At 40.9% G+C, this 237,315-nt stretch overlaps 2 protein-coding genes and 1 long non-coding RNA gene across 6 annotated transcripts; 2 read left to right on the forward strand and 1 right to left on the reverse strand.

Annotated features, from left to right (window-relative positions):
* The first annotated feature begins 5,840 nt into the window (after positions 1-5,840).
* Positions 5,841-32,718, forward strand: LOC134559337 (uncharacterized). Its single transcript, XR_010082502.1, has 4 exons — positions 5,841-6,151; positions 12,324-12,524; positions 30,057-30,183; positions 30,720-32,718. It is a non-coding gene; the product is annotated as an uncharacterized LOC134559337 (long non-coding RNA).
* Positions 26,514-37,114, reverse strand: TMEM130 (transmembrane protein 130). 2 transcript variants are annotated; one of them, XM_063413998.1, is made up of 8 exons: positions 36,981-37,114; positions 34,908-35,198; positions 33,317-33,485; positions 32,733-32,902; positions 31,992-32,076; positions 30,159-30,361; positions 29,077-29,189; positions 26,514-28,333 (listed from the first exon to the last, which is right to left on the reverse strand). In XM_063413998.1, the coding sequence occupies exons 1-8, from the start codon at positions 37,048-37,050 to the stop codon at positions 28,157-28,159; spliced, it is 1,278 nt and encodes a 425-aa protein (XP_063270068.1). In that variant the 5' UTR covers positions 37,051-37,114; the 3' UTR covers positions 26,514-28,156. The 2 variants fall into 2 exon arrangements, 1 of the variants encoding a protein (XP_063270068.1); XR_010082501.1 differs by having other exon boundaries at positions 28,194-28,333; positions 30,172-30,361.
* A 926-nt stretch (positions 37,115-38,040) lies between these two features.
* On the forward strand, positions 38,041-114,477 carry TRRAP (transformation/transcription domain associated protein). Of its 3 annotated transcripts, none has more exons than XM_063413995.1 (72): positions 38,041-38,153; positions 38,341-38,414; positions 38,936-39,086; positions 39,455-39,504; positions 40,450-40,560; positions 41,110-41,214; positions 41,816-41,899; positions 42,667-42,723; positions 43,313-43,438; positions 43,759-43,836; positions 44,064-44,152; positions 45,015-45,111; positions 45,478-45,616; positions 46,115-46,193; positions 47,200-47,434; positions 48,193-48,520; positions 48,634-48,731; positions 49,385-49,579; positions 50,116-50,307; positions 51,720-51,885; positions 53,122-53,378; positions 54,029-54,229; positions 56,052-56,230; positions 57,238-57,437; positions 58,787-59,004; positions 59,127-59,324; positions 59,751-60,011; positions 60,971-61,132; positions 61,441-61,537; positions 61,984-62,105; positions 63,523-63,693; positions 64,403-64,471; positions 68,185-68,304; positions 68,627-68,746; positions 69,102-69,266; positions 69,668-69,849; positions 70,118-70,316; positions 70,725-70,853; positions 71,468-71,734; positions 72,281-72,487; positions 73,357-73,515; positions 73,602-73,736; positions 73,909-74,019; positions 74,884-75,030; positions 75,339-75,552; positions 76,236-76,361; positions 77,958-78,104; positions 79,285-79,487; positions 80,177-80,298; positions 81,156-81,369; positions 82,128-82,307; positions 82,621-82,767; positions 83,426-83,545; positions 83,837-84,124; positions 84,685-84,822; positions 85,213-85,325; positions 85,825-85,960; positions 88,264-88,455; positions 90,348-90,543; positions 90,773-91,038; positions 92,107-92,207; positions 94,389-94,590; positions 95,673-95,837; positions 97,609-97,699; positions 99,168-99,367; positions 100,124-100,385; positions 106,836-107,061; positions 107,587-107,804; positions 108,483-108,667; positions 111,040-111,243; positions 112,145-112,339; positions 113,181-114,477. In XM_063413995.1, the coding sequence occupies exons 3-72, from the start codon at positions 38,987-38,989 to the stop codon at positions 113,463-113,465; spliced, it is 11,541 nt and encodes a 3,846-aa protein (XP_063270065.1). In that variant the 5' UTR covers positions 38,041-38,153; positions 38,341-38,414; positions 38,936-38,986; the 3' UTR covers positions 113,466-114,477. The 3 variants fall into 3 exon arrangements, with proteins under 3 accessions (XP_063270065.1, XP_063270067.1, XP_063270066.1); XM_063413997.1 differs by having other exon boundaries at positions 56,052-56,203; XM_063413996.1 differs by having other exon boundaries at positions 38,123-38,179.
* The last annotated feature ends 122,838 nt before the right edge of the window (positions 114,478-237,315 follow it).

The raw sequence follows: 237,315 nt of genomic DNA on the forward strand, positions 1-237,315 counted from the left end.
CTGTGCCATCCTTGGGCAATGTTTATATCACTCAGCCAGGAGCCCATTTCTCTTCAGCCAAGCAGGTCTTGTCTCCTCCTCATCCATCCCCGGGGCAGGGAGCAGTGGAGCCGAGCTGCAGCATTTGTGCTGCTCTTTGGCTGACAATTGGTGCCTTCAGCCTGTCTCCAGCACAGGAGGGAGGGGAGAAGGGAGAGAGGGAGATTCTGTCACCCTGAAACAATCCACTGTTTCCCTGGTGGGTGCTCAAACATTTAATTATTCTCTATGTTACATGTCTTGCATGGCACTGTTTTGAATTTGTCTCGTCTCATCAGAGGAAGGAACCCTTTATTAACAACTATTCCTCTTCTGCCCCTCCTTCTCTGAGGTCTCCATACTCCGCAAATCAGGCAGATCTTGGTCTTAGTTTTGGGCTCTAAGTTTTACCAAACCAGTCATGCTCTCTTATCCTCTGCTTTGCACCTTTGCTGGTTTTCAGTTTATCTTTTAAAATTGGGGTACTGAGGGATTATAGAATATTCATCAGCAGTCTCACAAGTGCTGCAAATGGAAGTACATTTACCTCCCTATTTGTCAATTATTGTTCATACAGCTAAGGACCATTTTCTAGGTTGTAGTCTCCTATTCTGTAGCTGTGCCTAAGTACTTCTTGTTCCTAGATACACAACCACAGATCTCGTTTAAATGAACCTGGTGAATATGAATGGATTTCACTGAGATATCAAGAGTTATTAAAAATTAAAAAGACCTCATCTAACTCTGCTCCAGCTCCTCTCTGCAGACTCTGCCTAACTGGCTTAAAATGTTTATTCTTAGAACTTTAACATCTTCTTTAGTTACTCAAGGATTGGAAAACAATTAATTTTCCTACTGCCCTTTTCATAGATGAAATAGAAATATGTATAGAATATTTTACCTCTACTGCACTTTATTGAAAACTTTGCTGGCTGTGTAGCTGCTGTGCTGCTGAAGTTCCTTTGCTCTCTTTAATTCTGTCCTCAGCCAGGCCCAAGATGACTTTTTCCTCTGTCATTCTTAGTTTTCCTAATAAATATTTCATCTTTTCTAATATTGTTCACAGCAATTCCTATTGATTTCCTCCTTCTCAGTCATTTTATATTGGCTTTTTGTTCCTAATTGCCTCCTTTATTTTTCATCAAATAAGAATTTGCTTTTAGCCAATCTTATTTTTTTTTTTTTTAATTGTGGTATTTTGTCTCTTGTCTATTTCATGATTTTCCCCAAGAACTCCCCAGTCTCATCCTCTCTACTTTTTCAGTCTGTTTTTTTGGCATTTTATATTCTTTAGTTTTTGGGCAACAGTTCTTTTGAAGCCTCAGCTACAAACGTGTGCATGCCACATTTATCCTTCTCCTTTCTCTTTTGTCCTCATTTTTAATATAATTTTTGGTCACTTTTTGCACAGTATGACATTAAACTGCAATATGGAGATCAGCAGCAGTCTTACCTACATGGAACCACTCGGAAAATCATGTCCTATGTTTTTGTGGTCCAGAATCTTTGGAGAGACTGTTTTCTGTTCTATCATTTTCTCAGCTGGTTCAGGGAAGTTGGACTCCAAGGAAGACTGTTGCCAGTTTGTTGTTTTCATTTCAGCCCTGAAGAAATACCCACTCAGGTTCTTCAGGCCATAACTACATTTCTTTTCTATATACATCACTTGGAATAACAAAAGATATTTCTCCTTGTACAAACCTTGCTTGCATCCTTACTTTCCTACAGCTTCCCTGTTGGAAAATAGGATTCAGTTACAATCCTTTTTAGCACACTGCACTGAACAAGGTTTCCTGACAGTAGGAATATACTTCTGCAGTGGTAATTTTATAAGTGGAAGAGTCTATCCCAGGGATAAAACCTCTTGTTTGAGGGCCTGAGTTATGAGAGTTCTGACTGTGAAATGCTGAGGGTTGGCATAAAACCAGCATTTGCTCATAAAACCTGCATCTAAAGCCACTGCTGCACCAACTGCTGTGGAATAATGTGCTCCTCTCGCGGCAGTGATTTTGGGTAATGTCTGTCAGCCCAAGCTGCCAGAATGATCGTGCTCTCACGGCATGGCTGTGCAGTGAGCTCTGCAGCAAGCTGTAAAGCCTGGCACTCAGTGATTTGCAAGAACGTGGCAGTCTGAGTTGGCATTCCTGAGCAGGGCCTCACTGAGTCACCTTGCCTTGTCATAGCTGAATCACTGACACTTAATTGATGGAAAGCTCTTCTTACAACAGATGTCAGGCCTTGCACAGAGGTCTGGTGAGTGATCCTGGACTCCAGGACTGATTGGGAAGGTTCTTCAAGCCAAATCAATCTACACAGAGACAACTTTACTTCCCCCATACTGCACCAGCCATGCACCATAAAGGATGCTTTAGCAGCTGAGTGTGGTCACATTGAATGCCACAATCATAATTTCCTGCAGCAGTCTCCCCAGGAGTATCTTTCTTGAAGAATTTCTCTGGGATGTGAGAGGGCGTCATGATTTTTCATGTGACAGAGGACATCTGGTAGCTTCCAAGACTTGAGTGAGGTCACTGTGCTGTGTAGCACAAGCTGTACACCTACCTAGAGGAGATCCTGAAGCACAACCAGAAACACAACCTGAGAGGCTGACGACAGCCAGCTCAGGCTTACAGAGCATTCACAATGTGCTTTTCAATGCCTGGGAGAGCTCTTACTTTCACAGAAAATATCTTGGAGCCTCAGACTTGAAGAGTGTCCCTGATTAGGGTCTGCTGCCACCAAGCTTCTCTCCCCCTTTCCTATCCCACAGCTGGAAAGGTAGAATCTGCCCTAACTGTCCGTGGTGATGTGTCCTATTTAGCATTTGTGCAATATCTCTCCCTGCTTTTTTCCCTCCCTCAAAACATGAGTCCCTAGATTTTTAAACACGTCCTACCGAGAGCACTCAGTGAGCAGGGAGCAGATTGACTGCAAGCCCTTCTGACGCTGAATTCTGCTGACAATCAGCTCCCAATGCCAGCAGCTATTCCTGATTTGTATCCTCTTCCTTCAGTCTGATGCCGACAAGGTCAAGTTTAGAAACTTCTAACAAATGTTACTTTCTCATTAACAGACAGACTGTTGGGTGGCAGCTTCTGTTTTGTGTGTGCCCGTTGCCATTCTAATCAGCTCTGCTCTGCAAGCTTTGTGTTTGAAGAGCTGGCCATGCCAGAGTGGTGAGTGGAGTAAGCACCAGCAGGTCACCCTGCACGTGTTCAGCTCTCCATGGTTTTCATAGGAATTTGTATTTGAATCCCTTTTTCCAAGGGATCCTGACTGTTCTCTGCTCTTTGAGAAAGAAGGGATGAGGTGGCAGAGCAGAGGACAGAGGGAAGGGAGGAAGGGCAGGCTGGCTGGCTGGAGAGTATCATGAGCAGGTTGCAACTGGTCCACAGAGTCTTGTTGCTTCCTCTGTGTGGAGGAGTCCTGGTTCCAGATTCTGTAACTCTCATTTTCCCATATTGCACCTTCAGCATCCTCTGGTAATCCACCATTGGCTAAGGGCCACTGAAGTCTGCAAGGAACCCCAACTCAGCTGAGCACCTTCAAGTTGTGCATCCTGCACAGGAAGGAAAATAAACTCCCTGCTGTAGTGGTGTTGGATAATAGGCTGAAGTTAGAGTCCTGCTTTATTGTGACCTGATGGGTGTCTCTTCTCGCCTAATGATCACAGTGATCTCTAACCCAGTGCAGCAGGTTTGGCTTTGGATATGCACACATAGCAATTATGTAGGTGAATAAATCAGATGTATACATAAAAGATATATAATAGGGTAATTTAAAATTGTATTATGAAGATGTTTATGGAGACTTACAGTTTTAATCAAACCCATTTTAGTATTTGGGAATATTTCCACTGCTGTCATAGAATCATATAATCATTTTGGTTGGAAAAGGTCTCTAAGATCATCCACTCCAACTGTTGGTAGCCTTTGGTTTGGCTTCCTAATGATTTGTCTTTATTACTGGAAGTTGTCCAGAGGCTGTTTTGCCATGAGCAGCTCAGGGCTGTCAGGTTGGAGGATGCTGTGCTGGGGTGCTGGTGCTGGCAGTGAACATCTCTTGGTGATGCAGGAGGGTGGGTGAGGTTGGTGTTTGAGGGGCAGTCTGGGCTGTTTAAAAATGAGTGAAGGTGGAATGACTCTCCACAGACTGGAAAGAACCTGTCCAGAATAGTGTTCTTATCCAATATGCTTTGGAATTGATACTCACCATCAGCTGCAATGAAATGGCCTCTCATTAACACTAATCACACTTGCCTCTTACTTTCATATTAGATAATGAACACAGTCAAATAGTGGAAAGCCTGCTCTCCCTTTTTCTGCTGTGACAGCATTAGATTGTTGTGATTTATACTCTTCATATAGGTAGTAATATGATTATTCGGTTAATCTATTATTCATTTCACTCATGATCTATTCTTTTCACATTCTTATTCTGTGAGTCAATTTCTCTCTCTGCTATTTTAATAGAGTAGCATTTTAAATTGTGAGAACACCGCATTAAACATGTATAAGATTTAATCTAATTTAAAACGCTTTCTTCTAGCAGGATATGCCTAATAAGCATAAAACTAATAATGTTCAAAATGCTGTGGCATATTAACATGGCACATTGTGAGGGATGCATTTTTCAAATAAAGCTAAGCACTAATTAATGAATATCTAAACCACTTTTTTACTGCTTATCCTGAAGCTGTGTGATTGACATAGAAAAAGATCTTTTGATGGAATAGCATTGCATACAAGCTGCCTTGAAGTTTACAAATATTTTTTCTTGCTGTCTAATGTGATATTTTTAAGTAACACAAAATCAGTGATATCTCACAATATTAATGTTATATGGACACTGAAATACTTGGGAATCATTGATCTGCATGTAACTCAGTGCTGGATGTGTGTGACCCACTGGATGAAATGGATTTTATGTTTCCTCTGCATCTTTCTGCAGAGATCATGAGTCTGTTCCAGCCTGCAGTGGCACAGTCTGGCTGTTGAGTTCTATGCTTGTAGTTTTAGAGACTTTTGTGAGAGTTTAATAATCTGGGCAATAATTATTTTTACTTCAAATTTGTTTTACAGAGAAATGAAGTTTTGGGTTGAATGTAGACTTGTTTGAAGAAAATTCAGTCTTTTATCTGCTTCTGCTGCCTGAGAACTGAGTAATTTTGTTTTATGTTAAATATTTTTGTTTCCTGCTTTGAAACCAGGCCTCCTCTTAGAAGTTAGGTCAGTGTACTCTTGTGAAAATAAAATACCTGCCCAGATGTAACCCCCCCCCCTTTTAGTATCAGTTGAACAGATACTTATTGTAACTAAAATAGAATTGTCTATTTTGTTTATTGGTTTCACTATTTTCATGACCCCGTTTCATACTCAGTTTTTTGACCATGTGAAGATAGAGAAAACAGAAAACACCTGATCTTACAGAAAAGTGATGGTCAAATGTTTATTTTGTCTGCACTCCCTCACAGGAACCTGTTTTTCCTTTCTGGCCAAGCACAGCAGAGGATGGGGAGGCAGCAGAGCCTGGTCCCTCACTATGACACTGGATTTTGGCCAGGAGCCCCACTGGGCAGACTTGGAAGCCTCCTGAGCTCTGCTGATTTCGACAGAGGCAGTGGAAGCTACTTTGTAACACCCGGTGGGAAAACTCATATAATTAAGCACGTCTCTATGTCTCTGCAGTCTCTGAATCCGCTTTGTAAATCTCCTACTCGTTACCATTGTATCAGCTTAATTATAGATTTTCAGCGGAGGCTGACATGCAACAGGAGGGCGAATTGTGCCTGTGGCTTCCGGGATTGCTCACTCGCAGCGGGTGATTCCAGGCACATATGGTGGCACCGGGGTTTGCTGGCACTGCCACCTCTCCGGAGCGCAGCGCCCGCGCCGCCGCAAGGCCGAGGCTGCGGGGATGCAAAGGGACAGGCAGGGGACGGTCACTGACACAGCTCTGCCTCTAATGATGTGGAGAAACCACCAATGCTGAGAGTTCCAGAGCACAAACCCCAGAGATATCAGGAGTGCTGAAAAAAAAATACCTCCTGACAAAGAGGTCAGGAGGATATTGGTTCTGAGCATGGCTTGGATTTCGCGGTGTGCTTCCTTAAGCATGTTTAAGTTCTTGTAAGGTCAGAGCTTTGCTGAATATTTCTATTTATTATTTGTGTTTTGCTAGTTGCTATGTACTGCAGTTGTAGTACAGGACCTGTTGGGCTGGTGGTGTTTGAATGTGAGAGAAAAATGAGAGTATGTTTGAGGAACGTATTTGGAGTGTACTTAACCCTACATTATCTCTGCCCTGGAGCTTGCACGGAGTAAATTTTATGGGAAATTAACTTTTCTGAGCTTACTTAGCCAATATTTGAGTGTGTATTTATGGTATTTTTTTAAACTGAAGAGGCAGAACTCCCCTTTGTGATTCTTTGTCCCAGGAGACACTTACAGAAACTGAGTCACAGGGGTTTGAGAAACCCAGACTGAGGAGCTGGGACTTCAGTGATGCTTCCTGGTGTGCTGGAGAGACTGATGGGGAAACTGTGGCCACTCTTGCAGACATACAAAGTTAAAGAAATCACCACTTTCCAGCTGGGAAGGAATTTCTCCTGTGTATTGCCCAAGTGCTGTTAGGTGCTGCACATCCTAATGCTGCTCACCTCACCTTTTCTCTAACCCTGCAATCCCAATGAATTTAGGAAAAACCCCAGTGGATAAATGCTTCAGCTTTCTGCAGGTGAAATGGCATAGCTTGATGTCAATCCTTCTGCCACCAGGACTGTGATTCTGTTTGCAATTACATCTGCACCTCTACAGCACTGGGGAGCAAGGTCAGAGGGAGATCTCCTGTGCCCTGTGATCTTTGCAACACGCCCCAAAACCACCCAGAAACTTCCAGCAATGAAAAATGCTGTTGTAGCATTGCTTGGTTTCACCAGATCCTGCCCCACGGGTGACATGTCCCAGACAATAAAAGAGCTGGCTTTGGTTATAAAGCTGCTCCTCTTTAGGATCCTGGGTGCCTGGGCACCGACTCATCTCAAGCTGACAGCTGGCGTCAATGACTATTTCAGACACTTATGCCTTGGGTACACAAAGATGCAGCACTTTTGTTTTTCAGGTCTACTTCCCCTCACATCTATCCATCTTAACAGTGATGTTATTTCTGGCCTTCGTTGTTTTGTTTCTGCTTTCAGCAAATAACAGAAGAGAAAGGTCTGTGACAATTTTAGGAAGCTTTATAGAAGGAGGTTATTGATGGCTGCTACTTCTTCCACAGGCACTTGGAGAAATCCTTGAAATGATGTTTGCTGGCGTTGTGAAACGAATTATTACTATGGTAACAGCTGCTGAAATGTTGCAGGAAAGTTTAGCTCTACTTTTCCTTTTTTTTTTTGTTTGCATGCTGACATGAAATCTTGTAGCCTTATTGCCAAGATGGTGGCATATTCATTATGCAGCTCAAAAAAAGGGAAAGGAGCAAGCTCGTCAAAATCTTCATATTCATGATCTGAACAGCAGCAGAAATAAACACCCTTCTACCTAAATAAACTAAGAATTGGGGAAGAAGGATCTATACACATCGACTGGAGGAATCTTATTTTAAATGCTAGTGATTTTTTAAATTAAAGTATTATTTCATGCTGGATTGATATCCCAGTTCTACAGTTACAACTGTGCCTGAGCTAAAAAATAAATTGCCTTTACAGTATAATTTTCATCTTTTTCCCAGCAGGGCCAAATCTGCTGTTTGGTCTGTGGGTAAGAAGTAGAGAAAGAAGAGCTGAATGCTCTGCCTGCACATTCTGGGGCTGATTTGGCACAAAAAGTCACGTCCTCCTTGCTGGAATAAATGGCCCTAAATTATGGGAAGTGTAAATATCTGCATGACCACACAAGAGACAAGAAAGTAAGCACTGGGCCTCTGAGTGTAGAACTCTCAGTTTAGTATCACAGTGGACACTGAAGGACACCAAGTGTGGAAGTTCAAAACAAAAGCTAATAACATTTTATTGCAGCCTTTCTTAAGTGGAAAGAAAGGGTTTCCTCATTCAGTTCTGGCATGTAAAAGATGAGGGCATTGAAGAGCCCCCAGTGGCTGACGGTGGAGGTGGACACAAATAAGTAAAAGGGCTGTCTTCAACATCCAGATGTATTGTCCATCATGGATAGACCCCAGCCCTGGCAACTCATCCTGTTGTAGGGGTGAAAGGAACCTTGGCAAGCCAGTTAATTTATCCACTGTGAAGCAGAGTCTGCACTTGTGTACATCCTCTGGACTCGGGAAAATTCAGCACTGACTCAGTTATGAAAGTAGCTTGAGAAATATGGAGCTGTTTTTCCTTATGAGATTGGAGAAACTTTGTAATGAAAAAAATGTACCCACTGTGCTGGATACATTGCAAGCTCTGCACAGTGGTTTTCACTGCTCATTCTGAAAGAGAAGTGGAATCCAAGTGAAGGGCAGGAGCTCTTTTTAGCACACAGATTGCTGATGCTGGTGCTCATGACCAAAGGAAGATGCCAGTCTCTTAGGTTTTCTCCAGGACACTTGACTTATTATATATTGTGTTGCAGGAAACAAACTCATGCATCTGAACAAGGTGGAACGTCACAGTCTGTGTGGGTTTTAAAACTCAAGGGTAGGGCCAGTCCCAATGTTGCTGGTGATACCAACCCAGGAGCCTTTGTCCAGGTGTTACTAGCCTTGGACCCCCAGAGTTTGGGACCACATGCAACCCTTTCATCTCCAGGCTGTGTTATCACTTGCAGAGCTGCTGTGGGAGTGTAAAATCTGCCATGTGTAGTGCAATGACAGTTCAGCTTCTTCACTTTCCTTATTTTTACTGGTATTTTTGGATTAAGACAATGTCAGGGAGGTGGTATTGAAGACACAACAACCTCATGAGAACTGAGGGCAGCTCTGACTGTAGTCAGTGTGAGCACAGTCCTGCTGCTTAACCATGGATGTGGGGAAAAGCCTGCAAAGGCACATGGTTTAAGGATCTAAACCTAAGTTTGAGATAGAGATTACTCATGGCAATGAGAGAGGCAAACTGGAGTCTGCTCCCCAGAGTGCTCTCCTGGAGTGTTTCTGGGATTGTCCGGGCAAGCTCATGCACAACTTTAAATCTTGTGAAGCTCAGCCTTGCTTCAGTGGCCTGGTCCTGATGTGTTAAAAAGTTATTGAGGTGTTTTATCATTTAACTTCTCTCTGAAATTCCAGCCAGACTTACTGTATATGCAAGTACCAGACAGGTAAAAGCTTTCATCTCAAGGAATAACTTCTCCTCTGTCCTTTCCATTCCAAAATCCCATCTTTAGTGTGTTTTTTTAAGTTATGCCTTTTGTGATGGTTAAGGTGATGGGCTTTGTTCTAAGCACAATAACTTAGAAATATTTGATTGTATATGACCCTAGCAAACTTTGGGAAATTACTGCCAGCTTTGTTCCATTATTTGGGATCTTAGTCCTTCTGCAGCAGCACAGCAAGTAATTTTGCTTTGTGTGGCAAAGGCTGCTTGGGGCTGTCTGGCTACTTCTAATTTAAGCAATGGATTGAGGAACTTTGTGCCTGGAAAATGAAAAATTACAAGTGGATCAGACAGTGAGAGGAAAAGTGGGTTTGTGTTTGCAAACACCCACTCAGCCACAAAGCACTGGCACCAGAGAAGTTTTTTGGCAAATCCTGAATCTTATCCTCTATAAATCTGTGGCAATTAGGAGCAACTCCAGTGAATTGAATGGGATTATTAATGTAAATAGAGATGAGAACATATTTATGCTTCTGTGCAACTAGACTTAGCAGGGAGTGGTTCCTGAACAAAATGAAAAGATTCAGGTTTGAATGCATTTTAACTAGCCTCTCCATCACTTCTGCCCCTTTAAATCCAAAGTAAAATGTTGCATGGAGTGCTTTCATAAATAATTTACTTTCTGCCTGACACCAGTCAGGGAGGCATAAAGCTTTCTGTGTGTGCATACTGCTTCCAGAGCTCAGCAGTAACTAGATCTGAATTTAAAACAAAAAATCTGAAGACTTTTGTTTTTCTATGAGGATGGAAGAAGTTCAGGGACTTTGAAAGAGTCAATTCAGGCCCCACCACATCAGACACTCTCTGTGGTGTTTGAAAAAGCACTGTTCATTCATCCTGATGGCCCACATGGGAGAGGGATGACGTGAGGAGTACTGCCCTTGTGGTTAAGGAACTGGGTGGAACTCCTGGGATTTTGGTTCAAGCCTCTGCTCTGCTCTAGGTGACGTTGGCCAGACACAATTCACTCCTGTACTGAGGTTTCCAGGCTACTTCCAAACAGGCTGGGCAGCAGAATAGCTGCATTGATATGCTGTGTTCAGGAAAGATACCTGCAGCCCACTGGGGCTTAGCTAACACAACGGGTGTGGCTTGTTTTCCCAAGTGACCTTGCAAAATTGCTAAATTTCCACTTTTCAGAGGGAGAGTCATTACTTGGCAAGTTGTGGAGTTGGGAGGTGTTTTTCCAGAAGACTTTTATGACCTTGGGCAAAGCACTTAGGCAGAAATTTAGTGAAGTATTAAAGCATTTCAGTCCTATTGAGGGCTTATCTCTGGTTCATTTCAGTGGGATTTAGGGTTCCACTTCCTACTTAAGTACCTAAATCTTTTTGTGATCTATAAAAATCTTAAAGTTTCTCTTTGGAAAAGAAGAGAATAATAAAATATCTTGTCTCACAGGGGTGTTTTGAGAAGAAATTAAGGATTGTGAAAAAAACAAAAAAAAATTGACTATGAGGCTATGTAGATGCGATAGAGAGAATGATCACGTATTCCCTAAAACAAATCCTGGAATACGTGCTTGGCATGAGTGTTGTACAAGTGTTTTCATGCTGGCAAGAGCACCCAGCCCATAGTGCACAAAGCTCATTCTGTAATTTACAGCAAACCTCTGGAAAAATATTTCTTTCACTTAAAAAAACTCAAAAAAACTCTGCCTGTGGCATGGCATCTGGAACATGCTTAGCAAGCAGCAGGAGTGTTTTATAATTCATCAAAAAGGCCACACAGATAATGAGACAAGGTTCCTCGCCGTAGCTAAATATTTCTTCCCAATGTTTCTTCAAAATAAAAAGTACCCAGGCAGTGGGCGTGGGGAAACCTCTCTCCAGCCCCGGGTCTGTGTGTCCCAGGCAGGAGCAGTGCCCAGAGCTGTACTTGTGTCTGGGGGCACCATCTGTCCCCCCCTCTAGGGATGCTCCAGCACAAAGCACCAAACCATAAACCTCTCCTGCCTGGCTCTGGCATGGAATTTGGGCTAAAGTGCCCGAGCTGAGGCTAAATGAGTTTCAAAAAGCTGTCAGAGCTGTCTTGGGAGCTCTGCTGCTGCCCTCTGCCACCACCACACTTTCATCTGGGCTGGGGTGGGGGAGTTTCCTGGCTCCAGACAGACACAGAAATTGTTGTAAGAGAGGGCAAACTGGGTTTGGGCTGTTTTGTTTCTAGATGACACTGTGGACAGGGCTGAGCCGAGCCTGCCTGTAGCCCTGGGGAAAGAAAATGTCTGTGGGAAATGATGCTTTCGCTTGGCACCATTTCCAGTGGGAATCAGTGAGGATTTCAAAGATGTTTGCCCTGATGTGCTAAAGCTTAGCTTAAAAAAACACAGAGATGAAAGGGCAGCCTCCTCTGGCGCACGCTGAGATGTGACAGGCAGAGTGGCTGCTGCTGCACTGAGCTGTAATGAGCTGCTGTAAGGGGAGTCACAAGCACTGAAAAGTCAAATGAACAGGAACCACTGTGTGCAGGGTGATTCCAGCGGTGCCAGGGCTGCCTGTGCCTTCAGTCCCTGCTCCTTTGTATGGCTCTGTAATCCCACGGGGCTGGGGTGGCTCTCAGGTGTCTGGGGAGAGGCAGAGGGAGAACTGCTGCACCACACAGGTTTGCTCTGCATTTTGACCACCTTCCCTCCCTGTGTTTGTTCGGTTTTTTCTTTGACTTTAAATGTAAACTGCAGAGGCTTTGATACTGTAAGAGAAGAGCAAAGTGAGGATCCTGTACTCCACTGGAAAGCTGTTAGGTTATTTCTTAGTCTTACATCTGTCTTTTCCAGTCTGCTGTAAGCTGTAATGCAGGGATAGGGAATTTTCCATCATGTTGTGTGAATCTGTGAGGGTTGTGAGGCTCTGTAATTCTGCAAACTTTTAGAAGCACAATTTCTTTGTGAGGTTCTGTGTCTCTGTTCTCCCACCTGTATTATGGCAAACTTGTAGGTAAGTGTGTGTTTATATCAATGAATCCATGTGTTCCTTCTTCCTTTTCTCCTGTTTAGTTCCATGAATCTGTCAGAAATCAGTGAGAAAGACCAGGAAACTGCTCCATCCTTCTGTCTGTGGGATACAATGTCAAATGGAAGAGGAAACAGAACAGTGGAGAGTGTGAGGGGATGGAAGTGCTTCTACCTGCTCGTCCTTCCCTGCATAAGCTCTGCATCTAATTGCAAACTAAGAATGAGAGAAGCAACATTACAGAGGTGTGTATGAGGTGCTAATAGTTGTAAGCAGAGGTTTCCCTCTCTCCTCCTTCAGTTTGGAGCATGCCTTATGGTCTCAATAACACTGACTGAGAGATGTGCACTCCTGCCTTGGGGAGGATAAATGGGTCTCAGCGATTAGGAATGGAACTACCTTCATCTCTGGGGTAAGCAACCAAACTAACTGTACACAGTGGGGATGTAGGAGTTACTGTGGCAATAACCTGTTGAGTCATCCTTTTTTATTGTACAATTATTTGTGTTTCAGGTCTGATGCCTAAATAATGTGCAATGCTGAAACCTTGCAAAAAAAGGAAATGAATGCAGAGAGCATTGCTTCACATGGCAGAATGTCCCTGCTGAATAAAATCTATAGCTATTTCCCTTAAGCTCTAGTTAATAAGGTTCAGAAAATGATGGCTGGACTCCTCAGAGGCTGACATCTGAGTGTGGTTCAGAGGAGCAGCCCGAAGTTCAGAGACTTCTCTGAAGCCTCTCTCATCCATTTGAATGTCATAGGGTCTTTAAACCCGGGCTGAAAACCCTGTGAGGACACACTTCTCAGGTACCCCCCGGAGCACAGAGGTGCAAAGGCGCTCAGAACTCCTGCCATTTCAAGCCTGGAAACAGAAGTTTGGGGTGTACTGGTAATAGGCAGAGATTTAGGGTGGAGGAGGATCTTAATGACTGGTTTCAAACAATGGAAAATCTCACCTTTGTTTAAAGTATGGAGTGTGTAAGGCTTCTTAATAAAAAATCAGGGAGGGCTTTGGACCTGTCCCTATTTACTCGATGTTCATCTGGCTTGTTACATATCCTGTCTAGTGCAAGATTGGTTATCACAGCCCAGCCCAGTGCCAGCACCCTAACACAAAGACAGAACACACTCCCATGTTTCAACTGCTGGGGTTTCTCTAGGAGCTCAAATAGCATGGGCACATCCCTCAGCACACAGAGCCCCAGGGCACAGTGCTTTTACAGACTGAGAAACAGGCAGGGCCCTCCTGCAGGGCAGCAACATCCACGCCCCTTGGATGTGGTGCACACATGCCTGCAGGATGTGACCTGGTCACACACAGATCTAGGCTGTGGCTTTCCACAAGGCAGCACCCTTAGGAGGCATGGCAGGTTTCCATAACAGATCCAATTTCAGTAGGAACCCTCTATTCTGAAGAGAAATACTCTTTTTTGTGTGTGAGAGAGAGCGAGCGAACAAACAAGCCACACAGAGCCTAGCAGCTCTGGATTTCTGGATTGCATTCCTCAGCACAAGAGCTGGCAGCCTGTCAAGGATAGTCTTAAAGTATGCACATATATTTTTGCAAATTGGATGCTAAGTGTCTTAGCAGAAACCTGGTACAAATGGGAGATGTTCCAATCAAAAGTCAACATGCTGCTGATCCAGCTCATCACAGTACCTTGCCCTTGAGGAGCAAACTCTTTGAAGTACCTGGCTCACATGAGATGACAGATAAAGGAATCGGAGGGGGGGATTGGGACCACTACTTGTTAACTCATGTGCCTCTGAAGCTGCCATGCTTCCTGCACCAGCCCTGCAGCTCACTGTTCAGAATACCTGCCTTATACTCTTTTCCATCCCAGGTTTACCTCCAGTCTCCTGTCCTTGGGGTCCTTTGACATCAGTGTGAGTTTTGAAAAATCTTTGTCTGAAACATAATTTAGGCTATTTAGAAATTGTGTGACCACAATTGTGTGACTATGTGTCAGATCTGCAAATGTTGTCTGGGGCTTTGAAAAGAAGGAGCGAGGAGGAAGTGTAAGAAAATCCTTGACTTGGGTTTAAACAATGATGACTAAGGGTTGGCTGTGCAGGAGTTTCCTGTGCAGTGAGGTAGGTTTAGAAGTGAAGTGCTTTACTTAGCTTCCTCTTCCATCTGCAGTGTCTGGATCTATCCATCCCAGAGGTTTCTGAGGTAGGAGCATGGCTGAGTTTTCCAGGGACAAGAGAGTGGCACCTGAGATGCTGCTAACGGAGACCTTGAGCAGGGTGTACACAAAACTGGAAATTTGTATTCTTGCTTGGAGGTCTGTATTATTTGTGGTATTGCTGAAATATCTGTGTTCTTTAGAATATTAGAACAGAGGCTGGGAGAGTTCACCTGCAGTGCTTATGGAGTGGTCAGAGACAGGTGGAACATGCCCCTTTATCATATGATCCATACACATGTGTGATCCATACATACATATGCACATCTCTACAGATAGACAGTAAACACATATGTGTTTACTGAATATCTCTAGAGCTTTGTATTCTGACATCTTTGCTGCTTGCCATGAGTTACTGCAGATCTTCCAAATACCTGAGATTGTACAGGTAGTCTGACAAACATTTTTAATAACTTGTCATAAAAGTCCAAAAAGGACAAAGAACTGTAAAGGTCCATTCAAAATAAGTGAAATTCTGCAGTTCTGGTTTTTTATTTCATAAAAGCCATCTTGATAAGCAGGAAAGTAGAAGAACAACTTTCCAAAGCAGACGTAGGGTTGTTCCTGGCAGGACCTCTCCGGCTTTGTTGGCTTTCAGGACTGCCCCTGGCCTTACCTTCTCTCTGGGCTTCTGTAAATGTCCATGCACTATTGACATAATTTTGTGATAAAAGTGCACTTTCCTCTCAATCCACTAAAACAAAGCCTCTTTTTTGTTTTGTTTTCTTGTCAGATTGTCTATATGACATTCATCTTCCAGGTTGTGACATTAAATGCTGTATTCAGGTATTAGAGAAAGGAGGATCATGTCAGCAGCAGCTATCAGTACTTCAGCTTTCAGAACGTTTTGAGGGTTCTCAGGCAAACTGAATTCAAGGTGTTGGAATGTGAGGACATGTTGTTTTCCTCCCTTCCCTCATGGTGTGTCTGACTCTTGCAGAGCTCCAGAGCTCATCCTCCTTGAATCCATGGAAGGAAGGTGAGGAGTTGTTTCAGTGCACCTTCCTGGATCCTCGGTGCACTCTTGAAGGCTCTTTGATTGCAGAGTTATTTCCTCTCAGAGCTGATGTGATTCTCTCTGTGCAACAATAAAACTTAACAATCTTTCTTCCCTTTCAAGAGAAAGGAAACAATTTTAAAAGATATGTAGCCACATATATCCCCAACATTTCTGGGCTAAAAAAAATATATCACATTTAAACTGTTGTGGGTTTGGCTCTGCAGGCTTTCCCGCATCTGAACAATGTAGTGTCATGCTCCAAAACTTCATGACTTGTAAGATTCAGTGCTGGGTTGGTAACTTATATGTTGTATTTTTTGGAAAGCTGCAGTGTGTATATCATTGGAAAGAGAAAATACTTATTTGTCCTCTGATACTGAGCACTGATTAGTAGCCATGTCATATCTGAATTAGAAATATTTTAAATTGTGACACTCACCAGCATATAAAAAGTGTATTAGATTGTCTTAGAATGCTTTTATGGCTCCATGTGAGTAATTCGACAGATGGTACAAAGGCTCTTGGTTATAATCTTAAAGGAATGTAAAAAATTGTCTTGTTTAAAATAAGAAAGTAAATTCTCAGAAAATCCTACAACAGTTTTACAAGTGTGCTATGTGCTGCATAGATAAAGGAGTGAATGTGAATCCTTAATGCCATGCCTGCCTTAACTCAAGTAAAATCTCATGAAAGTAGTAATGTTGTCCCACATGTACACTGATAAAACATTTGCATTCCATGGCTCTGTACCTGTCTTGAAGATCAATGTGCATATGCAGGTACAGGCCGTGTTCAGAGAGTACATGAGTTAGGGAAACATATCCAGCTGCTGTGAAATCAGGCTAAATTTGCAGCACAAATTAGGTGGAAATTTTCCAGATTTGTATTTAAAACCAGCATACTCAAGAGCTTTGGAACTAAACAAGCCCCATCTGTTTTAAAAATTATACAGCACTATCAACCAGCCTCAGTATACATCAAAATTTGGGATGTTGTTTAAGAAACAGCAATTTCTCGGGTAGAAAGAAGATTTCGAAAAAATTATTTTGTACGTCTCTTCTTGAAGCAGTTGATAAAATGCACTCATTGCCTAAAAGAATATACTAAGTTTTCATGTTAATTGTGAACTATTTCCAAGTCTGATTCTCTGATGGAAGTGTTCAATCACACCTTATGGCTGAGCTGTATTAACTGGTAGATGGCTCTCTCTGGCACCAGCCAAGCTGCAGTTGGTGCTGAATGGCAATTTCCAGTGATATGTGTATTTTCCACTGTCTGTGCATTATGTAACTCTTCTTCCTGGGACACATTTATGGACACAAGGAGGAGAAGGTGGTCAGGAGCAGTCAGCTCCTGACAGACTGAGGAAACAGGCCTGCCTGACCTGATTGCCTTCAGTGATGAACCAACAGCATTTGTGGGTGGGTGAGGAACCTGCCTGTCATTTACCTTGACCTCAGCAAGGCTTTCATCAGTCTCCTAGATAATCCTCTGTGCAGTGTGGGACATTGCATTCTGGATGGACAGAGAACTCAACAGATGGACAGAGAACTCAAAGAACTGGATAACTTAGCTTGTTGTGTTGATCCCAGGCACACTCATAGGCACGTAACAAGTGCAGTACTCCAGTATCTGCTGGGACCTGTCCTGTTTGTGACCTTTACCAGTGACCTGGAGGAGGGGATGGAGCATGCTTTTGTCAAGTTTTCAGGTGACACCAATTTCCAGGTGCTATCTGTCTGTATCTTGAGGGCACACCTGCCATTCAGAGGGACTGAAAGGCCAGCAGGAGCTATACAAAACTCAATAAAGATCAATACAAACTCTTCATCTGGGAAGAAAAAGCCCTGTAACAGTAAAGGCTCCAAAAGGCAGAGGCAGATTCTTCACTGAAATTGGTGAAAGGATCAGAGACAGCAGATGTAAACTGTACAAGAGAGATTCATACTGAGTGCAAGGAAAACTGTTTTCCCCAGGATGATGCTCAAGCAGTAGAGCAGGCTGCCAGAAGGGCTGTGAAGTTTCCATTCTTGGAAACTTTTAGGACCTGACTGGACAAAGCTCTGAACCACCTGGTCTGACCTCAGGCTGGCACTGCTTTGAGCAGCAGGTTGCACATGGAGATTTCCTGGGCTGCCCTCCAACCTGAATTATCCTCTGTGATCCTCTAAGAGTTGAACAGTTGGGATTGAATATTTTTTAGGCTTGCAGGTGATGTAAACCAGACCTGACCACAGGGGAGTCTGACCTACATATATTAGCCTGGGATTTGGTATTTCAAGTCTGGGATATAACAGGAGATGCAGCTCTGTAAAATGACAAACCTGTACATTTATTGACTGACTCTAACAGGCCTGCTCAGCTCTGTTTTCTTCAAAGTATCTCTGCTGGCTCAAACACTGGAATGTGTTACTGGAACAAACAGCAGAATAGTGGCCACTCATCTGGGGTTTGCTGAGGGACATCTGTATGTTCATTTTATCCAGGAGACACTATTGCCTGAATTGATGGTAGATTTGCTGTTCTAGCAAGAGAGGGAAGAAAACAGAAAAGTTGACTCGAAGTTCCTGTAAACAATTAGTAGGGAGTAGACCAGGATGTGAACTGAGAGCACATCAGCTAACGCCCTGGATTCCTCTGTGTGAAGCAGTTAACTTCACTCAGAAGGTGCAGCAAGGCCTGGACTGGTGCTCCTCTGCAGGTTCAGTTGACAGCAGATGCTACAGATGCAGGTTTTCCTCAGTGCTCCTGTGCCAGAGGCTGCCGGCCCTTTCTCTTTGGTTGCAGAAGGGGTTTGCCCGAGCACGGACTCCTTTGGTCAGGCAACAAACTGGCCGTGAGCTGGTCCCAGGGGACTGGGGATATGGATTAGGGAATGCTCCCGTGGGCTCGGTGTGGCAGATCCAGTGCAGGGGCAGGAGCCAGCAGCATCTCACATGGAGGAGCATCTGCCTGAAAAACGAGTGCCGAGGAAGAGATGAGCTGTGAATTCACACCCCTCTCACTGCTCACTGGCTTTGTGGCTTCCAGAGGGTGATTAGGTTGCTGTGTCACTGCCAGGGAACAATGGCACCCACCCACCTTTTCTGAAAACTCCCTATTATGTTGTACACAGGCCTTGATTATCGTTGTCTTCTTCACTGACTCTTAAGAGTATGAATGTTTTACAAAAGCACAGATGTTACCCAGAAAATTCCAAAGTTGTAGAATTGCCTCATACTTATAATGCTTTTAGCTACACTTTGATATTTCCCTGAAGGATGCAATGCCTTCTTACATCTCTTTCTGGACAGAAAGTCCCTTTGTAATGTCCTTATACTGCAGATTTTTGTTTCTTCTTATGTTTTTTAATTTAAAAGGTTGCTTTGGGAGTTGTTTTACCTTACGTGACAGTCAGTCCCCAGGAATTATTTCACTTTTACATAATGTGCACATCTGCGTTCTGTCTGTGGCGTGAAAACCAGCAGAATGCTGGCTGTTAATAACAACCACATATCCACTGCTTTCCTTTGCCCCTGTGACCCTCCCCAAAGCCATTGCAATTCATCATCTTATAGTAACTCCAAACGCCCAGCGTGCAAAGGGTGAATTCCTGACAATTAAGCGTGGCTGTGAATGTCCTCATTGCCCCTTCTGTCCTCAAGAGTTCTGTACTCTAGAGGACAGTTTCAGTTCACCTGTCACCAAACTGTGACCACCTCTGCAATGGGCATGGCAAGAACTGAACAGGCTCCATTTGATCAAAAATAAGCCCTAAGGGTGGAATCTCTTGATGATGATTTGTGGCAGACATTTGCCTGTCCTGCAATGACATGGGAGTATAGCTTCTTAAATCACAGGACTGTCAGCAGCTGCAAACATCTGCAGATGTGGGATCTGTAATCTCTCCTCTCAGACCTTAACATTGCTGCCTAATCTCTTCTATTTGTGGCTACAGTTTTGTTTTTATTTTATTTTTTATAGGAGTCACTTAAAAACGACCGCAGGAAGAAATCACTGTACATTTCTAATTTGAATGGCAGTAGATATTGCAGGAATAAATGTATGTGCCTGTATGTGAGTATCATACACACATACACACACACACATATATATATTTGTAAATAAAAATACAGGGAGCTCTAATGCAAACATTACCACACAAACATTACCACACACTGTGAAGTTAAACGAAGGCAACAGATATGGAGGCATGGGAAGGAGGTGTTGATTTTCAGGTGGTACAATAATGAACAGTGCCTTGGTGTCCTGGTGGTGACACCTGTGAGGGCCCAACACATGCCTCAAGGACAACACACCCAGAGAGGTGCAGTCCCTCCCTATCAAAGAGCTCATTGTTTTGGAACTGAGGATTTCCTTTACTGATCAAAGAGCTACCTTTGATAAATTAGTTTTGAAATAAACGAATTTCCAAGTTCTTATTTTTCACTTTTCTTAGGGGAAATATTTCAAAAGCCTTTTGATCTTTGGTGATAGGCATTTAGTAAAAGGCAGGTACACTTTTAGAGAAAGAACCCTGGAAGTCTTGTTGTAAAGGGTAACGTGTGTCAGAAAACATCCAGAACATGTTCAGCAGGTCTATTGGCTTCAGCAGACCCCTGCACACTCACAGAGTTGCTCTTGTGCTCATTCTTTAACAGGATCAACAGTTTTAAAAGGTAAAATCAGGCTGCTGGTCTGTGAAAAAAAGGGCAATATCTACTGCAAAGGTCAGAAAATATTAATGTGGCATCTTACACTCACAGAGTACAGGCAGCACAAATCTCTACAAATAGGCATCCTGCTGGTAACCAATTGAAATGTAGGAGGTAGTTAATGTCTTTCAATTGTAAGTGTCATTTGATCCCCAGGGAGACATTTAATGGATGGTATTTTCCTACTGAGAGTCCTGTCTTTTCTTTCTGTAGTTCATTAGTAATAGTTCAGGGTCTTCATGTTAATAAAAAATGTATGCACTGCTTACCTGATTTTTCACATTTCACATACTGTATTAGGAAAATTGATGTTGTTCCTATAGAATTAAATAGAATACTTTACCTTAAATTATATGGTGTCTTCCTGTCTGCAAGCAGGTTTCCCCCACTACTTATTAACAAGCCAAAGAGAAGGAAAGAACAGAACAGAGAAGATAACAGTACTCGAATAAAATAATGGCTATTTGCAAATCAACTTGCTGTGAAAGTTTACCCCCTCCCCATCCAAGCTGTGTGGTCTGGATTGGTCTTGAGGATCCTTCAGAATGCAGGTCCTGTCTGAGGTGTCTATGGGAAATGGATGCCTCACTTCTGCTGTGGAGGTGGAACTGTGATATGAAACACTCATTTACTGAGTATTAGTAATTTTATCCATAAGTGGAACCTTGCAGTTGTTTGACAGGGTAGAGCATTAATATCCTACTGCCATTGAAGGGGAAAAAATCACTCAAAGAACTCAAAGTTCCACAAGTAGAGCTATGTGGAGTTATTTCAGGTTCAAAACTCAAGTGATTTCTCTCCAAGTGTTTCCCTGGTTGCTCAGGGACACTATACTGACCCATCTCTCTTCCCCAGGATCAGGGGCTGGCATGCATTTTCTGGTACCATCTTGGGTGACTGCTGTCATGCTTTCACAATGTTTTAACTCAAATTTACTTTCTGGTAATCTTTAGGAACTTCCCAATAAGTAGATAATTTTGTAACAGAAATATCTTACTTTAATGGTCTGACTAAATACAAAAAACCACTCTAATGTGCGAATATAGAGCCTCCCAGGAACAGTTCTGTGTTGAATTTCTGTGTGTTCAGCTCAGAAGTGCAACTCTATCTACATTTGTGGCTGCAGTGTTCCTGCATGGGGCACTTGTCTGGGATGGCAGAGAACAGGCCATGCTCCTGTAATAAACCAGTCCCCTGTGACCCATGAAAATACTCTGGATTGATTACAAGTGAATCCATTGAGGGCAGAAAAAATCTGATAGTGGCTCAAAAGTGCTCTTTTGCTTTAGACATGGGCTCTGCAGCTGCAGGAGCTCACTGCACGTGTTCAGTGTGGTCCTGAGCACTGGGTTCTTGTGCTGAAGCGAGGCTGCTCACCTTTCCATTGGGCACTTTCCACCACCACAAGGAGTTACTCCTCCTGTGTTTGCACTTACACTCGTGTCTGAGTGCTCTGCTGGAGCAGAATCAAGCGACCAGTTTCAATATTGACTTGTTTTTGTAAAGTTGAGCATGTTGTGTTTTGTTACATCGCTCGCAGTGGTGAGAGAAATCCATTAAACTTGAAGTTAATTAGTATGGGAAGACTGTAATTTATCGAGATTGCCTGAATGGAAGTAAGGGCATTGCTATTTAATTAGCAAGTGCATTTAGATTTTTAGACTATTTTTCCTTTTTGATTTTATTCAAAGTGTCTTGAATATAATGAAAGAAGACTAGATTAAGGACAGGCGACTGAAAAGACATTAAAAACCTATGGCATAATATTAATTTTTTGCTAGTAAGTGCATACTTTTGATCAGATAAGAGAACCTTTATTGCTGTGGTCTATTCTCATTTTGTATCTTAATTATGCCTGAAAAGATTCCTTAAATGACAAAGTCCTAATTTATATTACCACAAAGGACCAATCTTACAGAGTTATTAAACCAGAACGTGCCTGATTGTTGCTTCTTCTGCTTCCCTGTTCCTGAGACTTTCCACTGAAGTCATGGGCACCTTCAGGTGATTTCCATAAATGTTTGCACTCATCTGTGTTTTAATTCTGTGGGCTGCTTTCTTAGTTTTCCTTAATTTAAGTCATTGTAGATTGAAACTTTGCTAACATCATTACTCCAAATTAAGAAGTGGTGGGACAAGAGGAAATGGCCTCAAGTTGCACCAACAAAGGTTTTGATTGGCTATTAGGGAAAATTTCCTCACTAAAAGCACTGGAGCAGGCTGCCCAGGAAGGCAGTGGAGTCACTGTCCCCAGAGGGCTTTAAAAGGTGAATGTGGCATTTGGGGATGTGGTTCATTGGTGATGATCTTGTTTCCAACATAAGCGGCTCTAGAATTCACAGCTACTCTCCTCCATGGAGAGTGAAGCTGCTCACAGGATGGACCTTGTCCCTCCAGTTCCCAGTCATGCAGCGTGTCCCACTAAGAGACAGTGGGATGGGGCACTCAAGTGCACCGAATAAAGCAGAGAAAATTCTCTCTGAGGAGTGCACAACATGTTCAGTCCATCCATCCACCCATCCAGCGCGGGACACACGGCTTGCGCTGTGCAGGGCGGCATTTCGGCACAGTGATGACCCCGACCTTCGGGGCGGTGATGACCCCGCGTGTGGTCTCAGGGCTGCAAGGGGCTCCACCGCACCCTCGCCGATTATTTTCGGGACGGGGACCGTCGCTCAGCCCTTCCCGTCCTGTCCCGTCCCTCAGCCGCTCCCGCTCCCTCAGCCTGTCCTTCCCTCGGCCGGTCCCGTTCCCTCGGCCGCTCCCGCTCCCTCGGCCGCTCCCGCTCCCTCAGCCTGTCCTTCCCTCGGCCGGTCCCGTTCCCTCAGCCGGTCCCGTTCCCTCAGCCGCTCCTGCTCCCTCAGCCAGTCCCGGCCCTCAGCCTGTCCTTCCCTCAGCCGCTCCCGTCCCTCGGCCGCTCCCGTCCCTCAGCCGCTCCCGCTCCCTCAGCCGGTCCCGTCCCTCGGCCGCTCCCCGGCGCGGCCATGGCGCGGAGGCGCCTGAGCGCCATCCCCGCGCGGCGGGCGCCCCCTGCCGGCCCGTGCGCCGCGGGCCCGGGCCCGGAGCCGCCCTCGCTCCGCGGGCCGCGGGAAAGCCCCGAGCCCGCCGGGAGAAATAAACCCCTTTAACAGCGCCTTTTAAACCCTCCGGGATAGATAAACCCTCTGACACCGCCTCCTAACGCTAGTGAGTGAGGTGTTGCTTTATTCCTGCTCAAGAGGGGTGTGTGTGTCTGTGTGGCTGACAAAATTTTCTGGCGTCTGCACAAGGTGCTGATACAAAACTTCTCTCGTTTATATTTTCAGCAAAAAAAGAGATTAATGTTCACTGATTCCAAATCACACAATTCGTTCATTAATTAGTATTCTGTCCTCTCTTCGTTATGGGTTTCTCACCATTCCTGCTATTTCATATTTGTAGTCTTTTTGGTATCTTTTTTTCCTCCAGCAGGGATTTTCCAACACAAATATACCGAGTATATTTGTTTATATTTGTTTTATATTTGTATATTTGTTATCTTCTTTTTTACCTTCTGGTTCCTCAAAAACATCTTTGAAGTCCATAAATTCTTCATTTCTTGTATCCAATTTCAACAATACATCACTCTCTCTCAGGCCTTGCTCATTGAAGCTTATCCAGTTAGTTTAGCCAAACTTCAAGTTTCTGTAATTTTCCCAAACTACATTCTGCCATAGCTGCTGCCCATGCTAAGTTTTGCTAAGAGTGGCTAAGAGTGATTTAACACATTGCTTATAATTAATACACTGGTTAGGATTAAATAAAACCAATTAATTTAAATCAATTAAAACTGCTAACCAGAAAAGTTATATCATTTCCAACAGAAGGACAAGGATTTGGTAGACGGTCATAATCTTTTTAATCTTGAATTTTATGCAAGTATTTGCAGCTCCATATCTCTGCATGGCCCCCTTCTGCCTCCTGTGAGCAGTGATAATATCACTTCCCTGTCTCCCAAGACTGCTGTGAGTAAATTCATTAGACAATTATTTGGCTAGGCTAGTCTTTCCCTAGTGCTCTGGTATGATTTGCTCCTGTAGTTGTGGCAGTTGTACAGCTGCAATATTTAATAAAATACTATTTCATAAAATACAGCTAGAGGCGGGGGATTCTGCCCTTGCCCTGCTCACCCCTGGCAGAGCTGCCCCAGCCCTGGGGCCCAGCACAGGAGGGACACGGAGCTGTTGGATGAGTCCAGAGGAGATCACCACGGTGATCAGAGGAATGGAGCAACTCTGCTATGAGGAAAGGCTGAGAGAACTGGGATTGTTCAGCCTGGGAAAGGGAAGGCTTTGGGGTGACCTGATTCCCTTATCTGAAGGGAGATGACAAGAAAGGTGGAGAGAGACATTTTACAAGAACATGTAGTGACGGGACAAGGCAGAACGGCTTCAAACTAACAGAGAGGAGGTTTAATTTAGACACCAGAAGAAAATTGATCACTGTGACAATGTTGAGGCCCTGACACAGGATGCCCAGAGTTGTGGGTGTCCCAACCCTGGAAATGCTCAAGACCAGGTTGGATGGGACTTGGAGCAACCCGGTCTAGTGCAACCATGGCAGGGGTGTGGAACAAAATGATCTATAAGGTCCCTTCCAACCCAGGTCATTCTATGATTTCATGATTCCATGATCTGCTGTGACTGCTCTCTTGGTGCACACTGCTGTAGGAATTACACATGCTGGTGTTGAGTATATCCAGCTCTGGAAGACATTTCTGGAACTTCTGCCTTCCCCACTTTAGTGGCTGCAATTTAAAAATCCACATTTGTAGTGCACGGTGTGCTGTCAAAGCTGAGATCTGCAGGATCTGAGCAATTTTGTGACAGCTGCAGGATGGCATTTCAGTTTCCACGGAAACTGGCACAAAAATCAAGGTGAAGTGTTGGCTGATTATCTAATAATAAAGCTGAACATTTAAATATGAAGTTCTTCACCTTCCTTTTGCTGAGAGAACTTCTGTTCCTACAGCACCCAGCAAAAGAAATAGAGGGTGTCTTCAAATTGTGGTCACAGCTTGGGCTGTGTAATCTCCTTTCCAGAGATGAAAGACAAAATTCAGCCTTGACCCATTCAGCCATGGAGCCTTATGCTCTGCTTTTAAGATAAAAGGCTGATTTGTCCCCACAGTTACTGCATAAACCTACACCATTGTTTATATGACAAATCACAGAGTAACTGAAGTTCTTTTGCTTTACTGTGTGTTTTTCTACTGTGCATTTACAGAACCTTTCTGTGCTCAAATACATTTCCTTGTAAATAATTCTCATTGCATACACTTTTTATCTGCCCACACTCTTGCTTATCACCTGAATTTAATGGCTCTTTGGCTTTGCACTCACCAGACTCTTGTTTTGAGTCAGTGAGTTTGATAGTTTTGCTGAACATTCCTTTTTTCAGGTCATTGATTTCTAAGGTTAACAAAATGAATCCTCCTACTGATCCTTGCTATGTCCCACTAATCTCATTGCTATATCCTGAACTGCTCAATTACTTTTTGTCTTCAATTTCAGGTGCATTTATCAAACCCACAGATCAGTCTTTTGTGCAGGAAGCAGCTTCATATTGGATTCAAGAACATATTAGTGTGAATATTTCTCATACTTATATTTCAATTTGCTAAGGTTGTTTAAATTGTCTTGGTTAATTTGCTTCTTGACATACCCTTTTAAGTGTACTTTCTCCACTGCTTTTTTTTTGTCAGAGATGTCTTTCTTTCTAACCTCTATTCTTTTCCGCTCTTGAAGAACTGTCTTCCAGTATTTGATAGTGTTGACTTTCTACTTTGCAGCACTTTATCTTTTCTATCCTCCTGAACCATTTGACTCCTTTGCCATCCTATCTTCACTCTAGGCAGAGAGCCTATATTCTTTTGAAGGACATTTGCTCTGTTTTTCTCAATAGGAAATTGGGGATTTTCTTATGCTTGTCTTTTGTACCTCTAACTTTTTTTTTTTTGACGGGAGGTTAATACCTACTTTGCCAGCTTTGGCATGATAGTTGTATCTTGGTTCAGACATACTGAGGAGAACACAAATGCAAAAACCCAAAGCAGCAAAGTTCATGGCCTAACCCCTATGACACCCTTTGGATCATGTGGGTATTAATTCAAAAGGGGACCAAGCCTGAGTCTTATTCCTTTCATATGATCTGTTTCAAACTCAAACGATCCCACTTTCATGTATCTATAACTGAGCCTGCTCTCACAGGTATTGTCTTTGCTAGCAGTACAATATGGAGAAGAAAGGGCTTTTTACACATTCATTAACATGTCAAGGGGTTGTCTTTAGTTGTATTACAGCAGCAAGGGCCACATGTCTTTCACAAATGTAATTAAAGAAGCCCAAACTAAATTCTGGCTGTAGAAAGCCCTGTGCAGTCTGTGCCAGGACACTGTCACTCTGAGCTGCATTTTACATATCAGAGATCTCTTCTTTCCAGTGCCCAAGGACCCTGCAGTCATTTACAAACTACACTGACATCCCAGAACAAGTCACTGCCCTTGGCAGAGGCTCAGAGGGCTGGGATTTCAGGAAGAAACAATAAAACTGGAGCTCTCAGGAACAGTAGCTTCTTTGCTAAAGAGAGGCACATTCTGAGCAGTAACTGAATATGGCTGAAGATAAGAGTTTGATACCAGAGCACTGAGAAAGAATACAAAGAACACCACTCCTGATCAAGAAGCTTGCTTAGAAATAACATTTCTCTTTGGAAGGAAAGCTGAAAGACATTCTGCTTTGGAAGGGACCTTTAGACAAAAACTTGGGTTATAGGATTTGTTATCTTAGATGATCTTATTCTATTTTAAACGTATCAAGTTAATTAAGGGTCATGTAATTTCTTTCACAGAAGAACTGAAGCTCTGGGCTCCTCTTAGGAAACATAGAAGTTAAACATGTGAGAAGACTACCCTCAAAACCTCATGGTAAATCCCCTCACAGACAATTACCTTCCAGTCATTTGAGAAACTGTGAAAAACTCCAAGTCCACGACACCCATATGCTTTAAGCAGAGGTGGAGAGGGTGTGTCACATTTAAAAAAAGAAGTGGACACAAAGGTACTTCTGTTTAAAAGCCTCCAGGGTACTCTGAAATGCCAGCAGGCAAAGCCTGGCTGAGCAGGAAGCTGATAGTAGATGATAGTCTGCAACAGGCATGGAGTTTATACAATCTTGAACATTGATTAAGAATTTCAATTAAATACATTTTGCTGAATAGCTTTCAGCTACTGGTTGTTGCATTTTTTGGAAGAGGACGTTTGATGGCAAGTTGGGGAGCAATATGAGATAAAAAAGAAGCATGAATAGCCTAAAAATAAAAAGATATTTATACAGGTTAGAGTGGTGGTCTATTTTAGAAAGTGATGGACATGTGGATGTTTCTGCAGGACCAAAATACTGCTAGCAGGAGAGTGTGTCACCATTACTGCAGTCTGACAGAAGTCCATTAGCTTAAAAAGGGGTTTTTTAGGACAGGAAAAAGGACAACATAATTAAATAGTCTGGTTCATTGGAAACACCTCCTCTGTTTTCAGCGTGGACACATCAGTTCCTTGGCAGAAAAAAGACACATTCAAAAGGATTTTGGGTGACTTCCATTTCCAGTAATATTATTGTACATAGGAATGGAGGTATGTTTGTCTTAGGCATTTTCTTCTTTGAAACAGACAGCAGAAGGAAGAGAGAAATTACAAGAGGTAGTGAATTTAGCAAACCTGCACATAAAACAATCTTTCATAATAATAAAATGCTGCATTTACAGCTGTAAATGTACACACCCGTATAAGATAAAAATACAAAGTGACTTTTACTGTGTTTCTTGTTCTTTTTAAGTTCAGAGAACGAAGTACTCAAGTGCTGGGCTTAAAGTGGTGAACCTCATTGCATTGGTAAAACCAAACCTTTCATGCAGCACCAGGTTTTTGACTTAGCCTAAGTGAGGAAGTTAGTGCAACCAAAGTGCAATTGTGTTCTTCACAGTGTGTACATTTTGACTGGCTTGTAAAGTGAATGTAGAAGTTCATGACTCTCCCAGGCAGCTTCTTTTGATGGTTGAAGAAAACAGGATCTGCAACATGCTGGGCCACAGCCTGACTTGGAATGGTGAGACTGGTGTTCATCAGACAGTGGAGAAAAGTCAAAGTCAGCTACCTGGAAAAGGAACATCAGAAAGATAATTTTTAGTTCAGTTCCCACTGGCTCAAGTCCAGCAAGAACACATTGGGCTACAAATAGCACTTGATTCTCAACTGTTTTCACTCAGTGACTACAAACATACTTCTGATTTATACCTGCTGTGCACATGGCTTATAGACAGTGCCTCTAGAGGCATATAATTTATATTGTGGCAGAGTGTAAAGGGTATTAGGTACTTTCCAAAGTACCATGAAAGCTACTTTTGATTTAAGAACTCATGTTTACTGCAAACACCTTTTGTAGCAAGTGAAAATATATTAGAGATGGAAGGGAGCTGGGGAGATGAAGGTCACATACAAGGGGTAGGTAACAATTTAGGGCTGCTTTAGGTAACCCCTCCTTTTTTATTATCCTATATCCTCTAGCACTGTCCCTTGCTTTCTTTCATGTAACTACTCTGAGGCAGATCCTCTGGAATGGATGCTTCAATGCTTTCCAAGCATCTGCTTGGAAATATTAACAAACTGCCCATTATTATTCTGGCAATTTAAAGTTCTCTGCAACAAGTCAGAAGCATGGCTGTTTCTTGATTTGCCTACACTACCTGGATTTTTTAGTGGAACAGATCACACATACCAGGGAAATTCTCCCTCCTGCTCTGTTTGTCTGAGGATTAAAGAATCTTTCATATCAGATATCGTTCATGGTTGAAAGCTACCTAATTACTATCCCAGCTCAAAGTAAGAGTAGCTGAATACCTCCACGAGATCTTTTTGTTGTGTGTTACTTCGAAAAGTCGTGTACAGCACCAGTACCAGCATCACTGAAACCAGAGCAGTGCAGAGTAGGACAAAGAAAGCTGGGTGGATTCCTAGGAAAAAGCACAAGGACACATTCCTGGAGTGACACAATACCCCAGAAAAAGGCAACAGTGAGAAGGAAACAATGAAGAAATTTTAGGAGTATTTTTAGAAAAAAGAAGGAATGTGTGTAAGAAGGAATAAACTTTCCAGCCCCGATCACTCCAGGTTTTTGTGAAATCTCAGGAAAGGGAGAGGGGTTTGTAAGGGTCTTTCTCTTTATCCCTCTTTTCTCTTGAAGAGCCTAAAAACCTCCACCTTGTTACATGTTAGCCCCTGACTCCCCAGGGTGTTTGTGGTATCCCAAGAGGATGGGAAGCACTCTCACCTCCACAGCAGCTAAGAACCTCCAGCCCAGAGGATTCAGCCCTGAATGCACAGCAGAGCCCTCTGGAGTGAGCTGCCCTGTGTGCACACAGCTGGCTCACGGTGGCACGGTGTGACTAGCCTGTGTCACAGCCTGCCTGTGTCCTGTCCTCTTCACCTGCTCTCCCAGCTGCTCTCCCAGCTGGTTTGGGGACCCAAGAGGGGAGGTGTGACCATGCATGGGGCAGCCAGCAGGAGGGACAGAGACTCGGAATGAAATGGAGGACTAGAAAAATCTACCCTCAAAAATCCATAACTACACTAAGCAAAATCAATTGAGACTGCTTAATTAAGATATTGTTACAGACACATATGTTTACTTAGTTATCCTCTCTAACTACAAAAGCTGGATATTTAAACTGAAAAAATATTTCATTTAAGTAATACAGCCTTCCCAGTGTACTCAGCAGCTTCAAAACACACTTGGAACTAAGGGTTCAGCAAGAAGCTCAGAGAAATGATAGCAGGCACATTATAAACTCACATTTCCCTTTTTATTCCTCTCCTTTTAGGGATCTGCACCACATTCCTAAAACCGGAATGAACCTGCCGGCCGGTCAATGCACGTAACCTGTTTGGGAGTCTCCGTGCTGCTCACACTCCCTGCCCCTCACCTGCTGGCCGCACCTTGATCCCGTGGTAGGTCTGCAGCACCGTCACGCCGTTCTCCACCCGGACACTCAGGCAGTACTGCCCCGCGTCCCTGAAGGTGTGGCTGAGGTTGTAGCAGGAGCCACTGATCTCCACCAGATGGCATTTGTCACCTTCGAGTGGGATGCACTCGGATTTTATAAGCCAGCACAACGCCAGTGGTGGGCTGAAATGACAAGAGCAAAACCACAAAATTAAAAGAGGTGAAAACTCTGGCAAAATTTCAGCAAAGAGATTGTTTAAAATAGCAGAATAATTTTGAAACTAATGAAGTTAATCTAAGTACAAATGAAGAAATAATTAACCGCACTGTTGTTTGGTTTATAGCATTTGCCAAATGAAAAAGTTCTTTGTGATGCTTCTATAAAGGCAGGTCTTTCAGCTGAGAGCTGAATACCTGCAAGGGTCATCAGCAGGCCACTGTGTGTAGAAAACTCCTTAGTCCTTCTTCAATAAAGATAAAAGGAATCTTTTTTCCTGCACTTCCAAGGGAAGGTAATTTTTTCTTCATCCTTCTCACACAGAAATTGCTGTCTACCTCTGAAGCACACTGTTTTAATTAAAAACCCTTGCAAATGAAACTGGGAAGGATATAAGATGAGCTCTGTGCAAAGGACTAATAGCTGGAAAATGTAAGTAAATTTCAAGGATCACAGCATTCCCATACATTAACAAAAGGGTTTTTATTTGCTGTCAAGCAATTTAGTACAACCCTCTTCATGGCCCTGTGGCTTCTCTCCACATCTAATTGAGGCCTTTTATTTACCTTTCCAGATCCCTGTTTCAACTAATTCTACTTGAACTCACCTTATGCACTACAGACTTTGATTCTGACAACAGACAGAGCTGTTCTTTGCCCTATTTTATTATTATTTTGTTTCTTATCTCTTTACAACATTCTTTGCTAAAGAAAGCATCATGTTTGTATGCTTAGCTCATTTTCTAGCTTTGTTGTTGATAAGCCATCTCTTTGTCACTGCATCTCTATCTTAAACTCCTCTTGCATCATCCCCAGTCCTGTGACGAGGAGGTCACCAAGCTGCTCTCAGTGATCCCAGGTTTGCCTGTCATGGTTTTTGGCTCTTCACCTTTACTGAGATGCCAGCTCCAGTTCCCATTCCTGTCAATGTGCCTTGTGCTTCCCAAATGCAAGCTGTGCAGCTTTGCACAAGTCTGTAGAGACTGTTTATGCCTTTGGTAAATGACTCTGTTTGGGTGCTGCTCCCTCCAAAACTCCAATGTGTTCTAATTCTGCAACCTGAGAGAGCTTGTGCTAGGACTGAGGTGCTCACAGTTCTGCTATTTTTTCTATGATCGTTGCTGCATAGAGTTTCCATGTCTTATTCATCTTGTGGCAATCTGAACTTTGCCAGAATTACTCCCCAAACCTATTACTCCCCTATGCCAGTCAAGCTTTGCTGCTATGTCACAGGACTTGGAATATATTTCAATTTAATCACAGGGAAATTGGTGAAAGAGAAAAGTTCAGAGAGAAGTTTTCAGATGTATTTTCCCCCACTATTTCACTGGCTACCTGCCTTTTAACATTCCCTTTACAAAGATTTTTTAAAAATTGCTTTACCTAGGAGGATTCTACTTTTCTGTAAAGATGCAGGGTCTTTCACATTTCAAGTCAGGTAAATGCAATATTCAATAGTATTTTGGAGGAGCGGAAGGAGGTGGTTTTGGTTTTTTTAGGTAATTGTTCTGTGGGGTTCAACCAACTATTTTTAGGAAACATTGGGGAAAAACACTTAAAGAGACAGTTTTGGTGGAAAAGTTGTGTTGCTACTTACGTGCCATTGATATGAAGAGATAAATTCAAGTTTTCCATTACGTGAGTCTCTCTGGAGCCCACTATGTTAATACTTTTAACAGCATCTGAGAAGAAATGAAAAGCCAGCATGTCACACTCCACATGTAAACTTGAGTCTCACTGGTTTCCTAGTGAAGGTTTGTTTCCACAGACTTCCAGATCTGAGCTTCATCAATCACACAAATAATACTATTTGTCTCACACCCCAAAAGGAAACCTACCACTAGAGATGCTGTAAAACAAAGCAAAACTTTTTGTCTGATTGCTTTTTGATTATGTATAATCAATTTTATTAATTCTTTACATTTTTAATTCTGTGTTTATTTACTCCTGAAGCTGAGCAAATCAATGAGACTTTCCAAATGCTTGATTTAACTAATTTATTGTTTAGGGATAGCAGGTGTAAATTGAATGAATAAATCCATCACAAGTTACCATAAATACTTTATTGTTTGAATTGTATTAGAGGCATTTACAAAAGACAGTAAAATTGTCTGTAGATTAAAAAGAAACTGAAGATTTTATCTGTTTCCACCCATTCTTCTGCCCCAGAAGAGCATGAAGTCAATTCTACAATGGAAGAGCTTCAGTGAAGGATGCACATGAAACAAAGTTGAAGTTGTGTTACCATGTTAAGCTAGATTGTATCTGTACATACCAGACTGTGCCTGCACATTTAGGGCTAGCTCTGCATTGAAGGTGCAAAATGTTTCATAATTACCCAAGAGCTCCAGCGCTGTGGTAAAATCACCAGTTTTCTGCATAATTTCTTTTTCATGTATGATGCTTCCAATCTGCTCCCATTCAGCGACAACCTTCAGATGCACTGTGCGATTCCCCATGGAGGAGCAGTTGCAGTAGACAAAGGGTTCCTTGGTAATCTGGTAAACTCTGTGTGCAACAGGAAAAGATTTAGAACCAAAATTGCCTTTTACCAACTGCTTGCATAATTCTGGTTTAAAAAGGGACAAGCTCTAATATGTTTTCTTTACAGACAATGCTCCAGTGGCTGTGATTTTAATCCTACTTTATGTCCATATAAATGAGGATTTATGTTTGTGCTATTACCTACAGAACTTCAATTAGTACAAGATCCAGAGTAAATCTCTGCATTTTTAATTTAAGAAACTAGAGATAATGCTGAAAGAATTTACAAAATTGAATAGGAATAATCAGTAAATTATGGAAACAACTTTTATAGCAGGCAGACTATTAGCTGCTTTACTTAGGGTTTTTCTCTAGATGAACATCTGAGTTAGAGCCATCTTGAATACTCATTAAAACGAACAAAGTAACCACACCTACCCATCTCCAAAATCCCAGTTGTAGACAAACGATGCTGACTTGAAGTAATGACTTGGGTCATGAAGAGAGAAAGAAATCCTGGTCATTGTGTCCATGGAGGAACCAGAACCATGTGTGGTAACTCTGCTGTCCTCTATCTGGGCAATGGTGAGGTTCCCAGTGATAAATTCTGCAGAATAAAAAGGGGAAAGAGGAAGGACAACATATGTGACAGAAAAATGACAGCATGTATGACAGAAGAATGACAGTATGCTTCCACAGCATGCTCTGTGTGTGTATCAAACATTCTTTCAGATGTTCTGTGTAAGTCTTTCTGTGTCCTAGTCCAAGTGGTTAAGTGTATTTTATATCTATTACTCAGTGTTGTCACACGTGTGAATGAGGCAGTGAAATTAAAATATTTATTTAGGGTTATACTAAGGGTCATGATAAAACATCCAATAGAAATAAGAGAAATAATCCTGGACTGATTGAGCTAAATATAAACTTTTCCTCTTGATTTAAAAATAACTGGCATTAATACCAAGCATCTAGATTCAGAATCAGGCCAGTACACATACTCGTCATGTTTGGGAGTGTGGTTTTTGTTTGGTTTGTGGGGGTTTTTAATATAGCTTTTTTCTCCTTACTTTTAGCTGTTTCTACAGAAATTAAGATCTGGCTACTGTGAATAACAGATATGCTATATATTGTGAATGCAGAAAGGGGGGAATGTTTTTATCTATGAGAGGTTCTGTGTTGGACAATGAGTGGCAAGGACTGATCTAAAAAAATCCTCTCTAACCTACGAATAAAGGGGTATTATGATGAGACACTTATCAGCTCATTATAAAATTAATGGGCTATTGATTATCAGTAACAGACTCTTATCCTGTTAAAAATTCATTAAATCTGGTTTACAGCTTTCTTGGTGATGCACAAATAATAATTGCAATTACTGTTGGAATGGGGCTGTCAATCCCTGTATCAAAGTTTAGGTTAACCACAGCACACCAGTGGTTTATTTGTAAAAAGCAAAAGCATACTTATGGCTATGAATGTTCGCAGAAAACTGAAATTGCACTTAGCAACATTCACAAATGCAGCCATGACTTCACATCCAATTTCAGTACACTCAGACAGAGCTCTAAAAGAAGATGTAACACTGCTGTGCTGATGGCTGAAGATTTGCTGTGTCATGCAACAGGGAAAAGCAGCAGATTGTCACTGCTGATGGTCATCCTAACTTTAGGTCTAGAAGTGCTGGGAGGCAGCAGAAGCAGCATTGTTCTAGGATTCTGGGCATCACTGACCATGCTGATATGTGAACTGCAGCTGCTGAAGCATCTGGTTTCTAGTCCAGTTTCTCTAAGGGACAGGCAGGAAAACACGGGCAGCATTACACTTTCCTCCTGGACGTAGAGTGATTAGAGTGTGGTTGTAATCGTATTAATTGCACCATGCCACCCAAACCCACCTTCAGCCACAGGGCTACAAATGAAGCTCTGTTGTCAGAAGCCGTATTTACACTGGCTTTCCTCCTGATGCTGGCAGGGCATATATACTGAGATCCTGGAGAGGTACAGGCTGTAGAGCCATTTACCCATTTTACCTGTGATCTGGAGCACGGTGATGTTTCTCACAACCGGCCGACACAACCAACAGTTTTTGTGAGTCACCCAGACAGACACAGGGAAAGCGCCAGGAAATTCACCGGTCACGTTAATTACAGAATTTAACCGCTGCTCGGATTTCTCTATCAGGATCAGAGGGGCATAAATCCAGTTAAAGTGATACAAGTTTGATGTGTCATTTTCATTCTTCATTCTTAGCCTGGCCTGAACAGTAGCTTGGGCTCCTGTTGTGATGGGACCATTGTTGGTAATTTCCAGGCTATATAACTCTGTGGAAATCAGAAGAAAATGAGTAAACCAAACCTTCTTGTATGGCATTTTCGATTTCATTTAATGATTTATTTATACATTTTAACTAATCAGCTCTAGTTATATGACTCACAATGACACTCATCCCAGCAAAGATTTTACCACCATAATTTTTTACTGTTTAAATGTCTGGAACAGAAACTGTTCCATTTGTATATGAGTTCAAATAAATAGCAGTAAACAACATGTCAGACTGAGTCCTAGAAATGTTTGTACTAGAAGACAGCTTAAGTCTAGAACATCACAAAAGCTTTGATGAGGTTTTACAGCCAGAGCTGGGTGCTGGCTGTAAGTTCATTGTCACTAATGATCTAACATGATCACTAGACTTCCAGCTACTGGAAGAGGCTCAGCTCTAATCTCTGTCCTAAAAAACGTAAACTTTCAAACTTGGGTGAGGTTTCATCCACTAGATTCCTTTGCCACCTCTGTTGAAATGTTTATGTAACTTTCCTCATGACTAAACATAAAAAAACTCAGTAAAAACATTTTCTGTGCTATGGTCCACCTGAAATTTCCTTTTCCAGGGAAGGACCAGAAATCCCAGTGAAGGCTGTACCCTTCTCTAGTGGCAGATCAGTTGCTGTCCAGAGGGACTGGACAAGCTCAAAAAGTGGAAACCTCATGGGGTTGAACAAGGCAGGGCGCAGGGGGCTGCATCTGGGTTGGGGGAACCCCTGGTATTCAGCACTGCTGGGCAGAGCAGCAGAGCTGGGGGTTCTAATGTAGGTGCCTTTCCTTATCCACTTCTTCAGCAGCCACCAAACTGCTAACAGGGACCTGAATCTCTGGCCTTTAGAAACTGCATTTCTCACTTGTCCATCACCTCTAATATGAAGGGAGCACTGGGGCCAGCTAACTCCTGTGCTGGCTTTTCTGCACCCATCAGCTTGGGATAGAATGAAAGTGAGGGATTTGTGCCCACATTTTATTTTACAGATCACAGGTGCTGAACAATTCTGGAGGTAGAAGATCTGTGAGAAATGAACTGTAACACTACTGACTGAGAAAGAACTCCACTGTTCCCATTTCACAGCACAAGAAATGGCCCTGAGTTCAGTTTTTTGAGTTAAAAGAGAAATGACTGTGATTTGATGAAACCTGGCAGAGGGAGGTTTCATGTCTCTAGAAGATTCAGGCCATGCTCCACTTGGTTTCAGCAGAATTTGGGAAAAAACCAGCCGACTACTTCATGCTTATCTAGCACTTCTCCTTGGAGGTTATCACGGTGCTTTACAAATCACGGCCATATCAGCCCAGCAGCAGCTGGAGGTTCAGTGGCAAACCCAAGGTCACCCAGGGAGTGACCGGCACAGCGAGACACTCCATCCAGTTCAGGGATTTCTCCTGCCTTTCCGATCTCCCTGTGCAGAATGGAGCTCTGCGGGTCCCACAGCGAGGGACAGCAGCTGCACAGGTGCCTTGTGACCCTCGGCTCAGGGTCAGCGGGGGAAGCAGAAGTGCAGCTTTTGGGTTAGAAGTGCAAAGCAGAACCCCTGCTGCCCGGGATGCCCCACCTTCACTGCAGGCACCAACATCGCAGCGCCTGAGAATAAAGTCTGGGGTGGCAGGAGCGTGCTCAGAGCTGCCTCCATCCCTTGTCACATCTGTCAGGCTCGGGCAGGGAACCACTCCCACCCGTGATGCAGCTCTCTCCTGAGGTCTGAGCCTTCGCCCCCCGCACCCCGCACCCCTCACCCACTCCCCGGAGGCGATGCCAGCGCAGATCGGCGGCCCCTTACCTGCGGCCGGGGAGCGACCGTGGCCGAGCTGCAGCAGCAGCAGCACCAGCGCGCAGAACAGCCGCCGCATGCTGGGGGCCGCGGATCGGTGCCGCCGGAGCCGGGACTGGGGCCGGCGCTCGAACAGAGCCGGGTCTGGCCGCGCTGTCCCCGCGGCACTGCGGCTGCCGTGTCCGCGCCCCCGGGACGCTCCCCCGCGGCAGCGCCCAGCCCGCCTCTCCCGGGGGCAGATCCTGCGGGACGGCGCTGCAAAGCCGCCGGCGGTTCAAACAAACAGTCAATAAAAACCGCAAATGCCCCGCATCTGCCGAGGGCGTGCGGACACCCCGGAGCGTTTGGGAAGGGGTTTGTGCTGCGCTTTGGTCGCGGCAAGCGCATATAAAGTATTTCTGCGGTGGCGCGGGGATGCCGCTGCCGGGGGCCGTTCGGCTGCTGTTACCGGCCCCGCAGCGCTCCGAACGGCCTGTAACGGGTGCGCTGCTGGAGAGGAGCGAGGGCAAAAGCGCCGGAATGTGGTTTTCTGGCGTTCTCTTTTTGTCGTTTTATTTTGTTTTTTCCTGTTTTGTTTTGTACGTTTTGGTTTTAATCCGTTCACTCATATTTTTTTTATTTTCTTAAACTCAACGTTCGAAGCCCTTTCTCGCTGCTGGCCGCCGTTCTGCTCCTTGTGGCGGTTCAGCCTCTGCGCGCTTCGCTTCCGGTGGTGCGGCCTCTCCCCGGGGCACCGGCGGGGCGGGGTGGGCCCTGCGCTGGCCGGAGGCACCGAACGCGGCTGCCTCTGCCCCGGTAACTCCTCTCCCGCTGTTAGCGGTGTCAGCGGAGCCTCCGGGGACGCGGGGACGGGCGGGGCTCGCCTCAGGCGCGGCCGCTGGCAGCGCCCAGCCGGGGCGGGTCAGGGCGGGCCGTGCGAGGGTCGCGGGGCCGGCGAAGGGAGCGGGGCCGGCGAAGGGAGCGGGGCCGGCGAAGGGAGCGGGGCCGGCGAAGGGAGCGGGCGGTGCCGCGGAGCTGCGCGCCCGCCTCCGCCCGGGGAGAGGCGCGGGAGGCGGCACCGGGAGGAGGCGGCCGGAACTGAGCCCGGGCGCTTCCGTCGCGCCCATGCGCTGCCGGCGGCCTCCGGGAGCAACAAAGGAGGGAGCCGGGGGCCGCGGCCGGGCGGTCCCGGGGAGCCGCGGGGTGAGGAGCGCGGCGGCGGCGCCCCGGTGCGGCCCGGGCCTGGGCGGGGGGAGGCGGCACCGGCGCGCCGCGGGCGGGAGGGAGCGGCCGGAGCCCCGCCGGAGGCCTGGGGCCGGGCACGGCACCGGCGGGGCTGAGGGACGGGGGGAAGCGCCGCGGCGGCCGCTCACGGTGCCCGTGTTCGCAGGGCGGAGATGGGCTCGGCGTGATGGCGCCCTGGCAGCGCGGAGCGAGCCGGCGAGCAGCGCTGCGGCGGGGAAGGTGAGGGGTCCCGGGCTGGCCGGGAGTGAAACTGACGGGAAACCCCAGGGGAGGAGGGAGGTCGCCGGTCTCTGAAGCTAGATGGGATTTTAGGCTTCTTCACGAGCTGGACGGGCAGCTTGTGGCGGCTGGACAGCTGCGGGCGCCCCTGGGGTGAGTCCCGCAGGGGTCAGTCCCAGGGTAGCTGTGAGTTTGAGCTCTGGCTGGGGCACAGGGCAGCATGACAGGTGTGCGGTGTCGGGAGCATCCCTGAGCCTGGAGCCTGCTGCTAGGAGAGGGGAAACCCGGCAAAACAGGTGAATGTTTGTGCTGTGAAGAGCTTCATACCTATTAGTGCAGTCCTGTCACAATGAAGGCTCTACGTGCTTGGTGTTGTATCTGTAAGCCTAAGTAAATGTTCCAGTTGTGGTTTCTGGAAAAGACGGTCCTCTTCAGTATGTCACAAGAATGGATGTAGATGATGGGATAGTTGCTGTTAACAAGCCATGTAAACTAACAAATGCTTCTGTATTCTTTTGTAGGTGTGTTGATCTTGATTTTGTGCACTGAAAGCTGATCTTTCCTCCTCCAAGATGGCATTTGTTTCAGCACAAGGGCCTACGGTGGTGGACCAAACCACTTTGATGAAAAAATACCTTCAGTTTGTGGCTGCTCTTACAGATGTCAATACACGTAAGAGATTCTTTTCTTATTGAAAATTGCAGGCCTCCAGTAGTTTGTTTCACAAGTGTTGCAGACTTGTTGAGATAGTTGATAAATGAGACAGTGAAGTCTGTCGAATTCACTTTGAAATTTGTTTGAGTTTTGATTTTTGAAGAAGCAAAATGATGAGAAACACTGGCGTGAGCCAAAGTGAGTGAGTGAGCTGTGTGTGTGTGTGCAGTTGTGTGGTGCTTGTTTGAGAGAGCTGTGTGCCTTAAAATTGGGCAGTGATGGCAAAACTGATAAGATCTGATTGCTTCTTTGATCAGTGAGCCTGGTGTTTTCCTTCATGACCTAGTTTCACACTCACTTTTTTTTTCTTGAATTTCCATTTTCAGCTGATGAAACCAAATTGAAAATGATGCAAGAAGTCAGTGAGAATTTTGAGGTAAATAAAAAGATAACCCCAAGCAACAAAACCCCCTAACTTTCTGCAATGGCAGCCTTTCTTGTGCTTAATCTATATTAACTGAATTTCTGATCTTATGCAACTAAAATATTAATAGTAGTATCGTGTGACTTATGATTTATATGGTTACAAGTCATTGATTTTAGGTTTGTATTTAGAAATTAACCAGATTGTTGAAGAATTATATTTGGACTTAGAGAGCTTTCATTGCCAAATATTTATTCATTAAGCATTTAAATAAAAGTGAAGTATGAGACTTCTAATCTGTTTTTGGAATGCTATGAGATGTCTGTATTTAAAGCTCTCTTTTATTTAGTTCAAATGTGTATTGTACCCTTGTGAAACAGAGGCCCTTCTGATTTCTCTGAGTATTCCATGGTGTGGAAGTGAGAGAGGAGCTGTCAGATGCAGAATCTGACATCAAGAGTGGAGATGTCTCCAGTGACATCTTTTGCATGTACATGGACCATCATTTTAGATGGGCAGAGAAAATGTGAGACACAAGTTAACCCAGCCTTGTGTTAGCAGAAATTATACTTCAGTTGAATACTTAGTTGTTAGATGCCTGTTCTGAAGTTATAGAAAACTAAAAATCATTCTTTTGGAGTTTTTTATGTGCTTAAGCTATTTCTGAAACAATTTATCTGACTAAAAGAGTAGTTTTAACTGCTTAGTCTGGTAATCTGTGTGGAATCTGAAGACTTAGTTGATTCTGTTTGCTTTTCCCTTCAATAGGGAAGAACTTGTTGAGTATTTGTTTTGGTAATGTTCTCTTGGAACTCAGTTCTGTAGTGTGTCAGCAGATACTTAGTCACCAAATCTATTCAAAATTCACTGAATATGTTTCATAGTGGCTTTGAATGTAACTGAATACAATCTGTGTGATGTTTATTTTATAACTCCCTATTTTTTGTTCTTAATTAGAATGTGACATCATCCCCTCAGTATTCCACATTCCTGGAACACATCATCCCTCGGTTTCTCACCTTTCTACAGGATGGGGAAGTTCAGTTTCTGCAGGAGAAGCCAGCACAGGTAAACTGTGTGGAGCATCTCCTGCCTTTTTGCTGTGAAGTCCTTGATTAACCTAATGGACTCATTTAAGACTTGTTAAAAATAGTTCTGTCCTTTGGAGTGGAACTGAAAAAGTTCTGTTTCTAAATAAGTTACTTATAAACTTTGCTAATCCGGGCTTCTGTGAAAAAAGAGGAAAAGTAGGTGCAACAGAATTGCCTTTCTTACTGAAATATTACACGTTGTTACAAATTACTGACTTTACTGAAGGTTAGGAATGAAAGGCAGAAGTTGAATATTGGTGATTTAAATGCTTAAAATTGCATTCCTTAAAAGAAGTCTGTTTTTTCAACTGTAAATTTGTTAATTTTGCCTCATTCACATAGGTGGGTAGTAGGAAGGGTTATGTCTTTGCGTATAGGCCTATGTCTACATGAAATAAAATGGCTTTTTTTCTATTCCAACATGCAGAATTATTAAGCTGAAAAAGATGCTGCAATCAATCGTTGGGTTTTGTAGGCTTTTCAAAAAGTTCTGTCATATCGTTATTTTTCCATTTTTTTTTCACAGCAACTCCGGAAGCTTGTGCTTGAAATAATTCACAGAATACCAACAAATGAACATCTTCGTCTTCACACCAAAAATATCCTGTCTGTGATGTTCAGATTTCTAGAGGTATTTTCTACTTCCTCTTAAAACTGTTGGAAATGTTCAGGACTGTTTTCCCCCACTTTCTTCATCTCCAAAATTTGCTGGGGGTAGGATTTTCAATAGCTGTGCTGCTGGAGCAGGAATGGGAGAACCTTCTGTTTAAGCTTCACCCATGCCCTCTCTTTTCACCTACAAGATTTCTGCATGTTCTCTTCTACCCTTTAGGAACTTGGGTTTTACAAATGCAGGGAACTGTTCTCATGCTGGCAAGGTTTTCTGGCAGATAGCTTATTGTAGGGAGTTTGTTTTTGGTCTTGGAATTCACAGCTCTGCCATTTGAAGCTCGTATGGGGTCTCTGTTTGAAGGGCAGTGGGAACAGACCTGATGGTACAGAGTGGTTGAAGTATCTGGGTTTTATTGCCCCAGGGGTGGATTTAATTTCAGCCATACTCTAGGACTGCAGAGAATCCAAGGAAAGACATCTTGCTCACACAAATCTGCATTAATGGGGCACTTTAGATTGTTGAGAAGAGTACAATTTTACAGGGTTTTGAGGTACCTACTGAGTAGTTGAAGAATTCAGCAGTGGGCTCACTAAAAAGTTTCTTTCTTTTTTTTTCCCAGACAGAGAATGAAGAAAATGTACTGATTTGCTTGAGAATAATTATTGAATTACACAAACAGTTCCGACCAGCAATCACTCAAGAAGTGAGTCATAACCCTTGTTACATGGTATAAAACTTGCTGCCATGCTCTTTAGCATTGCTGTTTTGTTCAAGTGGGTTGATTGGTTTGTTTTGCTGTTGTCCTTTTATGTTGCCTGACCTGTTGTGGTAACTATATGTTTAATTTTTTTCCCTTTTTAAAATCTTAAAGTAATTTTTAAAAGAAGATTGCATAATGCTGGCACTCTTGGGGGAAAAACCCAAACTGTTAAAGCTTAGTTGTACTTGTTTATGGACAAACTTGTTTTTGATTTAAATATTTATGGACAATATGGTCAGTCTAAGGAGTAAAATTCCCACACAAAGGAAGAGAATTGATGCCTTTTTAGTTTGTAAAGGAAAATCCTGAAAAAGGAATTTATTCTGATTGACTTCCCCCTGCCTCCCTTCTTCTCTCCTGTGACTCATCAAGGGGAAATTGGAAGTTTGCATTGTTATTCTCTTGCCTTTCACCTTGATTTTCTATTGGGAAAAAATTTTTGTTTCATAGTAATTACACCTAACAATACTGTATTGGAACTATGTAGAGATGATAGATCAGATTCTTTCCAAGTGAACTTTGAATTAATACTGACAGAGCAGAGGAGGTAGGAGAACACTTTCAGATTATTTTCAGTTATGAAAAATATACTGTATGGGTGAGTAGAGATTTTATGTATTTGTACTGTGTATACAGAGATTCTAAAATCGTGGATTTTAAATTATTTTAAAAATTTTTATGGTAACTGCCTTCTTCTTTCATCATTTCAGATTCATCATTTTTTGGACTTTGTGAAACAGATTTACAAGGAACTTCCGAAAGTAGTGGTAAGCTTTTTATTTTTTAAATTGACCTTGCTATCATCAGAATACTTGTTTTTATTTCTTAATTTTATCTCTAAAAGATACTGCCATAATTATCTTCCATCTAGTGATGCAAAGTAAATATAGTTTTAGTGTATCTATTTATCAGAACTGTGTCTGTAAATGGAGACATTTAGATTTTGATTTGGAAACCCTTCTGTTTCTGGCACACTGTGACTGCCTGGGGAGAGTTGAGTTGAGCTGAAGTTGTGGAGCAGGGTGAGGTTGGCTGCAGTTCTCTGAGTGTAGCCAAATGTGTCTGTGTGAGGGAAGGATGAGCCCAGATCTGATCCTCCCTGCCTGATACAGAGTAACTCTTGGGCTGTTTTCTTTAGCAGAGGAACCACCGTGGCTGGGGGAGCTTCTCTGCCTCTCCCTCCAGTGGGAAAAATTGCAGAATGTGTGTCTGGCCCAGGCAGATGCTGCAGTGCAAACGTCACGTGCAAAGAGGAGAAAACTGCTCTGGGAGAAATTATCTGGATGAGTTGTGAGATGGATGGCTTTTCGATTATTACTGGCATGATGATATTTTTCTTGTGCTCTTTGCTTGCAGAATCGGTATTTTGAGAACCCTCAGGTGATTCCAGAGAACACTGTGCCCACTCCTGAGATGGTTGGCATGATTACAACCATTGTGGTGAAAGTGAACCCTGAGCGAGAGGACAGTGAAACGAGGACAGTGAGTGTTCTGACTGCTCTTAACTGTCTGTAGCACAGGACCACACATCATAAGGCCAGGCAAAAATAACAGGCTTTCTTTTTGCTTGTTTTTCTTATCAAAACTTTCTGTAAAAGCTGATTGAAACTTTTGAGATATTTTCTATGCTGCTGTAATTACGGGATTTTTATTTCATGTAATACCCAATGCTTTTGTGTTTTTTCAATGGTATTATTGTTAAATATGGTGCTACTAAAATGAGCAGTTTCTGTAAAACTGTTTTACATACTCTTTTAAATTAATAATTAGACTGTTTATAAAGCATGTATTCTTTCTTTCAGCATTCAATAATTCCCAGAGGATCTTTATCACTAAAAGTCTTGGCTGAGCTACCTATTATTGTTGTTCTCATGTATCAGGTTAGTACACTTCAGTATTTTGCATCTAAATACTTCATTACTGAATGGCTCATCTAACTTCTGTTGGTTAACATATTAGTAAGAATGAATGTGATATCATTTTGAAATTAAAATATCATCTAAAAATAATCTGGTGAGATGTCATATTTTTTTCTGATTAGCTCTCCAGTAATTTGACTGCAAGTGTGACTTGAGAATTTCTCTAACACTACTTCTTTTTTTTTAAGCTCTACAAACTGAACATTCATAATGTGGTAGCTGAATTTGTGCCCTTGATTATGAACACAATTATAATACAAGTTTCTGCCCAAGCAAGGTAAGAGCATTTAACAGTATTTTGATGATGTTTGAGATAAACTACTGAAACCTGTCATTGAATATTGCTCAAAATATTTTTGTCTTCTGTCTTGTGATTTTTGATTCTAGTCTTACTGCTTTAAATCTCAAAAATAGCAATGATTGTTTGAGTGAAAATTACCAAGGTTCTGTAGGTGAAGTTATTGGCATTGTATGTCATTGGTAAAGTCCATAGTGCATACTGCACACATAGGTGTGCAGTAGGTGCCAGTTTATTATTTGATAATGAGTTTTTTTAAAACAGAGTTTCTGACTGAAATCTGCATTGTCACAGACAGTGATGACGACCCTGGGAGTGTGGACACTTGCTGTTGTTCAATCATTGCCATATCATTAATGACAGATTTGTGCTCTTCCAAGCTTACATGAAGCCTTGTGATGCTGCAGGATAGGCACTGCTTTTCCTGCCTCAGAGAGGGATGTTTCTGAAGAGCAGCAAGTGGTTCTGGTCAGGGCAGTGGGAGCAAGATCTCTGCCTTTCCCTGTCTGGGAATCAGGCCTGGATGACCTGATTGAGTGGTTGAAGCTTGAGAGTGACAGACAAGTCTGTGGGAGGGAATATTGGAGAAAAATTGGCCCCAGTTAGGGCAACTGAGCCAAATGTGCTGCTTTCTGTTGGCTTGGCTTTCTGTAGAAAGGTGCTGCTGAGAATTTGAATGGCACAGGGCTTGTTGAAAATGGGCTCTTCTAAAAAGATTGTATTCTTTAAAGAAGCAAGAACTTCACCACAAGATGATGTAATTGGAAATTTCATTGAATTTTCTGAGTGAAGGTACTAAAGGGGAGGAACAAATCATAACCACTGTTCAATTTAATTTCAGACAACACAAACTTTACAACAAGGAGTTGTATGCTGATTTTATTGCTGCTCAGATTAAAACACTGTCTTTCTTGGCTTACATCATCAGAATTTACCAGGTAGGATGAATTTTTATTACTTTGGTACTTGATGCATCAGGTTCCTGGCTGCTTTATGGCAGGCAAGTGACCAGCATGACTGCAGTGCATCAGGGGTTGGAGATGGGAGCATTTGTGTAGAATATCTGAAGGTGGAGCTGTACTTGGTTATCCTTTCAAAAGTATCCTCATGTGAATAAAGAGGAAAAATATGCTATTTCCCCTCCCTGGAAATTCATGGAATGACCATTGTATTTTGGTTTTAGGATTAGATTTTGGAAGAGAAACTAGTGAATTTTAATGGAGTACTATTTCGCAAATGTAACACAAACCTTAAAAATAGAACTGTAGTAGTTGTACTCATGTTATTCTTTTTTTTTGTTGCAGGAATTAGTGGCTAAATATTCTCAGCAAATGGTAAAAGGAATGCTGCAGCTGCTCTCCAATTGTCCAGCTGAAACAGCACACCTCAGGAAGGAACTCCTGATTGCTGCTAAGCACATCCTCACAACAGACCTGAGGAGCCGTATGTAGCACTTTTTATAAGTGTACCTGTAAACTGGAAAGATTTTTGCTATTTCTGTCAATTTAAGAGGCATATTACTTATTTATATTGGACTGTCACAAGATGCCAGGCCAAATAGAATTGTTGTGTGCAGGGTTGCCCAGTTTGACATTTCCAGTAACTCATTAGTTGTATCCAAAAAGATTCTCAAAGTTGTAAATAACCTGAGAATTTTTGTGTCTTTGCAAATATAATTGGCTTTGACTGGGTACTGCAGTGTTACTCAAGGGGCAAATGTCAGTGGAGTAGACAGTCAAAAGATACTGTTTCAAAATTTCCTTGTAAATGGCACTGCCTTTTATGAGCTTCAGGAATTAATTAGGGGATAAATCACTTTCCAACTTTAGGTTTAAATACCTAAGTTAAGGGTTTAATGCTTAACTATCTTATTTTGATTATTTCCTTTGCCAGTTGTTGTGTATGGCTTTTTCATTTTTCTGTTTTCTTTTTAACTTCTAGAATTTATTCCATGCATGGACAAGCTGTTTGATGAGTCTATACTGATTGGCTCTGGATACACTGCCCGGGAGACCCTGAGGTATGAGAAAGTTTAGAGAAACTATCTGAGTGCCTGCCAGGGCTGCTTACTCTGAAAATTATTAATATTTACAGCAGCTTCTGTAAAAGGTCCTAAATCTTTGCTTCAAATAACTAATTTTACTAGATTGTTTTATTGGCAGAGCTTCTGCTGCTCTAATGGTGGCTTTTGTTGGCAAAGCATGGTAAAATGTGAGTGTAGAACAGAATAAGAAAGGTGGGTGAATGAAGATGATTTCAGTTTTTTGAATTGTGGAGGACAATTCAAAACAGAGAGACCAACTCAGTATCTGCCCAGTATTTCATGAAACACCCTAAATCTTATGTCCAGTGTAAAATCTGAATGAGATACACTAATTTTGTGTAAAAAATACACTGTTTTGTCAATGAATACTTGAAAACTTTCTTGTTTGCAACTGAAAAAGTAAATGGAGAGAATACCTAATTTTCTATGTCTTCAGTAGTCTAAATTGTAGGTGAGCTTGCTGACCAAATTAGTATCTGGACTAGGACAATTACTTCATTTTGTTTAAGTATCAAGTGTACCTTATTGACAACATGTATTAGGTTTAGAAGTATTTGCTCTGCTAGATTCTTTGCCTGGTATTTGAAATGAAATTATTTTAAAAATTTATAATTTTTCATAACTGCTTTTGAAATAATGAATCATTTATGCTTAATTATGAAACAGATTAGCAGCACTACTCAAAATGTGGCCAACATGCATGTGAAGTGCATGTAGATGACAATATGGGGTGGGGTATTATACAGTGAAGGAAGAAAGATCAGAGAGGCAATAGCAGAGTTTTGGGATAGATTGATGCATCATTTGTTAGATCAAAATTTCCTTGGGTAACCAAAAAAGCCTTGTGAACTCTGGGTTTGCATATGAAAATAGAAAACTTACATTGAGAAATTTGGAAGTATTTCCATACAGTAATGATTTGTTTAATTAACAACATTTTTAGCTGTGCTCAGTGTGTTTTCCTCATTCCTTTTGGCTGCAGACCCCTTGCATACAGCACCCTGGCAGACCTGGTGCATCACGTGCGGCAGCATTTGCCTCTCAATGACCTCTCCCTGGCTGTCCAGCTGTTTGCCAAGAACATCGATGATGAATCCTTGCCAAGCAGCATCCAGACCATGTCCTGCAAGCTTCTGCTGAATTTGGTGGACTGTATCCGCTCTAAAAGTGAACAGGAAAATGGAAATGGCAGAGACATCCTTATGAGAATGCTGGAGGTATTGATTTGCTTAAAGCATTTGATGGTTGCTTGGATATCCTGTTTGGTAGTATGCTGTCAATCACACTTTATTTTCTCCTTTCTTCAGAAGTGAGAATATGTAGGAATAGCCTGTGTACTGTATTTCACTTCAATGCTTCAGAGAAGGGCTCTTTAAAATGCTCTGCAGCTGGGATAATATCTCAAGTGTAGTGGAGATGCTTTATCAACTCAGCTTCATTCAATTGCTAGTTTCAAAGCAGGAAATTGAATGCCTATTTTGAGTAGCTTGGATTCTTTTAAATAATTTTATTCTAAATTTTAGTTATAGTAATTTTTCCTTGCATAAGAGTATGCAAGAATTGTATTTTTAATGCATTCTGGTTACGGGTGTGCTTTTTGGTGTGGGGTTTTTTTAAGCCCTGAAAGAGGATCTTCGCACAGGTCCTTGGTATGGCACAATACAATTAGAAATATCTGTTCTTTGAGGACCTAATGATCCTTTTTAAGGATCTTTATGGATTTTCTTTTTGTATTTTTGAAAAGCAAGGATGCACTTGTTGTTTGAAGAAGGCAAACTAGTTTATTGATACACTTGAAAACGTTTTCTGTCATTTGAATGACTTCAACAATAGCTGTAAGTTTTACTGATCTCAGTATGCTGACTTGAAATATCAGTACTATTAAATTTAGGATGATTTTTGAAGAAGAAACTTACTTCCTTTTTCTTTTCCCCCCTTCCCTGCTCTTTGGTGTGCCTCTCCTCCTTTGCCTTAGGTGTTTGTTCTGAAGTTCCACACCATAGCACGCTACCAGCTCTCTGTCATCTTTAAGAAGTGCAAGCCCCAGTCCGAGCTCGGGGCAGCCGAAGCCGCCTTACCTGGAGTGCCCACGGCAGCAAACACAGCCCCTGTTCCTGTCCCATCCCCTGCCCCAGCCACTCCCGTGGCCCCTGCACCAGTACCCGTGTTTGAGAAACAAGGGGAGAAAGAAAAGGAGGATAAGCAGACATTTCAGGTCACGGATTGCCGGAGCTTGGTGAAAACTTTGGTCTGTGGGGTCAAGACGATCACGTGGGGCATCACCTCATGCAAAGCTCCTGGTGGTAAAGCTGCATTTTTAATTGCATTTATCTCTCATAATTCTACAGAAAAAAAGCCTCTCTAGAATGAAAGCAAATAGTATTTTTAATGCTTAACTATCTTATTCTTCTTTCAGAAGCACAATTCATTCCTAATAAGCAGTTGCAACCTAAGGAGACTCAAATCTATATAAAACTGGTAAAATATGCAATGCAAGCATTAGATATTTATCAGGTATGTAACCTGCCCACACAGCACTTCTATTTATAGTTATTGTATGTTAGATCTTTTAATAAGGATTTATTTGTCAGCTAAAATACAGATTACACATATAGTATGTAAGTCTTTAATTGGGACCACAACTATTGAGCAATGCTCAATATGAAGAATTCATTTCAAAAGTGAATTTCAACATATTTACTATTTGCAAGCAACAGATTATTTTCTCAACAGCTGTTTTTGTCTGTTCATGCAGGCAGGTCAGACTGGAAATAATTGTCTTTTATGCAGTGAATTAAATCTTTCCTTGAAAGAGATAATTTAGCTACCGTTGAAGCATTCACGTCTGTTTTTATCTTCTGTAGTTGCACGAAGTACTAATGAAATGTAAATGTGTTTGATTTGGTATCAAGTAATTTACAAATACACTGGTATCTCCTGCTGTTGTATTTCTTAATTTCTCATTTCCTAGTTTTAAAATCTGTTCTGAAAACACTCAATTTTAGTATTTTTGTCATGGTGGGCTCTTGTGCCCAACTTCTGGTTCTATGGGGCTTGCATGTAAAACCCATAAAATCTCAGTTACTTTCAAAAGCTATTTTAAGAATAATGGGAAATAAGCTACTCAAATTCTGTAAGCAGGGTGTGTGTTTTCTCAATTGCTGCAGGTACAAATAGCAGGAAATGGACAGACATACGTTCGAGTAGCAAACTGTCAGACAGTCAGGATGAAAGAGGAGAAGGAAGTTCTGGAGCATTTTGCTGGTGTGTTCACAATGATGAACCCTTTAACTTTTAAAGAAATCTTTCAAACTACTGTTCCTTACATGGTGGAGAGGATCTCTAAAAACTATGCTCTTCAGGTAGGTTATTGTTTACTTTTTAAATTGATAATGAACAGCATGTAGGAAAGAGCTTATGCCTTGAGGTACACAAGGCTGATGTGGAATTATAAATAATAATACTGAAGTTAGCATGTGAGATTTGAAGTGTACATAAAGAGTAGTATATGAAAATTATTTAAAGATGGATTTTCAAAAAAACCTTACTGAAGTGATGTGATACAAACATGAATATTTCAGTTTAGAAGACATGAATGGACTTCATTCTTGAGAAGTGCTGAATGTTGTGGACTTGTTGTTTTGTTCAGGTTGTTGTGCTAATGTTCTACTGTTTTACAGAATGCAAATCCTATAATATCCATTTAAAATTTAACCTAAGACTTCAACATTAAGCTACATATGTGGTTGTTTTCCACTGAGGACAAACAGAATCACTTGGGCAGCAGTGGAGATGGGGAAAAAAAATTGTCTTCGGTTCTTTTTTAATGGATAGTGTATTTATCTTTTTGTTCTTTTTATTACAGCAGTAATAAGTTCTTTGTGGTTTCCTTTTATAGATTGTTGCCAATTCTTTCTTGGCAAACCCTACTACCTCTGCTCTCTTTGCAACCATTTTGGTGGAATATCTTCTGGATCGTCTGCCAGAAATGGGCTCTAATGTGGAACTCTCCAATCTGTATCTCAAGCTGTTCAAGTTAGTCTTTGGCTCAGTTTCCCTATTTGCAGCTGAAAATGAGCAAATGCTGAAGGTAAAGGTCATTTGTGTTAAAAATAAGTCTGCTTTAAAAACAACACTCCTAAGAGTTTTGCACAGTCTAACATTTGAGTCATTTAATGTTTGAAGCACTATTTGTGACACAGCTCCATTTCTTTCCAAATTCCAAGTACATTGTCCTGTTTATAGGAGATGGTTTCTGTGAACATTTTCTTCATATTTAAAGCTATGAAGTGATGTAGTAATTTTGATTAGTAATGGCTGATAAATGACTGTGGTCTATGATTGCCATAAGCCCATATAACTTCGTGGTCAGGACATGCATAAATTCTTGCATATTTTCTCCCTTTATTTCTGTATTAACTTAAGAGTTTTGCTTGGATAGAAATGACTTTTTTGTGCATTGGTGAATCTAGTTCACTCATGTCATATTCAGTGACATATACCTCTTGAGTTAGATTTTTCTATGCTCTTGGGAAGTCTGGGCTTAAGGAATGCTATTTTTTCTACTGACAACATATTGTGTATTCCAAGGATCTATTTATGTTGATTAGATCATCTTATTATTCAGTGAATCTAGAAATGCTGAGCTTGTAGGAAGCGTGCTCTTTCCTCATAAAAGCAGCAGCTGCCTGTATCTAGAAAAGACATTAAGAATTAAATGGAACACTGATTGTTCTCTCATGATTTCTCTTCATTTTTCTTCCTTGTACTTTGTACCAAGCAAAATTTCTGATACAGGTAACTGTAGAACAGAGGGAGGATTACCAAATTCCCAGAATCTTTGAAAACTAACAGTAATGTGAAGCAATATTCATATAATCTTGCTTTAATTCTTGCAGTTTGTCATCACAATCAAGGTCATTTGAATTTTATAAGATGCCGATGAAGTTTAAAGAGTGTAATTTAGTGCCTTCACAGTTGCATGCTTCTGTTACTTTTTTCCGGTTTCTGTAGGATGGATGATAGGGGCCTTGGGCAGACAATTTAATTGAATGATGAAGGCTGTTTGCAGCATTTGCATAGCAATGCAGAAAGCTTTTTAGATGTTAATAATATCCAGACTTGTTATTGTTTGTCTCTGCTCCGTGAGAATACTGGTATTTAGCAACTATTTTTAATGAATCTTGCTCTAGAAAGGCCACTAGTTCCATTTTTTACTTGAGTCTTTTTTACTTGAGAGAGTTTGCTTTCAAAATGAAATTTTAGCATTCACAAAAGTTAAGAACTAGTCATGAAATTAGATCAGGGGTAAATTAATGTTAAATGTCCTCTCTTGTCATTCTGACACCTCTGATTTCTGCTCCACATTCCCAGGTACTTGAGAGGAAATGTTTTTTCCTTGTGTCAGATTTGCAGAATCTCATGCTAAACTCTTGTACAGTACAATGATGATGATGATAAAATTGGTATTTTATTAATCTTCAAGCTTTATTTTCTTTATAGCCACATTTGCACAAGATTGTGAACAGCTCTATGGAACTTGCACAGACTGCCAAAGAGCCCTATAACTATTTCCTGCTGCTCAGAGCTCTGTTCAGATCTATTGGAGGAGGCAGTCACGATCTGTTATACCAAGAATTCTTGCCGCTGTTACCAAACTTACTGCAAGGTAGAACAATACCTTCTTTCCCCACCCCAGCTTCTGATTTTTTTAAGTCAGTAGTAGTAATAAAGTTATGTTATGTAGTTAATAACCCCTCAAACCTAAAGCCCTACCTCTGATAAGTAGCTTCTGATTTTGAGTGTAGTGAGTGGTTTAAATACCTTGAATTTGCTTATTTTCATTTACTATCAGCTGCTTCAGGCTCCATAGTTTTGGCTGCTTCACAATTTCTGCTGCTTGTTTTTCTTCGTTTCATTGTGGGGCTATTGGGGTTTTCTTGTTTGTTTCTTTTACTTGTTTGGGGTTTTTTTGCAATGCCTTTTTTGTTGGCATAAAGCTTTTGAGGGATGAGTGAGAAGGCAAAGCCACGTTGCCAGGCCATCACTGGTTTTGTGGGGAGTGAAACTTCACATGGCAGTGAAGCTCTGGCAGTTCTGCAGTTGAGGACATGTGTGTGCACCTGCAAGGGCATGGTAAATAGAAATTCAAGTAGTGCCAGACTGCAGAAAGAAATGGAAATAACAATCAGTTTGATTAATTGAGCATTTATGCTCGAAAGAACTGTGTTCCAGAAATACTGAGGGTGAGCAAGGAATGTGGAGACCTACTTAAACCTAAGGACAAGCTAATCAGAACTATTCCAGGACTGTAGACTGGTTCAGATCTACAGCTGTAGGGACAGTTTCTATTGTAGTTAGCAAATATATATGTTATCAATAAAGAATTAATGTAAAACTCATGTCAGTAGATTTATGGAATATGTGAAATCTTTATGGGAAGGAAGATCAGCTGGGGAATGTGCTTAGGCTGTATGGAGCAATTAATGTACTTGAACTCATTGAATGTTTCTTTCCAGGACTCAAAATATTTTAAAAACAGTTGTTCTATGTGGGATTATTTTGTATTGATACAAGGCTGAGGTTTGAGTCAAATTATCTTTTTCTCTTTTTTGTCTGCTATATTCAAATGCTGCCTTATTGACTCTAATATTAAACTTTAAAATATGCATAGATGCATTTTCTTCTATATGTATCTATGTAAAAAAGCATTCACTGCATGACATCCTTAGATGTAAGTTAGAATAATGAATGGTATTAATATTTTGTAAATCCATTACAGAGCTGAAAGCTTTACAGTGTTTAAAACTGCCAGGTTCTTCTGAATTTAGGAGATAGCATTTTTTAAGGGTAAGCTGTGGACTGTCTTTTTCCCGTGAGTGTATAACTCATCCATAATTTTCAGGACTTAATATGCTACAAAGTGGCCTTCACAAGCAGCACATGAAGGACTTGTTTGTGGAGCTGTGCCTCACTGTGCCCGTCCGCCTGAGCTCGCTGCTGCCCTACCTGCCCATGCTCATGGACCCCTTGGTGTCAGCTCTCAACGGCTCCCAGACCCTGGTGAGCCAGGGCTTGAGAACGCTGGAGCTGTGTGTGGATAACCTGCAGCCAGACTTTCTGTACGACCACATCCAGCCAGTGCGAGCTGAGCTCATGCAGGTAAAGGTGTTGTTTCCTGCTGGACCACAAGAGGTCATTGATTTGCTGGGTATTAATAGAAGTTTGTGGGAAGCTTTGGTTACAAAAACTTGAAAAATCTGTCATGAATTACCAGTCTGAGTGTGTAAGGATACTTGGTGTTGTGCTGTTAAGCTGAAAACTCTGAAAATTTAGAAGTGAATGAATTGTTTCTCCTATGTACTTTGTTAAATGGTTATATTCTTTTTACTTTATTTGCTTTATATTTCAAAACTAGCTCTGAGCTTAATTCAGTTCAGCCTTAACTGGCCTGCTTTTTAATGAACAATATTGTTTAATATTCATCATAAACACAAAACTACTATTCCAGGAGAGCAAAGACTTTGTAGCTGATGACATTACTTAAATCTAAAACTGCATTTAGGACAACCTAGTTAAAAGCACTTGGGCTGTGTGTATTCAGCCTTAAATGCAGGGTCACTTACCCAAATACAAGAACAAAGTGTTTTCCTTGAGTTTTTTTGACATTACAACTTGAAAAATGTTGAAGTAAGAGTGGGATTTTTTACACTACAATTTGAAAAATGTTGAAGTAAGAGAGTTTTCTTTTGCATTACAACTTGAACAATGTTGAAGTAAGCCTGCTCTGTCCGTGTGCCTTTTACCCCCAGGCTTTGTGGCGAACCCTGCGCAACCCTGCTGACAGCATCTCCCACGTGGCTTATCGCGTGCTTGGGAAATTTGGTGGAAGTAACAGGAAGATGTTGAAGGAATCACAGAAACTACAATATGTGGTCACAGAAATCCAAGGACCCAGTATTACAATTGAATTTTCAGACTGCAAAGCATCCATTCAGCTCCCAATGGAAAAGGTAAGGGCTTAAGTTACTTTCAATGCTGAGAAACCAGCTTTAAAAGTATCTGTCTGGAAGTTCTTTCTTGATTTCTTCTATAAGCTGTGTAACATTTCACTCCCAAAATAATAGATTTAGGCATGCTGCACTGCTTCTAGTGAAGTGATAGGACAGGGAGCTAAACTGGCCCAAATGCATGTTTTCACAGAATGGGTAAGGTTGGAATTTCTGGTGTGTTGCTTAGGTTAGGAGCAGGAATGTCATCTAACAGTTCCTATTTGCTTTTTGAAATGTACCAAAAATTTACTATAGAAATTCTTCAGTGGGGATTATGCTCATGATTCCAGTAATTTGATTTTTTTTGTTGTCTCTAGAAGCATTTAGTGCTGCACTGGCTTTCATCTGGCAGTCACGGTGTATCACAAGTGCTTAGTTCTCACTAATTACAGCAATCTAATCTCTGAGAGCGAAGCTGGATTCTGAGATAATTTGGTCTGTAGAGTTTTAATACTTACCTTTTCAATTAGACTTTCATAAGTAGATATGATCTGAGTGTAGTAAGCAATTTTCTTCACAGGCAGCTGGCTCTCTGGCTTCATCCAGCCAACAGGCTTAAAAATAGCTTGGAAAAGTGATTCTTAAAATGCAGATTTACTGATTTCTCCACTGTACTGAAGCTGATGAATTGAATACATATAAATACTCTAGTTGCTGACATTTACCTGTCCTGCTGGGTTTAATTCAAACTAAGTTTTTCAAAGGATTTTAGCATCTAATATTGATATGGAGCAATCTTCAGCTGCTTGGTGTTAACCAGGAAAGCATTATCTGCTGAACACTTTGTATCTATGAAAAGGAGATGTCAAAGTACAAAGAAAAAAAGTGGAATAAATCGAAAACAAGAAATCTTTTAATTGCCCTGGTAGACTTTTGTGGTCTGTCCAAAACTAATTTTTCTTTTCGTTGAGATGCTGTGATAAAAACTTGGAATGACAATTAGTTAAGTAAGTGGAGATACCAAGAAAGGAAAATGCCCAGGAAAATGCCCACTTTGTAGCAGGGGCTTTTTCTGCATAAGCTTATTAAGCATGGATGATTAGATTTGATTGCAGTTGATAATTCTTTTTTTCATGCATTCCAGAACAATTTTTATAATTTTTACATCTTTTTTAACTTAATGCCCATCTCATTTATCTTCCTTTCTTTTGTGGGAGAAGGATAGTAATTAGACAGTTGTGCTTTTATGTATTATCTTTTTATATATATACATACAAAATAGAAATTTCCCAAAGAGACATACTCCCCTTTTTAATCATCTTCATGTCTTAAAAGATTGATTTGAATTATTCTCGAATGTATGAAACCTTCTAGCAAAGGAGCAGTACTATTTCCATTAAATAACTGGTGTTTAGAAGTTGCTTACAGGGACGTTTCATCATGCATGGAAAGGTACCATTTATATATGGGTATAAATGCATTGTATACATACAGTGTAAAGGGATTAGGCACAGCAATTATTGCTGAAGGGAAGGCAAGGAAAATTTCTTTTCAGGGAAGGAGAAGGACACGGTGAAGGTTTACCTCACCCATAACTTGAAATGCTTTCTGACCATGGAGGTAAATGTATCTGCCATGAAGCTTAGCACGTGCAAAAGCACAGAAAATACTATGGTGTTTTCAAGCCACGCTCTCTCTGCATTTCTTAACTAGGGCACTCCAAACCATGCATACTTTAAAAGTTACTTTTAATATATATTAATGATACCATTCCCTTGATGAATGACCATATGGTAAAGGCCAAGAGCAAGAAGTGTCTGGGCTCTGTCTTGCTCCATTCTAGGCCATCGAGACGGCCCTGGACTGTCTGAAGAGTGCCAACACGGAGCCCTACTACCGCAGGCAGGCGTGGGAGGTCATCAAGTGCTTCCTGGTGGCCATGATGAGCCTGGATGATAACAAACACGCATTGTACCAGCTTCTTGCACATCCCAAGTATGACAATTCTTTAAACGTAAATGTGTATGTAAAATTTATGGTGTCTTTGGAGCAACCTAGTTTAGAGACAGTGATTAGTCTGTGCAATTCATGGGGTTCTTGCCTGCTGGTGAAAAGGAATTTTGTTAGCCTGTTTTTTAATGCCAGTGACATGTTAATGTTTCATAGTTTAATTTTCTTTCCCTAATTCCAGTCCAGTGTATAATCTATTACATATGATCAATATGATTAATTTCAGTTTCATATATTTAAATAATTGGAATATTCTGGTGCTTAATTGTATTTTAAAGATTAATTTAGATTGTGACATTTTGTATGTACATCTAAGCTTTTACTGAAGTGAGAGAGAAAATTCAGTTTCATTTAGTGACTAAGCTATAGCATAGTCACACAGCCTCTGTTTGTCTTGGTGTGGGAGCCTTTTATTGAAGCTTTTCTTACATGTTTTGCAATTTTAGTCATTGCTATTTCACAAGTTTATTGCTTTTAGACAACTTTAACATCTTTGCCCAAAAAGTGTGGGCTGACTTTGACTCTTGCAATGTAGTAAGTGTAGCTAAAGAGCATGGTGGCTTTCACAGTCTGGGCTTGTTAGACTTGACATAAATATAGCTTTGCAATGCATAGGTTTTGTTGGGCAATGATATGATAAATAATGTTTCAATCATTCAAGATTAAATCAAATGTCATTTTAAAAAAGGGAAAAATGTCAAAATATTGAAAATGACATTCTGTAATTGAGTTGCAGTGTGATGCCTGTATACCTATTATTGTATATACGTGGCTTCTTCTGAACCACTGCCTTTAAATGTGCCTGATGAAATTGAGCTATCCATCACGCTGGAGACCAGTGGCTGACTAAATTAATGTGGGCTGAGTGAACTGGTCTAGCTCTATCAGAATGAGGGGAGAACTGGAGGTGGAGAAGGAGTTAGATATGGAGAACAAACTTCCAACGGGGCCCCTGGCAGTGGCCGCGGTGGAGCTGGGGGTGCTGACGCTGGGGTTGTGTTGAGCGTGTGGTGTTCCAGCTTCACAGAGAAGTCCATCCCCAGTGTGATCATCTCGCACCGCTACAAGGCCCAGGACACGCCGGCCCGGAAGACGTTCGAGCAGGCCCTCACCGGGGCCTTCATGTCGGCCGTCATCAAGGACCTGCGGCCCAGCGCGCTGCCCTTCGTGGCCAGCCTCATCCGCCACTACACCATGGTGGCCGTGGCTCAGCAGTGCGGTGAGTGCCGGACACAGCTCCTGGGGCTGGTGTGCTGGGGAGGGCATGGGGCTGCTGCGTGCCTCAGCCCTGCAGGGACCAGTGCAAACAGGCAGAAACTGAGAAAAGCCTCCCTCCTGCGGGCCTGTGCAGCCACACGATAGTATCTTATAAGTTCTGTTACATTATTGGCCAGTTAGTTGTTGTCAGCCCTGGTCAGCCCCTGTTCACTGTGTATGTACCCTTTCCAGAATATTCTCCCTTAACCCCTATTGGCTTAATTTTGCTGCAGTACTCCACCCCTGTTACGCTGTTGGTTCACCCTGGTTCCTGTTTACCCCTTGCACTTCTTCCTTTTATCCCTATTGGCCCTTGACACTCACATCTGCCCCTTTTGTCTCATATATAACCCTGTGCCCTTGACCTCATCCTGATTCTCGTCCCTGATCCCGCTCGGGGCCGTTCTCATCCCTGACGTCCCTGGACCCCTTTGCTGTTCCTGTTTGTGCCCCTGAATAAACAACCTTTGCCTATCCAAAGGAGAACCCGTCCCTTTGCTGTATCTGCCATTCCAGTCCGGGCTCGGATACGCTGAGTCGCTCTCTAGGACCGCGTTACTGCGCGCGCAGAGTGCGGAGTAACTTTGTGCTTTGTGCTTTTACTCACTGCAGTTTGTTTTAAAAAGTCACAATATTGCAGTTGCTCCTGGGTAACGATGCTGGATTTTTGTTTGACGGCTGAATTGTGTTTTAATCCTTTGGAGCATTGGAAATTATTAAACGAGTTTTAAAAAGCAATCAATCACCTAATAATGCTCTGTAAGTGCTACAGCCAGTGAAATAACTGCAGTGTGGAACAGCTCATGTGGTTCCAGAGCATTTGTGTAACCTAATGCTCACAGTACTATTTGCAGATGGTCCTTAATTGGGTTGTTTCCAGTTGTGGTTTTGAAGGACCTTTAGAGGAGCTAAATAAAAGTTGGAGCACTGCAGTATCTTATATCCATGAGGAAAACTTTTTGTTTGGGCTGGATGACAAGTAATTTGGTAAAAGGCATACTAAAAGCATATCAATCTTCATTGTCACATTAATGTAACTGGCATTTTTATGGCTCTTCATTTTAATTAAATCTTCTTGCAGTGCTTAGTCTAGTGCAGAGAAGGAAATATTCAAGTAGATGTAATCTTTTTTTCTTCTAGGAGTGAAGGATGCCTTATAATGCATTTATATGCAAATAGACACAGGGCTTACTGATTTTGCCATCAGCTAGTCCTAGGAGTAGTAAAATCTAATTAAAAGATATTCATATTGAAATATCCATTGTTTTATCTTTGTTTCCCCTTCCCCTCATTCCCTGTTACAAATTCCAGGTCCTTTCTTGCTGCAGTGCTATCAGGTTGGGAGCCAGCCTAGCACAGCCATGTTTCACAGTGAAGAAAATGGGTCAAAAGGCATGGATCCCTTGGTGCTCATTGATGCCATAGCAATCTGCATGGCATATGAGGAGAAGGAGCTCTGCAAAATAGGAGAGGTGGCCCTAGCAGTGATATTTGATGTTGCAAGCATCATCTTGGGTTCAAAGGAAAGGGTAAGATTTTTTTAAAAATGTATTGAAATGATTGCGTTTCAGCCAATGTAATTTTGCTTCTAAAATTTTGGAGGCTACCAGTAAGATGAGAAGAGGAAACTGATCCATTTCTTTGTTTCCAGGCTTGTCAGCTTCCCTTGTTTTCATACATTGTGGAACGTTTATGTGCTTGCTGTTACGAACAAGCTTGGTATGCTAAACTAGGAGGTGTTGTGTCCATTAAATTTCTTATGGAACGACTGCCACTGATTTGGGTCCTCCAGAACCAGCAGACTTTCCTGAAGGCACTTCTCTTTGTTATGATGGACCTAACTGGAGAGGTATGTAATGAATGAATTTTATCAAATAGTGTGGGGAAAATTTCTGGCCTTAAATTCACACAGATTGAACTCTTAATAATCTTGATTTTGCTGAACTTCAGAATGCATTTTACCTGCGAGAGTTAGTAGTGAATTCCAGTCTTTTTAACTCAAACCAAGATCTGAAGTTAGGAGTGAGGTCAGATTTTTCCACATAACTTGGCTGAAGTTGTTGAGATTACACATGCTGCTTTCAGAGTAGAAATATACAGGCTGTGTGTAGATCACAAAAGAGCACAGATTTGTCACTTTCCACAGAATCACTAAGCTTAGCTGGAAATCAAAATCACAGGATTCGTCAAAATCAAATTCTAAGTTGATGAGTAATGTGTGATTTGTGATCTTTGTTATGTACTTAGCTGATAAAAATTATCTCTGATGCCTCAGGTTTCCAATGGAGCAGTTGCTATGGCAAAGACCACATTAGAACAACTCTTGATTAGATGTGCAACTCCTTTAAAAGATGAAGAGAAAACAGAAGAAATCCTTGCAGCACAGGAAAAGTCTTTCCATCATGTCACACATGACCTCGTTCGAGAAGTGACCTCCCCAAACTCCACTGTGAGAAAACAAGCCATGCATTCCTTGCAGGTGCTTGCACAGGTCACTGGCAAAAGTGTCACAGTCATCATGGAGCCGCATAAAGAGGTAAGCAGAAATATTTACTGAACCGGAGCCTAAAGTCGTTTTCCAGTTTGGATTTGCAGAAATGCTTTTCTTAGTACGTTTTTCCACTGGTGAATTAAGTTGGAAGTGCTTTGATAGCATATGTTTGTCATCTGCTAAGTTTTGTTGTTCAAACATACACAATGGCTGGAGCACTACAGAGATTCATAAGGCTCTGCCTGACTCCTAGCAGTATTTGTTGCTTCTTCACATTGATTTACTTCCTTAAATTATGGGCTGCTCATCCTGCCACCAGTCAGACATAGGCTAGACCATATAGACACTAGATTTTGACACTCAGTTTTGTTATTCTCTAAATGTGTGGCATTATTGCTGTGCCTTTCGCTATCCAGAAAGAGACTATAAAGTTCAAAGCTGGTTGAAATAATTTTTGGCTAGATACTCTTAAAGCTGGTATTGTTTAGTCTTTTTGAAGATAATTGAATGCACGTAAGTCTTAAGGGCTGTGACAACATTCCAGATTATACTGAGAAGCTCCCTAATTGATATCTTACTTTGCTAAAGCTGTTAAATGAGGAAAGGGAGAAGTTGGTGTAATGAAAAAAAGTTGCACAAACTTTTTTGGTTTTCTGATGTTTTAGGAGCTTAAAATATTCCTATATCTTGACTGTTTGAAATGCTTCAGTCTGTGAATTTCTTTGTTGTTCATGGTGTTGTGTGAAATTATTAAATATCATAGATCTGTTCACAGAGAATATATATTAATTACAGCTACTACACCATTCTGCAAACTGACTGTGAATCAAAGTAATTCAGAGAATTATTTTTCCACTTCCTCAATTACTTCTCAAGACATGTCTGGGCCACAATAGAAAATGGATACAAACCTACAGCCATGGCTAATGGTGTCTTCTTGGTGGCTGGGTCTGTGGGGTCATTTCAATAGCTGCTAATTCACTAATCTAAATTACACCATGTAGGTTCTCCAGGACATGGTTCCTCCTAAAAAACATCTGCTTCGGCACCAGCCTGCAAACGCCCAGATTGGCCTGATGGAGGGAAATACATTTTGTACAACACTGCAGCCCCGATTGTTTACAATGGATCTGAATGTTGTGGAGCACAAGGTTTTCTACACAGAGGTACTTTCTTTTTATGTTCTCATCTTTAAATGTAGATGCTTCTGTATGGTGGTGTTAGTACTTCCCTTGTTAAAATGTTAATATTTTTCTTTGTGCATTTTAAACTTTCACTGTAACGTAAGAATTTCGCTTTTGAAACATCAAGTGAAGTCTGCTTTGCCTGCAGCAGTCAATGCAAAAGATCCTCTGGTTTTGAGTTAAGAAAAAAACCAAAGTGCTATAGATGAAAAGCTATCTGTAAAGGTGGGAGTGAGTGGTGTTTCAAATGTGAGTAGCAATATTAAAATGATTGTTTATTTTTTTCCTAGTTACTGAATTTATGTGAGGCTGAAGATGCTGCCCTAATGAAACTACCTTGCTACAAAAGTCTTCCATCACTTGTACCTCTTCGAATTGCAGCCTTAAGTAAGTGAAACCTCCTAAATAAACTTAGTGCAGTTAAGTGTCCTTGTGAGCAATGGGCAGTCTGCCTCCTGAGATCAGCAGAAAAGCTGAGCACTGGAAGACTGATGACTGTTCTCCTGAGGTTACAGTTTAATGGAGAGAATAATGGGAAAGTGTGCCTGCCCTCTTAATGACTAGAATTCAGTTTTCTGAAAGGAACCCAAAATATTTTAAGATTAATTATGGTATGAAGCATAGGAAAACTATAGAACGTTAATAGAATTCTCGTTCTTTCACTGTTTTATGATTTTGTTGATTTTGGCAGTGCATACAGTGTTTTAGCTGTCTGCTATTTGAGATGACATAAAAAGAAACTATAAGAGAAGTGGTGTAAAATTAGGGTTTATTTTCTCCTCTCCTTTGAAATTGAGTTAACAAAGAGAACAAATTTACTTTGATATTTGCAGATGCTCTAGCTGCCTGCAATTATTTGCCTCAGTCAAGAGAGAAAATCATTGCTGCACTTTTCAAGGCACTGAATTCAACAAATAACGAGCTGCAGGAAGCAGGAGAAGCGTGCATGAGAAAGGTGACTGTATTAAAACAACTTTCCTTTTGAGGCCATTGTTCCCTCTGCTTTACTTCCTTGGTACAAGACTTCTTAGAAAAGTTCTCTACAGGAAATATTATTGCTCTGTTGAGTTTTTGTTAGTGATGCTGATAAAAGTTTGTGTCAGATGTGTTTGTTTGGGATTTGAACTTGGCCATAAAGAATTATCCAGGTTGCAATTAAGAATTATAAGCTCTTGGATAAGAACCATGGTAGATCTTTGAGTCTTTCTCTCTTTCTGTTGTTCTGGTTTTGTAAATGAGTCTTCCTTTCTAATTAGCCTCAGTCCTTCTCAGCTGTTTTGCAAATGTACAGACTTGGCTTTATTGTAAAAGCCCTTCCCATGTTTTGTCTATGTTCCTAAAATAAGTGGTGGAGATCCCAAAGTTGGTTTTGGGGAGGTAAAGCAGGAGAGCAGAGTTAAGACTCTACATCACAGTGTGATGGTTACCTTAAGGAACAGGACCCTGGCTGTCCTGTTTGAGGTCAGTGTCCTTGCCTGACACTGCCCTGCCTGTCCTGTGGATGCAACATTATCATGTATAAAGGCTGGAGGGACAGGGAAAGGATATTCCTTCTTTGTGATTTGTTGTTCAATAGCTGTGCCTAATTCTGGTTCAGCAAGATTTTAATTCCATTCTTCTAAATGAAAAAAAAAACAAGCTAATGAAATTGCTTACAGGCTTTTTGTAATGCTGTGTAGATGGGCTGACATGGAACAGAGAATATAACTGCAGTAATACTGGTGGTTTGCATTTGTTTGTGCCATTGGCTGGCCAGAGGTTGTGTCTCTTTTCATGTCACTGTGGTCACAAGAGAGAATGTACATATTATTTATGGCTTGTTAACAACACAGTTGGGTTGAGAGGTAGCAAATAAGGGTTGTTCTGACCTATACATCTGATTTGTCTGATTTTTTTTTTCCTGTGATAAATACACGCCCACAGGATATTTGGTTATGACAGAAGATATTCTCTCTGATTGCTTGCAGCCAGGCTCTTTTGACCTTTTCTGTGGCTCAGGATGCATGCAGATTATAATACAGAAATTTGCTCTATTGCCTTCAGCCAGATTCACAGGGAGTTCTTAGTACAGGGTCTAAGTAGTTTGTTCATAGCTGTGTATTTAATTTATAGCTGTAGCAGTTTTTCAGTCTATTTGTAATTATGATCTCCTACTTGATTATTTTATGGAATGTCCTGCTGTGTGTCAGAAATACCTCAGTGCTTCCCAAATCCATCTTGTCACTGTGTATATTCCCAGCACTAGATGTTGTTTGAACTATTGCATTCTGAAGGAACAAAACAAAAGAAGAAATATCAAGTCAGCTAAATCTATTTTAAGAAAAACACTTGCACAAAAGTCACATCCTTCTCCACCTGTATCTTAATTGCAGTTCTTGGAGGGAGCTACCATAGAAGTTGATCAAATTCATACCCACATGAGACCATTGCTGATGATGCTGGGAGACTATCGCAGCCTGACCCTCAACGTTGTGAATCGCCTGACATCAGTCACCAGACTTTTCCCCAACTCCTTCAATGATAAATTCTGTGATCAGATGATGGTAAGCCTATCCAATTTCCTATTTTAGCTCTTCCAGAGGAAATTTTCTTCTGGCTACTGTTTTTATTGGTGAAAAATCAAAGACGTTCAGAAGTGACTCAATGTATACGTTGGAAGTAAAAGATTTTTATTTCACAGTTAATAAGAAAACCCCAATTTCTAAAGGGCTAAACTAAAAAGTTAAGAGACTTTAATTTTAGTGCAGACATAACTAGTTATGCTAAGGTTTGCTTGGATAAATTCATCTCTAAGTAAGGTGCCACCTTTAACATTCTTGCTTCCCAATGCACTAAATCTGTTTTGGTGCTTTCATGATTTATAAAATTTTGGGAGGTATTGCTCTGTTTATTTGTGGTGTTTAAACTGAATATGTGAATTCTTTATAGCCTTGGCATGAATAGTTAAATATTTAAATGCATACACATCAAGCAAGTCATCAAAGAAGTGTAAGACTATCAGACTTGTTTTTTGTGTATATATATATATATATATATATATGTACTTACAATCCCTGCTTTCTTGAATATGGAGAGGACTTCTAGCAAGAGTAAACTTTTCAACTTGAGGAAATGGAAATAACTGATATTCTTTCCTTTGTTTCCTTCAATGGAGAGGCAGAATTATTTCTGCCTCTCCATTGTCTCTTGGAGCATATGCTAAAATGGAATGGTCTAATTACTAGAATAATGCTAATTATCCTTTCTTTATAGCAACACCTGCGTAAATGGATGGAAGTTGTAGTTATTACACACAAAGGTGGACAACGGAGTGATGGAAATGTAAGTTAATAAATGCTTTTATGTGAGAAGAGAAGAAATAAGTAGTATTAATGTTTTGGAATTAAAGAACCCATTCAGTTGTAAATGCTGCCATAACTGATTACACACTGATGCTTTGTTACAAGCTAACAGACTTGTTGAATTGAATATAGAATATTGAATATCTGTTAGAAGTCTCAGTAAGAGGAGCTTCTTATCTGCTGACAATGGTTACTTTAAAGACTGTTCTAGGTTAGTGTGGGAACAGCTCAAGCATTTGTATTTCTTTTCCCCCATCAGGATTTTCTGCTTAGAAAGCTGTTCTTCACTGGAATGGCTGATGAGCTCAGCAGCATAATCCCCCTTGTTTCATTAATATGTTTGATGTTCATAACATAGCCTGTTGAAAATTATACATAATGATAACATAATCCCAGTTAATTTAAATTTTAATTTATTAAAACCAAGTTCAATATTTACTAGTTGGGATCACATTAAATTCACCCTCCCAGTGAAGCTAATGGCCGCAGTGTTGAAGCATGAGAAGCTGATCAGTTCTCTTAAAAATGGAAAACTGTGCAGTGTAATGTCAATTTGTGCTCCTAGCAACACTGATGGGAATTCCTGCTTCAGTGCAGTTTCCTGTACATTACCAGAACTTCCATAATTCTATTAATGTTTTACTAAATGCTTTTATTCAGTGTTCAGATTTATGATTGCACCTAAGAAAAAATAGGGGGAATTCTATTAATATCTTTGTTTTTCAAATTAGAATGCAATTACATTGGCTTTTTATTTCCCTCAAAACATGGAAATGGCTTAATGGCTTTTCATTTCTCTTTCTTGTCATTGCAAAGAGAGCTTTTAATCTGAATTTGGTCATTGCTTTATATTAGACCTAGATGTTCTCTAATGAAGTAGAATAAGGTTGGTTTCCTATGTTTTAACTAAAACAGTGTGCGTTCTTCAGTTAACCTCATTTCATTCATGTCAGAGTTGTTCTAAGGCCTTCTTATACTTTTGGGATTCACTTTTCCTCAAATGTGATGATTACAGATAGCTTGCAGATCTTTTTGTAGCAATAGTCTTTTAAACAACAATGTGGCACCTCCAGACCAGTTTTTATTTGTCACTAAGTCATGTCTAGTTAGGAATTCCCCTTGTTTTAATGTTTTTTGTTGATGTTTTCTGTGTAATTATGTGTTTAGAGAGATACGTTGTGTGGGGGGTACGCACCCGACACTTGAGAAAGAATCTATTGTCACATCTTGAGAGAAAAGTCTGGAAACATTTCAAGTAGAACTGTGTCAGTGCAAAGCTGATTGAATATTACTTTTCTGCTTCCTAGCTGTTGCTCCAGAGTTTCCTTAAAAATAAAAACTCTAGGAAACTGCAGGAGGACACTGCCAGTGCTGTGGCAGGCTGTGTTTGTGTGTCTGTATGTGCATTGTGCTGTTGAAAAACTGTCTTTTGAAAAACAGGGATGGTGAAAGTGGTGGTCAGTTATTATAGTTGGCATTTCACTTTCCCTCCTTTCTTCACAATCCTAGCGAGATTCCAACCTCTGAGACACTCATTAAAGGCAGTGGTGGGGAGCAGGTTGGATTATTCAGACTAGTTAGGTAGGGGAGGTGGTACACACTCAGTGGAGAACAGAATTGTCCAGGAAAGCCTGATGTTCCTGCCTGTCCTGGTGCTGGTGCAAGCTTTCATCCTTTTCAGCAGCACGGGATGAAGGTGCCACTGGAGGATGGTGTCAGGCACTTCCCCAGCACAGTGCAGATAGTGCCTGTCAGCAAGGCCTCTTGAAGGATAGTTAGAAGGTCTGTGGAGAGAGTTTTTGTGTATAAATAGTAACTACAGACAAACTGAAAGTTTAGTTAGAAATGCTGCGTAATGATGACTATTGTAAAGATTCACCACGATGCCAGAATAACTAAGCCTTGTTCACCTAAATAATTTATGACAGTCCTGCTGTGATCTTAAGCTGTGATCTGGCTGTTTAGAGAAATGAACAAATTAAAACATAATATATTAAGTAGTGATTAAAATCTAATGCGTTGGTCCAGGGAATAAAATATTTGATTTAAATCTTTCTTCCTCTCTTGCCTGCCTCTCCAAGGAAAAGCATGGGATTTCAGATCATGTCTGGTAATTGAAAGAATAAGTTTTGAGTAGGTGATTGCCTTCAGTTGTCCCTGCTGTGAGAGGGTGGAAATTTCCATGGTGGAAATTCTGCATTATAGCCTAAGAGGACTGTATAGCTCTAGAGGACTTCACAGCTTGGCAGCTCAAGTACTAGAAGTGGTTTCATAATAGATACTGGCCAAATTTGTCTTCAAAGATGCTAAAATGTTGTTTCCCCCGACTTAATTATCTCTATTGTAATTTTATTTAGTAAATATTTGAGAAGCTGTGTCTGAGCAATGTAAAAGTAGAAAAAAGGATGCTTTTTATCCTGGTTCTTCAGAGGACAGTTTGGAGCATGTGAGATGCTCATTGTCTCCATTTCTTCCATTTGAGATGAGGAAGTAACTGAGCTGAAGTTAGACTGCAGCCTGAAGAATAGCATGCACTGATTTGTACATTTATTTGATTTTTTTGTGGGCTTTTTGCTTTCAAGCTGGGCCTTCTGTTTTGGTTCAGCCTGCCACGGAAGGGGTAGAGGTGAGAAACTCAGTGGAGGCAGCAGGAACTCTTTTTGTTGTCATGGTTTCTTTTGTTGTTGTTGTTTGGTTTTATTTTTTTCTTTTAACTTGTGGTTTGTTAGTTTTATTGTGTTTTAGGCACAGTGCATTGTGCCTTTGAGTGCAGTGCTGTGAGTTGTTTTCTGTTTGTCTGTGGCAGAGCTGTTTTGATCACGTTGCTGTTAAGGATGTTGAGCATGTTTGTACCAGGAAGAGCAGGATTTTTAGATTCTGTGAAGGCATGAGTGGTTTCAAAAGGTTTTTATGTATTCTCAGCCCTACACTTCAATTCATGAGAGGAGTCTTGTGGGGTCTGTCTGGGCAGATCAGGTTAAAGGAGTGGAGCCTAATGCTTTGTGATTAAATTCAGTTGAGAAAATGCAATGCACTTGATAAAATCATTTTGGATACTACACACTGGAACTCGGTTTTGGAAAGCTGGTGAGGGTGGATTTGTTGTTTTGTTTTTTCCTTTCCCTTTTCTTACTGAGGGAAATCTACACTCTAGCTAACTGAAATACAATCTCTATTTAAATCCCACAATGAAAAGAAATGCAAAATTATTTTGGACTCCTGGAGAGTTTAATATCTAGTGAGAGAACAGAGCTGTTATAATAACCAGCTGTTTGGGAGATGGGCTGAACAGTGCTGTGGGAAAGCTAAAGCTCTTTCTTCATGTGTAATCTGGGGGTGTGGGGTGTGTAGGAAAAATGGTTTAGGGGGGAAGGTCTGGTTATTTGGATGCATGGCCCACTTGTGTAGAGCAGTGAGCACTCTGGAACTCCCCCATCTTTACAGTGTTTAGCTCTTACCTGTAAAACACCACTCTACTGCAAGGAAAATAGAATTTAAACTATGATATTACCAGAGGGAGAAGGGCAGACTTCCACAAGTGCATTTTTTTCATGCGTTAGGGTAAGTAGATGCTATGTGAATGTTAACCCTTTGCATAGCTGGTGGGGAAAAAAAAGAAGTGAGATGTGTGATATTGTTTTTATACATTCTAGACAGTAATATTTATTTAATTGTGTTTCTTTTTACCTGTAGGAAATGAAGATTTGTTCAGCAATTATAAATTTATTCCATCTGATCCCAGCTGCCCCACAGACTCTGGTTAAACCTCTCCTGGAAGTTGTTATGAAAACAGAAAGAGCAATGTTAATCGAGGTAAAAGCAGAAGTTAACATTGCTGAAATTTTTGCTTTATGGTCTTCTTAAACATTAGTATATGATAATTATAATATTTTAAATATGGTATGAGAACACTGATGTAATAAATATGCTCTTCGAGTCTTTAGGAGATATTAACATTTGTCTTACACCCTTAGAAAGTGAAGTTTTGAAAGTGTCAATAAATTCTCATCATGCAAGTTCTGAACATTTTGTATCTGCATAAATACCAAGACAAATGTATTTTCTGAGTGGCAGTAAATTAGTAGGAAATACTCTATACTCTGCATTTTTAATTTAAGGTTTATGAATTTTTCAGGCTGGCAGTCCATTCAGGGAACCACTGATAAAGTTTTTGACACGTCATCCATCCCAGACTGTGGAGCTGTTCATGATGGAAGCCACTTTAAATGATCCACAGTGGAGCAGAATGTTTATGGTAAGCTCTGTGGGGAGAGGAGCAGGAAAAAAAACCTCAACTTGACAAATCTGATGAACAAAAAGGTTTCATCTTTTGCATCTTTTTTTCCTGTATGATCTTGTAGTCCTTAATCATGGTCTTAATCTTGACTGCAGGGTTCCTGCTCCTGGTTTTGTATTTGTTTGTCCTGAAGTGTTGATTTTATACCTTTCCAGATCATGTAAGGCTATTACTGAAGTGTAGATGTTATTTTTATATACATGAAATATAACCTCTGCAACTTTAGTGTGGAATATAAAAGCTGCAGGGTGATATAGTTGCCTGGTATTCTGGCTTTTAAAGGTTATTAAAATTATTTCTTCCCCTTTTGCAGAGTTTCTTGAAACATAAAGATGCCAAACCTCTGCGGGATGTACTGGCAGCTAATCCCAACCGATTTATCACCCTGCTGCTGCCGGTGGGCGCGCAGGCAGCCGTGAGACCTGGCTCCCCCAGCACCACCACAATGAGACTCGACCTGCAGTTCCAGGCTATCAAGGTGCTCATTTATCCTGGTTTGTCTCTGCACTGGGCAGCTGAAACCTCTTCAGCTGCAAGCCTCTCACATCCAGGCTTTCGGGGGGGTGTGTGTATTACAGCTCGTAGACAGCCACGTGTAAAAATGTGGAGTGTTGGTAGTCAGAGCTCCTCTGAGAGGGAACAAGAGACTCAAATTAACTATGCTTTTTTTTGTCAAGTAGGATACTAGAGGAAAGCATGACAACAGAAAAAGAAATTTATTTTTCTTAATCCAAACTGTTTTGTATTTCACTCTTTTGTTTTGCTGGTGAATATTTTAAAACCCTTAATTGACCTTAAGCAAGTGCTTGTATATCATTGTTTCTCCTGACAGATCTCTAGTGTGTTGATTGTGCATTTGTCTTGTTTTGCTTTGGACAGATCATAAGTATTATTGTTAAGAATGATGAATGTTGGTTAGCAAATCAGCACTCCTTGGTGAATCAGCTGAAACGTGTATGGGTGAGTGAAGCTTTTCAGGAGAGGCATAGGAAGGAAAATATGGCTGCAACAAACTGGAAAGAGCCCAAGCTGTTGGCCTATTGCCTACTGAATTACTGCAAGTACGTAAAAATCTTTATTTCCTAGACCCTGCATGTATTTTTTTTTAATTTTAGTTTTGAAAATACTGTAAAGGTATATAGGGCTACTAAAAATGGTTTGCAGTTATTGAAGAAAAAGTGTAATATATTTCATAATATTGCCATTAGCTCTAAAACCATGCCTGTGGTACTGGCTGCTCTTCTCTGCTGCTTTGAAAGATTAATTTCATCAGCAGAGCAGTTTGTATATTTTTTTCACAGAAACTTTGTATTTTATGTGTTTTCACAGAAGGAATTATGGTGATATAGAGTTGCTCTTCCAGTTGCTTCGAGCTTTTACGGGTCGATTTCTCTGCAATATGACTTTCTTAAAGGAATATATGGAAGAAGAGATCCCCAAAAACTACAGTATTCCCCAAAAACGGGCTTTGTTCTTCCGCTTTGTAGACTTGAATGACCCAAACTTTGGAGATGAGCTCAAAGCCAAGGTAACTATAGCAATTAAATCAAAGAAGCGTGGTATTTAGGTTTAATTTTCTTCTTGGGAACTAGGGCAACAAAACTCCCTTACTTAAATGTCAACGGGTTTGATAATTGGCAGAGTCATTTAGGTGAAAATATCATACCTGAAAAAGAGCAATAATAAACAGAGACAGCAATTCATCTTGTGTTCAGTGCTGCCTGCTTTAGTTTACACTTTCTAAGAATCTATGCCCTGGAAGGAAGAAAGAGGGGAAAAAATCAGTGTGTGTCTTTTTCTTGGGGTTTTATTTGTAGTTTCCTTTTGTAACTCAGTGTGTCCAACAGGCAGGTTTGCATGTGGGAGCACTTGGATGGTGTCTGCCATTAGAAGAATATAACAGTACAATAAAACTTGCTTTTTTAATATTCTGTAGGTGCTGCAACATATCCTGAATCCTGCTTTCTTGTACAGTTTTGAGAAAGGAGAAGGTGAACAGCTGTTAGGCCCCCCAAACCCAGAAGGAGATAATCCAGAAAGCATCACTAGTGTTTTTATAACAAAGGTAAAAATCTTTGTTTACAATGAAGTATTTGAAAATTAAAACAAAAAGTTGTTCCTCTCGTTTGACTTTTCATCCTGATTTCAATTAGTTTCAATTAGTTGTGTTCTGAATGTTATGGTATTTTATGCCAAATTGCTTCGTAATGTTGAATGTGAGATCCATCAGTCATCAGTAGGACTGGACTACAATTTTCAGTTTATGCTGTTTTCAGAACTGGAATGTGTCTTTAGAAATGGGCCTTACTTGGCTGTAATCCCAATCTTTTTTCTAAGGAAAGCTTTCCATGACCCAACATCAGTGTCTTTCTAATTCACTGCTATTTCATGGAACCAGTCAGCAGTTATAAAATAAATGTTGTTGAAGATGAGGGTTGGGGTTTCTTATTTATTTCCTTTTATAGGTTAGCGGTTTGGGAGTTCCCAGGTGGGCTCATTATTTAAAAGTTCACACTTCAGGAGGGTGTTTTGTGGGTACTAAACAGAAAGTAATTACAAGTTCTTAGTCTTCTTAAAAACCTCTCGAAAAGCAAAAAATTGGCATATTGCCTCTATAATAATAAAAGTTGCCTTTTTTCTCAACTTCATTCTCTCCTCTTTGATCATGCCTGGAACTAGGTACTTGATCCAGAGAAACAGGCTGATATGCTGGATTCTCTGAGGATCTACCTGCTGCAGTTTGCCACGCTGCTGGTGGAGCACGCCCCCCATCACATCCACGACAACAACAAGAACAGGAACAGCAAACTGCGGCGCCTGATGACCTTTGCCTGGCCGTGCCTCCTGTCCAAGGCCTGCGTGGACCCAGCCTGCAAGTACAGTGGCCACTTGCTCTTGGCACACATCATTGCCAAGTTTGCCATTCACAAGAAGATTGTTCTGCAGGTATTGCCCGTGGGCTTGTGTTGGGTTCCAGAGAGTGCTTCCTTTCATTTTAAGATTCGAGTAGAAGATGCCCGGTGGTTTTGAATACTGAGTGTAATTCAAACACCACAAATAAATGCAGAAGCAGCAGGCCAAATGTTTATTAAAGATTTACTTGGGACTAGGAGAGTATTGAAAGAAGTGTGAAGACAAATGAAAGCTGGAAGGGTAAGTAAGACAAGTAGACCTTTTGGTTGAATTAGCAAAATTGGGAATGTTTCTTCATTTAAGAGACAGACACTGCAGTTGAGGCACAATGTGGAGACCAAAGGAAAACTCCAAATTGGACAGTGGAGAGTGAGGAAAAAAAAAACAGAAGTAAAGGAAACAGAAGTACATGCTCTATGCTTCTGCTGCTGATGTATTGTGATACTTTTAACAAATTATGCGCCTTTAGAGAGAAATTATGTTTTTTAGAAAACATGTTGTAGTTTCCCTTTCTTTATAAATGCTTTGGTTTTGGAAATACATACAGTGTTGATGTTGATGAGAAACTCTGCTGTTCAGGTTTTTCACAGCCTTCTCAAAGCTCATGCAATGGAGGCCAGGGCTATTGTCAGGCAGGCCATGGCTATCCTGACTCCAGCTGTGCCTGCTCGAATGGAGGATGGACACCAGATGCTCACTCACTGGACACGAAAAATCATTGTGGAAGAGGGCCATACAGTGCCCCAACTAGTACATATTTTGCACTTGATAGTACAACATTTCAAGGTACTTGTACTGTTCTGGTACTCACTGTATCTCCTGTGTCAAGGAAGTAAAGAGTTTGATTAGAAAAACAGTATAATCTAATTTATATGATTTAGCTTCAAAATGCATCATTTGTCTGTGAAGATACTTATTAATAACTGAATACAACTGCTTATTAGCAAGTAATTTATTAAGCTCTCTCATGATTGAAGTTAGAAGTCCAAATGTCAGGTTAGAGTCTGCAAGATGAATTCATTGCACGTGCATTAGCAGTGTTCTTTAACAGGCCTGTGACAATTCTCTAAGAGTTCTTTAAAAAAAGTGCAGAACCATATTCTTTGCCATTCTTCAGTAATCCTTGTTTGTTTGACTTTATATTTAATGTGGGATTAACTAGATCACTTTTATCTCCAGCCAGTGTGTGTTGGGAAGCATTAAACAAATGGGGGAATGGTACAGAATATATATCAACATAGGAACATTTTAGAAAATGTGTATTAAAATGCAATCCAAAGGGACAGCTAATACACATTTTTCAGAAACGGATGCCTCAACAATTTTTGACAGAATATGTGAGCGTGTTCAAACATAAGATGAAGCTCTTTGAAAGGCTTGGAAATAGTATGATTGGCCCTTGAGAAAAAACATGAATCTTAAAAAAAAATGTTCATTTGAGTGCATGAAATCAGTAGTCACTGCTGAAAGTTGTAGCCAAAATACTGTTTTCAATGCACCAATTACTTTTCCATATTGCAAAATCTGAAATGGTACAGGTTTAGCAACTTTGGGATTGATGACTGTTTTACAATTTTGCTTTATTTCAACTTTGTAGGTTTTGTGTAGAATGTTATTGGTTAATGACTAACATTTCTGTGAAACCATTCTTTCAGGTTTATTATCCTGTGAGACATCACTTAGTTCAGCATATGGTTAGTGCCATGCAGAGACTGGGCTTCACTCCCAGTGTTACAATAGAGCAAAGAAAATTAGCTGTGGATCTTGCTGAAGTTGTTATTAAATGGGAATTGCAAAGAATCAAAGATCAGCAGGTAGGAAATCAAAATAAATGGGTCAAGACTGAACTGTTCCACAGTTTAATGTACTTTTTTTAACGTGCACATTGCTGATATTTCAGCCAGATTCAGATATGGACTCAAGTGCAAGTGGAGAAGGAGCAAGTTCTGCCTCATCTGCTGTTAAAAGAGGATTGTCTGTGGATTCTGGCCAAGAAGTGAAACGATTCAGGACAGCTACAGGAGCAATAAGTGCTGTAAGAGAAAATCAGGATTTGTTCAGAAACTCTTAAGTAGTGTAATTGTTTTTTCCACATGACACAGAACTCCCTAAACTGAAGGTTTTAGCTTTAGCATGTATTTTAAATCTGTTCCTGTTATTTTCCTCCATCAGCCTCACTCGTGGCTTTGTGTTTTGTGTGCATGCAGGTGTTTGGCCGGAGCCAGTCCTTGCCAGGAGCTGATGCCCTCCTTGCCAAGCCCATTGACAAGCAGCACACAGACACTGTTGTGAATTTCCTCATTAGGATTGCTTGCCAGGTACTGTGGTTGTTCTGATATGCAAATACCAGGGGGAGTAGCAGCCAAACCCTTAAACCTGTCTATTCACACAGGTCCTTTTAGACTTGGATTATTCTAATGTTTCTATACTTCGTTTTCATGATTAATTTACATATTTGGGTGGTGCTGCAATATTATATTTATTATATTATATATAGGCTTTTTCTATTGCTTAGGTTAAATGACAAAAATACTTTATCCCAGAATACTTAGAGAATATTATAGGGAATGACTATATCTAGGGGTGATGATTGTAGTTTTATTTTCAAAATCCTATACATAGAATTACTTTCCTGCAGCATGTAGACCTAAAGCTTTTCACCAAATTTGGAGGGAATTAACTTTTCTAGAATGGGGAAAATTATCTGGGTGTACCTCCAGGCTGACAAATTTTATGGCTTCTCCTCCTGCAGCAGACTCAGCTGGTAAGTAGCATGGGATTTCATATCCCACAGTCCATTGCACAAAGTAGATGTGCTCTTAAGTATAAAGATGAATTGAATTAAAAGCTGCACGTGTTTATGGATACCTTGCAAACAGTAAAGATTTACCATCTTCAGTATGTATAGAGTTTTGGTGATAAAGGATGGCATGAAACTTTTTTTTTAAATACACCTTTGATGGGTGATTTGGGTTAATTAGCAAGCAATTTAGACACCACTTCTGGTGTTTACTATTAGTTATCAGCTTTTTATGCATTAAATGCTGTGTGACTGTACTGATAAAACTACTTCAGCTCATCCATTTCAGAAATAAGAAATTATATGCTTGCATGGAATGCATAATAAATTAATGACTTGGTTCCAAAAGGGTGTCATTTTGATAACTCTGATTAATTGCTAGGTAAATGACAACTCCAACACTGCTGGGTCCCCTGGGGAGCTGCTGTCTCGCCGCTGCGTCAACCTGCTGAAAACAGCTTTGAGGCCAGACATGTGGCCCAAGTCAGAACTGAAGTTGCAGTGGTTTGATAAGCTGCTCATGACTGTGGTAGGTAACATTCTAAGTCCTGTAGGTCTTTAGTTTTCCCTGGCATGGGAGATGATTGAATACTATACCATATCTGGATGTAGAGTTTTACAGTACTAATCTTTTCTTTGTTGTGAAATAAATAAGTTGTTGAGTTTGTGAATTGCATCAGTGGTTATAATATGTAGAGCTGCAGTACTTACTGGTTGGTGTGGTTTTTTATTTTATTATTTTTCTTAGTAGGTTTTAACAGATTTGATCTAAGTTTAGTAATCAGTGTAATTCTTATTTACCCCTACTCACTGCCTTCTTGTGTGCTTTCTCTTTAGGAACAGCCCAATCAGGCCAACTTTGCCAACATTTGCACTGGCCTAGAGGTGTTGAGTTTCCTGTTGACTGTGCTGCAGCCCCCTGCTATCCTGAGCAGCTTCAAGCCCCTGCAGCGAGGGGTGGCAGCCTGTATGACCTGTGGCAACACCAAGGTTTTGAGAGCTGTCCACAGTTTGCTGTCTCGCTTGATGGGAATTTTCCCCACTGAACCAAGTGAGTGGTGTTTTCTTCCTCCTTTTATCCTTTGTTGCTGCCTAACTTAAGTGGTTGTGGGTGGGATGAAGGCACTCTTTGGAGTGTGCTGATATTCTGTTTTATGATTTCTGCATTTAATGGTCCATTATAGCTTGCACTTTCAACCTCTGATTAAAAAAGGAAAAGCTGAAATAAGTAATCATGTGGAATATATCATTATCCATTGACATAAAAACTTAATAACCTGTGGCTGTCATAATTTTAGTTCAAGAAATGCATGCTATAAATTTAATGTATTTTTGCAATTAGAATTTTTCAGCTTCAGAAGTGCAACTTTTTAGTTATTAAGCTTTGCTGTTTTGCTGAAACAAGGAGGGGAGATAAAGTGTAAAAAAGAAAGGCAATAGTAATATGCTGTGTCTTAATAGAAGCTAATTTAGATAATCTTTTCTTGGAAGAAAGTAAATCAGTCATGTAAGACTGCTCATCAAATGGAGTTTCTTAGAAGAAGTGGTACACTATTGCAAAGGACACACTGGTCTAATAAAGAGATTTATAGAAATGAGGGATCTGCCTGTGTCACCTTAGGTTGTTGACATTATAAGTCTCCAGTGATGTTTTAGTGGCTGTAAATTCACAGTGATCTTTGCCTTTTCTCTGGGTAATGTTACCAAAACTAAACACATCTCTAAACTCTGCAGGTACCTCAAGTGTAGCTTCCAAGTACGAGGAGCTGGAGTGCCTTTATGCTGCAGTTGGGAAGGTTATTTATGAAGGACTGACTAATTACGAAAAAGCCACCAATGCCAACCCTTCCCAGCTCTTTGGTAGGTGTCCCACATCCCTGAATGAGTAATGTCCTTGTCACCAGTCTCCTTTTCCATAAGGAAATGCAGTCTGATCTGGTGCAGAGGGAGCTGTGGGAAGTCTTTCAAGCTAAATTGAGGGACAAGCTTGGGATATCTGGAAAAAGGGAATGGAGGGGATCATTGTGTTCTGTCTGCTCCCTGAGGTGACTTGGGAGCAATTTTTGGAGGTGGGGAGCTGTAGATCTGCTAGGTGGAAGCCTTTTGTATGCAAAGTCCATAGGAAAAAGGTGCAGTATTAATATTAGCCAAAAAATGAAGTTACTGGCAGCTTCTTACATGGAAAAAAACCCAAATCCTGCAGGTCCTCTGACATACAACAGAATAGTTCAAGGAATCTGTGCAGAGTCTTGTGTTCCTGCCTTTCCTTTTAATTTTTAAGCCTCATTTATTAGCTGATTTAGATAGTGTAATAAGATTTATGTATTTATAGATTTCAAACTCTCACTAATCAAGAAATTACAAAAAAGCTATTTTTTCTTGAGTGGCAAAATCTGATTTTCTAGCATAGACCATTCTGAAGAGCTGAAAGGGTTTTCTTTTCTTGTTTTTTGTGCTTACTGAACTGCTAGACAACTCAGCTACATAACAGAATGACAAGGATATATTGAAATAATAGAGTTTGGCCCAGAACTGGCTGTGTTGGTAATACAGACCTGAAATTGTACAATGTTGGAAAACCTGCTGATTTAAATGGCAAATGTCCTTCACTGTTCTATTCTGTGAGCTGTGTAGATGGTTGTAATTTCACCTTGGGAATTGCCTATTTGTCAGATGTCTGGACGTGCTTTACATCAAACTAACCATGAAAGATGTTTCTTGCATTTTGTCCAGAGCTCCCTTAAAAGCAGCACCACAATCAGTCTGACAGGAGGTGCATTTTGGAGTAGTTCTGTGGCTCAGAGGCTGAGCTTTGTGGGCCAATTTTGTGCCCATCTGATCAGAAGAAGAAATCAAAACTTTGGCAGGAGCTGTTCAATGACCAGAGCATGCTTCTGTAGATATGTTGTGTAGATATGTTGAATTAGGAAGTTCCATTACTTTTTTTTTACGTAGGTATAATTTTACAGGATGTATGTGCGTTAAGAGTGAAGTAGTCAACTTGAGTTAACTTCTTCAGTCTACAGAAACTGATTTATGAAACTTTAGCAAGTTTCTAGATTAGAAAACTAAATTTCTTAATTACTAAACCTGGGTCTACTCAGTTTTTCTACTTTTTTGCTACTAAAGTAAATATGCAACATCAGGAGTAGTTACATTTTTTTAAGGTCTTGGGGAAGTATTTGTTCCCAATGCCTTTATTCTTGTCCTCCCTTTTTCCCTTTGCTGTTCATCACACACTTATATACAAAACTTTGAAATATTTTGATTAGTGCAAAAGTAACCTTTTAGACTTAGTCTAATAACTAAATTGGGACTGAAATTTTCCTCCAAATCTGTCCAGATTTCTAATGTTTGTAACCTGGGTAGTCCCATCCTTCTTTCAGGGCATCTGTACCTTACTCAGGTCACGCCCAAGAGAAGTTTTGATTCCTGAAGCCTTTTTTTCATCTCTAGGGACTCTGATGATTCTGAAATCTGCATGCAGCAACAACCCCAGCTACATTGACAGGCTGATCTCAGTTTTCATGAGGTCCCTGCAGAAGATGGTCAGGGAACACCTGAACCCACAGGCAACAGCAGGAACGGCAGAAGCAAGTACAGGTATTAAATTATACAGTCTGTTCATGATTAGAAATGCTATAATAAAGTATCTTCATCCTAAAGGGGTTTAAATGACTTTGCAAAGTTTGTGTGTGCATTATTACTTGTTGAAAAATATATTTCAGCCTTAGTGAGAAGTATTACTCAAGTATTGAGAGCTAAAAATGCCCTTACAAGTTCCAGTTACCTGCTTGATGTATGAATTTCAGTATTAGCCCAACCTTTCAGTGAAGGGTCAGTGAAACAATTGTTGAACTGCAGCATAAATAGAAGTACTGAAATTCTTCAAGGCTTTAGAGTGTTGAGGGGAGAGGGGCTGATTTTTTTTGATTGCTCTGTGCTTTCACTTTTTTTTTTACTCCTTCCTGTTTTAGAATGTTGGGACAATTGTGTTTGAATTAACTTGTTGGAGCTGATGCTTTAGCTTTTAATCTTAAAATAGCATCTTTTTCAGTCAGTATAATTCTGTCTGTTGTCAAATGAATTAGGTCATGAGTCATTGAAAAAATCAGATGTTCTTGTAGAAGAAAATTCAGTGCTGGTAAAGGGCCCTGTAATTGACTAATGAATAAGCTACTGAAGTAAACACTTTGAAAGAATTGCTACTGTTAGATTCCCAGCTCGGATTTTAATTAGGTGAATGAGAACCTTGTAAATTTTATTAACACTGAGAAACAATTGGAAAATTATTAAACTTCATAGATAAGCAAGTCAGGAAATTAGCTGAACAGAATTAGAGAATTAGCTGCATCACAGACAATTTCTTTCACAAAGTCAATTGTAGTTTTTCAGTACTAGAGGTCTGTAATACCTTTTACTAAAGATTTGCAGAAAGGAGAGAACAGGCTTGCCTTTAGGATTTTGAATGGATTTGGTTTTGAAAGGAGTCATAGAATCATAGAATGGTTTGTGTTACAAGGAACCTTAAAGATCATCTAATTCCAACCCCTTGCCATGGGCAGGGATGCCTTCCACTAGACAGCTGCTAAAACCCCAACCTGGCCTTGGGTTCTGCCTTGGTTATGTAGGAATTCAAGTACACACATTTTTTCTGGGGATGTATTTCCAGGCAATAGATGATGTTGCTGATACTTTAAAAATTACAGCACATTATCTGGATTTTTTTTCCCTAGGTTTCATAGGTGTGTACACAACTCTAATCCTTTTTTTGCACCCATAGCAGGTACAAGTGAACTGGTAATGCTGAGTCTGGATCTTGTGAAAACTCGCCTGGCTGTGATGAGCATGGAAATGAGGAAAAATTTTATACAAGCTATTCTAACATCCCTCATTGAAAAATCCACTGATGCCAAAATTCTTCGTGCAGTGGTAAAAATAGTGGAGGAGTGGGTGAAAAACAATTCCCCGATGGCAGCTAATCAGGTAAATTGATAGATGAAGTCATCATTGCACTCAAATACTAAATAACTATGATTAGCCACTGTAATTCATCAGTTTTGACAATGAGGTTTGTAATGATCTGTTATATATGTTTAGATGCCCTTGATGATGTTTAGACTATATTCATTCCCTGTGAAAATAGCTGTAGCTATTGATACTTGGCATTTTATAGGCTTATATTTGTTGTTTAATCTCAAATGCTGTCTTGTGGAGAACTGCCTTTAAAGTAAAAGTTTTAAAATATACTTCACATTAACCTGGATGGAAAGGCCCTTCAGAAGGAAGGTGACTAATGCTGGTATAAATTGTGTTACTCTGTGACATTTTGTGGCCTCCTCAATCTGCCATATTTTTGTTAAGAGTTGAGCTCTTTACAGTCTAGTGCTGTACAAAAGGACCTACACTTTTTATAATATACATCAAAAGTTTTTAGTCCCTGAACAACCTAAACTTATTTTTAGTGATAATTTTAAAATTCTCCAGCTTATATTAGAAGGATAAATGCTTGAGTTGTTTTTCTTTTTGGGAACTATGACCTACCAAGCTGTTTTTCAGTATTTTAGAGGCAAAAGAGTTGTGTAAAGGATGGCTGAGTTGGAGTTTGAATGTGCTAGCTCTCTGCATGTTTTAAGATGAATTGACAAAATTAATCATGTCTTCTTTTACCACAGACACCCACTCTCCGGGAGAAGTCCATTTTACTGGTGAAAATGATGACTTACATTGAAAAGCGTTTTCCAGAAGACCTTGAATTAAATGCTCAGTTCTTAGACCTTGTTAACTATGTCTATAGGTAATTATAGCAATTAATCATTTATTGCAGCTTATTGGTTCATAATTTGTACCATATATGAACTTTATAACATGTCATCAATCTTTTTAGGTCTGAATTAAGGGATATTTTAATTTTTTTTTCTAAAATGCAAAATCAGTTCACTTTACTGAGACCACAGTGCATATTTATGGAATCTGAAAGCAGAAATTCCTTAGTAAGGATTTTTACTTTTGGTTGATAAAATATCTCCATCCCAACTTCTTTCTTTCCCAAGATACCAAGGCATTCTTGTAGCTGACTGTACTCTCAACTGTGGTTACAGCTAAGATCTGTCTTTTCACATTCACTGGATATAAAGATTCTTTTTCCTTGAAACTTTATTGTAAATTAGACTTTCAAGAGAGTTACTTTGCTAGGTAGACTTGCAGATTTTGAATCACAATGAAATAATTAAAATAGTCACCTTCTTAACAAATGCCAGGTATTAAATGGTGTGCTGCTGCTTCACATTATTTTGCAGCCACTTTGCTGTTGTACTCTGCTGGTTCACTGTGCAAAACTTGGGTGTGCACACAGTGCTCAGAAAATTTTATCAATCAATGCAGTTTGTCATTTAGAACACATATACAATGTGGCTCAGTGTTTCGCAATTATGACAAGATTTTATTCTGAAAGAGCATTTCTACTGATGGTTCTGGGGCAGTTTTACAACAAGCAGCAATATTTTCTTGGCTGTTTCTATCAAAAGCTGCACCTGGTTGTTTGCCACATGTGGGCTTTTACACAATGTCACCTCTTCGGATTTTTAGTGTTATACAAAACCTAGGACCTTTCCCTTTCTAATGGCTCTGCTATTTCATCTTTATTCATTTCAGGGATGAGAACCTTTCTGGGAGTGAACTGACAGCTAAACTGGAGCCAGCATTTCTCTCTGGTTTGCGCTGTGCCCAGCCACTCATCCGAGCCAAATTCTTCGAGGTCTTTGACAATTCCATGAAACGTCGCGTGTACGAGCGCTTGCTTTACGTGACCTGTTCCCAGAACTGGGAAGCAATGGGAAACCACTTCTGGATAAAGCAGTGCATTGAGGTAGGGAAACTCCTTGTATCACAAACGCAACAAGAAATAGGTTTTATTCTTTCTTTTTCCTTGCTGGGTGTAAAAGCATACTGTGGTGTGTTTTGTAGTGTGTATTGTCTGTATCAAAGCTGAAAGTACCAAGAGTGCTGCCTCAGCTCCTGTGGTGCTTAAAAATACAGACAATGGCTAAACATTGAAATGCTGATGCTTGGGAAGTGCCTTTAATATAAATGTTTAAAATCTATTTTCTCTGCCAAAAGCTTAATGACCAGGTTAATACTTAAGGAAAGCGGTTTCTTATAATTGATAATGACTATGAAAAAACCCCAAGAATTGTTATAGGAGAAGATTTCAAGAAAACTGTTAAAGCTGGAATGTCTCCTCTAACAGTATGACAGCTGTTAGGTGGGATTGCATTGAAATGAAATTGCATCTTTGCTTGGTTTATTTAAAATGAAATGGGACAAAACCTTTTATTTTAACAATTTGGATATTAAAGCGTGAATTTAAGGTGACTGTGAGCATTCTTTATAGGGTAACAGTGTCTGTGTTTATTAGGCGATTGAGGGCACTTAATATATGTTCTAAAAAGTACAAATACAGCCTTTAGGCCTAGGAGATTCTATCAATAAAGGTGATAAATAACCCTTAATCTTACTATTACAACTTTACTGTTTTTAAATACTAACCTATAACGATGTTTTCTTTGAAGTACTATAGTAAAATGTATGTTCAGAGACTTTTTTTGTTACTTTTCCATGTGGTAGCTGCTGTTAGCAGTGTGTGAGAGGAACACCACGATTGGCACGAGCTGCCAGGGGGCCATGCTGCCCTCCATCACCAATGTCATCAACCTCGCTGACAGCCACGACAGGGCAGCCTTTGCCATGGTCACACACGTCAAGCAAGAGCCCCGGGAGAGGGAGAACAGCGAATCCAAAGAGGAGGTAACAGAAAAGACTGTGGGGAAAGCAATCTCTGTGGTGGGATTCAGCTCTTCCTCGTTTCTCACCAGATAACTTTGGAGAATGTGTGATGGAGGTGATGTGTGCAGGTTGTTTGTGTCTCGTGGTTCTCTCAGAACTCCCATTCATTCATTCAGCCTTTACTTCAGCACTCTAGGCAATTACAGACCTAAACATGAAGAAGCTGGAGAAGCAGTGAGGCCTGAAATAGGTCAGGAGGGTGTTTTCTGTTGTGGAAAATAAGCAGAAGTACATGGAAGATGCCTGTTTTTACTTATTTGTTTATATCTGTTAGGATGTTGAAATAGACATTGAGTTGGCCCCAGGAGACCAGACCAGCACTCCCAAAACGAAGGAGCTTTCGGAGAAGGACATTGGCAACCAGCTGCACATGCTGACCAACCGGCACGACAAATTCCTCGACTCCCTTCGCGAAGTGAAGGTGACAAACCACTTTCATCCTAAAATCTTCAAACTGATCTGAGATGTTTTGGTTTTTTGTTTCCTTTTTCTATCTCACACTTCTCATTTTTAGCTGAGTTTTCTTATGTAGACATCTCTTATAATCTGTAATTTCTTATTTGCGTACAGTAAAAAATTCTTAAAAATTCTTAAGCCTTCATTGCTAGTTATTACTGTGTCCCTGTCCTACAAAATTAAATATCATCCTCTTTCACTCTAAGTATGTTTTACCAATTCAGTTGAGAAATTAGTGATGACAAACACAGGGTATAGGATAAAAATGTGTATCAGCATCTTATGATTAAATAATTTGTAAGGAAATAGTTTAGCTGAAAGCTATGTTTAAATAGCTCCACACTATCAACAGCTCTATCCAATTAACCTGATTATTCCTATTACCAAGATGATGATCATCTTCCCTTTTTCCTTCTTTTTTATTTTGATGGTTACAGTAATGAATCAGAGTCTTGATCAACATGAAAATAGGACTAATTTCTTGTTGCAAGTCTATATTGCTAAAGGAAACCTATTTTTGTTGAAAATACATTAATATTACTACTGAAACAACTGTATTACTGGGCTGTTTTGCCACAGGATTAATTCTATTTTCCCATTTCTATACATCTGTCTGTTTCCAGACTGGAGCCTTGCTGAGTGCCTTTGTTCAGTTATGTCATATTTCTACACCTTTGGCAGAGAAGACTTGGATACAGCTATTTTCACGACTTTGGAAAATCTTGTCTGACAGACAGCAACATGTGAGAACCTCTCTGTCTCCTTGCAGATTCCTCGTTGTAAATGACTCCTGTTCCAGGAAAATGTATTTGTGTGGTGGCTTTGTTCACCAGCTTTGAGATATTTGCCATTTTCAGACTGTTGAATGCTGTATAACCTGTATCAATACATCTTTTGAAAGAAATAGGGCCTTTCATTTTACAAAGAGAAATGTACTTACTGAATGGTCGTTCCCTGTACTAAAGAGATTTTAAATCTGATTCATCTAACTGAAGAATCTGAATAGACAGATAATATTATGTTTTTATTTCTAGGCTCTAGCAGGTGAAATCAGCCCTTTCTTGTGCAGTGGGAGCCATCAGGTGCAGCGAGATTGCCAGCCAAGTGCCCTGAACTGCTTTGTGGAAGCAATGTCACAGTGTGTTCCTCCCATTCCCATCAGACCTTGTGTCCTGAAATACTTGGGTAAAACTCACAACCTCTGGTTTCGTTCTACACTGATGCTGGAACATCAAGCCTTTGAAAAAGGACTGAGTCTGCAGATTAAGCCTAAACAGACAACAGAATTTTATGAGCAGGAAAGCATAACTCCTCCTCAGCAGGTAGTGTTATATTTATTGGAAAAACTTATGAAATATGAAGAGAAAAACCTGACACTGACAAGTCCTCCACTAAACCATGTCCCCAGGTGTCACATTTTACATGTATTTTAAATAGCTCCAACGGCAGTGACTCTAGCATTGGCCTGGGCAGCCTGTTCCAGTGATTTACAACCTTTTCAGTGAAGATATTTTTCATAATATCAAGTCTAATAAACCTTCCCTGGTGCAACTTGAAGCTGTTTGCTCTTGTCCTATTGTATTATTGACTTGTTGAAAAAATTTGTTTTCTGTGATTCGATCCGTTGTGTTAGGGAAGACAGGCAAGAGTCAGTGTACAAGCCTTAGGATTTTTTTTGTTGTGCAGTGCTGTTCTCAGTACATGGTTGTTACTAATTTCTTACCTTGTAGAGTTTTAAAGAGACTTTTAATAAGTTTTATAAGCACTTCTCTATTTCCATGTCTCTCTCAGCTTGCCTCAGTGTAGAATGTGAGATTTGCTAGCTACTATGCTTTATAAAGACAGCTTGACTGTGGAGAAATATGTGTTCTTAACCTTGCAGGAAATCCTGGATTCCCTTGCTGAGCTCTACTCTTTGTTACAAGAAGAGGATATGTGGGCTGGGCTGTGGCAGAAACGCTGCAAATTCCCAGAGACAGCAACAGCCATTGCCTATGAACAGCATGGCTTTTTTGAACAGGTACAGTCTTGATTTTAGAAATTACCTGAGTGGTTCTACTGTCAGGATGAATGTTCTGGTCAGCAGGAAAAACCTTTGAATATGAATTATTAATTTCAGTCTCCTAAAATGGAAAGTGCCATGGCTTCTCTACTGTCTACACTAGTAGTTTAAGGCCTTGTAATACTGAGGTGAGGTGAAATTTTTGTGATGCTTTCATGAAGCCATCAGATTTTCATGACATTTGTCAAGCTCCCAAATAATAGCTATATTCAGGAATCAATTTAACACGCTTGACTTTTTTTCCCAAGTCTATGAAGATTTTCTTATCCCTTGTTTTTAAAAAGAAAAGACTCTTGAATTATTGTGTATATAGCAGACAGAAACATGGAATGGTTGCATTTTCTTCAGGCACAGGAGACTTATGAGAAAGCAATGGAGAAGGCTAAGAAAGAGCACGAGCGGAGCAACGCTTCCCCTTCCATCTTCCCGGAGTACCAGCTCTGGGAGGACCACTGGATTCGGTAAGGCCTGAAAGCTGATGCAGAACAAGCTTTTTACCCTGCAGTAGAAGCAAAATACCTCCTCCTGGTACTTATGAGAATAAACTTATCTCAGGACTTAGCTCAGATACAGGGGAAACTTAAGGGAATAAAAAAAGCTATTTTGTATTCCCTTAACAGAGCCTCAGTAGCGATATGCCTGAATTGCTGTAAAAATGTAATTTGCTATTGGTGGAAACAGACTGGAGCTAAAATTTGTTTTTTCTGTTTGAAATGGTTGTTCTGGGAGACACAAAATACAGGTCTTCCCTGTTCACAGATTTCTGTATTATAACTGATAATAAATAAATAAAAACAGAAGTCTTCCCATCTGGATAAAACTTCTGCAGTGCTTGCAAAGCTGTTTGTAGACAAACAAATATGCAGATAATATTCTGATGCACAACATCTATTGTCACTTTTATTGAAGTTTTTGGGGTTTTTTTAATAACAAAATTGCCACTGCATTTGCTTTTCTTAGTTGCTCAAAAGAATTGAACCAGTGGGAGCCTTTGACAGAATATGGCCAGTCCAAAGGTCACATAAATCCTTACCTGGTGTTGAAGTGTGCGTGGAGGGTCTCAAACTGGATTGCCATGAAGGAGGCTCTGGTGCAGGTGAGTGAGGGCTTTTTGTGCTCATTTTTAGTTTATCCTCATCCTGCCTTGGGTATCTTCATCCCAGCTGTTTTAAGAACCATCTGATGAGAATAAGCTGGTGGTTATTGTTCCTCAGGCTGCTGGAAACTGCCAGGCTGCATGGACATCTTGATTTTCTTGGGGCCAATGGCAAACTTCTGTTGGAGTTGACAGTAGATTGTCTGAATTTTTTTTTAAGCGTTATATGTAGTGTCACTAATCTAAAGAAGATGGAAAACATGGGGTTTTCTTTTGTGTTTTGATATGGTTTTTCTTTTTTTGTTTTTTTTTGTGCTCTGATTTAATTTTAAGGAAAGATATTCTCTTTTTGTGGTAGGTAGAGTTGTTCATCTGTGGTGAGTTAATATAGAAACCTTAACCAGATGTAAAACTGAAATCTAAAAGGTGAGAATGCTGTGTTAAATCACAGGTGGAAAGGAGCTTGTAGATCTTTCTTGCACTGTTGTATACAGTGGGACAATACTGGAATTACTCTGCTAAAGATGCCAGAATTTGCAATAAAGGGTGAAGTATGTATTTAAAATACAATGTGAGTCAAATCTCTAAGTAGCAAACTGCACACACAAAAAAACCTGTCTTATGGGTGCTATTTACATTTCAATTAATTTCTTTTGTTCCTATAACACTTAGTATTTTGTGTCCTGTTTAAGTATGCAACTTCAGAGGCTAAATATAGAAATATTTAAGAAACCTTTAAAGCCTAAAATAAGAACTATATCGTACAATATATTATAAGCCCTGGGCTTGAAGAGAGTGAAATAGGTCATGTCTGACAGCTTCTGGTTTTGGACAATTGCAAGTTGAGTGGAAGTGACAACCCTGAGTAAGTGCTGATATGCTTTAGCTGCAGTTATATTAAATGAGGTATTTTCAGTAATGAGACATTTACCAAATGACTGAGGAGAAGATGCTGCTGAAGCCATAAATGGAGCCTTTGTGACTCAACTCAGGTTCTTGTAAAAGTGTCAGCACACGTTTGCATAAATATTGGGATCTGAAAGAATAATTGATTCTGTGCTGCTGTACTCACTACTCCAATTTTATTGATACTCTTTAATGTGGCTGGTTTTTGTCAAGCTCCGTGGTTGATTCACAAGGGAGGCCAGAGAGGATGGCAAATATCTATCACTTTTCGTAAATCTTTGTGAAAGATTTTTAATAATCTACCCATTAAAGTTGAGCTATTAAAACAGCAAGTAGCCTTTGATAGGACCCAAGACTCATTTCCATTTGCTCACACTGCCATTGTGTTTAATGATCCAGTAGATAACATAATAAAGAAGGAGATTATTTTCACTGTGTAAGTGTAAGGATGCTACCTGGCACTTTCTCTTTGCTGGCTCAGGCGTAAAAGTCAGCTGAGGATAACAGGAGTGACAGTGGTAATGGTCACCACACAGTTTATCAACAGGAGGAGAATGCAGGGTGCTGCACATCAAACCATAAAGGGCTTGATGCAGAGTGGTGGAAAAAGAGATGGAAAAGTTGTAGATCAAAGGCCTGCAGCATCAGCTGGTGAGCACTGGCTCAGTGCAGGTTTGCTGTAAAATGCTCACAGAATTTAGGGGCTGCATGATTCAAGTGCTTTGTTTGGTTTAGTTCCATATTTCCAGTGTTCCAGAATTCTGAGGAAATGGTTTAAAATTATTTTATGAATTATTTTAGCACTATGACCTGACTTTGCACCTGTGCTCAGAAATTACTTTACCATAAATGAGAAGGTTGGTTGTTGATTACTTGAGAAAATATTAGCAGTTTGTTTTCATAAAACTAGAGCAGACAGGCAGTATAATGCTGCATGATGTGGGACAGGTAGGGACAGAATCCTTTTAGATGAGATGTTGCCATTACATGTCCTGGAGCCCCTGAAGCGTTTCAGACATAGTATGGGTTATCTGCTGAGAAGCATTTTCTGGCTTTGTGTGGGGTGAATATTTTGCTGGGAGCTTCCTGCTCATGTGGCAGGGCTGCTTTGGGCTGGCTCAGCTCTTTGAGCTCATTACAGTTGTCAGTGTAAAAATACCCCAGCAGCAGCTTGGGCATGGGCACTGTACTCTTGTGCTGAATTAGCAATTTATGTGCTAGCTTGCCCTTGCCAGTAACTTTAGGAGAGCTGAAACTCCTCTTGTGACATAAATGTTAATAATTCAACCCAGATTATTTTTAAAACATCAAAACCGTTTGTTTAAGAAGGCTTTAAAAATTTACCTGTTTGAGCAGGGAACGATCTTTACTGGATTTTTTCCCTATTCCACAACCAGGTGGAACTGAGCTGTCCCAAAGAGATGGCCTGGAAAGTGAACATGTACAGGGGGTACCTGGCCATCTGCCACCCCGAGGAGCAGCAGCTGAACTTCATCGAGCGCCTGGTGGAGATGGCCAGCAGCCTGGCCATCCGCGAGTGGCGGCGCCTGCCGCACGTCGTGTCCCACGTGCACACCCCCCTGCTCCAGGTAACCCCAAACACTGCCTGCTGCCAGCCCTCCTCCATGGCAGGGCTCAGAGATTTTAGTGGCTGCAGCTGTAAAATCTTGTAGTGTACACAGTATATGTAAATAGTTTTTGCATCGTGGTATTTTGTTTGTTTGAAGTTGCAGAACGTGTGTTTCCATTTGTTTGAAGTGCTTGGTGCTTATCAGGGAGAGCTTGTAAGAGATTGAACCCACCTCTTTTCAGACTTCCAGAAATATTTTTTGGGAAGCACTTGGTGCAATTCTGATTATATGAAATAAGTACTTTAACTATTACATGAAATGAAATAACATGTATTACGTGGTGGAAAATGAATGGTTGTGTCCTTTGCAACTTTCACGCACATTTTACCATAACAAAAATGGATTTCTGTTTCTTACTGAAATGTATAAAATATCAACACCCTGCTGTTTTCTCTTGGGTTTAATCATGTAAATAATTCATTTTGTAACTGTAAGAGAAGAATTTTTGAGAGTAGATATTTTATTGACAAGTATAATCAGACAGAAGTAAGTGCCTAAATCCATCTTTAAAAAATTTGATTTAGCCTTGAGTTGCTTTGAGAAGATTCTTAAAAATGAACCTTGTCTCCTCTGGTCTGTGTGGTGCAGCTGGAGCCAGTGTGGAAGTGGGGCTGCATCCTGGAGCAGGATCATGCTGGATTTGGCAGTTTGGGATTTAGGCAAAACATGCCATTCTTTTGGCATTTAAGCTTTGTCCCTGTTTAGATGCCCTATAAATATATACTTGACAAAGCTCTTGTTCCTGTGGAGGGAACCTTTTTTCTCCAGGGGAGAAGTTGTGGAATATCTCAGTTTTCATAACAGGGATCATTTCTTGATGGGCCATTGCTCAGAGATCTGTGACAGCCCTGTCTGTGGAAGTGCAGAGGACTTTGCTTTGAGTTCTCTTTGATACAGGGGCCTCTGTGATTCTGTTTAAGATCAGTAGTTTCCCTCTGTGTGTGTAATTAATAACCAATCTACACGATACAAGAAGGGACCTTTATGAAATGATTGCTGCTGTGGGTAGAGCTCACACAGCAGCTCAGAACTTTGAATTTTTATAATATAAATTGATGCATCAGATAAAGTGAATGAATATGGACGTTTTCTCCATATTCAGAAGAAGTTATCAAGTAAATAGGTACAGTTTGTGAGCTCACACAATACCATTAGACGGCTTCTTGATGAATTTAATTCCTTCCTGCTAAGTTTTCACCCATATTTCAAATTGCCCTCGTCCCCCGCCTCTGCTCAAGAATGGCAGCATCTGAAGCAGGAAAAGATTAATATTGCTAAATAAAGTATTTAAATGCTTTCAGATATCAATTAAAACAAGCTTTTAAGACAATCTAATATGTATATATCCTTCATGAAGAAATGATAAATTAGTCAGTGACTGACAGAGGTACAAATGCAGCTTTGAATTTGCACTGCAGTAATTACTTTTTTTTTTTTAATATCAGATAGTATGTGATTAAATACCCATGAGAAAATTAAATTTATGTGATGAATGGGTGTAGGATGAAGGTTAAGCTATTGTGAGAGCTGATACTGAGATGGTTGTAGGAAAATATTACTTTAATTTATTTTGTTTCAAGAGATTTCACTCTATAAATTTGGACTGCCTTTTTTTTCTCAAGTAGTTATCTCATTTGGTTGATTAACAATGAATACAACTGTTATCTGCCAAGTGGTAGCTTAGAGAATACTACACTGGCTTTACTGTACTACAGGTAATTAAATTCCTTTTGTTTGTGGGCCTTTTCTTCAGGTGCTTGAAGTTTTAAAAACTGTCTGCTGCCTTTAGTGGGTTCAAGACTGCTGCCATCTTCTGTTTGTTCTTTATTTATGTTGTTTATGTTTTCTAGGCAGCACAGCAAATAATTGAACTTCAGGAAGCAGCCCAAATAAATGCAGGGTTGCAACCAACTAATCTGGGGAGGAACAACAGCTTACATGATATGAAGACTGTTGTCAAGACTTGGAGGAACAGGTTACCTATCGTGTCAGATGATTTATCCCACTGGAGCAGCATTTTCATGTGGAGACAGCATCATTACCAGGGTAAGTCTGCCTGATCCAGCATGCATTCATCACAGAATCTTCCAGACAACACAAAAGTTCTCGGTGGCTTGATTTTGACAAGTTTTAGATTTTACTCAGTTTCCATTTAAGTGTTTGATTATCTTCAGCCATCCGTTTGCCATGTGAGGTGCTGCTCTCTGTACAACACCATTCACAGTGACAAACATTTGCCATTCACAGTGACAAACATTTGCCCTTGCCTCTGCAGCCATCGTGACTGCCTATGAGAACAGCTCCCAGCACGACCCCAGCTCCAACAACGCCATGCTGGGCGTCCACGCCTCGGCCTCGGCCATCATCCAGTACGGGAAGATCGCGCGCAAGCAGGGCCTGGTCAACGTGGCCCTGGACATCCTGAGCCGCATCCACACCATCCCCACCGTGCCCATCGTGGACTGCTTCCAGAAGATCCGCCAGCAGGTCAAGTGCTACCTGCAGCTGGCTGGAGTCATGGGCAAAAATGAGTGTATGCAGGTAGGGCAGCCTCATTCCTGAAGCTGGAAGCTGTTGTTGGAACTCATGGGATTGATTGCAGGGTGTCGCCTTGATTTTTTTCAGCCTTTTGATGTTTTTATAGTTTCTGAATTCTTTCTCACATGAGTGTTATAAATAGAAGTAATGTTTATATTAATACAAGTAGGTTTTATATTAATATATATATTTATATTAATATAAGTAAGTTTTTCATTCCTCTCTTGAGGAGGGAACAATTTGGTGGACTTCTGGTTTGACCAGTGTGGTTGGAGAGGTGGCAACTTTATCCTCCAATCCATGGTCTGGGTGAAAATACTGTATATATTGAGGTCAGATAGTAAACGTGCCTTCCTTTGTCCTGGGAGCTGGATGGAGTTTGTGTCATTCATTTTGTGTCCTATTTCACAAGGGGGGGTCATCAGATGCATTGATCTAAACAAGCTGCCTGTGTCCAGAACAGAGGCTGAATTATACCCTGGCTGTATTATATCCTGAGTGTTGTTTTGAGGAATGCTGTTAGTCCAAAGCAGTTAATATCCTCTGTGAACTGGGTACTGTGAATACATTAAAAATTAGCTGACCCAGAAGTAAAGTGAGAGTAGGTTTTTTGAACTCTTACAAGATCGATAAATGGAAGGGACTTTGAAAATGGCATTGTTTGTAATGGGGAAAAACAACACTGCTGCAAGACTAACTGAAGTTCTGAGTTTCTGACTCATGAGTGGTGGATGCTGTCAAACTCAAGTAAAATTGTATGTGTTGAAAAGGAAAAGATGTGATTTTAGGTAAAACTCAATGGCATGTGGTTGACCAGCAAATGAACCTTGTAGTATCACATAATATAAATAATATTATAACAAACAAGGTGGAAAATCACCTGCTAAATGTTGTCTGTAGTGTTTGGTTTGCATAGGCAGTGGAAACTTAAAATTTTCAGTCTGTATTTTTTAAAATGAAATACTAGAAAGTCATGCTATTTAAATTTCAAGAGAATATTTTGGCTGTTTTATGGCACTTTCATTTAACAAAGCCTTCTCTTTTAAAAGACTTTTCTCACTTATTTAACAGGGCCTTGAAGTTATTGAATCAACCAATCTGAAGTACTTCACCAAGGAGATGACTGCAGAGTTTTATGCATTAAAGGGAATGTTCTTGGCACAGATTAACAAGTGAGTATGCTGACTGCAAGAGGCACTAGCACACATCTGAAAAAAATGCACCTGAAGTATTCAACACAACATTTGAGCAGAAAAGCTGTTCCATATCTTTGTACCAGCCTAAAATTTCTCACTGCTGTGTGAGAAAGTAAAAGTATCTGTGAGAGTTCCTTTGCAGTTTGGAGATGTAATGATTGGTTCTATATTGAAGCCTTGTAGGACAGAAGTAGTGGTGGTTTTGCTTTGCACTGACAGACATTTTACTGTTTTGAGGAAGATCTCTCTTTAATTCAATAAATAAATACCTCATCAGTCAAATTTTGTTTGGTGATGCCAAAAAGACCCCTTCAGATTTCAAGAGCTCTTAGTGGGTGTGGGATTTAATGACAGTTTTGCTGTGTGTTACATATGGGTGGAATAATTCCTTTACCACTGCATTGTGGCCACTTATGGAATGAAATCCATCAGGGCATAAGCTGTACACTGCAACCTCACATAGCAACTCAAGTCAGGAAATGATGAATATCTTCTTCTGTGGATACAAGAGAGCATTTTAAATAGACAGAATGCAATTACTTTAATGGAAAGTACAGTGGGCTTTTATATGGTCACAGGCTTAATTGTAGTTGAGGTGTAAAGGAAATAAAGTGTGCCTCCCCCATATTTTTAGTTTTTTAAAAATTCTTGCAGAGAATTGTCTCTGTTCCTTCAGGATAAAATGGATAAAGGTTGCTGTATAAAAACATGGCTCTGATGTACCTACAGTTTCTTAATCAAAAAACACAAGCGTTTTTTAGCACTTCAGTTGAGGTCAGGGATTTAGGGAGGTTTCAGTTAAGGCCAGTGGCAGTGTTGAACCTGAAAATAGGGCTGCTGATTGATTACCTGTGTGTCAACAAATCTGAAGTTAAAGGTCACCCCTGCTCCTGCATCCTCCTGTGCTGCCCATTGGCTGGGCAAGGTGATAGAAACCATTTAAGAAAAATCACCTCAAGTGTCAAGAGTGATGGATTGTAGAGTGGGAGAAGGGAAAATGGACAGAGAAGTTCCTTTTTTACAAAGGAGCAGTAGTGATACAAAGTCATCCATCAGGCTGCTGCTGGGCTGGTTCACTTCAGACCTTCATGCAGGGTGCAGGAAGCTTCTGAAAGCAAGGACATTAATGTAGCACAGAAACTAACACATGACAGACAAAGCTGCTTTCCTTTTTAGAGTTATGCCTCAGTAGCTGGTCATTTTAATTTAGTACTATAATCCTCCAAGCTCATATTGTTATGTTAAAAATACATTACAGGTAATTAAAAAAAGTAGTCAAGCAAGCATCATGTTACTGAAATATGGTTTATTTCAATGCTTATTCTGCAAGGGAGAAGTGAAGTTCTTTCTCTTAATAAGGAGTCTTGAAATACTTTTACCTTTCCTTCATTTTGGTAATGCTTCTGTGAATTTTCTCATCCTTATTTTTATGGCTAAGAAGTAACATAGATTCAAGGGCTGTATACATATTGGGGTGAATCATGCCAAATTTTGGTTTTGTGGCACTTGAGGAGACATAGAGAAGACCTCAGAAGTAACACACAAATAATCTTTTGGTTACCCAGAACTGTGTGATTAACTTTCAAATTGCTTCACTTTTCCTGTTGAAAAAAGAAATTTTTACAGCTGTGGGGATGAGGAGCTCACTGCTTCCAGAAAATGTTGATTGTAAAATTTTTCATGACTTCTCTGGAAAAGGAGTTAAGTAAGATGCACTCCTCTAAAAGATAACTTAAATAACATCTTCCCAATGTTGCTTTACTCCTTTTTTAGCTCAGTGGAGCAGCATGTTTAAATGATTTTCCTTCCACACCCTTTGTGTCATCATTTGCTCTTCTTTCTCCCGGTTTCACTGCTTGGGTTTCCACTGCAGTGCACTGGAAGTTTTTTTTTTCTTCTCTTTTTTTTTTTTTAAGAGCATATTGTGGAGATTTTTATCACTTAGGAACCTGTTTTTATTATGAATTTACTTTTTTAGGTGCTGAACTTTAAAGAAAGCAATGACAAAACAGTTGTAAGGGGCCTTACTAAAGATCTTAACGCAAAAATACCACTGAGTCTTATGAAATGAATTGCTTGCCCTCTCAGAAATCTGACTTACACTAGCAAACAGGTACTAAATGATATAAAACTCATACTCTTCTTGTCACCACACAGGTCTGAAGAAGCAAACAAAGCTTTTTCTGCAGCTGTGCAGATGCACGACGTGCTGGTGAAAGCGTGGGCCATGTGGGGGGATTACCTGGAGAACATCTTTGTGAAGGAGAGGCAGCTTCACCTGGGCGTGTCTGCCATCACCTGCTACCTGCACGCCTGCCGCCACCAGAACGAGAGCAAATCCAGGAAATACCTGGCAAAGGTAAGGGCTGGGGGCTTAAAAAAGGATCAGAGCTCCTCCCCCTTGGGAAGGGCTGGGGTGGTGTTCAGTGCTCAGATTTTTGGAATTAAAGAAAGGGTTACTGAGGGAAGGCTTTAATTTGGATGGAAGGGTGTGTGTGGTTGCTCATAACTCATCTTGGGGTTTTTTGCTTCAGTGGGATGTCTGGGGTTTCCTTTAGATGTGGAACTCTCTGTAGGAGGGAGAGGACAAGTCACATCCAGTGTTTCTACTACATACTTGCCAAAAGGCATCCTTTGGTCCTTAAAAAGTAACATAATTTGAGGTCTGTTTATCATTACTATGGATAAATAATATTGACATTTACCTAAGTATTGCATTTTATCCAGATAAGCCTTTGCTGCTTTACTCTGAAATTCAGCAAAAATTTGGTCCAAAAAAGCTATTTGTGTTGTATAATTCTCAGTTTAGGGATATTTAATCTCTTTAATGAAGAAAATTAAAAAATTGTACCAGACTAGGGAAGACAATCTATTCTGACCATGAAACAAACACAGAAAATATCGTTTGAGATTAAAGGTGGCCTCAATAGCACTCTGAAATTTATTATTCTCCCTGTCCAGTTGCATAATAGTTAATGATCTTTAGTCTGTGCTTAATATATTTACATTTAAATTAAACTAGGGGTGGACATTTAAAATAATCAAGAACATCCAAAGAAATAGTCAAGTTCTTGCATCAAGATTCATTTATCTGAGTTGCATATTTTAGGTTCTATAAAATTGCCTAAATTTATATCCACACCTTCAGCCAAAAACCCAAAGATTTTCTGGAATGCAGTCATGTTCATTTGCTCTTTTCTGTCTTATTTCACAGCAAGGAGTACACTTACATTTATTTTTTACAGCCTTTAAATATTATTTCTGAAGGAAAAAATAGCATTGTTTAGGCATAATTAGTGTCAGTTCTTGTCTCTGAGGCAGCTTTAACACTTACAAGGACTCCACAGTCATATTAATAAAATATCTTTGCTTTTGTGCATGGTAATGATTGATGTGTCCTAAATTTAAGCACTGACAGGTCCTCTTGAAATTCCCTCCCAGGTTCTCTGGCTGCTGAGTTTTGATGATGATAAGAACACCTTGGCAGATGCAGTGGACAAGTATTGCATTGGTGTCCCACCCATCCAGTGGCTGGCCTGGATCCCACAGCTGCTGACCTGCCTGGTGGGCTCCGAGGGCAAACTCCTGCTCAACCTCATCAGTCAGGTACACAGGATAATCTCTAACTCCTTATTGTCTGTCATCTGCGTTTGCAAGGTGACACAAATGATGATTTTTTAAAAACAAATTACAAAAATGCTAAGCTTTAAAAATGGTATTGTTTGCAACAGTTGATGTGTTAAAAAATGGTAATTTCTGCCTTCAAGCAGGGTATTTTAAATTTCAAAGGGATTTTTTCATACTGAGATTAAATCCAGTGAAGTTGTATCTCTATTTGCATGAGGCATTATAGCTCTGCCTCTGGAATTCTATTTAATATATTTTTGTGAATGATATAGAACACATAAAATATATAGTTAAAAATGCTTGTATGTAAGAGTAAAGAATGGTTTAGTAGCCAAAGGGCAAACTCTGCTTGGAAGCGTTCTGGTGTTTGTTCATTCAGGTTGATGTAAAACAGATGTGAAGTGCCATTAATGCACAGGTGGCCATGGGAAACTGGCACAGGACAACTGCTGTGCTGAATTCCTCAGAGAACTCCTTTCTTTCCCTCCACTCTGGATTTTTTTGAGATATAGACTTACCTCTTGAGTCCCTTGCAGTTCAGGGTATTCTGTGATCCTGTGAGATCGAGCTCCTTTTATACAACCCCTGGTCTTTGTTCTTTCAGGCCTCTGAGAATGTGTGTTTTTGTAGCTAGAGAAAATGTCCATTTGCGCGGTCATGGGTGTACACAGCTCTAGATATGTGTGTGTGTGCAGGTGTACTCACGTTTCCTTCCCTCTCTTCATAAAATAAAAATGTAACTTTGAAGAGACCATGCTCCTAAGCATTAAGATGCCAAAGTAGATAAGGCAAACTGATGGATAGGGCTTGGTATTGTCTGGCAACAATGGTGTGGTCTACTGTCTTCTGACAGAAAAAATACATTTTAACACATTGTAGACACTTTTTTATTTGTTGAAGTCTGTATAAAATTTTCAGAAGTGAGTGTTTGCTCAGGAGTCATACTTAGTTGGAGCTTAGACTTTTGTGTTACAGCAGGAAGCACGTGTGTGTCAGGTTAGTGATCTGTCATAAATATCAGATTACTGAACACTTCAATCCCATTGCAACATTTCTACCACTTACCATATCCATTTGGATAGAGGAAGGATCTATGATTTAGTAAAATTGTGGCTGGAGAAGCCTCAAATGATGTCTTAAAACGTGCACAACTGCAGGTAGTAGACACATGGTTTCTTTCCTTTAATAGATACTGAGATTTACAGATTTAAATGGATGCTGAATGTCAACATCTCTTTAGGGTGTTGTTTTCTTTTTTTAATGGAAGCCATAAAATCCTGTTTTTATTTTTGGGTGCAGTTGGTATCCTCTTCCATTAAGTGCCACAATTAGGTGGAGTAAAGTTACTCTCTAATGGGCTTTCTTATCAAGTATCGTGGGGCTTGCTGGGAATTGTGGCCTAATTTAAAGACTAACTGCTGTCATTATGGCTGTTTTTCTTCCATTATGCACATGAGTAAGATCTTTGAGCTGGCCCAGCTGGGGCTCTGACATTATGCTGCTTTCAGGTTTATTAGGCAATATGATCTGGAAGCCCTAATTAGGTAATATCTTAACAGTGTGTGCAGGGAGCTTCCAATTCATCCTCTTTGGGTATCTGTTACTGAAAGAATCTTTAATTTCCATAAGCTGTTACTTAACACAAAGAGCTGATTATTCCTGAATTGGACTCATTTCCAAGAGAATCTGTCCGTGTTGATGTGATCTGCAGTCAGTATTCCCTCACTGAGAAATGTGTGTCTCCTAACAGGTGGGAAGAGTCTATCCCCAGGCTGTTTATTTCCCTATCAGGACCCTCTATTTGACCTTGAAGATAGAACAGCGAGAGCGCTACAAGAGCGGTGAGTTTGTCCTCACAGAGTTGTTTGAGCCCTTTCTAACTTAATTGTTGAGTTTCACTGGATTTTACAGTGAAGACAGAGTCTCTAGAAAACATACCAGCTTAGCAAGGCTAAGGAGGAAAACTCTTGATGCACTACAATGATTTATTTCTGTGAAGTTAAACCTGCAGATGGCTTGAGCTGTCTTGAATTTTCTCGTATAAAATACTCACCAAGAAGAGTTTTATCACTTTCATTCTCATGTCACCTTAATTATTGAGAATCACATGCTCCTTACTGGATGTTTATCTTGATAAATTTGTGGAGAAGTAGAAAATTCTTGGTTTATAAATGCAGGAGAGTGTCACAATTTTCTAAGATTCTCTGGACTAATTTTCATTGGAAGCATGAACCACACAACATTTAGTTTGTTTTCAAAGTAACCACACTTATAAAAATATCTCCATAGTAACTCATTATGGTAAATTTTCAAGTGAAATGAGCATTTCAGTTTATACCAGATAAAAGCAGTGTTGGCTTTGAGAAATGTTTGGGAGATGGGGAAAGCATTCAGCAACTTGCACAACTCTTTTCCCAAGAAGAAATCACATCTGGAATGTTATGTGAAATGATTCCGCAGAATTTAGTTGTTCTTTTGTCCCATGTAATTTCCTGGGAATCCTGGGAGAGCTACTTGAAGAACTCTCATTTCAGTTCTGTGTTCTTTATTGCAAAGTACATTGTTTAGTTAATTACCCTTTCCATTTGGGAATTATTTCACTAAATTTCTGTATAAAATTTGAAATGGCACTAATTAAATAATGTTTTATTTTTGTTTGCATACTCTTTTGCAGAAGGAGATGCCCACATACCCTAATAATTTATTATTTTCCAGCAACAGTAGAATATTTTCTTGTAGGTTCTGCCAAAACCCACTGCTGGGTGGGTGGGTTGTGTCAATCAGTGGGGGTTATATGATAAAGCAAAACTCTGCTTAATCACCCTCTGATGGAGTTGTCATGCTTGAGATATTTGGTGCTGAAAGATATGATGTCTGCTGTTGGCATCAACGTATTTATTCTTTAATTATGTGTGAAAGGTCTCACTTTCACACATAACTAAAAAGGGAAGGGAAAAAACCTCCCATAATTCAAATAATTTGATCCTTTATGAAACAATGTCTGTTACTTCAAGAGCACAGGTTGGTAATGTAAAAGCTACACCTCCTGTGTGGTTTTGAGGAGTGTTTATTTTGCTTCAATGTTGGGAAGCCTGTACCACTAAATAGCATTTGGTGCTGAGTTTTCTCTCTAAAAAAACCCAATTTTCTTTCTAAAAAAATTCTTTCTGAAACTCAGTAAGGAATACCTAATTAATACTTAATATAAATCTCAAGCCAATTCTTGGAACAATTTATTTTATTTCAAGCAGACACATACCAAGTTCATGAAGGGTAATTCTTATTTCCTTTTTAATGTTCACTTTCCAGATTCAGGACAGCAGCAGCCAAGTTCAGTTGGAAATCAGTCGCACTCTGCCTCAGACCCGGGGCCCATCAGAGCCACTGCCCCGATGTGGAGATGCAGCAGGATCATGCACATGCAGCGGGAATTGCACCCAACACTGCTGTCCTCCCTGGAAGGCATCGTGGATCAGATGGTCTGGTTCAGAGAGAATTGGCATGAAGAGGTATTTGGCTTCAAAACACCTTCAGTGTATGGATCATCTAAGGGAAAATTCACTGCAAAATATTTACCCAGAATTAATATTAAACATCAGAGCATAACTGTTTGTTTTGATTATAAACTGATGTTTGTAGAACTGTCTGTTCTGATTGGAATTTAAGGATCTTGGTTATTTCTGTACTGGAAGCAGTACAGGGGTTTTGCAGAACTGTTAATGTGATGACTGCCTCTAGGATTGAAGCTGTTGCTCATACTGACTGAAAATGTATATTCTTACACTAAGTTTCAGAGTAGCAGTTTCCTTCTTGATCTGGTGGTCTGTGACAGGTGGTGATTATTACCTGAAATTTGCATTGCAGCAGAGAGCAGATGGACCTGCCACTCTGCTGTCACTTGCCTCTCAGAGTGTTGGACTCTTCTCTTCTGTCTGCCTGGCACAGTGTTTATTTGAAGATTTTCTCATATCACCTTTTCTTCACATATCTCAAAATATGAAATCTAAAAGTTACCTGCTGTTGAAAGAGCAAGTTGTCCTTTGTGAAGCAGCATTTCCCCAGCTCAGTTTGTTTGTTTGCAATGCTGATGAAATTCAGTTCTCTCGTTCTGATTGACCCTCTGATGCAAATTAGGAGTAGAGTTTTAAGCAGATGTTTCTGAGAACATAATTTTACTATATAAAGTGCAGTGTGGGAATAAATATTTGGCCAAATCAGAAGGCCTGGTCTTCCTGACTTTTGCTTTTTTTGTTTTTCATTCTTAGGTTCTCAGACAACTGCAGCAGGGCTTGGCAAAGTGCTACTCGGTTGCCTTTGAGAAAAGTGGAGCCGTGTCAGATGCCAAAATCACTCCTCATACACTGAATTTTGTCAAGAAGTTAGTCAGCACCTTTGGAGTAGGTCTTGAGAATGTCTCCAACGTGTCCACCATGTTTTCTAGTGCAGCCTCAGAGTCATTGGCTAGGAGAGCACAGGCAACAGCTCAAGACCCTGTGTTCCAGAAGTTAAAAGGCCAATTTACAACAGGTAAATGTTTATATATTTTTTTTAAATGTTGCTTTTAATCTCAAGAAAATTTTCCACCACAGTTCAGCTGTGAGGGCATTCTGCCTTTTTATTCCAATATCTTTCCTGGGAGAAAATTTAGAAAATGGCACCTTTCTGACATTCAGCAAACCTGAAATAGTTTTGTTCCTGTCTTTTGTGCAATAATAAATGTAATTCAGATGGAAAACAAACATCAACCCAGAGAATAAATATATTGTATTTTTATTATTGAAAACTGTGGTTTGATCACATATGTGTTTAATGATAAATTAGGTTACTTCAGTATAGTATTTTTGCAATTTGCACAGAACTGCCAGCTGTATCTGAGGGACAATAATGATCTCTGTCTCTCTGTGATGGCAGAATTTAATGAAATTTTCACCCTAGAACTCCAGACTGATGATTTTATGTGAAGTCTTTCAAAACAGCCTACTTCTGATGAGTAAGATTACTTTAGTGTTTTGGATAACTAGATTGTAAAAATTCTATTACCCAAATTTACATCACTGGTAAATTGAATCAATAACTTTAATCAGATCTAATAAAAAAGATACTTAAGGCAAGTAGCTTTTTTGCTTCATTCATTTTCTCTTAACCAGTGGTTATATATTTGAGTATCTGATCTTGATTTAAAATTCTAAGAAAAGCTTCTTTACAAGCTTGATTTGTTTGGTGAAATGTGTTAAGGCCACGCAGCTCATAGATGACAGACAGTGACACTGATTGGCATCTGTGGTTTGGTTTGCCAGAATGTTGAGTTTTGCATAAATTCCTTGGCTGTTCTTTAAACACAACTGAGAGTGTTTGACAAGTAGACTTGGGGTGTTTTTTCAAGCATTTTGCTGATAATACTGTGAAAATAAAGGAAGTGATGGGAATCTTGTGAAAGTAACTGAGTTGTAGAAGTGACCTACATATCTCGTGCACGCCGTGCATTGCAGGATGTCCTTTCTGAGGCACAGCAGTTGCATGACAGCAGATAATGAAAGTCCTGAACCATATGATTAAATTTTTACTGGATGAAGTGTACTAGGGAGGGGAATGCAAGTAGAAACGCTTTGTGTGTCTTTAATGGGAGTGTACAGGGTGGGAATCACCGGATAATGATTAACGGGGTGAATTTCACCAGTTCAAGTGCTGGATTTTGTATCTAAAACAGAATAATAATGGCAGGTACAGGTGTAAATGGGGAGAGGAGAGGCTGGAGAGCAGCCCTGGGTTAGGGATCTGGGCATGGTTGTTGTTGATCCCTTCCAACTGAAATGCTCTACATTAAATATAACTTTGGACTTGATTTAAATTTTGAATAGAGGTTTATAGTCTTTACATTGCAACAGTAGTATAGCCAGTTATTTATTGCTGTCAGTGTTGTTGATACACTCAGTTTTGGTTAAATTTGAGTTATTTTTAATCTGTCACGCTATCTCCTACTTCCTTTCCTGTGAGCATCAGAGAGCTCTGGGGTTTCCAAGGTGTAAAGGAAAAGTAAATATAATGCCAGACTTTAGTCTACACTATCTGAAGTAATATTTCAAAACATTTCTAGAGAAACATTTAAGAAAGTTTAATTGCAATTCAGTTACAATTTTTAGTTAAAACAAAAAATGGAGAGGATTTCTAACTTTTTATGCTATTTTTATTTTTCCCATATCTTTGTGATATATAAAGCTTTTCAGATTCTCTCTCTTAATTAACGAATTATATGGAACAACACATAAACCAAAATATGGCATAGGCCTGGTCATAAAAATCATGTAAAGTCATCAAATGCAAAATGTTTCTTAGTAAACTTCAGTTAAATAACAGTAGTTACTTTTTTGGCAAAGACTTCATGTTTTATTTTTCAAGCATGATGAAATATGAATGTCTGCAGGATACAAGTAATTATTTTGCTTAGTGCTAGATTAGATTTTATTTTAATCTATTACATTCAGTGTTTAAATTTACAAACTAAATTTGGAAAACCAGAAGAAATTAAACCAATCAGCATACTTAATAATTTCTGTAATCTCATTTGTTATACAGAAAATGAAAATAAGTTTTTTATTGATTTTGTAATAACAGCAAGAAGTATGTAAATAACTGAATAGGATTGTAATTACTGTACTGAATGTTGCAAGGACTGTTGTACTACTGAGAAATCAGCTGTAGAATGTGCCTGATGTGTCCTTCTGTCACACCACAATGTTCACGTTTGTTTTTCCCCTTCTCAGTACCAATTGCATTTGGATGATGGACAGATAATTACAGTGGTTGCCATTCATTTCCAAAGTATCCAAGCTAAGGAGCTGTCTTGGAGTAAACTTTTTGTCAATTATTCCCAGATTAATGTTGACAGCTACTGTTTATAGACACTGTCAATGGGGTTTGGTTGCATAATCATCAACATCAGAGTTGTATTTTGATTCCTGTTTGGAGCCACTGGAGACTCTCACACTGTTTCTTGTATTCTAACTTCTTTGTCTGCAGCAGTCTGGACTGTTGGAGCTGTGATAGGTCATCTTTATCCATCCTAATGTTACATTATAAAAACAAATTTTACTTTGAATTTTTTTCTAGAACTTCAAATGCATAGTTCTTTGACCATGTGTTCTTTGTTCCCTCTCTCCTTTTCTGCTAAACCTTTTGACATCAAAGAATAGAAAATGCTGAAAAATGCTCCCTTTGAGAGCTCTCTCAGCAGTGAAAGCAGCAGAAAAGCTGCCTCAATTGTCCTTTGTGGGCAGATGATAGTTTAGAGTTTGGATCAGCTTCTTTCTGCAACCCTCTCTCCGCTCAAGCTGAATCCGAATGGAAAGTTCCAAAATACGCCCTTGAAGGGCAGGGTAATTTCCTTGAGACTTTGTCACCCAGCACAGTGAACCCTTCAGTGTGCATGGTGGTGGCTCTGCAGTCAGGAGAAAGCTCTCGAAACTCAAGTGTGGCTCTGAACTGCTGGGAGAGGGCAGGGGAAAGAGCTCATCTTCAGCTTTTTAAAGGATTTTTTTTCCTTTTTGCTCAAGTGTGAACATAAGATACTTTGGTAGCGCTTTTTTTGCTTCCCTTGTAATTTTTAGGTTAAAAGGATGTTTTGCAGGAAATCCAGATAAAAAGATGGGTAATATTTGGCCTTGGTGTCTGGTCTACACAGTCTTGATTTTCTGGAGCTGAGTGATAAACCAGAAGTCCTGCTCATATTTCTGCTTTCCTCTCACTGAGATTTTTCATCTTTATTTTTTTTTTCTGAAAGTTCTTGTGAGATTTGGCTAGAAGTTTTGGGAAGTAGAGTATATGAATGTTTGAATAATAACTTCAAAAGAAAGACAGCACCTCAAATTTGGAGAATACTTGGATCTTCTTCAATGTCATGGGCATAAAGGATTGTCCTGCTCTGTGCAGCTAAGCTGACAATTCAGTCCTCAGGGACACCTTACATGATGAATGTCTTGGGTTTTTAAGCTGGAGATCCTTGAGGTGTGAACCTTTAATGGAATTAGGCTTTTCCTAATATTTCCAGAATAGTCTTAAAAATCTCCAAATGAGCTGTTGCTTGCTCTAAAAGCTTTAATAGCCTGTTGCCTTTGAATGATCAAAACTATTTTCTTCCAGTGTAGCAGAAGGGTTTTTAAATATATTTCTGGAGTCTTAGTTTGGAGGTCTTTGTTTTCTTAATGCCATGTTAATGTTGTGTAGGTCAAGGCAACTGGGGGGTCAGAGGGTTTGATACTCTTAATTTTGCTGCCTCGAGTATGTTTTTTGGTGTTTCCTCCTGAGGAGTGATGGTACATCCTTCAATCAAAATATGTTAAGAGCCATCAGGATTTTTTTAGGTCTGTCTCACTGGGAAGGAGATTGTGCCCCATTTCTCCTTCCATTGAGAGTGGTGAGAAACTTCAGCAGCATTGAGAAGAGAGAGCAAACAGCTTCCACTGCAGTCTGTGCCATGGCCTTCAGTGAAATCTCCATGAAGGATGAGGGGGAAAAACTTCCCCCTTTTTAGGAATAGGTGGTGCAAGTAGTGAGGTACTTCAGACCAGTGTGTGGGAGCTTGAGAAAGATGTTTGCAGTACTAAGAACAGAAGAAATGGATTTTTTTTTAAACAAACCCACTGTTTATATAGATTAAGATGTCTGCAAAGCAGAGAAACTTTGTACACAAATAATGTTTGGTCTTGTGTTTCCCTTTCTTCCATCTGAAGTGATTTTTCTTCTCAGATGGGCTCTCTGAGACACCAGCAGAATGACTAATTGAACTCTCTGTTTTTCCTGTCTGCCACTGGGAAACAAAAGAACAACAAAAGTCCTAAAATAGGCATTCAACAAACTAGAGCTGCTCTTGTGGTGAACTGAGTGACTTTTTTTTTGTAAGGAAAATATATTGATGTGTGTTTTTACCTCTTGGCTGATTCACATTAGCTCAAAAACTAGTTGCAGTTTGAGGGTACTTTCCTGCACTTCAGAGATTCAGGAGATAAATGATGCAATAATTTTGTCACTTTGATGAAATGATTTACTCCCACTGCTCACTAGAGGGTAGGCTTGGGATTTTAATAAGAGTGTTTTACAGTGATATTGCAATAGATGCACTGCCCACAGCAGGCAGGAAAAGAAAAGGGAATATTACATCCATAAATATGAAACTGTATTTTTCATTATAGACTTTTTTTCTTACAGAAGTGGAAAGGATTTTGTATGAGCTCTTTTTTTTGCTCTGTTTTAGGCTGGTAAACTTAGGTCTTTCACTGAAAGCTTTTAGCATGTCAGTTTATTGTGGATACACAGTGAAACATGGTTATATGTTCTCTGACACTTATTTAAGCAACAGAACAGCAAAATGAAAATAATCCTAAAGTGCATTGTTTTCTTTGGCATTACAATGTTGGATTAAAAAAAAAAGAACTTAGAAGAGTGTATATATAGAATGACAGTTCTGCTGGCGAAATGAATGTTTTAAGTTGTTTGTAGGAGTAAGTCTTTTGGACAATTAGAGTTTTGAGTGGTTTAATTGTGGTTGAAAAAAACTTTTATATGGAGTAATTGCTGTGTTCACATACTTAATTCACTCTTGGCACACTTGCAGGCAGATGCTTGTAGCATATTTATGTGGTCAGATTTTCTGAACAGCACTCGTATTTGTTTGGTTTTTGTTATTTTTGTCAACTTTGGAAAATACTGAGTGTACATAACATTGAAATTAAGATTCTGCAAGAAAATTTAAACCCGTTTTCAAGACTTAATTTTCTTTTTTTTTTTTTCCCAGTTGCTTTTTTATTTGACACATGTTGAACTTAAAATGGCATCTCCTAGGGAGTGGAGATGAGTTTAAAAATTCAAGTCTGTTGGTTAACTTGCACGGCTTGGGATGGCTCATAACTAATGAGGTTTACAGAAAGGAGTTTGTCTTATCCAAGTGTGTTTAATCTTTCATTGTTGTGGCACCGAAGTGCTGAGCCATCATTTCATCTATGTGGTTTATTCATTTTCCCTCTTTTGGGAAATTCCAAGACATTTATTTATTTAGTATTTGCTTTGCAGTGAGAGCAATGTTGGGAGGACAGTGTTGATGTGGCCTGGAAAATGCTCATTATTGCAGTGATTTCAGAATACAGAGTTCCTTGCCTAATGTGCTCAAGTCCATGTATTGACCTTGAGAAAGTTCCTTCCTCACCTGCATGTGGATTAAAGGAGATATTCTCACTGTAAACCTGTTAACATCGCAGTGGAAGGAGCAGGCTATTTGCATAATATTGTTATTTTTCTTGGGCTGCTGTGGCTGTTCTTCCTGTAGTGTCTTTCAATTGTTGTCTAAGACAGGAAAGAACAAGAATTTCCTTGCAGCTGTGAAAAGGAGAATAGTAATAATAACAATTTTATTATTTGTCCTGCAGTTTCTCACATACAACACTCCATGTTGTATCCTCAACTGGGGCTTTCATTCCTTTTGGAAGTAAAAAGTCTCCACTGATTTTAAATAAATAAATAAATGACTTGTAATGAAACAGGTAGAAAATTATAGTGCTATAAAGTAAGCCTACTTTTCCTCTTTCACTAGGTGGTCTGATCTAATAATTTGGGGTTTTACTGCTTTCTTTCTATGCAATATGTCTGGTTGCAGTGTACAGAGAATTCAGTACAGTAATAGTATTTAAATTTTTCACTATATGCTTTTCAATGTTTGTGTGACCGGGAAACAGGAAAATCTTAGGAAGTTCGATATGTACTTAATAACAGAATATTTTAGAGTTGTATACAGAAAAGAGTTAGCAGATTCTGACAGGTTTAAGTTATTGTTATATATAATGCTAGGACTTTGCTAAAAGTTTTTCTAGAGAAAATAGAAATACTCAACAGAGCCTGTCTTTTAAAGGCAGTTCAGCTTAGTGGCCATGTGTGTGTTTGCTTTGCACTATTGAATTGGGTGATTTGGTTTTTTTGTCTTTTTTTTTTTAGATTTTGACTTCAGCGTGCCAGGATCAATGAAACTCCACAACCTTATCTCCAAACTAAAGAAATGGATCAAAATTCTGGAGGCCAAAACGAAACAGCTTCCAAAGTTCTTCCTCATAGAGGAAAAGTGCCGCTTTCTAAGTAACTTTTCAGCTCAAACTGCGGAAGTAGAGATACCTGGAGAATTCCTTATGCCAAAGCCAACACATTACTACATCAAGATAGCAAGGTAACCTAAAAAGTCCCTTTGGTAGCTGTAATTCTGAAAATAGAGAAGATTAAAGCCCTCTCCTTCCATCCTTCCATCCTTCCATCCTTCCATCCTTCCATCCTTCCATCCTTCCATCCTTCCATCCTTCCATCCTTCCATCCTTCCATCCTTCCATCCTTCCATCCTTCCATCCTTCCATCCTTCCATCCTTCCATCCTTCCATCCATCCATCCATCCATCCATCCATCCATCCATCTTTCTAAGATCCATCCATCCATCCACTCTGCAAAAGTAGATGGATATTTTATAGTAGATCTATATTTTATATATGTGTATTGCATACGTAAAACTTTAAGACCTTTTTGATTTATCCTCCTTCAATAATTTTACATTTGATCACTAAACACCTGCACTGTTCAGAGTACAATCAGAGTACAATTGGTTTTCTTGTTGCTGTAAGTTGAGTTTTGTGCTTTTATTGCAATCACGGGAGATCCTGTTGTTCAAACCAGTTGCAAAGGTCTCACCAAGTGCTCCTGGCAGGTTCATGCCCAGGGTGGAGATCGTGCAGAAGCACAACACGGCCGCTCGCCGGCTCTACATCCGCGGGCACAACGGGAAGATCTACCCGTACCTGGTGATGAACGACGCCTGCCTGACCGAGTCGCGCCGCGAGGAGCGCGTCCTGCAGCTCCTGCGCCTCCTCAACCCCTGCCTGGAGAAGAGGAAGGAGACCACCAAAAGGCATTTGTTCTTCACAGGTACCGCAAAGAGAGACTTGTGCGTCGTTTTTAAATGTATGTTGCGCTCAAAGGTTGTGATCGCTGCAGGTTTTTTGAATATTCAGAAGGTAAAGTCACATCTGTCTGGGTGATTAGTCCTGTCTGGAGCTGTAGCACCCCTCTGGAGAAGCTGATTGCATGGGATCTGGGGTGATTTTAGAAATGCTTATGTTCATTGCTTATGATATCAAGTGCACTTGTGAATATTTAAGGCACACTGGGCCTGTTGGTGTGGAAATGGGTGCACATACTTCAGAATAAACATTTGGAGACAACTGAAGAGGGACAGAACAAAACCTTTTCTCCCTGAGTTATGATAGACGAATATTGAATTTCTTTTACGTCTTCCACATAACACAAAAGAAATATTTTTCTTTTTTCTGCTGAATTCTGTCCGAACAAACTGTTACCCTCTTTCCTAAAGGTAAAGAAAAATAAGAATGATGAGTGCTCAATTTTATTTTGAAAATAAAGTTGACATTTCTGTTAAGATAACAAAAACCCCTGAGCTTGTAAATTAGTTATGAGCATAGCATTAGAATTTTCTGCTGATGGGCTTCAGTTGATTGGCAGGGTTGTGTTTTGAGGGCTGGCGTGTCAGCACGAGGGGTGTGGCTGAGCTCAGCTGTGCTCTGTGTCTCTCCCTGCCCTGCGCAGTGCCGCGGGTGGTGGCGGTGTCCCCGCAGATGCGCCTGGTGGAGGACAACCCCTCGTCGCTGTCCCTGGTGGAGATCTACAAGCAGCGCTGCGCCAAGAAGGGCATCGAGCACGACAACCCCATCTCGCGCTACTACGACCGGCTGGCCACCGTGCAGGCACGGGGCACGCAGGCCAGTCACCAGGTACCCAGCACGGGCTGCCCTGGGCTTTATCCAGCACCCTGCAGTGCCCAGGGGCAGTTTCACCCTGGGCTTTATCCAGCACCCTGCAGTGTCCACGGCAATTTCACCCTGGGCTTTATCCAGCACCCTGCAGTGCCCAGGGGCAGTTTCACCCTGGGCTTTATCCAGCACCCTGCAGTGCCCAGGGGCAGTTTCACCCTGGGCTTTATCCAGCACCCTGCAGTGTCCATGGCAATTTCACCCTGGGCTTTATCCAGCACCTGCCCTGCCAGGGGCAGTTTCACCCTGGGCTTTATCCAGCACCTGCCCTGCCAGGGGCAGTTTCACCCTGGGCTTTATCCAGCACCTGCCCTGCCAGGGGCAGTTTCACCCTGGGCTTTATCCAGCACCCACCCTGCCAGGGGCAGTTTCACCCTGGGCTTTATCCAGCACCCACCCTGCCAGGGGCGGTTTCACCCTGGGCTTTATCCAGCACCTGCCCTGCCAGGGGCAGTTTCACCCTGGGCTTTCTTTCCTCAACACCTGCCCTGCCAGGGGCAATTTCACCCTGGGCTTTATCCAGCACCCACCCTGCCAGGGGCAGTTTCACCCAGGACTTTCTTTCCTCAACACCCTGCAGTGCCCAGGGGCAATTTCACCCTGGCCTTTCCCCAGCACCCTGCAGTGCCCAGGGCAATTTCACCCAGGGCTTTATCCAGCACCCACCCTGCCAGGGGCAGTTTCACCCAGACCTTTCCCCAGCACCTGCGCTGCCAGGGGCAATTTCACTCAGGGCTTTCTTTCCCCAGCACCCTGGAGTGCCCAGGGTAATTTTATCCCCAGTTTTTCCCCAGTGTCCTGCTGTGCCTGTGGCAGTTTTATCCAGGGCTTTCCCCAGCATCTGTTGTGCCATGGGCAGTTTCACCCTGGCCTTTTCCCAGCACCACACCCTGCTGTCCCCAGGGGCAATTTCATCCAGAGTTTTTCCCCAGGATCCTGCTGTGCCATGGGCAGTTTCACCCAGGGCTTTCCCTGGGTACCTGCTGTGCTCAGGGTAATTTTATCCCCAGTTTTTCCCCCGCATCCTGCTGTGCCATGGGCAGTTTTACCCAGGGCTTTCCCCAGCACCCGCCCTGCCAGGGGCAGTTTCACCCTGGCCTTTCTTTCCCCAGCATCCTGCCCAGGGCAATTTCATGCAGAGTTTTTCCCCAGCACCCTGCTGTATCCTGAGAAATTCCCCCCAGCACATCTTCATAACTTAGGAAGTACATTATGTACTAAGTAACAGAGTATTTTGGAGTTTAGGAAAGAGGTAGCAGATTCTGCCAGGTTTAAGTTATTGTTATGTATAATGCTAGGACTTTGCTAAAAGGTTTTCTAGAGAAAATAGAAATATTCAGTAGGTCCTGTCTTTTAAAGCAGTTCACCTGAGCAGGAATGTGTGTGTTTGGTAGAAGTCATTAGATGTCAGACAGATACACGGTGCACTACTGATCTTTGGATTTTTTTGCAGTTTATTTTGATTTTGCATAATGAGAGCTCTATATCTCTTTGGAGTTTTAGATTATCTTGGAAAGATTTAAAAAAGCTGTGTTTGTATTGCTTGAAGTTGTTTGGGTAAAAGCAACTGAAAACAGGCAGGGTGCTGATTGATTTTTTTTGCTCTCTTGTATAGTGCTTTAAAAATAATTAACTGACAGCATGGGAGGCAGCATTCCTAATTTACATAAGCAGCTACAGCATGGTATGTGAGGCAGGCTTCCCATGTTCTTCTAATGTTTCTCTTAAAATTGCCAGTGGATCCATTCATCTAAGGCAAACAGAAGCAGTTGAGCAATCTCACCTGATAAATGAAGTACTCAGGAAGAACAAAGCTCCCTCTCTCTGTAACCTCCACCAAATAACCAATTGTGATATAAAAGGTGGCTTTATGGTTTTTTCTTAGGGTTAGTGCCAAGTTCATACATAAAATGCCAGTCCCGTTCCAAATACAGCTATTAGAAAATACACATTAAATATGTATTACAGATGTAGTTAAACAGTTTTCTCAGACTTTCTTTGTTACAAAATAAAAAATTGAGGTGCTATGTAACATTCATTTCTGTTTTCAGAATTCTTACTTTTGAAACTTTAACAACCATTTAATTGAAGTCAACATGACTATCATGCTTTCTGGTGTAACAGAACAGCTCTTAATTTTACCTCTTTTTCTAACTAATTAAGCTAGTATATGCTATAGTAATTAAATATTTTGGTAGATTTTTTTTTTTTTGCTTTTCCAAAAACGAGATGCAGCAATTAAGAGCAGATTGGTGGTTGCTTTAGGTCGATTTATCTGCTGCTAAGAAGTGCATTAAAAATGCCTTTTTCCAATTAACCCCTTTGCTGTGCAGGTTCTCCGGGACATCCTGAAGGAGGTGCAGAGTAACATGGTGCCTCGCAGCATGCTCAAGGAGTGGGCTCTGCACACCTTCCCCAACGCCACGGACTACTGGACCTTCAGGAAGATGTTCACCATCCAGTTAGCCCTCATTGGCTTCGCAGAGTTCATCTTTCATTTGAACAGGCTCAACCCTGAGATGCTGCAGATTGCCCAGGTACGCTGCAGTTTGTGCATTCTCTGCGTGTTTGCACTGGGCTTTGGAAATCAAAGTACAACATAGATAATTAACAGTGCATTTCAGGAGGCTTTTTATTTTTCTGTGACTGCACATCCTGTAGGGAGTACTTTAACCTGCAATTCCCATGGACCTCAACTCTGCCTTCTGTGGTGAGGGTTTAGAACTTTGTGAAATTTGTTCTTAGATATTGGAACTCTTCATGTAAATGACTGATAAGTCTCTTTTTTAGTCTTCTTTCAAATATATTGCTTTTAAAATACCTTTGTATTGAATTAGGTGTAAGAAAAAATTTACAGCTTCATTTTCTTAAAGGGCTATCCCCCTTTTCAAATATCATTCTCTTTGAGCATATCCTTCAAGCTACAACTCCTATTAATCATGATTTTTCTGTTCTAACCCAGCATTTAAAATGAGGTTTGCCACCTTAAAAAAAGAGCAGAGGTGGTATTTATTAAAGTCTCAGTGTCATTTTATGCATGGAGAGCTATAGTCTGTACAGCAATTAGAATTTTTTAATCCCTTTATGAAGTGTTCAGCTGTTTACCCACAGTGAACCTTGGATACTGAATGTTGTCTCAGAAGTTTATTGGGAGTGACTCTGTACAGCTCAGGATCCAGAGGAATCTATTCCTTAAGTTGGGTATTCCATGTATTTACTAAGGGGTTTGGACACAGCATTTTGAGAGAAATACTCACCTTTGTGCATGCCATTATTTATAACTTCACTGCTCCAAAGCTGTTCGGCTAAACGAGTGAAAAACCATTGAAGTACTGTTGCAACTCAGCATTAACAGAAACAAGAACCCAGCTGCTTTTGGTTCCACGAAGGCAAATCAGTTCCTTTAATTGCTTTTGTGCATATTTCTGTTAACCCCAGGATACTGGCAAGCTGAACGTGGCTTACTTTCGCTTCGACATCAACGATGCCACGGGTGACCTGGACGCCAACCGCCCGGTGCCGTTCCGGCTCACGCCCAACATCTCCGAGTTCCTCACCACCATCGGCGTCTCGGGGCCCCTCACTGCATCCATGATTGCAGTGGCTCGCTGCTTTGCACAGCCAAACTTCAAGGTGGGTATTCCCTCTGCAGGGTTATTTGCAGGTCTGTGTTTATTAACAAAACAGCATTTTTTGGGTGACGGTAGGAATGATGCGGCGTATTTGTTTGAAACTTTTACCCTGAGGCTGTCACAAAGGCCAGCTGAAATGCTTGAAATTTTTGGAAATGTTTTATTTGCTGTGTGTAAACGTTTCATTTGACTCAGACTGGACACAGAGAAGTTTGCTTTAGAAGCTTGAGACTGTTGTAGTTGGCAGATTAATACCAGTAACTCAACTCACTTTTCTCAGTGATGAGAAAAGTATTTGTTGCAGGCATTTCTTTTTCATCCAAGGATAGAACTGGCCTATACAACATACATGAGTGTATATATATATATATATTAGATACATATGTATAGATGTTGTAGTGTTCTTTCCCTGTGTAGCAGAAAATAATATCCCCCGAGAGAGTAATGACTGCAAAAAAAGCCCTTCAGCTTTTCAAAGTACTTAAAATCTTTGCCCAAGGCTTCTGTGTATGTGCGTGGTAAAAGCCAATCAATTTAGTAGAATAATTGAAAAATAGATGTACACAACTGTATCTGTGTGTCAATATCTTAATATATGTTATTAATTTCTATAGGAGTCATTGTGTTGTGTTTTTGTAATGGAAACTTTTTATGAAAAGAAGCACCTGGAGAGGAAATAATAAAGATGTCTGGAAGCCACCTTGAAAAGTCTGAAATTGCAACATGGCACCAAAAGTGCCAAAATGCTGTCGACTAAAATCTAGTTACAACTCTGTAATCTGATAGAACTTGATTGTTCTCTGGATTAAGTGCAATAATCTGATTTTTTCCTCTTCACCTAGGTCGATGGCATCCTAAAAACCGTGCTAAGGGACGAGATCATTGCGTGGCACAAAAAAACCCAAGAGGACACCTCGTCCCCGCTGTCAGCAGCTGGGCAGCCCGAGAACATGGACAGCCAGCAGCTGGTGTCCCTGGTCCAGAAGGCTGTGACTGCCATCATGACCCGCCTGCACAACCTGGCCCAGTTTGAGGGAGGGGAGAGCAAGGTCAACACTCTGGTGGCAGCTGCCAACAGCTTGGACAACCTGTGCCGGATGGACCCCGCCTGGCACCCCTGGCTGTGACCTGACACTGCCAGTGGTCTGTGGTTGGTTTTGTTGGGTTTTGTTATTTGTTTTTTATTTTCTTGTTTTTATTTCCTCCTGTTGTTTGTGGTGTGAGCCATATTTTGTGTGAAGAAAATGTGAAAAAAGCTTTCCAGATGATGGCTTAGCTGTCACACTGCATTTTTTGTCAGTTTTCATTCTAGCTGTGTTTGTAGTAGTGCGGCGTTTTTACTGGTTTTAATTTCATGAGGAGACGTTTCCTCCTGTTTAAGCAGTTGATAATGCAACAGCAGCTTTTGCAAATAGATTAAAATGAAGAGAGAAAAATAATATACAGAAAAATCTAATTTTATGATGAAGACTATGAAACTAGCATTGTTAGATTTAGGGTCTGCCACTCCTAATAACCTGCAGTATATAAATTTTTTATATGATAGTAATTAATAAAAAAAAAAGAAAAATACAGTAATCCCAGTTACTGAGTTTTACTCTGTGAAATTTTACTTAATCACTCTCTCTTCATAATGCCGAATTGAAGGCACAGATAAATGCTTTTAACTTTTAAGTTTGCTTCAAATTTTCCTGAGCAATGTTGCTTTGTACAGACAATTTTGTACCAAATGTTATAGAGGTGGGATTTTGTTAGGCACTAAAAAAATGATGATGAAATTGTGCTGACTTTTGCTGGAGCACAAGCTATGTACAGTAAAAGTGTAAACCATTTAGAGTATTTGGTTTAGTTGTGGACAATGTTTGGGGGGAAGTTTATAAAAGGATGGAAAAAGTCATCCTTTGATACCTGTATTTGTCTGTAATAGAGAAAAAATGAAATCTTATCAAGTTCTCTTTACTGTTTGGAAGTACAGTAGCTTCTTTAGAATGAATCTGTTCCTTTGTAATTTAAGAAAAAGAGCAGTTTAATGTTTCACTCGTCTTTCTGTTGTGTTAGCATTTTTATAAAATTTCAGTGTTGAGAATGTTAAATTTGTACAGAGTGATTTTTTTCAAAATAAATATTTTATAAAACTCCTTGTGGTATTCATTTAATTTATAGTGTTTTTAATATCCTATGAGTATGATTTTGCTTCATTTTCTGATGGATGAATCAAGCAAGGCCCTGCATTCCCATGCTTGGTGCTCTTTTTGTATCAGTTTTGCTCTGTGGCATTATGTACAAGGGGAAGCTCAAATAGATGAGTGCTAAGGACTATATAAGGACTATTTGTAAAACAAATACAATTTTTTTTTTGGCAAAGACTTCTTATCAAAATCAAGCTGGCAAGAACAATCTTAGAAACCCTGGCGCTTCCTGCGTGTGTCACAGCACGCTCTGTGTGCAGTCATTCACCACTGAGCTCAGTGCTTGCATGACTTGGAGGCAATTGTTGCCTTCCCTTTGCTGAGGATGGTAATGTTTGCAGCTGTGAAATACAGCACACCCTGCACAGAGGAGCTGCAGGATCATTTCTTAATCGTTTGCACGTCTTGGATATTTCTGAGGGATGACAGCATTCCCTGACAGGAAGTCATCAGATAATTCAGCTGCTTTTCTGTCCATGAAAGAAATCTTAATGGGAAATGGGAGTATGAGTTAAGAGACAAACATTGTTGTCTTTAGATTTGTGACATCTCTCTTGCTTGTGGTATCATCTCAAATATACTCCTAAAAGGTTTGGGGTGTGAGGGAGCAGAGAGTTATTTCCATGAGCTCCCTGATGGTGTCAATGTGCAATGTTAATACCTGGTTCTCTTCTTTCATGAGCACGTGCTATGGATGTACCTCAGCTTGTGAGAAGGCTCACACAGTTTTAACCCAGAGTTTTACCACCAGCTCCAGGAGATAAATCTGAAAGCTTTTAGTTATACATGAGCATTCTTCAGAGCCTGGGGGATATCTGACATCTCTTGTATCAGCAGCAGCTGTCCATTAGCAGGAAAGTGGTTTGACAAAGTATAGGGGATGAAGTTCCTGATTATCTTCATGAACATGTGACATCTATCTTAGCTGCATTTAATTTTTTATGATTGTAGATAAGGGTTCCCTCTGCTTTGTTAGAGATCCATGCTCAGAATGCATCTTGCTGAGCAGATACTTGAAAGTGAACTACATTAATTGCCAATTCACTCCAAGTATTCCCTTCAAGGTCTCTTCCCTCAGATTAGATACAACACAAAAAAAGCCCGTGTCATTGCTCTGTAAAATCAGAGAGATTAAGAGAGGTCAGATTTAAAATTCTCTCTGAAATTGTGTGTATGAGCATTATGCCATTCTGAAAATTCCTCCTGTTGTGTTTGTTTTTTAACCCCTGTAGAGTTATGGACGGATTTCACCAGATCTTCATGAGGGTAGCTGGTCACAAGTCCTTGACACCAAAGTTGTGCCTGCCACAATTCTGTATAAAATACAGAGATATACGTGTTGGTAGACTTTGGCACATGTACCTGTGTTGGTGTGATTTGGGCTCTCTGGGACGTCACTCAAGGCACAGAAATACTAATAATTAAAAAACAAAATTGGCATGAAAAACAGGATGAAAATGTAAGCTGTGGATATATGGAGAATAAATAGTTGTCAGGTTTCTCAAATTATGCTCTATTGTCTCCTGACTTTTGTAATCACATTTGACTCTGTCTTTATTAGATTATGCTGCTGCAATTCAACTTTGTTATTACAGTCTGCTCTCAAGGTAGATTATCAGAATTTGTTTGCTTAAGTGAATTGCAGTCTGAAACAAAAGCCTTTAGCAGGAGCTGAGTGTTTGAGTCCACCCTCTGCAAGTGCTGTGCCACTTTCCTCTGCTGTAATTGGGCTGTCCATGAATTGTCAGATACAGAGAGAGTGAGCAAGGGATTAGTTATTAGTGCAAGATGATGACTCAAAGCGTTTCAATGGCAGACAATGAAAGCTCTGTTTCATAATGGCAGTGGAATAAAGTTGCTTTTAAGGCTCTGATCTGTTTCAAATATGATGTATGAAATGTTCCTTTGTGGTTTAGAAGCCTATTCAGAGAGATTTCACACTCACAGGAGCTTTTAATCAGCTCAGTGTGGGTGCATTTCACATTTAAGAGGTTCAGCAGAGCACCTGTGAAACAACTGGTGTCTTGTGTGTGGTTTAGCATCATCATCCCCTGGCTGTGTTGGGTCCCACTGTCCCTGTGTGCATGAGCTGTGAGCCAAAGGGCACTGTCACCTCACCTGGGACCTCCGAAACCAGGGCTTAAAGTGCTGAAATGTGGGAAAAAAAAGTAAGTCTGTGAAATTGTTAACTTAGACTTTCATCTCTTGACTGTGTCCTTTTCATCTTTAAATGAGCATTGCCTTTCCCTGAGAGTTCCAGGCATGTGTTGTGATCCCTCTGTGCCTCCAAACTTCTCCCTCCCCTGTTATAATCCAATGCTTTACTCTGAGAAATCTTTTTATTTCTTCCTGTTCCTCCCAGGAACACCACATAGGATGGGTATGGTGCCTGCTGGGGAGCTCCTGGCACTGCATCCCCCGTGCCTGGGACCCACTGGGTGATCCCTGCCAGCCCTGGGGACAGAAATCCTGGGGAGCAGAAGGGAAAGAGGGAAGAGGTGGCTGGGGGGCACCACTGTGTGCTGCCCCTTCCCTTCTCCAAAGGGAGTGACCGAGTGGAATCCACTGCAGAACCAGGGAATTTCAGGTGAAGAAGCAGGAGAAGTGGCAGAGGCGAAGCTGAGCCCAGTGAAACAGGAAGAAGGAGCTGCCCTAAGATTTGTTTGTTGGTTTGTTTGTTTGTTCCCCTCAAGAATGGAGTTTTATGTTAATTGCCAACAAACTGAGTGGAGTCCCCCAGCCCAGGCTGTCCTGCTGAGGACAGGGAGCAGCCTGGCAAATGCTCTCAGCTGGGGGAACTTGCTCTGATGGCTGGGCCTGGCACAGCCAGGGCCCAGGACATTGTCAGGGAAACTCGGTAAGGGATGCTTTGGTGTTAAGAAAAATTGCATTTTTATTTGTTTGTTGTTTTGTTTGGGGGTGTTTTTGTCCTTTGGTGGTGCTTTTCCCTGTGACCCCACTGGAGCACTACATGTGGTTAAATATCCTCTTGGAAAACCCTTCTTGAGTGAGCTATAAAGCCTGTCCTGACCCTGTCCAGCCCTGGAGGATCGTATCATGCTGCTTGGAAGAAATGAGGGGGCAAAGTTGGCTGTGCCTGCACTTCCACGGGTGAAGCACTAACCAGTGTAGGCTCTTCTCCTCTGCCCCCTGCTTTGGCAGTGTGGTCTGGGCAGCAGCAGTTCAGTTCTTATTGTGCTCAGCAACACAAACCTCCTCAGAGCTCTGTATGAACACTTATCTTGCCATTTAACCCACAGTGGTTGGATTTCTTGGAAGAAAACACTTAACTGTCACAGAATCAGCTGTCATAACAGAGCACTGCTAAAAGCCCATTTCCAGTCCACCTGGTTCTTGTGCTGTATGCTGTATGCTGTAAACATTTGGTATATTTGGAGGTGCTGTTAGCTTTGGCTTGGTAAACACCCTAATACCAGGCTTTACTTGCTGCCTGCAGCCTTATTTTTTATTTTATTTTATTTTATTTTATTTTATTTTATTTTATTTTATTTTATTTTATTTTATTTTATTTTATTTTATTTTATTTTATTTTATTTTATTTTATTTTATTTTATTTTATTTTATTTTATTTTAATTTTATTTTATTTTATTTTATTTTATTTTTTGGAAGGGATATTTATCCAGGCTCTAAGATGCTGTCAGGATTGTACCTCCATCAATGAGGCATCTCTTACCCTCAGCCCAGCCCTGTGAACTGTTACCAGCTATATTAAAGGAGCTTGCTCAGTCTGAGAGCTGGGAAAGGACAGACCTTTGCTGGCTCTTTGTTTCTCTTTATACTAACACATTAATTACTGTCTCTCTCCACTCCTTGCTGCTGTTTGTAAGAAAGTGGCATTAGAGAACCTATTCTGCTTATTCAGCAAGAGTTCTCATCAGCAGCAATTCATAAACCACTTTAGAGTGGGTCAGTATTGCTCTACCACCCCTTGAAGCAGTACAAAGTGGCTCAGAACTTTTAATTGAGGTCTGGTGGTGTCACTGAAATGTTGCTTTTTTGTGTAGCAGCTGCCCCTATTCCTTTCTGTAACATAAAAAATAGTGATTATCAAGTAGAAAAAGATGCTATATTAAAATCTTGTAAATTAACTGCATGCATTATTGTAAAGTTTTTAACCTTTCATGCAGTACACTATGCTATCATTGATTTTTTAGCTTGAGCATGTGAAGGAACTACTCCCCATCTTTGTGAGGTTCTCAGGAGGAGTGGGGATTGGGGCTTCATTGTCTAACTGTGTGTGGTGCAAACTCTGGTATGAAGTAAATCTGTGGGGGAGAATAATTTCATATTTTTGATACTTAGGATGTGTGTGTGTGGTGTAAAACATAGTGGCTTTGTAGTCTGTGAGTAAAAAGAAATGTCTCCCAGTTAAAACAATTTTCTTGCCTTTCTTGTTTAGGTACAGCAGTCTGGGTGGTCCAAACTCAATTTTGATGGGATTAAACGAATTTAGAGAAAATTCTCTGGGACAGTGTCCAAAATTCTGTGATCTCCCATGGCCCCTTTGCCCTCTTCTCCCTTCCACTCTGTATTCCTGGCAGGGACAAACTAGCAGAGACAAAATGTATGGACATGCACAGACACACAGGAGATGGCACAGGGACAATAAAACTGAGGCAGGTGGGATGAATTTGCCCTGCAGGCTGTGTCTGCTCTCCAGATGTGCAGCTGGATGTATCCTGTGTGAGATGTGCTGTCCTTGCTTCAGCCTTTGCAAACTTCTGGAGAGAAAAGAGTGATTTTTTACTGTGGCCTGTAAACTCTTGGTGAAAGTGTTGGGATTCTTTTGTATTCTGGAAATGGATCAAAACCTGCAGATTCTGAGGAACTGGAATAGTGGGGACCCTTCCTCTGACCACCCAGCACCTTTGTTGATCTGGTGATTTGGGGAAAAGAAAGACTCAAACTTCCTGAGCCTTTCACAGTCCTGCAAAAAAAACCACATTAGTTTGGGGTGAAATTGTGACTTGCTTGTCTCTGCTTTGGCTTTTCACTGAGCTGGTATGTTGTGAATGAGGTAACTATTGAAAGTGCCAAAATGCTTGTTTTATTCCTTCTGTGACAGATGTGATGCTGTAGAGCTGTGGGATGGTTCAGCACAGAGATGAATTCTGTGTTCAGCTCTCAGACAGGCTGCCAGTCAGGCAGGGAAAGATGCCTAGCTCAGTTTAGCTTTCATTCACAGGTATTTTTTAGGAATTATGTGTACTATGGGATTCATCTGTTCTGTTCTGTGACCTGAATGAAGGTATTTTGCTGTAGTCATAGTTACATCCAAGGGTGCTCAGCTTCCTTTGTAGCACTCTTCTGCAAATCCACCTAGAAGGAGAGCTCAGCTTTGGTAACTGTGTTTTTAACCCCACACATTATTTTTTTTGTGAAATAAATTCACAGATTGACACAAAAGTTGTTCTTTAAGGGGCCTGATTTAATCTCGGTATAACTCAATTTAGGGTCTAAACCCCCACTTCTTAATAGGATGTTTTATGTTAGAAAACATTTTGTAACTTTTTAGGCTGTTTCTGACTAAGACTGGATCCTTGGTTAGGTTGTGCTTGTGTGGCTCTTGGCATTTATTGCAGCCTGATAAGCAATGCTTGAGAAGAGGATTTTCATCAATTTTTAGTCCTGTCTTTGTAAAATATCAGAACCATAGATTTCAGGGGTTTTGTTAAGAGCAACATAGTCAGAATTAATGGCATAATCCCTCATTCCAGATTCCAACAAGACAAAACACTGATGTATAATGAAAAATGCTGTCTTTAGCTTCTCAGTGTTTCTCTTACTTTCAAATGTTGTTCAGTCAAAGAATGGTCTTGAGTTTTCTACAGAACAGAGTAACTTCATCAGATCACAGTCTTAAAAACCTCAGTATTATTTACACAGACCTAAATGTAAATACAGAATTGGAATTTTTCACTGACTGCAGCTCATTCTTGGAGGAATGAAGCTGAACAGTTTGAAACTTAATTTGCAGCTCCTACATCTGAGGATGTGAGAGAAACTCTGACATCTGCCAGCCATGGCACAGCCTGGAGAATGCCCAGATCTCTTTTCTGTCTCTCATTGATTCACTTTGTCACTGTGGTTGAGTTACTTCACTCATTCCTCCTTCTGATTTCCCTGCTACCCTTGTACATTTTTTCTTAAAGGAAAAGCTTGACAGAGCTTGGCACAAAGAGATGCCCAGTGCAGGGCCAGGTTTTTAGGTGTCCCTGCTGTGTAAATGATGTGCTGCTCTTCAGCTATGATTGGTTTCATCACTCACGAGCTGGATGCACACAGAAAAGAAATGTTACCCCTTTTACCTTCAGCAGAATTGTTCCCATTTAATTTATCTGTGTTTGGCACTTCTGAGGTATTCTGCTTTTCCTAGAGAGGAAGAAAACACAAACACACAAGTTAATTGCCTTAGCTGCAAAATTTCTCCTCTCTGTATTTGCAAATTTGGTCAACAATTATATTCCTATTTTGCCTGAATTAATGGTAAGAACTGCACACTTGCAGTTGTGTGATTCACCTCTCTCTATGCTTTTAATGTTATTCAGAAGTAGCAGGGATAAATGCTCTCAGTTGAAGCAGTAGATTACAGAACATGAATCAGTGATAAAAATGTGCAAATGGACCTGACACCAGTGGTGTAGCTGAAATATTTTTTCATGACTGCTCTTAGGGATTTGCAGTATCTGTCCCTGCCATCTTTAATAGGAGCCTGTTCATGAATCAAATAATACAATTTCAGTCAAGAAGCAACCTGCCAGTGGGAGGAAGTGTATAAACATAAATGACATAATTATTATTCCACTTGCTCCTATGCATTTAATCACAAAACAGCAGAAGCCTGAAGATACAAAACAAACCTTAAAGGCATCATACTCTTAAACAACACTTGCCACACATCAACATGGGCCCTGTAAAATAGAAAAAGATTAGTAAAAGAGTGACACTTCTTATTTTCCACTTTTGTGATCATTAAGCAGTAACTAAATTAGCTTGCCATGCTTGCTTACCATGTTAACAGTACTTGAAGCAAAGCTGCAAAGATCTGGAAACTTATTGGGATACATGGATGGTACCTCCTCTTATCAGAGGAGAAGAAAAAAGAGGGGATTTTATCTATATTTTCTTTGGGCAACCCTCCCTGTGTGGTAGATATAACCCCATGCAGTGATTCTGCCTGAATTTGCAGAGAGCCTGCAACCACAAACCTGAGGGGAAAAGTGCATTTTTTGGAATTGGTTGCTGGCACCAATGTCAGTCATGGATTTTTTTCAGTTGTGAGCTGTGTTCCTGTTTATGAAAGAAGAGCAAGAGTCATGCAGTGGATTCTTGCCATCAAGAACACAATTTCTCCTGTTGTCAGTCAATAATCAAAATAAAATCAATTCTTTTTGCCTATGAATGGATACCTCTAATATTTTCCCCTTTTTTGGTGTACATTTCAAACATTTAGCTTGCCTTGGGGGCACAGGAAGTAGAACAAGCATTTAGTGCTTTGGGGTGGCCATGGATGTGTCTTTTGCAGTAATTACAAGGAGCAGGTCTTGGAGGAGAGACACTGGCCTAGGGAAGAGGATAATTTGGATTTAGATGCTTCAGGTATTTAGTTATGGCACACTGTGTGTGCCATTGGCTTTTTGCTCTTTCAGCAGTGGTTTTGGATGTTCTCTTCTTTTTCCCTGGGCTGAACCATGCTGGTGTCTGTGAACCAGGGCTCAGGAGCAATGTCACCTTGTCACTCTGAGCTGCCACCCAAATCCAGCCTGGGGCTCACCCTGGACGGTGGAACAACAGGGAAATGTGTGCACAGTGCTTTAGGGTGCAGAGCTGGCCCAGGAGCTCACTGCATCCCAAAAAATGAATTGGGAGTCTCATTTTTGTTCCTTTATTTCTGTATACATCACAAACTAACAAGCCATAATGGGAAAACCATTTTATCAATAGCCTGTGTCAATGAGATGGAGATTAAGGGCAGCTGGATTCCAGCACAAGCACAAAATGGGCAGAGCATTCCTATGCAATTTAATCCTTTAGTCCATGCAGTAAATAAATGTTTTTGATCTCAAACACAATCACTTTGATTACAGCAGCAGAGGGGCATATTTTTTATTCTGCTGCATTATGTGGGCTAAAAAGGAAAAAGACTGATGGAGGTTTGGCAGATCAAGTCCTGTAAATGCACTGTCTTCCTGTTATTTAGACTTAATTAATTAAAATTAATCTGTGGGTAAGGGCACTGCTACCAGCAGACCAGACCAAGGCTCAGTTTCTTGTCACCCATCTCTCAAGTATGCTAAATATTCTCCCAGAAGAGTTTTGTTTTCAGAAATTTTGCTTTCAGAAAACAATATCATTGTTGTTCTTTTTAAACTATCTTCAAATGAAAATAATTTTCATTTTTTAAAAAGTCCATGCATTTCATATGGAAAATGTTACCTTCAAAGTTTAAAAACAGTAAAAATAATTTTTTTTTCTTTTTTGGTTTTTTTTCAGTTCAACCAGACACAGTCAACTGCAACTTTTTTGATGGGATGCTGTTGGGTTTAAAGGTGAAGGAGTATTTAAGTAGGATGGGTTATAATAATCTAGTTAAATTAATTGAGATCTAAATGGGGCAGGCCTTTGAACACCTCCTCAGTAAATACTGGCAGGATTTAGGGAGTTTGAGTTTAGTTTGTCCTTCACAAATACCTCTTGGCATCTCTGTTTTGTGTTTGCTGTGTGGTCCTTGAGAGCTTTTGGGTTTTAGCTGCTGAAATCTCAAGTCTATTCTTGATTTGCTCTTGTCTATTTTATTAGAAGGGTCACTGGGCCCCTTAGAACAAATTTTACTGTCAATGTCAATGCCTGATTTTTCCCTTTCTCAGTTTTGCATTCCAAACCTGTTGCCCTTTTGTAAAACTCAGAAAATATCATCCCAAATCACATGTGGATCCAGCCTTGGTTGCTATTGGGAGTTTATTTAAATTTTAGTTTGTTTTTAATATCCTTTTACTTGAAATGTTATGAAACATATTATTCCCATTTATTTTTCTTTAAAGAGAAAAAATAAAATGTGGATCTAATTTTATTTTTAAGACAATAATTAATTATATTTTGATTTTTGAATTGTCAATCCCTTGTGATGTCTCAAATAGATATTTTTAGGTGCAGAGCTTAAATTTTTGTGAAAGAACTGTCAGTTTCTTTATTTACATGCTGCCCACTACAATGGGGTTTTTATTCATCTGAGCTGTCCCAAAGTAAATAGTTAAGTGATGAGGCATTTTGCTCAGAAATCCAGAGGGGCTTTTTAGTACAATTTCTTTTTTTTTAATGTAATATTTTAAGTCTGATTTTCCATCCTAGGAGCTATAAATCATACCTGTTTACAGATATGAATGGAATTCTGTGGACTAATGATTTGAAAGTGCTATCACAGGAAAACAATGGTGTAGCACAATAGTTGACTCCCCCAGGAAATTGCAGAGCTATCTCAGTGCTCAGGAGGTTTAAAACTGTCAGTGCTTGGTAAAGATGAGTAATAGCAATCCCAGGTGTTCTCAGCCTTGAGTTTTAAAATTGTTTTCAACTCTCAATGCAAATGTCCCTTTCAAGGTGAAAAATGTCACACCAGAAAGGCTGAAAAGTTTCCAGGCAATTACACTGGTGAATAAGTGTGTATGGATTCTTGATAACTTCAAAATAAGCTCTTTTAAAATAAATAATTATAGTGAAAAAGACAAGAGGCCCTTGTAATTTTTATATGGGTTGACTGGAGAAAATAAAGCACTGAGTAAATCTGTGAGGTTATTTTGAAGCCTAGAAATGATTTTTTCAGTCCTGCACTGAGGTTGCCCCTGCAGAGCAGCTCCACAGAGGCTGCCAGGAGTTGTGTAATGGCCTGATCCAATCTCAGGCAGTGATGTTCAAAACCCCAGACTTCATTTTGAATTTCAAACCAATATTAACAGCCAGTAGCCCATCCACAGTTGATCTCTTGTTAATTTGACAGAATATATGAGCAGCAAACGTGGTTTCTCTTTTTTTTTCTCAGCTACAACTCTCTGTGCTGTAGAGAACATGAAGTTTTTCACAATAACTCTTTTCATGTTCATATTGTGCCAAGAATCTGGCTACCTTTTCAAGAGATGCAAAAAGCCTCCTTTTGTCTTTTCCTGGCAATTTTAGGAGGTTTAAAGACAGAGACACTGAAAGAATGTTGTTGGTGCTGTAATTGAGCAAAGGCAGGTTAATATTTCATAGGATGGGGAGGAATTTGTTTAATGTATGTTGTGATTCTCATAATTTTCTGTTGATGTATGATGGCTGGTTGATGAGCACCTAAATGGCAACATTTTCATGTTTGACACAACTGAGATTTAATAGCTGTGTTGACCCTGTGTAGAAAAAAAGAACCCTTGTGTGTCAGGAAACAAACATGCTTCCTTGGTACTGTTATCTGTAGGCAATTTAGTAAATGACATTTTAATCCCTGTTCAGCAAACTCCCTTATGCAAAAGAGAATTTTTATTTCTTAAAAAATTATTGTTTTTCATTTGAAATTTGATATTTAAATAACCCATTTCCAAAAAAAAAAAAAAATCTACACTTGATTGCAGCTCTTTCTCCCATCATTATCCTTTAGGGGAATAGTTCATAATGTGCCTGGAGAAACCTGGAGACCCTCTTAGTAAACTGCATCGTGTCTACAAGGAAAGGGGATATATTTAGATGCTTTACAAATGGCAGAAATAAATCTGGTGTCATTTGGTATCAGGCATAGATTTGTAGTCCAAATGGAAAGAGCAAATTTTTCTTTTAGCCTTGTGACTCTGAAGCATAATAGGTAAAAGAGCTGAAAATACAAATTTAAAGCAACTTTTCTTTAAGCAAAAAGGAACAAAGAAGGATTAAAGCAGGTAAAGGAAGTACATAAATGGATAACTGGAGGAAAGAATTATGTGAATCATGTACTACAGACAACTTTCAAAGATATGAGGCTCTACAACTATTTTTATCTGGTGCTTTATGGCTGTAATCTGGAAAATTGCTCGCACACGAAAAACATGGAAGCAATTCCATTGCTTTCAGTGAGTTAGGAACAAATGGGGCAGCCACATGTGAATGTGTTTTCCAGCTTAGAGCTATCAGCCTCTCCTTTGTGCCTATTCAAAGCATCCAGTGAAGTCAGTGGGAATTTGGGCCAGTTGGAGATTTCATCTGGAGTTCATTTGGAGCAGCCTCACAGCAGAGCTTGTGTTTCCTTTCAAGATGTAACTCACAGAGAAAGAAAAAATCAGGCATCATTTCACCCTTTCAAGTGGCCTTTTCAGGACAAAACACATTCTGATTGCTGCTCAGGAGGGAATCCTCAGGCACACCACTGCTCACCTGGAGGGATTTACCCTCCTGGCTCTGTGGCTTTCAGGGCTGAGCCAGAGGATGGCCAGGCAAGCCTCGTGCTGATGCCAGTGCTGTCTGCTGAGGGCTGGATCCCCTCTTCAGAGCTGAAATTTGGGCTTCTTGTCCTCATGGCCAGTGCCAGGAATGGGCTGATGCCAGTTTAGAAATCCTTGCCCTATGTCCTCCCTGCTCTGAGCACACCTGTGTTTAACTAAACTAACCCGTGTTTAACTAAACTAACCTGTGTTTAACTAAACTAACCCGTGTTTAACTAAACTAACCTGTGTTTAACTAAACTAACCCATGTTTAACTAAACTAACCTGTGTTTAACTAAACTAACCCATGTTTAACTGAACTAACCACCCTCCACTCTTTTCCAAATCTGGCTTGGGAAGGACAGGCCCTGGGTAAGCTTGGCTTGAGGAAGTATTTTGAAACAATGGGCCAAATAAGGGCACTTGCTAAACTATTTGAAGTGCAGTTGTAAAGTGTAAAGATATCAATGTCTGGGTATCTCTGCTCCAGTTCTGAAAATGGTAACTGTGATTTCAGTCACAATTCTTACCTTTAAGGATCAATGGTGTGTATAAAACTGCAAGCTGTTTCCAGTACAACTTACCAACAGAATAATATCTGTCTTTTTCTCAGGAGTGTCTCCTTTTTGCCTGTGAGGGAAAAGAAAAGTTGAAAAGTATTTTTCCCAAAGGAAAAAATTTTCATGATATATTCATACACACTTGAAAGGCAGCACCTATCATGGAAACATCATTCCTTACCTACCAATTATGTAGAGTCACTGAGTTGAAAGCCCACTGTGCCCTCCTACCATGAGCAGATCAACACCAGGCATCTCTGAAGCACTGCATTGATATGGGCCCATTTAGATTTTTATCACTTTCAGCTCTGTGTAACCATTTTATTATAATTGACCTGAGTTTGTTTCTACATGTCTCCCTCATTAAAATGTATAGCACCTGGGCTAATGGATTTTGTTTCTATCAAGATATAATGAGGACTGGCGTATCTGCATATTCTCTGAGTGCACCAAAAGCAGAGACAAATACTCCATTTTATTACCATCTGACAGAGACATAATGATTGCTGAGAAACTCATTACCATCATATTATGCAATGATTTAACTGGAAAACCTGGCTGTGCTGCAGCCTGGCAGTGGTGGGCTCTTGGAAATGCCTGATTTTGTGTTTGAGCAGTGTGAGCTGAGCTGATTCCCTTCACCCCGTGGGCTGCACACCTCTATTTGCTTTGCAGATTTGAGTGTATTTCATTAGTGTGTAATTAAGGAATATCACTGAAAGGTGGCTAGAAAAGCACATGTGAAGGAGGCTTTTTACAGGTAGTGAGGGAAGCTGGTACAAGAGGGAGAACTAAACATTTTTACTTCTCAGTCCTTCCTCATTTGCCCACCCCAAAACACTTTGGTTTATGGGTGAGGCACCCTGGCTCCTCCTCTTTTGAGGCAGCTGCTGAGAGAGTTCCAGCAGCTCTTGGTCAACTTTTCTGCAGCTCTGCAGATACAGACAGGTACTTAGAGATAAAAGGTTTTCAGCTGCAATTTGTGTCTTCGCTCTCTGTATGGCTCTCCTCTTCCAAATGGCACTGCTGAGCTGATTTCTTCAGAGCTCAGTTTAGTGCAGAAGCCCGTGACAGAAAATGTCACTGAGCACAGTTTATCATTTGAACACAAACCCCCTCAGTAATGCAAAATAACACGGTTCAGCTGGCAAGTGCTGGCTGCAGCCACTCTGCTCCATGCTAGGCAGGGGAGGGGGTGCACTGATAATTTGTCTCTGTTCACCTGAGAGAGGAGGTCCTTAAGTGTTCTAAATATCTATATAATAGCCAAGAAGCCTGCATCAGGTTCTAGCCCCTTCCAGCCTGTTTGACAAATTCACCTCAGGGTTTAACATTTCACTGTATGTGAAGGGGTGGGAGCAATGTTCCCATTTCTCCTCCCAGTGTGTAGAATCCATAGTGCTGAAATATGAGAAATTGTTCATTCTTTCATATATGTATCTATAGAGAAATGCACAGTTTTAACAGGGGCATGGTAAGAGAGTTTTGGTATTCCGTAAACTTTTTCAAGTTCAGAAATTGTGTTAACATTTCAAATTTCAAACACTGAGCAGCACTAACCAAATGTCAGGCTGGACACATGTTTGAGATTGTAGTGTCATTTTATATCACTGGAGAGCTACTTCAGCAATTTGGATCCCTTTGAAAATAATTTGTTTTTTTAAGGAACTTCAGTTACTAAAGAAACACAGGGTGTGTTCACACCACAAAGATGTGATTTATTTGGTAGGTGAGAGGAGGAGTGATTTAGAAATCTAGAAATCTAACTTTAGCCATTTGATTTCAGTACTGTAAATTCAATTGATAGAGATTAGCCCCTGTATGCAGGAAGAAAAATGCCAGGGATGATTAATAAACCTGTTTCCATCTAAACAGCAATGAGAACTTTGCAATACAAAAGTCTATAAAGCCTGAATTCAGTCCTGAGCTTGTTTTCCTGTGTTTTAGTATTTAGAAAGGAGGAGAATGGGTGAGCTGCTTCTTCTGTTTATGGACACTGGTGAGCAAATTAACAGGTTCAAATGCCTGCTGAAAAAGGTAATGGAAAATTGATAAAATAGGTCATGCATACCTAAAAACAAATGGGAAGCTTTCTCCATATTCAGTGTTTGATCATGTAAGTAATTTAGCTGTGTTACATCATAGAATTGTGAACACAGGATTTCACCTGGGAGAACTGCAATGGGTTTATAGAGCAGGTTTCCCAGTTGGAAAATGAACCATATGGTGCATATGTCAAACCCAGGGAAGGAGGTAAACCTTACCCAGCCCTAACAGACTCACTCTTAATTAAGATCAGATGGTGCCTGCCATTAATCAGGATACCCAGGCAGTCTGTTTACAGTCACCTTGATCTTGGGTGTGAAGCTGTTGTGTGAGCAAATTTCTCCAATCACCCAAATGACATCAGTGGGGTTTCAGTGACGTGGAGGAGTGTTCCACATGACCCTTTGTGTTGGGGGAATTCTTGTGAGGGGAGAGGGGAACTTCTCTGGACAAGCCACGTGTCTGGTCTAAGGCTGCCAGCTCAGAGGGAACAACACACAGAGCAGCAGGAGGAGCTGTGTGTGACACAATTTGTTTCTAGAGTGCAAAAAAGGGCAAGATCCCTTAATTTCTCCACCTCCTTGCTGTTTCCATCTAGCTCCTCGCTCTTCACTGTGCATTCAGATTCCAGGATGCACAAAGGCTTTTCAGTCTGTTGGAAAAGGCTCATTTGCTCTTGAAAACTTTCAAGATCATTTTACAAAAATGGTGATGTGGATAAACCAAAGAGATCTAAAATCCTTGGTGGCGTACAGATGCCATCAGTCCTCAACTGCAAAATTCTGTTTTATTTTCCACACACATTTAAGTCAGAACCAATTGGCTCCTCCTCAAAGTAACACCCAAATCATTCAGCAATATTGTGGCAGCCCCACAAAAGCTGGGACTCTTCTCACCCAGTGAATCCCATCAGGCTGGGATTTCCTTATCAGTGACATCAGCAAAGAAATATTTCTTCTGTAATACAACTTGTGAGGGAAAGTTAAAAACACACTCCTCTGGAAGAGTCTATAGATATTAGTTACTAGCCAGCTTTGGCACTGAGGCTGTGGAAAGATTTCCTTTTCTTCACAGCATTTTTTCTTCCCTGTAGCTTTATCTGCACTTTGGAGAAGGCAATGACTCCATCCATGCCTTATATCCAGGAGTGAGGAGTGTGTAAGAAAGTGCCATGACAATTTGTGAGTACTGAGAAGGAAAACACAGTTGTACACAGAATTATTCCCAGCAAATTGGAGGATTGCTGTCCCAGCATACAAAATTTGGAGCTCAAATGCTTCCCCACCTTGCATTATTCTTGCACGCAGGATCCCATGTTGATTGTATTGACTGGATGGAAATAAGGTCACTGCACAGTGAGGCACTGAGCTTATTACTGATGTTATAAAGGATTGTTTTCCTTAGGTAAGTACAAGGATGTTGATAGCTAAAATATACCATGTTTGTTTTGGGTAAACATTTTGCTGTAATTCAATTTATGAGAGGGATCTTTCTCTTAAAAGCATTGGACATGTCTGCATACTAATAAGAGATTATGTTCTTTAGCTCTGGATACTGGAAGGCCTGAAAACTGGTAATTTAAGTCCAGGAGAAGTACTTTTCCTGTGTAATTATGAAATAAAAAAAAGACAACACCCCAAATTACAACCGAGATGCTGATTTTGGAAACCTCCTTTCTCTGGAAATAAGAGCTGCATTCATTCTTGTGTTTCTTGGGTTGGAAGACCACTATGTTTTAATGTAAAACATAAATAAACCATATGATAGAGAAAACCAGTGAAAGCACCTATAGTTGTGCAAACTTCAGAGGATTGTTGGGGTTTGTGTCTACAATGTACCAAAAGGAGTCTGCTGATTTTGTTGGGTTTTTGTATTTTTTCCCCCTCCCTGAATTGTAAACAAAGCAGGAAATTTTGTAGTGAACAATATTTGGTGTAGCAATGGGATATGGAAGAAGCCAATTTGTGGTTACCCTGTGAGAATAAATTCTGAGGGAAGTCCTTTTACATCTATAAGCACTCAGTCCTTGTTCCAGAGTTTGGTAAGTGATTCTTTCCATGTTATACACATTTAACATGAATTCTTACCTCAGAGACTGTGTCTGCACAGCTCTGACACCAGACCTTTTACTCCAGACCAGTATTAGGAAAGCTTTCCTCACCGGGAGGGTGGTCAGGCATTGAAACAGGATGCCCAGGGAAGTGGTGGAGTCACCATCCCTGGCAGTGCTCAAAAGACACCTGGATGTGGCACTGGGGACATGGCTTGCTTCTCCCAGGAGGTTTATTGCCTGCTCAACACTCTGACTCTCCAGCAGCACCGAAAATTTAGATTTGAGCTGTTTTATGACACCCATGGCTGTTCTATCTCTGTCTCTGGATTTGGGAGAAGGAAGGAAGGTGGTGTCAGGCTGTCTCAGCTCACTGTCCTGGCTGAAGGTGCTTTTGCTGCCCTGTGGATGCTGGAACAGCATCCAGGGCTGGGGTCCTGCCAGCTGGGGAGGTGTGGGGGTGCTGGACAGCCTGGGGACACTGCCCACGAGCTGGGGCACCAAGGGCACCTTGGCTGGGCTCCTTCTGCCCCTGCATGGCTCAGCCTGCTGGGCACTCCCTCATTCTCATGCAGGGCCACCTTTACTCAGCCTCACCAGTAAAGTCACTGCAACTCAGTTTTAATTGGCCAATTTTTTAAAAGCTGCCACAGTCTTTAGGCTCCTAATGACTCCTAAAACATGAAATGAATTCCTAGTCACTGAGGCCGAAACAAAAATAAAAAAGAGCTCAGTGCTTTCTCTCCTGTGTTTTTCTTGCCTTTTCATGGGTGAGTTATTACAAAGGAAGCTATGTATCCCTGGAGACATTCATTACTGTAATGATAACTGGAAAGGGCTTCCTGTTGAGGAAATAATAAGTGTATCCTGGTTTGAATGAGCTCCAGGAGAGAAACCCCTGTCCTTCTGCCTGTCCCAGCATGGTGCCCCTCCCTCCACAGGGGCCCTGCTGATTTCTGCATGGAGCACCAGGGATAGGCTGCTTCTCACAGCACCCATCTCTGCCTGTGCTTGGGAATCCAAATGGGAGCTGATAGAGCTGGGAAATGCATTTACCTCCCTCCAGGCCCCATCTGCTGTCCCCTCCCCTGGCAGTGACAGGGTGGGGAAGGGACATGGGGTGTTCTCATCCTGGCTGCTCTCAGGGGAGGACCCTGTGAGTGTGGGGAGCAGAAATTCTACAACAGCAGCCACTCCAGTGCTTTTCCACACTCAGGAGCATTTTAGAGGGGAACCTTAGTGTTCCTGTAGGACACAGCCTCTGTGAATTCTCAGATGGCTGGAAAGAGAGGTTTATTCAAAATGTGATATTTTTTTTTAATATATTATTTACAGAGACCAATATGATTGGATGGGCAAAGTTAACACCTCGTCAACCACACTGGTCAAGCCAGAGGGTCATCAAGAAGACCCTCCTCTAAAAAGAATGAATAACATAAATACAGTTAGCAAAACATTTCTTTTTGTGTACAGCAAATCGCCTGGGAAGGAAATTTCACAAACCAAAACATCCCAGACATGAAATCGGGACTACACCTTGGAGGATTCCTCTTCCTTTTCCTAAGCTCCACAGCCTCCACAGCCCGGCCCTCATTCCTCTGAACCAGCTGTAAAACCTGTAAATGGGGAGTGCTGGCAGACAGGGCAGGAAGGATAACCATGGGAAAAAAGTCTGGATGAAATCTTCCTTTCCACGCACATCTGTGCACCTTGAGGACAGTTTGTGTCATTTACTGAGGACTATTCACCCAGGGCTGTGTTGGGATATTTAGATTTTGTTTAAAGTGAGCTGGGGAAATGTATCAGTTCCAGCATGGAGAGCAGAGAACCATGCAGTGTGTATGGCTGATTGGAAAAAAAATTAAAATAATTAAAGGAAATCACTGACCTTGGATTAGATGTTGCTGTCAGCTGCTCAGAGTGTGGAGCTTTGCATAGCTGTGGGGTGATTATGCAGATCAAATGCACAACCAACCAGAAAATAGGAATTCTGTTTTGCAAAAATCTAGAATTGTGCAACAGTGCCACAACAGCTCCTCTGCACCCAGGGTGGCTGGGGCAGGGCTCCCTCAGTCTGTATCAATAAGCTACACACTCAGAGGCCAATCAAAATTCTTCTTCGTTCAAAATCCTTTTATTCTAGATAAAAAATTTCATGGTTAATCATTATCATCTTGTTCCCTTGCTAGGTAATTAGTATTGCATTGTTGCTTTGTGCCTTTCTCTATGTTCCCTTCATGTTAGAGAAGTTTAATTGACATTTAAAGAAGAGGAAATTAAAGGGATTTTAATCAGTTGGTCTGTCCTATCTGTTAAAATAAAAAAAAAAGCTGGAGTAATAGAAAAATAGGCTGGTGTCTGTGCTCTCTTATCATCCATTTTGCTGTTCATTACTGAATTGATGAGAATGTCTGCTTTGCATATTTAATCACAGAACTGCTTAAAATACAACTGGGGTTTCTCCCTGTTGGTGCTTCTCTAGGCAACACTACAGGTGTCAACAGGTTTTGGCCTAACCATTACCTCAACTTTTTTTTCAGTTTTCACTCAGAAACCAACAAAAAAAGGCACTTAGTGTAGTTTTCTCAGAAGGTTCTTTGATATCTAGAGTAATATTTCATCTCATAAAGAGCTAAGTCAGAAAATAATGTTATCTATAAGAACTCTTCAAATCTATAGTTTAACATAAGAGTTTGCTTGAAGCTGTTTATTTAGAGATTTTCTGAATCAGGGCTTTGGTGCATTAAGCTTGCAGAATCTATAAATGCCCAATGTCTGAGTTATAAAATGGTTAGTGAACTTACACTGAAGGCAGCAAGTGAGTACTGAAAGTCACCAAAAAGAATATTTGGACTATATTAAAGATTCAAATCCTGAGAAATTTTGAAAACACTCTAAATAATAAGTCTTTTGCAGAATTTGACTAAAACAATAAAATAAGTTGAATGTATTTTAGTGACCTGGATGAAAACCAAAAAAATTGGTCTCATTTTCCTTAAGCAAAAGTGTTGAAGAACTGTTACTGTTTGTCAGTTTTTCCTATAGTGAAAAGCAAATATGAAATTTAAATAGAGTGTTTATTAGGCTCTCTTCTGAAAATTGCAACAATAAAGAAAATCAGAGCACATTCTTTAAATAGCCTTGGAGAAATTTGCTAGAAGAGCAGGAGTTCTGCAATTGATGGTGTGCTGCTCAGAGGTGAACTCAAACGAGCCCCTAGCAGGCATTTAACACAAAGCAAATTGTTGGGGGCTGGGGTTGTGCACACTGGAACGAGCAGGAGGCTCCCACTGATTTCCCTGTGCCTGGAGTCAGGCAGTGAAAATGAGATCCTGGCACTTCTCCAGTGCAGCCTGGTGCCAGAACTCCCATTGCCTCATTAGGGGCAGGATTTTGTGCTAGGCTTTGCTGAGACTTCATTCCCACCAAACTTTTCTCCTCAAAATGTAGGAAAGCAGGAGATGCAGGAGTTAGGTCCCTGCTGTTGCTGTGCAGGTGAAAAGCAGATAAATGCCGAGGTTGGGTGAGGCTTTCACAGCCTGGCTGGTGATGGGAGGTGGCCTCCAGGAGCTTTGTTGCTCATTCTTGGGAGATGCTTCCAAGCTCTGCCTGCAGAGTGCAGCCTGCAGAGTGGGAAAGGCTGGGAAAATGATGGATATGGAGAGGGAGGTGCCTTGTTTGCATCCTCCTACTGCCTCTGCTCGTTCACCCACATCTCCCAGTCCTGCAGGTGGCAGAGGTTTTCTGACTCCCAAGGAGCAGTGTTTCTACCTCAGAATTTTTCCCTTTCTATTCCTGGCATGTGTAAGCAAGTTGGGCAAATTGTTTACAAACCTCAAGACTCTTCCTAGGATTTATTGGATCCCTGAGCCAGGATTTTCTGGGTCTCAGAGGTCCATGCAATCCCAAACACCAGTGAATCTTCTGTCTGTGCTGAATGTATCAGAGAGAAGATTTCAGCCTCTTCTGTAAAAGCGCCTAAAGTGGAAACTTTGCATAGTATCCATTCTGATTTGTTGTCCATTGACTAATTTTGGTGGTCATTTGAGAACTGACAAAAAATTAGCAGCAGGTTTTTTTCTTTTGTAATTTTGAGACTTGTCCAAATATGACACCTGAACTGTTCTGACTCTGCTGAGATGAACACAGACTTCTTTGCTTTGATTTTAATAAACAATGGATTGGTTCCTCTGCCGACATGTTAGTAATTATGAGAGTAATTGTGTGTGACCATAATTACTCCTGTGCTTAATTTTCATCCTGGTTAAAGGCAGAAGGAAGTTATCAAATAAAAAATGGAAGTGGTTTGTTCCCAGATACGGAATCATGTTCTTGCATTAAAAATTTTGGCTGACAGACTAGATGAAATGCAGAGCTCTTCTGGGAGGCCTTTAACTATTGTGTGCCTAAAAGAAAATGTATTTACAGTAAAACATATGTTCCTCTCAGTTTGTATTTTGGGTGTCTTTTGGAGAAGCTGTCTTTGTCTCTTTGAGAGACATCCCCTAGATGAAAATCACAAACCCCTGGGAACACGTGTGCCTTCATGTTACAAGAAAATCTGTAAATGGAAGAACTCAAGGACAGGTGAAATGTGATTCTCCTAGGTGTGGGATGATGCTTTCTCTGAACAATGATCATTTCCTCACTGAAAGAGAAAATGTTTTGCTGAAACTTTCTTTTCTGAAGCCCTTAATTGGGACGTCCTTAGACTGAATTAATTTCTGGATCTTCTTATAGATAACTGCCTGGGTGTGGGAAAGCCTGGAGGTAATTTAAAAATGCTTTCTTAGTTTTATAATAACACTGCTGCAGTAGTGAAGATGTTGTCTAAGCTGCCATGGAAGCAGCTTCATGGATCTGGAGAAGCAGAGTGCCAGCAGTACAGGGTAGCTACAGGTTAAAAAACCCTTTCATTTTAAATTCAATAAGGCCAGCACTAGAATACAGATGCTTTCCTGAAGCTCTTTCCTTCTCTTTTGGGTGACAGCAGTCTCTAAGAGGAACACAGACACCACCATTAGCAAGGGACAAAGAGACAGCTGTGCTGCTTTTCAGCAAGTGGGCAAACAGAATAACTTGGAAAGGAGATCTGAGGAAAAGGGAGGTTCAAACCCAAAACCTTTGGTTAATCAACCATCTCCATGCAGCCGTAGTCCCTCTAACAATTCCTGTGGAGAGTTATTTCCTAGCAATGGCATTGGAGGACATTACACATCTCCAGTCTTCTCTTTCCCTGTCTCGTTTCTGTGCTCGACAAGCAGGAAGCTTTGCTACAAATTGACAGAATTCCCAATGGTTTCACAGCAATCTGCAGTTTCCTGCAGGCTTTGCAGGGTGTGAAGCCTGGAATGATGAGCAATTCCCTCTGCACTGATGGCTGGGTCCATGCCCCTGCCCAAGCACTGAGAAAATCAGAAAGGTCTCTTGTTGGACCTCTGGTGGATTCCCTATGCAGAGGCTTGCTCCCTGAACTCTTTTAATCTGGAGTTCACTTTTATTATTTCTAGGGTAGGAGCCTTATGATAAAGGCCCTGCATGTGAAATTTTTATGAATTAGACCTTTAGGAAGCCAATAACAGAGGCCTGTGCTGTGTTAAAGCATCATCACTGTGTGGTGCAGCTCCACCTGCCCCTGCTCTCCTGCAGGGCAGAGCCTCTCACAGACCGGGAGCCGCGGGGAGCTGTGCTCTGCAGGCAGAGGTGTTTGCAGTCTGCCCAGCTCCCAGCAGCGCTGGTAAGATCCCGGTGGCCTTTGGCAGGGCATGAGGCCGAGGAGGAGCAGGCTGTGGTGAGCCGTGGTGAGCCGTGCCAGCGGGATCCTCTGCCTGTGCCACGAGGGGGAGGCAGAAGCTGCCGCATCATCCCGGGGGATGCTCACGGGAGAGAGCCCCAGGGGCAGGGAGACTGCCGGGCAGGACTGTGACACCAGCCCTGGGATGAGCTGCCCAGGACAGTGACACCAGCCCTGGGATGGGCTGCCCAGGACAGTGACACCAGCCCTGGGATGGGCTGCCCAGGACAGTGACACCAGCCCTGGGATGGGCTGCCCAGGACAGTGACACCAGCCCTGGGATGGGCTGCACAGGACAGTGACACAAGCCCTGCCATGGGCTGCTCAGGACAGTGACACCAGCCCTGCCGTGGGCTGCTCAGGACAGTGTCACCAGCCCTGCCATGGGTGCCCAGGGCAGTGACACCAGTCCTGGGATGAGCTGACCTCACTCTCCCCTGAGGTCAGAGTCTCCAAGCAGGGCAGTGTCTCTGTGTCACCCATTGCACAGTGGACACCTGCCCTCCCAAGCTCCACTGTGAGCTGGCAAGGCTCTCTGACAGGAGCTGGGTGACAAGGCTCTGAGTGACTGTCCCTGGCCCAGTGAGATCTTTAAGGGGCAAAGGTTTCTTCCTTATCTTGTCCCCTCTCTCCCTTGCTGGACAGTACCCGTATTGTTACAGCATTGTTGCATTGTGTGCTACTCTGCTGTTCCTCAATGCCCAAAGGAAGCCCTTGGCAGTCCCGTTTCAGGTGTTACAGGTAATTTTTCAGCTCCCCCGCCATGGGAACATGCCCTGGGAGCTTGCTCAAGCAGAAGTTTTGCTGTGCTTGCTTAGAGAGCTGTGACCTTTCCTTGGAAATGCAAGTATTGCCCTTGGTTCTCAGCAAAGAAAAGATGAGCACATATTTACAACTTCACATAATTGTATTTTATGATAACCTGATGCTAATGTGAACACCAAATTGAACATAAGAATCTAATTGTGTACTTCCTGTTGAATAATGCAAGACAGTAGCAGTCATTAGCCTTGTACTGTCTGAGAACACAAGGCTCTTCCCTTTCAGGAAAGCACATAAACAGAAGACAAAGAAACAAAATCTTCTCACAAGGTTGCCATTGTTCCTTTCTCTCAAATCAGCAGCAGTGTCTCAGTGAATCAGATTCCCAGCACTGAGCCCTCCCTGGGGTCTGGATGCTTAAAGAAAGGGTGTAAAACATGTTGTACCAGCTAGCAAGACATAGTGGCTGCTTTGAAACCAGTGGTTGCACTAAATGCCCATCTGGTTTTGAAGTGCTGACCTTGGTCTGACACTCTGTCCATGCTGGTGGCCTCAGCCAGTCCCCCAAGGCTCTGCTAACGTGGCAAAGTGCAAGGGACAGGAAAGAAATGAAAAATTTTATCTTGTGTCTGAAGGACAGAAGGAATGAAAAGCAGCAAATGGACCAGCACTCTTGGCAACACCACCTGTTTGCAGGTAACACTTTCACAGCACTCTGCAAAATGTCAGGGGTCAAATATCTCCAGGTTCACTTGCAGATTCAAGTTCAGGACCTGGTGTGAGGTCTTGATTTTCAAACCTCTTTTCAGTAAGGAACCTTCCTTGTGGAGATGGTAGGAAGAAAAAGAGGAATTTTGATTGAAGCAGAGTACAAGGCAAAAGAACCTGCAGATGTAGCTCATTAATGACATTTGGAAGGGGGCTGCAATGTTTTGACAAGGCTGATGAAAACATTGTTTTCAAATAACTGACCCAAGCTGTGGTCACTCAGTGTTTCTGCAAATCCAGGCTTTAGTATGGGGCTATCCATCAATTTAGCAAACTGAAATGTAGCTGTAAAAGAAGAGAAACATACAAAATGGAGTGAAATAACAGATCAAAGGTTTCTTGATTTGTGCCTCAGCCTTCCTTTCTGTCCCACTGGTGTTCAGGGGCCAAGGGAAGAGAGCAGAGGGGATCTTCCCCCTGATATAAACTCCCAGCAAGAGAGAATTTTCCTCTTTAGCAGGCAGAAGCCTGGGAGAGGGATCAAGAGAGGCCTGAAGGTTATCCTTATCCCCAGTGGATCACGTATTTAGTGCTGGCACTGGGAACAGTGGCAGGATTTAATTCATGGTGTGTTTCCTTTGTCTGTCCCATGGCAGTCACGTAATTTATAACCAGTTCTTACACTGTCATATTCACCCTGGTGGGATTCAGACCTGCACTGTGGTGGATCCAGGTAGCAGCAGGTACCTGGATATCCTTCATGTGTTACAGCAGAGCCTGGTGGTCCATGGATGTGACCAGCAGCAATGCCCTGGGCAGGTAAAAGCTGTGGAGGGGGAAGGAGTGACTGTCACACAGAGCTAAAAGTTCAGAGAGTGTCTTCATGTCTTTGGATTTGCAGTGGGAGCACCAGCTGCCAGTGCACAGCAGAGGCAGATCTGACTCACTATTGTCCCTGTTCCTGGCAGTCTCAGTATTTGCAATCACCACTGGGCTAATTGTTATGAGAAGTGCCACTCTGCTTCACACATCTGATGCGTGTTGATTGTAGCTGTATAACAGAACAGTTTGTAACATTCTGCTTCTTGTCTGCATGAAAGGGATGTTTCTTTTCACTCATGTGACAATTGAGAAATTAAAAGCTGCCTCAGCTGGGGCTGTGCATGATCTAAGTCTTGTGCCTGCCTTCTTCTGTCATAGAGCTCCCTTTATTCCTTTGGGGAAGCTGTGCAAGGAAGGGTTTGCTGATGTGAACAAGCACAGGCTATTGTGCCTGCAGGTTGCAAGGGGTAATTTCTAAGAATTCAGAATGTGTATATAATTTTTCCAGGCTCTGAAAGTGCAAACCATTACTCCTGAAGTCAGCTCACTGTGATTTGAGGTGAATGTGGGCACAGCAGGAGTGTCAGTGCCTTGACAGGATTGCCTGGTCAGACTGGCCTCTGTTGGAATCACCAGTGGTGTGCTGAGGCCAAGCTGAGCCTTCTTGAGAGGACAAGAAGGATGTTCCAGGCTAATTTACAAACTTGGTCTTGTAAATGTGTCTCTGTGATGGGAACACATGAAAGACCAAAGTGGCATAAGTTTGGTTGCTTTTTACTTGAGCTGAAGGTTGATGATCTGCCATTAGTCTTTTGCAGGGTATGAGTGGTCTGGGGGAGTTCCTTACAGTTTCCTTTTCCCTCATATTCCTTCTAGACCTGCCTAAACCCTAAATTAGAGCCTGTTTGGCACTGCCAAGTGCATTTCTTAGATGTAAGTCAGGCAGGCTATGCTTGGGACTCTGGCATTGCTGACATACACCCACTGTCTTTCCCTCCTGTGAGTTACTGCCTGGCTCTGCTGGGTTTTTTCTTCCTGATTTTGGTCAAATGCTTATATTTAATGAAGTTTGTGAGTATTATGGAGACAACCAGCATTATGAGCTCTCCTTATGTCTGTAGACTGTATAAAACATGGTAAATAATATTTTTCTTAATGGCAAAAACAAGTATCTCAATGTTTCCAGGGCTGTATTTCTCTCTGTACTATGTGCAGGTCGCAAGGTGAGGGAGGCTTTTCCTCTGGGGCTGTTTCATGCTGTGCTTACCTTTCCCACTGTCTGGTATAAATGAGTTTTTTTGGATAGATTTGTATCTCCTCTGAGAAGCTAACTCCCCCTTTTGGCAATATATCTCACCTTTTTTGGTCTCTCTTTTAGTTTTTTTTCTTCTCTCCTAACCTGCAAAAACAGTTTTGCCTTGCTCAATGTCATCTCCTTGAAGAGGAACATTTTAACTATGGTTATTTGAGGATTTTAAAGCAGCAATTGTGAGGCATATTTTAAAAGAATATCATTTTCCTACCAAGAGAAGGAAGCAATGTCTGCATTTTTCTGTCAGATTGCTGAACCCTCTGCCTTCCCAGGCTGAGTCTGCTTGTGCTCTTGTCTCGTTTTTATTGCAAATGCTTCTCTTACAGACTTATTTAGTACTGGTCAGTGTCCTGCAGTTGCTGTGCCATTTCCTTGCTAGTGGTGGTCCCCACAGCTGGTGTGACACCCTGCACGTGCTGGTGGCCTCAGCCAGCACTGGCACCAGGCTCTGAGTGTTCCTGGTGTTCACCTTGCCCACGTCCCTGCACGGGGGCTGTATCCACCAGAAATCCCTCCTGCAGCTGACTGGGGGCAGTTTCCTTAGAAGGAAATTTATCCTGGCTGGATATTTCACCTTGCTCTGGCACAGCTGGGTGTGGGAATTGCCTCAAGGATGTACAGGGCACGAATAACAAGAAATGGCCAAGTGGCCACTGAACTGGAATAGGAGGCAAGGTGCTTTTAATAACTCTGGCACATACTTAAATACTTCTGTGAATGCAGATTTTTATTGTTTAAGACCACATATCCTTGAAAGACCCTAGGGCTTGGCTCATTTGCTGAGGCTTTCAAGGGAGCTAAGGCCAAAGCTCTGCTGGCTGTGAAAGTTATACAAGTCTACCCTCTCAACAAAGAGTAACCTACAGATGACAGGTGGAATGTGTGTTTCAAAACAAAACAAAACTAAAAGTACTGCCAAAAAGCCCACTAGGAGATTTAGCAGTTGTATGAAAGGAAAAGATTGTGGAAGAGAATGGATCTGATGGACAACATCACGACCAGTTCTCTGGGAAATGGCTGGAAATGGCATGCAACAACATTTTCTAATCTTTCAGGAGCAGGGAAAAGGCTTTCAGCTCACTGCTTGTAGCATTATGGGTTGTGGCTTGGCTTTGTGCTGAAATACCAATAATTTAATGTTAGCTGAGAGTAAATGCCTTTGGAAGCAGGAGGGTGAGAGTGGCAGTCTGGAAGGACTGGTGCTTTAGGCCCGATTTCTGTTTGATTTCTGAGTATAATGAAAATGGTCTGGATACGTCAACAACCAATAACTCCTGTGAGCCTCTCAAATGAAAAGGATGAGTGGGTGTACTGCAGAGTGACATCTTGTGCATACACAGCTTTTCTTTGGGAGGTTTTGCCCTTTGTCATTCACATCTCACAGGGTTACCGGAGCACTGTCATTGTTCTGGAGGGTGAAGAGTTTTTTCTTTCCAAATTATTCCTGCTAATGCTACTTACTTTTTTTAAACAGATCAGTGTATTGACTTACTAGCTCTAGTGACGAGAAAGCAGGACCAGTGCTGTGAACACCAGAGGATAAATCTGTCAGGCAGAGAAGCAGGGATTTGTGTTACAGAGAAGTCAATACGAGACTGTTGTCCTGAAGTCCATAATCCATTTAAGCTCTTGTCTCAACACACATTAGTATGTACATTTTCCTGTAGAGTAATCAGCATTTACCCTGAGACATGTCCCTGCCTTGAAAGGCAGGGACAGCTGGGCAGTGCAAATTTCCAATATCACAAACATACTTAGGAAGTATCTATTAATTATTCCACAAAATATATACATTGACCCTTTGTTTTCATAATCTCAATGTACTGAAGAAGTTCTGTCTGCATTCCAAACCCATATGAATAGAGACTATTCCTTTATGGAAATACGACCTGCAGTGGGCAAATTTTCTTGAAAGGATTTTATTTTGTAAATCCTATAAGGGAACTTCAAAGCTATCAGACTCTTAGTATCTCATCTAGGGGGAGGGATCGTTTCTTTCTCTTGGTTTTGTTTGTTGGTTTCTTTTCCTGTATCACGGATTTGCACCAGTAGTTTTTGGTATATTGTCCTCATGAACTAGTGTTATATTCCCATTTCTCCTGTTCTATTCACCAAAAGTGGAGACTCTAGTTAAAAATCCACTCACTTCTCCCAAAATGTTTCCAGCTGAGAGACAAATCAGGCCTATATCATTTTTTATTTGGTAGCTGTCAATGTAATTTTCCTCTGAGGTACTTTTTGTGACTGTGGCCATGATTGTTTCATAGCTGCTGCTTTCAGACATGCCATGTACTTCATCTGTCAGAGCCAGGAAATGTGTCTTGGCCTAATTATGGTGTTTGTGAGGAACAAACTGATCAGCTGAGCTCTACTTTATTTCCAAAGATAGGCCTGAAATGATGTATGTACATAATGTGGTGGCTTTTTGTGTGGTCAGGGGAGATGACAGTGAAACCTGGGAGGAAGGAAGTGGCCTGTGGATGTTATAGCTCCTGCTGCTGGTCTGTGTCCAGCACTGACCAAAGGAAATGGGGAAGGATATTGCTGTTTTGCCCCACTTTACTTAACCAGGCATGTTTTGACCTGTGGTTTTCATCAGGCACACTCCTTATAGTTGATGTAGTATAGGCACAAATGCTGGCCAAAGTTTTTCTGTCTTACAAGCAGCATGTTTCCTTCTGGAGGCTGATTTTCTGGTTTCTCTTTAGAAACTGGCTCCTCATATGTCAGATTGCTCTGTGCTCCGTGTGCTGCACAGTGATTAATGTCACATGGGAAATAGATAGCACTACTCCAAAACTCATTATTTGTTTTGTGTGACAGTGGAGGGGTAAGAACAGTGATTGGTCACGTGTTTTATAAGGAAAGCTCCCACTCTGGGATTTGGCATTGCATTCCCTGGTGTAACAGCTCCTTTTCTCCTCTGCACATCTTGAGGATGAAGTGGAGGGTCTTGCCTGGGTGACCTTTTCCCCTGCAGGAAAGAATAAATAAAATCCATGAAAGTTTTATCAGAGTCCATCTGCTGAGGAGAACTTTATAACATTAAGAAGTCAGCTGGATTAAAGGATCAAGATAGCTTTCTGAAATTTCAGGGCTGAGAGTTCTTTTCTGACTGTAAATAACCTCTTGCAGGCCTATCACAAAGGAATATACCACATAATACAATACAATACCACATAATGGATGGTAGTGGAAATCCAGCCATCAAATTATTAGCTAAATAAATAATCTCCAGAAAAAACCCACCCCGATACAGGTTTTCAATGGATTACAACTAATAGGAAATGCTTCATCATTTTAATTGGTCTTTCAGTGTGTCCTTTAAGAAATTACCTTTTTGTGCAGCTGATGGAATGTATGTATTTATACACAGTGGTAATTTATTGAGGTAGAGTCAGGGTCTTTTCTGGAAATGTTGACACCAGACTGAGTCAACTTCCCAGAAGAACACCAGTGACCTACATAGCTTTGAGTTCTGTATTTACAGTGGGCATCTTAAACATATTTATAAACAAGAGAAACCTTATTCCCAGTGTCTGCTCTTACATTATTGGTGTTTCTAGTCTGTTCCATGCCCTGGATGGATGAGAACTCTCTGCAAAATTCTGCTGCCTGTGTTTGCCTTGTGAAGTTTAATGAGAACTTTTTCACAAGGCTGTGCTAATGGGGTGAGCTCAGGGTTCTCACTGTGTCAGGGTGAAGTCCTGAGGGTGGCTGTGAAATGCTGCACCCCTGATGCCAGAAATGGTCTTTGGAAAAGGAGAACAAACACAGTAATTGTGCCATTTCCCTCACCCAAGGTAAAATGAAGCCAGCCTATTCAGGAGTAAGAGTTTCTCTTTTACTGGAACCTCTGTTTCAGGACAAAATTCCAGTCTGAAATAAAAAGCAGAAATATCAATGCTTCCTGCAGTTTGAAAATGAAAAAGTGTCAGAATTCTACTGCTTCTTATTAGGACAATATCAGAATGATTATTCAAATGAAATAGTTTTAATTGAAATACTGATTTAAACTCACTTTGAATTAGTGATTTTGGTTGTGGTATTTAACTTTTATGCTTAAATATTAATTTCTGAATCTATAGTGACATATACTGCAATAAATCACATTTTCAGCATTGAAGTGGAGATGCTCTGATAGCCTTGCACAACCAAAGGAAAGTAAAAAAAAGAAAAGAATAGTTTTGATTTTGTATTCAACTCTTAACCTATATCTCAGACAAAGCTAACTTCACAAGCTCCTTTCTTTATAAATAGAATATGAGGACTGTAAAAAGCTTCATTCTAAACCAGTGTCCTTGAATCCAGATGAGATGGATTGCTTGACCCTGAGGTTATTTAGGTGTCAGGTGTGCAGCAGTGGTTCTTTCTTTCCAGCCTTTGGGAAGTGTCTCTTACCTGGCTGGGACCCATTTGGCTCCAGTGTGGGCAGTGCACGGAGCCTGTGGGGGGAAAAAGCAGCACCTGAGCCCTCTGACACCCCAGCTCTGGGTGACTCTGCAGTGGTGGCACTGACCACGCCAGAAACCACTCCTGTGCTCAATCTGCCACTCAAGCTGTGATTTTACATTGCTAAATTCTAGTGGTCTGAAGTGGCAAAGTGAATGCTTAAGTGAGAATGGCTCTCATGTAACCTCACCTAGATATTTTTATTTCCCTCTCTTTCTGATTATTTCACCAAATACCTTCCACTGGCTCATCTTCACCTTTCAAGGACTTGGTATTACAGCTTCTTTTCCTCCTTAAAAAAATCTTCCTGTGCTTTTGAACGATGGGATAGAAGTGGTAGCCAAGACAGCTTGGACCCTTAGAGTGATCACCTGTTGTCTTTTATCTCTGGTAATTTTTCTGCAGCCAAGGTGCCTATTGTTATTTGTGTCTTTGTTGTTCCCAGAGCTAAATATATAATCAGTGAATGGGAAAGTTTTCAGGGGTAGTGGCTGTAATGAGTAGGAACATCCTGCTTGCTTCGGGTCCAAATTTAGGCTACATGTGGAACATCTTCCTTGTTTTGGCAGACTTAGACTCATTTTGTGAATGCAAGGGGATTAAGAATAAATGGAGTCATTATACTTAAAGTGTTTCTGCTGTTTCTCTTCAGAAATCATACTTGCAAGCCACAGCTTCACTGTGTCATGTCTGGGATCCTGATTTAACCAAATGTAATTTTCTTTTCTGATGTGTTAGGACCCACAGAGGTGGTACCTGTGTACAGATTGTTATTGTACTCTGATGTATTGCTTTAGGGATTGTCTTTAGTGGCATTACTAAAATCCCCCTTCCCCCTAGTCAGCATCCTAAGACAAATCTGTGTGAATTCAGACTGTTCATAAAACACCTTATGTCTCACCTGTAACTGGCAGACTATACATTTTTTTTTCCTGTGGGTGGTAGTTGCTATTTAGAGCCCCAGTTCTGCTGTGTATTTTTTTTAGGAATCTCCATACTCCACCTGCCAAACTGCAATTCAAGTCAAAGTGTAACACTTTAAGCATCCAATTTCTGCCACAGCTTACCCTAATGACCTTGAGGGATTGTTCATATGTTGCAAAGTCCTAGAAAACAGCATGAGGCAAAACAGATAGAGAATGATATGCATGGTGGCTGATTGCAATCCAATCATGTCCTCCTTTTATTTATATTTCTTAAAGATAGTAATACCCTAAGCAGGTACCCTACAGTGAATCTTCTTTGCTTACTGAACCTGTTCCTCCAGGTCTATGAGCATAAATCAGCAATTATCAGTGGCAATTTCTTGAGAGATGCAGGGCTTGGGGCATGGGTACAAAATTACAGACCTGGTGCAAACAAACCTCAGGGTGGTTCCCAGGGAGCCAGGGAGGCTTCTCTCACTCTGAGATTACTGCCAGGCAATAGTCTGTCCACACCACTGTGTCCAGTCTTGTTATCCTCATTGTTTACTCTGTGGTGCTCAAAAAAATCCAAGCCCAAAAACTCAACTGACATTTTTTTGTCTGTAAGAATGTTTTTGACAAATGCAGGAACTCCGAGGATGTGGCGTCTGGCGTGGTTACGACCTCAAGGAGGAGGAACACATCAGTTTGGACTTGTGCCTCCACACGTGTGCATTTCAGGAGAATTAAATATGTGTTCCAGGCAGAAGGAAAAGCAGTGGCTTCCCAGCCAGCTAAATGCTTGTTTGGCCCATTCCCCACCTTCATTATAGCTGCACTTGCAGCCTGACTCTAATCCATGGTAGCTGCCTGCCAGCACTTGGCATGAGATCCTTGCAAACAACCTGTTTCATAAATAGTTGGTGTTTGCTACAGCTGAACCAGAAAGTTTCCCTTCGTGGTTTTCCTCCATCTCCTTGTTCTCTTTAGTCTGAGGAGCCTTGAGTCATGTTCTTGTTTGGCTGTTGTGCTTCCAGCTCAGATGGAACAGGGTTACTGCAATGGGCATTCACTGAACAAGTTCCAAGCAGTTCCACCCTAGGAACCAGGGGAATGTCTGCAGAGAGTGATGGTGTAATTAAAAGATATAAGTGGGATTGCACAGCAGCAGAGCAGAACTCTGCAATATTAAGAGTGAGCTGAGAGTGAGTTCTGGGATTAAGAGTTTCTGAGCGGGTTCCTGAGTTAAGCACCTAAATTAGTGAACTGCCTTTCAAAACAAATGAGCCTCTGACAGATTTCATGGCCTGTAATTCTCCTTTCTCTCAGTTTGCCTGTCACATGAACGGGATGATTTAGCTCACTGCTGGGATGGGGTAGGGCTTGGTTTGTTTGTGTTTTTAACAGTGAAATGATAGTCTAAGGTAAAAGCACTGACATGAAACTGAGGAGACTTGGATTTCATTTCTGAATGCACCACAGAGTACGTGTGACCCTGGGCAGCTCCTTTAATCTGTCTGTGCCATGGTTTTCAGTTGTAAAATAGGGCATTTCCTATCTTTCACACAGCTTTTTTCCCTTCTAGCTCGAGTTTGGATCATTAGACCTCTCCAAGCCAGAGGACCATTTCTCACTCTGGGTACATTCAGTCCAAGGGCCTGGGACCTAAATATAATTCTGCTGCAGCAGGATAAAAAGCAAACCATTCCCCAGAATCTCAATGACTTGGGGCTCACTTTGGTGCTGATTCAGAAGTTTCTTCCACATTTCCTGAAGTATTCACTAACAGTTCACCCAGGTTTTTCAGTGTCTTATTAGAATGAGTTTGAGAAGCAGAAAAGATGTGTATGCTCCAGTGCTGGGTACTGTATTAAAATCCTTTGCACTTCCATTTCTCCACATTAGAGAGATTTCCATGGCTACTCTAAAACACTTGTACTTTTTTTTTTTTTTTTTTTTTTTTTTTTTTTTTTTTTTTTTTTTTTTTTCCCATTATTTCCTTCTTCAGGATTTTCTTAAGTTTGGAGCATTTCATTTAATAAAATAAGACTTGTGTGCTCACAGATGACCTTGTTAAGTTTTTTTAATTAAAAAGACCAGCTTTTCTTTTTTCCCTCCTAGGGAAAGATTTTGTGTCTTATTTCCAACTGAGTGTTCTTGTTTTCCTAGACAATATTTTATTTACAGACACCACATAAGTGATTTGCTTTGCTTTGACATTTTCCAGCTAGCGAAAAGAAAGCCACCTTTTGCTATTTTTTCAGTGGGGGCCTTGCTGTCAGGGGACTCCTTTCTCTGCCTGTTTGTGGTTTATGGTGATTCTTTGTTTAGTCAGAATATTTTTTCCAAGTCAGGAAAAAGAATCACTTATTGACCTGACTTTTATTGCTGCTCTGAGCCAAACATCACCCATAAATTGTGCATCCTCTTTTATCTGAATGAAATGCTGTAAATTCTATTAAACATTTTACCATTTCTCTGTCTTGCAAGAATGTTGGAGTGTCATCCAACCCAGAGGAATAGTTCCATTTTTGTTATTAAATAATCTGGTCCTGTTCTTTATCAATCGCTATTTTAAATGAGTTTGGCTAAATTAAATGACTCTTTATTGTGGCTGACAAGACAGAATGTTTTAGTGCTCTGGCCTTTTATCTCTGGAGACCTGGAGGCCATGCTTTTGGTCCAGATAAGGCTGCTCTGCACCTCTGGAGCAGCATAAAGTGACATTCAGCAGCCTCAGAGGACTGTTAGCAGAATCCTTTGTAGCTTGAGAGCCCTTCACAGAGACTTTAAAGAAAGTTCCTTTCCAATCATTGCATTGTGCTACTATGGTGCAAAAAGATGGAAAAATCATGTTCAAGAGCAAAACCTTGTTCTGGTTTCCTGCTGCAGGTTCCAGGCAATGAATCACTTTGGATTTATCTGGCTCTGGTGGGTCTGGCCATGTCCCAGGGCTGTGCTGCAGGCTGCTCTGAGCTGCTGCTTGCCAGCTCCAGGGGTGACCAGGGCTGCAAGTCCGTCCTGGCAGAGCTGTCCTTGGCTTTTATTACTTTGCCCTACTCTAAATCCCCAGGAACTCATTTTACCTAGAGTTAATACATTTATATACACATCCTGGGCCCAGTTCAGGTTTTCCTGGTGGTGCTGAGGGTTCTGCACATCAGAACCCTCACAGGGTTTTGTAGTGTCTGTGGTTCTGTTGGAACATTACAGCAGGAGTGTTGTGCACAGCTCTGCCCAAATGCTTGTAAAACTAGAGTGGTTGTGAGAAGAACTGCATTGCTCAGCCCCACAGGGTCTATGGGCAGCTATCTTATAAAAAACTTTGGGCTTTTGCAATTATTTGGACAGTCTTCTGTGGTTTGATGAAAAGGCAGTGACTTTCAGGATTTTTATTTCTATGAGATCAAATGAGGATGATATTTTGGTAAAGAAGTAGAAAAGCTTTGAGAAGTTGCTGCAAAATGAAAGGGAATTGGCTGGCAAGAAAAATCAGCCTTCAAGGATCTAAGGCAGATCTGTGTAGTTGGCAGAGATGCACAAAGTGACTTTGGCTGCTTTTGTACTCAGGTGAGTGGATCTCATTTGGCTGCAGACAGACAGGTACTGATCTGGTTCTGAGAACCCTTCCAACCCATAACTCTGGCTGCTTCCTTGGGGCTCGGGCTGTACTGTAATGTTTGTGGGAGCCTTGTTGGGGTCCAGGAGCCTGGAATTGGATTTTGCCAGCCTCAGTGTTACTCTTGAAAAAGTTCTACAGTTTTCCTGTCCCTCCAATAACCCCTGCAAGAGCAGCACAGGAGGATCAGAGCTACCTGAGATGACACTGCAGTAGCTGAACATTAAAAGGGCTGTGTGTGGAAGAAATTGGATTTACACCCTGCTGATACAGCAGCATATGGCAGGGACTGGAGGAGCCCCCAGCTTTGCAGACCTGGGCTTTCAGAGAAGCTCAGATCTTTTGACTTCTTTCCTTTAACTTGCTGTTGGTGCACTTCTCTCTGCTGGACTCTGCTGAACTCAGCTGAGCTCATCTCAGGTAGCCCTGTGTGCTCCTCCTCTCAGCTAGAGAACCAAAGCTTTAGTGGCCAATCTCTGATTTGATTAAAAAAAAACAGAAAAGAAGTAAAAATAAATAAAAAAAAAAGGAAAACAAAAGAACTTGCTGTTGCAGAATAGTCTCAATGAACTTTCTAGCTGTCATCATAATAACTTCTACTGCATTACCTTTGAAATTTCATTATGCTCTACTCTGGCTCTGATTCACCTAGACAGTGAGAGAGTATTAAGACCAGCTTATCAAATAGTTGCAGTAATAAAATATTTCCTGCCTTTCTGTGAAGAGCTTTATAGAATTAGGGAAAAGGAAGAAGTTCAGCTGAGGAGGGCTTCATGATGCTTCATAGCCCAAGTGCTTTTTGTGTGTTTTTCTATTTCACAGTTTGTATTGGATTTCACAGATAAAAGACTAATCTTGTTGCTTTTTTGGCGTAATTTGTTTTGTCTGCTTCATGCAACTAGGTGATTTAAATGGTCCACAAGTGAGAGATACCTTGGGGAAAAAACTTAGTTTTCTGCTTCATATTATTCAGACTCTAAAGCTCAAAGTAATTGAATCTCTACTCAGAAATGAAGACTGAGTATTTTTGTTTTAAATTTAAGTGTCTATATAAACATGATGCCTCAGGGCTTTGCTGATTTATAATGTATGTGATTTGAAGGGTGCCTTAGTGGCTTCAGCAGAACCCTTTTCATTATATTAGTCTTTGGGAACAAAATATTCAGCACATAATTCTTTTCCTTCCTGCACTATAATGCAGCTAATGCTCTTTTCTGTCATGATCCTGTATAATGCTATTAACAAAGCAGCTGTTCTGTACCTCAGACACACCAAAAAACACCTCCCAATGTTGGTTCCTCCATGCACTAATGATAATCTCCACACAGCCCTTTCCCTCTGTTTGTGTTTTCTCCTTTCCCTGCTGCATCTCAGGCAGGTGTCTCAGCCTAATGACTGAGAAGGGATGAGATGATGATCCCAGAGCCTGCTGCAGCCCCAGCCCTGCTCCCTGGACCCTCTCTGGTGTCACTGTGCACATCCTGCAGCTGTTCCCTTGGAAAAGTGAATGCTCAAGTGAGAATGGCTCTGTTTCCTCACCTAGATATTTTTATTTCCCTCTTTTTCTGATTATTTCACCAAATACCTTCCACTGGCTCATCTTCACCTTTCAAGGACTTGGTATTACAGCTTCTTTTCCTCCTTAAAAAAATCTTCCTGTGCTTTTGAACGATGGGATAGAAGTGGTAGCCAAGACAACTTGGACCCTTAGAGTGATCACCTGTTGTCTTTTATCTCTGGTAATTTTTCTGCAGCCAAGGTGCCTATTGTTATTTGTGTCTTTGTTGTTCCCAGAGCTACGTATATAATCAGTGAATGTAAAAGTTTTCAGGGGTGGTGGCTGTAATGAGTAGGAACATCCTGGTGGTGTCCCAGTGACTCCTGTGGGTCTGCAGGGTGTCAGGTCACCTTCCCAGTGGGTGCTTTGGCTGCCTCTTGCCAGAGTGCAAGCTCAGGGGTGGAGGTTGAGTGATTTCCCTCCTCCCTTTGTGTGACAGAGCCCCAGGTAACAGTGCTCAGGTGATGCCTCCCACGGGAGAAGTGGCTGAGGCAGCAGCAGGGTTTGATATTTCCAGCCAGCTGTGTTATGGCTTCATCTGTGTCAGATATTTCCAGGTATAATCAGTTGAAAATATATTCCTTTATGTTAAAAAGCAGGACAGGTGGGAGAGGGTCACAGCTGGAGTGACCACTGGAACGTCCTGGTGGCACCACAGCGAGTGCTGCCTCCTGAAGGAACTGCCACTCCAGTGTTCATTTGAGACCCAAAATAAGGCTTCAAAGTTGCAGAACTGGCAATTTTAATATGAGAGCCATCTCAGTGTGACTCTGATCACTTTTCATGAGCCTGTATTTTTCTGTGAGAACCTCTTGCCTCTTTCACTCCATGGACAGCCAGTGGTCAGTCCTTTGCAGGGCAGCCCAGGGCTGAAATTTGGAATGACCACAATCTCATAAATGCAGCCATTTATGTACTGTAATCTGAAAGTGACACCATAGTGATGCTTGAAGGACTTTGTTTTCCTCAGGGAGCAGCAGTAAATGTGTTTAGTTTGGCTTTTTGGTGACAGTATCTTCTGTTGATGTGCAGTGAACTGAGGAGTTAGACTGGGATAAGTGCTCTCAGTATTGGTTTCTCTTTGGGAGTTTATTCTTGTCAGTCAGGCAAGGACAGTGGAGAGAATTATCTATAGCTTGGTATAAATCCCTCAGCTTCTGCAGGAATGCAGCCTGTATGAATTGAGTTGGTTCTTTTACATTTTATTTAATTTTTAAGTTTTTGGCTTGCTTAATGGCCATTGATACATAATCTGGCCTCCTTTTGTGTGCAGGAGGCAACAGACCTTTTGCACAGTAAAAGCTTCATATGTTTTAAAAACCTGTGAGCTCTGTAGAAGAATGTTCATTCTGTACAGAACTGACAGGAAAATTGGCTTTAAAATTGTTCAAATTATTTGAGAGTGGTGTTTTCCTTGCTTGTTCTTAGATACTGGTGTAATAGGTCCCTCAGAAAAACCTAAGACAGTGAGACATGGCTTTAGACAAGGTAGTACCAACACTTCCACTCGCATTTTTTAGCCTGGACTGAAGATGTTTGTGCTTAAAGGAGTTATAAGTTTGTGTGTCTGGTGGTAAACTGTTACCCAGAACTCTCTTCAAGCTCTGTGTAAGAGTGCACACAGAGAAAGGAACAGGAATTTTTGTGGGTTTTTTTTGCTGGGACAAAGTAGCTGCACTCCACAGCCCGTTGTGTCTGTGTGAGTGAGTCTGTTCTGCACCAAAGGAACCTGCTGGCCCCTGGAAATTCTGATGGTGCAAGGCCCAATCCTGCTTTTCTCCTGTCCATGCACAGGTGCTGATGCATGCAGGCACAGCTTCTGTGTGGGGCAGTGCATGCACAGCTTTTCCTGGTCAAAAGGCAATGTTAGCACTGAAAGATGAAGCCTGTAAATCACTTTTTTAAACTGAACTCTTTGTCCATGTCCCACGCATCCCTCAGGCCACTGGCTATGAATTATCCCACGCTGCTCAGCCTATTCTTATCCCTGGGCTTTCCTCATCTTCATTTATCTAATTGCACGTTATCTAAATACCCTGGATACGTCAGGAAGAAAGTTTATTATTTATTTTGACTACTGTTTAATTTCCTAGTGTGCTGCTGGTTTCCTCAAGAGCCATAGAGTACAGCTGGAGCACAATATGTACTTCCAACAGATCAATAGGGGTATATGTGCCTTTATTCCTAGGAACACAAACATTTTGTTTATCTTCTCCTGGAGCAGTCTCTTTTCCACTGAGAACAAACACAATTTGTCAAACTAGGAATATTCTTCTCATGCCCAACTAAACAAAACAAATTAATTTGTAGTATTTCTTGCTCTGAGTACTTCTGGGAGGCATTTGGACACTGACTCAGGAGTATTCCCACTTCTGCCAGCTTCATAGGTGAAAAGAAGAAGAAAGCAAATTCTGTCAATTAAAGAAAAATTATTGTGGCTAGAATATGTGAGGTCCATGAATAATTTTAAAAATCTACATTTATGTTAATTATTGGAATTTTTTACTTTGCTTTGAGTTCCAGTCCCAGCTATGAGTTTCAGGAAGATTTATCCCCCACCTGACCCTGGCCCTGCTTTCCAGCAGCACAGCCATTGTGGAAAGGGGAAATTGGTTACCAAAATTAGGATACAAATGCTAAATTTTCCATTTTGATGTGGTGATCTGTGGAGCAGTCTCACAGAAGGACAGATGGTATTTCCTACTGAATCCTGGATATGGGTAACCTCTCTACTCCTCCTTCCCCAAGAATTTTGGTTTGTTTCTGGTGGAAGACAGATTGTGTGGCAAAAGGAATGAGTGATATTCCTGGAATGTTAAAGTTGGTGAACTGGTGTGGTTTGCCCAGCCATTGATGGCATCTATGGCAGAGCAGGGAATTGCTCTGGATCTTGTGAGTTCCAATATTTGGTGGCCTTTTCTGAAGATATCACTTTTAAAACTCAGTTTCCTCCCTGTTCTCTGCTTGTTATTCTCTCTTGACCAATTTTCTTTGGCAGTTTGGCAGCATCCCAGATATATTCTGATAGATATGAGAGAACTGAATAAAAATTAAATTAATACAATGACAAAACCAGTCAACCATTTCAGTGACAATCAGAAAAGGTGTGGGGGAAAAACAACAACAAAAACCCACAAACTGCTTCTAGAATAAAAGCATCCCTATTCATGAGCCATTACTGAGCTTTTTGTTCTCGTATCTGATTTATTTATTTTTTAATAGCTTTGAAGAAGGAAGAAAATAGGATCAGAGCTGCAATGCAAAATGACAAGTGTTTGGTTTGTTATTGGTTCCAGCTAATAAATGTGAATATTGCTGTGAGTCTCTTTCAAACTGTGGGCATAACCACTGAAATTTCATTCGAGCTAAATGAGGGAGCAGTTAAAAACATCTTTATTTAGTGAGGGGTGAAAGAATAGAAGCTGCCTGCAGAAGTACAGAATGGTAAAACCCAGAGAAGTGGTTGGTCTGGTTGGATTCAAGCACTTCCTCAGATTTGTAGATCAAGCCAAGAGATTGAAGTGCTGGATATGAGGAGCACATTTTTAAGAGAAGAATGCAGGACCAGAAAAACTGAGGAGATGATCAGAATAAGCCTTACTACCACTGGGAACCTGTCTTTGAGGAAAAGATGATAGGTATTCTTCTTGCAAGAAAATAGGGTGTTATTGCTTCCTTATTTAAAAGAAAAAGAAAAAAAAAGGAAGAAGAATAAAAAGCAAAGTAAAATTGCATGGAAAAAAATAGGTTTTATCTCCATCTTATCTCCATCACCTGTTTCTTTTTTGGATGTGGATGTGGGCTCAGGTTTGGCTCAGTGTTCAGGTGCAAAGGGAGGTAATGAGGTCCATATTTTGGGCTGAGTCTCAGCTCATATAAGTGAGCACAACTGTCTGCTCTTGACCCTTTGTAAGGACAAGATGAGCAGAAGCAAGTGGGAAAGGTGATTGAGTTCTCTTCTCCGTTTAGGGCAAATTAGATGTCATTTGACACAGGATGGTTTCCAATTCTGACATATTTTACTGTCAAAAAGTGATGCAGGGATGAAAATAGAACTGCTGGAAAGAACTAACATTCATCCCTCTTCTGACCAAACTGCAGCAAACAGGATAATTATAGGTGTGTGGGGGATGAGCAACCTCCTGAACTTTGCCATTTTCCCTGTAAACACTGAGCCCACTGAGACTCATCCAAGTTCTGTCAAGTAAACAGTGGCAGTCCATTGCTATGGCCTAATGAGAGAGGATGGTGTGCATGGGGTATTTTGTGTGTGTGTTTGTTTGTTTTGTGGGGTTTTTTGGTAGGTTTTTTTTTTTCTTAAAATATTTCTCTTCTGGATTCCATGTCAGTGTGTATTAAAATACATGTATGAAAATTGCACCTGTGTATCAAAAATTTCCTCCTGTAATGTCAGGCTCACAGCTAACCACATCTCACCTCTAGGAAGGGTTTGAGTTTCCTCATCTTTTCTTTTTTAAGCCTAAAGAAAGCAACCACTCTGCTTTTGCAAAGCTTTATGTATAATAAATATGACATGCTGATTATAAATGTAGAGTGCCACCACAGTAAACTTCACTCAGACATGGTAAATAAAACAATAGGAAATTACCTAGGCAGTGATTTGCTGACAGATTTTCCTTTGGTGGTTGCTGTTCCAGTGACTGTAAATTCCAGACCCACAGTAACTTTCTGCCATTATCATCCCACATTCTGCAGTTATTTTGCATGTTTTATGGTGCCAGTGTTGCTTCCTGCTCAACTGCATACCAGCTAATTTAACTTAGATAAACGAGCTGAAATGGAAACATAGTGTGACTGAGGCCCTAATGGATTTCTTTTTATTAAAAAAGGGGAAACCAGAAAGTTCTAAACCCATGAAGCATATTGGCAGGGTATGCAATTAGCCCGGGGCTGCAGAGGCACCCTTGAAGAAGGTGCTGTGCAGGTTATCCATCTCCTCTGTCACTTCTCACTCAGGATGTGCCATATGGGAGCGTTCAGCAGAGATTTGTGTGGAGGTAAACATCATCTTTCTGAGCAGCTCGCCCATGGAGCAGGTCTGACAGGCAGCACTGCTCAGATCTGCCTCTAGAGCTGCACTTCAGTCTGAAACCCTTCCTGCCTGCTCAGCCTCCTGCCCCCACAATTTGCTTTGCTGAGTGTTTCAGGTTTTTTGGAGTGGGGAGAAAAAGTGATCTCCATGCTGAGCTGCCTTTGCCCATTGGGGTCTGCTATAAAGTCAGATCTCCCAGGTTAAATTTTGTTAACTTTGTCTGCTGACAGCATGAGCTGGGATTTGACTGAAGCACGCCCGAGCCACCAGCTCTTGCAAACACCCCAGATCTCCTGAAAGCTTCAACACACCTCAGAGGAGTAAGAAGGTCTGGAAGATGTATCTGGTGAATTGTTGTTCTTGTATTTATTTCTGTCAACCTCAAGCAGCAGCTTCCACCCCACATGGGGGAAAATTGCTTGCACGGCATCAGGCTGGTGTTGGGATGACAAGGAAATGCTGGGGCACACACAGGGAGCAAAGGTTTGCTAAACCAGCATTGCTGCCAAGGAAATTACACAAAATATTTTGCTCTGATTTATGATAAGGTAGCAAACAGGGCATTCATAAGTTAGAAAATCACCCTGATTTAGGTTCATCTGCTTTTTGAGCAGTTCTTGGATAGCCCTGATGGGTCTATAGTGCACAAACTTGCAAAAGATGCCCAACTCCTATTTCAAGTGTTATCCATGCTTTCTGTCTGAAGTGTTCCCCTCAAATCCCATTAAATTAGTCTATGTGCCAACATTCTTCTCAATTTTCTGACCTTTTCAAGCAAGTTAAAAAGGCACTCATAGGCATCTCTTTAGCCACATTTTTCTGTTGATAAGAATTTTGAGTGCTCATCTAACATTTTTCAACTTCAAAGCTCTTCAGAAGTGAGAGGCCTGATCCAAAGTCCATTGAAATAAATGAACAGTCTTTCTGCTAGCTTCACAGGGACTCAAGCAGTAAATTGTGCTCCCAGTCCTGTCATTTGCCCCCATCTATTCTCTGAATCCCTGCTATCTTTTGCACCTACTTCAGTTTTGGGCTCTGAGTAGTCTCTCTCCTATTGTGCTCCTGTTTGCCAGTGGCATAATGAGACCATTTCTGAGAGCAGCTTTCTGAGAGATGCTCAAATCTGGGGTATGGATGAGCCCTCTGTAACTGAAATATCTCTTTATATGTGAGCTTCCAGCCTGCCATTCACAGTCATTTCTTCAGATGAGATGGCAATGAGGTCTCTATTTTGGTAACAAAACCAGCTCTTTGATTTTCCTGGTGGTTCCATGATTCTTTCTAAGCCCTTCTCACTGTTAGAGAACTCCATTTCTCCTGTCAACAATCTCATGGGTAATTCCACTTCTTTAAGGACAACAGCAGGCTCTGTCATTGTGAAACTATTTCAAGGGTCTTAAAACCCTTTGCTGCTCACAGCTTGGTCAGGGAGGATGCCACGTCCTCTGTGCAAGGACGTAGGTGGAGATTGTTCATTTAACAGCTCTACTTTGGCTTTAACAGTTCCTCCACATTAGTATTCTTTATAACTCCTGGTTTTCTTACTTTTGCATCTTTCTGGCAGATTTTGCTTTCTTTGTGCTGCAGAATGCTTCTGCATTAGTTCTCCCCTCGTTCATGTTTTCTTTTTCATGTCTGTTGCATGCATTTTTTCCCCTCTGTGTTTTATCCCTTCGGTTTATTTATTCATTCCCATTGTTTCTCCTTCTCTCCCTACAGGGTACTCTGCTTCTGCAAGGGAACATTGTCAGCTGACAGTGTGTGGGCACATGGTCAGCAGGGATTACTGATATCAAAAATACTCCTCCTTCAGTCTATTACCATTGCTGTTGCTGTTTTTATTGCTGCTTTTTCTGCAAGTCAGCTGCAGCCACTGAGACCTTTGTGTGAGTTTGACTCACAGACCCAGGAGCTCCTTGGGCACCAGGATTCTGATTTTCCTCATTGCATTTGGTGTCTTTGAGCACTCTCAACCCCACATTTAACAGAGTACATGGGAAGTGCTTTTTCTGTGAATGTGTAACCTTCTGCTCTTATCACTGCCAGGCTTTTCATTACCTTCAATTGTCTGTCTTTTCATTGGGTTGGGGCTTGCATTAAATTAGCACTTGGTTCTTCTTATTCCTGTACTTGAATTCCTGGACCCTGCTCAATTCACATTTTTCTTCCTCCTTGAGCAGCATGACCACTTAGATCTGCTACAACAGAAGTCAGAACACTGTCCTCATCTTGCTGCTGCAATCAGATAATTCAGCAGCTGAATTACCTCCAATTCTCTGTTCTTCTATAAGCACAGTAAATTCTGCCAAAGCAGCCAGATTACCTTTGGCTTGTTTGCTCTCCTCACAAGTGTCTTGGCACTGTCTCCCATGTCCCTTTCTTAGAGCTGGTGTTGAGTCCAGATTTGTTACAAACAAGGTGCAGGATTTATTTAGCAGCCAGTGATAAACCATCAGAGCGTGCTGCTGTAGAGGGTGGTGGGAATCCTCATCCTGGAAAGTGAATGTGAATCTGGGGGTTTAACAGTGCCTTCTCTGGGTGAAATCCAGGGTTGGTTGTTCCATGAAACTTCAGTGTTAGTCCCCCCTGAATCCTTGGTGCTCTGTTATTCTGTGTCCAGTGGAAGTGCTGATGTGAGATCTGGGGCTCCTGACCCTGTCAGAGCCATGGTTAAGGGTTTAATGATCACCATTTAATGTGTGTTTAATGATCACCATCTTCCACGTGGTGTGTTACAAAATGTTCTAGGAAAAAAAAATACTTCAAGGAAATGATAAACTGTAAAAATCGTATGTTTGACTTTATAGACCCCCAGTAAAAACCAGCACAGACTAAGTGCTTGACTCTAGGGTTGAAAAAGATAAGTATTTCACTCCACATTACTGTTTTCAGCAATTCTTGCTCATTCATTAAATGAGGACTGTTCTATGGGCTGTTAATGTGTTTGAAAATAATTTAATGTTGTATTTTGGTGGTAATTCATGTTTCTTGCAGCTGCCAGCAGTTTGAGACCTCTGTGTAGAGAACTAGATATTATACATCAGTTCTTTAGGGGCCAAGTTTGGCAGGGAAAGAATCTACATAAAAATAGTGAAGATGGCAGTTACTGCTGCAATTATTGGGTAAGAAGTAGTGATAGACTGTGGAGGTATTTTATATATATTCAGTTTTTCTCTCATTCACCCTAATGATCAATCCCAAAAGCTATACATTTCTTTCTTCCACCATCCCTCTCCTTGATACTCAGCTAAAGAAATAGGATTTTTCTAAAGGCAATTTTCTCTCAAGAAACAGCACAGGCCATTTCCTTTTGGACTTCACTGCTCATGGAAAATTTTCACCTAGGTAATTTCTACAGCAAATTGAAGAGTTTATAGCAGAAAAAAAAATGAAAGCAATTAGTTTTCTGATTAAATTCACCTTGGTATTGAGAAGCAGGTGAGTACTTTCTGTTTCCATGTGCATTCAGATGGAACAGACCTGGTAGAACAATGGGAAAGGCCTCAGTACAGAAAATAATAAAAAAAGTAATTGTCTCTTCTGTGTTTTCAATAACTGTCCTGGGTTACTGTGTCCTTTGGGGAAACAAGCACATGCCATTGTTATCACAGGGCTCTGTGAGTGAGGATTGTATATGATTAATTTGTTTTTGCTTACTGTGATTTGATAACCAGCACTGCATTTACAAGCACCCCATGGCTGGAGATGTTGCTGACATTGGTGCTGTAGGGCACTGGGAGTGTGGCATGTGCTTTATCTGCACACCTGAGCAAGAATCAGCTGTGCCATTCTGAAGGTAAATAGAGCTGGAGTGAACATGTGAGTTAAATCACACCTTGAGCAAGAGGAAATATCATCATCTCCTTGAGGAAGCTCCTTGGGCTCTAAGGTACTCCTTTTACTGGCAATTATTTGCTCTCCTTTCTCTCCAGGAGAAGGAGCAGGATGATGAATGTCCTGTCACAGCCCCAAATGTGGATGTGCTCCTTCACATCCAGTGAAAGGATATAGATATAATCCAGGGTGTGCATTTCCCCTGCCCCTGTCAACCTCTCCTCCCCAGCTGCTGACCCGTGGAAAGGCTGTGAAGGAGGGAGTTCAGGCTCTCAGTGCCTGTGCAGGTCTATTATTCATGTTAAAAATCTGGACTGAAGCTTCATCCTGGCAACATCATCATGGTAGAGTGAAGGATGACACTGTATTGCAGTGGCTGAGTGAGGAGCACTGATTTCAACTTCACTCCTTGCTCCTCTAGCATTTTCTTAAGTTGAATTTGCTTTTCTCAAGTGTTACGTTTATGCTTGTGTTCCCTTCCATGAAAACACAGTTTTGTCCAAATAGTTTGTTGTTTCCAGTTGCACAGAGATAATTAGTTGCTGGTTCACAGAATCAGAAGTGGATATTGCCCTTGTGTACTGAAATGGAGAGTGATGATAATTTTCAGAACAATAATTTAATTTGCATGGGTTTGGTAGTTAAAGCAGCCCAGGTGTTTGTTGTTGGGCTATTGCCTGAAGGGAAGCCCACAATTTCTTGTTCAGTGTTTTAGATTTAGGGGTTTTGTGTGCCTCTGGGCTTTACTGACTCTGTCGGGAGTGTACTTTGGAAGGCTCACTGCTCTAGGGCCTAAAAGGGAGTAAAAGTTGGACAGATGTCTGAACCATTGACAAGGGCTGGTGGCCTGAAACTTGTGTGTTCTCTGCAAACTATATTTGTCTAATGAAAATGGACCACATTCCTATAAAACTTTGTCCTATTCCTATTTCAGGGTTTCTCTTTAGTGTAAGGGGAACAGCCACAGGCTGCTCTAGATCTACAACTACCATCTACAGTGATTTAGTAACATTCAGACAAAATGTTCTTTGGTTTGAGGCTGTTGAGTCAAACTGAAGAAGGAGGACAGGCATCTTCTGTTTTGATGACTCTTCTGATTGCTCCTGTCATTTTGTATCATTTTTTTACCATTTATCAAAATAGTGGCATGCTTGACTGAGGTGTGAAAAGTATCTCATATTGTTACATATTTCTTACTTTGTGGAAGATGGCCCTTCACTTTTAATCCTGGCTTTACCTGGAGCCTACTGCCTCCTGAGAAATCGTCTTATCCATCATTTGACGTGTGATTTTGTAGGGTCAAGTGCGAAATGACCCCACAAAATGCATCACCTGACCTATTTTGATGTGGTCTGACATAAGGCATAAAAATTGCTACTTTTTCTGCTGCAGGTAGAGTCGTTTTAAGGGTATTTTACCTGCATTACCCATGAAGCAGCAGTTTAGCCTGTTTGCTGACAATACACATTACTTTTGGGATTTTAAGCATATCTCTGCTTTCCACTCTACTTTAGGAAGTCTGAAGGATTCTTAGAGATGTATTTGCAGTGTGATTTCTAGGGATCTGTTGCACACCTATCTCTGTCAAGGGAAGTTATTTTATTGTCAGCCTGTTCATCTTGTGAAAGATGAGCCAGTGTTCACCAGACAGGGTTGCATGTTGAAGTTTGGCTTCAGACTCCTTAAAAATCATAAAGCAGAGGAGCAAAAGGGGGATAAAATCTCTCAACCTTCACCACTTTATTTGCAAAATTAATTCTACATATGTACATTTTACAAAAACTCCTTTTGCATTGGGCAAGTGATAAGAATTTCTAACAGAGCTTTTCAAGAGCAAAGAACACCAAGATAGCTGCTTACTCTGGATGTTTTCCATTGCAAATTAAAAACCCCAAACAGCCTCATATATAAGACCCTGATCTGTGTTGAATAAGGTTTGCAGTAGCAGTTTCTGACCTAATGGAGTTTTTGAAATGCCTGCTTGTTCAACATCACTCATTCCAAAAGATACCCTGGTCTTATCAAGTTTAAGTTTAAGATTATGTGAGACAGGGACTCACATTGATGCCTTTGCAGTGCCTAAAAAATTAGAATCTTGATCTGTGATCTCTTATGTGACACTGCAGCAAAGAGTAAAGAAAAAATTACTTAGCAGGAAAATATGAAAAATAGTCATGGCAAGCAATTCACCCCGATGTTACCAGCAATATCCACCTTTCAGCTCTGGAGTTGTGACCATGATGTGCACCTCCGTACATCAAGTAATTTCACTCCCATCTTTGAACAGTTCAGCCCATAATAATTTAACTTTCACCAGAGTTTAGACACAAACTCATCTGCCAGCTCAGAGTCCTGTGAAAGTGGGTCCAAACATTTCCAAGTACTTTGGGCTCTCAGTGAGTCTTGTCTGAGTTATAATAACTGAGTTATTATTCTTCTCAGTTAACTGCTCCAACAACTGACTGACATTCATTTGTCTTTGGAAGATTTAGGAGAAGACCTTTAATATAAAGTGGGTTTTGGAGACCTCTGAAGCTGTAAGGCTAAACCCAAGCCAGCTGTTAATACCACTGGACTGAAGTTGGCCCTATAGAGTTTTGCCTGAGGTCACTTTAATTACTTCAGCAACATTAATCCTAAATTAGCAAGGCTTATGTATGGCAAATGACTTATCTCTATTAAAGAGGGCACACATTTTCACCCAGCAAAATTATGATGTTTGAAAGTGATATGCTGTCAATAGAAAGGACAGAGAAAGAAAAGATATTATTATACATTTCCTGCAAATGGACATTCGAAAGTCAACCTTCCTGCTACAAATATGTAACACGTTGCAGTATTTTCTTTTAAGCTCTAGTTTGTTTCTTGGACCTCTGGGGTTTTTTTATGCCATTAGTACCACAAAACGCTGTACCCTAGACCCAGTTAAACATAGTTATTGATAAATACAGACAATCCCAAGCTGGAGGGAGGAGAGCATATCCTGAAAGGGGATTTTGTCCTCTCTACTCCCTTCCTGGGGTGGGTGCTGAGTACTGACAGGCAAGGGCAGTACTGAGCAATGGATTCCAGGAACAGGGACACAGCTCCCTTCATTTTATTTTGGGAAGAAGTGAGTGGAGGCCTGGGGTTGGTCACTCTCCCACTCTGTCCATAGCAGGCTGAAAGGTTTTTAACCTGCTTCAACAGGAGCTTAAGTCCAGAATTAGGTTATAAAGATTTCATGGGAGATGGATTAGAGCTCCAAGCAGAGGTCTTCATGGAGCCTTAACATGTAACTGAGAGGAGAACTTGGCCTCTTTCCCTTATTAAAATACAGCCTGGAAGGGCTGTGATTTATTTCTGTGAAGCTCATGAGCACTGGAGGAGAGGACCTTGCTGGCCTAAGAGTGAAGGGTGAGAGCTGTCCAAGAATGCATTTGGGTTTGTAATTAGAAGAGTTTTTCTCAGACCAGTGGAGCAGTAGAGTTCTGCAGCAGCCTGCCAGGAGAAACCATCAGGGTGAAAATCTAAGCTTTTAAGTTCCATTAAAGCTGACAAGAGGTAAGAGCATGTTCCCATTGTAGAGGAGAACTTACACATGTGCTTTAGTAAATAATTGAAACACTTAGCCAGAACATTAGAAATGCAGGGCATCACTTGTAAATTGTTGTCATGGTTATTAGTTTATTACCATTGTAGCTGAATAAGGTCAGCACCTTTTTGGTGAGATATGCTGAAAAGTGAAGAGCACTCCTGTTTCACATGCCTTTAATTGGGAAAGACAGACCAAAGGTAGCAGGGAAAATTGCAGCAAGGAGAAACAAAGAAGTGAAGTGACTTGCCCAAGGTCACTTGGCATTTCTCATTTCTGTCTCCCAGTGCACACATTTTCTTTTCCTGGAACAAAATGGGTGAATCCTGCAAGGCACATCTCATTTGTTATGAGTAGTCAGGTGAGAATTCTTATCTAGAAGTTTCAGGAGGTGCTGGTATTGCTGCCACTTCAGTGAAAGGAACATTTTTCTTAACACATAACAAGAGCTGTAAAATAAAAGGTGAAGTGAAAAATGGTTAAGATACTGTAACTTTCACAGCTAGAATCCAGCACTGAACAACAGGAATTGGAGAACTTGCTGAAAATGGGGAAACTCCCCTTTTATGCTTTTGAAACTAAAGTTGGTCCTACTATTAATGTTAATTAAATAATTAACATAGACCAAAAAGTAAAGAAGGAGTAGCTAAGTTAATGTCTCTAATTTTAGCTGAGAAAAATCCCAATGTATGTTTTACCATGAAGAAATTGGCTTCTCTTTTCTCTTCTTCCCATTGTTAGTCCTAAACTGACAAGACAGCTTTCTTCTCAGTTCTGGACCCCCCCACATGTGAGGAAAACCCTATAGTCTTTCAAAAATCTTATTTTCAATTAACTGAAATGATATAAGCTTCCTAATATACAATCTTTTTCAAAGTTTATTCCCTTACATGAAGAATTTCTGCCACAGTTGCTGAAATGAGATGTAACACCTGCTGGATAAGTGTTCAAAATCCCTTTTTCTCTGTGCCCACAAACAAGGTTCTCTTGTGTGCCTGCTCTCTTCCTGCCATATCCTTGAGCTCTGCCAAGCTGCTGAACTTGCCCAGGGTAAAATTAAATGTCAGTGTTATGTTCCCAAATAATGTTACAGCAAGTGATCTTCCACTTTGGATTCAGTGTCAATCTGTGTTACTGGAATCAGTAATGGGGCAGGCAGAATGATAAAACTTGACAGGGTTTCCTGATTGTCAGTTCTGGTCTCATGATAGCTGAGTTTCCTTCCCTTTGCTGCACAAGCAATGAATTGATCATAGGTGCTGACATATAATTTATCATCCTTGGACACCTTGCTGAGTTAAACAGGACAGTTTGTCTCAGAGTGATATTCCAGATGTGTTCTTGACACCTCTGAATTGTTGCACTCTGCTTTTGTTTACCATCTTTGAAATTCCAAAAGATAGAAATTCACTTGTTAAAATAATAATAAAAAATTAAACTTTGAAGAGCTTGGAGACCAGCTAAAAGAATTGGCCAGTTGGGCTCATTCATTTTAATACCAAAGACAGACTTTGTAGAATCAAGGTCAGAAGTTCCTTTTTTATCTCTATATTTTTTTATACATCTGGCCTCCTCTTATGTTCCCTTTGTTGGGTTTGCAGTTCAGAATTTATTTGAGAATCAGAGCTCTGATGTGTAACTTACTGAAATCAAACTCTTCGTATTTGGCAATGGGTATTTCAAGCAGTCCTTGGCTTGGATAGAGCATTAATGCTGGCCACTCTTTTTGTTAGATACTTACTGTAATGTCTATAAGAATTAATCAGCAAATAGAGGAAAGTGCCTGGCTTCCCTCTTCTATTGCATCATGAGCATTTGCTCCACATTTCATTTGGAGGAAAAGTAATACAGGTGAGCCAAATTGTGGTTAAATTTTTGGTGGCTGGGTTTTGGAGAGCACTGGGATTCCTTGGTCTTTGCTTGCTGTTACATTGGACCTTAAGCTAGAAAACCCATGAGCAAAACCCCACTAAATTAAAAGAGAGACTGTTATTTTGTGAATAACACTCTGTGCAAATGTGTAACTCTTACCTGTGTGTAGGGGAGTGCCTCTCAGCAATCTGCTTATTGTGCACAAGTTCCTCTTGATTTAACGAGATGAATCAATTAGAAAGGCAGCCAGAAGTACCACTGTGTGTCATATTAATTTAAACATTGTTTTCTGCAGTTGAAAACTTTATATTCAGTAGCTTGTTAGATTTATCCCCCTCCCCCATTCTCTCAGTCTCTGATGCACAAAATTATTAAACTTAATTGGGTTTCTCTGGACACTACTCATTTCTCAAAATTTATTGCAATTATACAATGCCCATAGCTCATTTATTTTTTGTTTCCTAGTGATTAAAACTTAAGACACTGAAAAATGTTATGTGTATATTCCTTTTCATCACTAATGCTTTTCTGTCCTCTGCATTCAAGACACATTCTGTAGTCATGAATCATTAAAGTAGCAAATTCACAGGCAGACTTAGTTTATAGCTAAGTATAATAAAACCAGAATGTAGGTCAGAAATCTTGAAACATTTTTATAAGATATTTTGGTTTTGTTTCGAGGACGCTTTTCTTAACAGCAGAAACATTCCTGTATTTCTTACCTGTTACTGAAGTAAAAATTAGCTTTTCTAAGTTGATGGCTATTAGCAATTTATTTTTGAGCTGTAGTTATTAAACAAAAATATTGTGTGAGCAACACTGAGTGATGCAGTTACACCCAAGCAAGGCAGAGGGAGATGAAAGGAGAGGAGGTAAAAAGCTAAAAGTATCTGGTGCTAGTCCTCATCATTTCCACAATTCCTGTGGAGGGCTGGTTCTGTTGTGTCTTCACCCAGGAGGGGAAGGCTCTGCCTCTCCCAGGGCTCATCATGTTCTTATGCCAGGAGGTGTTTGAAGGACCTGTGTGGATCCCATTTTGCAGACACTGCTTTGTCATGCCAGTAGGTGAGTGATGGAAGTGAAGAGGGGATAATTAATACCGTTATCACAACTAGGAGTGATTTAGCATTAGCTAAAGTAGGAGGCACAAATATTTCTTCAGGCAGAAACACTCTCTGGACAAAGCAAAAGAAAAATGCACGTGGATACCAGGGCAGTGGTATCTGCTCAGGATAATGCAGAGTATGTTAGTTTGATAGAAACACAAATCATCTAGGGTCTCTCCCAGCTGAAACAGCAGCAAAGTTATTCAAAGCAAATATATGCAGTGGCTGAACTTCTTCTAGCACTTTGTGAATGGAGTTCAAGAGAGTTTGGCCTGTTTCCAGAAAGCCAGGCTTCTGTTTCCAGTGCTGGCAGAATTGTGTTTGGGAAATAAGCTTGCATCTGAAATGTAAACATGTCCTTTAGTTCACCAGACTTTTGAAAACAGCTAAAGGGAGTTGAAACAATTAAAAACCGTGGGGTGGAAATATGGTGGTTGGAGATACCGCAGGGAGAAGTGATTTGAAGTGTTCATCTCTTTAGAGCTGAGGAGCTTCTTTGTAGGCAGAGATGGACCTGCAGAATGCTTCTTCTTTTTTGAGGAGCCCACAAAATTCACTCCACAAAATTACCAATGGTTCTTGCTCTCAGTGTTAACATAGGACAGTAAGTTAGTATTGCAAACATTTATGTCTGGACAGGTTCATCATGTTTTTCCCCTTCTTTTCTTCATGGTGAGAGGTAGGTGAAAGCCAATAGCAGCCATCCATTTGTAAGATTTTTTAGAGACCTTGGTTGTGAGGAATTGTTATGGGCATTTTTGTCCGAATTAGCTCCCATAGCAAGAAAGAAACTCTTCTGACCCGAATGGGGAACAAGTCAGGCTTCTGATATTTTTATAAGTTATATAAAATATTGTCTTTCCTCTTATATATTTGAGTGAGTGAGAAAAATAAAAGTGTTTCATTTCTGTCACGATTTCCAGCTGAAGTCCTCTAGGTGCTTTAGGACTAGAGCAGATTTGGCCACACAACATCCCTTTAATTCTGGTAGCACTCATTTCAGCACTATGGACAGACAGGTGAGAGAAGCTACTTGACCTTCTCAGGCCAGAGCTGTGCAAGCACCAATCTCCTCTTCTGGCACTGTTCCCACAATTCTATTTTTCCTCCTTGGCTATAATGTGTCTCTACCAGCAAGCTGGGATTTTTCCTCCAGTATGAACTCTTGAATCAGTGAATAAAGCATCTCAAAATCATAACCAGGCCTGAGCTGCAGAGACTGCATGACCTTTAAGTGCTGTCAAGGAGCCTTGCAGAGAAAGCTGATCTGTTTACCTGGGAGGCCAGTTTGCAGCAGGAAATAAAACAGATGCATTTTGGTGATTATTGGACATGCCTCACTCTCCCTAAATTCTGAGGAGCACCCTACTGCACATGCTTATTCAATCTGTCAGCTGCCTGGAAACTCCCTATTCAGGTTAAAAAAATCCCTTCAGCTTAAAATATGAAGTATCCTTTACTAGTGTAAAATGAAATCAAGCCTTCCATAACTAATGCCTCCTTGATTTCAAACATTTTTTTTTATGTATTAACAGTCATTCAAGTGTCCCATGTGTTCGTTGTCCTCTTGCTCTCTGGTGGGGATTTTCCTTTATTTAAACATGTAAGAAGTAACTTTCCCTCTTAAGTCAGGTTGTTTGGTGTCTTCAGGTGATTGTCTGGTGACAAACACTGCAGTGGTCAAACTGAATTATGGTCTTGCTTGGAAATGCAAATAACAATTGTGATGGATTAGGCGGTGTAGGAATATCTGGCTGAAAATTTTGGGTTTTAGGCTGTGAACCAGTTATTGATGTGACTACCTGCAATAATGTCTAAAGCTGACAACTCACAATTTGCTAATTATCTTGTCTTACCCAAATTTACCCCATAAACCAATGAGGTTAATGGGTTTGAACTCCCCACCTTTCATTTGCCTGGCAGGCTTTTGTTACCTCAGATTTTGTTATTCCTTCCTGATACCAAAAGAGAAGTCCAGCTTCTCTTACATTTTGTATTAGAGCTGGCTGAAAAACCTTCATGTGAAGTTGTCCACACCTCAGACTCCATCCCCTCTGAGGTGGGGTTTCCAATGCTGAGTTTTCATCCAGTGCTAAAATACCAAATATGATCTGTGAAGTGACCTCATCTTCTCCCTGTGTACTGCTGAGCAAACTTCCACTGCAGCTCCACATGGATCTGCAGTGTGAGAGCAGAGGAGCTGAGCAGAAAACAATAACATTGCAAAGAACCACTTTTTATTAGAAGGTGAATGACGTATGAAATGCATGGGCACTATAGCATTTAATTTCCTGAAAGGAACTAGAATTTGATAACACATAACTGATTACAGCTTGTAAAAGGCTGCTGGAATTTACACTGGCTTTTTTTTATTTTCTTTGTAAAGCTGGTGGCTAACTTGTTAATCAGTCATTTTGTTTTGATTTAGCCTGTGTAGTCCACAATCGTGGGATCCTTGTAGAAAAACATTTTGGATGCCTTTCATCAGGACGTTCCATTTGTGTTTAGGTCATGGAGAAATCAATGCACTTTATGCACCTTCTTAAACATACAGAAGAAGTGATGTTTCAGAGGGGATGAAAAACACCATTGTCAGGTTCTGGGAAAAATACTGGCATCCTGGAAAATGTGTTTTCTGTAAACAGGATAAAACCCCCACAACCTGGAGGCTTTGTTGTTGTTCTTAAACTGAAAATAGTGATGAAGCAACTGCTTCTGGTTAACTGAATGTTTTGTTTCCATTTCAAGATTTTATTGTTAAGTCTTGAGTTGTTTTTGTGTTGTGTTTTTTTGTGGTTTTTTTTTTTTGCTATAATTACAATTTTCTAAATGCATGTCATATCAAAAGAAAGAAAGGAACACAAACTTTCAAACATGTCAGAGTTACTACTGTCATGTACTGAGTTTAGGCAGCATGAGCCACCTTGAGCTGAAGTTTTTCAGCTGGAAATGGGCACATCTGTAAACAAGCAAACACTGAAGCTGCATGAAAAGGGTTAATTAGGAGGGAAAGAGGAAATTTTGACTTGGCTCATGCTCCTGTAGTAGTAAAACCTTGTGAGAAGTTTAAGTCCTTCAGCACAGACCTTTAAAGTCGTACAATCAAATTGATTTCTGTGCAGGGAGAGCTGCCTGTTGCATGGAGGGGATGAGCATGTGCTTCATGGCACAGAAGGAAGTGGGAGGATAACTGGCAACTTTAATTCCACTCTGATCCTGCTGTGCCACCGTGGGGGTGCCCTGTCCCTTGTTCTCCTGCTGAACAATGAGAACTCACACAGGTTAGGGGAGCAAAATGTCTACAGAGTGGATGGTGGTGTGATTTAATCCAAAAAATAACTAAACACAGCCTCTCACCCACTGCCCCTGCCCCCAGTGGGATGGGAAAAAACCCTTAAAATTCATGGCTTGGGATACAGATTAATTGTCACTGTACGACACGAACAAAAGTCTCTAAATATTTCAGAAGGCAAAAAGCACAAAAAACCTTTAATTGTCTAATTTTATAAGGTGTTCTGATACAGACTTAACACGACTGGGGAATAGGATTGACACCTCCCCAATGCCATTGGTTAAACTAGAAAACAGCCAAAATGTTTTTTTCTCTGAGAACCAGAAGGACAACACGTCACCTGGGAAAAGATTGTATTGGGAAAGGAGAGTTGTTTTGCCAAGATTGTTTTGGGGAGAAGCTTTCCTAAGAAACTTTTCCCTTGGGAAAGGAGTTAGCAGCTACCAGCAGGCTGAAATCTTTAAGACCCAAAAATATCAGGCCCACAGATTAATGGGAGCAAACCAAGAAGGGAAATAATGATAGAAATGATAAAAGAATCAGAAGATACAAAACCAGTGATGGCTGACACAGCTGCTGGCCCATCCCAGCCAGCTCTCCCCCTGTCTGGATGCTGGCCATGATGCTGTGTGGCATCCACGGGGTCCCTTCCAACCCAAACCATCCTGGGGTTCCACGGGTCTGGGCTGCCCCTCCCTGGAGCCACCGTGGCCAGGACATGGAACCAACCCCTCTGTGACATCAGCCCAGCAGGGGCTGCTCTGGTGGCTGCACTGGAGGGGACAAAGGCTGGCTCCTGGCAGTGCCAGGTGTCCCTGGTGACTCTGCTGTGCCTCCCCTTGGGACACCCGTGGGTGAGTGGGGCTCTGGGAGCTCCTCGCTGCTGGGGTGGGGTGAGCAGCAAAGCCCTGAGGGGCTGCTCAGCAGCAAACTCAAACATCGGTGCTCTAATTAGGTTTTTCTCACCCTAAATACAAAACGCAGAGCTGTGCCTGACATGAGGAGGAGAAGTCACGCTCCTCCAGCTGGAACTGGGAGAAAATGTCAGGCAAAATTTTAAAAAGGAAAAGGAGGAGGTATTGATTTGGTGCTGTGCACCTACAGCTCGCCCATATGGGAAATTTTCCTATAAAATTACAACACAGTCATGGCCTGTGGCTGCTCTGTTCTGCTGCCACTGGTGAGGCAGTGGGGTAAGGCAGAGAGATGGGTTTATATTTGTTTTCCTTCTGTTAAAATGAGATTTATCCTTAAGAAAAGTCTCCAATACTAGATTAAAAGAGCGTCTTGAAAATGATGAAGTTGCTTCACTTGTAAGATAATATTCAGCTTGCTCTCTCACTGGTGCTGCCACTGCAGTTGAATTCAGTCTCTGGGGAAGTTGTGTCCTTGTAGCAGCGTGTTTTAACAACAGATTGCCCTGGGTTAGTAATGAAAATGTTTCCAGTACTTCTGTGTTTGGGGAAAACTCAGCAGTGCTGCAGAAAATCCCCAGCAGTTGTTGATGGTCTCCCGTGGCTGAGGTACACAGGTGTGGCACACGCAGTGTCAGTCTGAGTTGGGTCTTTGGTGTGTCCTCCAGGAAATGAGAAATGAGATTACAGCCACACTCAGTGTGTGTGTGAGAGCCCTTGCCCCATAGGTTTTGAACCTGGGGTTTGATTTAAGCCATATTTGATGGAAGGTGGACATGTCCAAAGTATTTAAGTTCATCCATCATTCTTCAGGAGAGTAGATGCTGACAGGAGGACAAGACCTTAGAAATAGCCTTTGCCTGCTTCCCAACCACAGGAAATAGTTTACTTGCAGGTTATTAAACATGTTTGAAATCCCCACAGAAGAAGGGGACCTACATCACCTCCAGCCACAATTTTACTTGTGATCTGCTAAACAACAACAACAACAAAAAATAGTGTAGCTGTGATTTAAATATCTTATTCCATAGACCTGGGTGAAAAATAGTGAGGATGTTATTCAAAAACATAAAAACAATTTATCTGGTCTTTCTTCTTTGAAATTCAAAATGGTAATACCATATTGCAAACCAGCCAATTGTCGTTATTGAAGTGATTAATTCAACTTTCTTGGCCAAGTTAAATCAAATCCTTTTTCCTTTATGAATCCCTTTTTTGATTCTCCAGATTCATTGCTTGAAGATGATCTCATGCCATTGTATGAATAAGGCAAACATTTATCTAGGGCTGATCCCTGCCTGATCCTTTTCTCTGACTCTTGATTTCTCCAGTTATTTTATTTCTGTATCAGGTAATAATATAGTGATCTGAGTAGGGGGTGATGAGAAGGTGAAATATGTTCAAAAAACCTAACTGAGAAACAAAAGGAAAGTATAGAAGTGAGCTCTTTTCAACATTGACATATAAAGAGAAAAATACAGAAAATCTTTTAAATCCCTCCAAATCTTGTTAGCTAACAGAGGTCAGATTAGTCACTTTAGATGTAAGGTTGTACCCATTTGGCTTTTTTTTCCCATTGTGCTTTGAAGTTAAAGGGCCTGTTGGTAAGTGAAAGCAGTTGATTCACTGTCCTTTTTAAGTGTATTGGGTATTTCTGAAGGAATTTTTATTAAAAATTACAACACCTTTTAAGTCTAGCTCTAAATACCTTTTAGAAAGCTACAGAATGTGCAATTCATTTTTGTGCCTTCATAAAAATGATGCTGAAGTGACAAGCAGGGTCACTCTTCCATGTGTTCAGGCTTCCCTAAACCTACTGGCGTCAGAAAGGTGCTGGTAAATAGCTCTGTCTTTAAAGCTTTAAATAATTGAATTCCTTGGGCTAGCAAACAACCTTCTTAAAACTTGGCAATGCCTGAACCTTTTAGCAAACCTGATATGAAAAGGACACTCTCTGAACAGCTGAATCTGAACTTAACTCCTCATGGCTTGATGGGCAGTTCTGGTTAAAAAAGATATGTCAAACCAAAATATTTTCTCTGTTGTCAAGTGCTTGAAGTTTCTGGATGTGCAATGCCACTGCCGAGAAATAAAGCACAAAAATAACCCCGAATCTTTGAGAAATGCTTAGAAAAACAAATCAGTTGCACTCCCTGCTTGCACTAACAAATATATTGCTGCCAAATCCTTGAGAGAGCAGAGCCCACTGAACAAGTCAGGGCCCTGGGAAAGCAGTGCTTGTCCATGTGAGGAGGTGTTTGAAGGAATATGAGAAATTGTTTGGAGGAACACAGCAGTGCCATGAAACTGAGGGTAATGCCCCAGGTCACTGAGAACCTGCTTGGATTTCTTTAGCAAACAAGTAGGCAGTGAATCTTCTAAGCAGTGAGATTGGCCTGGTTAGCTTTGCAGGAATAGTACACTTTCCTGTGTTTAATTATTTAAAGGAGGCTGTATAATGGGTCTTTGGAATCGTGTGACCTGCTAATCAATCCATCCACTCTTGCATAATGCATGTGGCATCAGTGTTGTTCCATTTCAAGATCACTCAGGAGAAGCTTTGCCAATCTTCTCACTGCTCCTCTGCAGTGCCAACACCAGCACAGAGCTTGCACTGCCATTTGCCTGCTGTGCTTCTTTAGAGCCAGCTGTGAATGTTCCCAACAAGCAGCATTTAGAGGAGAAGCAAGAAGTCTGTAAATTCCTGTTTTTGAGTGATATCTCTCAAGGTGCCTGACCCTTGGGCCTGGGGGAGGTCCCTTCCCAGAGCCCAGGAACATCCTTGCTGTGAGATCCTCAGTGTGAGGGAGAGCTTGTGAGCCTTGCTCTGCAGGGTGGCCCTGCTGTCCAGCTGGGATTTGTCTCCCAAAACCTCTTCTTCATTTTATGTCTGAGAAACCACCCTTCTGGGCACCTGGGCTGCACCTGCTGGACCAACTCTTGCCTTTCCCATCCCATGCTGCAATCTCAAGGAAGGTTCAGCTCATACTCACTGCCCATGACAGCCTAGCAGAGCTCAAACCCTCTTCTTTCACCCTTAGGGAAGCACCTGATTGCACCTCCAGGAGGAGGAGGAAGCTTAGCTTTGTGTGCACAGGCTCTTGGACATGAGCTTGCTTTCCATAAACTCCAGGAAATTGTGTAGGGACTGAGAGGAGGATACGGAAAGCATTAATTACAGTAATATCTTGATTAGATACCTTTCAGTTCTTTAGCCAATTTCTGTTTCTCTTGTCTTGTTTTTATTGTGTGTAAAGGAAGGAGGAGGTTGTCTCAGTCCATGACAGTCCTGCCAGAGACAAAGGGCTGTAAATGTTCACTTCCAGGAGTTTATGATTGTTAAACATCATGTGGCCTAGCAAAGGGAGAGTCAAAAAGCTGCTTGTCCTATGACTTCCCTGGAACTGCCTTCATGAGCTCCAGTATTGTCCCCTGGAAATTAAAGATAATTATTCCCTCCGGTTAGAGCCATTTATAATTAGCTGATAAAATGTGCTATATTTTAGCCAGACCTACTTTCCATAGAAATGTACCTAGGATTATTCAATTAATCCCTGTAATAGGATCCTTTACCTTCAATTGCTGATTCTTAAGCCTGGACTGGACAAATAGATTGAGGCAGCCTGTCCTGAGCTGTGGAGATGAATACAGGGACTGCAAGGAAGTTTGGCATGCCAAGATGCCTCTGCTGTGTCATGGCCAGTCACACATCTGTTGGTGCCTTTTACAGCTGTAGTCACAATAATTATTAATGAGCTGCATCTCTTCAGAGTTTGAAGTATTTGAATGTATAGTTTGATTTAAGATTATCTGTGCTGGGTAGGTTTTTGGGTAAAACCTTGGTCCTCACTGAAGAAGAAGTTGGGATTTGTCATTGACTTTGTAAGGACTAAGATTTTACCCACTCTATCTACTGGTAATGATAGGCAGGTGAACATGAGCTTTTGTGAGTATTTTTTTCACAAAAAATGCCCTGCAGTGCTTCTGAAATGCACAGCACACAGAGAAATACATTGTAGATTTAATGATTTATTCAATGAATGTAAAAGCTGGTTGCATAAAGGAGATTTAAGTGATTATTGCCATCTGTCACTAGGTTTCACTGTGCTGCAATAAAAGTGTGTTTCAGATTATCAGCAGTTCAGTCAAATAAAAACCCAAACTGAGAAGTTTCTTGTGATGGCATTCCCCAGCTCTGCCCTTAGAATTGCCTCTCCAGATGTTGGGTCTGTGAGGACAGAAATGCACAAAACATGGATAAAACTCAGCTAAAAGCTTCCAGAGTGCAAACTGCAAAACTATTCAGGGTGAAAGGGTTCTCCTGGGTTTCAGACAGTGGGTACATCCCATATCTCACTTCTACAGTTCCCTAACCCTCTTCCATCCTGTAAAAATATGGGGACACATTTCCCTATGTCCAGCTTTTATCTTCTTCTGGTTTTGTTGCATCGCTTACATTTTAACTTGACTTTTTTCTTCGTCTCTGCGTTCTTGAATCTTTTCTCCCAGATGTAAATGCAGTTCTGGGTAGGACCTGCTCCACCAGCCCTCTTAAGGCCTTCCTTCCCCCTTGCTGCCATGAAAATATAAAACACAGAGAAAGCAGAGGGAGGGGGAACAAGATCACTGGTAGGAACATGATTGTGGTGCACTCCTTCTTCAAATCAAGCTGAGTTTTCTTCCCCCCTTCTGTGGTACCCTGTAGTGATCAACAGAAATCCAACTGTCCTGATCTATAGGTAGAACATGGGCTAGGCTGGTTTTTTTTTTAATTAACTAGCACTTTCTTTCATATCCACTTTCTTCCTCTGATTTAGAATCTGAAATAGGAAACTTGAAATTAATGTAACAATACAGAAGAGGAAAGGAAATAGTTAATAATTTTGGCTTTTCCATCTCAGATCAAAATTAGCAATACAGAAGGTTAGTATTTTGCTACAAGCAAGGGTTGAGGACATCAATCATGTTCTCTGTTTGTGCCCTGGGAAAACCAAAGGAGCAGAATCTGATTCTGAATCTTACCAGAGATTATTAATGAGGAACAAGCCAGAGAAATATGAAAAAAGGAAAACAAAAAAATGTTATTATTGTTATATAGTTTTTCTCTGACTTCTACTGGATCCTTTTCTTGATACTTTTTGCCAGTTTCCTAGAACTGGGCATTTGATATTTTCTCATGTAATTAATGTCTAATTATTCTTTTGTTTCAATAGCTGTTGGATTCCATGGATTTCTGTCTCTAGTGATTGTGAGGGACTTAAGGATTTTACAGGATGAAAGGATCAATATTATACATGTAAATAATATTTACTATTTTTATTGTTCAGACACAGGTTTTTCAGCCACAACATGGGCTGATTCTTTGGTGAGGTATTCCACTCTCCATGTGCCTATCCCAGTCAATATCTTTCTCCTGTAGGGTGTTTTATTGAGCCACTTTGTTTCCTTGTGTTTGTGCTTTGCTCCTCTCATTGTCCCCCCTCATCCCCCACTGTCCTTCCTGAAGATGTAGGGGAGATACAGGCACCATCTCTTCATCTGTCTACAAAAATGGGAGTGCTGAATGACTCTGTGACAGTCTGAAAAAGACCCAGTTTTGATTCTGTTGTGAAAGCCTGGAACCCTGAGCAAAGCTGTCAGTCAGCCTCTGAACAAAGGCCTGATTATCTCTGCTTTGGGATCAGCTCTCTGTGCTTTGCACAGTGAATGTTTTTATTGAAAATCCTTCCCATGGCTGTAAATGCTGGGCTTGGGCTGTTGTCACTCACTCCCTTTGATCAGAGCTGCAAGGACCAAACAGCTCCCACCCACATGGTTTGATGGTCTGATTGGAAGGTCTTGATCCCACAGGGCTTTGGGAACATCTTTTTGCTAAAGAAAATTTTTACTGTAGCTGTAGGATTGAAATGCTTCCTGCTCTCTGAGGCTGCAGAAGGATGGTGTTTGTCTCAATTTAATGTCCAGGCTCTCTCTCAAAAAAGCTGCAGCAAATTATTGACAGCAGAATCAAATGCAAACCTTCACACTTCTGAAATAAGTTTTCCCCTATCTTTTTAGAAGGGGAAATAGTACCACAATGGTGGTACTATTTTCTTGAATCAAAGGAACGAGGTCAGAAAGTTTTGAAAAGGGGATGGGATATTTCTCACTAGCAGTGGTGCTGGCTAGTTATGTATTTGTCCTCCTGAGGAGGTACTGGAAATGTGTTCATGAATGGATTTATCCAGGCATACATTGCTTGATGCTTGTGTGGCACTGTACAAATTTTCTTTTTCTAACTTTCTAGTTAGTTTGAAATAGTCAAAATAAAATCTAGAGTCTCTGAAATATAGAACAGCTTCCCCAAGCTTGATTCCCTTGACTTGAAAATATTTTTTGAAAGGATCTTACTATAAAAATTTGCTCTGGTGGTCCTATCCTAATAATAGCTCAGTTTATCAGATTGAATTATTTTTTATTTGCTTAAGCAAACATGTGTTCAGTAACAGAAAGAGAAGGTAGAGGTGTGGAAACCAGAATCATCACCAGTAGTGAGTGCACGTGTGTGGGAACTTCACATGGGACCTTGAATATGCTGTGGCAGAAAACCCATTGGTGAAGTGATGGGCTTGATCAAAAAATGTTCTAGCAGAGACACAGCTGAACCTGGTGTGCTTAGAAGTGACCACAAAGATATTCCATTTTAAATTTTACAGTCTTGTCTGCAAGGGCCAAATCAACCTGCAGTCAGGCAAAAAAAGAACAGGAGAATTACTGTCTCCTTATTGATATTCCATTAATGTATAATATTTTGTGTACCTTTGTTCATGAAGAAGTTAGGCAACAGTCCAAAAATACACAGCAGGGGAAATGGTGAGCTGCATTTTTTGCTATTTGTCACAACATTTGTGCTGTAGTTTAATAACTTTTCTATTGTGTTGCAAAATTCCCTCATTGATGAGACAGCACAGACTGCAAAAGCAGCTTGTTAGGAATCTGCTTTGCTTATCCTCTACATGAGCAGTGTTATTCTTCCAGATATAAGCTTGAAATGGTCTCTCATTTTGGGATATCTATTTAGGATTGGGCCACAGACAGTTTTCTGTCAGCTCTGTGAAATTAATACTTCTTTATGACAGTGTTTTACTGCTTTCTATATGTAATAGTTCCTTCCATTGGCACTTACATCCTTTGAAGGGAAAGAAATTTGCCTCTGTGACGGAACACTCTGAGTGTCATTGGCTTTCATATTGTCTATTAGAAAAGGAAATTGTGAGGAGCAGATCAGACCTCAGTGAGGCCTCCTGAACTGAACCCATTTCAAGGGGGAAGCCAGAACTGTCAAGACTTTGACTTCCCAATTCCTGAGGAGATGTTAATTCTCTCATCTGCCTGATCTACGGGGAGCAGAAATGAAACTCCACCTGCACGACCTTTGGTGTCAATCATTATGGGAGGCATCTGCATTTATATTGTCAATGCACAAACTTTCCTTACTTCCTGAAGCATGAAATCACCTTTCAGATGAAGAAAGAAATATAACCCTGCATTCTTGGGAGATGTAGCAGTTCCATCTAAGGCCTCTGTTGCACAGAGAAATGTTTAAGCACAATATTCTGACTTCAATGCCACCCAGCCTCTTGGAAGTTGTCGTTTTTCAAGTGAAATTTACCCTGTAATTTTTAAAGAGATCTATTATTACTTCATATTATTTTAGGACTTCCAATGCTCCATCTCTAAGCCAACAGGAGGTTTATCACTGACTTTGATACTGTCAGCAAAACTTGGCCCAGAGTGTCTCACAATAAGTTCTCAGTTAAGCCTGTGTTCATCTGGCACAGGAAAAAAGGAGGAAGAATATATTTTAATGAAATTTTACAAACTGGAATAACAGGGTTAGTTGGTAACCTGCAGCAGCAGGATAGAGCCTGTGATATATAGTCCTTTAATGTATTGAATTCACTGGGGTATTTTATGGCGTTTGGTACCAGGTCTTTGTGATCTCTGCTGACATTCCTTTAATTGAAGGATTCACACAGAGACTTTTGGGGTATCCCATTGAATTCTTTGCCTACAAAGTCAGCAAAATGAGACATACTTGTACATTTAATTACAGTCTTTTGGCAGAGACCATCAATTGGTTGCTAGGGCTTGTTTCTTGCTGGATTTGCTAATGCTCATGACAAAGTTCTTGTCCATCTCCTGAATGAGTCAGAGACTTCCTATTTGCCCTGAGTTGCAGCTCAGTTCTGACCCTAAAGAAAACAGTATACTTTCAATAAAATTCTGAAGAGGCTAACTTTTACTTCCAGAGCTGAGGAGATCACACAACAGACATGCCAACTTTCTCATTCTTTGAAGTACAGAACACTTCACTCCAAATGTGCCAGCTGGAACTCAGTTTGTGTTGGTACAGCTTTTCCTAACTATCTCTGCATGGTTGTGGCTGCACAGCCTTCCAGGTGTAATCTCAGCCATAAGGTGTGCTTCAAACTGTGTCAGCCCTATAAAAGCTGTCCTCATTTTGGTGTGAATGGGAGAGAAATGTGCTTCATTTTCTATTTTTTTTTCTTTGTATGTTGTGACGTATTTCTGTGTTCTTTTCTTACCTGAATCGTGTGGTAGAAGGACTTAGCATCAAATGAGGTAAAATATGAGGTAAAATAATCCTCAGGGGTCACTGGAGATGCAGGCAGCAAGTTTGGGCCAGTGCATGCAGTAGGAGTTGTAGCCTCAGTAAAAGGAAGGAGAGTGGAAAACTCAGCCAGACCTTCACTGCACAAATGTCCCAGAACTTTCCCCTAGGAAGGGCAGGGGTGCTGCAGAACAAGGCTGGGCTGAGCTGTTTGCAGTCACAGACCTCTCCTGAGCCTGTTTGATAGAGCTGCCAGCAGGATCAGTGACAGAGCTTCCAGGGCAGGCTTGGAGTGTGAGGAAATGTATAAGCTTTAAAAACAAACCTGTGATTTCAAAAGCTGAAGTTTCTGTCAGGTCTCACAGGTGAGCTTGCTGTGCTTGTTAAAATGTGGCTATGAGAAGACAAATTACCTTAAATGGTACCTCCTTTGCTCAACAGAAATGACACTTTGGGAGTCAGTCAGGATTGTTTTAATGCCCAGATCCTCCTCATCTTGGTCCTTTGCTGCCACTGGAGTCTGTAACACTCCTGTTCCTTCTTTCGTGCTCCTCTGTTGCCAGATTTCCTATGGGACACTCACAGAATTTTCATGAAAGATGGCAATTGATAAAGCAGAGAAGTCATGTTTCCATGACAGCAGCAGCACAGCAGGGAGCAAACAGCAAAGAGCTGGACCCTTATCCTCTCCAGCATCCACAGTACCCGTGTCCAAAGGAAAGGATCCTGTGAGCATTCCTGCATGGCAGTCTCCAGGGAGCAGAGTGGATGGCAGCCTCCTCTGAAGGGCTTTGGGAGGGTGGTGGAAGGAATGGAATCCATGGATTCCATGGATTGTGTCTCTGCACCTTGACGAATCCTTCACATATCAAGGCTGGCAATTAAACAGGGGAAAAAATAAAAGAAGAAAACAATGCAGAAGAAATTTTTAGAAGTCGGGAGAGTCATCTTTCCTTACTCTCTTCTAGGTTGTGATGCACAGGGATCCTGAGTCAGGCAGGAACTGGGAGGATAATGGGATTTGAAAGCAGGTTGTTTTGTCTCTGTCAGCAGGCTGCAAGTTTGTTTATGAAAGGCACAAGCTGAACTAAAGATTAAATCTGCCTGATTATTTTGATCTCCATCTGTTGATAAGGACTGGCATGAGCCCAGCAGCATTATGGCATGAAACTCTCTACAAGCCCAACATCTCCAAGAGGCCTGGATTTCTCTCTCTATCCCTAGAAACTCTCCCTATCCCTAGAAAGAAGAAGTATATATTTTTAGAAGTTGAAACCTTAAAAAAAGATTTGTTCCTTATTCTTCAAACCAGTTGGCATGACCTACTTTCCTATTTCTGATATCAATAGGACATGAGCACAGGTAGGCAAGATCCTTTGTTTGCAAAGACAGCATGGCAAAGTACAAGAGAAAAAAGAAGCTATATTTCAGGATTAACTTCCTTTTTCCCCTATCAATATGATTTCTTTTTGTGCCAGTTTCATAGAGGATTTTTCATATTGCATTGCAGTTCAAGGACCAGTTTCATACCTGGTGTAAGATGTCCTGCATCTCACATGACACATATTTTGGCAGCTCTTGCCACGTTTCTGTATTACAAGCACAACATCTGTTGTCTCCTTGGCATAATGAAGATGCACTCTACCCAACAGTCCTTAGGTAATTCTGTATCTTAGCCTAATATCTGTCAAGTTTAGTGTGACTTCCTGTTATACATCTTTTTACAAAAGACCTATTGCTCCTCGTCAAATGGTCTGGGTTGTGTGCTTATTAGCACATTAAATAACCTGCTCAAAATGTCACCTGGAGCACTGCAGAGAACCATCAATACCAACTGTGAATTTAGCCCAGCTGCTTTGAACTGGTATCTGATACCCCTCATGTCTAATATGCTCCACAGAAAAATTCAGGGAAACATCAAAGCAGAGCTTTCCCAGGAGCCCTCACATCCTGCAGAGCCAAGGCAGTGGAAAGCAGCCAAGTGAGTTCACACTGAAAGCTGTAACTCACTTCTCATTGAGTGATGAGTCCGTCACCTCTCACAACTCACAGCTTTAAGAAGCAGAAATCCTTCAACCAGGCCCCAGGAGTGCAAGCTAGTGACCCTGTTAATCTCTTCCCTACTTCAGTGGCATCTGTCCTTTTTTTTTTTTTTCTCTCTCTCTCACTCTCTTTTTTTTTTTTAACCCATCTGTACATCCTGGCCAGCAGAGATCAAAAGAGCACAAGTAACCTGTCTTCTCAGTAAGTAGGGCACCTTCCATCATGTGAAACAAAGCTTTTTTAAAAAAGCCAACAAAAACCTAGTGCCTGAACTGGAAACTTGAACATTTTGTGAAGAGCTTTTATCTGTGAAAAGCTCTGTGCACAGCCCTTCTGACCACCACAAATGTTCCCCAGACTGTGAGAAAAGCTGTCCTTTGTCCTGGGGCTTGTTCTGGTGAAGGAGGTGGGATAGAAGAGGAATGGAGGTGCACCCTCTGAGTCAGAAAAACCACGAAATACATGTGCATAAATTAATATATGCCTGTAGCTTGCAATTATATGAACCCTCTTCTGTCTGCATGCTGAGGAATACTGGTCTGGCCCTTCAAAATTCCTCTGAGATCTTTTGCTGGAAAACAAAGAAAACTTTGAGGCCACCTTTGAGATGGCTTTGAGTGCTCCCAGGCCTGTCTCTGCTGCATCTCTCTTTTGCAGTGCTGCTGCATCGAGGAGAGGGAACAAAGGCATCTCTGGGTGCACACCGTGCTCAGCTCACTGTGATTTGTTCTGTTTAAAGCTGGCCCTTGGCTGGGAGGGAGGCACTGCTCTGTAACCTGTTCCAGTGTCTTATCACCCCGAGGATATCTCTGGGAGCACACACTGTGCCAGAGGTGCTCGCGTGCCTTGAGAAGGGTCTGCACACACAGAGAGTCCAAGCTGTGAGAAAATCTCAGTGCTTTCAGCAACACTCTGAATTTTCTAATGTAAAAAGAATAGATGGTCCTTTTTACACCATGACTACACTTCTTTGTCTACTATTGAGTTTAGGAAGTCTTTTGACATTTGGAAGGGAAAGCAACCCAAACCTGGCTTTTAAAATTAGTGATTCTAAACCCTGTATTTCCTGTAATAATCTCCCGTATCAGGATAGAATAGAGATTTGTGGTCTTCTGGCACAGCTAATTTCAGATTGACTTTTTGTGCCTGTATTATCTTTTCATGCTGGAGAATCTGCTGATTAAAGACAGACCAAATATGAATTTCTTGTTCAGGTCATGGCTGAGCCAATGACTGCTTTGGCACATAGAAAAATGTTTGCTCTAGCCCAGGCTGTTTCAAAAATGCTTCAGCTGAAAAAGCACAGGACTTTTGAGGCTCTTGGAGGTACATAGATTGTGGAGAAGAGTAGGAAACTGAATGGAAAGTAAATATTAAAGGGTTTTTTGCTAAGAAAGGAAACATTTGTCTAGGGAAGTTATGATAAGAAGCTTGTCTAGAAGAGCATGAAAGGTACTCATAAGCTTAGCATCAGCCAGAAGAGCAAAGACACTGGCCTGATTCTTTGTGTACATTTTTATGAAGATGATTGCTCACAGTGAAAGCTCTAAATGCAACACACAAAGCATGTTTATGCAGGATTATGCAGTTCCTAAAAGTCTATTCCTGATCAGAAGTTAAACATAAAACTTCAGCATTATCAGTAGAAACAGAAGCAAAACTTCTCACTCAGGTATAAAAAAAAACCAAGGTGTGCCATTTTTCTTCCTTTCTAAATAAAAATGGAAAATAATTTGAGAGGGTTTTTTAAATTTTTTAAATTTTTTACTCTTCAGTAACTTTCTCTCTGGGTATCCTTTATGCAGAGAACAACAAGTTCCTTTCAACCTTGCATTATTTAGAAATCACAGGGATTAAGAATCTCAGAATGATGTCAGAATTTCCAGTTGATTTTCTGTGGTTTTTGGTTTTCATAATGCCACGTGGAAGGTTCCTGAAGCTGGCAATAGAACAAGAACAGAGCAAGGACTAAATGCACATTTCTTCATGATATTGATTTGGACTTGCTCTTTATACTGGATGTGAATAAGGGAAATCAAAGCCCCTGTGGTCAGTCTGCTACAGCTCCAGAAGTTTAAAGATGTGATTATGGAGATCAAAATTATGAATTTTAAAACATGTATGGGAAATAATCCCTGGAGAGAGGGAGAATGCTTAGTTGTAGCTTTTTAAATTAGCTTATATTATCAGTTTATAATAAAGTCTTACTGACAAAGCTAGAAACATTTCTTGAGCTCCAGATGGCTGCTTTTCTTTATGACTTGCTGTAGGGTACAGACTTTGATTTTATATATTTTGATAATTTATCCTGATTATTCAACTAATACCCATTGTTCTCCCTGTGCTGCAACAATACCCTTTGAGGAACTGCAGCATATGGCTTGGTGAGGGAAATATCAAGGTTAAAAAAATCTTCTTTATCTATGTTTCTGGTTGTTTTGTTTCCTTTCTTAGAGCTGAGTCCTGTAACTCTGATATCTCTTGAAATGTTTCCTAGAGACAAGTTTCTCATTCTGGGAGGTTTCCTTCAATGGATGGGGACAGGTCTCAAAACATTTGCTCATCGTCAGAAATCCCTTCTAAGGGCACACAATATGTGAGATAAAGTCCCAATCCAAACCAAGGTAACAGCAACAACAACAACAACAACAACAGATTCTGATTTTCATAAACCAATATTTGCTTCAGCTTTGTGTGTCCCAAACATGGATGTAGTTTTCCTGCTTCAAAATACAGCTGCTTCCCAGTAAAACTCTTCCTTTCTGCAGTGGATTACAATGTTCAAACTGTCTCCTGATTAAAAACACTGATCTAACCATTAAAAAACTGAGAAAACCAAAATCTGTGGACAGAGATTCAGGAGAGAGCACTCAGTGTAAATTTTTCATTTGTTTGTCTTTTTTTGAAAAATGAAATTGAGCAAAAACAAATGTGCAAAATATTTCTTTTTCTTAAATTCCACAGTGTTGTTGTCAAGTTTGCTGTCAAAGCAATCCAAAAATAATGATTATCATTAGCTGATAAAATGGGTCTGTGATTTATGTGCCTTATAAATATTTTGGCATTAGTTCTTTATTCATACCATGGAATAAACTTGTTGAACCTCTACACTAGAACAAAAGTGAAAGGGAACATAAGGAACGTTTTAGATGGATATTGTTTTCTTAGGGAAAAGTAATTTTCATATTTTCTACAGAGTGCCTGGATAAATACAAATGCCATTCCCTCCCAATTTAAAATACAGCATAAAGAAAAAAGGACAACTGCTTAAGAAAAATATTTTACTTCACTACAGTCAAGGTGTTGTCTTTGCCACAAGAAATCAACTGAGTTATTTACTATGGAGAGAGACATTCTTTGTTGTGTGGGGCCTTACAAAGTTATTCTGCACTGCTCTGCTACCATTTCATTGTGTAAACTTTTGCCAGCTGTCTGCAAACAGGAGAATTCGATTATAGAAGATGTGAATGTCAGTGATCTGAGTACAATTTGACCATAGATACATTCAAGGTTAAATATTTGGGAATATTAGAGAAGATGGATAAATGACAGGGCAAGCCAGTTTCAGCGGGGTGGGCACCATGTATTTATTAAGAATATCTGTATTGCTCATAAATGGGCCAACCTGAGCTGTATGACTCTTGAATATTTGGCACTTGTGGGATGTTAAATCCCAGTGCAGGAGCTGTATTCTCTAAACAGCTTTGCCCTCGAGGGGCTTGGCACTGCAATGGTGCCTTTAGAAGAGACAAAAAACTCTCAGCCATCCATAATATTCACTGAGGGAACACAAAAGTGAATTTGATCAATCTAAAGTTTTGCTTAGTTCTTGAGTATTTTCTGCTGAACCCTGCAGTTGTGCCAGCTATGAGAAAGCTGAACCCAAATATGCAGACTATGACTAAAATCATCTTCTCATGTTGGTTTGCTGGTGCTGGCCTGTATTTACATTCTGTGGGTGAAAGGACAAACTGTGTGGGATTCACAAATTGGGAACACTCAATGTGGACTCGTCCCAAATTGCTTTTTCAGAGACATCCATATAGTTGTGACTTCAGGAAAGGACTTGTAAACAAAGTGTAAATGAGCATGCAGTTTACTTGACTGATCTATGTGTACAGCTCAATGCTGAGGTTTTTCAGTTAGTATTCACTTCACAAATGAGAGATGTAAAATGTTTAAATTAAATGAAGCAGAAAAAAAAATTGATTCTCTCCTTTCCCTCCATCTTTCTTACTAAAAGTTTTTGGCTCTTTCACATTAGTGCCTGTGCTATATATTGGCATTTACACTAATGAAGAGCCCATGATGTTTCCTAAATGTTCCACTACAAGGACCTCGTTAATAGCTTGCATTTTTCCAGCAAAATAAAAGCTCCTTGCAATCTCCAACCCACTGTGCAGTAGCCAAGGACATAGAAGGGACATGAAAGCCGAGCCTGTCCCTACCTGTGCCACCCTTTTCTCCAGTGTGCCCAGGTGTTCTGTTCAGGGAGCCAAAACCTGGGACTGCAGGTTAAAAGGACCTTGCCCAGGGAGCTGTGTCTGTCCCCCTGCAGTGACAGAGACACAAAAAAAGGAATCTCAGTGTGGCCCTGTGCCCTGTCTCACTCTGGTCACACATGGGAATCTCTCTGACCTGTGTGGTGCTGATGATTTACCTAATGCAAGGCTGGGGCACTGATATTTTAACTGATTATAACTTGATTATAATTGCTTCCTCACCTTGCCAATCACCTTCATTCCAGGAACTCTGAGCCACAGAATCTGTGGCTGGTCTTGAAGGTTTTGATCCAGGTGATGTTGGTCAAATCCAGCAGGGAAACAGCAGCATTGCCAAGGATATTTCACATGTGGTTCATCTCCCAGCCTGTGCCTTAATAGCTGTTAAACTGAAGAGTAAAAATCCTTTTCATACTCTAAATGTGATATTTAGTCACAAAGAACAAGAGTAATTATTTTATCTATCTTTTAACAATTAGTCTTGACACATCATAATGGGTTCTGTAGTCTTTATCTAATCAGCAACTTTAAAATGATCATTTAAAGACTGTGAGTGATAAAGATTAAAAATTACAAATACTAATAACTTCCTATGATTAAAAAAATCAATTGGATAGAAAGCTAGTTTCATCTTAGTGGAATTGCATTGTATATGAGAAGTCATAAAGACATACAAATGTAATCAGTGCCAAAATTTTAAACATCTTAAGGGGACATTAATATTATTTGCATATATTTTGACTAATTTGCCTTTATCATGCTGTCTTTTAAGAGCCTCCAAATAATTTTAAGGTTTTCACTGAGGCTGCTATTTTATAAATGTTTGTGGTTTTTCTTTGAAAGTAGAAGTATTTCAGAATTTGTGTTCTTCTTGGTCACTGTGTTAGCATCTATTTTCCTAAGAACAGGCAAAAATAATCAAACATTCTCTAGGTTGATTTTTTTTTTAATTTTCCCTTCTGAACAAAGCAAAGTTCAGAAAACAGATTCATTTTTGGAGAGTGTTTTTGCTTGTTTATCTCTCACCTTTATTAAAACCTCTGCGAATTTAACTTAGTCCTTCATAAAAAATGAAAACCTCAGATATTCCACTGTGACTTCCACATCCTCTCTGGTTTTGTTGGGCATCACTGTAAGGTGTTAAAGCACAGCAAGAATGACAACTTCATTGTTTTAACCTGACCTGAGACAACCCTCTGGCTCTTTTTTATTAATCCAGAGAAAATTCCATTTCCCTCTGTTTTGAAATTAAACAGAAGCCATGGAGTTCCTTGTAGATGGGGCTGGACTTTCCTGTGCTCAGAAAGGAGACAACTTTGGGATTGAAGAAAGGGATAGTGGCTGCAATGCATAAAAAAGTTTATTCATAATGCAGTAGTAATTAGCACAGAACTCTTTTCCATTGAATCAGGAATGGAAATAAATCCTACAGTGCACTTAATACAGGGGAAAATGAGAAAACTGCTCATGTCCTTGGGTGTTTTCAGTGACTTACAATCTGCTTTTCTTTGGTCAAAATTCTTGAAGAGCAAAAACCACAATGACTCTCAGGGACAACCTCTTAATTTTCTACCTGCAGGAGCTTTTTAACATCAGATTTGCTGGGTTAGTCATTCTGGATTACAAATAAAACAGATAAAAAGAAAAAACTACAACAACAACAAAAGGGTTTGACTCAGCTGAATTCTTTCACAGCCTCCTTCAGCATCATCTTGGTTTCTTAGTGGAAGAAAAATTCCATAACCACTGTAGTCTGTGAACACATTCCAGTCTTGAGCTGTTTTAGGGAATTCTAGAATATTGGTATTTTTTCCCCCAAAGGCCTAAGTGCCATTAATTATCTAAAATCTCTCTTGTGATCTGAGGAGTGGCTTCCAGTCCTGTGTCTGTACAGTGTAAGGAAACACTGTCCCTGTAGAGATATTTCCACACTTGAGCTTCTATAGGAGAATTAAAGCAAAATGACAGCAAATTTCAGCTGGAAGTGCATGAGCTGACTGCATTTTTGACCAAGTTAAACCTAAATCAATCCCACACAAGCCCTCATTAGTCCAGACCGTGTTCATCTCTTGAGGCCAGCTCCCAGGTGTGTTTTCATGCTGATTTTGGGGTTGCTGCTCCTGTTTTTTTGGTGAGCAGGGTTAGAGGGTGCTCATGGTGTTTGTTACAGCTGCAAAGCCCAGAGCAGAGCTGTGCCTGATCACACCCTGATTCCCCCAAATGTTCCATTGCTAAGCTGATAGGCAAGTTTTTGTTATCAGTTTAGTTTGCTTTCCCACAATCTTCTGCTGCCTCTCAGACAGCCTTGAGGCACAGCTCTCTGGAAGGAGCAGATGATTTATTTTTGCTGCAGGTAGCTGCTGAAGTTGCTCATTAACTGTTATTGATACTGTAACACTTTTTGCTATGACAGACTTTCTTTTGATTATTAGATCTCTAGGAGTTTCAGGATTATTAGGGTTCTGAAGAGCTTACTCATTTTTTTCGATGTCTCTAACATTTAGGTTTTTTTTTTTTAATAATTTGTCCCATTTTTCTTTATTTACTAAAATGTCTATTGGAATCAAAAGAACTTCTATCTCATTTTATCCTTCTGGGGAAGATTTTTGCAGAAGTTCCAGTAACTCTGTAGTAACTAGATATATAAGGTTCTGTGTGTGGTCTGCTTCTAGGATGCCTGCTTGAAATTCTCAAAGTGCTTGAAAGTTATTATATATACTGTCCTCAAGTAAATCAAGTGCTAATAGTGTGTGGGGATGAACCAAACCTATTGTGATAGACAAAAATGACTTGGAAAACCAGGTTTTTACTCCAAATCCTGAGATCTAAACCAAACTAATTAAAAATGAAAACATGGCATTCAGCTCAGCAGTTTTTCCCCACCAAGTGCTAAGCTCATCAGTAATAATTTTATGTGATTTTTATTTGTGTTTTATCTGACTTCTGTTTTTAAAATAAGTGATTGGAATTTTTCAAGTCACTTAAATGGGAACAGGATTGGACTAATAGCAAGAGTTTTTAGAAATAAGTTTGCATGCCACTAATCCAGAGGTGCTGTTAGCACTATTAGTTATTCCAATTGTTTAGCTTGCCTTGTTATTACAAAATCCATAATTTAATGTTTTCAAATTTTTTTTTGGTTAGAGACTTGTTCTTTATAATTCTTAAACCACTTTTTTCTAGCAAGGCATTTCTCTTGGGTTTGTCACTGAACACAGGAATGCAAAGTGTGCCATTCTCTCCCCAAGGTTTCTGGAATTTGTGCTACTTCTCCCCATTGGATGTGCAGGGTATCAGGTGGGTTCTTTTCTGTTGCTTCAAGCCCCTTGCAGGAGGGGGGAGGTTTTTATCTTCTGTTATTTAAAGAAGAGCAAAGTAGACCTGAATTGGCTCTTTCCAGTCATAAAACTGCCCGAAGTTTAGTTGGCAAGAACAGGAGTGAAGAACTGACATGCCAGGAAAGAATATTTTTCTCTACATCCACCTAGATTTACCTCCCCACTCATTTTCAGAATCTGTCTTTGCCCTTCGGTTCAGATAAAAAGCAGGCATCAGATTTTGTATCAGTAACAGAGAAATCTGATTAAATAAATCACATTGAGCAGTTTTATGGTCTGTCTATTCAAATTCAGAGCACACCCTGAGACTGTAGCAAAATCCAAGAGAATGCCCAAGCACAGCATGAGCAGGTTAAAGCTGGTGTTCATGTAGCCATCAGCCACTTGAGCACCCAGTACTGCTGTCATAAAACTTGTTATTATATTTTCTCCTTTTATATTTGATTATAGATACACATCTGTGCAAGTTATTCCAAACTTCTATCTTCAGAGCACATGAGATAAGAATCTATTTTTCGGGGATGAATGTCTGTACTAGAGGCTGGGAGACTTGAACCTGGATTTTCCCAGGCTACAAAAGAGAGGCTTTTGTTCCAAGCTGCAATATGTTAATGGCCATCTCTTTATTTATGCACACACACTTAATGTGTACCTGTCCTGTGGGGTGACATGAATGCTCCCACATTTTTAGAAGCTCTTTGTCAGTGAACTTGGTCCTCCTTTGCTTCGTACCTGGCGAAACACAACTGATTTAATGCAGGGAAGTGCTGATGTGTTTGTGGTAGAGTCTGACTGTGGGGGATGGCTGCTGAGGGATTGCCAGCCCAATCTTTAGGGTTTTTTGCATGATCCTCACAGTTGTGTGTAGAGGGTACATGGAGGAGTGCAGAGTTTTCACCACTTGGCAGAGGTCTGAGTGAGGTTTCCATTTGTACCCTTCCAATGGATTGAACCAAGATTGTTTTAAGGTGTATTTACAACAATTCCAACTTTATCCTAGGGGAAAAACTCTGGTTTTCAGACAGTGGGACAATGAGAAGTCATAAAGATGGCTTAAAAAGACCTCTGCTCATCAGACTTGGCATTTTACTCTGTACTCTGTGGCTGGAGGTGAAAACTCTGTGCTTTTAATCCTATCAGACAAGAAACTCTATTTTATTAATCAGACATAGGTTCTCTGTCAGAGCATGATGATGATCTGGGATGAATATTTGAAATCCTAATAAGACTGAATGAGTTCAATATTATTGTTCAGTATTTGAACAAGAGATAATTTTTTTCCCACTGAAACATTAAAAACTCTGTAAGGAATCCAGTGAACCTTTATTACTCTAAGGTCCTCCTGGACAATATTTCCTCTTGCAATATTCCCACTACTTAGTTTTGATTTTTTTTTTTGTAAAAGAAAGATTGTCTTTCTTTTGAGCAAAAGATTTTCTAAATGGAATGAGTCCATTATAAGAGCAGAGGGAAAGTTGTTTTTGTTTTTAAAGACTCCTAAAAGATTCCATCTACCCCTTAAATCTCTCAAGTTGATAATGGGATGTTTTTGCCAACCCACAGTGCTGTTTGCTTAAGCATTTCTAGAGAATTACTCAAATAGGGTTTAAACCAGGTGGATTTTCTTATCAATCTAAACATTATCTAAACATACCTCTTCTTTAGGATTTAGGTTTTTTTTAGCAGCAGTGATGCAGATGTAAATTCAAAAACTGATGCACCTCAAGGACTGATGTATCTTTCTGGACTTTTTGAAAATTACACCTTTAATGGCAGAACAAGGGATGTCAGATGCAACTTTTGAGACAAGACTAGCTGTTTATTCCATGAAAAACCTCTTTTTAGTATTTCCATTAATTTCTGCCACCAGGGAAAGCTACTGATCCTAAGGTATTGTGCAGATGGTTTGACTTTCAGAGAACTGAACTTGGTTTGTGTGTCAAGATTGTGACATATTTCTCTGAAATTTTTACTGGGAATGACTTGCTGGCTGACAAGTAGGTCTATTGCAGGGAGAAAATCAGAACAGAACTGTTCTGCCTCATGGTCTGGGCTTTTAACTACAGAAAGCAGCAATCTTCCTCATTCTGTAAAGCTGTTGTAACAAATCTTGGTGTTTTTTATTTTTTGTTCCACAGCTGTCAAAATGGTACTTGGTATGTTTATTCAACAGACTGTGAACTGGAGGTGTTCTCACCGAGCTGATCCTGTTCCAATCATTGACCTTAAGTGGAAAGAAGGGAAAGATCAAACAAATATTTTTTTTCTGATCTCTGAAAAGCTGCCAAAACTAACAAAGCCGAATTCATTTGGGACAAACGAGATGCTTTTGTTTTTCTACCTCTTTCAGCTTAGTTGTGTTTTGGATGGCACTCAGCTGTTGCAGCTGGAATACAAAACAACTGCATCAAACCCCTCTGAAAGCCAGGTCTGTCTGGTGTAATTGCAGTGCCACCCAGGAAACTCTTCTTTGTGTATCTTTAGTGTGTATTATTTGTATCTTCTTGGTAAATAGCCCAAATTCACACAGTGGGCTTGTTTTTGTTGTGTTTTGGTTGCTTGTTTTTTTTTTACATAGGGGAAAGAATTGGAGAAATAATTTGTCTTCCCTGCACTTCTTTAGCTTTCCCACAAGAGATCAACCTAAATCAAGGGCTGACCCAAACACCTCCACTTTTAAAAATGACAGAGGTTAATTTTTAAGGATGAATATCTAATTTTTTTTTGTATCAAACAGACTGCTGATATGAAGCCCCCTGGAACTGTTAGTTGTGTCCTTACGTGTACCAGTTCTCTTACTCATCCACAAGGCCCAGCCTGTCCAATATTTACCTGTTCTCCAGGTTCCATGTGCTGGGAATAAACCTCTAAGCAAAGCCATGTCTCTTAAAAGGTCATTAAATCTTTCCAGAGGTAAAATTGTTCAGTGAGGTTCATGTAGAGAGTGAAGAGGTGCCATGTTGGTGATGAATGTAAGTTAAATAATCTTACATGACCCAAGACTGTCTCATCCCATGTTGTCTGCTCTTGGGCTGCTGCAGTTTTGGCTGTGGGCTCCTGGCTCTCCTTGAGCTAAGATCCTCTATTGTGGAGGTCATTGCTAAGACTGGGGGTAGATTGTTCGTTATTGGAGAGGTCATTAACATATTGTTTGTGCCTGAATCCGTGTGGCCCAGAATATTTTGTTCACTGAATTACAGCTGAAACAAACCTACAAGAATCAAATCAGCTGCACCAGCCTGGTTTCCTTAGGTGCAGTACTCTGCATTCTGGCCCTGAGCATGGTGGAAGCACTGCTTTGGTCTTGATAAGAGCTGTGGTGTGCTTACCTCATGGTTATTGCTCCACCATTTTTGATGGAGCACACATTCAGTACTACAGGAAAATGAAGATTGATTTCTAAGGAATGCAGGGAAAATTTCCCATGTTTCTAGATGCTAAATTTTGAAAAAAAAAATTGAAAACAGCATGTGTGGTGCTTTCCCCCTTATTTTCTCTTTAAAATATTAGAAATCCATTGCAGTTCTGGTTTTTTTTTTCCTGCTCTTTTCTGCAACTAATTAATATACAGGGTATCTTCACAATACTTTGTTGGTCAAAGTCTCTGCGTTCAAAGTTTATTTCATGTTACAGATTCCTCTGTTTGTACTAGTGGGGGGTGTTTTTGACACTCTTCCTTTTTAATTATGGAGATTTTAGGACAAATAACCATGTCACAAGAAACATATTCTATATGAGTGCTGCTTTTTTGGTATCAAAATCACTACCCTATAAGAGCCAAGGGATGGAAGTTGTCTTTGGATGCATATGTGTGTGTGCTCCAAAGGAACTGGGTTTTAGAGAGGATTAATTTAAGGTTTGATAGAAATTCTCTTAGGGCAGCAGGAAAACTTCCACTGGTTTCAGTAAATTGACTCAGTCCAACAGTTAATTAAGTCAGGAACCAGACCCAACTTTTGTGGTATTTACTAAATGATCATATTTGTAGTTTGCTTGCTGTGGATTCAGAGACACTGTTGGTTACCCTTCACTGAGTCTCCTTTCCTCAGGTCTGTCTGGTTCTTTGCTTTTCAAAGTTGAAGGGCGAACAAGGAGATCAGGAGTTTCATCATGAAAGCTGCACAGTGTAAAAGAACTGACACCTAGAAAAACAAGCAGAGCTAAACAGGATTTGACAGGTTGCAGAAAAGAGAGAGTGAGCAGGATGGGAACAATGAGCAGCAACTAATTATTATTTCACTGGTCACCACCACACATTAAAAACTTCCAAAGGCTATGAAATTAATTGCATGCAGAACAGCACTCAAGGTGCTTAATATTTAGTCTCTCTGGGACAATTTGCTAGAGACATCGTTTGAACTACAAATACAAAGCAGGAAAGAGAGGCCTCTCTCTGGCTGTGTCATTCTTCATTTTAATGAGGAAAAAATGTCACACAGAGCAGTGTGAATTTGAAATATTATAATATGCTTCAGTTTTATGTTGGAGTAAGTATGTTTCTTAAAAGAGCCCTAATGATTCTAAATTCTAGACCTTGTTGACAAGACATCTGCTTACTTGGCCTGTGGTTTGTGTCTCATCTAGAAGCTCATTAACATATATATTAAAAGAAACCTATTAAAATATTTGCATTTTAAAATGAATCATAAACGCCCACTTTCCTTCCCCCCCCCCCCCCCCCATCTTTTAGAAACTTATTTTGGTCTTGCAACACATTCCACTAGGGAGACAGAAATATTTCACTTATTTTCGAACCATTTAACATTTGGGTAATTCTTATAATTACTTTTCTCTTTAATTGTTAAAGCTGGAAGGCTTATATAATATTACTTTCAAAATTCATAGTTCAATGTAAATAATCTTTGCTGTACCCACAGACCTCTCAGCTGGATGCTGACTCGAACCCTAAGGGTGCTCATTCTTTCTTTTGGTCTTATTTATTATTTTCTTCTCTCCTCATCAGTTTTCTATTATTCTCTTTCCTGCCTCTTCATCTGTCTAGAGGCACACGCATTGGGTGAGATGGCACTTGAAGCCATGCTGCTTGTTTATTTAAACAAATCATATTGAGATGAAAAGAGCAGATGATTGCAGAGATGTAACAAATCTGAGAAGTTCCTCAGGCTCTTGAGGGTCCTGTGCATTTCAGGGGAATCTCCCACCTGGACTGGTGGCTCAGAGGTTTTTCCTGTCAGCACTCCTGGTCTAGCACAGTGTGCAGGAAATTCTTGTGGTTTTACCTGTCTGGGTTTGGTGTTCTGAGCCTCCTGCTGTGGCAAATGTGAGAAAAGCAGAATACAGCCACCAGCAAAGGGGCTGCCTGCTGTCCAGGCTGTGTCCTGTGTCCTGTTTGTCAGGAAATCCCTGCACCAAGGATGTTACAAGTGCAACAGGGAAATCACAGCTGGGAAGATTCAGCTGCTTTCTAGAACCTTCACAGCACAGAACATCTTCAGAACAAGATGTTTTTCCCAGCCAGCAGAAACTAAATAAGCAGAATTATTTGCTCCATCTGCCAAATCAGAGAGGTGGTCTCCTCTGAAGGTGAGCAGGAGGTTCTGCCACCTCTGCTGGAGGGGGAGCATGGCTTGGATGGCACTGGTCTGTTCATGTGCTCACTGTGGGTGCTACTCACTATCACTGACATTTTTATTTCAGGGAACAGATTCCCTAGAAGGCAGATCTGTAGCAAAGATGAGATATATCTACTTTGGAGTACCACAGGTTACACTGGGGAGAGTATGGCAAGACTAGCAAAGGACAATTTTGGCAGCTGGGGTTCTCATACCTAACAAAGAGATATTTTTATTGCCAGATACTCCTCTTCCATTTTCCTCTTAAAATCTGCAGTATCAGTTTCTTAAAAGATTCTTAGTGCCTTCTCAGGCTTTTAAACCATTTTCTTGCATATTGAAAGCAGCTGTATGGGGAAAGGAAAGCTCCTGCTGCTTCTCAAAAGCAGTATGTGTAACATCACAGTGGGAAATAAGATGTTTCATGAACTTGATTTATCCCCTCTGCTGTGCTGTATAAATCCTCTTTCCTCACTGCATGGCCTGCACAGGCATTTCTGAGGGCCTCATCCTGCCTGGTCCTGAACAAATGCAGAGGAAGGATTTAATTAAAAGCAAATATTTATTTTGGGGAGCTGTTAACTCCTACACATACTCTGCTGCCTAGCAGGGGGAAGCACTAAGTAAAATCACAGGAAACAGTAAAAAAATTTCCTACCCACTGGAATTATTAAGTGTTTGCAGTACCTAATTTGTTATTTCAAAATCACAATTATAACCCATGTGAAGCAATGCAAGATAATGCCTCACTTAAGACAGCATGGTCTGTTCATTCTGTTTCATAAAAGCTAGTGAAGGACAACCTTCCATGGCTTCCATTTTATGATTTTTTTTTTTTGCCTCTTAGACAATGCATTTTGATGCAAATTTTAATGGCTGCCAAACTCTTATTTTATTTATTTTTTTTGAATTTACAGCTGCTTGATCCCTATTCTTGGAATACCTGAGTCCCTTGCAGTCCTTATCTTGCTTTTTGTCTCCAGTTTTTGTCTTAGTAATTTTCACAGATAACTCAGGCAGAGAAAAAAATCATAATATATGTGAGAACGTAAAATTAATAAAATCTGTGGGAGTTAAATGTTTTCAACTGAGTGAGTCACTTGCTGTCGTGCAGGACTAGAAGTAAATAATCCCCAGATGTGGCAATGCTCCTACGTCCTGGCCCAGGCTGCAATTTCACTCCTGCTGCTGCTGCTGGTTGTTTTTGGATGTGATGTACCCCAGTGAACATTAAAAGCCAGGGAAGTTGTTTGCTGTTTCTCACCTTAGAAAATCTGGCTGTTGGTGGAGATGTCTGAACATCTTGTCCACAACCTGGACATTAAATAGTGACCCAGCCCTGGGTGTGTCTCTGTCCTGGCTGTGTGCAGCCTGTGCAGTGTCGTGTTCATGAAGGCAGCACTCAGGCCAGGATCAGCAGTGTTGGGAAGGATGAAACAGGAAAGCCTTATAAATAGGATTGCTTGGCAAAAGATTTTGAGGATATGAGACCTAAAAGCGAAGTAGAAATGAATCCAAGCTTTGAGATGCCAAGCTGTTAGTTACTGAACAACTGGAAAACAATGGTTTGGCCAGCTGAAGGGGAGTCCCTCTTGACTGAACAATACCCTTGGCAAATAAAGAGATGCCAAGGCTCCAAAGGTTGGAAACAACCTGCCATCGAGGCAAGGAAGAAGGAAAAAAGGTGTCTAGAGAGCAGCTTTTAGGGTTTAAAATGTAACACAGTATGGTAATGTAGGACTTCTAATAGGCTGTATGCAGATTCTATAAGATTTGTGTCTTTTACTGGTTGGATGTTGTAAATTAGCATATTTAGTACAGAAAAAGATATGATGTATTGTAACCAGAACTTAAGTGTCTGTCAGGCATGCTTTCAGTTGTGACTGGCAACTTTAGGCTGGCTCTTCTCACCCACGACCCCAGATTGCTGTAATTTCATCTATGCAATAAACAGAAAGTTTTATCAAGAGCTGCCTGGGAGTCCCGCATCTCTTGTCCAGGCTCTTACAAGAAGCCCATCATGGTTGTTACTGTTCAAACCCAAAGAAAGATGTCCCTGTCCTGGAGCTTGAAATCTCTTAGGTATTAAAGGGTGAGAACTTTGTTTGAACCTTGGGGAGCTGAAAGATGCTTGATAAATGTTTCACATGGGCAGTTTGTGGTGGGGCTGGGAAATGCTTCTCTCTGCAGTTTGTGTCTGAACAGCAAAGCTCCTGCCAGGCCTGTGTACAAACCTTACAGATTTATAGCCCAGTGACAGTCACTCATTAAAATAAAAAGCTGCTATGCTTTGTGAAGTGTTGGGGTGTTTGATCTCTTTATGTCTGTTGTGTCCTTCCCTCTCAGCATGGGACAGAAAGGGAGCAAGATCATGCAGATAACACCGTCCTTATTAGTGAGAGGTTCACCCAGTGTGTGCTGGTTTGTGTCACTGTGCTGTGGCTATCTGCAGAACAGGAAGAGAAGATGAGTATCTAAGCTTTAAAGAGGGCTTTGGAAGATTACTTCAACCTTCACCCTGCCCCAGCTGGGCTCCCCTGAAATCCTAAAGGGATCTAAATATCTTGTGCTCCCAAGATGGACATTAGTGTACCGTGCTGGAACCATCCAAGTGGGAACTAGCTGGTGAGAGATTTCCACATAAAAGTAGAACTGGAGAGGGTTGCCTTTGTCACTTTCTTCTTTTTCATTTGTTTCTTTTTTGTAACAAAGAAAAGTGGAACCGTGCATGTTGGAGCAAACCAGTGGGAGTGAGTGAAGGTCAGAAGAGGAGGATTATTCCTTGAATGTCAACCAGAAATGCTAATTCCTAATTCAGTGTGGGCTGAGTTGTTTCCCTATGTCATTGTGACTTCATGGACTCCCAAACAATTATCTGGATCTTGATTTTCAGTGAAGCTTTTGAGAAATTAAGAGTAAATAAACCTTTAGCGTCTGTGGGGATTCTGCCTAGATGAGCATCAGCCTTAATTAGCCCTGCTGCTGGAACATGTTCAATTCTGGTCTCAAGACAACCTTGTTCCTTCAAGAGTGTCCTGACAATAAGAACTGACTTTAGGGCTGATGAGGATGAGTTTGCATCGCCTTGTAGCACTGGCTTGCACATATTTTATGGCACTTCATTTAAAGCATGGAAGTTGCTTTTATGGGAGAAGATGTGAAAGGACACATTTCAGAAGAGAGTGTGGGCTTTCCTCTGCCCCTGTGGGAAGAGAGCAGGCTAAGCTTGTGCAGTTGGAGGTTTGTTCTTTAACCTGGATGTTTGTTAGGAAGGAAATGGTTGAATTATGACCATGGTTATTAGATTTAAATTCAATACTTTTTTCCCTATATTTTCCTTCAGTCTGGACTGTGCTGTCACACAGAGCAGCTTCAAGAACACATCTCTGCCCTCTCAGAGCTGGAAGAACCATCCAGGAGTGGATTGTGCAGCACTGGCCAATTGTAATGTTTCAGGATATTTCAGTGGGATTTATCTCAAGTGAACAAAAAGTGCCTCTGGCAGCTCCACTTCAGGAGGGCTCTACCCACAGCCTGGTGCTACTCTGAAGGGCTCAGGCTTGATGTAACTGTTACAGATACTTGATTTGCTTTCATGTCTGTACTTTTGGATTCAAAGCACTGTCTTTGCTCTTCCCCAAACAAAGGCAGAGCAATGAAAATGACTGCAGGTTAGCAGGTGTACAGTGGAGATTGGGAGCAGCTTCAGCATCCTCCCATCACAGCCCTGCCCTTGGGACACAGGGGCTGGGCAGTGCCTGCCATCACTCACAGAGCCTGAACGCTCCAGAGCACCAGAGGAGTCAAAGGCACTTAATTCTTTACAGGAGGTGTTTATGGCACCAGTCTCCAGGGCAGTGTGGGAATTAGAAAAAGGATCATGTGTGTACCTGTCCTTGCTGTTAATTACCTTGCCATTGAATAAAACAGAGCAACGTAAAACGGCCTTAGGAAATATTTAGGCTGGCTGGAACATAAGGTTAAAGGTTTCTAATCTGCTTTGTGATGGATGGTCCCAGCAGTGCTGAGGGCTGGGAAGCAGTTCTGTCTCTTTTTGGTTACAATATGGGTCGAAAATTTTCAGAGTGCAAACTTCCAGCACGTCCCCATCTGCAGTGCAGCTCCAGTCCCTCTCCCTGATGTTTGCACAACACTGCAGCAGGCTCTTGCTGCTGGAAGAGCAGAAGAAAGAATTCCTAGGGAAGCAGGACCATACATTGTCTCTCTGTCTGTTTTCCTGAGAAGTATAAATGGCAGCAGCTTTTTTTTTTTCTTTATCCATCCATAAAGTTTAGCTATTCACAACCAATTTCGCTCTATAGAGTTCTCATGTGTGTTTCAAAAATAGAACATCTTTACATGAAAGTGAAATCTCATTTTTAATTTATACAAAGGTTAGTGCTTCTGCTCCTAAGAGTTGTCTTTGAATTGCTGTGAGAAGGTTACCTTGTTCCTTCTAACATGCACCAATATCTGACAGCAGGCCCACCTCAAAGAAACTTTCCAGCTCAGTAATTTCAGTATGTAAATGATATGTTATGAAAATATTGTCTTTTTTAAAAGACTTAAAAAAAAATCTTATGTCTTTTCTTTATGTGAAGAAATTTCTGTATGTATAGACAAGAACTTCAGTACTGGAATAATATTCCCCATCACATTTAACTTCTCCAGAGTCCTTGTAGATCATAAAAATATAATTCCAAATTCTAAAATAGATTAAACATAACTATGCAAAGAACCAGAGCTCTGATTTTGAAAGAAATCCAAGGTCAGAGGGGAAGGGTCTTCTGAGTAACACAAGGCAGCATTTTGCTGCTCAGAACTGCTTGAACATTCACAGTGCAGAATGTCAGTCAATCCCTTTCCCCCCTCCACTCTTCCCTCTTTTTCCATCAGCAGCTTTTAACTAATAATCTTCAGAGCTCAGTGATTAAAAAGTCTTTTTTTGTGAGCAGCATGAAGAAACTACCATCCTTCATGTTGGGCTGTGAACATCAGCAGTGATCATCTCTATAAAAATGTGCACATTTTGTTAAATGCTGTCATTTGTTTCAATGCATTTATTGCCATGAAACTTCAATGACAGTTTAATTAAGAGCTTAAATATTTTATACTGCAAAGTAGAAATATTTATGAAGGAGTTTGTCAGAGGCAAAATATTAAAAGAAAACAGGTGCTTTTGCAGAAACACAAATAAAATGTCTAACAGTAAACATTAAAGAAATCAATTATTAATCGTGGTTCTTTTCATTACTATTGAATTGCCTTATGAAGATTTTGTGTCTGGCAAAGCCTGTGGATGTGCAATATTGTCTTGGTCTTCCTATTTGTATCCTGAGGTGTGGCTGGACAGATTATTTCCTTCAGGAAAACACCTTGGCACCAAACCAAGGTGAAGGTTGTAAATTAATGCTGTGTAGGGAGGGACTGAGAACCAGAAAGAGCCAACCAGACATTTGCAGGCAGGTGTAAAAATCCCTGAGAAGGCTCCTGAGCTGTCATTGGGGTGTTTTTGTTGCTCTGGGTGGATCTGTGGATTTGGCAAGAAGTATTGAACTGCCATAGGACCTGGTACAGCTAGAACAGCCTTTTGAGTAGGGAAACCCTGCAAAGAGAAGAGGGATGAGGGCTGATAGTTTGTCATTTTTAGAGACTGAGGCTGAGCACTGGAGAAAGGGAAGTTTGCTCACACCTCGGTGTGTGCTTGTGGAACGGCGTTTCCCTTGAGGATGATCCCTGACTTTATCTGGAGTAGTTTTTTTGTCTTCTGCCCTTTGTCTAAAGCTAAAAACACAGAGAAGAAAAGCTTATCTAAAGGCTTTACTCCCACACTTAAACCCTGATTTTTCCTGCCAAATGTTTTCTGAAACAGTGAGACTCTGAAGGTAAACTAACCTTTACTGTACCTTCCCAACGATGGCAGAGTTATTTTTCCAGAAGATCCCACGCCAGGTAAATGTTCTCTGTCTCACTGATGTATCACCCTGTTCCACTGTCACCAGTGCCAAGTGGCTTTGTTTTCTCACTCCAGACTCCTGATGGAGCCATTAACATTTTTTCCAACAACCATTGTTGAGCTCTGTGGGTGCACTGGGCTGGCAGAAATCCCACTGGCTGCAGTGGAGGCCAGATTCCACAGATTGCTGTTTCTCTGTTAATGAGTGGATTTATGTTTTTTTCCCTTTCCAGTCCTCACAAACAATTGAAGGAGCTGCAGTGGGTGCTTCTCATGCTGTCTGCTGCTTAAGAGAGTGAGGGAAGGAATTAAACTGTTTAAAACACATTTATTCTTTGTGATGTAAATTCAATGACTTAATTCTAGGTACAAAACAGCCAGGGAGTTGTTCTGCCAGCCTTGCCAATGTCTCAGTACATGAAATAATGAGTGCCTGAAATGCAGAGGGCTCCAGTAAATGAAACAGGGGAAACAAATTAAGTGTAGCTCATGACTAGAGGCTCAAAACTCTGTATCCAGTGCTGGCTGTAATATCAATCCTGTCTTAATCTAGATTAACAAAGAAATTTTGGGCTATTGGTTAAGAATCTTGCTGTCTTGAGAATCAGAGCATATTCCTCTCTTAATTCTTCCCTCCAGGGAAGTTTTACACCAGTGTTGTAGAATTTTTTTTCCCTTTTTGCTAAGCAGCCCTTAACTTTCAAAATACGAAAATACTAATCTTTCTCCTGCTTTATCATCCAAAATCTTTACTGCTGGAAGCCACAGAGAGTAAGTGGCCTGACTCAAAACAAAGGACAAAGCTGTGGCTTCATTGGTGGGGAAAGGAGGAGAAAAATAGCTCTTGTCAGAGCAGCCTCTGGTTGGTTAGAAATATAATGCTGCAGAGTCTCACCTGAAGAGTTCCTTCTTACAACTATTTATTTTAGTCATCTACTCTAAGACAGCCAGTAATATGAGGCGGGAGAGTCATGTGCCAGTTCAGAATCATTTATCCTATGGATAACGTGCTCAAAGCTCCCTCAGGATGGCATTAACCTTTGTTTGATTCAATCAGAGAGCCTCACGCGATTCCCAAGCTGCCGTGTGCTCTAGGTGTGAAGGGAGTGTAGTTGAACATTATTCATCTGGTAGCTGTGTAATTAATTAGGCAATGTTTTAGTTAAGAGTAGTATAGTGAAGATGCTCACTCATAGGTTATAATTTTATAATTACAGTAAATCAGATCTTTCTTTCATCTTGCCTCTACCTTTCAAGCTTAGAATCTATTCAATGTAAACTTCTTGCTTCCCTCCCCAGTCACCTGCTGTTTCAAATGTGGCTGTACTTTTAATTACCTATCAGTGCTTGCTTGACCAGCCTGAAAACTATTCTTTCTTGTGTTGGTATGTTTTGGGTCATACCTTCCTAAATAACCAAAGAAAGGAAAATCTGTTTTGCGAGGAAAAGCACTGAAGTCATTCCGCTGAACCCCAGCAACAGAATTGTGACGTTAGAGGGGAAAATGTTCACTAATGTGAGTGGGAGGAGTGGGCTGGCATCAGTAACTCATCAGGACCTGCCTTCACAGCTCTGCTCCTGCACACCTTTGTTTCCAGTGCCAGGAGCTTTGCTGGCTGCTTCAGGGTGTGCAGTGGAGCAGCTTCCCTTGGGAGAGCTGTCTGTAAAGGGGGTTCCACTCAAGTCCTTGGTTTGCAAGGGTGGGATATGGCCCCGTGCTGAGCTACAGCTGAGCAGCCACAAGTTCCTGGAAGTCTGTGCCCTTGCTTCTGTCAGTTGTGATTTATTTATTTACTTTTATTTATTTATTTATTAATAAATTTTCCTTTTTTTTTCAGTCCTCCTTGTTCTGCCTGCGTTTTAAAACCGAAGCCTGTTTGTAGCCCTGGGGAATGTTTAGCTGTTGTCAGTAGAGTGTGTTCATCATACTTGGTGGGTGTTTTAATGAGGACTTTTTAGAAAAAACCCAAAAACCCAAAAAACCCAAACCACCCTTACTATTGTGTATGATTTACAGTGTCAGAGGAGCTAATTAAAAATAATAGGGAGGAAACTGCCCAGAAGAAAATAATTGGAATTGAACCCAAATGGAAATCTGCTTTGGCCTCTCTTGTACTTTCTTCTGAATTTTGGAGCTCTTATTTGAGCATTATGGAATGAAATTTATTTTATAATATACCTAAACTGGAACAAGGAATCCAAGGTAATCAGAGTGTAGAGTGAGTATGGAACTTTTGTGGCTTTTGTATCTGCATCATTGCAAACTTTTCAAGGTGTTTTTTTAACTCTTCAAATACTCTTTTTAAATTGCATACTTGAAGAATACAGTTTTACAGTAGTTTAAATACTTTATAAGAATAGTTTAGATGTTACCTTAAGAAAACTTTCTATTCTTATCTCATTAGCCCTAGCTGATCTTGACATTCCTTGTTGCAATTTCTGTATAATTTCACTGTTTATTTTCATTGTAAACCTTTTGTGTTCCTCCACATAAAGAGCAAGTGAGAGCCTTGTGGGCTGGAAAGATGACAAAGTTCTACTCCCTTTACTTATATTTCTGAGAATCTATTTTGGATGTTTTATGAACAGAGAAAACTATATTTAACAATGCCAGTAAAACAAACTGAGAAGCTCCCAGGCACGTAGACAGTGTGCACAGGTTATAAATATCTGCCTAAGACTTATTTCAGAAGAGGGAACAGTGTGGACTCCTTTGCAGTTAAGCAAGAAAATTCTTGTGGCCAGTGGTAATTGATCCAGCTGGCATTTGGATTAGCTCTAGATGAGAAACTTGCACTCAAGGTTTTTATTGTCATTATACAAGCTGCCCAAGTGTTTATGCCACGTCCCCATGGAAAACAAAAGATGACATATATGCAATTTGGTTCTGGTGTTTTTGCTGCTACAGTGAATGAACGTGCTGGGTTAAAATGAGGAAAAACCATCAAATGGATGGGGCTTAAAAATGTTACCTAATAGAAATAACCTATTTTTATCAGTCACCAATTTCATCAGGCTTTATCAGTACAGCACAGGGTGACAGAGGGTTTTACAGTCTGTGTGTAGGGTGGTGACAGCCCAGAGCTAATCCCCCAGGAGGGGAGGATGTGCAGCTGAGCCCAGCTTGGGGCATGGCTGGGCACACAGAGGGAGCTCCCTGAGCCTGCAGGAGATGACTGGGATGAGTTCTTACAAACCACAGGGCAGAATTACTGCTCTGGTCCCTCAAAGGGCTTTTGGGTGTAAGAATCACAGACTGACCACTTCCATGAGTCTTTGAGAGGGTCTGGAGAAGGTTCTGTTCCTGAGCAGTTGGCTCTGAGGAACGTTTTCTGCTGAGCTGCTGGGTGGGGCTCTGTGTGAGGCTGCTGTGCATAAACACTGAGCTGAATGAATTTCAGTGGCAGCATTAGGAAATTGCTCCCTTTGGCTTGGTGTGTGGATGGCTCCAGGGGAACCCCCTCCTCTGCTGGAAGATGAAGAGGAGGGTTCAATTCCTAGCTTGTCACAGGATGGTTCTTCCCCAAGTGCTGCTGTTCAGTCTGTAGGTGTGTGCCAGGGCAGTATCAATTATCTGCTCTAACCCTCTTTCACACCAGAGGGTGGCTATCTTGTGGCAGTCACAACTGCTACACTTCTTTCCCCAAATATATAGAAACATGAGGTTAAACACTGTCTTGTAACATTTTTTTCTGTTTTTCAGAACTGTTTATGAGCTGGTATGTAAAAAATGTTTGTTTGTCACATTTTTTTGTTTGTTTTGTCTTTTTTTTAATAGCTCCAAAGTCTCCAGCAGTATGTTCAGAATGCAAATTAATCAAAGGTCCTGTGGATAAAATATTGTGTGATCATGTAATTAGAACAATTCCTATATACAGTGGGGCCAAATTGAAGTTGCATGGGCAGTTCTAATTCTGGCAATTATTAATTTTGGAATGCTTGCCTTAGCAATAAAATGCTGTTTTATTGTAGTTCTTGGATGTAATTGAAAATATACTGGGAGATGAACAAGTGAAGTGGGAAACAACACTGAAGATAATTACAAGCAGATCTTCATTTCAAGCAGAGAAGTTAATCTTCCTTTGGACTCTTGGGTCTGTTTTAACAGGGTAATTAGCCACGGACCCTGTGGCTTTTGACTCCCAGTCCCAGCTCAAACCTCTGTGTCCTAATAAATGAGGACACACAGTTCTGTGACTGGGAGAAGCTGTCAGAGGCACATGTATTATGCATGTTTGAACCATAGGAAGAGCAGTGGGACTGAGCTGGACTCTGCTTGCTTCAGCAAGGACGTGTGTCCAACTGGTTTCAATGAGGCAAAGAACCACTGAAGCAATTTAATTCATGTGCATGGATGAATTATTTTAGCCCTTTTTCTTGTCCTTTGCATTGTGTTTTATTTGTAAAAGTATAGAGTTATGGCTGAGTTCAGCCTGGCAGAGCTGTAAACCAAATTAATTTGGTTTCTGCTTTAACTTTTTCCACGCTTTGTTTTTGGGTTCTGATATTCAGCTTGTTTCCTTTACATAAACTGCCAGAGGTGAGTCACACCTGAACATCCTTTTGTTATGAGCCTGGTGCAAATGATTTTTTCTGTCTCCCTCTTTTTCAAAAGCAACTCCTGTCTTCTAGATCAGGCCCTGATCTTTTTTCATTTGACCATTTCCTTTGCCTTTTCAGCCTCAAAGGCCCCTCCAGTAGGGTTTCCTTCAGAAGATGTTTGGGAGGAGATGGGCTCTGCCCACCACTGCTGCTGTAGAAAGGCAGTTCATGGGTTTGCAGTAGGAGGGAGGAGTCCTTGTCTCTGACTGTAGCTTGCTGACCCGTTTCAGATGATCAAAACTGGCCCTTTCAAAACCAAATGGGCCTAAGATTGTGGGGAGATTTGGGTGTAATCCTCCTCAGCTGAACTGTATGGTTAGTGGGCTTGATAGCTGCAGCCTGTGCTGACAAGCCCAGCCAGATCATTCTGCAAAATTTATCAACCCCAGAGTGATGGCTTTGGTTTTTTTTTTTTTTTCTTTTCACTAATACAATAGGAATGGGTAAAGATGGGGGGAAAAAAGAAGGTGAGGATAATTTGTAACATGTATTTCTCCCAGGCAACTGGAGAGGAAGGGTTTGGCCGAGCCAAAAGATAAACAGTGAATACAAATTCTGAAAGTTGAAAGGGCAACCTAATAGGGTAGAAAAAACAAACATTACTCTCTGCTTCCTATGAATGTTAACATTTTTCTCAGGTTTACACAGTGATCAGTATTTAACACTGGCTGATCCTTATTTCAAAACTGTTGACATGAGCAAGCAATGTGGGGCTTACCACGAACGTCAGTGGGAACAGGCTCAAACAGCCACCAGTGCTGCAGCCTTGCACTGCCTCTTGGAGGGGAAGAAGTCAATGTTAAAAACCTCCCAGTGGGGCTGTTGAAGTGAAGACCAAAAGAGCTGCCAGTTCTGCAGGAAGATTATTCCCTCTGGCCAAATGTGTGTGGAATAATCCACAATCCAGCCTCGCTCTGCCTCCAGGTTTCTGACACACTTGCAGAGAACTCGCTGAGCTTTAGTGCTTCCCCTTTCCCCTTCATTCTGAGGGATGCTGCTCTCAGTCCTGCAGATAACCAATGTGATATCAAAGGGTGATCAGCAGAAACAGGGAAGCCAGAGCATCACCTGTCCCACTCTCTCTCTCTCTCTGGGGAATTTCTTGCCCTCCTGTTTCTTAGCCATGTCAAATGTTCTGTTGTGTAGGTAGCAAACTCCAGAATACCCTTTTCCTGAGGAAGCTCTGTTGCACAGCTCTGTGCTCGCTCTTCAAGGCTGCAGCAGTGCCAACTAATAGACACAGTTTGCAGCTAAAGAAATGTTAAGCTGCTTGGTTTTTCTTGTCTGTGTGCGTCTGTGTGCTATAAATGGAGGAGGAAGGATTAAAACTTTGCACAGTCTGGAGGTAGCTAAATCTACTAAATATTGTATGACTGTCTTTGCCATCAATAATTCAAAGAATTTGAGTCCAAAATGACGAAAATCTCCCTTGGACAGCTGTAGCTGCAGGCAGAAGAGAAAGGTTTGGAGCCAATTTTGGACTTGGTGCTTTGTTGGCTACAAAGGTTGAAGAACATCTGATGTCCCTGCAGTCATTACAAGAAGAGAGAAGGGTAAAGCAGAATATTGCTGCAGAAAAGGCAAAGCACACTTTGGCATTTGCTACAATTGTACTGATAGATGTGAGGGTGCTGAATATCTGCTGCAGCACAAGGAGTGCTACCCTGAAATGCCAGATTAATTTAGGAATGTACTGAGCCCAATTATATCCTTTTTGTGTGGTGAGATCACCTAGTCCCTGCTCTCCTTTAATCACTGGGCTGGATGCAGAGACAGGCAGGCAGAACATGGATTTGTGTGCCCTGCAGGATGCAGGTGCTGACCCATGTGCACACAGTGCCAGCAGGAGGATGGAGGGAGCTGGGGCTGTGATGTTATTCCAGCCCTGCAGGACTGGCTCAGGGTGTGCACAGCAATTTTGGGCTGTGCTCTCCTCCCCAGCCTCCCCAGTCACAACACAACTGTCCCAACACCTGTGGACATCAGCCTTGATGGCAAGGGTGTGTTGCATGTATTACCAGAGATACCCCACTTCTTTGTGTACTCCATTTTACTGAGTAAAACTACAGCTGAGAGCTTGGAAAAACACCAGAGGGAATGGAGTGAATTCTAGGAAGAGGAAGAAATTGTTAACTAGCTAAGAAACACGGTGTTTTTCTGTTAAGGGCCTGATCAGGCTTCAGTCCTCCTTGGCTCCAAGATTATTTAACTGAGAACTAATTACATGTTCTGAACTTTGGTTATTGACAGATGCAAATTTAACTTCCATCTGGAATGGGTTGATGAGTTGACCCTAAAAAATCCTGAGGTGATTAATCCAAGAATATCTTTCTTTTAATTCCCTCTATTTCTAGAATTTCAAATGAACCTTGTGCCCAGAAGAGCAGAATATTGAGTTCACAGCTCTAGTCTCCATCATCAGAAATTGTTCTTGCAATATTTCTGGCTAAACTGAGCAGACCATAAAAGCCTCTTCTCATGAAATTTTCAGCCCGATTTTATGTTACTGCACAGCCTGGAGCAAAAATTTTTCTTTTCTAAAGTTCTTTTCTGAACTTCATTGATAAAAGTTTGGATTTTTTTTTACTGACTACTAACTTGCAAACCTCCAATGTATATGTGAGCAATTCCATTAAATTTAAACATCAATGAAATTACTCAAGTGAATAACTTGAAAAGATCACTCCCTGTAAAGCGTGTAGATAAAATTCTGATCATTTCACAGAGCTCTGTTTGAACTCAATGACACTCCTGAGAGCAGAGAATGAAATCTTGGTTGAACATGATTGACATTTTGGTGCCGTGTATTGTCTGACTTCCTCCAGCAGCTCCATAAAAAGCCCACAGAAACAATGGGATCAGCTCTTAAGTGAGTGGAGAAAGTTCTGTCTCCAGGGTAAGAGTGGGTTCAGATCGTTCTCCTTCTCTGAGGTCCTGGACCAGGTGCTGTGGAGTCCCTTGGATTTTAAGAAGAATGTGTTTGTGTAAATGACAGAACATCCTGAGCTGGAGGGGAGCCCATGAGGGTTGGAGAGTCCAACCCCTGACCCTGCACAGGCACCTGAGCAATCCCACCCTGTCCCTGAGAGCTCTGTCAGGCTGGCGCTGTGACCGCTGCCCTGGGAGCCTGTTCCAGTGCCCAAACACCCTCTGGGGAAGAGCCTTTTCCTGCTCTCCATCCTGACCCTCCCCTGGCACAGCTCCAGCCCTTCCCTGGCTCCTGTCAGGGGCCAGAGCTGGGGCTGCAGTCCCAGGGGAGCTCTGAGCTCGCTCTGCTCCAGGCTCAGGAGTCCTCGGCTGCTCCTCGTGTGCCCTCCCCACCAGGGAAGGGTTTTGCCAGGATGTCATCCAACGTGCCCTGAAGCCAGGGACTGACTTTGGAACAGGCCCTTGAAGGCTTTTATGTTAGGTTGAAAAGCAATATGTTTAAAACTCAACTTGTCAAAACTTCCTCTTTAATATTCTTTAGATTAAGGCCTTTACTCCTGCTGGCATATTGCTGCTTTTAAGTAAATCTGTGTTACGGGAGTAGCTGATGCAAAGAGCTGGTTTAATATGAAGCATTTTCCTCTGAGCAACATGGCCAAGGATATAAGCAGTATATTTCCTTTAATGTAACTGCATTATATATTTCACTTACATTTTAATACAATTATAGATACAAATTGTTCACATTTGGTTTTATGAAGCCCTGAAAAGTTATGTCTTATGAGTCAACATGTAATTTCATTCTGCACAAATTGCAGAATTATGCATTGAAGCTAAGTACACGGAATAATGGTAATTTACAATTGAATTCCTATGGATTTACATATTACAATCACATTAATGCTGAAGGAATCTGCAATATTGTCAAATAGGTTAATAATGGTTACTGTTAGCACTGAGAATACCAATGGAATTAATAATGATTAACCACTTACCTGAAATGTATGCAAAGTTATGCAGCTACCTTGAAATTACAAAATGGCAAAAATGTCATGGAAAAGAAAGGCTGGAAAGTGGGTTAAATGTGTGCTAATGAAGGGTTACCCAAACACAGCTCTGGGCTTTCCTAGGGACTTCTGTTCATACCTGAAAGCTGCTAAAAATTTGACTCACTTGAAACCGTAGAATTTTTCCTTCTTTCTGATGTATTTCTTGTCATTTAGAGTTGCAGCTCTGCTGTCTGCTCCACTCATCTTTCTCACGCCTTTCTTGCAACACACACTGCCAGACTGACAGAATTATGCTACTTATCCATGTGTACCATCCTAAAAATCCCTTTGCACCATTTCTTCTCTGTTAAAACCATGAAGTCCAGCGAGCGACTCCCCGTGACTTTGAACTGGTGCATAAATAACCCATCTTTCTTCATTCTAATCTTTCCCAAAACAGTTTGTCCATGGGAAACAGATGTTGAGAAGTTGGTGCTGCTTGGAGATTGAGCCTTAAATCTGGACAATCCCCTGGTGCCAGGCAGGAGCCCTGTGCTGGGGAGCTCTGTGCTTTGGGGCTCTCTGTGCAGGCTCCCTTCAGGCAGTGACAGAAACAGACTTTTCTCCTCTGGACTGGGATGAGGCTACAAAATCTTCCAGCAGAGGTGGTGGAGCCTCAGTTCCACCACTAAACACAAGAAAATGCAAATGCATCAGGAGAGCATGGAAGAGGGAAATAAATGGCACTCCAAATGAATGAGGCCTGTTATTTGTACAGGCATTAATATTTAACTGTCCTTTTTCACAGGCTATTACCACTTGAATTTGTAGGATGTCAAAGTTTCCCTGCTTTGGATGAAACATAGATTTGATCCTGGCAGACTTTGAAAGGTGCTCAGGTTTTATTTTCTCGATCACAATACATCCAGCGTATTTGAGACGTGTTTAAAGCTGCAAAGCATCCAGCCCTGGGCCTTGGCAGCCTCAGCCCTGCATTTCATCCTGTTTGATCAGCAGGGAAACCAGCCTCCTTCAAAAGATGGGGAGGATTTTGGCGTGCTTTTGTTTTACCCTCCTGCTAAGCATGAGTCAGTGGTTTGTGAGGAGTATCTATTAATGCTTCAGTCAAAGCAGGAAGTGATTTTTGCTAATTGTTTCAGCCCTTTTGAAGTGGATGACCACATCCATAAAACAAGGGGTTTGAATGAAACATTGAGAATTTCTCCCTGCTTTTAAAAAGAGATGGGGAAAAGATGAAATAGGAAATGTTTGTTTCTTTCTCCATCACTTGGAGTGAATGATTGCTGGGAGATATTGAGAATGCCTTGCTGCCAAGAGCTGGTGTTTAAAAAATAAGGCAAAATTATGATTTTGTGTAAAAGAATTAATCCATGACAATATCTGGTCTCTATATAAGTAAGTGGATAATGTAGCACTTCCAGAAAGCAGTTGGTTTTCTTTCTTTAGCAGAAAAACAAGAACATACTTAAGCTTGGATTTAGGACAACCTTTTGGTGAACAGGAACACTATAAGGAAAATATTCTTCTAGTCAATTTGCACATTTTATGTGGATCTGTCTAGAAGGTGGCTGTTACAGGAAGATAACGATTCTAATTTTGTAATTGAGTGCACTCTGAAAAGACAATTAGGAGCTAACGTGATAAGTAATTGTAAATTATAACAGCAGAAGAAACCTGATTCACAGTTCTCTGTGGAAACTGTATTTGTGTATTCAAATGATGCATCTGTACTTTTATTTTCCCTGCATGTACATTTGATTTAATAAAGCTAGAAAAAGATTTCGTTATGGTTTGGTTTTAAAAAACAGGCATTAAAAAAATGCAGATGCATCTCAGCCTCATGCTAATCTCAGAGCAGTGCTGGAACTGTGCTAGGTAGGATTTGGCAGCTGTGCTACTTATGAAGAATTATATGGGTATGGTGCCTGCTATCCAAAGTCTTATGGGTTTTACAGGATTTTGATCTATGTCTCTTTGTCTGGGATAAATGCCCGAGTCAGTGGAGAGCAGGGGAAGTTTTAGTGCCTTTGTTATGGCAAGAGGACCACGCTGGGGTGTGTCTGTGTAAATCCTCCTGGTGCAGAGCAGCTCAGCACCGTGGGGCTGAGGCTGCAGGCTGAGGGGAGAGGAGTCTCTGCATTATTGCCTGGCACAAACGTGCAGCTCTGGGCTCTTGCCTTGCAGCCAGCTTCCCACATGGTGTTGCTCCTATTTCTGATCATTAAAGCCCTGACAATAACTTTATTTCAGCAGGGAAAGGCTGTGGTTTTTAGGGAGATAAGTGCTCAGTGCCCATGGGCAGGGTGTCCCAGCTGCTCTGAAGCTGTTCTGCTCTCACCAGGTCTGCACTGGCGCCCTGCAGATGCTTCTGCTGTAGAGAGGGGTTGCTAACTCCTACCTCATTACAGCTGCTGCTCCTGGCAGGCTCAAAAACTTCCAGCACCCTCTGTACAACAGAGCAGGCACTATTTGAGATAAACATTTGGGAGATCTTTTCTCACCTCTGGATTTTCCTTTTTAATTCCTCTCGATTCCATAAACGAACTACTTGAGCACCTTCTCCCAAGGGCTTTAGCATAAAGCAGTAAAATGGTTTCAAGGAGCTGGAAGTTTACTATTAAAAAAAGCAAAATCCTGGATCTTTGTTTATGATGCTGCTAATCTCATTTAAGGGAAATTCAGCTTTTAAAACAGATATTTCAATGCTTTATTATGATTTAATAATTTCAATGTGGGTCCATTTTGAGATCCTGTCATTATTTAGAACATATTTTTATTTTCTTGGAATTTATTCTAACTGAAGTTGATCCGATTTTCGTGAAGTAAGGCTCTTGAATTTTTTTAAACTTTAGAAATAACAAATATTTTGAATTCTTGGTTTACAAAGACATTTTAGAAAACTTATACCCTGCTTCCCACATGTTTCTGTAACTGCAGTTGATGTAGTTTTTGTATGCAATCACAAAATCTCTAAAAGTAGATGGTTACATGTAGTTTGTTGAAATATCTTTTATTTTATCGCTATGATAGAAAGGGTTCTCTAAGAATCTTGTGGCAGCAATAATTATTGAATTCATTAAAGTGTAACTTTTTCTATTGTCTTTCTAAATGTCACGGCCTTTTTCAGGGCAAATTAATAAAAATACTTTTTGAAGAATCTGATTTATGAAACTGCCAAAATAATTCATAAATTTACTGAAAGGGAAAAACCATGTAAACAAAATTAAACACTTGCATGAATAATCTGATGTTAGGTTTAGGAAAGGGCCCATAAGAAATGATGTTTGACTGCTGAAAAGAAACAAAGAGTAAAATTGTTCTGGAGTTCTCACATTTGCAGCCAAGCTAAAGCCTGAAAGTCATTTTAGAAAACAAAACCATTCTTGGGTAGGGAAGAGGAAAACTATGATCAGTTCATCACTGCTGAAATCAGCCTAGTGCTTAAATCAATCAAACCTGTCACATTACTGCTCTCCATTTCCCCAGTCTGTAGACTCAGATCAGTTCAATACAGCAGTGCCAGTTTAGCAGGTGCTAAACCTACAGTAATTTTGTGTATCAGCACTCTTCTCACTTGATAATAAAACTTCCACACTGGTGGAAGCTGCTGGTACATGGAGACTTTAGTGCCACCATAAAACCAGAATTGTAGGAAAACTGCCTTGAGGTGAGAATGGATCAGTGGTTTCAAAGTTGTTATACAGTGCCTCTAAAGAGAGCCAGGATGGGAGCTCTGAACAGAATCCCAAATGTTATCCTCCTCTCAGTTTTGTTGATCTAGTGTGAAGGACCATGGTGTGATTTAGTTGAGAATATGCTGCTGTGTTGCAATTTGTCACATAAAGCCAAACTCTCTGTCTATTGCATTTAGTTCTCACTTCAAAGCTCACTAAACTGGTATTTACTGGCAGTGACTGTGCTCATACCAGGCAGTGTTCTCCAAGCTTGCATGATTTATCCTCCAGCCTCTGGGGTCTCTCCTGGTGAATATTCACTAGAAGGAAAATAAAGCAAGACTGGAGAGCTGCTTTTGCTAAAACAAATTAAAAGTTACAGGCAGACTCAGCTACAAGAAATTGATGCTTAGGAAGGCTTCAGAAATCCCAGAGTGATTTACCAAGCTGGGGGCTGTTAACCCTGATTTTGGTTATTTCTTGAGCTGACCTCAAAATATTTCAAAGGTTATATTGTAGTCTTGTTCCTGTAACTGTTGCTGGACTCTGTCCATACAGACAAGAATTCAGTAGGAACACTTACACAGACTTTGCAGCCTGTCCTGGGTGTCTGGAAAGGAATAAATGCATGTATTCCAAATGTGCAGTTGGCAGGATAGATATATGCAAAGCAGATAAAAGGCCATTGTCATCTTTCAAAGAGCGATGATATTAAACAACATAAATGCTGTGTTGCTCTGGAAATCAGGTTTAAGTTTAGATTATTGAAATTGGAGTCTACTTTATTTCTGTTGAAATGCTCAGATTTTTTCTGTTGAATGTCACTGATTCCATCAACTATAAATCCTGACCTCAAACAACTTCCAAATCAGGCCCTAAGTGGAGATGTGTTAACATATATGAATCCATAGCAGCATTAAGGTTTTGCATGTCTCCTTTAAAAAGCAGGGACAGATTTGTGCCTGTTAAATGATTCCTATCGAGTTAGTGTAATGAAAATTACATGAGTCTTTTGGTGACTATTACTGAGCATCAAAGCACAAGTCAGTAAAGCTCTTCTGTAGCTGAAGTCAGAATAAAAGAGGTTGCAAAGGTGCTGCTCATAAATACTTGCAATAGTGTTAATCAGAAGAATTTTTAAATATATATCAGTAACATTTGACCTAGACAGACAAAATAAATCCCAACAAAAACCAGATGTATCAGAATGTTGTCCATGAATATGATCCAAGTTCCTGCTGACGAGGAAATTGCCCTGTGTACCTAAGCTGGGGCCATTGCTTTTCTCAGGTGTTTTTCCCTAACACAACTTGAAACTCATCAAGGAGTGCTTTGCTACTAAAACCCGTGTTGATTGTAGAGTGATTTAATTACATTCAATTAAGTATCTCTTGCTTAAAAAGAAAAAAATTCATTCATGAGAAGAATTGCACATCTCATCTAAAAATGATGCTGGATCCAATTCCTCTGGGACATTCAATTCATTCAGAGGAGTTATCTGAGGTACAGGCATATTGTTTATTGAACAATAATAGCTCTATTAGTTCTTTTTCAAGCAGGTAAAAGCCTTTTGGCAGTTTTACACTGCTGAAATTCCTGTCACGTTCAAAACCTCTCACAGGAAACTAAAATGTCAGTATGAAATTAAGCATTAAAATTTAAAAGGTTTGTCAAGATACTGCACACTCAGATTCTTGTGAAAATATATATATTATCACACATGCACTCACATAAATATATGTATTCCAAAGGAGTGCCTAAATTCTCTTGTGAAGAGATACAAATACAAACGTATACACAGATAATAAAATAACCATGATAGAGAGTTCATTGATTCCCACACTTTCTTTTGCTATACTCAAATTCCTAAACCTGGCTGCCTAATTACTATGAAACTTCTATTCTTTTTTACAAAAAATAATTGCTGGAAACTTACACTAAGGATATGAAGCAGCACAAATGATCTTGAGTCTTTGATGTAGCGTTTGTTTGGAGCTGGTGCTCACCAGAGGGATGTGATGCTGTGGGTAAGGCACAGATGAATTCCCCTCTGCAGAGCAGCTACCAGCTGCCTCACTTACAACTTTAAAAAACAATCACTCACTGCCAAGCCAAGAAAACTCATTAGTATGTTCATTACCCAAACCAGGAGCTAATAAACCAGGGCATTGACTTCTGGCTATATAAAATTTCAACACACTACCAGCATCCCCCTGAAAAAATATACCCCAAACCCAAAAAACCCCCAAATCATCCAAACAATAAACAACAACCAGAAACAAACTACCCAGAACCCAGACAAGTCTTTTTCACTTAGAATTCAAAGAAGGGGTCTATGTTTCTAATGGCTTTAATTAAAAAGTTTCTCTGTGTGTTTAACAGGTTCAATCAATCTCCCACCCAATAATTAGTTGTCTGCTATGCCTCAGACAGGACGCTTTTTCTCACTGTTCACCTGTTCTTAGTGTCAGCTGAACCCAAAAGTCCATTTCACCCAGCCAGGAGTCACCTCTGATTTTTGGGGGGCTCCTGTGCTGCCTGTCAGTGGTCACCAGGTAAGAGCACCAGGCTGCTCCTGAGGAGGTGGCATTGGCACTGCTGAGCTGGGTGTGAGTGTGTGGTGCTTTGTCCTGGCTAAAAATATTAATTTGTGTATGTGTCATGATCCTGCTGTGAGAATAGAAAGTATATGTGATAAAAAAATCCTTGCCAGTTTGAAAGCTGCTTGTGAAAATCAATAACAAACATTTTGGATGGATCTTTGGAAATTAATCTCTTATGTCTTTTGTTCTATACTTTAAATTTCACTTGGAGAAAGAATCTCTGGCTTTTAATGGATGTCCTTAAAGAGAAGTTTATTAAACTAGTTACATTTCCTTTCAAATGATCTACTAATCTTTTTTTAAAAAATTAACACTGCCCATTAAGACACTGTTGTTGCTCATTTTGCAGTTGAATGTGCTGTTGCTCCGATACATAGGTAAGCTCCTGATGCTGTAGGCCTTTATTTTTACCTGAAAACATATGAATCCCATGAATAGAACCATTATCATAATTGTGATTTCCTTAAAGAGGGAATTATGAGCCCAGCCCAGCCATTGCTGCCTTTGATTTATCTAAGCACAGAGCTCATCCTGAGAATTGAAATAGCTTTAAAGGAGTGAAAAATAAGTTTAGGGGAAACTATGAAAGGCAAAGTGGTAAGTTATTTTTTTTGTTAATTTTTTTTTTTAATAAAGCAGAAGAAACAAAATTTCTCTAGAAACTATCATGAAAATGTTGAGCTTGGTGAGTGATGTAGGTAAGAGTTAAATAATGAGATTGGAGCTGGAAGCCCTTGGTGGCCCGGGTATGGGTTGGAAGCAGGGTGTGACAGGAAAGCTCTGCAGCCTCTCACTTTTCATGCCACACACACGAAGTTTCACGGAAAAATACTTCCAGTGCTGTGTGAATTTGAGTGTTGTGTCATTCCCGTGGCCACTCTCAGGGTTTCTGTGTAACTTGGCTCGAGCTGTTGTTTGCCATGTTGTGCAAAGAGGGTCCCCAGGGGCCAGGATGGGATGGGGACACAGCAGCCGTGTGCCAGAGCCACCCTGTCACTCACAGAGGAGTACGTGGATGTCTGCAGGCAAAGATCTTCCTGAGCAATCACTGGGTGATAAAGGTCAGGCTGTGCCACTGAAAGTATGTCTGGGTAATGAACGGGTGGGACTGGTTGTATGGGAAAAGAAAGAAAAAATCACTTCTAGAGGTGCCAACAACATGACAAGGTTTTCCCAAGCAGTGACTCTATTTGCTGCCTGAATTTTCAGACCAGAGTGAAAAGCAGAGGGAAGGGGAAGAGGAACAGTGTTCTAGGTGACAACTGGTTATTCCCTGCTAACAACAGGTTTATGTTAACATATTTTAGTTTAATAGGGTTTTTAAATGCCAGCAAATTACTCCTTGGTATTATTAGTGTTTTAGCACTCCAAACATAAATTAGGCTATATTAAAATTTGAAGCTCTTGTATGGCTGTGCAGGATATTTGTTCAGGGTTTCACGAGCATCAATTTGGTTCACACATCTAATTATAATCATCATATCAAGAGTGTATGGAACGTTCCAGCGCATGAATCTCTAATATTGAGTAATCCCTTATAAAAATGAGGCAGCCCATATGGGTGAACAGATGAAACACTGATAAACACTGCAAAATAGAGCAGATGCATGAGATATACCAAAGGTTCCTCACTCCTAATATTTACTGTCCGTGAGGAGAGAGAATTAATTTATCACACCCGTCTTAAATTCTCTGCACTGAACACAGCAGTGGCATTGCAAACCAGAATTGCCCAAGGTATTTCTGTAGATGGTGATATTGTTTGAAGGGTTTTATTTTTTTTGTGGGTGATGGTGTAATGTTGATCAGAACAATAATGAGGGGAGTGTTGGATTGCCATCCTGGTGAATGTCATCTAAATAATGGAGCAGCATGTTACTTGGACAGTGCTCTCTGTAATGACTTTGTTTCTATTGTTCAGAATAATTGATGTAAATTAAACAATTTTGTGTAATGTGTATTGCAGCTGGAGAAAACCAGTTGCTTATTACAGCCTAAGCATTTGCATTTTGGTGTTTATGAATGACTTTATTCATTTGTAATGAGTTGCTTAAGGCAAATATAGTGGATGGGTACATAGTCCCTCTTGGCTTGTGTGTAAAGAATAAAAGGTTCATGTGTTTGAAGTGTTTGTAAAACTTAGGTTTTGCGTGATTTGGTTTTGTAATAAGGCCCAGTACTTGCAAGATGATAGATAGTTTTAAGAGATTTTTGGTGGCAGCAGCATCATGATGTGGGAGCAGCTGCTGCTCCCTCTTCCCTGGCCCCTGTCTCTGTTGGGCTTTGGGCTCTGTCACGCTGAGTGAATATTTCTGTTCACTTGCAGTTGCTGCCTGTGCAGCCAGGGCTGAGATGCACCTTAGGGCAAAGCAGAGCTGCATCTTTTATTCTTTGCTACAGTGAGAAAAGGCTTCATTCGTGAAGACCAGCACCTTTTTTTGGACCTCAGTTGTCACACACCTCTGTCCATAGATAATTGCATATTGGTTTAAGGCTAGATTAAGCTTCCATATATTTCCTTTTAACAACAATACTGTAGTGTCTTATGGTTTGACACATGCAGGTGTTAAGGTAAGACTACAGGTAACAGAGATTGAATCTGTGGCTAATTCTGTTCTTTTAGAGTCAGAGGAAACTCAGGCTGCCTTCCAGCAGACACAGACTTCTTAATGCAATAATCTGATTGACTGAATTCGATATTGTTCATGAAGGCTTCTTTGCCACAAAATTGGAAAGGGTGTTTTGGGATGTAGATATTAGAAGTGTCTCACAGCACACCCAGATAGTGTTTCTATAAGCATTAGAGTCAGCAAGATTTATTTCAAAGATACAGCTTATTGGAGAAAGCCAGCCTATTAAATGTCTGTTACCAGCATTCTGGAAATGGAATTGGTTTTGCTCAGCAAAGAAATGAAACCCAGTTTTTTATATACAGGCTACCATAGGCACTGATTTCTTAGCATAAAGGCTGCTTGGTTGCTCAGGATTTATTACTGTTTAGTTAAAATATGTTGAGTCAAAAGGTTGATCTGTCCAAATGATTTGCAAGGGAAAGAGATGAAAGTGTGTTTTATCAAAGTTAATGCAAAGCAATGGGGAGATAACTTGTGAATAATTTATTCATGAAACTTCATTTTTGTTCATAAATTTCTCTCAAACAGGTGGCAACAGTCTGATGCATTTGAATTTCTTTTTATAACTTATTTGACTAATTCTGCATCAGGGGCTGACTGCTAAGTTGGATGAATTTTGTATAATTTGAGCAATGTTGATTGGCTCACCTGAGCCCCTGCAGATCCTGCTCCCCAATGAGAGATGTGGAATTCTTGGTGCAGAGCTCTCCATTCAAACCTGGCTCAATCCCTGTGGTATTTTCCCAACTCACTGCAGGGAGATAATGCTTTTATCTGGGTGCCAGGCAGGGATCAGCAGAGCAAAAATAATGGAACTGGATGTGCAGAAGAGGGAATATCTTTATTTCCAGTCCTTACAGCTTTCTCTCCAGGTAAAAGCAGGTGAGTGGCTCCAGGGCTGGGCTCCCTGCCCGCCCTGCTGCTGGGGAAGCACCCAGGACCTCAGGAGAGATGGGGACAGGGCCATGGAAAAGGTGGTGCCCCAGAAATTTGTCAAACTGCAGGGTCTCAGTGCCTTGTAAACCACACCAATCTGCACATGCTGCTCCTAGCATACAGGTATCAGCTTCTGGTGGTGTGAATCATGGAGGGGTCAGAAATTTGCAGGTTTTTCCTCACACTCTGAATAGCAGAGTGGCTCCCAGAGCTGGGCTGGGACAGGCAGCTCTCAGCACCTCTCTCCTACCCCGTTCTGAAGGCAGTGGGACCTGGAGAATGCTGCCTCACACAGAATGGAGGATGCAGACAAAACCACTGGCATTGACTTCTTTTTAATAAGCATTTCCCAAAGCCCGCTGGTTTTCTGCCTAATCTACACCCAGCAAAACAAAACTGTAACCTGGCACATCTTCCTGGGAGCCTTGCTGCTCCTTGTGCCAATCAGTGCAAGGGGGAAGAGACAGCCAAGAGCCTTTTGTAACCTCCTCAGGTGTGACAGCACCCTGCTCCACACTCTGTGTCTGGCAGCCTGTGCTGGAATGTGCCTTAAATGCTTTGTAGGATCAATGAGGCCAATTTTTTCATTAAGGGAAAAAAAAAAAAAAAAAGCAGATGATGTCAGAATACTCCTTCCATTGTTGTTGTTTTTTTTTTTTTCCCCTCAGTAATGTGTCCACAATCTTTTACGTAGAGCACACTCTGTCATGCTAGGTTGTTTACAGCTACTTCCATGTAATATTTAATAATAACTCTGTCAATATTGCTGGGGAGATGTATGCTTTGTTTTGCTGGAGACATTTAGGAAGTGTTCAGGAGTAAGTAATATTTCCATAATCTAAATTCATCCTCTACCCAAGAGGGCCGTGTCTCAGGTACACAGAGTTATGTCTCACAAAATATGTTTATTGCTATAAAGATATTGCTGTATCTTTTTTTATAGTTCAGTTGTTAAGCTAAGTAATGATGTACAGCTGCTTACACCAACATAATAACAATTCTTTCACATTCTTCATTCTTGCAATCTTTTCCTCTCCCCTTTAAATATACTCATTGAGGGCTCTGTTAAATGAATTCTCAGTGACATATTGGTAACAGTTTCTCTTTTTAAACAAACAAAATCAAACCAAGAAAAAAACAACTCTCTAGTTACTGTAACTGTTGCCAAAAGAGATGAGACAGCATAAAACAAAAGCCTTCCCTGAAAGGATTTTTCTTTTAAAATTCAGATCTTTAGAAAAAAATATGGACATAGACAGGAATGGTTTGGACCCCAAAATAAATAAAGAATTAATTTCTACAAGAAACATCACCTTTGAAATGGGACTACAGCAGAAACTGCTCAGTAATATTTCACTTTTTATTTCAGTGACAAATTTTGAGACCAGGTCTTCAGCTATTGTAAAAGGGAATAGCCAGTACTTGACTTGTGCTTGTGTAGAACTTCTGGATCATGCTGAGTGTAATATTTACTATGTTTCAGAAGTCACATTTGGAAAATCTTTCCCTTTTAATCAAGAAAAGGAAACTGAGTGGCAAAAAGAAAAGGACTGTCTAAAAAAGAGCACCTTCCTTGTCTGAGTCAGTATCTTTCAGTATCACCAGTTGAGCTAAACCAGCTTTTAGGTTATTTTTTTCCCTTTGATGGAGTCAGTGGAAATAGCAAGGATCAAGGAACCTTGGTCATGGTGACCTAAGGGGTTTGGTTACTTTCTGATGGAATTGGGATCTCATGAGGTGTTTGTGTGACTTTCCATGTGTGTCTCAGCAGGAAGGCATGGCTGGTTGGGGACAGCTGAATTTATATGCATGTTTCTACCTTTGGCACAATTTCCTCCTGAATATTTATTCAGCATAAATATTACCTTAACCTTTGCTACAGCTGTTGTGTGGTGGTGAGCGGGCAGATCCCAGCCGTGGCACCCTCCCATAGGCATCCCAAGGTATAATTCAGATTTTTGTGGCTTATTCTTACATGAGGGTTGAACTTGGACTGTGAAGCCCTCGTGCTGCAGTGTGGTGCTCCTGCTGCACTGCAGCTTGGCTGCTGCAGCCCAGGACACAAACCACACCTGCCTCAGCACCAGTGCAGCTCCAGTGCCTGCTCAAACCCCTGCCAGACAGGAGCTGTGATTCCCCCTTGTTTCAGAGCTGTTGTGGGGGTGAGCTCCTGGTCCTTCAGGTGTCCCAAACCCAGTGGCAGGCAGGAGCTGAGTTCTCAGCAGCTGATCCTTTCAGGACAGGGGGTGTGACAGCAGTGATGAACACACTCTCCCTCCTGAGGCAGCCCCTGGAAGAGCTTTACTGACAGTGTTTTCAGTAGCACAGGCCCCAGGGAGTGCCAGACAAAGGAAATATTCCACGAGGTTTTAGGAAACAGAGTTCTATTCAATTATTCATGTTTTCACTCGGTTTTCATTTCTTGAGAATTGCATAAATTGTTTGACACAGGCTGGGTTTGGTTTTGAGGATTTTTGTATGATTTCTTTTGTTTAAAGAATGTTAGAAAAGTTGTTTGAAATGGTAACTCTGCCGTGAATTTCAAAGGGGTTGGGGACTGCCTGGAAGTCAGACGGAGCTGAGAATTCAAACCCTCAGGCAAACTCTTAGTTCTCATGTCCATCATTAAAATTGACCTGTAAATAGCTTAAGGGCAAACAGAAGGCAGTTTTTTCCCCCTTATTTGTTGGAATATGCACATATAATTCAAGAGAGTTAAGCAAAGACTGAAAAGGAGAAGCCAGGTATCACAGCATACTAAAATCTTCCAGGGAAAAAGGAGTGAGGGGAGATGATGCTGTCACCAAACCACAGTGCCCTGGTACAGGTGCAAAGCACCTAGAGTATGGCATCACCATCTATTTGTTTTGTAACTCTCTTAGAGGTTTTGACAAAACCACCAGTTTCATCCTGTTAAAAATGACATTTTCTTGGCTTTATGCAGATGATGTCTGTATTTAAAAAGCATCATCTGCAACACACAGCCAGCATGCTTTTCTAGTTTGTGTTCTCATTGGCAGAAGAAGAAAGTTTTGGGGTTGACACTTCTTAGTGTAGGCACGAGGAGCAGGAATGGTTCTGGTAGATTTGTGGTGGTAGCTGGGCACAGCTAGGGAATACCTTGCTGGCCAAGGTAATTCTCCTTTACTGCAGGAACACGTGAGTTTACTTAAGGGGGTTTCTTGACAGACAGGGTGGGGAAAAACAAGAGTAATGGAGATGGCAAGTGCTGGTTGTAGAACTAAGAGAGGCCTCAAGTTTCCAGAGCGAGCTCTTGAATTTTTTCCACTTGTTTGGTTAAGGAGGAGGAAACCCTGAGCAGTCCCAGATGTGAAAGGGGTCAATCCCTCTCCTGTGGGAGTGAGTTAAGAGGATTTTCTTGCCCGACACAAGGGAGTCCTGGAGGGAGATGTCCTAGATGTGCACACACTTCCTTGGGTTGTTTGGAAAATTAAGGCTGCCTTGGCTATCCCCAGGAGACAGCAATCTCCAAGTAAGAGACATATGTTAACACTGTCTATTTTAATATTGTCTTTCTGTTATGTCTTGTTCCTACTGGGAGAATAAACTATTTTGAGTAAGAGCAGATTCTTTGTTTATGGCACGCAGCAGGAGGAGCAGCCTGGATCCAGCAGACACAGAATACACAGGGAGCTTGTAGGACATGGTGTGGGGTGGTGCAAGGATCAAATCTTGGCACAGCATAATGGGAACGGGGGGAACAAGCACAGAGAAGAGCAAATAGCATTGAAAACAACAATTGCAACCCAAACGTGTTTGCATGTCCCAGTTCTGAGGCCTCACAGAGGACTCACCAGGTGAGATGGGTTTTTTATCCACGGAGGCAGCCTGGAAACATGAATCCCCTCTGCTCCCAACAGACATGCAGGTTTTGTCTTGTTGATTTTGAAACTGGGTTTCTCTATTTTATGAAGGATAAATTTTAAAACAGAACGGGGCAAATGTATTTATTATTGTAGAACAAATGCAAATATCATGCCTTAAAATGCTGCTGCTTGTTTATGTGTTATGATCTAATTATTTAAGAAACTGCATCTAACTGTTATTGCAGTGTATTGAGGCTTCCTAGTGGAAGCCATAAACATTCTTATGATCCCCCCTACATTTTTCTAACACAGCAATGTCTCTTCTCGAGGTAATTTGGAAGTTATTAGTAATTCCTGGAGTTTTTAACTTTGTTTTCTGGTGTATGGTAGAGCTGCGCAAGAATCACCAGAGCTTCCCTTGCCTTTTTTGTTCTGGTAAATTAGAATCCTGGTATTCAAGCCATGGAATGATAAAATGTTTGGGATGGCTTAGGAAGTATTTTCACAACAATATCTCTTTATCTGTGAGCTGGTTACTGTACAAAAGGCATCTTCCCATCCACTTTGGACAAGAGCAGTGTAGGTTAGGCTTGGCTTAGCTCCTGTCGTCTGACATGAGTGCAGGATAAACCAGAAGACTCTTGGGTGTTGCAAACTGCACATCAAGGCTTGCACAATGTAAATTTTTCCTGGATGATCTGGATGTTTTTCATAGGCCAGTGTAGGAGGCATCCCCCACTAACCACATTGCAAGAGAAGGGGAGTGAATAGCAATGAAAGAGGAGTTCCTGTAAGTCATATAAAAGCATTTGAAAAGAAAACCATCTTGGATTTTGGCTGAAATATTTGTGACTCCTCACAATTTAATGAGAATTCTTTCCTGGTATAAAAAGCAAAATTTTCAGAAAATATATTCCAGGAAATGTGTATTTGTATTCAAATAAGATTTGGCTGCCATGGAAATCAGGGAAACAGGGTCTATGTTTGCTCCTGAGTTATGGCACTTTAAATTGTTCTTCTTTGTGATCTTAACACCAGAGAGAGATTAGCAAATGAAACAGGAAATCTCTGTGCAAAGCAATGGGTAAATTTGTTGTATTTTCAGGTTAGGGTGGTCTCAGGAGTGTGAAATCAGCTTAGAGCAGGACAGAGTACCCTCAGTGAATTTGCAAGAGTCAACCTCAACACACTGATTTCTAATGTCTAAACTGTTTTTAAAAGATTAGAGCAGGAAAAGAGAGAGGAAAGCCAAAGGGGAGACTACAAAGTGGAAGAGAGTGGGGAAAAAGAGAAGCATGAGGAAAAATAGGAAAGGTTTAGTAGTAGTATTAAAAATTTTCTAGGTGAACATCACAAGATTTTGCTGAAAAAATAATGAATAATTAATTTTGGAGTGTCTTCCTGAGAAGAATGGAAGCTGAAGAGTGTATGGTATCCTGAATTAATGCTTGAGCACAGAAGCCATAATTAAATATGGGATCTGGCCCTCGTCCAAAGGAGTTTGGTACCTGTGTCCTAAGCACCAACATCTGTGCAGCTGATCGAGTGCAATGCCATTGTGCCAGGCAGTGATGAGAAATTATACATTGTTTTTGCCTGAGCTACGTGGTACTTGTGTGCTGGTACTTACTTTTTACACACAGGCAGCATCACAATCAACTTTCATTAAGAGTAATGCTGACTGTTGATTTACTACAAAGAGTATTTCGATTAAGTTTAGCATTTTCGATGGGGCATGATAATTATCTGGTGTTGACATTCAATTTTGTAGGCCTAAAGTTTACAAACAAATCCCACATCTTTGTTAGGCATATTAGCAATTGAAATACCCTCCTAAATCACTGTCTGTGTAAATGGTAAATCTCTGCAATCAATCCTTCTTTTCTTTGAAAATAATTTTTGGAGGAATTTGCATAATTGGCCGTGCTTGATAAAAGTCTGATGTATAATGTTGTCTTTTAAATGCACTGCTACCTGAAATCATGATGAAGTATCAACATGCAGGAAGTAAATATAAAACAAGCATTTAGTAAAGGATGCAGCTGATCTCATGAGGTGAGAAATGGCATCTAGTGGTGTTGTAATTTGAAGTGTCTTGATGTAGGTATTTTGCTATGAAGGATGTGAGAGAAAAGGACAGAACTCAGTCACATCAAGAAGCTTTGATTTGCACTGAACTTTGAAGTGAAATTCATGCTGAAAAGTGCTTTAAAATACAGTGAGGGTGATGCAAATGGATGTCACCACTTCTGCAAATGAAGAGCTCACTGCAGAGAGCCTGGGCTAATGCCTGGGCTAAAGCCTGGGATTCTCTGGAGCTCAGTGGTGTCCCAGCTGTTGTCCTGCAACCTGCCACACTGAGCCAGGCAGCAGGATGACACTTTCCTGCATGTCCTGGGGTGGATTATGCTGGAGTCAGGTCCTGATGCCATTTCCACCCTGTGTGGCATTGCCAGCACTGTCCCCCTCTCCAGCTCGGCAGCTCTCCCTGCCAGCACTGAGCTCAGCCACACCCCTGTGGCCAGTCCCACGCTCCTCTCCACCACACCAAGGCTTTTGTGAGGCACCAGGGGCTGCTCCTGCTCTGGCATGGTGTGTGCTTCACCCATGCCAGGGATAAGGGCACCCTGGGGTGCCCAGAGGCTGTGCCAAGGAACTGACCCAGAACTGCAGCAGCAGAGATGGATGTGCCTGGTGCTCGCCTCTCCTTTTCCTGGGGGTTTGGGAATAGATGGAATGAGGGATATCTGCTTCCCAGTGTGCTCTGTGTGATGGGTGTCCTATGACCGCATCTCTGCAGGTGACATGATGTGGTTACTGCCATATGTCTTGGCCTTTTACTGTAAAAAACCTGCTGGAAAGTTTAAGAATATGTATTTACCCTCTTTGAATAGTGACATCTGCTACACTGAATGCTGCTGTTATTCCAGCAGCTTCCTTTGGGAAGTTAGCATGAATATCTCCCAGCACCCTGGCCATTTCTGAGTACAGGACTCCTGGGTCAGAACTGCCTAATGGAATGGGAGCAGTGAGATGTAAGGCCCTCAGCTGGGAATTGTGAACTAAAGGAGCTCAAATAACACTGCAAATGTGATTAGAGGTTTGATAATGCTGACAGTGAATTGTGTGCTGCATGTGGTATCAGTGAGGGGATCTTAAATTACAGAAGTAGCATGAAGCACTTAATTTCCATTCTTCTGCACTTGCCAGGGAATCTTTCACTTGAATGGTGTTCACACTGTGGACAGGCACTTCTCTACTACATTATAAAACTTGCCTACTGGAACCCAGGAACTATCATACAACACTATATACAGGAAGGGTTGGGATTTTTTTTTGTTATTGTTTTACATTTGAACCATTATACCACTATTAAAGAAAAAATATTTTTTTTTGTTTGAAAGAATTAGCCATGCCTGTTTTATATCCTAATTCCAGTTCTTTGTTTTCAGTATGCTGGGGTTTGGATGTGCACAGCACATCAAAGAGTCGAGCTGCTGGGATTTCTGTCACTTTTCTAACATAATGCATTGCAAGACAAAAACTGTTTCTGCACTGTTTACAATGTTTTGTAAAACATCATTGTCATCCTGCCATAGCAAATGCTGACATATTGTTGTCACACCATTTGAGAGGAGTGTATAAACTCTGCAGGATGCACTGGTGTTCTGGGGAGGAATGACAGAACTTGTGGAGTGTAGGCACAGGGGGGACAAAGCCCCCCAGAACAAGAGCTGCTATTTTTGGGTTGGTTTTCCACAGCCCACTTATATGTGTGCACTGATGAGTCAGGAAGGCTTGTGAGTCTTTGGGGATTCTCTAGAGCCTTACCTAAGGACTTTTCCATGCCCTTTCATTCTGTTCCCATGAGAATAAGATGACCCACAAGAAGCATACCCATTTTTAAAATATAATAGGCGATTTTGTTTGTTTGTTTCTGTTGAGACCGTAGGCAAAAACTTCTTGACTTGAATGCAGGCAGCTTATTTTCCTTTTATTTTTCTCTTAAAATCAGCAGTTGAGTAGACTGGGAATGCCAACAGGCTTTAGCTGTGGGAGAGGTGGAGGTCAGCAGCACTGCTCTGCACAGTTCTGTGCTCTCAGGTTCATTTTGCAGCTCTGTCACTTTTCCTCCTGGGTGAGTAGGACCAGAGTACAGAGAAGGGGTGGGAGTTGGGGGGCAGACACTGGACAGCCTTATTGATCAGTAATTTCATTAGATCTGCAGATAGAAGCACTGATGGCTTCCCTAAGAATCCATTTCACTTTCTGTGGCTGATAACATAATGGATTTGGGGGAAAGACTTATGGAAATGAGAAGTAATTGGTACTATTGACAGAGATGCCAACTTTCTCTGTTTTTTAAACTTTCCCATTGACTCTGACTAGCTGTCCAGACTAACCTCCCAATTAATGCTCTGCCTTTTCTGGCCATTTTCTTATTTCTGTAGGCAGGCTACAGGAATCTGCCTTCTGCTCTGGTGCAGGCAGGGTGTGTAAAGGAAGGCACATGAATATCCCTGAAGCACTAATTGTGCTCTTTATGTTTTAAATGTGTGGGTTGGGTTATGTGATTTCATGCCAGAAATATATTTTCTGTCATCATGTGTGCAGCCAAAGCTGCAGAGGGAATCCATTATCTCCTCACTGGTAAAGTGGTGCTGAAAATTCCATAGGCTCTTGTCTTTTCTATCCCTTGTTTACTTGGAAGCTTGAAATTTGTACAGGCAGAGATGTGTGCAAATAAGGAGGACTTTTTTCTCCTCTGTATTTATTTATTTTGACAACACAGCTGTTTTATTATCTGTTTTGGGGATAAACTGGACCAATAGAATCATGGAGTCCTTTAGGTTTGAAGAGACCTTTAGGATCGTCAAGTCCAACTGTTAACTCAGCACTGCCAAGTCAGTCACCAAACCATGTCCTCAAGTGCCACAAACACACATTTTTTAAATACCTTCAGGGATGGTGACTGGACAGCCTGTGCCAGTGCTTGACAACCCTTCCAGTGAAGAAACAGTTCCTGTTATCCAGGAATCTCTCTGGGACAAACTGGCATTTCCTTGGCTGCACTGAACCTGCTCTGAGGCTTCCCAAGACCAAAACCTTCCTTGAGCACTTTTGTGGATTTTGTGGAATCTGAGTCAGGAAAGCAATGATCAGTGTGTGTTAATTTGCTGTGCTAAGACATGCTTTCCAGGCAAATATTCTCTTGCAAGGCTGAAATTTTATTTCTTTTATTTTATAAGCTAATCAAAACAAGGCAGTACAATTTGTGATGACCTGTGCTCCCAAGGCAGAGCTGGGCCAGGTGAACCTTGTGGAAGTGATGATAACATTTTCTAAAGAGGAGCAAGAACTGGGAACTCCAGAGTTTTCTCTGGCTAATTCTAGGGTCTAAAGGGTGTAAAAAAGAAACATAATCTCCATTGCTGTGCTTTGCCTGATGACCTTGAATAGATTAGTGCATAATATTCCTTCTTCCCTAATTACAGTCAAACAGAAGTACTTCAACAGACCTGTAAGAGACACACAAGATGCAAAGCCACCTTCTTAGTGACCTCTGTGCAGTGGTGAGTCCTGTAAGATCAATGTACAGCAGAGCTGAGTGTCAGAATGCCACTGCATTGATTCTGGATTACAGCTAAACTGCAAACAGTCTAATTTGGCTGCTCACTCTTCTTTGGTATTGTGAGAGATTTAAGGAGATGTTTGCTGAACCTTTGAACTTTCCACACAATGTTGGTTTTTTTTTCTTTACCCATCCATTTATATAAGTGTGTGGAAAGAGTTCCTTTTTTGTTGCAACACACATACGCTATGGATACATTTACTTTTCAGAGAGTTTTATTTAAGTTTTTCTGCTTCCTTATGTCTCTGGGACTGAGTACTTTTTTTGTTATGATTATGAATGTACCCACAAGTGTGTGTGCTGACTCCCACTGACTTCAAAGGAATTTAACCAGAACAGAGGAAACTTTCTGGACCAATCCCTCCTTAAGCTCAGTGATCCTTGCAGCAGGGCAAAGCAAGATGAAGTGAAGCACATACTTTTGGGTGAATGACTTTGTATTTTTGCTCTCTTTAGGACCTGTACTAAATTCTGAGTTGAAGCAGCTAAAACCAATGTTCAAACAGTATTTTGTGCAGAAAAATAATAACCAGTTTGTGCTGAGGTTAAAAAAGTGGCATGATTACTTAAATTGCCATTAATTTTTAGTATTCTTCATGAATCACAATATCCTTGTCTCAATCTCCTGATAGATTGTTTATGCCTCAGACTGCTCAGGTCCTGGCAGGACTAGATGGCTTCTTTGTATATCACGTTGTGTTCAAAGAATTTAATCCCCTGACTATGAAGTGAAAACTTTAAAACCATATTAAGCTTTTCACAGCCAGAGACAGAACACTTATTTTTTAATAATTTTTAAAAATGACTGAAGATGGATATTAATGTTTGAGGTTTTTTTTCCCCCTTGTGTTTGCATGAAAACATCTTTCTGCTGTGCTTAACCCCAATCAACAATGGACTGATGATGTGAAGGCCAATCCCTTTCCAGTGTGGTCTGCCTGGGAATGAGCAGGGATGGGCAGGAGTTTTGGCCATGGAATTATCTACTTAAGCTGCATAGATCTTCACATGTTCCACCAAACTGCTCTTCAGGAACATCTAATGGGTGTGGGAGGGATTTTTTAAATGAGGTCTGTCTACCAGATTCCCTCTTGCTCTCAGGACAAGTCCCAGTGCCTGCAGTGTGGTGGCCCCACCTTGCCCAAGTTGTTTTCCTGTATTATCCTATATATTGTACATTATCTTGTGCCTTCATACTGAGCACATCACTTCTTCCACTTAAACTCTTTGGGTTACTTTGAAATGATTTAAATTGAGAAGGCTGAATTCACCCCGAATGCCGCTCTGACAGGTGGGAATGGGTGGTTCTGGCTCTGTTAGTGTGCAGGTGGATTGCAGCTGGAGGTGTCAAAGTGGAGTATCAGTGTCCCAGTTAGAGCAGCCACACAAGCCCATCACCCTCCTGTTTGCTTGGCTGGCTGCAGGAGCCCCCCCTGCTCCTCCTGCCCATTCACTGTGGGGAGAGCTGGGGGAAGTGGGAGCTGTGGCTCAGTCATGTGGGGACTCCCCAAAACCATCTGTGAAAGCAGAGACCTCACTGGACTTACAGGTGGTGTTTCATCTCAATGGTCAGCTTTAGTGAACTCCAGCAGATGCTGTGAGGCTCAGTTTCAACCTTTTGTAGGGCAGCTAGAGGCTGAAGAAACAACCCTGCTTTGCTGCTGCTGGGTTGTCTGGTGCTGCACTGGAGGGTGGCTGATGTGCTGCACCAGTGCAGGAGCTGCTGCCACAGCACAGTGAGCTCTGGGGGGCTCCTGGGGGGACCTGGAGCCTTTGGGGTCCTGTGGGACACTCAGCACTGATGCCCAGCTTCAGCAGCACCAGAATTAGTGACCTGTTCACTGGAGTGCCTCTGCTGAGTGTGTGAGAGCTGTTGAAGGGTAATAATTCACCTGGGTGTGCTTTGGGGGAAGCAAGAGGGGCCCCCAAGACTGGGACGCTGCCTCAAGCAGAGTAATGACTTCTGTTGTAGTTAAAATGACCTTAATTGCAAGCAGTGACATTTAATGCCAACCAGCTGATCCTTCTTCAAGGGGATTCAGAAGCAGGGAAGAAAATGTCACCAAGTATTTCTCTAGGAACAAAGGGCACACTTTCAGCTCTGCTCTCAGTGGCCACACCTAATGATTACCCTGAGGAGCCCTGTCTGTCAAAAACATGCCACTCATCACTGATCTCATTTAGGCTTTAATAAAGCATGTGACCCAAAGTCTTTCAATCCAGCTATGCAGATATGATGCCCTATGCATTTAATTAGGGAGCTTAAAAGCCACTAGTGTTTAATCCTTTAACCTAGCTTGTCCCATCTCCCATCCTTCCTTTTAAAGATTGAGCTGTAGTTGCACTGTGGGGAAAGCAGAGGGGCAAGATAATTGAAGAGCTGAGATGGGTGGTCCTATATATGTGTCTATTTTTAATATATTTATATATATATATATTTGGGTTTTTTTTAAATGCAGCACAGGAGGCTGAGCTAAGAAGGTTGAACCTGATGTGTGAGACATGGCAGGAGTCTGGCAGTGGCACAGGAGAGTTGTGGAGCACTTGAAGACTGAAATCATTTAGAGGATTTTAGTGGAGGGTTCTGTGTTGGTTTCTTTGCATGTCCTGAATCACACTTTTTCCACCATCTCAGGAAAGATTATTTTAAATTAAAGTGCAGAAGTACAATTTGGTTGAACTGGAAAGTGTCAGAATCTTGGAGAGAATCAGCAACCAAAATTAGTCAAAGTGATTGAGGTTAGAAACAACTACCTTTTCACAAGAAATGGAAAATGATCTTTTTCAGAAGATTATGGGTAACAAAAATTTCAGGAGCCACTGTCTTGGGTTTACCAACCAGGTAGAATTTTGAACTGTATTTTCTCCATATCTCTTGGGGAGATAAAATTATATGCATTAAAAGTGCTATAACAATCCTTTTTTTTTTTTCTTTTTTGACCATTGGAAAATTGTTCCCTGTGGTTTTTCTCTAATGCTTTTTCTCCAATCCACTTTTAAATGATGCAATTGATAGGCTTCCAAGACTGATTCAATGCCTGAACTGTAGGTACTAAATCTCCTTGAACTTCTGGCTGAGCAGCAGAATTGAGTCACGATTCTCATATATTAAAAATTAAAGGCCAGATTTCCTTTGCATTTTGCACCTCCAGAATTCCTATTGAATTTATGCCTTCTTTTCTTCTTTTTCATTTTTTTTCAGTATGAGACTGAGATTATTAATGGGTTTTGTATCGAGTTAATTACATTTTTATTAAAAACTTTGCATAGATCTTAAAGCCCAGCATCTTAACTCTGACAGGGTCTGTGGTGGGCAAGAGGAATGTGAAGCAGCTGCTGGCAAACATGAAGCACCTCAATTGCTGCTTGTCAGTCCTCATATCCTGAGCTGCTCATGGAGTTTTTATCTGGAATAAAAATGCTGTTTTGCTGTTTTTTGGTTTTCAGGTTTTTATTTTTGGTTTGGATTTCTTTTGCTTGCTTGTTTGTTTTTCTACAGAACTTCTCCTTTTAGTGGAGTTAGAGATTTCTGAGTGAGTTGCATGCAAGTGCAGCTACAGAATCAGTCTGTTGGCTTTTGCTGAGGTGCTGGGAAAAACTTTCCTGTTTAACTCTGGTTCTCCCTGTAAAGCAGATTATGAAGCTGAGCTACATGAGAGGGAAAATGTCTGTATAATTCAGGGAATGTTGGAAAGGGCAGACACTCTCAAGATAAGCAAATAAGTTTGTTTCAGCCATGTCAAATATAAAACTCCTTCTGTTTTCCTTTTTTAAAACAACAGAATCTACATTCTGCAGAGAATATTAGTGCTGTCTCCCAGGAGACAGAGCTGCCACAGCTAAAATGATCACAATTTCCTTCCCATGATGTGACTGGCACTTCTGAGGTACAGATCCTCTGCCACTGCATGATCAAAATATGATAAAGTTACACGGTCAAAGTCAGTAAATCTTGCTGCCTTTTATCCATGTGATGATCGTTGCTGGTAGAAATGAAAAAGGGAGAAGGCAGGAGGTGTTCCACACTGTCTGAAGTGCTCAAAGACTTTTTGCCTCCTGAGAGAGTCTCATCTCCTGCAGCTGCTGTGTTCTTGTGCTGACTTTCACAGTGGGCTTTGGAACTGATCCAAAGTTTATTCCCATTTTGGGAGGCTTTCTGTCAACTCAAGATCACTGCTTGTTGCCAGCCACTGCAGCAAAATGAGTGATAGTTCACAGGTGTGGAAATCCCACTATATTCTTGGAGTTTTCATTTGATTACCTAATTGTATGGTTTTAATTTCACACACCAGAACTATCACTTGCAACCTTGAATTTTAGAAAATAGCATAGGAGCTGAACATTAGAAGTTTGATTTTTTATATATTTTTCATGATGAGATCTTTCTCCCGTATTTAAAATGTTTTTCCTTCAGTATCCTATGCATATGTAATGGAGGAATTGCTATTTCCTCAAGTATTGTTTGAAAGGGGTCCATTTAAATATAAAATTGAAAGTCAATGGGATAAAAATTTTATTTTAAAAGTTGGCATGACTTTTTTAAAAGCAATATAGTTATCAGAGGTGTTATTTTCAGTTTCAGTAATAAGATGGTGGCACTCTGGACCATAGAGATATGAAAAGTAAGTTGATTGTGAGCTACAGAGGACAGTGTATCATGAAATAGAACGGAGTAAATGCAAAATTACCTCCACAGCCATTCCCAGCATTGAGAGAATAGAGAACTGGCACAAATCCACCTCTTGTGAAGAGCAGTGCATCATGAGAGTTGATTGTTGGGAACCCCTTTGAGATTCTCTGCTCACAAAGGAAAAAACTATATTAAGTCCTTGCTTGGGGGAGAGTAGAGAACTTTGCCTGTGATTAAATAGATATGAACTTCAGGAAACTGCAAAAGCAGTCATTTAGGGGGGTTGGGGGAGGAAAGGTAGCATGAATATTTTAGTCAGAGAAATGTTCTTCATCCAGGAGGATCAAAGGGACTTGCAGAATTCAGGGCACGTGAAGATGAGAGCTCTGGCCTGGAGGTCATTGTGTGTACCAGGACAAAGGTGGACAGAGGCCACAGGAATGCTTAATTAGTCTGAAGATGCCAAGAAACACACAGAAAAGACAAGGGGAAACCAAGGGTAGAACCACATCTTTCTTTAGTATTAGAAACTTAATAATGAGGCAGGTACCAGGATCAAATTTCACCCCAGGCATCAATCACTAGTTCTCTCAATTTCTGGGCCTCCCAGTATTTCCAGGGATGGTACAGATTTAATTTTAAATGACTGGAGAATTGCTTTGGTTAATTGTCTGTTCTGGAGCCCTTCAGGGGTAATTTGCAGACCCCAGTGACCTGCAGTCTGACAGGCCCACCAGCTCCAAAATCGGGGTTCTGCTGTGAACTCTGAACTATCAGAGCATGAGAAAATGTTGATTGAAGTGCAAGAAGCTCAGGTACCTGACCTCTTCAAAGTACAGCAGAAGTCTGAAGTCCTCCTTTCTCCTCAAGGACAGAAAATATGATCCTTTGGAAAATGGATGCTCTTTCACAGCTGCTGCACCTGGTTAGTGTCTGCTGCACAAAGGCCAGAGCAATAACAGTGAGCAAAAGGCCAGGGATCAAATAGCTTGTTATATTTTTCTCCCCCATCTCCCATCAATCAATGTACCTGGGGTGTAGATTTATGACTTTGCTCTATGTGCAAACCTTCCCGAAGTTCAGGCCTGGCTGGATGGAGCAGAGAGGACAAAGTGCTGATCTCTGGCTCTTGTGAAACAATTCTGTCAAGGGAATTTATCTCCCTGCAGGAGCACACTGCTGCTGCCTCAGGTGCTCTGGGAATCATCACCCTGTGCTGGCCAGTTGTTGGTGTGTAGGGTCAGTACCCAAAATCAGCCTCAAAAATCAGCCCCTGGCAAAGACACGTTAGTGAAGGGGACCAGAACTGGGCTGTGTATTTGGAAATGCACTGGTATTTTATGCTTTATGGATAATCTGCACCCATTAGCCTATCAAAGTAAATTAAGATGTGTGCTGCATTTTTGCTTTGAAAACAGTCTAAATAGAAGAAAATATTCTAGGAGAAAACAGAAAAAGCTCCTGCTGCATTATGCTGAGTTTTCCCCTGACTTTATTGCCTTTATTCTGCTGCAGCTACAGAAAACTCATTTAAACTATGAAACTTCTTTGGCATGGATTCTTTATATTGATGAAACAGAGCTGACTTTCTCTGGAGAGCCAGAATGTTATTAAAGCACTTAACCTAGCACTGCTGTGGCTATCAATTATGCCCTTCATTTACACTATACAAGGCTGATGGCTTATTTGAAGTTCAAGAGGTTTTTTTAATGAGATGTTAATTGAGTACACCTGCAGTTGGCTAAAATTTTCATGGACAATTAAGTGTGATCTTTTGCCTTCTTAAATTCTTTGTTTTTCCTAGGTTTCCATACTGTATTTCAGCAAGTGTGGTCAGTGTAGAAGTATGGAATTTTAGTGTACAGCAAGCACAGCAATGATCAATGTTTGTGATTTGTGATTAACCCTTTAAGGTTGTTGCTCAAGTCACTCTGTGTCATGGGTTGACCCTGGCTGGACATGAGGTACCCACCAAAGCTGCTCTCTCACTCCTCAGCTGGACAGGGAGAGAAAATATAACTCAAGACTTGTGGGTCAAGATAAGGACGGGGAGAGAGCTCTCATCCATTTCCATCACAGGCAAAACAGACTCAGATTGGGAGAAATTAATTGAATTTATTACCAACCAAATCAGAGGAGGATAATGGGAAATAAACCCACATCTTACAACATCTTCCCCCACACCCTTCTCTTCAATCTGTGAGAATTTTTTTCCTTCTGGACTTCCTCTGTAGTTCTGCAGTTCAGCATAGCTGACCTAGTTTGTGCTAAATTAAAGGGGGAATTTAGGACAGAGTGTCTGCTGAAAGGAGGAATTTTGGAGACAAGAAAATTGATCTATCAGACCAAAACAAAATCCAAAGCACTGCTTTTTAAAACACAAGCTTCAAACAGATGCTTCCATGCTAAACAGTAACAAAACAGAAGTTTGTAAAGTATTTTGGTGTTGCATGAAGGAACTTTTAAGATTGCTTAAGCCTGCAAGGATATATACACCTGCAAAGTCTTCATATCTGCTTTCATTATCAACTGAGATGGAAAAAGTTTAGAAATATTACTGGATTTGCCATTATTGCCTCACAGTCCAGTTTCCTAGGTGTAAGTGTTAAGTGACCATTTGCAGTGCAAGGGATTATTAGAAATGAACCCATCAGTTTCCAATTAAGAACATGTCCATAATGAGCTACAGAATGATGGAGGTTGGAAGAGAGCTGTGGATGTCACTGGTCCAGCTCTGCTTCAAGCAGGGCCATGGATGCAGCACCTGACCACAGTGGTACTGGACTTTTGGAACCTGAGGGCTACATTGCTTTCAAGGTACAGTTATGGAGATAACTGCATGGCCACAACAATTACATTGTCTGAGCTCATGGGACCAAGGGTTAAAACATTTCTGGTTTGGCTGATGGGCTCTGGGTGGTGCCTCCTCAGTGCTTCACTGCTCACCAAGGCTGTGGGTGCTGCTTATAAAAAAGGGCTTGGTGTCAGCCACTGCTGAGCTTCAGATAAACTAAAGCTGCAGACCACACTGTCCCTCTTCCTGTCTCTAAAAACTTATCAATTTCTGCACTAGGATATCATATTTCAGAAATGTATATGCTCCTTGTTAGAGAGTGACATGAAATAGCAAGTAATTTAGAAAGGCCAAGAACAGGTCAAAATATGGGGAGGATATGAGAGGACAAGGACCTCAAAGTAGTAAAGACTAAGTGAAATTAAAGGCATTTAAATAATGAAGATGCAGAAAGGGTGTGTGAAGCGCTAGATCATAAACCCATGGTGAATGATTCTTAATCCCTAAAAATCTTTAAATAGAGACTGGATATTTTTTTTGGCTGTGTGGTGAGTGAGGAGAAATACATTTTAGTCAGTGCTTTTTTTACCCTGAAAAGTATTCAGTGGACATCTCAGTTAAAAAACCCCCCAAAACTAAGCATATGCATTAAGTATGTCTATAATTACTTCTGATTTTGCCTTCAAAGCATTGTCATGATCAGCATTATTTCCCTGAATTGAGTAATGTTTGTAGGTCGAACAGGTTGTCCCACAAGTATTCCAGCATGGGATTTTAGTAGTTGTCATAAAAGGGGTCAGCCAGGGTTGTTGGTCACAGCAATTCCTGCTAAGCTCAAATTATAGTAATTGACACAGAGAATTTCTGGCACTTTGTAGTGATTAATCTGTAGCAGGGGAATAGCATTTGTTAAAGCAAAAGTCAAGTGATCTAGAAAGGGAAAAGGAGGCATTAAATTATTTTTATAAATACCATGGTTTTGCATAACAAATGAGCTTGTTTTACATTAATTTACCACTTTATACTGAGGAGTCTGAGACCACTTTGGTAAATGTGATACTTAAACACAAATGTAGTGGGGAGTAACAAGTTGGTAATGGCATTGAGAGAACTGCATGAGAGAGAGCTGGAAATAAAGCTGAGCACTTTTTTGGGCAACATCATTGGACTTTTGGGCTTCAAGCTGCAAATATCAAGAGCAGAAAAGTAAACAATAAACATTTTAGACACTAAACATAGTTGTCTGATAAGTTGTGTCAGCTCAGAGAAGGCCAAAGCTGTGTAAATTCCTTCTGGAGACCTTGGCCATCCCACAGAGCAGTGGGTAAAGTGAGGGAAAGGGATGGGTTTGGACACAGATATTTTGTCAGTGGTAATGTTCTCTTCTGTATAAAGGAATTGGGCATTGACTGGCCAAAAAGCAGAGGGCAGTGAGTTTCTAATCAGGCATTTAGGCTGCTTGGCTGGGCTGCAGCTGTGATGAATCCTCACCTCTCTGATGCCAGAGAAAACCAACCCTAAAAACCAACCCAACCAAACAGAAACCAAATCAAACCAAAAAACCATGTATGTGTAAAATATATTTATTTTGTGGTTTTTGAAGGCATAATGCTACAGCCACTATGATTAAGTGTAAGAGAAATGATTTTTTGAGATCCTTTTCAGCTGTCTTTGCAGAACAGGAGAGGGTAAATGCAAGCTCACTTTGAGGCCTGAGCTGAAGTGTGCAGAAGTAAATGGGAAGATTTCCTTAAGCCCAGTGGCTTTAGATTGTGATTTTAAGGTCAGTGGTTCTGTAATTTGGGAGGTATTCTCAG

Source organism: Prinia subflava, chromosome 17 (assembly GCF_021018805.1).
Source record: "Prinia subflava isolate CZ2003 ecotype Zambia chromosome 17, Cam_Psub_1.2, whole genome shotgun sequence".
Lineage (NCBI taxonomy): Eukaryota > Metazoa > Chordata > Aves > Passeriformes > Cisticolidae > Prinia > Prinia subflava.

Coding starts and splice junctions, on each gene's coding strand:
- TRRAP (XM_063413995.1), top strand. CDS start 38,987: ATGGCATTTGTTTCAGCACAAGGGCCTACGGTGGTGGACCAAACCACT. Junction 61,133..61,440: donor ACAAGGTTTTCTACACAGAG/GTACTTTCTTTT, acceptor TTTTTTTCCTAG/TTACTGAATTTATGTGAGGC. Junction 70,854..71,467: donor CTAGTGTTTTTATAACAAAG/GTAAAAATCTTT, acceptor GCCTGGAACTAG/GTACTTGATCCAGAGAAACA.
- TMEM130 (XM_063413998.1), bottom strand. CDS start 37,050: ATGCGGCGGCTGTTCTGCGCGCTGGTGCTGCTGCTGCTGCAGCTCGGC. Junction 32,903..33,316: donor AACTGGGATTTTGGAGATGG/GTAGGTGTGGTT, acceptor TGTTGCACACAG/AGTTTACCAGATTACCAAGG. Junction 32,077..32,732: donor CACAGCGCTGGAGCTCTTGG/GTAATTATGAAA, acceptor ATTTCTTCTCAG/ATGCTGTTAAAAGTATTAAC.